This window comes from Gracilinanus agilis, chromosome 3 (genome assembly GCF_016433145.1).
Source record: "Gracilinanus agilis isolate LMUSP501 chromosome 3, AgileGrace, whole genome shotgun sequence".
Classification (NCBI taxonomy): Eukaryota; Metazoa; Chordata; class Mammalia; order Didelphimorphia; family Didelphidae; genus Gracilinanus; species Gracilinanus agilis.
In genome coordinates this window covers 249,161,490-249,426,963 of record NC_058132.1, presented here as the reverse complement: position 1 = coordinate 249,426,963, position 265,474 = coordinate 249,161,490, and the positions used below count along the sequence as shown (strand labels likewise).

General features: G+C 36.3%; 1 protein-coding gene across 2 annotated transcripts; it reads left to right on the top strand.

The window, feature by feature from the left end:
• The first annotated feature begins 39,132 nt into the window (after positions 1-39,132).
• MAP3K20 (mitogen-activated protein kinase kinase kinase 20) lies at positions 39,133-226,995 on the top strand. 2 transcript variants are annotated; one of them, XM_044669786.1, is made up of 19 exons: positions 39,133-39,318; positions 112,475-112,562; positions 120,628-120,729; positions 126,158-126,223; positions 129,262-129,290; positions 129,383-129,520; positions 141,365-141,451; positions 146,082-146,156; positions 153,333-153,439; positions 162,406-162,541; positions 179,267-179,311; positions 181,706-181,736; positions 181,832-181,971; positions 186,150-186,212; positions 188,123-188,215; positions 213,090-213,206; positions 214,474-214,548; positions 216,539-216,689; positions 225,952-226,995. In XM_044669786.1, exons 1-19 carry the CDS (start codon positions 39,160-39,162, stop codon positions 226,665-226,667), a joined length of 2,418 nt encoding a protein of 805 aa, XP_044525721.1. In that variant the 5' UTR covers positions 39,133-39,159; the 3' UTR covers positions 226,668-226,995. The 2 variants fall into 2 exon arrangements, with proteins under 2 accessions (XP_044525721.1, XP_044525722.1); XM_044669787.1 differs by lacking the exons at positions 179,267-179,311; positions 181,706-181,736; positions 181,832-181,971; ... (4 more) ...; positions 216,539-216,689; positions 225,952-226,995 and adding an exon at positions 168,193-169,014 and having other exon boundaries at positions 39,160-39,318.
• The last annotated feature ends 38,479 nt before the right edge of the window (positions 226,996-265,474 follow it).

Here is a 265,474-nt window from a genome sequence, read left to right as displayed (position 1 = left end):
CTATAATTTTTTGGTTTTCCTTTTCAATCTGGTCATTTTTGGTCTTCAGTTGACTTGTCTCACTTTCCAATTGCGAAATTCTGCCTTTTAAACTGTTATTTTCTTGCCAGATTTCTTCCATCTTCCTCAGCATTTCATTTTTAAACTCTTCCATAGCTTGTGACCGGCTTTCATTTTTTTGGGGAGGTTTGGATTTTTGTTTTCCCTCCTCTGTTGTCTGGATTTTCTCTGTGTAGAAGTTGTCCAGTGTTCCAGAGTTTCTCTTGATAATCTTTTTCTTCTGGGCTTCCTTATTGCTGGCCATTGTTAGCCCTGCCCCTTTTCAGCTTTGTCTTTGCACTCAGGGTCTGCCTGCGCCTTGCAAGCTCCAGGGGGCTCCAGTCTCCTTGTCCTCGGGATCAGGCCTCCTGGTACATCCCGGTCTGCCCCTCTGCCCTAGGTTCCTTCAGCAGTCTTTGGGGCTGCTTCCACTGCCAAGCTCCGGTTCGAACTGGGTCCTCACTGGAGGTCCAAGCCTGGGCTGGAGATAGTTATTCAAGCCTAGGGCACTGCCTTTGCCTGAGCAGATGCTCTTAGGGCACTACCTTCACCCCCATAGAAGGTAGTGAAAGTCTGTGGGCTGGACTTTAATCGCACCTGAGGCGATGCCTTCAGTGCTTGGGAAAGGCTGTGTTTTAGGGACCTTTGTCCGGCCGGAGTTGGTGCCTTCACCCATGTGGATGGAAAGTCCGTGCGCACCCCCAGCACTTTGGGTCCCTTGTCTTGCAGCATACAGGTACAAGCCCCGGGGCTGCCAGTGATTATCTGGTTGCCCCAGTCCTGTTTTCACAGTTGTGCATTGGCGTTGTTGGAGGTGTGCGGTGTGGGGGGTGGGGGGAGGGGCTTCTTCCTCTCGAGGTTTAGTGAGAGCTGTTTCACCCCTTTATAGCGTGGAGATGCCCCGATTCTGCCTACCTTCAATGCTGCGCCCTGTTGTGGGGTTCCTTCGTTCTTCTGGACTCGTTTTTATTTTCCCCTTGAGGAGTTCTGTATGCTTCGGTCAGGAGAGATCGAGCAGCTGCTCCTTACACTGCCGCCATCTTAACCGGAAGTCTCGATCTCTATGCTGCCATCTTACCAGAATTCCTGAAACCATTCTGACAGTCTTTCCAAATTAATCTTTAATAAGAGCCTGAAAATGATAGGAGCAAAATGGAGTAAGAGGGCTCTGTCCCTGAACACAACTTGAAATGTAGGCAGAGAGTTGATTTTCATTGCATAAGGGGAACTAGAAGCAAAATTGCACACAGAGTAGTGCTGACCAACCTAATGCACCAAGTTCCACAACAGGCTATAGGCTAACTTCAGGATCCCATGACTGGGGCTACACCAATAACAGAGCACCTTAGACCCACCCCTGGAAGTTCCAGGACCTGGCACCAGCCCTCATTAAGACCTAGAAATCCATAGCTCTAGGCCCTTTCAAGCCTGCACTATGGTGAATACCAAGCCCAAGGGCAGAGAAAGAACTGTTGGAGTAGAAATAAGATGAAAATAAATACATTATCACTTGTTTATTTGGGTATATGTTTTGAGGTTTGGGCTCTATAAGATTACAAAAATAAATAATATGGAAATACGTTTTGCATAAAAATACATGTATAACCCAGATTGAATTGCTTGTCAGCTCTGGGAGGGGAAAGGGAAGAATGAAAGGAGATACTATGGATCATATGGCTTTGGAAAACATATGAAAATTTGTTATTAAAATAAAAAAATTAATGTTAAACAGTCCAAAAAATTATCCATTTTATAATGCTCTCTATCTCTTGTTTGATCTTAAATTCCTCCCTTATCCAGAGATCTGACAGGTAAACTATCCTATGTTCCACTAATTTGCTTAAGGTATCACTTTTTATGTTTAATTCAGGTACATATGTTGACCTTATCTTTGTATATGGAATGAGATATTGGTCTGTTCCCAGTCTCTGCCATACCATTGTAAAGGGAACCCCTTCCTCCCAGGGTCGTTAAACTTTCTGCTCAGAACCAGTCCATCAACTTGACTGGAAGGCTCCAAACAGAGAGACTTTGATTGGTTCCTGAGATGCAGACTAGTGCCTAGGGAAAGGAAGTGACTTGGAGGAGGAAAATATAGAAATGAAACTGGAGAGGAGAGGGGGGGTTTTTCTCTGGAGGTTGGTGGCTCAGGCAGAAGATACTCTTGTGGGCTGGTAAGATTAGGGTGGTAGGTTAGGAAATTTTTTTTATTTCTTTCTCTCCTTATTTCTTTCTTAGACTATTATTTATATTAAAATTATATTGCTAAAAGTTACTATCATCCTCGTGACTTAAGGATTAATTATTGTATAAATGGTGACCACAATAATTTTTAAATTAATATATTTCCAAACAAATTTCTAAATATTACACTTAGTATATCATATTTGGTATAATATTAATTTTTCAATATTACACCATTTTCCAATTTTCCCAACAGTTTTTGTCAAATATTAAGTCCTTGTCCCAAAAAAATTATCTCTTTTTATTTATAAAACATTAAATTATGGTGGTCATTTATTACTAAATATTGTGTACCTAAGCTATTCTGATCTAGCTCTCTTTTTCTTAGCCAGTATCAGATTGTTTTGATGATTACTACTTTCTAAAATGGTTTGAGATCTAGTACTCCTAGACCACTTTCCTTTACATTTTTTATTACTTCCCTTGATATTCTTGACCTTTTGTGCTTCTAGATAAATTTTATTGCTTTTTCTAGCTTTATAAAATGATAAAATAAAAAAAATTTTGATTAGTATGACACTGAATAAGGAAATTACTTTAAGTAAAATTGTAATTTTTATCATATTTTCTTGGTCTACCCATGAGCAATTAATATTTTTCCAATTGTTTAGATCTGACTTTATTTGTGTAAAAACTGTTTTGAAATTGAGTTCATAGAGTTCCTAGGTTTATCTTCACAAGTAGATTCCGAAATATTTTATATTATCTAACATTAATTTGAATGGAATTTCTTTTTCTCTTTCTGCTGGGCTTTGTTGGTAATATATAGAAATGATTATGATTTATTTGGATTTATTTTATATCCTGTAACTTTGCTAAAGCTGTTAATTATCTCAACTAATTTTTAAAAATTGATTCTCTATGCTCCTAGGTATACTATTATATAATCTGCAAAGAATGATAGTTTTGTTTCTTCGTTGTCTATTCTAATTCATTTGATTTCTTTTTCTTCTGTTATTACTATAGCTATCATGTCTAGTACAATATAGAATAATAATGGTGATAATGAGCATCCTTGTTTCACCTCTAATCTTACTGGGAAAGCTTCTAGCATCTACCAATTACAGATAATGCTTGCTGATGATTTTTTTTTAATTTGGAATTTTTCCATGGTTACATAATTCATGATTCCCCAACTCTTGCCTTTTCCTCCCACCTCCCAAAGCCAACAAGCAGTTCCATTGGGTTATTGTTCCATTGGGTATTGTTCAAAACATACTTCCATGTTATTCATATTTGCAGATTCTTTAACATCAAATCCCTAATCATATCCCTATCACACTACATGCTCGATCATATATTTTTCTAATGCATTTCTGGTTCCACAGTTCTTTCTCTGGATGTGGATAGTGTGTGTTCTTTCTCATAAGTTCCTCTGGGCTGTCCATTGCTACTGGTAGAAAAGTCCATTACATTTGATTGTGCCATAATATATCTGTCTCTGTCTACAATATTCTCCTGGTTCTGCTCCTTCCCAGTTCACATGGAATTCCTCCAGTTCTTTGTTCCTTTCAGCCCAATAATAGTCCATCACCAACATATAACACAATTTATTCAGCCATTCCCCAATCAATGGAGACCCCCCCCCAAATTTTCCAATTTTTTTGCCACCACAAAGAGTGCAGCTATGAATATTTTTGTACGTCTTTTTCCTTATTATCTCTTTGGGGTACAAACCCAGCAAAGGTATGGCTGGATCAAAGGATAGGCATTCATTTAAAGCCCTTTGTGCATAGTTCCAAATTGCCCTCCAGAATGGTTGGACCAATTCACAACTCCACCAGCAGTATATTAGTGTCCCAATTTTGCTGCATCCTGTCCAACATTTATCGCTTTCCTTTGCTGTCATATTGGCCGATCTTCTAGGTGTGAGGTGGTAGTTCAGAGTTGTTTTAATTTGCATTTTCTAATTAGGAGGGATTTAGAACATTTTTTCATGTGCTTATTGATAGTTTTGATTTCATTCTCTGAAAACTGCCTATTTATGTCCTTTGACCATTTGTTGATTGAGGAATGGCTTGATTTTTTTGTAGATTTGACTTAATTCTTTATATATTTGAGAAATTAAACTTTTGTCAGAGAATTTTGTTATAAAAATGTTCTCCTAGTTTGTTGCTTTCCTTCTAATTTTTGTTGCATTGGTTTTGTTTGTACAAAAATTTCTAAATTTTATATAATCAAAGTCATTCATTTTACATTTTGAAATGGTCTCTCTTGCTTAGTCTTAAATTCCTTCCTTTCCCACAGATCTGACAGGTATACTAATTTGTGTTCACCCAATTTATTTATCATTTCACTCTTTATATTTAAGTCCTTTACCCATTTTGAATTTATCTTGGTATAGGGTGTAAGATGTTGATCTAAACCTAATTTTCCCCATACTGTTTTCCAATTTTCCCAGTTTTTTTTAAAATAGTGAGTTCTTGTCCCAAAATTTGGGGTCTTTGAGTATATCGAACACTAGCTTGCTGATGTCATATACCCATAGTCTATTTCATTGATCCACCCTTCTGTCTCAGTCAGCAATACCATATTGTTTGTTTGTTTTTTTAATTTTTTTTTTAAACCCTTAGCTTCTGTGTATTGACTTATAGGTGGAAGAGTGGTAAGGGTAGGCAATGGGGGTCAAGTGACTTGCCCAGGGTCACACAGCTGGGAAGTGTCTGAGGCCAGATTTGAACCTAGGACCTCCCGTCTCTAGGCCTGGCTTCTCAATCCACTGAGCTACCCAGCTGCCCCAGTACCATATTGTTTTGATGACTTGCTGATGATTTTAAATAGAAACTACTTCAAATTATTTTGAAGAAAGTTCCTATGCTCGCTGGCATTTTTAATAAATAAGAAAGGATTTTGTATTTTGTCAAAACTTTTTCTGGATCTTTTGAGATAATTATATGGTTTTTATTGGTTGTATTTATTCTGTTTGTTTTCTGGTTCCTCAATTATTCTGATAATTTTCCTGATATTGAACCAGCCTTGCATTCTTGGTTTAAAACCCACCTGGTCATAGTGAATGCTCCTTATTCACTGAAGTTTTAAAGTGTGTAAATTCACACATTAAAGTGAAAGAAAATTATGGCTAACAGGGAAATGTTTTACCCAGCATTGCTTTTCCCATCATATAGACCATCAAGTTTTCATCTAACACCATTTGGAAAATGTCACCTTGTGCCTCCTAGGTAGTAAGATATCATTAACCAATCTTGCTTGGAACACCCAAAAAATGTGTTGACCATTTAATTATTGCTTTTTACAGCATATTCTAATAAAGAATTCATTTTCTCCTCTCTCCAATTTGTCATTTTTACTACTTTCTCTATATAGTCTATTCTATATGAAATTTTGTGTCTCAAGAATAAACTTATTAGCATCTCAATAGTCTAGGTGTGCCACCAGAAAGTAAAACTTTCCTTCTTATGTGTCTGAAATCATGAAAGTATCATATATAATGGCAATACTTTAGTTAGAAAAAAATTATAAGGGGGCAGCTGAGTGGCTCAGTGGATTGAGAGTCTGGCCCAGAGACAGGAGGTCCTGGTTTCAAATTGGGCCTCAGACACTTCCTAGCTGTGTGACCCTGGGCAACTCACTTACCCCCCATTGCCTAGCCCTTACTACTCTTCTGCCTTAGAACCAATACCCACTATTGATTCTAAGATGGAAGGTAAGGGTTTTTAAAAAAAGAAAATAATTATAAAAGCAATAACGTTTGTTAGTGACTATGGCAAGTGAACTGATTAATTATTTGACGATTTGGGGTAGAGTAGTGAGTTTTCAGGAGGAAGAAGAATATTAAGAAGTATCTTTCTGGGGGCAGTTAGGTGACTCAGTGGATAGAGAGCCAGGCCTGGAGATGGGAAATCCTGGGTTCAAACTTGGCCTCAGGCACTTCTCTAGTTGTGTGACCTTGGGTAAGTCACTTAATCCCAATTACGTAGTCCTTAACCACTCTTCTACCTTGGAACTGATACTTAGTACCTATTCTAAGATGGAAAGTAAACGTTTAAGAAAAAAATGAAAGAGAGAGAAAGAGATTGTTCTGGGTGAGATCCATGACTGAGCTATAGAAGTGTTTCGTCTTTGACAGTGAGTGGCAATATAGGATGGCACTTTATTAACCTTTTGGGCTACAATAGCACAATAGAGTGATGTTTTGAATGAACAATGGCTCCCAGACCCCTGTCCCGAGCCCTCTCTTTTACCTTATCACCTCACAACTATTTTATTGCCTGGGTGATTTTTTCATAGATGTATTACCCGACACTTGCCTGTACTTAAGCTCACCTGCCATTTTCCTCCTCCCTCAAATAGCCTTTCACGGCCTCCCTGGAGATCTTTGGCTTCTTGGCCAAGAATTCACTGCCTGGAAGAACTCAGTATCATCTATAAATCTAGAGATGTTGCTGTGAACTCCCTCTTTCAGATCATTTGTAAAACTGTTAACTAAGACCAGTCTTGGCCCAGCTCCCTGGAGGGATAAACACAGAGAACCAGCATGGGATAAGTGTAAAAAAACTAGGAATGAATGAAGTAACAGGCATAGTTTGGGCAAAATCAGGGGTGAGAAGCCATGGCAGTTAGGAAAATAAGTGACAGTGAGACTAATAGGATAACATTAAACAGTGTTTTGAAGGTAAAAGGAGAGCAGACAACATCTATTGGGGAACACCAGGATAGAATAGTGATGAAATTCAGTAATGGAAGACATATTACAGTCACCTCTTGATTATTAGTTCTAGAGAAGGAGACCATTGGTGTTCCGGGTACAGAATGATGGATAATAAGCTAACACACAGCAGGAAAAGAAAAGGTTATCTTTGGGGATCAGCTATGAGGTGTTGGTGTTAGCAATGAGGAATTCATCCCTAAAACCCATGACATAAAAGATGGAGAAGATGATGATGTGGAAAAGGCCAGGCAGACAGAGCACGAACAAGTATCCATAGACGGAGTTTGGAGTTCTAGTTTGACTATTTTATACTTGTGTGTCCTTAGGCATACCATTCACCTTCTGTGTGCTTCAGTTTACTAATGTGTCAAATGAGTTTGATTTTATGATGCCTAACGTTTTTCCCATATAATTTTATGATTTTGTTAAAAAAAAAAAAAGGTTTCAGAATAAGACTGTGCAAAAGGGGAAATTAGGCTAAGATCAGAGAAGCGGAAGTTAGGATTTGCGGGGTAGTTGGGAGGAGGTAGATAACTTAGATATTATATAGCTAATCAGGGTGAAGATAATATGAATTAGACTATATCATATCAGAAGGCAGTGAAGAAGATAATTGTGACAATAACCTTTGGATTGAATGAAGGGGAAAAACCATAGTCTGGAGAACTGACTGATGAAAAGGTTAAGCTCGAAGATAATTAGGGTTCTGGTAATTCTCAGGGAAAGGAACTGCAAAATTTGGCACTTGCTTGGGTGTGCAGAGAAGAGAAGAAAGAGGAATAGAAAGACAGCATATTGGCAGGGTTGACAGAAAGGGAGGAGTAAAGGTTTGGAGAGGTAGTAAGCATGACTTGATTTTATTCCTAAAATTATGGAGTTAGAAATGCAAGAAAAGCTGATACATGATAACGAAGGCTCTACCTTAGGACAATGAACCTCTGTGCCCTTTATTTTAGAGTGATTCCACTGTAGCTAGTATATGACAATTCTTAATCTGTCAAAGATCCCTTCTCTAACTCCTGCTGCTCCTTTCCCCAGATGCAAATCTTTCCTTCCTCAAATTTTCCTAGAGCAATATATCTGGATTGCTTCTTTGCCCCCACTACTTCCTACTTTGAATGATCTTTTACTATGCCTGTCTACCACCATAGTAAGTAAACTCCTGGAGTTTACTTAAAATTTTTAAAAATCTTTGTTAACAAGAGCCTGGCACACAGTACCACAGGAATATAATTATCAAATTTAATTAAAGGAATTTTGGAAGTCATTCTACAATGGTGCCAGTCTACAAGTCAGTGAGCAATATTTGTTGAATTCCTGCATTATGATAAAATACAAAGGATTTTTAAAAACATGACTCCTTATAGGTGCTAATGGTCTGATTGAAAACACACACACACATACACACACGAACAAAAATATATACACATATACAACCTGAAGAAAGTATTTTCAGGGTCACAAGTCAACAAATGCAAATTAATGAAATAGAAACTAAGAACATAAATTTTGAAAAAGTTCCAAGTAGACAAGTGAATAGATGGATGATGGATAAACAAATGAAGATTCCTGAAGAATCTCAGTTTGGGATCTATTTTTTAAGGTGGTGAAAAATATTAGATTATCAGAGAGGGAAGAACATTTCATGTATTCCATGTATAAGTAAATAAATACAAAGATTGAAATCATATATGCAAAGACAAAGGCTTAAAATGTGGATAAAATCTATTAAAATAGATAAAAGGATACAGAGACACTATAGGGAGCACAAATAAGGGAAATTAAATAAAAATGCAACCTTGTCAATTGAATATAATGCTGGTGAAGAAACGTTTTTATTTATCCTTTTTAACCTCTATTTCTATTTATCCTATTTTATCCTTTAAAGAAGAATAACTTATTATTTAAAATCTGTGGTGACTCCATTTAAAGTATATGATTATAAGTAGTGATTTTCCCAGGACCTCACGAATGCAGAGCAACTCAAAAGCTATCCTTTATACATTAGCACAGTGATTTATAGTCAGGAGCCAGACACAGAATTACATGTACCATAATCTGAGATGGCTATCTGTGATGGCTAGAGAAGTAAGTGCCTTTGGGTATGAGCTTGTGCCATAATTCTTAGGGCTACAGGGTAAGAGGAAGAATACTTGGGGAGCATCTTCTCTTCTGACTTGCTTATCCTTCCATCATAACCAGATTTATATCTGACACTGTACAATTAATGACTTTTTGAAAAAGCTGGAATCATTTGAAGTGGGAGATAAGGAAGGCTCAATAAGAGAGAATTGATTAAGTTCCTTTTGGTTCTGAAAATAACACAATAACACAGACTACCTCTGCTCAGCCTAACACTCAGGAATCTGGGAGGATTAGACTAGTAATAAAATTGAAAGATTGAAAAAAATCAAAGTAAGCAAGGAAATAAACAGTCTCCCATATATGTCCTCAAGATTAGTGAAGCATGTTAATCTTAAAATGAATCAAGTAGCAAGGTGAATGAAGAGGCTAATGTGTTTTAAGGAAGTTACTGGAAATATATCAATCAATAAATATTTCTTGAGCATCACTATGTGTTAAACATGGTTCTAGGTGCCAAAAGTAAATATTAAAAGAAAATGATGTGCATATTTTAGTTAGTATAAACTTAAATACATATATGTGGTATACTCATGTATCCATATTTGTGTGCGTGTGTATATGTATATATATAAAATCTCCATGAGAATCCAGATGGCAGTTTAGTGAAACTTTGCATTTCAAGCAAGGCCTTGGTTACAATGCTCTGCACAGTATATTTTTAATACATTTTTTCCATTTTAATTTTTTACCAATTACATGTAATATCAAATTTCCATATATCTTCCTAAGTTATCTGATCAAACTTATCTCCCTCCCTTCCTTCCCTTCCCCCTCCTGATGTTGGCAAGTGATTTGATCTGGATTATATACATGTACTATCATGCAAAACATTTCCATATTGTTCATTTTTGTAAATGAGTAATGTTATAAACCCAAATAAACAATTGAAAAATTATATGCTTTCATCTATATTCTGATTCCAACGGTTCTTTCTCTGGAGGTGAATAGCATTCTTTTTTATAAGTCACTTGGAATTGTCCGGGATCATTGTATTGCTGTTAATAGCAAAGACTATCACATTTGATTGTTCTACAGTATTGCAGTTACTATGATAATGACCTCCTGGTTCTACTTATTTCACTCTGCATCAGTCCTGGAAGGTCTTTCCATCTCTTTCTGAAATCATCTTGTTAATCATTCCTTACAGTACAATTGCACAGTATATTTTAAATAAATATTTTGTGAGTTAAATTACTGAAGATGTGGTCTTTAAAGAGGGAGCCTGCGATCTAGTTGGGGAAACAAAAGTGACCTTTCTTTCCCTTTCTTTCAGGCAATCATGAGATCTGTGTTTATTTTGGTATTTTTCTGTGTAATGTATTTGCTCTGGAGAGACCATGAAAGATAACTAGGAAAATAATAGAATAGGGAGTAGGAATGCTGTAAATTACTATTTACAAAACATTTTTTGAAAAAAGTTTCATGATCATCAAGGCTACCTAGTATACATCTAGGTTAAAATAAAAGAATTTAGTTTTCTAAGTATAACTTTCCTACCTCATTGGGGATTCCTTCCCTATCATCTCTGTTTTAACCCAAATCTTTCCTTACTCTTTTTTACCTCTTTTAGGAAAATCCAGCTGAAGGTGATCATTTTCACCTTTAAGCTCCTGCAATAATAATAATCAGGGCAGTTAGGAGGCACCGTGGTTAGAGTGCCAGGTCTGAAGTCGGGAAGACCTGAGTTCAGATTTGGCCTCAGATACTTAGTGGCTGTGTGATCCTGGGCAAACCATTTAACCCTGTTTGCCTCGGTTTCCTCGTCTGTAAATTGAGCAGGAAAAGGAAATGACAAATCACTCCAGTATATCTTTAGAGAAAACTGAATGGAATCTTGTAGAATCCCTTAGACATCTCTGTAGCTTTACAGGTTTCCCAAATACACACTCCCACTATTCATCGCTCCCTTCATTTTCTTCATTTCCTAATCTGCAACTGCCTACTGGACTTGTTCACCTTCTCGGTAGAAGCCAACACCTTTTCCCAAGCTCCGCCTTTTCTGATTTTTGAGTAGAGAGCTGGGTACTCCGTGGGTATCCTCTCAATGTCTAGAGATCAATCAAGAGGAAGTTCCACAGAACATTAAGTAGATATTCCTGTGGCAGATTTATAGAGAGAAGAACTGCACAAGATGTGAGGGAATGGCTGAGTTTCCATTTAGTGTGCTCTGGTGAGATTACCATTATAGATGAGAATCCAGATCCATCAAGTCTCGAAATATTTATATTGGTAAAATGCATAGTGTAATTTTCCATAAATACATATTTATAGAGGAACGAAAGGGGCTCAGTAATGGGATTTTCCCCACCTCGCTGCTTTCTCCCTTTCCTCACCCTCCAGTCTGCAGATAGAAAGAACTACGACGTTTCTCGGCTCTTATTGAACTCGCACCTTTCTCGGCTAGATAACAAGAGAGGGCTGCTGGTTTCGGTTTTCGATGGGCTGGAGTGCGGGTGGTTTAATTCCTTAATTTCAAGATTAAAAAGCGTAGTAGGGCTTCAGCTTAGAGCCAGGAGGAGAGAGGCTCCAATAGATGGTTTTGGTTGGTGTACATGGAGGCTGGCTGCAGATAGGTTTTCCCCAGTCTCAAGACTAGGCAGAATCGTTGAAGCGGCTCCTCTGAGTTTCCTGAAGCTTGTCTGCCTTCTGTTTTCCGAGGGGTGGAGGGTAAAGGCAGGGCAGGAGTCTGGGGGAGAACTTGGCCAGGGGCAGGTCCCAGGTCCTGATGTTCCCGGCCAGGGTCATAGCTGCTGCCAGAGGGTAGGTGGTGCTGTTGCCGTGACTGTGGCTTCCTCATTGGAGCGGGGAAGAGAGGCGGAATGTTTAACTCCGTGACATGAAGCGGAAGCGTGGGAGAGCCACCGCACTCACGCCGCCTGCCTGGGAACTCCAGCGGTCTCGGACCCTCCGCTGGAGCTCGAGCTCCCCCGGCTGCCTGCTGCTTGCTCCTTGCCAGGCCCTCTGCGCTCTTGGAGCAGGGCTTCTTGCGTTAGGTCCAGAGAAGGAGACAGGTAAGAGACGGGTGGGATGGAGGGAAGAAGAGAAAGGGGGTCCAGACCAGTGTTTTTAGCTCCTAAGGAAAGGGGCATCCAGGTGACTGCTCCTTGCCTGTGGTGGGGGTGATCTTCCTGCTGTCACTTTCTCCCAGACCAGAGCGGGTATAGGGGCTCCACACTTGTAGGCCTCGGCCGGGACTGTGCTGTCCGGGGAAAGGGGAGGCCAGAGGAGACTTCTCCAAAGAACGGATGCAGGGTTAGGGAGAGGATTAGGCTCCTGAATTCCTTGTTGCGGGTGCCAGCCTAGATGGCAGCCGCAGGAGGGCACTTCCCGGAGTGGGGCCAACCTTTGGAAACCGAGTGGAGAGCTTTAGAAAGAAGAGGGGAGGTGAGGAAAGTCGCGATGCAACTTTGATTACAAGGGAGTTCAATGTCCGGACTTCGGCCTTGACTTCGACTTGGGCCGGGCAAAGTTTTCTGCACTTAAGTGCAAATTGCGCCTTCTCTCCTAGAAGGGTAACGCGGGCTAAGAATGAGCTACACTTTATGCCTTTTCCATTCTTTAAAGCACTTTACTGACGTCCTGAGCACTTAACAAAGCAAGTGAAGCTGCGGGTGTGATCGGAGGAAGCTTGTAACTTTCTTGCATATGCCAGTTTTCCTCCAGTCCTCTGGCTCCTCTCTGCTGGCTTTCTACAGTACCCCGCTCCCTCCCCGTCCTTACTAAGCTTTTAAAAGACACCAGGCTTTTCCTGTTCATAAACTTCACCTCCCCCCCCCCCCCCAAAGAATTTTGGAAAAAGTACATTTACAGAAAGCGGAAGAGACATAAACAAACCAAAAAGAGGACTTTGTAGTTGATCTTTTGTTCAGTAGGGACAACCTTGTGCCTGTCAGATTGGGGCAGCATGTCCTCTAAGTGGAGCTTATAGGGCATTTACTTGCCCTTCAGAATCCTGTAAGAGTGGATGAATTTAATAATTGTAGCTTACAGCAAAATGAGGGTGATAGAAGGGACACTTTGGCCTCTTTGATTTTTAAACAATCATAAAAAGAAAAGCCTCTTTTGGTGCTTTTCTCTACCTCTAATATTGGGGTCTCTTCTTTCTTCCAGTTTCAAAAAGGAAGCAATATCGAATAGTCAGCCTGATCCCTAGGATCGAGTCTGATGCCTTCATATCATATGAATACTCCTATCTTAGACTTTTCAGTAAGCACAACCAACATGAAATTTCTTAACTAACTGATATTCCCCACCCCAATCTTTTGTAAAACTTTAATGAATATTTGATAACATTGAATTGCCCTCAAAAAATAGAGTAAAGTCGTCGCCAATGAATACACTTTTGTTGGGCTTAAGAATCTGTCTTTGTGAAAGTATTTTGAGTCCTCTTCATTTAAGTGCAACATAGTTGTTTTTATTACTATTGTTTTAGTAATAACATGAAACTGCCAACAACAGATAGGACCATTCCAAAAATGTGACAGTGATTAACTTCTATGTGTTGTATAGTCATCCTACTTTAGAAAAAAAAAAGTTGGGATTTTCCATGAAATGTTTTTTCTATTAAAACACATATTTATTTGAATGTCCATGCTGATTTTAAAATATCTAAATCCTAACTCCTCCCCTGGCCTCATTTAAAATACTCTAGATATATTTCTGTAAGGCAAAGACAATAAAGGCATTCAAGACTGGTTAATACCCCCCTCCCCGAGTCCATTTCAGGCAGTTTCATTCCTTTTTAATTTTCAAAGACAAAAGAGATGACTACATTATAATTATAGCATTGGTCCCTTGTAGAGCCTTTGTTCTAAGCTCATGCTTACATTAGTAAGAGATTTTGTAGAATTACAGAATTTTCTATAAGTTGGAAGGTACCTCAGAAATCATGAAGTCCAACCCCCTCATTTTAGAGATGAGGCCCAGAGACTTGAAGGGACTTGCCTAGGTCATCAAACTAGATGGGAATACTCCAAGTGTAGAAACTATGGCTTTTGGTTCTCTATCTAGAATAATTTTTCTATACTACAGTGCAACTAAAGAGTAGCATGTATTAAGTTTCTTATCTTTTGCAGCTTAATTTTCTTAAGGTGACTATGTTGTTTTTTAAACAGAGAAAGGAGAATTAACATCTAGCTCCCCACTTTCATTTTTCTGAGTATATGATAACATAATTAAACAGCAAAGATTTTTCTTAATCAGTTAAGTAAATAGATAACTAGTTTACTTTTCACCATCCTTGAAGGGAATATAATGATATTATTAAAGACTGAGAGCAATATCCAAATATTAAGTACAAAGATTTGGGTCTAAAAATGGATGGTCAAAGATCTTGGGAACCAAGGAAGCTTCTTGCCAAATAAGGAAACTTGGCAAGCCACTCTGTGTATTTTAAGTTAGCACAAGCGTGAGTGCTATTGGCAATATATTGGCGGCATGCCTATCTGGAATGAGCAGAGGGATTGACTTTGTCAGGGTTACAAAATTTTAAACTGAAGTAATCAGGGATGTAGGATGAATAATCTAATTATCAGAGAAAGCACTTGAGAAATTAGATTGGGGCTTGTAGGAAGAGAGGCCAGAATTAGAGTGAATCAGCCTTTGCAGTGTTGAGTGTAGCATTTGATTCTAGTGAAGATATCTAATAAGGTTGTGAATCCAGTTTAGGAAGACAAAGAGGAGAATCACAAATCTTGATAGAATTACTTGTACAGGGTTTAGCAAGGTGACTCAATGGCTTGAAAACTAGGCTTAGAGATGGAAGGTCCTTGGTTCAAATTTGGCCTCAGACACTTCCCAGCTGGATGACACTGGGCAAGTCACTTAACCCCCTTTGCCTAGTGCTTACCACTCTTCTGGCTTGGAACCAATACATAGTATTGATTCTAACGCAGAAAGTAAGGGTTTAAGAAAAAAAAAAAAGAAAAAGAAATGCCTGTGTAAATATTCCTAGAATTCTTAGGAGATAAAAATACTAAACTTCCAGAACTAAAAGTAATAATTTAGATCCTTGCTGGTGAACCTATGGCACATGTACTGGGGGTGGAGGGAGACTCCTTCCCCCTCTCAACTGAGCTTGAGGATATTTCTCACATCACTCACCTCTCAGCCCAGTAGCCTAAAGGGAGTGCTTCCTCCCTTCCCTGTCTGGGATAAAGGGACAGCTCACATGTGGCATAAGGATGCAGTTTGGGCACTTAGTCTCTAAAAGGGTTGCCATCACTGATCCAGATCATCTGTTTTTCATTTTCTTACAACTAATGCAGATTGATATTTGGATTTCCTTTTCTGCTTAAGGGAAGGAAAGGCCAGTCTTGATGAGTCTTGGGTAGGTGGGTTGCGGGGAAGTGACATTATTTTGAGGTGTGGGCCCTCTTCTGCTATTTTCCCAGGTGTAAGTGAAAGATTTAATCCATAAGTCTCTTAAAAATTTATCAGCAGTGACTAGAGAGCAATACCTGATTTGGGAGGAAAGTTATGAATATCTGAAGTTTAGGTAGATTTCCTTACTATTTGGGACCTACTGTCTCCTCTTTGCCTAGCACAATTGCTTACTGTTTCAGCAGGTGGGGATAAGGACCAGACCCGGGATTTCATTAATATAGAAAACTCCCAGATGTGGAAATTCTCCCTTCCAATGAAGGTCAGACCTACTTTGCAACTTAGAGCCAAATAGAGTTACTTAGAGCACCCAGAGGTTAAGTGATTTGCCCATAGTCACACAGCCACTGTGTGTCAGAGCCTAGAAGGATCAGTAGCTAAATAACCCTAAATCAGTTTTATGGGGCAAAGTGTTTACAACTTTTCTGGCATCCTAAACTTCAAGTCACAGTAGTCAGCAGGAAAATTTCGAAAATAGATCCCTAAGTTGAACTTCAGACGGATGGTATATCAACCCAAGTATTTGAGAAGTTATAAAATTGTTCTGCATACAATTGAAAAGCAAAATAGTTTGAGGATGGGACGAGATGATTTTGAGGGGTACAGTTTAAGTCAGGACCTGTCTTGCTTAAAGTGTTGAACTCGGCATTGATCTTCAGCATTGTTCCCTCTGCCTCTTTCCTCCTCCCCTACACCTCCCTCTCTTCTCCCCCCCCCCCCACTTTTATTCTGCCTCCAGAGTGCTTAGGGTCTCCAATAGCCATGTTCATTGTTTCAGACTCTTCTTTCTTTCCTCTACCTGCAATTAAAACTTACCTGCCCTGTGTCATAAGCCCTAGGGGCCCTGCTCTCTTCTAGGAAATCCTGATAAACTAGTTCTTGCTGATGAGTTAGTCAATTTAATTAAATTCAATTAATACTTATTACGAACCTACTAGGCTTGCCAGTTGATTAGTCAGCCAACATATTACTGAGTACTATCCCACATAACTAAATTCCTCAGACCAGGGAAAATTCACATTGCTCTAAAAGGCTCTTGTCAATAGTAGAAAGGTAAGGACTACAGAGCAGTGGCTCTTAGAGCTTAAGAATATGTTCTGAACCAAAAGAACTTCTCAGCTAATGAATGCCTTGCAAGGGGCAGCTTGAAAGGATAGTAATTCCCCAAAAGAGTTCCAATGGGAGATGCTGTGTCAGAAACCAGATCACATCAGTTGATGTGAAAGTAAGAGGGGGCAGTGATCTCAGATTTGGTTTGCCAGGATGACTCACTATGGTTAATAATTAAAGTTCTAGGCCCTAATGCTAGGGTGTGCATTTCTATTTCTTCAGAGTTTGGTCAACTCGTTGGTTGAATTGATACCAATTCTTGTCTTTGTTCTTTAATAAAGTTGACTTAGGGAATTCACCTAAACATATATGTTCAGAACTATGGGCATAGTGGGAATAGAGATTGAAGAAGTCTTCCCACCAGAGAAAATACCAGTGGGGAAAAAAGTCAATGAATGCATGTCATGTTGGAGGGAAGGACACCATTGGCATGTTCTTTTTAAGGATTTGTTCCTGGACTGTTTGACTTTTTGACAGTGACTTAAAGATATATATGTGATTAGCAAATTTTAGGTGACATAAAACTGAGATGAATGGATAGCAGGGTCAAGATCTCAAGAGCTCTGGACAGGTTAGAACATCTTCCAAATCAAAAGCAATGAAATTTGATAAATATAAATATCAGGTCTTTCAAAAATTAACCTCATAATTATAAGACAAAGGCACAAAGATAAAGTCACAGTAGTTCCTGTGAAAGAGATCAGGGTGGGGAAGGGGGGAGTTAATGCTTTTTGTGGTGGTTGTTGTTGTTGTTCACTCATTTCAGTCAAGTCTGACTCTTCATGACCCCATTTGGAGTTTTCTTCACAAAGATACTAGAGTGATTTGCCATTTCCTTCTACAGTTAATTTTATAGATGAAGAAACTGAGGCTAGTAGGGTTAAGCCCAGGGTCACACAGTTAATAAGTATCTGAGGCCAGATTTGAATTCAGATCTTCCTGACTCAAGAACCACCACTTTGTGCACTATGCCAATTAGCTGCAAAGCAAGATTATTTTAATTCTTTTGTGTGAAATGTCAATGAAAAAAGCTAATAGGTATTGGGCTATGCTATGAAAGGGATAATATCCAGATGTGATACAGTATAAAGAGCATTGACTCTGGGGACAGAGGACCTGAGTTTAAAACCCACCTCTGGGACTTACTATATGTATGACTTTTGACAAGTCATTTCACCACCCTTCCTCAGTCTCCTTATATGTAAAATGAGGGGGTTGGACAAAAAGACCTCTGAGGACCCTTCATAGCCTTAGATTTATTCTCTAGTGATAGTCCCACAATGTTCTGTTCCAGTCAGACTACATTTGGAGCACTATATTTAATTTTGACTACCACATTTTAGGATTATAGATAAGGTGAAGCATTCCCAGAAAAGGATGGCCAGAATAAGAGTTTCATAGGCCGTGCCATAGGATGGATCAATCAGGCACAGAGGGTAAAAGTGGTGGACTAGGAAGTGAGAAAAACCTAAATTCAAGTTCTACCTCAGGCATTTGCAAGCTATGTGACCCTTGACAAGTCACTTAATCTCTCAAATTAGCTGCAATTATTATTATTGTTATCAGGTGAAAGAATAAGAGAAGTTTAGTTTGAAGAAGACCAGATATAAGCAAGACATAAATATATTCAAATAGGGGAAGCTCTGTCACATGGAAGAAAGATTAAATTTGCTCTGCTACACACTAGTAGGCAGAACTAGGAAAAATGGGTGAACATTGAAGAGTCACATTTAGGTTTGATGCATGAGGTGGGAGAAACAAAAATCAAGATAACATGGATTAAACAAAACGACAACAGCAACAGCAAATTTCCAAACAGTTGGTGCTATCCCAAAGTAGAATAGCTGCTTTAGAAGTAATGGTTTTCCCCTCACTGAAGGTCATGGAAAACCTGAATGATCACTTGTTGACTAGTTGTCAGGTCTGTTGTAGAGAAGGGCAGGTAGGTGGCCCAGTGGATAGAGTACTGGGCCTGGAGTTAGGAAGACTCATCTTCTTGAGTTCAAATGTGGCTTCAGACACTTCCTAGCTGCGTGACTCTGTGCAAGTCACTTACCCCTATTTGCCTCAGTTTCCTCATCTATAAGATGAGCTATGGAAGGAAATGGCAAACTACTCCAGTATCTTTGCCAAGAAAACCCCAAATGGAGTCACAAAGAGTTAGAATGAAATGACTCAACAACAACATATTGAAGAGAAAATTCATGTGCAGGTATTATGACCTCTAAAGTTACTTCCAACTCTCAGACTGCAATTCTATAATTACCTTTGAGATCTAATTGCTTATTCCAAGCCAGAACACCCTTACTAAGATTTTTCTCTATGCTTAGGGATGATTTTTTCCCCTTTAAAATATTGTGTGTGTGTGTGTGTGTGTGTGTGTGTGAGTGTATTCAACTCCTTAGGCAATTTGGTGAAACCTATGGACCTCCTTCTTAAAATAATATTATTAAATGTCAAATGCATTGGATTATCAAAGAAACAATGATTTTAGTCAAAATAATATTTCAAAAGGCTATGAACTCCTGACCTAGAGCATGACCTACATTAGAATTGTGGGATTTTAAAATTGAAAAGGACTTCAGTGGCCATCTCATCTGACCTATTTGTAAAAAGAATCTCTCCATAACTTACCTACCAAGGACATATTCTGCAACGGCCTCCTCTGAGCAGAAACCCTCTACCTTCCAACATAACATTAGTCTTTGATTAGTCTTGAGGCAATTCAGCCCAATGATCACAGAAGACTATCGAGGGAAATATTTTTGGTCAGATTACAACCTTTTTGTGCCTCTCAAATTGTATCACATAAGTATCCATTCCACCCAAAAGGAGTCCTGTTAAGTTAAAATGTTCTCCTGTTGTTATATACATGTATGTTTTGTGAGATAACTGTTTCCCTGCCTCCTAGTATCATCATATTCTAAAATAATGGGTTGTTCAGACCCTGGTAAGGGCTACAAGAATATAGAGAAATGGGTTTCTAAAGTGGACTTGCATACATCAAGATTGCAGTGTTTATTTTCAGTACATGAAGAATGGGGAAGTTGTTCTCCAATATAAAATGAAATCTGTGAAGGCTATTATTATTGCACTTAGTATCTATATAAGGAGTATGAGAAATAGTTAGAAAGAACTCAGAGGTTATATAAATAGGGGAAGTTATGACCTTTAAGTCATAACTTAAACCTGGTGGGACCATTCTCATAGTTGGTTCTTAGTACAGTTTAGTATAATCTTTCTAAGGGAACCAGGACCAAGAAATCTGTCATTGACCATAATTTTTAGTCAAGTGCCAAAAGTCATGGGAGAAATGAGAAAGTGTGATAGAGTTCCAAGACCACTGTACTTGGAGTTGGCGGATTTGGGGGTTGTGTCTCTCCTTTGTCACTATTGTGAAGTCACATCACCTCTCTCGGCCTCAATTTCCCCAGCTATAATTTATAGAATGAGAGGGTCAGGTTAGATGGCTTCTGGGCAACTGGGTAGCTCAATGGATTGAGAGCCAGGCCTAGAGATGGGAGGTCCTAGGTTCAAATCTGACCACAGACACTTGCCAGCTGTGTGACCCTGGGCAAGTCACTTAACCCCCATTGCCTCCCTTACCACTCTTCTGCCTTGGAGCCAATACACAGTACTGACACCAAGACAGAAGGTAAGGGTTAAAGAAAAAGAAAAAGATTAGATGGCTTCTAAGGCCCCTTCTAGCACTAAATCTATGATCTTATGACCTTTTAAAGACCCACGCATTCTGGGGAGCCCAGCCTGACTTTGGCCTAGACTTCCTCTGTTAGATCAACACAATGTAGTTCAATAGTAAAGAATGCAAGACTGAGTTATGATCCAAGAAATGAAAAACTGAACAGAAACTTCATTAGGCTTTAGATAAGTCACATTAAATCTTTAAAGAGATATTTTGCCCTCTACATTTGGGGAATATGAGGGAAAGCTTCTCATTTGGAAAAAAAAAAAGTTTCTCATATGGCTTTCAGAACCCATTACTCCATTTCCAAACAATCCAATCTAAACAATATAATTCCAAATAATATAACAATATAAAAACATAATAATAAACCATCTTGATAACTATTACTGTGTTTCTTTGGGGCTGTCTTATGGCTCTCATTGCATCCGTGAGTGCTGCATTAGAATCAGAGAGTTATACAATCTTAAAATCAGAAGGGATTTAAGGGTTTTCTAATCCAACTTCCATTCTCTCCCCTCCCCCATCAAATGCTGGAATCTCTTCAATGTCTGATAGTCTTCCATTCTCTATTTGAGCACTTCTAATAATAAGAAACTCACATTTTCACAAGACAGCCCATTCTGTTGTTGAATAGTTTCAACTGAGAGGAAATGCTCTATATTGGACTAAAATCTGCCTCCCTTAAACTCTCTTCCATTTGCTCTTAGTTCTGTCTTCTTGAACTTTGAAGAAGCCTTTTTCTTCTTCTATGAAAGACCTTCAAATACATTTTTTAAACCCTTAACTTCTGTGTATTAGCTCATAGGTGGAAGAGTGGTAAGGGTGGGCAATGGGGGTCAAGTGACTTGCCCAGGGTCACACAGCTGGGAAGTGTCTGAGGCCGGATTTGAACCTAGGACCTCCCGTCTCTAGGCCTGACTTTTAATCCACTGAGCTACCCAGCTGCCCCCTTCAAATACACTTGAAAATCATCATTTCCCCTTATTTGTCTCTTCCCCAGATCCAATATTCTTCACATGCCTAATCATTACTCATTTGCATCTTTTACCATACTGCTCCCTTCCTCTTAATATGTTCAGTCAAGTGATCCCATTAAAATATAATGCCTGAAATTGTATTCATGGCTCATGGCAGCCACTGGGACTATCTTCTCCTTTCCATTTAGAGTGTATTCATATAGTATGTACATTTAAATTATATATATATATATATATATATATATATATTCTGCTGTATATGCTAAGCCAAAAGAAACAAAAATTATAATTTGAATGGTGAAGGCATTTCATCTTGTTATTCAACTTATGGGTGACTCTGGGATGGAAGACACGAATCTATTTTTTCCCTCAGTACAACTTGTGTGACCTCATGGAATTGTAGGATCACAGATTTAGAGCTAGAAGGGATTATAGAGACCAATCCCCCTCATTTTACAGATAACAAAACTGAGGCACAGAGAAGTCAAGTGACTCTGCTCAGGATTACACCATTAGTACCAGGCAGCATTTGAACCCAGATCTTCCTGGCTTCCAGTTCAATACTTGGCCACCTCTAGTTTTCTGGGCTGAGTGTGACTCTACCCATACCCAGAAAGTAGACAATTTAATGAAGTTTAGTGAAAATGGCTTTTCATAAAATTTAGGTTCATAGGATTAATTACATAAACAATCTTAATTGATCTTCTTAGCATTCTGGGTCATCCAGAAGGTTCCAATTATGTTCCCTTTGACTTCTTTGTACCCATTCTTGTCTCATGGGGCAAGCAGGAATAATAAAGTCATATGATTATGTGACAATCCTCTAATATAACTACAATAAAATGTGAAGCCCCTCTGAGTATCTTTCCTTATCTTTGCATTTTTGCTTAGCCAAGTTTTCACTTATTTATGTTTTCTTATATTTGAGTAAAAGTCCTGATTACTGACTTCCTCCTATCAGTAGCTGAGCTAGATGTAGTGGAAAGAATTGAATTATTCTTATAGTATTCATCTTAGGTCTATCTGCTCTTTGATGTAAACTGCCATCTTTTAAAGAGATCCTTATTATTTTCTAGCAATAACTGAAGATTTGCTTAAGCTCAATTTGTATCTTACATGCTGACTTTATTTTTTAAATTTAATTTAATTTTTATTATCATGCAAAATACACTTTTTATTGGTCATTATTGTAAGAATACACTCATAAAAAATAAAACCATAAATATATGGATGTGAAAGATAGTATGCTTTGGTCAATATCCATCTGACTCCAACGGTTCATTCTCTGGAGGTGGATAGCATTCCCCATCATGAATCTTTCAGGATTGTCCCAGATCATTGCATTGCTGAGAGTAGCCAAGTTTTCACAGTTGATCATGGTGTAATATTGCTGTAACTGTGTACAGTGTTCTTCTGGTTGTGCTTATTTCGCTCTGCATGAGTTCCTAAGGATCATTCCAGCTTTTTTTGAAATCATCTTGCTTATCATTTCTTATAACACAATAGTATTCCATTAACAACATTACATGCTTTTAGATCCAAGCTTCTACATCAAACATGAATTCATTTCACTGGGAAATGGGGTGTTGGGGTAGAGCCCATAGGCCAAGTAGCAAAATAAAGATGGAAGTGAAGATTATGGAGGCTGGTAGCACAACCTTCAATCTACCAGTACCTCCCAGATACTTTCTCTTTCTATTCATCCACCAGTGGATTGCTTTCTTGACAAATCTAAAAGAGTCTGATCTATAATTTCTCAACCAGCTCTTCCCTGTCCCTTCCAAAGTCCTTAGCAACAAGGAATTTAGGCAGTATTAATGTACCATAAAGGACAATAAATTATTGTGTAATAAGTGAGCCAGAAAATGAAATCTATTCTCTTCATATTGACCAGCCCACCTTCAGTGTGATTGGTAGAACCTATCATGCAATTTTTATGACATGATCCTACTTTCTGGTGTGATTGATGTGATGTTCTTCACATCAATAATTCATCTTACTATATTTATTATTTTGGTGTAATACATACATATATCATATATATCGTATCTAATATGTATCATTGTATAATTATATATTATATACATCATATTATTTCATTTGATACATTATTATATCATACAGAACCATATTGTATAGGCACATATGTGACTATAACTATGTTTATGCTATATACATTTTTATATTTACTTGTTGTCTCCTCCATGAGAATGTTTATTGCAAGTAACTATTGTTTCATTCTTTGTAGTTGTATTCCCAGAAACTAGCACAATGCCTGACACATAATAGGTACTTGATAGACACATGACAATTGAGTTCTACCTCTAGTAAAAAAAAAATTGACAAGAAAGTAGTACGTTGTAATATATCTCTTTTTTAAATTTTATTTTTAAAAACCCTTACCTTCTGTCTTAGAATGAATACTGTGTATTGGTTCCAAGGCAGAAGAGGGGTAAGGGCTAGGCAATGGAGATTAAGTGACTTGCACAGCTAGGAAGTGTCTGAGGTCATATTTGAACCTAGGACCTCCTGTCTCTAGGCCTGGCTCTCAATCCACTGAGCCACCCAGCTGCCCTTCCTCTTATTTAAAAAAAAACTAATATTCTTTGTTTATATATTACCTATATTTCCTATCCAAGAACATTGCCTGATGAGTTGGAATTGGTATATCCAATAACTCTGTCCTGTGCTACCAGTTATTTACAAAATTTCAAACTGACTCTTGCCAGTGATGAGTTTTTGGTGTATTATCCATGCTCAAATAATTAAATAGTATAACAGATTTGTGTTTTCTCCAGTTATGCAGAATGTAGCTCTTTAATGCCAGTCCCTAAGTTTGCCACAGAGTCCACCTGGTTGTTGAGTACTTTTCTCGCTTTCTTTTGGTATCAAGGATACAAAACACAAGCTTTCCTTAGCTATCCCTTGTCTTTGCCCAGGAACCAGTCCATCATCTTTAATCATTATATTTCTTTTATGACATCCTTCATCCAGTTCTTCATAGTTCCTTTTGTTGTGTCACAATCTTTTCACATCCATTAATCTCTCTCTCCGTTGCCCTTTTTGATATGTATTTTCAATTCTTGGGAGAGGGAAGTGTTTCATGAACTCCAGTTCATGACCTGGATAAGATAATGATATTAAAAAGACTGTTTCTGGGAGAAAAACAGAGTAATTAAAGGAGCTACACAATTTCCCACAGTCAATCTAGGCTCCGCTCATGCTTCTAAGTAATCATAGCACTAACTAGATCTCTCTCCAGTGGAGGGAGAAGAAAGCACTATCTCTAATACAATTAAAGTTTATCTTATTACTTCAGAAAAAGAATGCAATACCCTTCTGAAATCTCGCAAAGATGAATTCATCTGTCATGCTTAATTATTTCATGTCTGAGCATGTGGCACTCAGAGGTCTATATGGAGTTGACATAGCTATCACAGTTTTCAAAATGGCAATTGTTTTGCAAGATTGCACCACATTTGAACATCAAAGTGTTTTACTTTTATTATCAGAAGTTAAATCAAATGCAATTTTCCATAGAATGGCTAATATGGGGACAGTTGTTTATTGTCCAAAAATGTGGACAGGTGGTTAAACTGTTCAGAAACATGAGCACGCCATTATGTCGCTGATTGTAGAAGTTAAAGCATATCTTCTGTTTTGAATTTTTCATGGTACTGTAAAGTCAGCAATATATTTAAAATGACTCAGTCCAGAAAAATAGGAATTATCTGGCAACAGGGTACCCTTTACCTCTCTATTGCTACAGCAATGTTTTAGAGCTTCTAGATGTTGAAATTTGAGATCTGAATATATCTATATATTTGGGGGGGCGGGGCAGGGAGTGCAGGTTTCAGAAAGCTGAATTGTTGTTAGGAAAAACTTGCTAATAATTTGAACATGGGCACCTGTTTGTGACCTGTGATTATCATGGACCATCAAAGTAGGAAATTTCAGCTCTGGGAACTTCAACTAAATGCAGGCTAGCAACTCATTTGTAGCTTAAAAACTTAGATATTGCCTTGAAACTTTGAGAAATTAATTGATTTTCCCAGGCTTATATAACCAGTATACATCAGAGACAGAATTTGAACCCAGGTCCTCCTAATTCAAGTCCAGCATTTCTTTTATTAAGCCATGCTGCCTCTCTCCTAAATACTGGAACAATGGGATGGGCTGCCTCAGTAGGTAGTGAGTCCCACTTCCAGAGGTCTTTATGCAAAGGTTCTATGGCCACTTGCTGAATGTGTTACAGAGACAATTCTTGTTAAGGTAAGGTTTGGATTGTTATCTCTGCAGTCCCTTCCAACACTGAGATTATATCATTCTCCAATGAAAGAGATGTTGGGGAAACGATAATGTGTTTTTTTTTTTCTCAAACCTTTACCTTCTGTCTTGGAGTCAATGCTGTGTATTGGTTCCAAGGCAGAAGAGTGGTAAGGATAGGCAATGGGGGTCAAGTGACTTGCCCAGGGTCACACGAATGATGATAATGTTTTTAATACTCTCTGCAAACTTTTTTCCCAAGTGCAATAAAATACCTTGCCAGTTGCTGTCTAAATATATTAGAATACTAATTAATTGCATTGAAAAAATATAGTATTCATGTTTATAAAATAAAATGCTTAGACCCTATGATGTTAACTTAAATGTCATTTATTGATCCCTTCATTATATTAAAAAGTTTCTAATTACAGATCAGTGATTAAGCAATAAATTTTTTAAAATATATGTAATAACGTCATAAGTAAATTTTATATCCATTTTTATATTATCATCATCATTATCTTTATAACAAATACTGTAGATAGAAGTAATAGAGGTATAAGAAGTTAAGTATGGTGTCTGTTTTGTGTAGTTCCTATCCTAAACAAGTAATATGTGGGATATAGTTTCTGCCTAAGGATGCCAACATTTGTATCAGTTGCCTTATAAAACAGCCAAGATTAAACTCAAAAACAAAGGCTCTATAAGAGGGTGAATAGGTGGGTATAGTTAGAGATAGAAGAAAGAATGTAATCGGATTCAGAATAGTATCCAAGTAGAAATTGAGGATACTCAAAATCTCAAATGAATCTGATCCTGTCCATGCAAGAGTTCCTGTAAACAATGAAGTTTATAACTTATCCTGGCCTGCTTATCCTCTTTAATACATGTCTATTGCATTTAGTAAAAAAAATAAAATAAAATAAAATAGGGGGCAGCTGGGTAGCTCAGTGGATTGAGAGCCAGGCCTAGAGACGGGAGGTCCTGGGTTCAAATCCGGCCTCAGACACTTCCCAGCGGTGTGACCCTGGGGAGGTCACTTGACCCCCATTGTCTACCCTTACCAATCTTCCACCTATAAGTCAATACACAGAAGTTAAGGGTTTAAAATTTAAAAAAAAATAAAATAAATAAAAATTATGAAACACTTACTATGTGTATCAGGCATTGGACTTTGTCTTGCCACAAGTTCACCATAGTAGGACCACCCAAGTCCTGAAGGCCTTTCTCAATTTCTCCCAACAGATCAAGAGTACCAGTATGGTAGTCTGGCTGTTTACCTGCTATCTTTCTTCTTGTTGCATGATCTGGCCATCTTCTCTTTCTATTATATAATTTGTTGATGACATCTTATATTCTTTTTGGAATTCTTCATTAATAATGTTATAGTTTTCTCACACCCACTATGTGCCTCTCTTTTGACCTCTAAGAGATAGTCATCTTTAGTTTTTGGGAAGTGTTTTTGTCCCTCTCTCTCTACTATACTGTAACACTAGTACAGTCTTAATATTTAAAAGATTTACCCTTGCTATTATAAAAAGCTTGACAACATTGAAATAGGTTTTGAATGGCAATACATGTGTTTAATGGAACTGCTTGTCAGATTTGGGAGGGGGAAGGAAAGAGTAGGGAGGGTGAGGAATCATGAATCATGTAACCATGGCAAAATATTCTAAATTAAAAAAATTATAAAAAGCTTGAGATCACAATAGAGCTTTGCAAATTCTTTAAAATAGTTTAGCCAACTCTTTCTCACCAACTCTGTACCCAATTCATTGTCTAGTGGTATTGTCTATACCAGATGTATACACTTATGAATGATCTTCATTTTAAACTCCTTACCTTCCATCTTATATTGGTTTCAAGGCAGAAGAGTAGTAAGGGCTAAGCAGTAGGGGGTTAAATGACTTGCCCAGGGTCAAACAACTAGGAAATATCTGAGGCCAGATTTAAATTCTGGGCTTCTTGTCTTTAGACCTCATTCTCAATCTCCTGAGCCACTTAGCTGCTCTCTCTTATGAACAATCTTAAACCATCTGTATCCATGTTAATATGTGGGCAACAGATGGTCTTCATCCATTGGTTTTTGCTGGATGCACTGTTGAACCAAAGAGTCCTTTAAGTGATTATAGAGCTCACTCTTCAATAAGGCTTTACATCGTTCTAGAGCAGTGGTTCCCAAACTTTTTTGGCCTGCCGCCCCCTGGAAATTATGAAACTATTTATTGAGCTCAGAATAGAATGTAAATACAAAAAAAGTGTGGCCATCACCGCTCCCATGGATCGCTGCAGCACCAACCAGGGGGCAGTAGCGCCCACTTTGGGAATCACTCTTCTAGAGCCTGAAACAATTCTCACAGTGTTATCAACAAAAAAGGAGTATCTTAAAGCTAAAAATATTGGAAAAATTAATAATTAACAAAATCTTTAAATTATTTCTTTGGTAAAGTTAGTGATTTTTTCCTTTTGCAAGTTTGCTTGAAGCAGGAAAGTGAATTACAATAGACCCAGTTCCAGTTAGTAAACATTTATTAAAGACTTAACTAGTACCAGGTGCTCTGGATACAAAGAAAGGGAAAAAGAAAAGGTGTTTCCTGTCTTCAAGAAGTCTACTTGCAAACCGTTTTAGAAGTGAGTGGTGAAGAAGAGGCAGCTGGTATCACTGGCTTTCCCAAGTAGTTTGACCAAGAAGAGCAAGAGAGACATAGGAAAACAGGAGTTGTGGTAGTGAGAGATTTTTTTTTTTTGAGAATAGAGGAGACATTGGCATGTTTGTAGGTAGCAGGGAAGAATCCAGGAGATGAGAGACTGATGATAAAGCAGAGAGTAGGGATGATAGAGGCAACAATCTACTAGAGCAAATGGAAGGGAATTGGATCAAAGTGTTCATGTACTTGCCTTGGCAAGGAGAAAAGCCACCTCTTCATGTGAAAAAAAGCGGAGAAGATAATTCGGTAACATGTCTCATTGAAGTGAAATGAAGAGGCAAGAAGAGAGAGCTTTTAGTGAATAATTAAAAATTTTTGAAGTGTGTGTGATGTGTGAGGACCCTGGCTGAAAGAGTAGGGGAAAGGTGTGCCATGGGAGGATTGAGGAGGGATGAAGAGGTTTGGAATAGCCACTGTGGTGAGTAGAATAGCAAACTGATTAGAGAGGAAAAGAATGTTTACATATTAATAATATGTAACAAAAATCCATAGTGACTCCAGTCATGTGCAGGGTGCTAAATATTGTACAGTACAGATTCACAGTTGAGATAGTTGAGAATGCAACCTAAAGAGAAAAGCTTTCCCAGAACTTCACTGAAAGAGAGGAATTTGGGAAAAGGCAAGGTTAGTATCAGTGAGAGAGATAGCATTACCAGGGAGAAGAGTTCTGGATTTCAAGGGAGTCCTCATTTAATGGGGGTGGAGGGGAACTGTAGGAAGATTAAGTGATTTACCCAAGGTCACATAGCTAACATTTATATGATACCTACTATGTTCAAGGCACTGTGCTGTTTTACAATTATTATCTTATTTAATACTTTGACAGATAGGTGGTATTATTTTCCCCATTTTACAGATAAGGAAAATGAAGCAAACAGAGGTTAAGTGACTTGCCCAGGGTCACGTAGCTAAGAAGTATCTGATGCCACAAATTGAACTCAAGTTTTCCTGACTCTAAGCCCAGTGCTCTATCTACAACATCACCTAGCTTCCAAGTAGTAATAAGTCATAAAGCCAGGATTAGAACTTAAATCTTTTTACTCCAAAGTCAGAATTCTTGCTACCAAGAAAACTACAGCTTCACATTTAGTTTTAAAACTTTCTGAACCAGAAAAGGTAAATGTGAAGACCAAAGCCAAAAAGTTATTCACAAAGTCTGTCATTATGTCTTAACGCTTTAAGTCAGAGGACACAAAGAACTGAAGGAAAATGGAGTTACTGTAAAATAAGGGTTTTCCAAAAAGCCTAATAATATTGTGTAATTGAGGTAGTTTAGAGGCGCAGTGCGTGATGGGAGAAAATTATTTAGACTTTCAAAATTACTGGGTTTGGAAATACCATACTCCTGAAATTGTGCTAAGTCTATTTCTTTTAAGTCTTTTTTATAAGCAGACATTAGTGCGAAATCATATGTACTCTGAGTGATGATTGGTGAAACAGATGGGGACTCTGAGGCACTTTATGAATGTAATGGATGCTTAATAACCGGAAAGTCTGTGCGTCTTTTCAGACCACTGGTGCCTTAAGATGGAATTCCAGGCAAGAGTGGGTAAAGGAAAATTTTCTGAGTTCTACTGCTGAAATAACTACAGGAACAGAAATCACAAATAGAAAGACTGAATTAAATCCTAAAATTGTCTGTCTTCAGTATGGGTTTATATGAATTATGAATTAATGAGAAGTTAATAGCTGAGAGTTTTTAAAAAGTTCTTGATAGTTGAACGATTTCTTCAAATACTTGGAATTCAGTGTGTCACTGATCCCTTAACCTCACCTGTTAGGAGGCTTAAAATCAATCTACCCAGATTTTCCTATCACATGTCAACATGCTAAACCTTTGCGTTGCTTATATTTTGAATGGTATTACCATAGAATGAATCCTAAAATCCAGCATATTTGTACTAACCATGAAATAATATAAAGAGTCAAAAGGTAAAATAGTAAATCCTAAAACAGAAACCAAGGTCAGATTTTTAACCCTGAAAAGTGAAAAGTTTTATTTTGGTACCTCAGTATTCCAGGATTTCCTCTGAACCAAGAAGGTTTAGATCTAGATTCAGCATTCAATTCCTGAGACAAAATAAATTCTAAAAGTAAGATGACAGCTTAATAATTGGCTGAAGAAATAAATTTCTCACACAATAGAACCAGTTTACTTGAATGGATGACTTCAATCACAAAATCAACTATTTCTAACTCTTTAGAAACTGTGAAATCCTATCATTCTTTGATTATTGTGATACTTCTCCAATATCAGCCTTAATTACTGTATGTGTGTGTATATACATATATACATATGTATATATGTAGTTGGGTAGGGGGGGCATTTTCATTCTGTTTTACAAAGAACCCAATATATATGTGAGAAGATAGTGAAAAACAAATAGGGAAGGGAACATGTATTAAGCACCTAATTCGTGCTAGGCACTTTACAAATATTTCACGTTTAGAAATATCTCACTTGATCCTCACAACAGCCCGGAGTTAAGTTCTATTATTATCCCCATTTTACAATTGAGGAAACTGAGGCAGAGAGGTTAAGTAACTTGCCCAGGATTGCACAGCTAAGTGTTTGAGGTCATATCTGAACTCTGATCATCCTGATTCCTGTGCCACTAACTGCTTAGTGACTTTTGTTTTTAGAGTTTTGTGACATTGGAGACAGCTGGGTTATTAAAAACCCAGAGAAGGGAAAGCTCAACCTAGGAGATGGGGCAGGGTTGGGAAGAACAGTGTATTAATTGTTCTTCAACAAAGTCTTAAATAACTTTGTCGGGTCCAAGAGGACCTTAAAGCATAAGGCTTCTCAGGGTTCTTTAACATCCACAGAATTCAGATGGGACCTGATCATCTTTTTTAAGTTTCAATAAAACATGCAAGTAACTCCATGGTTCCACTTATACATAACTCAGTTTCCAGATGTCAGTGGATCACAGCAGTTCTGGGGAAGTATCTGACCAGATGTGTAATGCCATAGAATGAATGTCCTGGCAAATGACATTTCAGCCTTCAGAGCTCGTTTCCCTTCTTAGGAACCACTAATGTCCCAAATGAGTTTAGGGATTTGCTCTTTCTTTTAAATCCACCTAATCTTGGGGTCCTAGAGCAAGGACTTCAAACAAAGCTTCCAAGCCTGCCTTTGAGTGGATTCATAACTCTCAGGACCAGGACAACCATGTGGCTTAAGATGACTTGCTTGATCTTGGAAGTATCTGCATCTGAGTAGTTCAAAGGGCCCATAATGATTCCAGATCTAGATGACAGAGTTGATCTCTGGAGAATATTGGGGATATGGTGTAAGGTAGGAGGAGGCTGGGGTGAAATTTGCTAGGATACACATCAGGAATGTTTGTGTCAATGTGAGACTAATGTTTTGAAGTTTTTGTCGTTGTTCAGTTGTTTGTCAGTCACGTCCAACTCTTAGTGACCCCATTTGGGGTTTTCTGGGCAAAGATACCAGAGTTTGCTGTTTCCTTCTCTGGTTCATTTTATGGATGAAGAAACTGAGGCAAACGGAGTTAGGTGATCTGCTCAGGGTCACACAACTAGTAAGTGTCTAAGGTCAGATTTGAATTCAGGTCTTCCTTACTCTGGCTAGGCCCACTGTGCCACCACCTTCCCTTTATTCTTTTATAAATATCATTCACCGCTGTCAGTCAAGGTCTGACTCTATATGTACATACAGAGAACTGAAGCAACCAGGATCATATTTCTAGTTTAGTTTCCTAGTGTAATATCTTGGCATCACAGTCCCATAGGAACCTAGATTTAGGGGTTAGAGGGACCTTAGAGGTCATATAGTCCAACTCATTTATTTTACAGATTAGGAAACTGAGTCATAAAGAAATTCAATGATTTGTCCCTGGTCACATAGCTAGCAGGTAACAAAGATGGGATCAGAACCCAAGTATTACTGACTCAAAGTCTAGTAGTCCATTCAGCACATTTCCTGAATATGGAGGGATAAAGAAACAATAGGGGCAGCTAGGAGGCACAATGGATAGAGCAATGGGCCTGGAGTCAGGAAGACCTGAATTCAAACCCAGCCTTAGACACTTACTAGGTCACTTGTGCAACCTTGTACGAGCCACTTAACCCTGCTCTCCTTAGTTTCCTCATTTATAAAACAAGCTGAAAAAGGAAATGGCAGACTAACCCAGTATTTTTTGCCAAGAAAACCCCAAATGGAGACACAAAGTCAGAAACAACTGAAACCACTGAATGACAACAAAAAAGAGATGAGTAAAATAATAGTGCATTCAGAGAGGGAAGACTACAGGGGTTCCTAAGGCTCTGTCTTGGACCTTCTTTTCATCTCCTATACTATTTCACTTACTCATTCCCTCCCATGGGTTCAATGATTATACCTATTCAGACAACTCTCAGATCTACTTTTTCAGCCCTAACCTCTCTCCTGATTTCCAGTTTCTCATCTTCAACTGCCTACCAGATATCTCAAACTGGATTTCCCATAGCCATCTTAAACTACATGACAAAAACTAAATTCATTATCTTCCCTGTCTCCAGTTTACTCCTCTCTTAACTTCCATATTACTGTCAAGGGTACCACCATCAAGCCAACAAGCTAAAAACCCAGGGGTAAGCTTCAACTCCTCATTCTCTTACCCCCATTACTATTCCCCATCCCATATCCTTCTCTCTTGCTACAGCCACCTTGGTAAGGACTGGCATCACCTCAAGAGTCTGCTTATTGCTCTCCCCGATCATTCCAATTTGTTCTCTGCTGAGCCATCAAATTCATCTTCCTAAAGTGAAGGGCTGACTATATCACTCTCCCTTCTACCCTTGACTTTTTAAATAAACTCCTATAACTCCCTGTTTTTCCCAGGATCTAATATAAGATTTTGGTTTTTTCTTCTAAGGCCTTCCATAACCCACCCCTTCCTGCTTTTCTAGGCTTCTTTTACCTTGTTTCCCTCCATATGCTTTCTTTTTTTTTTTTTTTTGAACCCTTACCTTTTGTCTTAGAATCAATACTAAGTATCAGTTCTGAGGTGGAAGAGTGGTAAAGGCTAGGCAACTGGGGTTAAATGACTTACTCAGAGGCATAGTTAGGAAGTATCTGAGGTCAAATTTAAACCTAGGACCTCCTGTCTCCAGGCCTGGTTCTCTATCCAATGAGACACTTAGCTGCCCCTCTTTACATGCTTTTTCATTCAGAGATACTAGCCTCCTTCCTATTCCTCAAATGTGTATCCAAGCACTTTTATTCAGTATTCCCCATTCCTGGAACTCTTTCCTCATTTCTATTTCCTAGCTTCTCTGGCTTTCTTCAAGTGACAGCTAAAGTCACCTGCTATAAAAAGCCATTCCCAGTACTTCATCTTAGAGACATCCCTCAGAGATTACCCCAATTTATCCTGTCTATATCTTGTCTGTAAAAAGTTGTTTGCATGCTGTCTTCCCCTTTAGACTGTTTTTTTTTTTGCCTTTCTTTTTATTCCCCAGTGCTTAGCACCATTCCTGGCACATAGTAGGGGCTTAATAAATGCTCCTTGACTTGGCTGACTTGATTTAGATGATGTGTAGTTTAGTAATCAGGTCATTTGAGGAATAGCTGAAGGTACTGGACATGATCACTATAAAAAGGTGAAGATATTTTTTGTGTTTTCGGAAGAATGGGGTTGTAGGAGATCAAGAACAAGACAACCGATTTCCATTATGCTCAAGATTATTATGTGGAAGACAGATCCATAATCTACATAGCTCCACAGAGCAGGATTAGCAACAGTGAGAAAAAAACTACAGGAAAATAGGCTGAGGCTCAGTGTAAATAATAATTTCCTAACACTTAGTTTTCTGAAATCGGCAAACACTTTGTTATTGGAGATGTTCAACCATAAACTGAATAGCGACCAGTCAGAAATGTGGTAAACTATCTTGACATCCTCTTCATAGCTCTTTGATTCCTTTTTCTTTCCCTCATGGTAATCAGACTAGAAGGCAAGAGCTCTAAGCCCCAGAGTGTCCTTTCCTAAATCAAAATAACAAAGCACTCCTGAAGGAAAAATGTCTTGGAGGCATAATCCATATTATCCAAGAATCTAAATTTGATTAAAAATTCAGTGGCATAATATCTCTGTAAATCCTGTTTTTTAAGTTCTCCCTAAGGAATATACTATATTAATTTGCCTTCTCATGTACTGGCTCCCAAATCCCTGTTATCAAGTCTCCTTCCTATCCATAGCATATCCATACTACCTCTTTCCAAACCTGCAATCTTATTTTAATCAGTTTATTTACCCTCACCATCCCCCTTCAATCTTGACCACCCATTGCCCAGCATACTCTACTGTGTTTTTTGGAACTCCTGCTTTATTGTCAACAAATTCTCTTACATTTGTGAACTTTTCAATGAATATTCATTCCATATTTTCACTTTAAAATAAACCTGACACTTCTCTGAAGACCTCATGTCCTTTATAACTCTCTCTAGCAGTGACAGTTCTTTTCCTCAACTCACAGAACCAAGAAAAATATTCCATATCCTTCTTGTTCTCTACTTTAGCTCTCAGACAATTCTTCTTCATCATATAAGCTCTACAGGATCTTATCGTCCCACTGGATTCTTGTAAATAGTATATTTTCTTGTTAACTTTTTTGTATTATTGTCCATTTTCTAAACATTCTTCCACTTTGCTCAATGATTTAATATCTGCCTTGAACTCTTCCTCTCCATTCTAGCCCCTTCCATGGTTTTGGGGGACCTTAATATTTATGCTGATAACAACTCCGAAAATCTGACTACATGACACTAAAGCTCTTCCATTGATCATCATCTGCAAATCAAGAAAATCTTGCCTCCATGCCAAATCTTGTTCCCTTTATTTCATTATTTTTTTTCTTGTTGCTAAAGGCTACATTTCTATAAAGTAGAGGTATATTTGTGATATCACTTTAATGACCTTTTAGCTTCAACCACATACTTCCAAATGACCATTTTTAGGTGCTTACAGGTTCCCCAAATTGTGCTATCTCCAAGGTCTTGAAGTTTGGAATTTCTCTCTCTTGCTAACTCACTTTCACTTCTTCTTTCACTAAACCTACTAGTCACTGTACATTTCCTTGATCAGTACCTATTCTATTTTTATTAAAAAAATTTTTTTTCATTATTCCCCATGCCTGGAACTCTCCTCATTTCTACCTTTTAGTTTCCCTGGCTTTCTTCAAGTCCCATAGTATATCTCTTCCCAAACCTTCATTCTTATTTTAATCAGCCCATCTCTCCCTCAAGACCCTTTCAATCTTAACCATTCATTGCCTCCCATACTCTACCATGTCTTCTGAAACTCCTGCTTTATCAATAAATTCTACATCTTTTAAAAAAAGTTTTTAATTAAAAATTATTATTATTATTCCAAATGCTTGCAAATCCAAGTAAGCATTTCCCTATGTAAAGAAAAAGACATCCCTATTCTTAGTCCATCCTTCCCAGTAGGTTATTTCTCTACCACCCTTGATACCATGATCTCACCATTTAAGTGTCTCATTAGCTGCTACCCTAGAATACCTTGCGCCCCAGATCTTCCACTGTTACTGACTGGTGAATACTTATCACAGCTCAGATAGAAATAGTCCTGGTGGTATCTTTTCTTCAGCCTGTCAGGAGGACCAGTGTACAACTTCAAATTAGGCTCAGCCTCTGACATAAAGGTACCTCCTCTCCAGTGTGACTATTGTGTCTATGTTAAGAATGTGATCCTTCTCTTCCTATCCATTTCCTGGAGGTGAGTAAGCCCTGTTTGATAAATGTTCATGACTAGAAAGACAAAATATCTTCTAGATTTTGTTTCCTGGAGAAATACACTGCAACGGCCATTTACTATTTAAGTAAAAAAAGGTTATGGTATTCAAGCAAGTGGAGAAAGAAAAATATGTTGTGGGAAATGATTCTCAGGGGAAATGAATGAACTTTTAAACTCTTTTAACTAATTTGCCTTTATTTTGATTTGAGACTGTAAGTTTGGGTCCTTAACAAGAATATGTATTATTTATGTCAACCTGAGCAAAAACAGGAAAATGAATACCTGACAACTTTTAAAAAATCAACCAACTGATAGAATACATGTATTCATTTCAATTATAAGACAGGAAAGATGGGGGATTTTTGTTTCATTTTTACAACATTTATTCATTTTGAAAAGTCACTGATATATATATCAATTTTTGGTAATCAGTGATTTTATATATGAGGTATTTACTAGGTTTGCCAGCAAAATGTCTTCTCCTCTCTCCATTGTTTTAACAGAATGTCACAGAGAAAAAGGCCAAAACCAAAGTATTCTTAAATAACCAGGCAACAACCTAGATAATATTTTCCATATGTATTCAGGTAACCTAACAAATTAGTAATCATTGATGATTTTAAATTTGTGCTTTTAAATTATCTTTTATTATCATGAAAAATAAGGTATTATCAGGAATTTCCACTATGAACAGTCAAAATTATAAATTTCTTCAGGGCAAGATCTACATCTTAATATACTTCTAGCTGACATTTTATGACACTTTGGGGTTTGCAAAGCACTTTGTAAACATTATTCATTTAGATTTTAAAACAAATCTGTTATATGGTTAAAACCAGTTTTAATAGCTCCATTTTGTTGATGAGGAAAATGAGAATTCAAGGTTAAATGATTTGCCTGTGAACAGCCAGTATCAGAGGAAAGAGTTGAATCCAGTTCTTCCTAGTTCCAAGTTTAGCGTTCTATCCACCATATTATGCTGCCTTATTCTCTAACAGAGCCTAACAATGCCTTATACAAGGTCGCTGATTAATAGATATTTCTTTGATTAAAACTTGGAACAACTTGAAAAGCTAGTTTTTCTTTCCTGATCTCTTCCTCTGGCATGGTGAAGTTTTCCTATCTATTAAAAATAATTTTACTCATTGAATATATACATAAATATACATAAATGAGTACTTATTGTGTGCAAAGTTCTATTTGGCTTTATGAGAACTACAAAGACATAAAGGACATGGTCTCCCCACTCCAGAATTTGTTGAGCAGATGGAACAGAATAACAAGTTCTAGTCTTTTCAACCTGTTTATTTCTTTTTTTGGAGGTGGCAGGAGGCATTTTTTTTTAAATAATTGGTCAACTTTTCCAAAGTCCTGCTTGGGGATTTGATCTAAAATATTTGGAAATGTGAATAGATCATTTGAACTAAATGAAGCTTAGGTACATACCTTTGCTTCTAGGCCAGATCATACTTAAAATGTTCCTGAGCAAGTAACTATTCTCTTAAAGAAGACCTCCAGGAAATGAGCTCAACTTCCCTCATTAACCCATCCTATTGTCTTAGTTGTCTTACCAGTTTTTCCTCTAGCAGCAATTCAAGTTCAGTAGATATTCATAAGTGAAGAAATCATTCATTAGGATATGAGGCAGTTTTTCCAGCAGTGGTTTCATTTGAAACCTAATGTCATTTTCATTAAGGAATTTTTTTTTTCTTTGTATCTTAGTGCCTGGGACATAGAAGACACTTAATGAATGCGTGTTGATTGATTGTCTCCCAATTCCGGTGCCCAACTAACCATAACCTAATTTTTATGTTGTTCTCCTATGTTGCTTTAACTGTTTTTGTCTTGAAGCAAAAAAGTAATCATAGTTAATTAGGGATAAAACTAGGGAATTATAGTCATTTCTGATTAATTCCATAGCAGATAGATTTTTAAATAGTCAAAATTTTGTTTTACTGTGTTCTTAAACATACAGAAGAAGGAAAAAAAAAACACCAAACCCCACCTAAGTGTGATATTAACTCTAAATTTGATTTCACACCTGAGACCTGTTTACTTTAGTGACCTAGTGTTACTAACATTGGCTTCCTAGTCTATTCTATGTTAAGAGTCTGGAGGAACTGAGCACATAATCGGGCAATGCTTTCTGCTTGTTTTCAAAGATGATATTTCTGTCATCTCACATCAGCAAAACTTTCATATCCCAAAGTTTTAAGCTGTCATCACTTGTACATGGGTCCAGCGATGCTGTCACCGTTCAGTAGTAACATTTATGTACCTGGGCAGTAGTAAAACTTCAGAGACCACAGAAGGTATCACTGTTACAATCTATGGGCGGGGTACTCTGTTCCTTTGGCAACAAACATAATAAAAATTTTAACAACCATAAGATTCATTCTTGGCACTGTTCTTGGGATGATTTAATATACTGTAATCAAGGGAAACTATTCTGCTCTTTAATTAAGCTTTGCTATGGTATAGAGACCAGGGAGATACTTGTGGAAAACATTTGGCCAGATTTATAGCATCTTTGTAACTGAAAGGTTGCTTTTATCCTCTTGAGCAAGTTCACTCTTTGCAAGTTCGGTTTTGCCGAGTTTTGGCTGTAATTTTGCCAGGATGTTCAGTTGCTTAGGCAGTGTATATTTTGTGTAAAGTGATCACAACAGGGAGAGATGAAATGCTTTGGATTCCAGAACAGCTATGCAAGCTTGCAATTGAAAGCACGCTTCCAGTTTGTCAGGGCTTCATGCTAGACCTGGTGACACACTAGCCTTTTCACAGAGCTCCTCCATGTGTGTGTCCGTGCAGGAAGTGTGGTTAACAAATCTGCTGTGGAGGAAATCCGAGCCATTTCTTTGTAGGCAGCTGTGTTTCAAAGCTTGAATGAGCTTTTTTGTTTTTGTTTTTAATTTTTCATAGGCTGCCAGGGTGAGTTTTGTTTTGATTTTTTAAAAAAACATACATTTATAGGCTCATTTCTTGTCCTTCTTATTCTTTAGTTAATATGGCACCCTCTGAGCATTCCCAAGGACATACTATATTATCTAAAATAGTGTTCCGAGGCTATTCTAATATGATCTTCACTAAGTAGACTCTTTCTTGTCTTTGCAGATTTTGTGGAGGTATAATACTTTGTCATTATGAGATGTCGTCTCTCGGTGCTTCCTTTGTGCAAATTAAATTTGATGACTTGCAGTTTTTCGAAAACTGTGGAGGAGGGAGTTTTGGGAGTGTTTATCGAGCCAGATGGATATCACAAGACAAGGAAGTGGCTGTAAAGAAGCTGCTCAAGATAGAGAAAGAGGTAAGGCTTTTGCTTATTTTTTCCTTTTTTCTATGATCACAAATGACTTTGATGACACTTATGTAAGCTTCTTCTATCAGAGTAGACATGAAATAGTGCCATGGGGCTGATCCATGGAACTTTCCTTGTCTCATCCTGGGAGCCCCATAAATAGAAATTATTGCAGTGAGTGTGCTTTGAGGTTGCATTCTGCTAAGGGTCATCTCAACTGAAAGGATTTCATTCCATGTTATAAAAGACTTCATGTTCCCTGGCCTTTACAGGGACCAAGGTGAGATTCAAATCCTTCTTGGAAGCAAGGTTTTCACTCCTCTGACTGATTGAAGGGTCACGAGAGAGCAGTAGGTGAAGTTTGTATTCTCTTTTACCCTTTCTCTTTTTGAATACCATGAGCATTTTATGCAGATTGCAACAGCCTCAGAACATCAGCCACATTTAATAGGTTTTGAAAGTCATATTTTGTCCTAAGACTTAAATCCCCAGCTTTAGGAATAGCGCTTGTCATCACTTTCTTCTGCTATCAACCATCAGGTGCTTATCAGAGAAATCCTACCCTGTGAATTAAGGGAAAGACAAGCGTCTGTCTTGGAAGGAAATTGAAATGTCTGAGGCTTTATCTTATCTACCTTAGTAATTTAATACCACATATTTAGATTATGTTTAATATTCAGATTATGTTGGAGACACTTTTCAGATTTGGTCCTTTGTGTACAAAGCTACAAGTTGTAAAGTTGGCCCTTAAGTGCAGCTCCTTCTATATATGGACCCAAGTTCTCCCAACTTCTAACAGAATCTTTTCTCCTCTCAAAGCCCCATGGTTCCTTCCTGCCATAAGGAGAATTTCAGAACTATGCCAGTTCCATATTTACATTGGCCAGAGCATGGTCATCACAGCTCTCAAAATCTTTCAGTCTCTCTATGAAAAAACACTAAAACTCAGAGCCACAGTCAGCCTCAAGATGTGAAACACCAGTAAAATAGGCCAATCTTCACCAACCTCATTATTCATTCTATAGTCTCATAAATCCACGTGTAGTCCCCATACTCTAGAAGATGTCCATACTTCCAAGTTACTACTAAATACATCCTCATTTTCCTCATATATCCAGGCTCTTTTTCTCACAGAGGCCCACTGACTCAGTTATACTACTTTTTCTTTTTTCCCTCTTCACCCACCATTTTCCTTCACTCATTCAATAACTGTACCACAACCCACACCCAAGTCTTGCTCTTACCATCAGGCCAAAGCATGACCACCAGGGTTTACATTTTGATGCTCCTTTGTGGCCCAAGGAATAATTACCAATTATGGGGGAGGTGTGTGCCTCTCTTGCCTTCTACACATAGCTATTTGCCTTTCAAGTCGGGGCTTCCTTAGAGCCTAACACCTTTCTCTGATGGGCTTCTTCACCTAGATCATTTTTAAGATTGCTTTTAATAGCTTAATTTTGGTGGTTTCTAATTGTGTCACTTATTAGATACTGATGCAGTTTCCTCATTTTGGCTAAGTATTGTTGCTCTTGATATCTTTAAAAACTGAATGTTTCCAGAAAGGTTTTTCCATTTCCCTGGTTGACAAGTTTTTTTTTTCCATTAATTACTGCCAATGAGCCATAACAATTGATTAGTGAAGACAACCCAAGGGACAGCACCTCAAAGAGTTTCTTCCCAGCTGTGCTGTGTGATTATGAGCTGTTTTTCCACTGGGTGAAGCCAGGTCAGAAGGACTAAGATAACTCTCCCTTAGGGTATCTGTAAGATTTCTAAAGCACTTAAAACATGGGAGTTCTTAAAACTAGTGTGCACCTAAAACAGGAGAGCAGTGCAAAACAAAATTATAGGCTTTGGCTCTTTCCTTCTGGATCAAAAAAAAATTATTTGAGTGCTAGCCAAGTAATAAAACCGTCTCTCTCTGCTGTATTTAGAGCCTTTCATGTGATGAACTCAAAAAGTTTTATAGGGAATAGGGACTGTACCTGTCATCTCACTGATATAGAGAACTTTTAGATGAGGAAACTCTTTCTACCAAAGCAGGTTGGAACCTTCTTTGCAACATTTAGGTTTAAAACAAATGTTTAACCTGGGAATCTCAAAACATTCTTGAATAGTTTTCAGGGAGTCCATGAATTTAATTACATTTTTATTTTCGCTAAACTCTACCTGAAAATTTGCATTTCCTTCAGTTTTTTTCAAAACATTATTCAGAGAAGGGGTTCATAGGCTTTACCATCATACCAAAGAGGTTCATGACACAAAAACAGTTAAAAACCCCATCCTTACTATACATTTTTTTCCCAGTTTGATTGCTCTGGTTTTGTCTGTACAAAACCTTTTTGTGTTCTCTCTATCTATTTAGACATAAATTCTTCCCTTATCCAAAGATCTGACAGGTAAGCTATTCCATGCTCCTCTCTTTTGTCTATGGACATCATCCTCTATTTCATGTATTTATTTTGAGTTGCCTAGGTAAAATGACTATTTGGGGTCATACAGCCAATATATAGTAGGAGCCAAATGTAGGTCTTTAAGGCTAGCTCTCTGTTCACTATAGTCACACACACTGCTTCTATAAGTTCTTTAAAGATAAGCATTATTCTGCCCATTTCATAGATTGGAAGAAAAATTAGCTCAGATCCTAAAGCAGTGAAGAAAAAATGGAATAGAAACAAGCTTCAGAATCCATCCCTTGATTTCACCTTCTTACTCAGTGAACTCTTTCTTAAATATCATCTCCAGGATCAAATATAAAATCCTATTGGGCATTTAAAGTCCTTCAAAACCTTCCCCTACCACTTGCACTCTTTTTATATATTATGTCCCTTCAATTGCCCCTTCCTCCCTTCCTAGGCATGATGCCATGTAGGAATACTGGCCTCCTTGTAGTTTCTCAAACAAGGTAGTCCATTCCAAGACATTGTCACTGACTGTCCCTTATGCATGGAATTCTCTCCTTCCTCATCTCCATCTCCTGGCTTCCCTACATTTCCTCAAATGCCAGCTAAAATCCTACCTTCTATGGAAATCCTTTCCTGGTCCCCTCTCCTACTAGTGCCTTCCCTTTGTTGATTATTTCCAATTTATCCCGTCTCTTATCTTGTGTGTACACGGTTGTTCCCCAGTTAGGTTATGAGATCCTTGAAAGCAGAGACTGTCTTTTGCCTCTATTCGTATTTCTAGCATGGCAGGCACATAGTAGGCACTTAATCAGTGTTGGTTGACAGACTGATTCACTTTAACACCAGAACTGCTATTTTGAAATCTAAAAAGGCAACCAGATACTTGGCAGTTTTAATCAAATATTTATTCAGAGAGACATATAAATGTGTTAATGTTGTTGGCATGTCATGCAGCTTTATTAGGTAGGCAACATGATATTGCATATAGATACTGCACATAGAGTCAGGAAGACCTGGGTCCATATCCCACCAATTAGGATACTTGCTCAGTTACAGTTAACTGAGGCAAGTAAATTATCCTCTTAATGCCTTTGTTTCTTATGAGAATGTTTGAATGGGAAGCCTCTAAGGTCCTTTCCAGCTCCAGTCCTATTACACTAATATTATGTACCTTTGGGAAGGGCTGTATGAGGTATGAAACAGTTTTTTGGTATAATAGCATTGAATGACACACCCCAAATTCATATATTAACACAAATGCATTATCATTAAGGGTGTAGCATGTGTGTTTAGAGGAAGGGAAGCACATGGACAAATAGAAACATCATGGAGAGATGCTATGTGTTGTTTTTTGATTAAACCAGTGGTTCCCAAACTTTTTTGGCCTACCACCCCCTTTCCAGAAAAAAATATTACTTAGCCCCCTGGACATTAAATTTAAAAACATTTTAATAGCAATTAATAGGAAAGATAAATGCACCTGTGGCCATCACTGCCTCTCTGGATTGCTGCAGCACCCACCGGGGGCAGTGGTGCCCATTTTGGGAATCACTGGATTAAAATGTCCAACTTGATTATTTCAGGAGTTATTCCAGTGATAACCTTAAGTCCTTGAAAGGATCCAGTTGTAGGAGAAAAAAAATTGATTTCCTTTTTTGATATGCAATTCAGAATTTCTATTGTTATTGAAAGAGTACTAACTTCTCCCTTGAGTTTTTAATCATTTTGTGTACAATGGACCTCTTTGGAGTCTGGTAAAGCCTAGGTTCTCAGAATAAAGTTTCTAAATGTACAAAAGAAAAACACAAAGGATTGCAAAGGAAACATTATATTGAAGTACAGTTAAGTTATCAGCATAAATATTATATATATAAATTTTTTCAAAAAACAAATTCATGGACTTGAAGTTAAGTATCTCTTTTCTATTACCCTATATATTTATATACTTATATTTATAAGGGCAACTAGATGGCACAGTGGATAGAGCAGTAGGCCTGAAGTCAGGAAGACATCTGACCTCAGACACTTTGTAGCTGTGTGATGCTGGGCAAGTCACTTAACTGTGTTTGCTTCAGTTTCCTCCTCTGTAAAGTGAGCTGAACAGAAATGGCAAACTATTTCATTATTTTTGCTTTGAAAATGGAATCACGAAGAGTCAGACACAACTAAAAGGACTAAATGATAAATATATTTATGTATTATTTCCCCTGTTGAAATATAAACTCCTTGAGGGCAGAGAATGTTGTACTTTTCTCTTTGTATCCCTAAGAGTTAGCATAGCTCCTTTCAAATTAATAAATTAAATTAAATTAATTGAAATTAAATTAAATTGAAACAATTAAACATAATTTAATAAATAACTTTTAAAAAATCCTTACCTTCTGTCTAAGAGAGGAGGTAAGGAATAGGTAATTGGGATTAAGTGACTAGCCCAGAGTCACACAGCTAAGAATTATCTGAGATCAGATTTGAACCCAAATGTTCCCAACTGCTGGTCTAGCACTTTATTCACTATGCTACCTAGCTATCCCTTAATAAATAGTTATTGGTTGATTGTAAATTATATTGAAGCAGTCAATATTTACTAAATTAATGTGAGTTGAATGGCATTTAAGATATTAGCTACAGAAACATTAATTATTGGAAAGGATAAATATGTTTACTTTATAAATTATCAATATATTGTATGGCACATAGTCATAATTATTGGCTGTTAGAATATTGCTTGTGCAACTAGGTGGTGCAGTGGGTAGAGCATTGCACTTGGAGTCCTGAGTTTGACTCTAGTCTCTAAGGCTACCCGCTGTGTAGCCTACCATGGACAAACTTCTCAGCCTCATCTCTAAAATAGGGACAATCATAAGGATCTTCCTTATAGGATTGTTGTGAGGATCAGAGGAGATAACATGTAAAATGCTATACAAACCTTAAAGCACTGTATAAGTGCTCTCTCTTATTTTTTGTTGCTGTTATTATTATTATATTACTGAGATAGATAGATAGATAGATAGATAGATAGATAGATAGATAGATAGATAGATAGATAGATAGTAATTGTGGATATGAAGGGAAAGAAGGGGTTCTTAGTCTTGTGCATATATATTTAGCTGCATTAAAGCTAGTAGCTGGTGCAGCTGGATAGCACAGTGGAAGAGAGCCAAACCTGAAGCCGGGTGGATCTGGGTTCAAATGTGGCCTCCGATATTTCTTAGCTGTGTGATCCTGGACAAGTCACTTAACCCTCATTGCCTTGTCTTTATAATTTTTCTGCCTTGAAATCGATTCTAAGTCAGAAGGTAAGAGTTTGAGAAAAGCTGAAAACTCACATTTGCACATTTATTTACAGTTTATAAAGTACTTTTCTCCCAGCCCCGTGAAGTAGACAAGGTGAGCATTGCTGTGATGCAATGGGTTTAAGAAGGAGATTTACTTTATGTCACATGGTAGCAGTGAAACTCAGTGTTGCGATGTCGAATCTTTCTATTACACACTGAGTTTTTCTGCTGTACTAGAATGCATCGAGAATGAAATCAGAAATCTGTTTTTACCTGGACAGAAATGTCTCCTATACCTGGTTATTTTTACCCAGTATGACTTTCCTTTATGAGAAGACAAATGTTTCAAGGTAGAAAGTGAATAAATGAAAACCACCAGTTTTGGAAGCTGAGTAGTATTATCTCCTGTGTGTATATACATATATTATACTCCTGTAATTAGAAATGTAGTGGAAATACAATGTAGCTCATTTCCCATAAAACTAACTTAGAATTACATCTCTAGAAAATCTGTTACTTTTTCAAAGTGGCCCTTTGTCCTTTTTGCACAAAGTGGTGGTTACCAATAAATGTTAGGTTTGGAAACATTTAATTAAAAATCTTATTCTGCCAACCATTGTTCTGAAAAATTGCTTTCATACCTATTCACATCAATTGTATTTTTTAAACAGATTTTTTTTAAAACAGGGGAACAGGTAGTAAAATGTATTTGCTGATAATAGAGGGGTGGAGTGTTACTGGAACAGAATAAAGGTGGTTACCATATTGGGTGTTTTTGCTTGGCTGTTTTGGTTGTTACCATTGCTAGAGAGAGTTTTATGGAGGTGGAGGGCAGGGAAGGATTGAAATGTCAGTAATGTAAAGACAAAAGGAACCAACAAAACCTAGCAAAAATAAATATAATCCCTCTTATGTACCATGCCGCATCACTTTTTCCTATTTAAGCGCATGCCTCCAAAGTGCTTAATGTTGATTTCAACATAGCTATTCTGGAGCCAGAGTTCTGTTGTGTGTCAGCCATGGTGCTTCCAACTTGTTTATGTTATTTGAAGATCTGCTTACAATATTCCTTTATTATACAAGAAGTGTTTAAGGCAGAAAAGATCAATATGGTTTTAGAGATAGATACATACCAGAAGTTTTGTGTGTGTTTATGTCTGTGTGTATTTATATACATATGTAGTACATATATGTATTTTCCTACTATCAACTTGGTAAATTCTGGATGAGGTGAAAATGATCACTTTGGAAAATAAGCCAAAAATGGGAAAGGGGTGTGAATGGTGGTGGTGGGGGAGCAGATTGAAAACCCAGGAAGGTTGACCAATTAAACAATGTTGTAATTGAAAACACTCAAAAGAGAAAACTGTGCTCTCACAAGTACAAACAATTCATCAACTTCACAACTGAATTTTTAAAAGTTCACTTCCTTATTTAATTCTTGTCTGGTATTACTCTATTTTATTTGATGATGTTTTACATAAGACATGTCTGCACAGACTTCCTTTGAGATTCTAAAAGTCTATGAGTTTTCATGAAATTTGTTAGTATTAAAGTGGTCTCAAGAAGATATTTAAGTACTAGTTGGGAAGAAATAGGATGGATTTTTTTTTTGAAACTCTTACCTTCTGTCTTGGAGTCAATACTGTGTATTGGTTCCAAGGCAGAAGAGTGGTAAGGGTAGGCAATGGGGGTCAAGTGACTTGCCAAGGGTCACACAGCTGGGAAGTGTCTGAGGCCAGATTTGAACCTAGGACCTCCCATCTCTAGGCTTAACTCTCAATCCACTGAGTTACCCAGCTGCCCCCATTAGGATGAATTTTTAAAGAATAATTGGCGGGGGGGGGCAGCTAGGTAGCTCAAAGGATTGAGAGTTAGGCCTAGAGATGGGAGGTCCTAGATTCAAATGTGGAAGATGGAAGGTAAGGATTTTTAAAAAAAAATACTGGAAAAAAATGGAATTCTTACATACTAAAATATAAAGACTTGCCTTCATTTTACCTAACTTTTGCAAGGCTTCTTTACTTCAAACCTCAATTTCAACTAAAGGCTAACAAGGGTAGTAATGTTGGCAGGGAAAGTAGTTTCACAATCCATGTATATCACTGAATTATATTACAGTTGTTTGTAGATGAAGAGAGGATTATTATGCAAAATCTGGGTCTTAGCAAAAGGACCTAACTACTTTAAGCAGTAGAAGTGGGGGAAATAGCAGTAAAACAAAAGACAAAAATGGAAAATGAAATGGATACTGAACTTGGGCAGCACTAAAAATAGAGGTGATCTTTTTTATACACAGTTTATAGATATTAAGAGTACTTGCTCTTGGCTTTGAATGTTGTTATCATTTTATCAGATCATTAGAAGAGCTTCCCTCCCTATCTGTTTCCCATCCTGCTTCATAGATTTGTAGGTTAAAGACTGGTTTTGCAAGGTCTCTTTTCTTACAATCAGAATTGTAGGAATCCCATTTTAACTCCTCATCCCCTTCAATCTTTTCTCAAGAGTGCAGTAGAGAAGGAAAGGAATACTGGATCTTCTTTCTTTGTAAGTCCTTCAAAAGTCTAGTCCTGTAGTTATACAAGTATAGTTAATAAATACTGTTGACAAATTGGCATCACTCCTATGCAACATTAAATTTATCTTTTATGGCTCCTTTTTTTTCTAAGATATCATAGAGTGAGTAGAGAAACAGTCTAGATTTAGGGCTAGAAGGGCCATCAGAGGCAAGCTAGTTCATTTTCCTCATCTGTAAGATGCTTATTCTTCATCCATAACTGAGTCCCAGAAAGATTCTGTCCCTCTTTCCTGGAATTCTCTCCCTCCTCATCGCCACCTCCTGGCTTTCCTGGCTTCCTTCAAGTCCCAGTCAAAACCATATTTTCTAAAGGAAATTTTTACTGATATCCTTTAATACTAGTTCCTTCCCTTTGTTGATTATCTTCCATTTATCCTGTATATATCTTTTTTGTATGTAGTTTCTTGTCTGTTGTCCCTCCTACTAGATTGTGAACTCTTTGAAAGCAAGAGCTGTCTTTTGCTTTTATTTGTAACCTCAGTGTACGGCACAGAGCCTGACATATAGTAGGTACTTAATGAATGTATATTGATTTATTAAATTATGTGCCCAAGATCACAAAGGTAGATGATATCACCCTAGTACTATAGTCCAAGTCTTCTGATTCTTGAGCCAATGTTTTTCCCACAAGACTTCAGAATGAAAAAACTTCATCCGCTCACTGCCGCTGAAGAATTCTACTCTCATTTATATGTATTTCTGTCTAGCCTTTTTGTATTAGAAACTATCATAATTAAAGGTAGTACCAGATATTTTTCATAGAATAAACAGTCTTTTGTTCCCCATGTCTTCTTCTTATATTTCTTCATTTTATTTGGTTAACTCTTCCAGGATATAGCCTGGAATTTGGCATATTCACCTAGACAGCAATGATGTAAAATGTTTGAATTAAATGAACTTTAAATTCTTCTCAAGTTCTGATTCTGTGATCTTATGTCTGATGGGACTTATTTTGTTTTCAATCCATTGAATCTTACTTGGATTATTTACCCATAACGTCCAACTAGCTGATCTGATTGGAAGAATCCCTGCTAATGAATGACAATGTCTTGATCTCTTATCCCTACCCACCATTTTGAGTTAGACGTTCTATGAATAACTGAAAGGAATGAATGAAGGTGATATGACAAAGTGTTCTTTCCCTCACACCAAAACACATTTAAGACATAACTAATTTCTGCATGAGGAATTGTAAAAATTAATTTTAAAAGTGGAGCATTTCACTTTTCCTTATTGAAAAACTCTAAGCTCTCCTTGAGTTTTCCTGATACTTAGGAGCAGTGAAGTGTTTGGTTCTAGTAATTAGCATCATCCATTAATCATCCAAAAGCATATGTTGAAAACTTTATGTGGTGCTTTATAAAGAATCTCCAGACATTATTTCTGTTGTCCGGATTTTATGATCTATGACAAAACCTGAGGTAGTTGTCATCAAACATATATTGAAGAAGGGCATAGAATATCAGAACTGGAAGGTACCTCAAAAGTCCTTTAGTCCAACCCTCTTATTTTGCACATGAGGAAACAGACCCAGAGTGGTCAATGTCCCAAAGGTAAACTCATGGCCAAGATGGAAGAATCTAAAGCTCCAAGTCCAGAAACCTTTGATTTATTCCTTGAATTAAATGGTGAAATATCACACATTTACAATATGTGCTACAGATATTAATGTCCATATTGTTAGGGTAATTGGTAATGGGGAGTAATTAAAGAGATATATTTAGATGGCATGGAGTCAAGAGAAGCTTGTTAAACAAAAAGACATGACTTATATACGGTACAGTATTTACCTAGATAGTAGCTGTCTCTGATTCTAAAGAACAGACGTTGCCTCAGTCAACAAGCATTTATTAAGCCAAGTCAACAAGCATTTATTAAACATATACCATGTACCAGGTGTTGTGCCAAGCACATGATAAACCCCAGAGAATTTTTTTAAAGCACATTTTATATCTGTAGACTATTTGGATAACAACATTTTAAAAATTTTAATTAATTTGTTTGTTACATTAAAATACCTAGTTAACTTTCCTTCCCCTCCTTCCCTCCCATGCCCATTAGAGAAGGCATCATTTAGCTTAGTGTATGGAAAACAAGGCCTAGAGACAAGGGGTCTTAGGTTCAAATTTTGACCTCATATTCTTAACTATGTCACCCTGGGCAAGTCATTTAACCCCCATTGCCTAGCCTTTATCATTCTTCTGCCTTGGAACCAATTCACAGTATTGATTCTAGAGAGGAAGTTAAAGGTTTGTTTGTTTATTTGTTTGTTTGTTTTAAATAATGATTTTTGCATTTTTCCTATCTTCACATATAGCTTTGATTTCTTCATCCAAAAACTATCTATTCATGTCTTTTGACCATTTATCAATTGGTGAATGACATGTATTCTTATTTACTTGACAAAATTCTCTATTTATTTTGGAGATGAGACCTCTGAGAAAATAATAACAAAGTTCATTTGAAAAAAAAAACAAAGTTCAAGAATATCAAAGGAAATAATGAAAAATTTTAAGGAAATAGGTCGAGTAGAACTAGATTTTTAACTATATTATAAAGCAATAATTATCAAAATTATCTGGTGCTGGCTAAGAAATAGAAAAATAGATCAGTGGATCATAACAGACATACAACAAACAGTTGAAAAGACTTATAGCAATCTTGTGTTTGACAAAAGTAAAGATCCAAGTTTTGGGGATAAAAAGTCACTATTTGGTAAAAATTTTTGAGAAAACTGGGAAGCAGTCTGGAAGAAACTAGATATAGACTGATATCTTATACCATTTACCAAGTTAAGATCAAAATGGATGAATGACCTAAGCATTAAGAGAGCATATTAGAAGAATATAAGTAAATTAGAAAAACATGGAACATACTACTTATCAGATTTATGATAAGAGGAAAATTTATGAATTAATAAGAAATAGAAAATATTGTGAAATGTAAAATGAATAATTTTGAATCCATTAAATTAAAAAGGATTTGTACACATAAAACTAACGTAGCTAAGATTAAGAAGAAAACAGTAAGTTGGGGAAAATTTATAGGCAGCTTCTTGGATATTAAATTTTGATTTTTGAGATGGTTGATTTGACTCAGAAAAATATTTAATCCACAAATCCTGTTGCAAGATGAAGTCCTTCTTACTCAATTGCTCTGCAAAGGCAAACTAAAATACAAGGAAACAAAGAGAGACTTTTAAGGGATTCAGGAGTCGGGGTGGAGAGGAGAAAAATTAAGTTGAATATTAATATAGCCATTGCTTCAGTTTTTCCTGAAAGGTTCTATTGGTGTCACACTTGGAGTTAACAGGAAATCTAACATGCATTTGAACACTCAGAGATATGATGTGTTGCAAAGTGATGAGTATGTTCCAGTCAAAATATATATGCTATAATATTTATCTTGTGCAACAATGGAAGAAAAGTAAGTTGCAACATATAACTGAAATATTTTTTGAGGAACTCAAAACTTGAAATCAAAGCCCAATATGAAAGGGGAAGTGAATATTGGGATAGAGAGAGGGATGGAACAACTACCATTCAACAATATTATAGACTTGTACTATTAATTTTCTTCAGCCAATGACTTTGTATTTCCTGTTAAATTGTATCTGAACAACAATTTCCCCCCCTCTTAAACTGGCCCTTAGACTTCCAAAATCCTTTGTGACCACAGGAAGTCATCTGCTCCTTGTTGTGTAGCAAACATATGACCAAAGTAATGTGACCAATGGTGAAAAACTGGGAGATAACATCAAGGAGTTTGTTGGAGAAACTCTATGATGACTCAGCTTGGCCTGTACTCAGCCACTGGCCTTCTGAAAGTCATCAAATAGTTTTTAATTACGCTTTGTAATCTCAGCTGTGACTTTGCTACATCAAGGCAACTGTCCTATTCCTCCCCAATCAGTTTGCTGTCTCACTCCTCACAGTGGCTGTTTCATACTGTAATAATTAAAATGGGCTTGACAAACATGAGAATTAAAAAAAATGTTTTGGTCACCATTTATAAAAATTAACTCTTAAGTCAAAAAGCTGTTAGTAGCTTTATTACAGTAGGTAGAGATAGTAAATGGGGGAAATGTAGGAAGGTGGTAGAAAACAATTGCCTAACTAAAATTAACTAAGTCCAGATCTGAGTGCCTCACTGAAGAGAGTGTCCCACCAAAGATAGGAGAAGAGTTGAAAGGCCAGTGTCTCCAGCCAGGGTCACCTCAACCCAAGCAAGTCACTGAAGCCGAACTCCTCAAGCCACCAACACAGAAGAAGTCCAATGCAGAGACAACTATGCAGCAGAAAAAAGAGCCACTAATGCAGCAGACTCCAACCCAGAGACACCAAGACAAAAGTCTTACCTCAGCCAGAGCCACCAAGGCAGCAAAATGACTCAGAATGCCCTCGGCTGGCTTTTATAAGCAGTTTTCTTCATGTCACTTCCGGTCTCTCTGGTTTCTAGTTCCTTTAACTGTGGGCTGGTCTGTCACATCTCAGGAACCAATCATAGTCTCCCAATTTTCCTAGCACTGACAAGAGAAGGGGCAGTGCTTGTGGTCTCTTAGGACTAAGTGTTAATCACTAAGTAAGTGTGAAAGGCACGGGACTCCAAGTTCTTGATTGATTAAGTTAAAATAAACAAAAAGTTTAAATTCTCTTTCACAATACTTTCTCATCTGTCCTTTTCATTTGTCCAAAGGTTCCCATTGCACATCTTCTCTTACTGTCTAAACTGAGAACTTTGCCACAAGCAAGACCCCCCAAAAATGTGATTATTTGCTGAGATTTCCCCTTCTCTTTCCCTCATCTCACACTGTTCAGACATCTTCCTCCACTGACTCCTTCTTTAATCTAGATTTGGATGAATAGGAGTCCCTTCTCCTTGACAAAGCCAAATCCTCTATGTGCACCTTTGACTTCACCCCCTCCCAACTTCTCTAGCAGAATGAATTTCATCCAAATTCATTCTTTGATCTTCAGAGTCTCACTGTCTATTGGTCCTTTCTATTTTGCTCAAAAGTACTCCTCTGCCTTCCCTAATCTTAACCCTGGATAGACAACTTCCTATATTTCTCATTCCCTTCTTGGCTAAACTTTTTGAGAAAATCATCTACATTTGCTACTTCCACCTCATTCTTCCAAATCTGCCACAGTCTGGCTTCTAACCTCATCAACTGAAACTGCATTCTTGAAAGTTACCAATGAAATCTAGAGAACTTTTCTCAGTTCTGCTCCTTCTTGACCTTTTTGCATATTTGGCAATGGAGCCATCTTCTCTTAGTTTTTGGGACACTGCTTTTTCCTGGCTCTCTTCCTTGTGGTCTGACTGTTCTTTTCTCTCCTTTGATTGTTCTTCATTTTCCAAGGCTCTATCCTGGCACCTCTTCCCTTCTCCCTAGTCTATGCTTTCTGGTTTGGTGATCTCATCAGCAACTATGTATTGTGTTTTTAGTTCTAAGGAGATGATTCCCAGATCTATAAATCTAACCCTAGTCTCTCTTGAGCTCTAGTCTCACATTACCAGTTGTCTTTTAGACATCTTGATTTGAATATCCCATAATCTCAAACTTAACATAGCCAAAAGAGAGCTCATTTTATTTCCCCCAGAAACCTTTCCTCTTCCCAATTTCCTTAATACTGATGAGGGCACCACCATCCTGCCAGTCACCAAATCTTGCAACTAAGCCATCATATTTGACTCTCTCATTCACACAGACAATCCATTATTGTTTCTATCTTCATTGTCTCCCCTATACATCCCCCCTTATACATAGCCACTTACTGGTACCGGAGGCCCTCATTGTATCACTTCTAGTCTATTGCAGTCTCCTGGTGGGTCTGCGTACTACAAATCTCTCTCCATTCCTTTCCACCTCCCACTCAACCAAACCCTAAGGTGATTTTTCTGAAGCGTAGATGAGACCATGTCAAAAGTCAAAACTTAGGACCTCCTGTCTCCAGACACAGCTATCTATGAGCTGAACCACTTAGCTGCCTCCCTCTTCAAGCAATTTAATTTAATCCAGAAAATGAGGCTGAGAGTTAGAAATGCAAGGACCAAAAGCAAAGACAATCTTTGCCTTCAAAGAACTTACATTCCACTGTAGAGGTTCAGTGTAGACACAGAGAAATAAATATCAGGTATGTACAAAATGATAACAAAATAATTTCAAGAAGGACAGAGTACTTAGAACTTGAAGGATCAGCAGTGGCATCCTGTAGGAAGTGGAACTTAAAGTGTAATTTGAGGGAAGGGAGGAATTCTAAGAGCTGGTGATAAGGAGGGAGTGATAAGGAGGAGAAGAATTGGGAGCTCTATTTGTAAAAGCACAGAGGTGAGAGATAGAGTGTCACTTAACAGCTAGTAGGTCATTGGGGCTGGAGAATGGGTGAAGGGCAATAATATGAAATAAAACTGGAAAAGTAAAGCTAGGAGCCATATCAAGAAGGGCTTTAAATACCAGAAATGATAGGGGGCCACTGAAGATTTTTCAGTAAAGTGAGGAAGTGGGAAGGGACATAATCAAAACTAGTCATTTTCTAGAAATACAAGTATGGCAGCCATGTGGAGAACTAATAGATTGGAATGGGAAGAAAATGGATTTAGTACATCCACTTAGAAGGCTTCTGTGATCCTCCAGCAAGAGTTGATGAAGACATCAATATCATTGGTGATTTCTCTCCATCAAATTATCAGAAATTCAAAAAGACATTTCTTTAGTTTTAAAGTTGTCCTTAAAACTATAAATATTCTCTTTAGCTTGGTTGTTTCCAGTGTTCCAAAACAGTGTTCCCAGCATGATATATCTTGGATCTGCTTCCATATTCACTATCTCTAAATGGATAAGCTGAATACCCATCACTCCTTAGAGGATCCACAGAAATTCTTTGACTTTGTAGAAAAGGATTAGTTTCTTTGAAACTCTACTTACCTACAGCAATATTGCAACTTCAAAGGTTGATTGAGTTGTGGAGTGTTTTGAGTAAATCTGATCTTGCATTAGTTTGATTTTGAATGAATGACCTTGATGAAGTAACACCCAGGAATCCCTAGGCTTGCTGCTTTGTTTTTTTAAAAAAACTTGAAGGGAAAAAAAAGAAATGAGTTGCTTTTTCATAGCTGTTCTCATTAGCAAGTGTTTAGAGGTTTTTTTTTATTTAAGAGGAATTAAGTTTGTCTAAATGAAAATGACTTTAAGCAAGAAATAATTTTGATAACTTTAAAAATGTGTCCTTTATCACCAATCTGAATAATTTCAGGAAAAAAAATTGAGCTCACAGTGATAGATAGACATATAGGTACATATTATGACATATACCTTTATTATGATATTTCTTTATATGTATGTATACAAATCATAATCATATGACCATTGGTTACTGAGAGTCTTTACAAAAACAATTAATATGCAATGACTTTGTAGCATATTATGACAGTTTTTAAAAAGTACACAAATTGTATTCTTAAAAGAAACTTTTCTAGCAAAGAACTTTAAATTGAAGGGATATCTGTCAGTTGGAATGGTTGAACAAGTTGTGGTATATAATTTTTAAAATATTTTATTATTTTAGAAAGATTTTCCATGGTTATGTGGTATATAATTATGATGGAATTCTAATGTGCTATAAGAAATGACAAGAAAAATCTGAAAAGACTTATATGAATGGATGCAAATTAAACAGAATCAGAACACTGTACACAGTAACAGCAATATTGTATGATGAATAACTCTAAATGACTTACATATTCTCAGCAATACACAATCCTAAAGCCCCATAATGAAAAATATTATCCATCCCTGGAGAAAGAACTGATGGAGTCTGAATGCAGACAAAACATATTATATTTTATCTTTTTTCATTTTTTTGGTTTAAGATCTCTTCCACAAAATCGCTAATATGGGAAAATGTTTTACATGACTGCACATGTAGAATCTATATCAGATTGTGTGTAACATCTCAGGGAAGGGAGAGAGGAGGGAGGGGAAGGTAAGAGGTGGAATGGAGGTAAAATCTGGAGCTCAAAATTTAAAAAAAAATTTAATTGTTTTTTTTTCTTGGAATTGGGGGGGAATCAAATAATTATTAGAAAAATTTTAAAAAGAAAAAATGCAAAAGTTTTGCATTTATATATATTGAAAACTAGCTACCTTTAGGACATTATCTGAATTTTCCACTAAAGAGGAAAAAAGTACTTTTCCCTATCCATGTATTACAAGAGATACTTTGTTTTATTTGCTGAGAATCTCTTCTAAGTGTGTCCAGAGTGACTTTGTCCTTTTATTTTATTTTTTTATAGTTTTTTTAAACCCTTAACTTCTGTGTATTGGTTCCTAGGTGGAAGAGTGGTAAGGGTGGGCAATGGGGGTAAAGTGACTTGCCCAGGGTCACACAGCTGGGAAGTGTCTGAGGCCGGATCTGAACCTAGGACCTCCCGCCTCTAGGACTGACTCTCAATCCACTGAGCTACTCAGCTGCCCCCGACTTTGTCCTTTTATTCCGAAAATGTAGGTGGTACATTTCAAGGCCATACGGAAAGTTGTAACCCATATACTGGGCATTAAAGACCCAGGTGGGCCAGCCCTCCCTTTTAATCCATGAAATGTCCTTGAGAGAATTCTGACTCCAGATCCAAAAACTTGATTGTAGGGGAAGCTCCCAACTGGCCTATGAGGAAATGAATGTAGTAGAAGATATGGCCATTTCTTTCCTCCAAAATCCCACCTTCACTTGATACCTGAAATTTAGTCACTAATTTTTTCTTTGACTTAAAACACACTGTTCCTAGATAAAATGTAGATTTTCTGGGGAAGGTAGCATTTTAAGTAGAATTGATCTATTATAATTTTGATTGATTTTTACCAAATACTATTCTGCAAAGAATTTTGAATAAAAGCTAAAAGAAATTCCATACTTTAGACACTGGATACTTAGGAGAGTGGCATGCCAAGGAGAAAGGGGAAAAAAAACTCTTAGCAACCGGAGACTAGATATACTGAATGCAGACTTTATATGAACTAGAACAGACTTGAACAGAAAGCAAAGAGAGCCATTCAAGAACCATCATTAGCTCCATACTGGATTTTTAGGAAGCCTTTATATCTGGGTTCAGCAGCAGATTTGAAGAATGAGATATAGCCATATTTGAAGCAAATACCCACTTGAAGACAGGATTGGGGACAAGAACCTGGGCTTTCTTGATTCAGGGCTCTATCCTTTCTGGTAATCATCTTCTTTTTAAAAACCTACTGTTGAAAACAGTCATCCAAAACCACACTTGGAAATTTCAGGTATAATATAATTATGTTAGGAAACCACTTTGGTATGGAGTTGTAGTGATAATATTAGTAATAATTCTGTAACACTCCAAGGTTTGTAAAATGCTTTTCATACACTGACTTGATCCTCACAATAGTCCTGAGTGTGTTGATGCACTTATTAAGGTACAGAGCAACTTTACCTAACTTTGTCAGACTTGCTTACAAACCTGAAATGAATGTTCTCCTTGCTGTCCTCTTGGAGGACTAGAGAATAAATGAGTTAACCCTTAGCCTGTATTATAACTGTCATATATCAAAATCACATTGAGTTTATCTCTCTGGTTCCTACATTATGTCAAATCATCCCCAACTAATTGTGTGTCTAAGGGTCTTAAGTACGTTGCTTTTAGTAGTATCATTTATGTTAGATATTTTCTTTTTATATCATCCTAGTCCATGGTGAAGGACAATTTAAAAATAAAATTTTCCTCATTCCATTTCATTTTTCTGAAGTTTTTCCTGTAGTCAATACAAACAGAAAGGAAGAAACTTGACTACACAAAGAGGAACAAACTGGTGGTTCAGGACGTTTGTAGTCTGAAGTAAGGGATTCTATAGGTAAATGCAGACTTTAATGTGATTTGAGCTTATCTGAGCTTTGGGTACTCTCAGCCACCCCTGCCCTGTTCCTACTCTTTCCAACAATTATAAACTGAAACTTGAGGACATCATGATGTCTTTATTTTGGATTTTGTCATCAGATGTCTCCCTCCTGGTAGTAGACTTCATTAGGATTGCATAGGAATGGCCATTAAAATAGAATTCACTAGAGAAAAGCAGAAAGACAATTTGGGACCCAGGCCTTTCTGTCACGTTGAAATCTTTCCTTTACCATGTCTTGTTTTCACAAAATCTGGGATGCTTACCTATTGCCATTTGTCAGAATGAGTAGGAAGAAAATTTCCCTTTTAGAATACTATATAAACAACTGGAACCATTCAGCACCTATTTATCTTAGCAGAGCCCTGTAGAGAGAGAAGGGCAGATTCTCCATTAACTTTCACGTTCAGAAATGATTTTAGAGAAAAGAAAGAATTTCTTTTCTTTTGTGAGCTTGGTTATGATTAAGTGGCACAAAAAGTAAAATTGATGAACTGATATCTTGCACTTACATGTAAAATCTTCCCTAAAATTTTCCACGTTTCTTTTGAACTATATGAAAGGCTATTTCAAAAGAAAAGGCTACTACTAATCAGTACTTACATGAGTCAGTCATTTGTATAAAGTACACTACATTGGTATTTAGCTTTCTTCTTAGGATAATTACTTTTGAGACCGGTTTTTAGTTCCTCCTATCTGAAAGGTAAGAGATGATTAAGGAATTAGGATTCACAATTTGATACCTTATCTGAAGGTTGGACAGAAATAGGCCAAGTTAAGAATGCAGGTGGGAATATTTGCAATTAAATTGATGGAGTAAGCAGACTGGATAGGGAAGCTTGTAGGAGTCAAGATAGTAGATTGTGAGATAAATAGATTTCTTTGCATTATTTATATTTGTTCATTTTAATTGCATCTGGGTACCATTACTTGAATATACTAGCTAACCATTCCCATATTTTGGACATTTAGGTGGAGGTCTAATTTTCAAACTTTGTTTAGTGCACCCTACAGGATTTTTTCATAGGGTCAAAAAGTTAAAGATGGAATGCATCTGAGAGACTATTTACTCCAACCACTTGATTTGGCATAGAGGAATCAGAGTTACAGGGAGGGTAAGTGATTTGGTCAAAGTCATACAAGTTGTATTATCCCAAACTTGACTCTCATTATTTGCTGGAATAAACCCTATATAAAAGTTTTAGTCCCATTTTCTTTTTTCTATGTTATTCTTCTTACATGGATAAATATAATATGGTCAAAAAATTAATTTGGTATCTATCAATAAAAATAAGGAATGCTGCTAAGGTTAAGCCAAGATGTGGAATAAAAGCAGAGATTCTCCAAATTTCTCAAATTCCCCTCTAAACAACTAAAAATAATGACTTAAATTGAATTCTATACTAAAAGCCAACAAAAGTTTGAGGTGAAACAATTTTCCTGCTCATGCCAGTTTAGGAGATCAGTAGAAAAGATCTATCTCAGTGGTATGGTAGTTGGACCTGGAACCCAGTGCACAACACTCAATGTAGCCCAGCAGCAGACACCAGCAGCGGGCCTTAAAGGCAGTTTAGCTACAGCAGCAGAAGCTTCAGGAATTCTCATCCCATAGACAATAAGGAGGTCAGACAACTAGTCCGAAGGACATAATAGGAGACCCTTTCCTGACACTAGTTGCAGGATTCTGTCATATTACCCATATGCAGTTCTAGGATCCAATTCCAGAGCTAAGAGAAATACTAGGTCACTAGTGTTTAGGAGTAGGGGGTGCAGGGGCACTGATAATAGTTCCAAAATGGATGAGTGCTTATGGTAGCCCACAGACCAGATCAAAGACCAGGAGAGCAATGACCCTACCTCTTCTTGGATCTTACTACCTTGGAAGAACTGAAAACCTACAGTCTCTCAGAGTTCTGAAAACAGCAGCAAAAAATTTTGGCTTTTGAGGGTGCTCCCCACATCCCAATAATAGAGCCTAAATTCAACATCATCATCATGTCAAGAAATAAGCTGGAAAAATGAGCAAACAATAGTAAAAATAAAGAACATAAGCATGTAAAGTTACTGGTGGCAGGGAAGATCAAAATACAAGCCCAGAAGAAAATGAAATAAAAACAGTGATATGTACAGATTCAACAAAATGTGTGAATCAGTCACATGCCTGCCTCTACCTCCCACATTCCTGGAAGATCTCAAAAAAGATTTTAAAAATAAAATAAGAGAGGCAGAGAAAAAATTGGGGAAAGAAATGAGAGTGATACAAGAAAATTATGAAAAAATATTTTGGTAAGGGGGGCACAAAAATGTTGAAGCAAACACTTTAAAAAACAGAGCTGGCCAAATTATAAAAAAAATTAAAAAGGTATTAAATCCATTGAAGAGAAGAACTCCTTAAAAATTAAAATTGGTCTAATAGAAGAAGAGGTCAAAAGCTTACTGAAGAAAATAATTTCTAAAAAATTAGAATTGTGGAAGTTGAAGCTAATGACTCCATAAGACATAAAAAAAGTACTAAAACAAAGTTGAAAGAATAAAAAAAATGGAAGAAAATGTGAATATCACATCAGAATAACAACTGATTTAGGGTCAAGAAGAGAAGATTTAAGAATTAATGGACTGTCTGAAAGCCATGTTCAAAAAAAGAGCCTGTTCATCATATTTCAAAAAATTATCAAAGAAAATTGCTCTGATATCCTAGATCCAGAGAGCAAAATAGAAATGGAAAGTATATATCAATCCCTTTTTGAAAAAAAAAGACCAAATAAAATTTCCAATGAATATCAAATTTCAGAGCTCCCAGGTAAAGGAGGAATATTGCAAGAAGCCAAAAATAAGCAATCCATATATTATGGAGCCCCAATCAGGATAACACAAAATTTAGCAGCTTCTACATTAAAGGATCAGAGATCTTGAAATATGGTACTATAGAGGGCAAAGGAACTAGAATTACATCTAAGAATAATGTATCCAGCAAAACCAAGTATAATTCTTCTGGGGGAAAAATGAATATTCAGTGAAATAGAAGACTTTTAAGCATTCCTGATGAAAAGACCAGAGCTAAATAGAAAATTTGACTTTCAAATACGAAACTCAAGAAAACCATAAAAAGATAAACACAAAAGAGAAATCATAAAGGATTCAATAAGATTAAACTGTTTATATTCTTACAGGAGAAGATGATACTTATAATTCCTAAGAACTTTATCATCAGTAGGAGAGTTAGAAGGAGTATATATAGATAGAGGACACCAGTTATAAGTTAACTATGATGGGGTGATTTAAAAAAAAATAAAATTCAGTGCAACTAGGTGGCTCAGTGAATTGAGTGCTAGGCCTAGAGATGAGAGGTCCTGGATTCAAATCTGGCCTCAAATACTTTCTGGTTATGTGACCCTAGACAAATCACAAGTCACTTAACTTCCATTGCCTAGTCTTTACCACTCTTCTGCCTTGAAATCCATTTACAGTATTGATTCTAAAGTGGAAGGTAGGGTTTTTTTTAAAGATTAAATAAAATTAAGAGGTGAGAAAGAGGCATATACTAAGAGGAGTGGGGAGGCAAAGGTGGAATGAAGTAAATTATCTCACATAAAAGACATATAAAAGGAAGAGCTTTTACAATGGCAGGTAATGCTTGAACCATACTCTCATTGGAATTGGCTCAGAGGGAATAATATACACACTTGGATGGTTATAGAAATTCTGTCTTCCCTATAGGGAAGTAGGAGGGGAAGGAAATTGCAGAAGAGGTGGGATTAGAGAAGGGAGGGGAGATTGAGGAAAGAATTGGTCAGAATTAAAAAAAATGTGAGGAAGGATAGGGCAAAAGGAGAGGGAGAAAAATAAATGAGGTAAATAGGATGGAGGGAAATAATTAATTGTTAATCATAACTATGAATGTGAAAGAGATGAACTCACTCATAAAATGGAATAAAAATAATATAGTAGACTAGAAACTAGAATTCTACAATATTTTGTTTTCAAGAAACATACTTGAATCAGAGAGACACACAAAGTAAAATTAAGGGGTTGGTATAGAATCTATTAAACTTCAGCTTATTTTTTAAAAAAGACAAAAATAGCAATCATTCTAGTTGCATGGGAAGCTAGGTGGTACAGTGAATGGAGCACCAGTACTGGAGTCAGGATGTTTCATATTGCTGGGTTCAAATCTGGCTTTAGATACTTCCTACCTATGTGACATTTGACAAGTCCTTTACAGCTTCTTCATCTGTAAAATGAGTTGGCAAAGGAAATGGCAAATCACCCTAGTATCTTTGCCAAGAAAACCCCAAATGGGGTTACAAAGTGTCATACACAATTGTAAAACAACTGAACAATATTAGCAATCATGGTCTCAAAAAAATAAAATCAAAAATAAGTCTAATTTAAAGGCATAAGCAGAGAAACTATATGCATAGGCAGTAAAATAATACCAATGCTGAAGACTGCAAATTCAAAAAATAATAAAACAATTAAAAGAATGAAAAAAATAGAAGAAAATATGAAATATCTCACTGAAAAAACAACTGATCTGGAAAACAGATCCTGGAGAGGCAATTTAAGAATTATTGGACTATCTAAAAGTCATGACCAACATCAATCCTAAACTTATATACACCAGATGCTTTAGCATCCAAATTCTTAAAGGAAAAGTTAATTGAGTTACAGAAGGAAATAAAGAGTAAAACCATGCTAGTGAGGGACCTCAACTTGCCCCTTTCAGAATTAGATAAATATAACCAAAAAATAAACAAGAAAGAAGTTAAGGAAATGAATAGAATTTTAGAAAAGTTAGATATGATAGACATCTGGAGAAAACGAAAAGGAATATGCCTTTTTCTCAGTGGTATATGTCACCTACACAAAAATCAATCATTTTTAGGGCATAAAAACATCAAAATGAAATTAAGAAAATAACAAATATTTGATGCATCCTTTTTAGAACATAATGCCATAGAAACTACTTCCTATAAAAAGCAATGGAACTCAGGAGGTCCTAGGTTCAAACCCGGCCTCAGCCACTTCCCAGCTGTGTGACCCTGGGCAGGTCACTTGGCCCCCATTGCCCACCCTTACCAATCTTCCACCTATGAGACAATACACCGAAGTACAAGGGTTAAAAAAAAAAAGCAATGGAATAGATTAAAAATTAATGGGAAACTAAATAGTCTAATCCTAAAGAATGTGTGGATCAAAGAACAAATCAGAAAAACAATCAATAATTTCATGAAACAGAATGACAACAATAAGCCAACATACAAAATTTATGGAATTCTACCAAACCAGTACTTAGGGGAAAATCTATATCCCTAACTGCTTACATCAATAAACAACAAAAGAATAGACTGATGAATTGTTCATACAACTAAAATAAAAACCAGAAAAAGAACAAATTTAAACACTACAGGTAAACATCAAATTGGAAATCTTGAAAATTAAAGGAGAGAGTAATAAAATAGAAAACAAGAAAAGCATTAGACTAATAAATAAAACAAGGAGTTGGTTTTCTAGAGGAAAAAATACAATAAAATAGATAAACCATTGATTAATTTGATTTTTAAAAAAGAAAGAGGAAAACCAGATTAACAATATCAAATGAAAAGGGTGAAATCACTACCAATGAAGAAGAAAATTTTAAAGCAATTATTTGGAGCTATCTTGATCAATTATATTCCAATAAATCTGACAATCTAAGGGCAATAGATGAATATTTACAAAACTATAAATTGTCAAGATTAACAGAAGAGAAAATTGAATATTTAAATCATACTATTTTAGAAAAAGAAATTGAACAAGTCATCAGTGAGCTCCCTGAAAAAAAAAATCTCCAGGGCCAGCTGGGTTAAAAAGTGAATTCTCCTGAACACTTAGAGAAGAATTAATTCTAATATTATAAAAACTGTTTGGAAAAATAGATAAAGAAAGAGTCCTACCAAATTCTTTTTATGTCACAATATGATGCCAATACATAAACCAGGAAGAGCAAAAACAGAGAAAGAAAACTATAGATAAATTTCCCTAATGAATATTGATACAAAATTTTAAAGTAAAGTACTGGCAAGGAGATTGCAGTAATATTTCACAAAGGTCACACACTATGAACCAGGTGAAATTTAGGCCAGGAATGCAAAGATGGTTTAATATTAGGAAAACAATCTACATATCAATAATAAAAGCAACAAAAATAATATAATTCTATCAGTTGGCTCAAAAAAACTTTTGATGTTCCTATTAAAATGCTGGAAAGCATAGGAATAAACAAAACTCTCATCAAAACAATAAACAGTATCTGTCTAAAACTAACAACAAGGCTTATCTGTAATTGGTATGAGCTAGAAGCTTTTCTAGCAAGTAAGGATGCCTATCACCACTATTATTCAATAGTGTACTAGGAATTCTAGCTAGAGTAATAACAAAATTAAAGGATTTAGAATAGACAATGAGGAAATCAAACAACCACTTTGTAAATGGTAAGCAGTGTACTTAGAGAATCAACTTAAAAACTAGTGGAAAGAACTTTGGCAAAGTTGCAGGATGTAAAATAAACTGATAGTCATAACGCTTCTATATATTGTCAACAAAGTCCAGCAGCAAAAGATAGAAAGGAAAAGAAATCCTGTGCAAAATATCTGTGGACAATATAAAATACCTGGGAGTCTATCTGACAAGACAAACCTAGGAACTTTTCAAGCGCAGTTACAAAACACCTCACACATAAAATCAGATCTAAACAATTGGAAAAACATTAATTGATCATGGATAGACTGATCCAACATAATAAAAATGACAATTATACTAAAATAATCTACCTACTTAGTGGCATATCACTGAGAACACCAAAAAAAATTATTTTCTAGAACTAGAAAAAATAATAACATTAATCTGGAAGAACAAAAGATGAAGACTGCCGAGGGAATTAATTTTTTAAAAATGTTGAGGATGGTGGTCTAGCAGTACCAGATCTCAAATTGTACTACTATAAAGCAGTCATCATCAAAACATTGGTACAGGCTAAGAAACAGAGTGGTGGACTAATGAAAAATATTAGATAAACAATACTGAGTTGTTAATAACCAAAGTAATCTAATATTTGATTAAAACAAAGATCCAAACTTTGGGACAAGTACTCACTATCTAATGAAAATTGCTGGGAAAACTGGAAAGCAGTTTAGTAGAAACTAGGTATAGACTAATATCTCATTATATACCAAGATAAGGTCAAAATAGGTTCTGTAGTCCCCCTGCCAGAGTTTGTTACTAAAAAGCCAGAGGAACTGAGGGTGGAGCTGTTCCCCTCCCCCCTCTTCATGCATGCACTTTGAGGACATTCCTGACTTCACCTGCCCCTCTGACCAGCAGACCTAGAAGAGCACTTCTTCCTCTGTCTGGGGTAAGGAGGGTGGCATGGCGGTGAGAGGTGGGCCAGGGTGGGGCATTTGGTCTCTGAGGAGGTGTGGTGTGGCACCTGGTCCTTGTTGGGGAGGGCACAGCATTCAGTCTGGGGGGTGGGGTGGGAGCAGAGCCCAGCACTCCATCTAAATGATTTGCCATCATTGTCCTAAGCAAATTAGGGGGGCATAGAATAATTTACCTTTTAGATCTATGGATAAGGGAAGAATTTATGATGAGATAAAGACAATCAGGAAAAAATTGATATTTTAAATTACTTTAAATTAAAAATAATTTGGAATTGAATCCAAAGAGCTTTTGATCCAACTATACCTCTACTAGTTCTATATCCCAAAGAGATTTTTTTAAAAAGGAAAAGTACCTCTATTTACAACAAAATTTATAATAGCTCTTTTTTTGTGGCAAAGAATTGGAAATCGAGGAGATGGCTATCAATCATGGAATCAATTGTGGAAAGTTGTGATATAGGAGTGTGATGGAATGTTGTTGAGCTATAAGAAATTATTAACAGGCTGGTTTCAGAAAAATCTGAAAAGACATAGACACTGATACAAATTGAAATGAGCAGAACCAGGAGAACATTGCACCCAGCAGCAGCAATATTGTGTAATTATCAATTGTGAATGAAAGCTATTCTCAGCAACACAATGATGCAAGACGATTCTGTATGATTTATGAGGAAAAAATGCTATCCATATCCAGAAAAAAACTAATGGAGTCTGAATGCAGATTGAAGCATACTTTAAAGAAAACTTTCTTCATTTTCTTGGAGTGTTTTTTTTCCCTTTGGCCTCTGTTTTCTTTCATACCATGGCTAATATGGAAATGTTTTGCATGACTTTCACATATATAATGTTTGTCAGATTGCTTTTCTTCTCAAGAAAGGGATAAGGGTATGAGGGAAGGAGAGAATTTAGAACTCAAAATTTTACAAAATGAATGTTAAAAATTGTCTTTACATGAAATCGGGAACACCAAAGCCAAATCCAACATGAATCTTCAGATACTTTATTAGTCACATAGGCATAACAAATTTTCAAATGTAATTTTTAAAACTTTTGATTTTTGATGCAGTAGATATTGAAAACTTATCTCAAAGGATATTCAGAACTGAAATTTAAAAACAGGCTCACCAGCAAATTGATCTGACACAAATACACACACACAACTGCAAAGCCCTATTTAGGAAGGAAATCACTTTTACAAATGCAAATATAGTTGCCATATTTCCTTATTGTTGAGTGCCTAGGTTCCTTTTGTTCTGATAAGGAGTATATTCCATACCTGGGATTCATTTCTGTAACCTCTTGGCATGGACCAGGGAAAGCAGAAATCAAAGCCTCAATCTTCTTTGACCTTGGAATATTGTTTTTTTTTTTTTTTTTTTTTTGTGGTAGAGTATTGTCATGGTGATCTCTTTGTTCAGCCCAATCACAGAAAAAGATGAATGGAATAAACTGAGAATTGAGGAAAACCAGAAAGACAGTTTATCTGCCTTGCAGATTACCTTTTCTCAGGTAAAGCTCCCTTTCACCCACAGATAGAGGAGTAAAGGCTTTCCAGGAGGAATCCTCTGGGCAGAATATGAAAGGTTGAACTCTGTTTTTAAAGTCCTTATCATTTCTGAAATGGAAAGTTAAATCCTATGTAATGTCTTATACATATAATAGTACATCATTAGATTTGCAGACATCTTTTCATTTAGAGGTTTCACCTCCATTTTCCCCCAAGCAATTTTGGAGGTTTTCCTCAAAATATAGCAAATACTTTGGTCAATAAGATAGTTTTTGTCTGAGAAGAGAGTAAAAAATAAAGCAAAAATAAAAGATTGTTATCATTCTTAAAAGAAAGATTTTAATTAACATCCATTCAGAAATAGATTTTATCCTTCAACATCTATAAGCAAAATATTCTGTTTTCCTTTGAAAGAAAAGAAAATTGCAGATTTCTTATATACCTGATTTATTTTGCAGGATTTTCCCCTCCTTTCCTAACTAAAATTTCCTTGTTTGAGTGTGTTACTTGAAACATCTTTATTCACTCACAGGAAAATAGGTGAATAATTTTTAATTGTTATTTCTAATTGTACATAAGGGCATAGTAAATCCTAAAATACTTCACAATAGTATTTACCTTGGAGACTGTCTTTTCTTTTAGTTACCGACATCTGTGTTAAACTTGTCAGATATGCTATCAAAAATTCTTTGTTTTACCAGGACAACATTGATATTATGGACTTTTCCTGTTGTCTAGCAAGTAACTACATTTTAAGGACCATAATTGGACACTTTCCTGAGATACAGATTAAATCAGTGGTATCGCTAGACATTTTAGAAAAAAAAATTTTATGCATTTTGCATTTAAGCCATCTGAACATTTAGATCTGAAATTATATTATCTGGTATTAGAACAAAGATTTTCCTCTTCCAACTAAAGAAACCAAGTCATTTGATTGACTCCTGAGTTATTTAGTTACTTTTCTGAAACTATTTTGATAGATGGTAAATGTTTTGAGGCAGGCTAATTGAGTGTAACAACAACAATGGCAATAACAATAGATGAAATCTAGCCCTATTAGGGATGGCATTTTGCATGCATCATCTCATTAGAGCCTCAAAACAACCTTCTGAGGCAGGTATTGTTACAGTAGTGTTACCTACATTTTGTAGGTTAGGAAAAAAGGAGACACAAAGATTTAATGCTTTAGCATGATCAGATAGCTAAAAATGTTAAAGACAAGATTTGCAGAATATTCCTTATGCTGTTAGGGCATCTAGGTCTAAAAAAGAAGGAAAAGTACATTTTATATTGATATACCAGAAAAAAAATCTGAATTAAATCATCAGTTAAATTTATGAGATTATAGGAAGTAGACTTGGAAGGGACTTTAGAAACCATCTTGTCCTATCTCTCATTTCACTGATGTCTAAACGAAGGTATAGCAAATGACTCAGTGTGACCACATGGTAGGAGATAACAAAGACAGAATTTGAACTCAGGTCTTCTGATGATTGTAGCATGGAAGAAAGTACTAACCAAATATTTTTACGAATGAGTTATTTTTTTGGAAACTATTTCAGCCTAGGGATAAAGAGAAGACATAAGGATTGAGACTTGTACAGATACAAATTGTATAGTATCTAAATTTTTGATGGATGAATTGAGTGAGTGTGTGCATGTATGAGCGTTTGTGTGTATCTGTGTATGTGTGTAAGGTAAGATCCCCTAAGACAAAAAGTTGCAGGGCTCATGTTGATCAGCATTGTGAAAAAGAGTTTCTAGCTGTGAAGACAGAACTTAGAGGAATGCTGAATAAGGAAACTCAGTCAGTGTAAGCCAGCACCAGTCCTGTCACTCATAATCTTAAAGAGTTGACTAGGAGGGGCAGCTGGGTGGCAATGGACAGAGAGCCAGGCCGAGAGCCAGGAGCTCTTAGGTTCAAATATGACCTCATACACTTCCTAGTTGCGTGACCCTGGGCAAAGTCACTTAACCCCCATTACTTAGCCCTTATTGCTCTTCTGTGTTCCAAAGACAAAAAGAAGGTTAGGTTTTAAAGAGAAAAAAATAAGTTGATTTGAGTAATGAGAGGCAGAAACTGGGTTCAGAGTAACAAAGTCAACATATTAGTCTTGAGGAGGACTTCATAAATCTAAAGCCAGTTCTTTATCGACCTTACCACAGTACCTCTCATACAAATACATATTACATACACATATGTAGGTAAATGGACTTTTAAGTCATCCTGTTGTATAGAAACTACATGCATGTAGAGTTTGAGTATGAGGACAAAGAATATTTTTGACAAGGAGGTATCCTGGGTCCCTTAAAGATTAGAGAATGTTTAATGGAAATGCTTTGGCTAGAATTTTATATCAATTAGAACAGTTCACTATCTTTTTTTCTCCATCCAAGGGGCAAATTAAGCTGATTTCAATCCCTTTTTTCCCTTTCACTTAAGAGATTACAAGCCCTTCTTCATAGATCCAGTCTTCTAAAATCAACATTAGAATGTTGTAGTTAATTATAAGAAGTTTTGGCTTATCATTTATTTTATGTGCCCTGATAGACAGGTTCGGGAGCAGGAAAGATGCCTGCAATGTGGGGAGGAGAGAGGATTGTAGAATAAGAGCTCTAGGCTCCTCTGTGAAGAAACAAAGGTGCTGCTATTCCTCCCTATAGTGAGGATCAATTACATTGTCCTTAGTTTACCCATTTTATAGAAGTGTGTGTTTCATGCTCCCTCAGATATATCCTTATAAGGTTTAGATTCTCATTTGACCTTTTTTCCATACAGCGCAATTCTCACCTACACTTTTTTAGCTATAGGCTATTTCCTTCTAGTGGTTCACGGGATACAACTAAAATAGAGACATGGCTTGGCAGAATCTTACCTTGGGGAGAGATATTCTCACACTCTGATAATGACCTCCCCTTAGCCTTGGACTCATCTGCTGTACCCTTTAAACATGGCTTTTTTTTTCCATCTGAAAAGCCTCAAGCCACATCACAGTTTGAAAATAGAAAATGAGGTTCATTTTCAAATAATTCACTGATGTTTCTAATGGTCTTTGATGTAGAACCTTATGTTATTGAATGTAGTAATGTTGAATAAGTCTCTTATCAAAAAAGGAACAGTGCCAGAAAACTAAAAATAAAAATCATTTCAGAGAGAGGTTTTCTGAGAGGGATTATTTTTTTCTTGCTTCCTTTTCAGTTTCCTAAAAGTAATGTCCATTCTCTTATTCTGTTTTGCAATCTGTTCAGTTAAAAAATTATAAAAATTCAACTACCAGAATGATAAATGGTAAATGATTTGAGACAGGATAATCCAATATAATAATGACAATAATAATAATAATAATAGATGGTGTCTAGCCCTATTAAGGCTGGTGCTTTACATACATCATCTCATTAGAGCCTTGTAACAAGCTTATGAGACAGGTTCTACAGGTATCATTTCCATTTTGTAGATGAGGAAAGGAAAGCATAGAGACTTTAGCATGATCAGACAGCTAAAAATGGAAAGAGTCAGGATTTGAACCCAGATCTTTCCTAACTTTAAGTCAATGATTGCATATTATCTTTTTAGAAGCAATCTAGATAGAAATCTCAAGAATAATTGGGAGTTGTAGAAGAAGGGAAGTTTGGGGCAAAGGTAGTAAGAAGCTGGGAGTTGAGAGTAATTTCTATGGAAGCATCAAGATGGAATGAACTAGAATGAACATTAGTATGCTCACTTCTTCACTTTACATTTGCTTTTATTGTCATAAATGGGGTTTGACCTATTGAATGCATTCTTTGGAAGCTACAATGAGCAGGGAAGAGGAGAGTGTGATTCAAGTTGGTGGGGGCATATGAGCTAAGAGAATTAAATAGGATCTAAGTTATCATTAGCCTATCTATAGCCTTAGAAAAGAAAAGGGAATCCAGAAAGTACTGAGAAGAGGAAAGGCTGGAGAGACATTGGAATTGGTAAATGCTATCTTTCTTGTACAGTGTATGCAATCTGGTAGGCCAAGGCTAAGATGTCTAAGTACATTCACTCATGCTCTATTAAGTGAACATATTAGTAAGCTTGGAGTATTAACCCATATACCATTATACTGGTAAAAAACATTGCCCTTAGTGGGAGATGTAGGAAGCAAAATTGTTTCCCTCAAAAAATCTACCCAGCTCCACAAAGAATCATAAAATGATACTAACAAAGAACTCCCTAACAAAATCTAAGACTGAGGTACCAGGAAAAGCATTATGGACAATATAGTAAAAAGCTGAGGCTTAAAAGATTAGAAAAATTCTGTGAAATGGAACCAAGAAGACAATGCCCACTTTCTAGACCACCAAAAGAAAGAATTTTAAGTATTTTTGGCAGGGAAATAATAATATATGGGTTTTGCTTTATGAATTAAAGTGTTTGTATAAAGGATATCATTTGGTCCTCAGAGAGATTCTGTGAGGCAATTAGTTCAAGTATTAAGATTCTCACTTTAAAGAAGAAGAATCACAGCCTAGAGAGGCTAAATAACTTGCCCAAGGTATATAAATAGAAAGTGGCAAAATGGGAATTTGAATCTAGGTTCTCTGATTCCTTGTCCTATGGTCTTTGGAAAACAGAACTTAAAAATTCTGAAATAATGAACCAGAACAATGAGATAGAAGCAATCTCCTTGACCATAAGCCTCTAAAATTTCTAAGCTATCCTGTCCAGCTACAATTTCTCAGACCTGGGTTAGCTCATTAGGATTCATCCTAAGGAAAGCAGTCTAGCTAGATAAGAGAAGTATATCCCATATCACAACAAGCTATCCTTAAGCTAATTTCATTATCTTTTTCTCATTAAAAAAATGACCTTTTGGGGAAGAGCTAGGTGGTCTCTGTGGATTGAAGGTCAGGCCTAAAGACAAGAGGTGGATCAAATCTGATCACAGACAATTCCTAATTGTGTGACCCTGAGCAAGTCACTTAACCCCCATTCCCCAGCCTATTTACTGTTCTTTTGCTTTGGGACCAGTACACAATGTTGATTCTAAGATGGAAGATAAGAGTTAAAAAACAACAACCAAAAAACCTTTTGTTTTTATGTTATTTTTGTTTCTAAATACCTTACTTCCTCTCCCTCATCTTGGCCATTAAAATTATATGGTATTCAATTTGTCAGTTTTGGTAGTTTTCATTTTCATTGTTGTAGTCATTGGCTATATTCTTCTCTTCCTGATTTTGTTTACTTCCTTTTGCATTAGTTTGTTTAAGACTCCCCATTTTTCTCTATTCTGTTACATTGATGTACTATAATTTGTTTAGTCATTCCTCAGTCAAAGAGCCCCTCCTTTGTTTACCATTATTTGTCAGGACAAAAAATGCTATGAATATTTTAGTGTTCATGAGAACTTTCTTTTTGTCCCAGGCTAGATGTGAGGTGCCTAGGTGTGAGGACTGTGAATCAAAGGGTATGGACATTTTGGACTCTCCTTTTATTATCCCTCAGGTTCCCTATATGACTAACCTGCCTTCGTTTCCTGTCATATATCTCTGTGAAGATATCCTTCATGATATTCCTTCTTATTTCTTCACTGAAAATATGTTACAGACTACGTATTCTCATCATGTGACTCTCCTTTCACATCTGTGGCCCACAGCTTTAATTCTTTGGACACTCTTAAAATTCTGTCTTGCATCCAGCATCAGGAGATAAATGCTAGTGTTTAAAAATGGGGCTTTGTTTAAAAGAGAAGCATGTGGCCATTAAAGCACTATATTTTCCTCCCAGCCTGCTTTGTAGAGGGATTTTTCACATCAGGAGTTCCCTAAATGAAGGAAATCATAGGTCAAGCCCCACCTCCTCTCCAAAAATACATATACACAAAATAAAATTCAGATGTGTGCTTATATATTTATGTGTATACATATGTGTTTGGGTGTGTAAGTATATTTTTACATATAGGAGACAATGTTGCATAGCCTATGACTGCCAGCTTCACAGGCAGGAAGACATTCATTTAAGTCCTGACTCTGATACATCCTTGCTTTGTGACTCTGGGCAGGCTCCTTAACCAGACTGCCAATGGTTGGGCAAAGAACTGGTAATTGTAAATAGAACTCAGTTCAATTGCCTGCCAGGATCTGAAACCATGTTGCCTCTCTGTATTCTCATAAACTCGCTATATTTCGATATACAAACTGTCTTAAGAGATTTAGCTAATATCGTTAGAAGATCCTTGGCTAAACCACAGGAGAGATAGAACGTTTCAGTGAAAAAGTAATTTTTTTGTAGGAACCCTCTGAGAGGCAATGTATTCAGTTTTTTAAAACTGAATGACTTATGAGAAAGAACGCTATCCACATCCAGAGAAAGAACTGTGGGAACAGAAATGCAGAAGAAAAACATAGGATCGGTCACATGGTTTGATGGGGATATGATTGGGGTTTTGGTGTTAAAAGATTGCTCTACTGCAAATATGAATAGCATGGAAATAGGCTTTGAACAATGATACATGTAAAGCCCAGTGTAACTACTTGTCAGCTCCAGGAGGTGGGGAAAGAGTGGGAGGTCAGAGGGAATCATGAATCATGTAACCATGGGAAAATATTCTAAATTTAAAAAAGGAAAAAAATAATGCGATGGAGGGAGGAATCTAATTGTTAAATCAAAATAATAAAATTTTATAGTACTTTTATGTTTTCTAATATTTTATTCAACTGAAAGGTAAAAATTAAAATGGTTGTCTAAACTCTTTAATGGAAGCTGTTTATTGTTATTCAGCTATTCTGTCATGTCTAATTCTTTATGACCCTGTGGACTATAGCCCACCAATATGGAGATTTCTTGGCAAAGATACTAGAATGGTTTGCCATTTTCCTCCCCAGCTGATTAAGGCAAATGGAAGTTAAGTGACTTATCCGGGGTCACATAGCCAATAAGTGTCTAAGACTGGTTTTGAATTCAGGCTTCCTTGGCTTAGCATTCTATGTACTTTGCCACTTAGCTGACACATAAAAGAAGCTATATATAGCCCCCATAGCTGTACATGTTAATAAGCATGTTTGGAAACCCTTGGCCTATGAATGTACAACTGAAAATAATTGGAGAATATTGAAAAATTTCACTTAATCTGATTCATTGGCCAACTCACATACCTCTTATATAGAAAAGTTTTAACTTGATTCCAACATTTTCAGCTAGTACTGAACCAACCTTAAAAATACAGTGAATCATAACTACCTCTTTTCCTGTATTGTCCCTCAAACTACAACAACAAAACACTAGAAAGAAGATTTTATATGCAATAGTAGAGAATGATGCTAAATTCCTTATACTACACCTCAATAACTACTCAAAGAGGGGGATACAGAATGATGTTTGCCTTGGATTTCAGTGAAGGAATTTTAGTTAGATTGAGATATCAAAAAAGACCTCATTATAGTGGTAGCTTCTCTGTATAGCCCAGTGATGGTGAACCTTTTAGAGACCAAGTGCCCAAATTGCAACCCTCATGCCATATGTGAGCTCTCTGCCTTACCCCAGACAGGGGAGGGAAGAAATGCTCCCATTGGAGCATGCATTCCACCCTGCCATCTCCATGTTACACTGCTCAACAGATGGATGGGTTTTGTGAAAAATGTCCTCAGGCATGCATGGAGAGGGGAAGGAGCAGCTCCCTCCAGCATACATGTCATAGGTTTACCAACATGGGTATAATCTATATACATAATAAAGCTCCTGTGTATTTTTCTTTTTTTTTTCCTTTTTAATTCTTATGTTCTGCCCTAGCAATAACTCTAGGACAGAAAGGCAAGAGCTAGGCAAATGGGGTTAAGTGAATTTTCTAGGGTCACATAGCTAGGAAATGTTTAAGACCAGATTTGAACCCAGGCTCCCCCAACTCCAAGCCTGGTGGTCTATCCATTGTGCAACCTCACTGCCTCTGCCTGTGTACTTTTGAAAGCCATAGAAATGACCAATGGAATGGCAATGAAGATATTAGGTGAGATAACCAGTATTCCACATACAATTGATGCTTCATTACTGTTAACTAGTAAGCCAATCATTGAGAACTCTTGACTACAGTCTGAATTGAGGGAGGGAGAGAGGGATAAGATATTATTGAGACTAATTAGGAAAAGCCATTAGTGTTGAAGACAAAGTTTTATTGAGGACTACTGCGTTTCATCCAACTACCACTAAATAGTTATCCAGAGCTCAGAGTCTTTTCAACCTGAAAACTTTGGAATTCCCCTGAAGTTCCCATTTTGAAAAAACCTGTTTCAAACATTGAGAACTGTCATGATTGGCTCAAATTTTTCTATTTTAAAATTTAAAAATAACTTTATTTGCAACCATATTTGGAGTTTTAAAGACATTTCTGGCTCCAACAAATATCTTTCAAAACCTCTGACTGTAACTGATATAAGTCTGAAAATAGATTTTGGCTTCATTTCAACAAAGACCTTTTGACAGGTATTTTTCTCTTGGCCTTTGGTAGTGCATGTCTGTGTTTTATTTGAAATTATAATTGCTTTCTTTTAGGAGCATTTTTAGAAAGTTCATTGTCTGACTTAAAGAAATTCAAACATTCCTTCTAGCTCAGTTTAGTTAATAGCAAATAGATGGAAAAACCCTCTGTATATTCTCTCATTCCATTTTTTTTTTGCCCTAGGGTCCCCATTCCTAATAATTCCTTACATAAAAGGGGACAAGAATTAGCTCCTGGGAGATGAGATGATTCATATTTTAATTTTAAAAGCAAACACGAGAGTGAAGGTGGAGGAGCTGCAGAGGATCATGGAATAAAACAACAGAATATTACAATTCCCCAAAGGTTGGAAATCCTGATCTAAATCCTGAAAATCCACTTTTGAGACCGAGCATAGTATAATAGAGCCTGGCATTGTGAGTCAAAGGATCTGGGTTCCGTTTGTGGACCTACGTAGTTGAAAACCAGTGAATTTGGAATATAGAATACACAAGAGGCAGAATGCTCTGAGACCTTGGAGTGAAATGAAATTTTAGCTTAATCAGGAAAAGAATTGCTATTGTTCAGTCACTGTAGTCATCTCCAGTTTCATGATCCCATTTGGAGTTTTCTTGACAAAGATACTGGAGCAATTTGCCATTTCCTTCCATAGTTTATCTTACAGATAAGGAACCAAGGAAAATTGAGTGACTTGCCCAGGGTCACAACTAGTAAGTATTTGAGTTTGGCTTTGAACTCAGGTCTTTCTGAATCCAAGCTGGGCACTGAGCTGCCAGTTTTCCAACACCTGTGGTACTCAAAATTTCCCTTTACTTTTCAGAGCTTACACATTGCCTTCTTTCTTTTTCTTTACTCTTTTCTCTCAGAAGAATGTCAGTCAACCAGGACTTTCTGTACATATGCAGCATCACAAGCCTATTTTTCAGGGTAATATCTAGCCTAACTGGGAGTAGAGTCACATATTTGTATCCCAGCAACTAGCCTACTGCTTGTAATTTTCATTAATTTCTTGTTTGAACTATTAATATCTTATTAGATAATTAATAAAACAAAATAATTATCTAAAAACATAGTTGTAAATATTGACATAGGGTTTGTTTTTTATTTTTTGCATCAGTACATATTTATGATTTTTGTCTCCTATTGGGCATTGGAGTAGGTAGGCTTTTCCTTACTACCAAGGTGAGGAAGATAGTTACAAAGTATAAATTAAAATCTACATAATATTCATCAAGAAGATAGAGCACCAGGCCTGGAGATGGAAACTCCTGGGTTCAAATTAGGCCTCAGATACTTCCTAGCTGTGTAACCCTGGACAAGTCACGTTCCCTAGTCCTTACTGCCCTTCTGCCTTAAAACTGATATTTAGTATTGTTTCCTAGACAGAAGGTAAGAGTTTTATTTATTAAAAAAAAAAAGAATGACTCATTAAGAGAAATATGGTTCAGGCTCTTCTTGATGCCATTTAGTGTCCTGTGGATGGCATATACAGCATGGTATTGCAAGATGAATAGCTCTTTTCCTATGGAACATGTCACATCCTCCCATCACAGATTTTGATCTATGGAGGACAAAGGTCCATATTAGGACAGTGCTAGGAGGTCTTTTTTATTCATAATTCAGCCAAGCCATGGAATAAAAAAGACCTCCTAGCACTGTCCTAGTATGGACCTTTGTCCTCCATAGATCAAAATAAGTGATGGGAGGGTGTGACATGTTCCATAGGAAAAGAGCTATTCATCTTGCAATACCATGCTGTATATGAGTTTTGAAAAAGGACTGGAAGAATTTGATTGGAATGGAAGGTAGGAACTAGAAATAAAAAGGAACCTAAACCAAAAATATCTAGAAAAAAACTGAAATGTCAGTGTATTTAACTGGTTTCCTTGATATCGACCAATTAGTGTTACAGCAAAGAGTGGGCCATTTCTGAAGAATTTTCTAAATTGTTTTTTGGGTGGCAAGATATATCTTTCAGTAAAATTTTTTTGTTAAAATGAAACCAGTTATTTGTGCACCTGAAATAGTGAGAACCCAGTTTTAAAATATCATATATTTTTGTCTTTAAGTATTAAAATTTAAGGATGAAGCAGAGTGTATAGAAATGTACTTGTTTTATTAGTTATCTATCCCCTCATGGATGAAGGCAATGCAGATACTAGAGTTGTTTACATTAGTAAAAAAATAAAAAACAACAACAACAACAAAAAGGTGAGACATGAAAATAGATGGAGGATTGGGAACATGAAAAACTATAAGACTGATTTTGTTGACAGAAGCTGCCAGGAAGGAGGCCCTTTCCCTAAATCTGTGAAAGAGTAAAGACATGGCAAAGAGTTAAAAGAGACCCAAATGAATAGACAATTAAGCAGGGCTTATAGCATAACCTATAGTGAGTCCATATTCCTGCAGAGGATCCTAAAATTGAGAGACCTGCAGAGGTGTTTGTGGTTGATGGAATTTGGGAGCTGTATACCTCCTTATTAAAGGAAGCAGTATTTGACATGTTATCTAGTTAGTCTCTTCACGTGACTCCCTCAATTTTTCTTCCACAATTTCCTTCACAGAGCATTTTTAATATTCTATTCTTTTAAGTTTTCCCTAATGTTTTTATGTTCTTCCTTGCCCCATACTACAGTCTCTTTTTCTTCCACATGGACAGTGATGACCTTGCAAAACACACCATTTTCACAATCCCCTTGTGACCTAGGCATAGAGTTTCACATATACTGCCATTTCTTCGCTTTTTCTTAGCATGTTGAAAAGTTTATACTTTTTTATTTTAAAAAGTAAAGGCACAGTGGAGTAGGGAATATAAAAAACAAAAAAGTAAGATACCTCTTTCCATTCATTCAACTTAGAAAGGAGAAGCAATTTTCTGAGAACTCTTCTGAGATCTAGATTGTAATCATGTCTCATACAAGCTGCATAATCTTGGGCAAATCACTTTCCTTCTGTGCCTCAGTTTCCTCATCTGCAAAATGTAGATGATCTACAAATTATCCTGATGAGTCTTTTAGAGCTCTAATGATAGCTTATTTGCTTGCTAACTTTCATTAATTTGGATTTTTAAGAACTAACTTCTTACAGGGTAAAGCTTCTGGCTGACAGACTGATGTTGGACTTCATTGTTCTGCAGAAAATTTAGGGATCAAAATGGGAAAAGGGGGAATGGTTTTCTAGGTTTTTTTGTTTATATATTCAATAGCAGCAGCCCAGTATGCTAAACTAGCAAGGGTCTTCTGGAATAAGTGTCACTGAATACCTTAACAGTGTCAGCTCAGAGATTAGCTGGTGCAAAAGCAGCATGATCTATCTTTCTGAATGGCAGCCTGCATTCCACTTTTAGGGGAAACGGATGCCCCAGAGGCATTGGGAGAGAATAGAGAGGTAGCTTTCTTTTGCAGGGCTTGTTGCTGCTGGCCCCCCCACCCTTTTGGCTTATTCACAGCTAGAACAACAACAAAAAGGAATCCAATACCAAGATCAAGATCCTGCAGATAACAGTCCTTTCTAATTATGTTTTAAACCCAAACATTAAAATTAGAATCCTTTTGTGCACAATATGTCAGTTTTCCATCCTGCCTTAAATTGGCATTTTGGATTGTGTTTCTCTCCAACCAGCGAAGTGAAGGGGGCAGAGAGAGAGAAAGAAAGAAGCAAGAGAAATTCTAAATGATAACCTTTGAATGGTGTAAGTTCAATCCCTAAAACAAAAAGACGAATCTTTTTTTCCCTCTAAATAATGTGCTCTCCAGCTTCACCTCTCATCCTGAGAAACATGAAAGGAAAAGTAAAAGAGGTGACCCAAATCACAGAGTTCCTTTGATAGAAGAAATTCAGCTGTTTTGAACACTTACAATCAAAGGAAGTGGTTTCCCTAATTACATGAACTATGTGAAATCTCTCAGAATAGCTCTTCCACCCCAGGATTCCTTGCACTTTAGAAGTTTGCATAAAAGCTCACATGGAGAATCAGATGCAGAGTGTTTGATTCAGATTTTATTAGGCAGAAGTGTGCCGACATCCATCGTGCATAGTTTGTCGCTTGGCTGCTCAGGTTTGGACCACTCTACCTGGTTTTGATGTAAATGTCTTTCAGACCTGAACTATTAAGATCTTTGTTCAATCTTTTTCTTCCAAGAGAAACTGCTTTTCAGAGACCATAGCGATGAAAATACTTGGAAAGTTGGTCCACCCGATTCCTTACCTGAATTATAGACTACTTGGCAGCATGTTTCTGCAGTCTTGAAGAAGAAAATAAAACCTTCCATGAATATGTGTATGTGTGAATGTTGGGGAGATGTGTTAAAATGCTAGATTTTATCAAACTCTTAATCACAAAAATGTGTAGAGTTTTTGTTATTATCTTAAAAGTAGAAGTCGAAAGCCTAAAAATACATGTCCTGAATATTTTGCTTGCTGTGATCTGGAAGAAACTAGAAAATTGAGAGTAAGAATCTGCCAAAACACTTGCCCCAAAATTCAATTCAATTCAACGAGCATTTATGACTACATTAAATCTTTTGTATTTTGACAGCCACCTTGGTATTGAGGCATACTGTGTTGTGCAGGTGTGTAAAGATGAGAATTATAAATACCCCAAGTTCCCTGTTTAGTGAGGCAGGCGTCAGTATGGAGGTGGGAAAAGACAGAAGCAGCAATTTTCATTAAGATGTCAATTTAAGAAGTAATTTTTTTCCCTCTGAGCAAGTCATTTTGATATGTTGTTCCTGTAAAAGGAATCAAGGAACATTTTCCAATAATAGAAATGACAGTGTGCTTTGCCTAAAATCCCTTTTAAAAATTTAGTGACAGATACCTCGCTCCTACTGTATTGTTATAAAATATGCATATAAAATTCTCCAGGTCGCAAGAAGGAAATGACCATGATTCATGCCAAGGGGAAAATTTTGCTTTTTACATCCAGTAATTCTTGTAGTAGCCTGCATTTGTTACATTTGTAGAACACTCTAATGCTTAAACTGTTAACAAAAATACAAATGTCAGAGAAAAAATAAGAGCTGCACCAACCCATAAATTTCATTTATCAGTTTGCTTAGGGTTCTTTCTTTTCTTCTTCAAGATTCATCCTGGGAAAAGTACTGTATGAAGATGAATACAGATACTGCAGATATTTGCAACTTTAAGCAAGAATTTTAAACTGTTTTTATTTGTGAATATTTTATGTTTTTCTCATGCTGAACTTCCAATTTTTTTGTCAAGGTTCTATAGTTGTATGTGTTTCTAAGAGGTAGTTGCTAGTAATAAAGGGGAGGTAATAGGAGAAAATTAATAAAATGATAAGAATTTGGGAGCATAATAGGTGTTAGGTGGGATAGGTAGAGATTTAAATATAATAATATTAACCACAGATTTGTTTTCCAAATATATTAAACTGAAATTTCATGTGATGATTAATTTCTTTATATATTTCTTTTTGGCCTTACATACTGATGCAAGCCTGTGGTAGTCCCTGCTACTGGGGTGACTGAGACTGGTGGACTGCTTGAGCTCAGGAGTTTTGAGCTAGTAAACCAAGTTGTCTGCATGTACTAAGTCTACCACCAATATGAGGGTTGGACATGACGAAAATGATTCAACAACTACCACTTACCCAAACTATCTTAGATAAAGAGGCATATATATCTTTTATTAACATTCCTCAACTTCTCTTTTTTCCAGGACATTTTAATTTTTTTTCAATTATGTGTAGAAACATACAATTGTTTTTCTGACATTTTGTGATTCAGATTCTCTCCATTCCTCCTCCCTTCCCTGAGGTGGTAAATGATCTATTATAAGTTATACCAGTGCTTTCATGCAATACATATTTCCATATTCCCCATGCCATGAAAGAAGACACATATCCCACATACAAAAAAAAAAAACTCTTGAAGGAAATAAAATGAAAGATGATGTGCTTTGATCTGCAATCAGATTCCAACAGTTCCTTCTTTGGCATAGCATTTTTGGGGGGATAGCATTTTTTATCACGAGTCCTTTGGGGTTAACTTGGGTCTTTGACTTACTGAATTCAACTTCTCTTAGCAGTAAGTTCCACAATCCTCATCATGAGAAAATCCTTTTCTTAATTTCTAATTTGAATTTTTTTGATGAAGTTTAAATTTGAACTGTAATTCAGAATCTAATTCCCTTGTATTGCCCTCAATAGAAATGGCTAGTAGTATCTCTTTATACTTAATATGTAAGAATTAATAAACATCTAAAATCATATTATAAAACAACATGCTGAAGTATGTTTATGAAAGCACTTATTACCAAACCACTAAAAATATTTATTAATGAATTGCTTTACCACGCTGACCTCTCTTAGGCTGAATAATTTCATTTTTGTAATTTTTTCCAGCTCTTTCTTTTTTTTCTTTTGGGTCATTGCCAAAAGATGAAAAATATTCTGTTATTTTAATTTTTCAAGTCTTTTTCATTTACAAGAATCCAAATTAGATAAAGTATCAAAATAACTGTTCAGAAAAGTATTTTCTTTTCTGCATTAGTTTGGTTTTTGTGGTTCATTCATTCACTCATTTAACCATTCACTAGATCAGTAAACAATGATGGGACCGTACTTTCTTGCAAATAAAAGAAATTAGACTCAGTCTTTGCTTTCAAAGAACTCATAGCCAGGTAGAAGTTACTTACCAGCCAGAAAGGGGTTACTTACTATAATATACAAATAAGTAACTTTAATATAAAGTAGATGTTGTTAAAGGAGTAGAATAAACAAATGCCTGGATAGGGAGAAAAGATTACCTCCTGCTTGTGTATATATGTATGTGTATGTATGTGCATGTATCTACTACATATATATGTATGTCTAGAATGAATTCTTGGAGGAAATACTGTTTGTATTGTGCCTTGAAGATAGGTAAGATTTAATTAAATAGAATGATGGAGAGGAATTATATTTTAGGAAGTGGTTATATATATTATTTGTCAGTCAGTCAATAAATATTTATTGAGTGCCTACTATTGTGTCAGGCACTATGCTAAGTACTGGGGATACAAAAAGAGGCAAAATATAGTTCTCCAAAGAACTCCCAGCTTAGTAGGGGAGACAACAATCAAACAAATACGTAAATGTATTTTGTTGTTATTCAGTCATTTTTCAGTTCTGTCTGACTCTGTGACCTCATTTGAAGTTTTCTTACCCAGGGTCATACAGCTAGTGTCTTAGGCTAGATTTGTTAATGAGTCTTCCTGACTCCAGGGGCAGAATATATACACAGACATATATGCATGTGTCTATATTATTTCCCATATAGCATATATTATACACACACAAAAACACATATATTGTACATATATCTAAACATATTTATGATGTATTTTAAAAGAGGGAAGGCTCGGATAGTCTCCCTATAGAAGTTGGGATATGCTTTAGCTATGGCAAATTATCAAATAGTTTGGTTTAATTAGAGTAGAGGGTATATAAAGTAATTATCTAATTAGTCATTAAACATTTATTATGTATCTATGATGTGCCAGATACTATGCTAAGTGCTGGGTATACAAAGAAAGGCAAAAGACAGTTCCTTCCTGCTCTCAAGGAGGTCTCAGTCTAATGAGAATGAAGAAAGATAAGTTGAGGTCACTTTGCAGAAGACCTTGAATGATAGGCTAAGAAACTTGGGCTTTATTTTATACATTGTGAGGTTTTTAGAGAAAGAAGTTAGCATGCTTGTAGCCACAAGCTACCTTAGCGAGATTAATCTAGTAGTCCTATGCAGTTTGTAGGGATAAGATATTTAGAGATAGGAATTCCAGGTAAGAGACTGTAGCAATATTCCAAGGCAAACCAGGGCTTGGAATAATAGCAATTGACAAGAAGATATAGATGCCAATCATAGAGGAGGCAGAATCAGAAGGCCATAGTGACTGCTTGTGTGTAGGAGCAAGTAAGAGAGAAAAGCTCTTTCCATGGCATTTGTATATTTTTAAAAAACTTGCAGGTACTTGAAAGGATTCTTTTAGTTTTAATATGCATTCATCCTTTTAAACTTTAATAGTTTAAACCCACTCTAAGACTCTTGACATATTCTTCATAATACTATACTATAATTCTGATGTTTATCTTTGTCTTTTGTGATCCTGAGCTCTTTCTACACCATACTTCCTGCATTTATCTACATTACATTTAATGAACTTCTTTTTATATTTTTACATAACCCAATTTCAATAGTTTTTAATTGATTCTTATTTCCATTGTCCAAAATGACCAATATATAAAAATCTTCATTTGAAAATTATTAATGATACTATTCATTAGATGCTAAGGTTTGATCATGGTGGGACACTCTCCACCCTACCCCCCCTACTTATCCCAACCCCTCCAAATCCTTTCACAATCCAGAAGGATTTTTTTAAATAGCTATAACCTTGGATTTACTTGGACAAATTGTGTTGTCCCCTGTATTTTAACTCTTCAAATTTTAACACCATTACATTTTTTAAAAACCCTTAACTTCTAAATATCAGTTAACTAAGTATTAGATACAAATTATCTGTTCTAAGATGGAAGAACAGTAAGGGCTAGGCAACTGGGGTTAAGTGACTTGCCCAGGACCATATAGTATCTGAGGTTGGATTTGAACTCAGGTCCTTCCAACTCCAGGCCTGGCACTCTACTCTGATATCAGCTGCCTTTAGTACCATTACACTTGATAGCAATTTTTATCTAAATTATTCATGACCTCAAATGATTTTATTAATTAAAAATTCAAATTTTCTGACTCCCTGCTTCCATTACATTTATATACTTTCATTAAAATGATGAGAGCAGAGAGGTAGGGAGAGGAAAGGGAGAAGAGGAGGAAGAGAAAGAAGGGAATGAGAGAGAGGAAGAGGGAAGGAGGGAGAAGAGGAAGAAGAGGAAGAGAAGAGACTAGATTCATAAACCCTTCATAAGCACTAGGTTCTTTGTTGGCATACAAGAGTTTAGAAGGATTGTCACCTAACTTTGCGAGGCTTTATTTTCCTTACTTGTGAAATTAAGGTAGTATTATCTGCCTACCCAGCTCTCAGCAGTCACATGAGGACTTAACAGATTCCTGCCTTTTCTGCTCCTATAATTTTGCCCTGGGATCAGCTCACTGTCCATCTGGTATACCTAGCAAAATAATCTCTCTCTCTCAGAAGGTAAGGGTTTAAAAATTTTTTATCACCCAAGGAGCATGTGGATGCTGTGAATGTGAATGGACAACATGGTGGCAGGTAGGCAGATAATAAATAACACTGAAAAAAATGAGAATAAAAATGTTGTAAAAGAATCATTTGGGGGCAGCTGGGTGGCTCAGTGGATTGAGAGTCAGGCCTAGAGACAGGAGATCCTAGGTTCAAATCCGGCCTCAGACACTTCCCAGCTGTGTGACCCTGGGCAAGTCACTTGACCCCCATTGCCTACCCTTACCAATTTTCCACCTATAAGTCAATACACAGAAGTTAAGGGTTTAAAATAAAAAAAATAAAAAAAAAAGAATCATTTGATCAGAAGAAAAGATGGGCTGGTGATGTGGCAAAGGAGAGAGATGACAAGTAGACAACCAATGTGTTCCTCTCATACCCTCCCAGTATCAAACAAAAACAAGAAAGTGTTTCCAAGACGTTGAATAGACTCTCTTCTATGGTGAACTGATGGTTGAATATGAACAGAAATGGGTTAAGATCAATGGAAGGAGCATTCGAATCAATGGGATCATGTAATTGCCCTGAGAATGTGAATATTATGAAATAGTATAAAATAGTTCAAAGACCATTACATTAGACTTGGTATTCATAGACCCCAGGATCCAGTCCCAGCTCTAACAGTTGCTAGCAATGGGCAAGTCACTTAACTTTACTTTCCTTATAGCTAAAATGAAGATGTTGATATTTGATAATACCAACTTTACTTGGTCTCTTTGGGAAAGTGCTTTACCAACCTTAGCATGTCTACATGTGAGCTGATGCTATGATTATTATTTTATTAAATTCTATGCTTTATTTTTGGTAATGAAAAGTCAAGGCTCATGACTTTTCCAAGAAAGCTCTATGGCCCCCTTCATGCAAATACACATTTAACTCAGAGAAGAATATATCTAAACTCAGAATCATCAGTTAGAGCTGGAAGTGACCTGACAGATTATCTCTTCTTTTTTATTAGATAGCCCTTCTTTTTGCAGATGAGGACATGATGGCCCAGAAGTGAAATGACTTACCGATGGTCAATGATAGCAAGCTGGGATTCACATCTAGTTCCTATGACTCCAAATGCAGTGTTCCTTCCCTGACTCCAAATCTCTTTCCTCAAGAAGGATGCTTTACCTCAGCCTGTCTGAAAAACTAAGACTGGAACTGGCTGGGAAACTTACTCTACAATTAAATGCAAAAGAAGTCAATGGAAGCCCTTAGATTCCTGTGCTAATGTAGTTTCCCTAAGAAATGGCAGTGGTACACATAGTCTGTGGGTTCTTTATCTGGGGTCTATGAATTTGTGTTTTTTTTTTAATTTTGATAACCATTTCAATCTAATTGGTTTCCTTTGTAATCCTATGTATTTTATTTATGCATTTAAAAATTATTCTGAAAAGGGTCCCATAGACTTCACCAAACTGTCTAAGGTAGGGGTTGGCAACCTTTTCGGCCATGAGAGCCATAAATGCCACATTTTTTAAAATGTAATTTCATGAGAGCCGTACAGTGCTCACAGTGTGCACTCCTGTAACAGTGCCTGAAAAATAACTGACTTTATGGCTCCTGCAGAAAGAGCCATATCTGGCCCTCAAAAGAGCCAGATATGGCTGGAGAGCCATAAGTTGCCGACCCCTGGCCTAAGGGGTCCATGACACAAAAAAGTTTTAAGATCCTTTTTGGCATATCAGTTCATTGGTGTAAACAATCGCTGCATATTTCAGTTAAGAAATTCATTCATCTAATCCTTGTGTCTTTGAGCCCTCTGACCATTGTCCACTCTGACCTTGAACAGTTTTTGTTTTGCTTTGCTAATATTGGACATGATTTAATGCATTTACCATGTCCTTATTTGGATGACAATTGGCTTTCGAAAAGAAATGCTTAAGATTCTTCTGATATCCTGGGGCATGAAAACCACTGATCCATAATAACTAAAACTTTATGGTAAGACGGGCTAGATGGTAAAGGACTTTCAGTGTGAAATTTTACCCTTTCTCCCTACTCCAGTTCTCTTTAGTGAGCAAAACTGGCATTTTCATTACTTGACATTTATTAAACATCACAACTCCTTAGATTTGTAAGAATGATGTCAGGATGAGGCAGCTAGATGGCTCTGTGGATTGAGAGCCAGCCCTAGAGATGAGAAGTCTTGGATTTAAATCTGCGCTCAGATACTTCCTAACTGTGTGACCTTGGGTAAGTCATCTAATCCCCACTGTCTAGCCCTTACTACTCTTCTGCCTTGGAAGCAATACATAGTATTGATTCTAAGATGGAAGATAAGGATTTTTATAAATAAAATTTTAAAAAGAATGATTCCAGGTCTGAGTTGCATGATTACTGCATGTACTTTTCTGAGGGAAGGTGGTAAAGCTAAGCTAGTTTACAGCTGGGAGCTGGAAGTTGATGGGGGAAAGTGAATGCTCCTGTCCCCTGTGTCTGTAGTCAGTATTCCTGTCCTTTCTAGTTTAGAGGCTATTCTGACCCTGTGTCAATGGGAGCCTGCCATCAGAAGTTGTGTGGTGTGGTTAATGAACTGATTTGAAAGGGATAAGAAATTGGGCTTGTCTCATCCTTCATGCCACAGTTTGGCAGATTTGGCCCCAGCCCCTTTGGCTGTCGTGCTTCAGAAACTTCAGATCTCAGCTGGGAGCGGGCGCCTTGAAAATAGCTTATCTCAGTCTAATGCCCATAATACTCAGCATGGGACTCTTTGGGGGCTGCTTAGGAAATAGTGATAATTACTCACAAGGTTAAGTAGAGATCCCATCTGAAGTTCAATTAGTATTCCTGATTCTACTCTACCTTTGATGTCAGTTTACCCTGGGTTCCTGTCAAGACAACTAATGTTAAAAACATCAGAGGAGGGTAGGTGGCTCAGTGGATAAAGCCCTGGGCTTAGAATTGGGAAGTCCTGAGTTCAAATATGGCCTCAAATCCTTCCTAGCTGTATGATGTGGGCAAGTCACTTGGCCCTCCCTGCCTAGCTCTCACTGCTCTTCTGCCTTGGAACCAATATACAGTATTGATTCTAAGATGGAAGGTAAGGGTTTAAAAAAATACAAGAGAAGTACATGTATCTATGAATTTGAAGCCATGGTCAGTCTTTATACTTCTCAATTATTATCTATCACACAGCCTCATGTTTTCAGTTCGACATCTTGAAAATATGCCTAGTTTTCTGTTAGTTGGTTGGTTAGTTGGTGGTGGTTGTTGTTCTGAGACCTTTGGTATCTTTCAAAGTGTGAGACTCTCCTCTATTTATTGGACACTTGCCATAAGTCACTGTCTTAGAAATGCCTTAGACTTTCTTCTCCTCTTTGCAGATGCAGGGGACTATGGGAGTAGACTATTATATATACTGTCAGACATAGTCCATATACTGCTTTGCCGAAATTTTTTTCTCTTTGTAATCTTTGTTATAAGAGATGGCTCCCTGGGGTGGTGGGGGAGGGAAGCAGTACCAGTGGATATATGAGAAATGAAGATGAGATAAAAATAAAATATACTGAGAAAAACAAGGTTTAAAAAAGAGAAAGTTCCCCATGGCACTTAAAAGTTAAATAACTTGCAAGATGGTAATTAGTATGTCAGAGGCAAAACTTGAACCCAGAAACTTCCTGGTGTCAGCTCTTTGTGGGTCATCAGATTGCTGTGTGATCTTGATACCAAGGCCATCACACTCACTGTCTTCAGAACTCATTACAGCTCCTGGAAAAACACTTCAGGACCTTCAGTTACTAGCATTGCATTTGAAAACAAAGGCCATCCAGGGTTTCTGTAGTTACTTTAAATACTTAACTAAGAAAAAAGAACAAACCACTTTCTCTTCGATAAGAGGAAGAGAAACTGACAAGTGACTGAGAAGAGGATCAATAGTACTTATTCAAAACAGAACATGGTATTGGCCTTGAGTGAACTATAACATTAAAACCCATTTGACAGAAAAAAGAAATTAGAGGTCTTGTCCTGTCAAATCTGGTTAGCTTTGCAAATTCAATAATGATTGATAGGGCTAACAATGGCTAACTAGATTCTTACCAATGATATAGTTGCTCCCAGGTTTTCAGAGTACTTTACATATATTATCTCACTTGAACCTCACAACAACCCTGTGGAGGAGGGACATTGACTTGGAAGTTTGAAGAATCAGGCTTGTTAAGTTGAAATATTCTTCGCATAGAATTTTTGTATTTAGTGATTCCTCTATGTGACTCCAAAAAATAGTTTGTTTTGTTTTGTTTTGTTTTTTAATTTTCTTTTCTTTTTTCTTTTTTTTAGTTTTTAAAATTTTTCTATGGTTACATGATTCATGTTTTCTCCCTCCCCTTGTCCCTACCCACTCCTGGAGTTGACAAGCCATTTCAAAGGGTTTTGTATATATAAAATCATTCAAATCCATTTCCATATTATTCACTTTTGTAAAAGAGAAATCCTTTCAAACCAAAAACCTAAATCACATACCCATATAAAAAAATGATAAGTCACATATTTTCTTCTAGATTTCAACTCCCACAGTCCTTTCTCTAGATGTGAATGGCATTCTTTCTCATAAGACGCTCTGGATTGTCCCGGATCCTTGCACTGCTTTTAGTAGCAAAGTCAATTGCATTTGATCATACCACAGTGTTACAATCTCTGTGTATGATGTTCTCCTGGTTCTGCTTATTTCACTACATGTCAGTTCATGTAGTTCTTTCCAATTCTTCTAGAAATCCATCAATTCATCATTCCTAATCACACATCATATACCATCACCATCATATACCACAGTTTGTTCATTCATTCCCCAATTCCATCACCATCATATACCACAGTTTGTTCATTCATTCCCCAATGGAGGGACATCCCCTCAAAAAATAGTCTTTAAAAAAAAGAGCTGTTACCTAATTAGACAGATGCTGCAGGGAAGAGTAATGCCAACTCATGGACTCGTAGATCCTTAGGAGTAGGGTCAGAGGGCCAACTCCTTCAATTTACATATAAGGGACCTAAAGAGAGAAAGTAATATGACTTAGCAGTCATAGTTAATGATAGTCCCCTGACTTCAAATCTAGTACTCTGTCCACTCCACTCGATTTTCTCAGCACTACTATGCTGTTCTTTAGCTTATGACTACAACTATTTTTTATCGAACTTTATTGGCATTGGGACTAATGCCCCTCCAGACTTCATGAGCATCATAATAACTTTGCTCAATCAGTGTGCCCTTATGTTACCTTTTCCCCTCAGCAACATGCAGCTTCATCATCATTCAAAATTTTTCTTCTGTGTATCTTTACCAGTCTTCCTCTGTTTACTCCACTTGCTATCTTACTACTTAAGATCACTATATAAAAACTATTTAGGCATCCTACTATATATAGACTAACCTTTACATGCCCTGTCCAGTAGGAATGTAACAAAGCTTAGATTCTTTATTGGTCATTTCTGTTCTCAGTAAAGAATGCTTCATGTCCTTAAGGCTTTAAATACCTTGCTGTGCATGGACATGTCTCTTCCACTTCCACCTGCCCTTGGCTTCAGAATGAGTCCTATAGGCCCAGCATCTCCAGATTCTGATGCTAGGCTGCCATTTCCTACTGCTCTATCCTTTTCAAATTTGGCCCTATTAATGGTGCACTTATCATGCTTTGTTTGGTAAGATCAATGAATCATTATTGTTTTCCACCCTTTTCCGGGATCAACATTTCACAGTACATTCTTCCTTAAACATTCCTTTAATCTGGAGCAGCAAGAATGTGAGTGATGTAAGTGATGATTAAGATGTTGGGAATGCATTATTTTCTTTGCTACAAATAGCTTCATGTTCTCATACACATGCCATTCCTTGTTGGCATCAATTGATAGTGCCCAGAGTGAGGATGGCTGCAGATAGAATCTTGAGTAGTCATATGATTTTCAGAACCTTAAAAAATCATAGAATTCTATTCAGGAAGGATCTTAGAAGAAAACTTTGGTCAACTTCAGTCTCAGGCATGAATACAGTCTACAAGAACATTCCTACCTCAGTGATCATCTAGCTTCCCCTTAAATATCATGGTGATGGAAAAAATAATATATTCTGAGGCAGATTATTCCAATTTTGGACAGTTGTAATTGCTGGCAAGTTTTCCCTTATATTGAACCAAACTCTGTGCCCTGTAATTTTCACTCACTGATACAAGTTCTACCCTCTGAGGCCAATGAGAATAAGGCTAACTCTTTTTTTTTTTTCATAGTCCATCAGACTTTTGAAGACTACAATCTTGTCCCCTTTTAAATTTTCTCCTCAGGCTAAATCTTCTGACTTTTTTTTCTGACTTTAAATAGCCTTCATAAGGCTTGGTTTCAAGTCTTCTTACATCTTGGTAGCCATCCTCTGAATACTTTCTAGCTTGTCAATATAGTCTTCAGATCTGAATGCAACATATTCCAGATATGGTCAGACCAGAGCAAAGTATAGCATCTCTCTCATTGTAGAAATTCTTTTTATCTATGCAGCCTGAGATTATACTATCTTTTTAGGCTGCCATTTTGTAGTGCTAACTCATAAAATCAATAAAATCCTGAGGTCTTTTTCACATAAACTGCTTTCTGTGAACATCCTTACCATGCCAATGCAATTTATTTTTTGAACCCCAAATTTTTATTTCAACAGTATATGATTTGGTTTGTGTAGCTTTTTATTCTGCCATGATAGAAGAGTTGTGATCAGTGACTTAGTAGACAATATTCAAGAATTCCTGTGATCTGTAGTTTATTATTCTGGGTCAACCTGTCAGTAAGTCTATTTGAATTTAACCAAACTGGTTCTCAAATGATAGGCTTACAATCTACAACAGAGCCCATACTGAAAGCATGTCCAAATTGGTACTACACAAATGACACAAATGACACAAGGTCACCTTAACCACATGATGAAGGCTCAGAGTAAGACTTTAATGGGAAACAGAACTTCATAATTAGCCTTCTCCACTCTGACTACTGACCTCCCTAGCTTTCTTTAAGTCCCAACTAAAATTTTACCTACTGTAAGAAGCCTTCCCCAATCCTTCTTAATTCTAGTATCTTCTCTCTTTAGATATCCCCTATTTATCCTGTATATAATGTACTTTGATATATTTGTTTGCAGGTTGTCTTTCCCATTTGATTGTAAGCTCCTTGAGGACAGGAATTGTCTTTTGCTTCTGTCCCAACACTTAGAACAGTGCCTGGCATATAGTAGTAAACAATTAGTGTCTGTTGATTATTACATTTCATCCTGTTAGTTCATCTCTCTAACCGAGGGGTCAGCAACGTATGGCTCTCGAGCCATATGTAGCTCTTTTGAGGGCCAGATATGGCTCTTTCTGCAGGAGCCATAAAGTCAATGTTTTTTCAGGCACTGTTACAGGAGCGCACACTGTGAGCACTGTACGGCTCTCATGAAATTACATTTTAAAAAATGTGGCCTTTATGGCTCTCATGGCCAAAAAGGTTGCCGACCCCTGCTCTAACCTATTGAGATCCACCCTCACATACACACACACATCATTCCCAATTTGGTAAGTATGCTTCTATATCTTTATCAAAATCACTGATGAAATGTTGATCCGTATCAAAGAGAGCCCTATAACATTCTACTAGAGACCTTCTATTATTGCAATAATAGTTTGCAGCCAGTTTTTCAACTGGTCCCAAAACTACCTATTGATGCTCACACATAAGTCTTTAGATATTTGATAAAATTCCTTCCTGAAACATAGATATATTCTGTTCATGGTATCAGTAGAATATAAGCTTCCAAGATAAGAGCTTATTTTTGTACTATAAACCAAGTACTTTACACAATGCCTGGAACATAGTAGACACTTAATAGACAAATACACAAGAGCTATAAATTCTTGGTGGTTGATTGTCTGATCGATGGTATTTATGCAGAATTAATATGTTAGTGTGGGTCTCCAGATATTAAGAACCAGTCTTTTTTTTCCCCTGAGGCTTTACTTATAATGGGTGTCTATAACTTTGGGCAGAATGGAACAGTGAAGGCTGGATATGAGAGCAGAATTTGCTGAAGTCTTAATTTGATTAAATAACTATAATCAAAGAAGTTTATTTAGATGAATGCTAATTTGTATGGAGGTCACTAATAGTAAGTGGCAGGTTTCTTTCCTCAGCCTCATTCTATTAAAAATATTTTGTCAGTAGTTCGAATGAACCTATAGAAGGTATTCTGATCAAGTCTACAGTTGGCACAACAATGATAACAGCAGAGGGAAGAAAATGGATTTTAAAAGAAGCCAACAAGTTAGAATAAGGTCCTACACTGCAGTGGTGAGCAAACTATGGCCAATGGGCCAGATGGGACTCCCTGAAATGTTCTATTCAGCCTTGTGACATTATTCCTAATCTGACAAATACAATGAGTAGGATATAATACAATGAAACTTCGAGAGATTTGCCTTAGAAACAGACTAACAGATGAGCATTTCCTTTCCTTTGGCCCCCTCTTTAAAAAGTTTGCCCATCACTGGACTACAACAAGATAAAGGTAAATAGGGGTAGGCTTTAGGCTTTAATAAGTCAATTATATGTTTAACTGATAGAAGAGTCTCAGCCATTAAGAAAAAGTCTATTTAAGTGAGAGCACTGAATAAGATATAAAGTTTACTTTAGGTAAAAATAGGTTCCTGTCCTTATGTATTTTGTAGTCTAAAGAAGAAATGACACCCACAATAAAACTCCAAGAAACTAATATTTGGCCTAGGGTGGGGGTGAGGAAGATGGGAGAGGCTATTTCTGATTGTGATAAAATGAGAGTGAGGAGAGGATGTTGGCCAAAGGTTCATCAATTACATGCATTGAATTATTCTTTGGGGAATGGGAAGAATGATATTTCAGTAATAAGAAAGATTGTGAACAAAGGCACAGCAATGACAAATTATTGGAACCTAGCAAACATGGGGGACAGCTGTATGAAATAAGACTAAAAAGGTGAGGTGCTATGAAATTCTGTAGGGCCTTGAATGCTAAGAATGGGATTCTCTCTTTGCTTAGCCAAAAGAGAGCTACTGAAAAATTTTGAGCAAATGAATAATATGAGTAGTCCAAGGTATAAGTATAATTTACCAGGATAGATGGGAAGGGGTAACTTGGAAGAATGTTAGATTAGGAGGAAGAGAACCTGAATTCAAATCCCAGTTTGGCCCAGTTACTTCATGTCTTTTGATCTCTGTTTCTCCATTTATAAAATATGTGAATTAGATGAGATCACTTCCAAGGTTCCTTTCAGCTCTAAATCTATGCTCTAGTGCAGTGGTTCCCAAACTTTTTTGGCCTACCGCCCCCTTTCCAGAAAAAAATATTACTTAGCCCCCTGGAAATTAATTTTTTAAAAATTTTAATAGCAATTAATAGGAAAGATAAATGCACCTGTGGCCATCACCACCTCCCTGGATCGCTGCAGCACCCACCAGGAGGTGGTAGCGCCCATTTTGGGAATCACTGTTCTAGTGGGAAGATACTTTATAGGCTCTTGTAACTGTCCAAGGAAATCACAATCAAGACATATTTTAAGACTAGTAGCATTAGAAGTAGAGACATTAATAGGGTTGAAAGGTAGAAGGAACCTTGGAAATGTTCATTTTACAGATGATGAAACTGAAACCCAAATAGACTGAGTGATTTGCCCAGGTTCCAACAGGTAGCAACCAAGAGAACTGGAATTCAAAAACAGGTCCTTTGTCCTGGTCTTTCCATTGTACCTTGTGACTTGACTGAGACATTGAATATATATTAAATTTATAGGCAACTAGGAGATTCAGTAGATACAGTGGCAGGCCTGGAGTCAGAAACATTCGACTTTGTGAGTTCAAATCTGGCCTCAGACATTTGCTTCATGTCCCTGGGCAAATTGCTTAACTTTTTTTTGGCTCAGTTTCTTCATCAGTAAAATGGGCTGGAGAAGGAAATGGCAAACCACTCCATTTTCTTTGTGGAGAAACACCAGCTATAGTCACAAAGAGTCAGTCATGACTGAACAATATGTAATATACATTCTATTATTATATGTTATACATTATATATAATGTGGTATATTTTATATTACATATTATAGAATATATTGAGAATATAGAGATTAATAGCAATAAAAAGCACTAGTGGTTCTTAACTGAAGTGAGTACGAATGAAATTGTTCAAAGGAACAATAAAGAAAGAAATGGTAGCTCTTTGGGGAACATCCATCCCAAGTGACCAAGAGAAAGAAAAGGAGATCTCCCCCCACAAAAAGTACTCAAATAGGAAAAACCCTCAAACTTGCAAAGAAGAAAAGAGATGGTCAGTGGTTCCTATGCTTCAGATGTCAAAGAAGATGAAGACTAGAAAAGAAAAGTTAATGGAATTTGGAGATTAGAAGGTGGTTTGGTGACTTTTGAGCTAACAGTTTCTGTGGGGATAGAAGAGAAGAGAGGGAGTAGGAGAACAGATACTTTACTTTAGGTAAAAATAGATGAATTGGCTTGATCTGTGCATGTAAAAAATTTCCAAGCTATTCAGTTGAAAAGCATGCAAAATTTGAGAAAACAAGGCAATATTAGGTTTTCTACGAAGTTATGAATTTTTTTAACTTTAAGAAGTGAGAAATGAGCTCCTAAAATAATATCTAGATCAAGGGAGTTAATAACCCTAAGGCATTGTGTATCAGTTAGACCAGGTTTGTAATTTTGTGTCCAAGCATGGGTGTCACAATTAAATGTGACAAATAAAGATTATTGAGAGGACGATATTGGCTAACTAATGTGTCTGAAATCCATGATATATGAGAAATGACTAAATAGCATAAATCACAAATTTAGAGGTGGAAGGAAACTGAGAAACAGGGTTTTAACCTAGAAAAGGCTAAGGAGAGACAGCTTTTTATTTACCAAAAGACTTCAAATAGTGTCTTGCACATAACAAGAATTTAGTAAGTATTTGTTAAACTGTTAATGCAGCATTGAGCTGGTCTAATTCTTTAAAGTACCTTTTTATTCTACATATCCACCAATAAGGTTAGCATAGATTTCACGGGTCAAGCAGTTAGGTGGAATAGTGGATTGAACTCCAGGCCTGGAGTCAGGTAGACCTGAGTTCAAATCCAACTCTTTTTGCCTCCTTTTTGACAACTATAAAATGGGATAATAACAGCACCTAATTTGCAGAGTTGTTGTGAGAATCAAATGAGATAATATTTATAAAGCACTTAGCACAGTGCCTGGTACAAAGTAGGTACCATATCAATGCTTATTTTCCTTTCTTCACCATGATGGAGTGGTGTTTCTGTTTTGAGGATAGAAAATCTTTTCTAGTTTCTTTAGATTAGACTTTCACTATATAGAATATTTTATAGAAATAATAGGAATTCAAAGGAACTATCATAAACTTAAAAATGAAAATCAATAAGAACTAATGTAAGGTAATAATCATTGTATAGTCTTTTCTGTTAAATTTGTATATCACCTGATTCAATCCAGACAACAACCTTGTAAGTTGTCTCCTATGGAGCAACCATTATTCTTCAGTTTTACAGATGAGAATGAAATCCAGATCTCTGATGTCACTGATTTGAGAGACTCCCAATGAGTACTCTTCCTCAGTCAATCAATCCCTGCTCTTCAGTATATAGTCTTAGAACTTAAGAATTCTGACCAATACAACAAACAACCATGATTCACCTGTAACGGAGATGTTAGCCGTATCCTGAGAGAGGGGTGATGGGCTCAATAGGTAGAACGAAGCCTTATATTTTTGGACATTGCTAATGTTGAAACTTATATTTCTTGACTGTGCATATTGTTATGAGTGTTGTATTTTGTTTTCTTTTTCCAATGAGATGGGAAAGATAGAAAATAAATGCTTATAATTGAACATTTTTATTTTCATTTAAATTATAGTCTGTGACCACACTTAGCATTAAGACATTAAGTTATTTGTCCAGTCACAATATGTGTTAGACACTGGACTTGAACCAAGTAGATTTTCCTGACAAGGGACAGGTTCTCTATCCACAATAATGCTGCCTGTTGTTGCTGTGTTGCTGTTTAGTTATTTCAGTTGTGTCTGATTCTTCGTGACCCTATTTGAGATTTTCATGGCAAAGATACTGGAGTGGTTTGCAGTTTCCTTCTCTTTTACATATGAGGAAACTGAGGTAAACAAATTAAGTGACTTGCTCAGTGTCACATAGCTAATAAGTGTCTGAGGTTGGATTTGAACTCAAATCTTCCTCACTCCATGCCCACCCAGTCCTATATTCACAGCACTGCCTACATGTCACAGTGTTTCCTACAAGAAAATAAAAGGACAAATATAGAGGAAAGATGAACTAAATATGTACAAATACAGCAGACAAAGATTAGGGATGATGATGGGCAAAAAAGCTGAAGATGGGTTTTTTTTAGTAACAAACTTTTTAGGAATGCAGAAGTTAGGTTTAGAAGAAAAAATATAATACTGATGTAAGGAAATAATGTAAATGATATCTGGGCCTTTCATTATGCAAAGACCTATAGTTTTGTATCCTTCAAAGAGGTAGTGACACAGAGGTTTTGAAAATGGTTCACAAAGGCATGGATGTATGTAGTTCCAAAACTTCTAGAAAAAAAGAAAAATTTAGCCAGTCATCTGGATGCTTTATCTACACAACTCCAGATATTTGGATGTTTCATCTGCATGTTTTTATATTGTGTAATTGTTTAGACTTTGCCAAAAAATGATTAAAGTTCTGGAAAATATTTGTCTGGAAAGATTAAAAGGATTGAAATTATTCAGTCTGAAGAGAAGACTCAAATTCAATGTAATAATGCCTTCAAGTGTAGGTATAATAATGATATCCAACTATCACTAGCAGATTAGAAATGTTCTCCATTTCAACTGGCCAAAAATGGATGAGGAGAAGGGAAGAGGCTTCACTTCTCAAACAGGAGGGACTCGGGTTAGTTAAAATAGCAGGGATGGGTTGATAAATGTTTAACAGTGGTTTGTGAATGTACACACACACACACACACACACACACACACACACACACACGCACAGACTTTTAAATTTAGTCTTTATTATTAATGTTTTCTTTCTTAAGTCTAGACAATCAACCAAACAATAAATCAATCCCTGATTCGTAGCAATGCTAATTTCTGGGGTGTGAATGCTCACAATGAAATTTTTACAGTCAGTTCTCTCAGTATGATAGAGTTGACACTACAATACCCTTGTTTAAAAGGGAAGATTTTCTGATGGTGATGGTTATTAAACACTATAATGGCTAACTAAGGGAGTTGGTAGGACTTCCATCTCTAGAGGCTTTTGAAAATAAAAAGCTGATCTGTTTTCTGATTATAGGGATTTAAGGGAGCATCTCTAAGAATAAAGTCAAGAGTTTGAAAGTCAAGGAGAGAGAAAACTTTAAGGCCCTGTCCAATTCAGAAATGATCATATTTATTAGAGATTTATTAAGATTTTTCTATTTACAATTGACAACTAATAAAAAAGAAAATGGCAATCAGTTGTTTGGTTACTCATTAGTAACTGTTCAACCATACAAAAACTTATTCTAGAATCAATACAATCATTCTACTTCCAGCCTAGGAATTGATATATATTGATCAATATATTGATATTCAAGAGCCGGTATAATCAGAACTCTCAGGCTGCTCCAGGACTTTTCAGATTAAAAAAAAAATCAAGTTTGCCTAAGTTTTGAAGTGATTTTGTAGATTTCCATGTGTAGATTGCCAAATGCGGCAAACATTTCTTTTCTGGAATGTAAACAATCAAATTCTGTTGCTCAGTTGAGTAATATTATAGAGCACTTAGGGGTGTTCAGCTAATCAGATTGCTGGAGTAGCTGAAAATTCTTCAACCTGTAATTTTGCATAGAGAGAGGGTGCCTCATGCTGTGCAATTAACTAGTTTTATTAGCAATAAATTTGGTTGCTTCTGGCTGGCCCTGTAGTCTAGTGCTGAAAAGAGTTTGGGTTTTGGCTTTATTTTGAACTAACCTTTTAGCAGAATCAGCAAGTGTGGACATGGTAATTCCATAGAGGAATTCCTAATTACCTTAAATTAAAACAACAACTCTTGAAAAGGAAATATTAACTATTAAGTATCCTAGGAAAGCCTTACAGATTTTTCAGGTCCTTTCATGAGGTAATAATCTGCCCTTCTAGTTTATAGTGTGCAGATAGATATTCAATTCAGTTCAGTAAACATCAGGCACTATGCTAAGTGCTGGGGATACAAATAAGAAGGAAAAAAAAGATAGCCTCTGTTCTACAGCTTACAGTTTAATGAAGGAAGACAGCACACAAAAGGGAGCTGGAAAGAGGGGAAAGGGGCACGACCTGATAGAGGTACATGGCACCAGAAAATCTTTGTTCCATAGGGTTGACACCAAACAGAGCTGCAGGTAAAGAGTGGAATGATCTGGAAGTCCAGTTTCTGCCCTCCATAAAGGAAAGCATTGGGAGAAATTTAGTGTTCCACCTTCCAGTCCTCCAATCAAAGAGGAGAGGAGGCTGAAGGAGTTGAAAAGGCATTTAAGTATCTAAGGCTAAGTTAGCAACAAGTGATGAGATATGTTTAAATATGGACTTATTAGGGTCATTTTAGGTATTGAAAGTTTCTATTAATGGATCATCAGTCAAAAACATTTTCTTTCGTTGATTTTTTTTTTTGAGAGAGAAAGAGTATGAGTGAAATTCTTAGTTAAAGTTTATGTGAGATTATTAAAAAATAAGCAAAATGTGCATGGTATCTCCAAATTCTTAATACAGTTTTAAACTATTAAAGCTACTAAAGCTTTAATAATAACCTTTAATAATAATAATTAAGCTATTAAAGCTTAAACCCATCCTAAGACTTTAGAAACATCCTATATAAGTAAATTCCACTGTTTAATAATATTTATTCAGCATGTTTAATTAGATATACAATAAGTGCTTATTGTGGGCAGAGCTAGAAAAAGCTTAAATTTGATAAGATTTTAGGTCTTTTGGAGCTTACAGTTTAAGAGAGGAGTCAAATACTATTTGAGGAATGGAAAAGAATGGTCATAACTGGCTTCAGCCTTCCTTGTGAAGTAGATTAAATACTTTAAATGTGGGTCAGGATAATATCAGGGAAGAGGGGAGAGAAGAAAAGATTTGGATCAGTTGCTGTAGGGAATGAGACAAGTTGCCCAAAGAATAGAGAAATCTTGTTAAGTATTATCGAAAGCCCAAATATCAAGAGTAATATCAAGAATGACTAATATATAATGGCTAAAATCAGTTCAATTCATGATTTTTACCCAGAAACCTTGACTCAAGAGCAGAGAAATTAGAAAGTAAGGATTACATAAAATGGTCAGCAAGCATTTGTTAAGCGGCTACTATGTGCCAGACATTGTACAAAGTGCAGGTTGAGAATGGAGGAAGATTACCAGAATAAGATATGCTAAGGCAATGGCTAATGAAACATGATGGATGCAGGGAGACTATAGAGCCAGAATATGTATGGAAACAATTGAAGCCACAGATGGACTGTAAGAGTAGGGGTGAATCAAGGGTCCCAGAACTTATAATAAGGACAAAAAGTATGTTTAGTGTGAATGGCAAAATGGGTGAAGTGGAAAGATAATGGCTTTTTAGATCTTGGAAAGGATGCAGTTTGAGAAAGGGTGAAATGAAATATGCTGGTATGTGATCAAAATTTTGTTGTCATTGATTTGTGTCTGATTTTTTGTGATCCCATAGGGAATTTTCTTGGCAAAGATACTTCAAAGCAAACAAAGGTTAATTGACTATGGTTGAAACCAGGAATGAACCACTCTCCTCCATCCCTCAATTGCCCAGGGTCACACAGCTAGTGAGTGCCTGAGGTCAAATTTGAATTCAAGTCTTCCAGATGCAGGGCCCAGCTTTCTATTCACTGAACCACTAAACTGCTTCCTATAACAAAAAATGGAGGTAGAGAAAGAAGTTTTTATAGTTTGAGAAATTCTGTGATCTAACTGTTAGTAAGTTCTGGAAGAGACTGAAGGATTCCTCAGAGGTCCCTTCCATCCTTAAGTCATTTAGTTCAACTCTCTCATTTTATGAATGAGGAAATTCATTTTTAGAGAGGTTAAATCACCTGCCTAAGGTTACACAGTTAGTGACAGGGCCAAGTTTAGAGTAATAAGGGAGAACTTATTTTTTTCTAATTTTGTTTTGCTTTTACTGTTCACAAAATGATTTTGTGCCTATTATCTTACCAAATTCTTGTGCCAACCTTGCTAGGGAAACTGGACAGCAATTATCATCTACATTTTATGATTGGGAAAGTTAAAAGTCTGAGAATTTAAATGACTTGACCAAAGACACAGAGCTAGTAGAATTAGATTTTGAACTTAGATATCTTGACTGTCCCTCCAGATCTCTTCCTTGTTATGCAAAAAACTAGGAGATATTTAACAAAAATATAATCTTTCATTGGTCTTGGATTCAGGAAGACTCATCTTTTTTACTTCGAATCCAGCCTCAGATATTTACTAGTTGTGTGACCTCTGGGCAACTCACTTATCCCTGTTTACCTCAGTTTTCCTACCTATAGAATGAGCTAGAGAAGGAAAGGCAAATCACTCTTGTATCTTTGCCAAGAAAACTTCAAATGGAATCATGAAAAGTCAGACACAACTGGAAAAGGACTAACCAACAAATCTTTCAAAAGTTCTTAATCAAATGAACTGGAGAAGTTCCATGTGAACTGAAACAACCTCCAGGAATTGATGCAGAGTGAAAGGAGCAGAACCAGGAGAACACTGTACACAGAGACTGATACACTGTGGCATAATCAAATGTAATGGACTCTCTACTAGCAGCAATGTAATGATCCAGGACAATTCTGAGGGACTTATGAGAAAGAAAACTAGCCATATCTGGAGAAAGAATTGTGGGAGCAAAAACACAGAAGATAAACAACTGCTTGATCACATGAGTTGATGGGGATATGATTGGGGATGTAGACTCTAAGCGAGCACCCTAATGCAAAATTAATAATATGGAAATGTCTTGATCAATGATACATGTAAAACCCAGTGGAATTTCTTATTGGCTATGGGAGGAGAGGGAAAGAATATGAATCATGTAACCATGGAAAAATAGCCTCAAACAATTAATTAATTAAGTGAACTTTTTAAAAAGTTCTTATTCACAACTATAAAAGGAAATTCTTAATCCCTTTCTTCTAATTTAACTGGGGGCCTGGAGGTCCTTTTACCGTAGAGATGTGTAGGGATTAACCAGTCCACAGTGAAAGGAAGTGGAAACCAGAGAGACAGGAAATGAGGTAAGAAGGAGATAAAAATCCAGGCCAGGGTCGGTTGCTGACAAGAAGCGGGTAGTCATTTGCTGACAGGTGCTAGCATTTGCAGATAAATTGGCTGCTTGGAGTGTGTTGGGTTGGTGGTTGATGTTTAGTTGCTGGAATATAAAAAGTGAGCCTGAGCTTACTGAGAGGGTTTTAGCCTTTAGAGAACTTTTTGGCTTTTGGATTTGGTGCTTTTGGTTTGGGCTGTTTTTTTGTTTTGTTTTTTTTTTCCCTTTCTTGAACTTTTTGGGAGGTGGTTGATCTTTGTTGATAGACCTAATTGGGGTTGGATTAAACACTGATTGGATTGGTTTTGATTGGCTGGATTGGGTTGGAACTTTGTGGGGTGGTTGTTATTAGTGGTAGTTATAGGCAATTATAGATAGATATAGGCAATTTTAGATAGTAGTTATAGGCAGTTATAGGATAGCTAGTATAGATATTAGGAAAATTTCTTTCTCTACCTCTTTGCTATATTTCCCTCTTTTACTATATTCATTTTACTATATTCTTTTACTATCTCTATTTCAATAAAACTAAATTGTTAATTGTTAAAAACTACTATAAGTTTTCTTTTCTCTGGCTTAAAGGGATAATATTAATTTACAACTCTACTATATTCTCATTAAAATCCAAGATTAAAAGCTGCTCTCTTATTTTGTCAAACCCCTAATTTAACCCTTACATTTTATTGGCGAGCCAACTGAATCCATGGCCTTGAATTATAAAATTTTAGCAACAGTCTTATGAGGGGAATGTAATGGACTTCTGTACCAGCAGAAAGCAATGACACAGGACAGCTCTCAGGGATTTATGGTAAAGAACGCTACCCACATTCAGAGGAAGAACTGCAGGAGAGGAAACATATAAGAAAAACAAATGCTTGAACGCATGGGCTGAGGAGGACATGATTGGGGATGTAAACTCAAAACTACCACACCAATGCAACTAACAACAATTTGGAAATAGGTCTTGATCAAGGACACATGTTAAAACCAGTGGAAATGTGCATCGGCCATGGGTGGGGGAAGAGCGGGGGGTGAAGGGGAAAGTAGGAGCATGAATCATGTTAAAAATCATGTTAAAAATGAATATTAATAAATGTTAAAAAATTAAAAAAAAACTCTTCACAGTCATATACCAGTTTTTAACACAGAAAGCAATTCCTTTGGCAGCATCACAGAAGTTTGTTAGCTGGAGATTTGGACATACTTTTGCCCACTAACCTATTTCTAACTCATATATAAAATGTTTTTGCTTCTCATGTTGTCAGAATTCTACATAAACCCCATATTTGTATAAATCTAGTTCACCTTGGCTGTTTATGACTTTTTATGGTCTCCAAATGTTAAATCTTCACCATTTATTTCATTCAATTTTAGTTACCCTCCAGTCTTGCCAGGTTAGCTTGCCCTCAGTAAGATATGTAACCAAAGAGCCCACTCTTTACTAGAGAGCAGCATGTTCTTTGGAATTTAGCCTGAGCTGTTCTCCAAGATTATGCCAAATGAAGACATTTATTCCCATAAACTTTGGCAATTGGGTGTTCTTCCAGAGGGAATTTCTTCATAGAACTAAGGAAAGTTACTTAATATGATTAGTTTAAAAGAAAAGAAATTACTTTTCCCCAAAAGAGGATCTACTTGGTAAGGACTTAGATACCAACAAACATTCCTCTTATTTTGATGAACATTTATTATGAATCCATTAGGTTTCAGCCACAACGGTAGCTAGTGGACAAGATAAAAAATAAAAATAATAATTCCTGCCTTCGCTGACATTTGTTGTTCTCTGGAGAAAGAACATGTACATAGATAAATAAATACAGGATGAATATAAAAGAAATATGAAGTCATTAAGAGGAGGGAGAAGAACATTTAACAATTGGGGAAATCAGAGAAAGTTCTGGTGTCAGTTGAGCCTTTCAGGAAGCTAGGACATCAAGACAAAACCAAAGAGAAAGACAAATGTTTACAGAAATATTCATCGGATCATAGATCTTACAACTAGAAGAAGCCATAGAGGTCATCCAGTCTAACTCCCTCATTTTACATATAAGGAAACTAAGGAAAAGTTGAATGACTTATCCAAAGTAGCAGAACTATGGCAATTCAAAGGAGTAGTATATGTTTTGTTATTGTACCTGTAGAGTCCCAGTCTATCAGAGGAAAGATTCTCCTCACCATACCTGCTGCAACTAACATATCCCTTATTTGTTTTTGTTGGTTAATCATTTTGGTCATATCTGACTCTTCATAACTTCATTTATGGTTTTCTTTGCAAAGATACTGGAGGGGTTCACTATTTCCTTCTCCAGCTTATGAAGAAAGTGAAGCAAACAGGCTTAAATGACTTGCCCAGGGTCTCACAACTAATAAATATCTGAGCTAGATTTAAACTCAGGTCTTCCTGACTCCTGACCCAGTGTTCAATTCACTGTGCCTCCTAGTTGTTATATCATATTTTTAGTTCAGCACTTCAGGACCCCGGTTTTTTGTCAGTGTGAGCTCTCCACCAATGGACACGATCTCTCTATGACTTAATCCATGATCTTTATCAGTTGTTGGGACAGTACTTGAAACCCTTCTAAGTTGGTAGAACTCACCTGACTAGATAATCTGCTAACTGAAGCCATGATTATTTCCATGTTGCTGTGGATTTTTAGGGGAGAGCTTTGGTGAAGAATGCTTTATTACATAAGACAATGAGATAATCCAGTACACTTCACTGATTGTATTGAGCACCCATAAGCCATATTTGGGGAGGAAAAAAAGCCCATTTATAGGTTTTAAGTTTGCTATTCGTCACTTTAAATGTGCTACTAAAGTCTGAAGTGACTATTCCAAAGGGCATGGCCTGTGGGTAACACTGGTCATTAAATACAGGACAGAAAATGTTTTGGAAATAGTGCAAGCCGGCTCTTTAGGTTGTAGTACAGCATTGCTAAGAGTAGGTTGAGGGGCTGGTTTTCCCCTTTTCTGTACAAGTAAGAGGCAAGTTTTTCTTTTTTCTTCCCCTTATTTTGAGGAAGGGGGTAGATTAGTCATGATAATGGTGGGATAAAAGTACAATGAACGAAAAAGCATTTGCATATTGTTGTATTAATCAAAACAGAGGATTTGAAAATTGCTAAACTTAAACTTGTCCAAAGACATGTCCAGTGGGCTACAAGTGTTTGGCTTTACACATTTATACTTTTAGTCTAAAGGATTCTAATATCAATGGTAGCCCCTTTCCCAAGCCTTCTCCCCAATTTCTGAAATAGTGGGAATGTCAGCATAATAGGGGGAGTGAGAATGAAAGATATAACTGGACTACCAAGTCTAGGGCTGGGACTGTCAGGGTCAGTATAGAAAAGAGTACTATATCACCTAGGTAGAATGTAGGGCACTTTTAGGGAAGTAGGTTCCCTAGGACAGCTAGGTGACACACAAAACAGAGTGCTGGGTCAGAAGTCAGGAAGACTTTGGGCAAGTCGCTTAACTCTGCATCAATTTCCTAATCTGTAAAATGAACTGGAGAAGGAGATGGCAAACTACTCCTGTACCTTTGCCAGGAAAATCCCAAATGCGCCACAGAGTCAGACATGACTGAACAAAACAACACAGAGAACTAGTTTGTTTTTAGATTGGATGGGAAGGAAGGAAGGAAAGAAGGAAGGAAGGAAGGAAGGAAGGAAGGAAGGAAGGAAGGAAGGAAAAAGGAGAAAGGGAAGATTATTTATTAAATGCTTAATTATGCTTTATTAAATGTGCCCAGGATTCAGTTTTCAAATAGAAGAGAAAAGACAGTCTTTTCTGCAAATCCTTAGCATACAACATTGTTATTTCTGAATTGAGTTTGATGAGTGTTGAATGGAGGATCATAGATAGGAGGGTTAAGGAATAGAATTCTGCCATAAACTCAGTAATTCCTTAGAGTAGTGATGGCAAACCTATGACACAGGTGCCAAAGATGGCATGCAGAGCACTTTCTGTGGGCATGCGGCCACCCTCCCTCTCCTCCACTCCCACCTGCCAAGAGCTCCATAGGGACTCAGCTCAAGAGGAGTTACTCCCCTCCCCCTCTCCACCATGCCTGATGACTTTTTTTTCACATTACCCACCCCTCTTCTCAGCAGCCCAATGGGAGCACACAGGGAGTAGGGTAGATGGCTCACAGGTGGCAGAGCTGGAGGGGAGCAGAGTGCTGGGGCCACTTCCCACCCCCTCTCTACATTTGCTGAGGATATTCCTCACTTAACCCACCCCTCCTTCCAGCAGCCCAATGGGAGCACTTCCTCCCTCCCCTGTTAGGGGTAAGGTGGGGCAGGGAATACCCAGCATGTGGAAAGGAGGAGCATGGCACTCAGACTAGGGGTGAGGTAGCAGGACCCAGCACTCTGTCTCTAAAAGGTTCTCCATCCCTGCCTTAGAGTAGAGGTTTCAAATGTAACAACAATCTGGAGAGGGCTCTAACTAGATTAAAAAGTAATTGGGAAATATTTAACAAAGTAAATAAAAATAAAATGTGGATAACTTTTCCATTGCTAAGTCAATAATTCCAGCCTTCAGGAATCCTTAGATATTGTTTTATGACCCCCATTTTTATTTAACTCTGATATCTTAGGGGATGCTCAAATAGTACAGTATCAAAGATTTGCCTCATACATAATACAAATATTCACAAAGAACATTAGTCCTATAAAAGGCTCCCAAGAAGGTGACCTTTTTTGAAAACCTTGGAGGTAAAGTGTGATGGTACATTTATCAATCCTCATGCTGGGGAAGGTTCAGGCTGTTGGACCATTTGAACATGGGAATTCTGAACTTTGGTAGGCTAAGCCAAGGAACCCCTTCTTCCCTTCTTTATAATTTTTAGATTTGCAAAACGAATCTTCATTAAGTATGGCACCAATATTGTGAGTCTTCTTTTGCATGTGGGAGGGTAGGGGGTAGGGAACTGGGGAACTAGACTGCTTAAGGAGGGCAAACAAGCCCAGGTTGGAACCAGAGGAGGTCAGCTCTCCAAGACTGATCATTAGTAGAATATGATCTATGAAAGACTGCTGTGCTTCCAACCAGGACCAGCCTCAGAAAAAAGCAAACAAAAAACTTAGACTTTCTGACTGAAAAGAGGCACAGTATACACATTAAAACTTAGTTTCCAAACTGGATTTTATTCTCTTCCACAGTTATAGATAATAAAATGTAATTCCAAGTCTAGTACAAAGGTTATATAGTTGACTATTACCAAAGTTAGTAAATCCTATATGTGCATTTTCAGGGGGAAAAAATTGAAAACACATACTTCACAATCTTCAGTTCTACTTTTTCTGAGTAAACATTTGCACATTTAAATAGATGTAGTATCTACAACATTACTTAGTCTCTGAAGATCCAAAGAAAAAATCCAAAGAACTCCATCTTCCCTTGTCTGTGATATTGTTATAGAATTTGCAAAATGAATTAAATGGAGCTTATAATGGCATAAGAATCTACCAAAATAATATATTTCAGAGCAACCAAAAGAAGCAGATGCTATAACAATAGGGTATACATCATTTAAATAATCATTGAGTTATGAATGGTGGTAGGTGGAAAATATAGGAACTCTGTTCCCAGCATCCAGTAGAGCAGGGATCAGCAACATATGGCTCTTGAGCCATATCTGGCCCCACCTCCCGACCTGCCAGTCTGGGCAGAGCCCCAGGATGTGCCCCAGGGGGCCCTTCAGTCCCCGCCCCATATTCCAATGCCTTCCACCTCCATCCTCCTCCTTCCACAGGGGTTTATGGCTCTCACAGCCATAGACCTTTGCAATAGAGCTTCAGATCCATCCTAGCTGATCTTGGTGGATGCTAGCCTAGTACAGAATAATGCTAGGAATGTTGACCAAGTTCACAATGTATCTATGCTGATTATGACCTGCTTCCAGGCAGGCCTGGGGCAGATGAAGAGTTTATGTCAAGGGATTGACCTAACCTGGGGAGGACTAAAATCTACTTTTTTGAATTCTGAGCTCCTGGAGGCATCTTACTTGTATGAACTAGATCTTTGAAAACCAGACTCAATGATTTGAAATTACCCCGAAGTATATGGGAACCCTCAGTGATATTATTTAATGTAAATAGAAGTTGTCAAACTCTGACTAGGGGAACCAGATTAAAATATAACTGGGAGATATTTAAGGAAAGAAATAAAAATGAAATATAACACAGATAATGTTAATTTGTGGTTTTCTAAATCAATATGGACCTTCAAGGACCTGTTTCAATTTTGTGTTTGACATCACCGGTCTAGAGTACTCCAGGTTCTGGAAAGGGGGTCTTATTTGATTTTCTCAGTAGTCATTGGACCAACAGTGACCTAGGTTAGAACCTTTCCCTTTTCTCCCCTGTATTCCCTGTCTGGAGATTTGAGGCTATTAGAATGTTGAAAGTAACAATAACAAAAGACAGCTAGACGATTCTGTAGTAAGGTTCAAATGTGACCTTAGACACATCCTAGTTGAGTGACTCTGGGCAAGTCATTTAACCCCATTTGCCTCCCCCTTGCTGCTTCTACTTTGGAACCAATACTTCTGTTGATTGTAAGGCACAAGGAGGGAGAGAGAGAGAGAGAAATAGAGAGAGAGAGAGAGAGAGAGGAGGAGGTAGGGAATAAGAGGAGCAGGAAGGAGGGAAGGAAGGAAGAAAAGTAGCCTACTAGCCTGACAAACCTCTTAAAACCAAAGAAATATATCTATGGCTCTTTTAAAAAATATATGTATTTATGATGTAATCAGAGAATTCCTGTTGTAGAAATCCCTATAGATACTGATCTGCAACTGGCTTATGATAAAGTTTAGTTTAAGAGAATTGCCTGGAGCAATAAGAAGTCAAGTAACTTGCCTTGGTCACTAGGTTGTAGGTGCCAAAGGCAGAATTTGAAAGCTAAGTCATCTTGATTCTAAGGCCAGTCCTATGTCCAGCCATGCATTGAAGCCTTTTTCTACTTTTGGATTCATGGAATTAAAAATTTAGAGACAAAAGAAATATTAGGGATAATCTAATCTAACCCCTGTGTAGCTAGGTATACATTTTATTTATATTTATATATATATTTAGGCACATATGTATATGTATGTATATTCTCTGTGTATATAAATATATGCATTTCTATTAATATACATATACACATACATGCACACAGAATATACATACATAAACATATATACATAAGTATATGTGTATATGTACATGAAATATATTCTCTCTATATATATGGATAAAATATAGGGCCTGGGATCAGGAAGACTCATCTTCCTGAATTCAAATTTGGCCTCAGACACTTTCTAGTTGTGTGATCTTGAGCAAGTCATTTTAATCCTGTTTACCTTAGTTCTTCATCTGTAAAATGATCTGGAGAAGGAAATAGCAAACCACTTGAGTATCTTTGCCAAGAAAATCCAAAATGGGGTCATGAAGCATAGGACACATCTGAAAATGACATAACAACAAATCTAACTCCTTCATTCTACAAATAAAGTTGCTGCTTAGAATCACAAGAGTAGTAAGTTGCAGAACTGGGAAATCTCACTCATATGCATAATTCAGAATCTAATACTCTTTGAAGTACATCATACAGCTGACTCATGTTTCTTCTTTTCCTTCTTGTAAGTCATAATTAGAGTTGTGGGTTCTCCAAAACAAATCAGAGATAAAAATGAAAGAGCAATTGATAGGTTGATGAGATAAGCCAGTCTGGAACAAGATACAGGATGATAATGTAATTGGTGGACTTTAGTATAAGTAGGCTACTTTAAGTATCCTTTGTTTTGTTTTGTTTTGTTTTCCCAGAAAAAAAGAGTTGAACTTCCTTACTTCCTTTCTCCTAAATGTGTTTAACAGATTGTAATATTTCTAACCTCTAGTTATAGAGACTTTATGGCACATGAATTTTGGAAGCACATCTAGCTGGAACAGAGCAAACCTGAAAGCTGAAGAGAGACTGCAAAGTCAAGCAGCATTTCACTTCTTTTCTTTTCTTTTTTTGTTTTGTTTCAGCGCATACTTTTAATTAATAGATGATTAAGTATGCAAATAGCTTGCTTTTTTTTTTCAAACCCTTACCTTCCATCTTGGAGTTAATACTGTGCATTGGCTCCAAGGCAGAAGATTTACTTCTTTTCTTAAGGAAATCAGAATATGACTAGGATTAAGAAGGCAAAAATTGTGAAATGAAGGAAAGAGGCTAAGATTCAGCATTTGTTCATTTAATGTTCTGTAGATCTTTCAAAAGGATTCCAAAAAGAGGGAACGTAAAGCCATGAGATGGACCATTGTAGCAGAAATCAAAAACCTTGCTATAAACTAAATCATCACCTTGTGAATCCATAGATGAGCTGGTTGGAGCAGATATTACCTTAAATCCCTTTCATCTATAACAATCCATGAATCTGTTCATCCAAAATATTAATCTATTTGTAAGATATAATCATCAGGCTAAAACTACTGAATTTCTGATTTGGTCATTCATGTCACCACTAGCAGATTGGGATCTCTTGAGTGTCTGGGAAGACTCAGGCATATGGTTTTAACAAGGCACATCTAGATTGGTTTCTTGATTACTGCATTCTCTTTCTCATCGTTATTTCAAAATATCTGATATTTACATTCTGCTCTATGGTTTTCAAAGAACTTTACATACATTATCTCATTGGCTCACCCTAGTACACAGAAGAATAGTGATATGTTAGTACCAGGAAGTTCAGTATGGGTTCATGGGTTAGTGAATTATTCATTACAATCTCAGAGGATCATAGAGATTTTTGGATAGAAAGACATTTAGTTAACATCTAGTCTAACTCTCACATTTTATATGAGGGGACACTGAGCCCCAGAGAAATGAAATGACTTGTCCTACATCATAAAGATTATACATGGCATATAAACCTAGTTCTGCTGACTTTAAAATCTAGTGAGGACTTTTTGTACATCAACGCTATCCTCTCCAAGGATGATGGTGACCATGTCAGGACTATTGAATTATGACTACTTTTTCTAGTTCTTGTCTAATTTTTAATAACCTGGATATAGCAACAAAAGAATATTTTTATTTTTAACATATTTATTTCATTAAATATTTTCTAATTACATGTTTAGACCTTAACATTCATTTTTTAAAAATTTTGATTTCCAAATTCTCTTCCTTAGTTCGGCCCCTCCTCAACCTCTTGAAAAAGTAATATGATATTGTTCATATGTGTGCAGTCATCCAAAATATATTTCCATATTATACATGTTGCAAAAGAAAATACACACCACCATGCCCTCAAAAAACCTCCAAGTAAAATAAAGTGAAACAAAGTATACTTCAATCTGCACTCAGAGTTTATCAGTTCTCTCTCTCTTGACATGGATAGCATTTTTCATCATGGATCCTTTGGAATTTTCTAGAATCATTGTTTTGATCATAATAGCTAAGTCTTTCACAGTTGATTATCATTACAGTGTTGCATTTACTATGTGTAATGTCCTCCTGGTTCTGCTCACTTCACTTTTCATCAGTTCATGTAAAACATCCGTGGTTTTTGTGATGTAAGCCCACTTACCATTTCTTATGGTACAATAATATTCCATTACAATCATATACCACAACTTGTCCAACCATTCTCCAGTTGATGAGCATCCCTTCAATTTCCTGTTCTTTGCCACCACAAAAAGAACTGCTATAAATATTTTTGTATAAATAGATCCTTTTCTTTTTTCTTTAATCTCTTTGGGATACAGTCCTATTAATATCATCACTGGCTCAAAGGAATAGGCACGATTTTATAGCATTTGGTGGTTGTAGTTTAAATTTGTTCTCCAGAATGGTTGTACCAGTTCTGAACTCCATCAAGAATGCTTTAGTGTGACTATTTATCCACATTCTCTTGAGCATTTGTCATTTTTCCTTTTCTGTCCCTTGAGCCAATTTAATAGATGTAGAATGGTATCTGATTTAATTTGCATTCTGTAGTCAATAGTGATTTAGAGCATGTTTTCACTTGACCATTGATAATTTTGATTTCTTTTTTTTCTGAAAACTGCCAGCTCATTTCCTTTGACCATTTATCAATGGGGGAATGAGTGGTATTTTCATAAAATTGGCACAGTATCCTATTTATTTGAGAAACGAGGCCTCTATCAGAGAAATTAGCTGTAAAATATTTCTCAGTTTCCTACTTTTCTTCTAATTTTGGCTGCATTAATTTTGTTTGTGTAAAAAAATTAATATCATATAACCAAAATTATACATTTTATTTCCCATGATCTCTAGCTCTTGTTTGTTTAAAAAATTTTTCCTTATCCATAGATATGAGAGGCACATTTTTTCATTCTCCCCTAATTATGATAACCTCCTTTATGTCTAAATCATTTATCCATTTTGACTTTATCCTTGTATATGGTGTGAATGATGGTCTATGCCTAATTTCTGCCAAACTACTTAACAATTTTCCTAGCAATTTTTGTCAAATGGTGAGTCCTTGACTCCAAAGCATGGATCTTTGGGTTCGTCAAACTCTAGATATGGTTAGTAACTAGAATATACTATGTGCCTAATCTGACAAAAGGATATTTTTAGAATTTATTTTTGTTTCTACAGAAAGGAAATGCTTTAGACTACTTTGTTGGCTAAGATAAGCACAGTATATTTAACAAAACAAATTCTGTCCCAGAAGAAAGACTACAAAGGAATGTCTCATGCATTCCTAAATACCAATCTGGTCTCCAAAAGTCAGAACCTATGTTCAGAAGTAAAAGTGTTTCAAGTGTATCACTGAGTTAAAATTAGGAAAGCCCTTAGTAAAGTAACAGTCCTTCGACACTGTTGTGCATTTGCCTTTGCAAAAATCCTGGCAACATGTTTCTACTCTAAATAATAAAGGAAATTCTCATTTCTGAAAGTGCTATAAAAGACTCCTTTTCCAAAGTCAATGGCTATTTGCATAAAGAATTTGTGTATATATAGAGAAATAAAAGACCAACATGGTCAGAAGTTGAGCAATTCTGGTTTATTAGAACATTGTATAATTGTGAAAATTATACTATCTCAGTTTGTCTTTGATTTTTCAATAGGCAGAAATACTCAGTGTCCTCAGTCACAGAAACATCATCCAGTTTTATGGAGTAATTCTTGAACCACCCAACTATGGTATCGTAACAGGTAAGAGCACCTTTATTAGTACAGAGGCTTTTTTTTTTAATTTCCACAATTTACAAGGCTTTTTGTTCCAAATATGTTAAAATGCTTAGCACTAGATACTGTTATGAACTGTATTCTACTGTCAGATGTCACTTTTGTTGCCATAAAGCATTAATAAAACTGATTATATCAATATAATTAGGAATGGTGTTTCTACTTCTACCCATGTTTAATTGTGCTAATTATATCTGAGTAAATGCTATTTAAATGCACTTGCAGCTGCAATACCAATATTTGAAGGTGCTGTTTAACTAAAATTTCATTTAATTAGTTGAAATGAGCGATGCTTTTTGCAACTCTGTGACCTTTTATAAATTAAGATTTCTTGAGCTATTCATGTTATAATTCTTTGCAAGGCATTTTAATCCCATTAGAGCATTCTTACTTCAAGGTCTCTGACATGAGAACAGTATTTTTCACGTTTGGTCATTTGAGTTGATAATGACCTTGATCTAAATCATCAGTTAATTAGGAGCAGCAATTTAGAACTGAGTGAAAATATATTTTCTAAAATGGAACATGTAGAAAATTTTGCACCTTTTTTTAGTACTTTGTGCATATATGTATTCTGTGAGGAATTGTTAAAGACTACTACGTTGGCTATGATAACCACAGTGTTTAATTTTAAAGAGCCTCTGACATTTCTTGCAAGAAGATCCTTAAAATAGGATAGACCTCTCTTTTAGAGTCATGTAAAGAGTTTGGGAAATGTTGGTTCGAGCTGGATATAAAAATTTTAATTACTAGACATTATCATGTAGCAAAAGTAGATGTGATCAGTAATTTAATCCCTTCTCAGTTCTAATTTTAATTAAGGTCCTTTTTTTTTTTTGAAGACTGACATTAATAATCTTAAATACTTAGGACTAAGTAGAATGTCATTGAGTTGTTGAGTTCATCTGTCTATGATAGGATTATATGAGGCTTTTCTTTATTCCCAAATTGTTATTCCCAAACATTTCCCTAGTTTCCAAAATAGCTTATATTTAATATATATGGGGGTATATGTATACATATCATACACATTTAGAATGTGTTTTACAGAATGTGATCTCTTTGAGGGCAGATGATATTTTACTTTTCATTTTGTATCTCAACACAAACTACTTGACATAGAGTAACCACTTAATAAAGCTATTGATTAATTTGCTGATTACATGTAAACTATCTCCAAAAGATTATTCGCTATTTTTTCCTTAATGTTTCCAGAAATGCTCATGTCAGTACTGTTGTAATTTCTTAAATCCATTTCTCCTTTTTCATTCTTTTCAAATTCTGTAGTCTGTGTAACATTCACAATAAATTAGTCCACTTTGAGATTCCAGGATCAGAACTCAACAATGTATTTTCATGTAGTGATATATATATTATTGTAATATATATTCCTATCCTGGGGGAACTTATGATAAAATGATCATGTTACACAATAACAAAGATGTACTTTAGTGTAATTTGAAAGGGAAACTGCATCATTTCTAATAGTAGCCCAATGCCTTAGATGTGGGACTGTTGGGTGATACTGATTTGAATCAGTCACTGAGATAAAAACATTCCTGGAGTACTTCTATATTGTACCAAGAGCAGTGGACTTACAAAATAAGAACAGGCTTTAAAATGGCTGTTACCAAAGAGCTTACAATCAAATTAGCTCCATGGGTATAGCAAGAAGGAAGAATGGTGGTGGTAGTAGTAGTAGTAGCAGCAGCAGCAGCAGCAGTAGTAGTAATACTTAACTTGGTAGTAGATATAGATCTGGCATCAGAATACAGACAACCTGAGTTCAAGTCTTTCCTCTGGCCACACACTGTCTTTGTGACTGAGCAAAAAATTCATCTCCTCGGGGCCTCAGGCAATTCTATAACAACTTTAAGACCCAAGAAGATCCTGACATCCATTGGTAAAGGGAATTAATTTCCTCTTCTCAGAGTTCTTTCTTCCAATGTTATCACAGGTACAGTATTCCTACAGAGCTAGAAAGTTTACAAAGTGGTTTTATTTCCACCATCTCACTTGAGCCTTATGGATATGGAGAAATAGAGGCAGACCCAGAGATAAATTGCACAGAACCTGTACCCAGGGTACTTACATTGAATTCAAATGTCTCCATTTTACTTCTTATTAATGAAGCTGGAATTTGTCTGACATGTTGGATTTTTAAAGTTATGTATAGATTTTCATTTCTTTGATTTTAATTGTATAGATAGCATCTATGCTCTTTTGAAAGCTATCTCCTTCTGACAAGGGAGAAACTTTATGAGTGGCAGTTAAACTTTTTGAACTTTAAAATATTGTGTTAGCTAATGTCATCATCATCATCATCATCATCATCACAAAAATCACCACTATCAAAATCATCTCTGATAGCTTTCTGGATTTTCCTCCTTTTCTCCTAATTCCTTATGTTCTTTATGCCATTCAGGCTTAATCTACAGATGTACATCTAATGCGTAACATGAAGGCAGGCTTGTACCATAAATTATAGCACATCGAAGGGATTGTTCTCTTCTCTTTAGTTAAACTTTCTTCTTTGAATAACTGAAAGAATGGCTTTCATTTAAATAAAAGGAGAAACTATTTCTGGCGGTGTTTAGGGAAAAGAAACAAAAATGGACTGGAGAAAGAGTATAGATTACTTATAAATAGGTTCATTTGCAGATAATACACTCTTATTTCCAGCCACATCTCTTACATCTAAAAATGTCTAATCATATGCCTTATATTATGTTTTAATTAATTATCACGTTAGACCAAAGTTCCTTATTTCATCCAATCATGTACCAGGGTGGCAAAATAAAGGGCACTAGATTTAGAGGCAGGAAATTGAGGTTCAAATCATGGCTATGTTATTTACTTGTGGCCTGAAATTGGGCAAGTCAGCCTCTCAGGCCCTCAATTTTCTCATTCATAAAATAAAAAAATTGAAGTTGATCACCTTTATATACATTCCAGCTCCAAATCTTCTAATCATCTGTGATCTCTGTCCCTCTCACGCCTATCATAACATACTTCTAGGAGGGAAAATCCCCTTTCCAGGATATAACCTCAAAGGATCATAGATTTAGAGCTGGAAGAGAACTTGGATGTCACTGAATCAATTTTCCTCATTTTAAAGATAAGGAAACAGACCCAGAGAAGTTAACTAACTTATATAAAGTCCTACTACTAGTATTTGAGGCAGAATTTGAACCCACATCATCTTGGCTCCCACTCCATTGCCCCATCCACCACACCGTTCAGACTCAATTGATTCTTCAAGAGTCTTGTTTTCTGTTTCACTTCAGAACATATGAGTAAGTCAGCATCACCTCATGCATTTAACATTTTTCTAAGAGAGACAAAGTGAAAAGTTTTAAGTCCCAAGAGGCTTCATGGCTCTTGAAGTGGAGTAATCTCTGGCTTAGGAGACATTATTCTACCTCACCCAAAAGCAGATGGTTATCTTTCTGCCCTTTTGTTTACAATATTTGATTTTTAGCCATCAGCCAAAGCACCACATGAACTTTTCTAATGTGTTTCATAAACTCAAGACCCAATCAGAATAAGACCCAAACAGAATAATATGTGCATCATTGCCTGTTCAGAGTGAGCCAAGGTAGGGGAAAAAATGTGTTAGATGGGCATGAAAGTATACTTCCACTCTCACCTCTTAAAATAAATACAGGTTACCCTTGAAAGGGATTACATCCAGCTCAGCCAGCTTCAAATCACTGGTAGTCTTGCTTTTTCTGTCCAACTGGAAGCTTAGAAGGAAGTTATACTGTTTCCAATTCGCCCCATCCTTTGTTGATGGAAAAGACTGATTGTCGCATGAAACCATAGGCACCTTTAGTTAGGGCTAGAGGGAGTAAATGCTTATCAAAGATTTGGGTTTTTTTGTTTGAGTTTGTTTTATTTTAATTTGTCGATTTTTTTATATGCCTCTGCTGGTAAGGCTTTCTTATGCTTACAGAAATCTTCAGGTCAATAAAGAAAGAACATGAGACAGAGAGGAAAGGAGGTGAACCAAGCAGAATGTGGTTTTGACTCTATCCAAAAGAAAAGGAAGTTGTATTTGCAGGTAGAACTTTAAGTTCCAAGGAAGAACAGAAGCATCCATGGAACAGAAAATCATCTCCTTTCTACTTGAGGTCCAGGAGATAGCCTGGCTGTGCTATATCTCTCTTTGTTTTACCATCTCTTTGTTCCTTAGTATAAGTGAGGTGGCAGTGATCAGAGGAAAACCAGATTTACTTACTGAAAACTTGAAATTAGAAGTTGTAAACCTTTGTTTAAAGGACATATCTCTTAAAAGAAACCCATTCACTTGCAGCCAATCAGATTTCCTTCTGTTCTCACCGTAAAGCACTAAGATTCATGGTAGACCCTCCTTCAGATAAAAGGCCACACCTTGTAATCTCAACTTGATTGTGGAATGAGACCTCATCAAATAGGGATCCTCTATCCCTTTCACTTCTTTCCTGAACATAGAGAAGGACAACAACCAACCAGCCAGAAGGTAGAGACTAGACTTGGGATTTCAGTGAAATAGGGAGATCTCAATGTCTTTGCTAAGAAAACCCAAATGCCGTCACAAAGAGTCAGACATGACTGAAAAAAACTGAAATATAAAGTACATGTATATGTACACAAATCTATATATACTCTGATAAATCAGTTCTGTGAAGAGTTCATATAACTACACAGCATTATTTGAACAATAGACATTTTTCAAGACTTTGGTTCGTCTCTAAAATTAGTATTTGAGGGGCCTCCCCATCAATAGAGAATCTGTCTTCTATTTGAGCTGTACCACTATCTACTCGATAGACTACATGACCCTGGCAAACATCATTGGTGAGCACAGGTGCCCCTATTTTATGCCACACATAAACTTTCAAAGAATCTCATATGATTTTTCATGTGTATGGGAGACACACTGTTTAAGTTTAAAATACCCTCAAAATAACATTTGGTTCTGCTAATTCAAATGCTTTTTTTTATAGTCAACATACAATAATCGTAATGTGAGCTTTTGTGTCTCCCACAAGACAATAGTTAGTCAGTGGTGTGACTATATAGATGTGGTCTGCTATAGAATATTATTTGTAAAAGTCTACCTATTTTCTGAAATTCCATCTCATATTCATCAGATATGAAGTTGGCTAAAGGGAAAATTACAAATATTGAAGGGATTTTGGGAAAATAGACCCATTAATTCACTGAAAGACCTATGAATGGGTGCAGCCATTCTAGAAAGCAATTTGGAAGAATTTCCAGAAAGACTAGATATATGACCCTGGGCAAGTCACTGAACCATGTTTGCCTCAGATTCCTCAATTGTAAAGTGAGCTGAACAAGGAAATGGCAAATGACTCTTTGCCAAGAAAACCTCAAATAGAGTCACAAAGAGTCTGACATGACTGAAAACCACTAAACAACAAATACAGCTTTCAGACAAGCAGCAAAAGAAGTGAGGTTAGGCACTTTCTTTATTTGGGAGACAAAGTAATAGGAACAGGTTGTTAAGTGATTTGGGGAAATAGGAGAATATATTAATATTGGAATAACCTTGATGTCTCACACCCCAGATCGTCTTTTCTCATAAAGGTGTTTCTCTATAGTTAATTTCATGAAACCATCAGAACATCTAGGTGGCACCAAAGGCTTTAAAATAGTAGAAACCTCCCTTTGAGATGGAATCAGACTGAGAATCTGTCTTCATTTACACAACCTTGCAGGATACATATCTTTTGACCTCTAAGGTTATTGTTTCTGGGAGGAGGTTTTCCCCAAGCTCATAGCACAAAAGTTAGATGCATTTCCTTCATACAGCCATGATTTCAGAGGACTGATAATAAAGAATGCTATCCACTTCCTGACTAGGGGATGGACTAAATATATAGAGTAAAACATACATTTTTATACATGACCAAGTTGTTTTTCTTGATTATGTATTTTGCAAGAACTTTATTTTACTTTTTTTTTTCCATTGGGGAAATGATGTGAGAAGGAGAAAAACAAATACTTGTTACTTGAAAAAAAAGATTTAATAATTAGAAACCCAAGCAAATTAAAAGGAAAGCCTACCTATTCTCAGAGATGCCCTCAACCTGTTTGTAAATTATGTTCATAACTGTTTAATAGGGATTAAAAAGTAAGCAAATGAGTCAATTGTTATTGATCTCAATCTCCTTTCCCACTAGTATTTATAATTCTTTTAATATCTTTTCCAGTCATTTGTTAGTCTCCACTTCTTATAATATCTCCATTATAGACCTTTGTGTAACTTGTTCTAGTCCATTTACTCTTCCTGTTTTTATTTTCTTAATAATATTTATAATTTTTCAAACAGTTAGTTCTTAGAGATCAAATGCAGTAATTAATTGTTATTGATAAAAAGAACAGTTTGTTATAGTAATCTTAATTGATCTTTTACATATTTCATCTGTTTGTTTTTTCCCCCCCATTTCATGCTCTTAGTATTATCTGGCCTGAGTTACTTGTAACATTTTGGTAAACTTCCCTTTTCTTCTATAGCTACTTACTCTCCTATGAGACAGTAATACTAATAATCTTCTTCCATTTCTTTAGTAAAATTTTATAAATATATTAATTTTTTAATCTTTTGTTAATCTTAGCTACCACATCTCTTCACTTGGCAAGAAAATCAAAGTTTTCCTAGTTGAGGAGGTTTCTCAGCTCTTCTAGTTATCTGGTTAAATTTCCTTCATAAATGGTCAATTTGTATTGATATCTGTTATTTTATCCATTTCCCATTTTTCAACATAGGTTGTTTAAATAGGTCAGTTTATAATTGCTTTAGTTACATGCTCTATCTTCATATTTTTATCCTTCTAATTTGTATTAATCTTTATCTTTATTCTAATTAGATGTTATATACATAGAAAACAGATTGGAAAACACTCCCACACTAGTAATTCAGATTGTCTCCTGTAAATTAAGATATGGTTATTTTCATTTGATATTATACTAGGTGGTTCTTGCTGTGCCCAGAACCTCACAACTCTGTAAAGAAGATATATGTGTGAAACTTCTCTGTAGTCTGTGAGCCTTTGGTCTCTACTCTATTACTCAGCCATATTTTCTAATACATTTTTTTTTGCCAGGCTCTTCCATATTCTCTTATGTACTGAAGTCACTGAGTATCAAAGTATATGTCAATTAAAACTCAGGGTTCTTATGAAATTCTTTTAAGGATTTTTCTGCCTCCTCATTCTGTAGAAGATTTGGCTCATAAGAAGCAATTATTTTATTGTGGCCTTTTTATAAATTTTCATCAAGAGTGCTTTCATATGAGATGATGAAGTCATATTGCTAGATGTCTTTGAAATCATCTTACTAGCTGTTTCTTGAAGCCTGATTAAAACAAACAACACCAATTCCTTTATTTGGCTCTTCAAAAGGATATATGAGATATCCTTCCATTTAACTACAATTTCCATTTGTCTTCTGATTTCATGTATAGAGAGAATATCAATATTGAAATAGTTCAGTTTCTCTAGCAATGTGTCCACTGGGGGAAAAAATCTCACATTTAGAAAACCAATAATTTGTTGTTCTTCACTTGTTTCAGTTGTGTCTACTCTTCAGAACTCCATTTGGGTCTTGGCTAACAAACTCTTGAGTAGTTTGCCATTTCCTTCTCCAGTGCATTTTACAAATAAGGAAACTGATGCATAAAAGGGTTGAGTGACTTGCCTAGAATCACAGTTAGTATGTGATACTGGATTTGAACTCAGGTCTTCTTTCTATATGACAGATTTTTCCTCCTTGATTATTAATCGATAGAAATGTATTGTAAAAAATCTATAACAATGAATTTTAAGCACACCCTTAATTTTTAGAAACTTTGGCATAGTAAATTATAAATTTCCTATTATATCTATCAAGACTTTTAATTAAATCATTTTACTATATGGTTCAGTTCTACTTTCATAGTTCTGGATTTCAAGACTCATTTCTGAATCATCAGATTTAAGTTTAGAAGATCATCTGTGGTTCTAATATGCATATCTTTTTTTTTCAGAATATGCTTCTCTAGGATCATTGTATGAATACATAAACAGTAATAGAAGTGAAGAAATGGATATGGAGCATATTATGACTTGGGCCACTGATGTGGCTAAAGGTAAGAGAGTTTTTTGAGTTTTTTAAACCTCTCCTGAAATAGGGACATAAAGAAGAAAATATGCTTTTCTTGTAATAGAATGCCTCATGTCCTAGTGTAATATATCATTAAATCTTTTCCCTTTCCAGAATGAATATACTGATACTCAACTGATTCCTATGAGAAAATTTAAATTTATTGACTTCTGCTTTTTCCTTCATTCCCACTTTCTCCTACTTTTTTAGTTCCTTTTCTCACCTTCTCTCCCTCTCCTCTCTTATTTTCACTCTATTTTTCCTTTCCCCATGTCACCATTTACTTTCCTCCTTTTCTCTTGAACCAGCACCAACAAAGTCAATGTATACCAGGCTCATATGACAGGGTAACTGACCATTTTACCACTCTAACTTCTTGACAGATTAGATGGAAAGACCATAATATCATTGTTCTGCAAGATTTAGTTTATACTCAGGTCCAACTGATTTATCTTGGAATAGTTCTATCCATTTTGTATACATGGCATATGTTAAAAATAGAAATCACTTTTAAAAATGTCTTATCCATGCTGCCATATAAAAACAATTCAGATTTCATTTTATATTTATTACAGTCTTGGAAATCACTCTTGGAAATTAAATATTTTTAACCTACAAAATCCCCAGAATACTAGCCAATAAAATGTCTAATCCTTTTTTTCCCTCATAAATTCAAGTACAACCTAATTCTTTCTGAAGTAATTCAAATTCCATTTATTTTTATCTTTTTTTTTCCATTTTCACAACTGTGAACCTTTTAGAGTTTTATTTATAACTATCCAAGTTGCTCTGGAAACAACTTGACCTAAATAATGAAGGCTGATAGTTACATTTGTATTCCAGCAACTCCCAGGAAGCCAATGTCCAAATTTTCCTGGAGCAATTAACTCTATGTAGCTCATCCAAAGGTATAACAAGAGAAATAGAAGATTAGGAATCAAAAAGAGTTTGAATCTTGCCTCAATATTTCATAGCTCTGTGACTTTGGAGAACTTGCTTACACATTAGTTTCTTTGTCTGTAAAATGGGGATAATAATATTTGCTTTCCTTAATGTGCTTGTTATGAGGAACATACCATGTAAATGTGAATTGTCCTTATTTAAAGTAGCAATCTGTATGCATCTGTAAAAAATAATATTTAATGATGTATCTTATTCAGGAAAGGGAGCAAGTCCCTACCATGTTTTGATTGGTAAGTTAGATCGATTGTAAAAAATGATATATTCCTATTGGAATTATTCTTTCAGGGCTCAGACTATAAGATAATGTTCTTGGAAATGGTTTCAACATAGTTTCATAGACAAACAACACAAAAACCCCCTCATGAATCCTTTTTCAGAATTTAATCATTTTCAAGGCATTTTGTACTATTTGTACTATCACAGTCACCTTTCTATGGATTCATATGCTATCACAAAGGGCCTGGCTTATTTTTAGCAAAGATAAAAGAGTGTTATTAGAAATTCTGTTTTAACAAGGATCACTCCACTTAGCCTATAACCTAAAAATGGCAGCATTGTAAACATGAAGGCCTCCCCTTCCTGCCACTGGATTTATCTAGATTTTGGTTTACAGGATTCATTCAGTTCTATCTATTGCACTCAAATAAACCTGATCATTCTACATCTTGATAAACTTCTCCTAAGTATGAAGATAGCTACAAGCTTCTGGCCGTCCCAGAACAGTCCCTCTTTCAACCCATAAACTATTTATAGAGGTCATTTGGCTCCAAGCTAACAATATCACTTCTCCAGGGGATCCTCTGGTACATTGGCAACAGTGGAAGGAAGAAAAACTAAGTAAACCAAGAGGGAAAAGAGGAAGAGGCAGTTAAAAGATCACTGGATTTGGAGTCAGTGGACTTGAGTTCCAATTCCAACTCTATCTTCAGTAACCTGTGTAATTTTATGCATATTATTTCACCTCTCCTGACCTCAGATTCCTCATATACAAAATTATAGTCATCTGTGAGTCAATAAACATTTCCTAATTGCCTACTATGAACCAGGCTTGTACTAAGCATTGATGTCTAAGGATCTTGCTAGTTCAAAATTCTCTAAACTGATCAGAGAGAGGAAATGTGTCCTATGATTATAAAGCAACCTGTGTCTATAACTTGGTTCTCAAGGCATTTCCCCTTCAAAATTCCAAAAATGTCCCCCAAAATAGCAGTGTTGTTGGAATAACTCAGTATAGTGACTTCTGTGTTATTTAAATCCATAAATTGCAATATGTCTTGGAGAGAGAATCAACTTTGATACTTTAAAGTCATATTATTGCTGTAAAAGAAAGTAATATTTTTCCCCTAAAAACTAAGGGGGGAAAAAGGGGAAGAAATAGTAGAACAGTCATGGCTTTAGTCTGCTATTATATGGAAACATGTAGGATTTGCAGCTTAGATGGAAAAGACTTATTTTATACCTTCAAGATCAAACATTGTGGGCCTTTGAATCTGACCATCATTCCTGCCAAAAGCTTTAAGAATTTTCAGTACTTTGAGGTGGTGAGAGACCAAAAGATGAAAAACTCAGTACAAGTGAGAATTCTCATACATTTTAAAGGATTTGGGTACCTTGTACTTCTCTGATGAGATAACAGTTTAAGAAAGCAGAAAGGCTTTATGTTTTAAAGATAGACCAACAACTTGGTCTTGAAAATTTACACTTGTTACAGGGAAATTTACAAATGAGAAAAGAGGGCAGCAAACTAGACATCTATGGATCAGTTCTCTAAAAGGAGGAAAGAGCCTTTAGTTTCCACAAAAGTCCTCTCAAAGACACACATCAAAATCTTCCCCAAAACTAATATGACCCTAGAAGAGGTATTATTTCATCTTCAAATTTGTTAGATTTTTAAAAACCTTTACCTTCCATCTTAGAATCAATACTATGTGTTGGTTCTAAGGCAAAAGAGTGATAAGGGTTGGGAATAGGTGTTAAGTGACTTGCTTAGGCTTCACAGCTGGGAAGTGTCTAAAGCTAGATTTGAACCCAGGACCTCCCATCTCTAGACCCAGCTCTTAATTCACTGAGTCATCTAGCTGCCCTCTGTGTTTCATTTCTTTTTTTTTTTTTTTTTGGAAGAAAAAAGGAGTACAGATTGTAAAAAACAAAACAAAGAACTTGTATAGTAAACATTGATTCTATAACACTAAATATAATTTAATGTGATTGATTACTCATATGTTATTTTCCTTATTTCTATAGTTGCATTTTACAGAATACTGCATTTGTTGTCATTTCCATAAAATTTAGATATCAAACTCTTGCTCAAGATTTTAAACTCCCAGTTATAACGTTATACTCTGTAAAAATGAAGTTCACTGAGTCATTAGAATTATAGAGCTTTTCTAGGACCGAGATCCATCGTGATGATGATAACTGCCTTTGTATTTAGAGTCAAGTAATCACCATAACAAATGTGTCTTTGTCTTTTGTAGTATCTGAAACAATTTTGCTTGACAAATTTTTTAAGAAATCTATCTCAGTAATGATTGTCAGCATAGTTTTTTTCTTAAGTTCATATTTTAATAAAAGAATAATAGCAAGAGAAAGGGAAGTGACAGATTCAACCAGAAAGATTTGAAATGCATTCTAATTGTAGATATTTCATTTTAACAACTTGAAAGTATTAAAAGTATCATATTCACTCAGTAAATATTCAATATTGTATTCCAAATGTTTCATTTGAAAAATGGGGGAGGGGAGGACCTGCACACTGAAGTTCAGATTTGTAATCTGTAAGAGAGACTTCCTTATAATTTCTTCTTTGTTCAGAACATTCGAATTGCTAACCTTTTTCTTAACTTGTTTTTTACTTGTTTGTCAATTTAGTTCTGTTTGAGAATTCATTCTCTCTGTGGCTTTTAGATATTTAATTAAATAAATTTTAACAGTAAAATAGTTGGCTGTTAAGGTTTACAAAGTTTTTTATTTTATTTATTGTTGTTATTATTATTATATACATGATGCCATTTGGTTTTAATCATCCTTTACTGTTATAAAAATAATTCCTGGCAAAAATAACATCAGTATTTGGAAAGAATAGTAAAAGTACCCAAAAAAGAATTTTATAGAATTGAAATTTTCATTGTTTTAAAAATAAACCAAGTGCTATTTATTGGTATATACACATTTGAGCAATTGTATAAGAAAGGAGGTATTCCTTGGGTTCCTATTTTCTCCTCTTTAAATGAAGGGAAAATTTGAATTGCTTAAATATAGGGGAAAGAATTTTTCTTCTATTTTTATATTTGCATTTTGCAAAAATAGCACATCCATCAGAACACTTATATACTGTGGAGATAGACAGTATGTAAATGCAGGCACCAACAGAACAAAAAAAAATTACTCTTGAAAATCTGGCCTTTTCCATACAAAGTTGATTCCTTATTGGCAAAAGTTCATTAATTAATTACGTGTTGAACTTACAGAGTTAATAGACTTGATTTTTCACAAATATGTAGAAGAGAATTTTTGTTCAGATTCAAATAAAAATTTCTTCAGAGAATAAACCTTTGGGAAAATAAAAAATACTTTATATCTATTATACGGGGTATATTTCTGTCTAAGCATCATCAACTTGCATTATAAATGATAGCTTATGAATCCTTACTCTTCTTCCTAAATGCCCAGGTGTAATGAATATCAACAAAGGAAATCCTGGTTGGATATAGATGGCTCCAGAGAGCTAGATGAAACCTTAAAAATTCTATCAACAATCTGGTTTTTTTAAACATTAAGGACATTGATTATTTGAAACAATAAAAAATTGTAGTAGATGTGTATTGGCTACTTTAAGGTTTACAAAGTTCTTTATATACATTTTCATCGTATTTTTACAACAATCCTGAGTCAAGAACTATAGGTATTATTATAATTTCCCTTTAACAGATGAGGGAACTGAGGCAGAAAAATAAAGTTACCATGATTTGCCCATTGTAACTTAAATAAATTATAGGTCAAATTAAAATTCAGGTTTCTCCAGACTTCAATTCCAGAACTTTAGCCACCATACTACTTGTATCAGGCTAGATTCACCAGTTCATACTTAGGACCTTTGAATAGCTGGTAGTATGATATAGAATGCCTAGGATACTTAGCCTCAGGTCTCACTTTTGACTAATTACTTTGATAAGAGTATTAGATCCATCCAAAACACACACACACACACACACACAAATGAAGTGCTCATAGACATCATCTTTAATCATTATTCAACATATAACAGATCAAAGTACACCAATGTGACTTTGCCATGATTTCCTATCTCCACTCTGTCAATCATAGATTGACAAGGTGCAAATATCTAATTTGTGCTGTTGTCATCGATGTTTAAAGAAGCAATGTGGTACTGACACAATGTTGTGAAGGTAACAATGATGATCCCTTTTTTCCTCTTCTCCATTAACTAGGGATGCACTATTTACATATGGAGGCTCCAGTCAAGGTGATTCACAGAGATCTCAAATCAAGAAATGGTAAAGTAGCCATGTACCTTTAATCTTATTCCTAAGACCATTTTGGAAGCTTGGCTTTTGGCACTAATGGTTTTAAACTCATTCTTGTTTGAAAAATTCTGTTTCTCTTAGATTATTTGGTTTTAGTTTTTCTTTGAGTCACTCATACTTGTATGAGCAATGTTGTGATGTAAATGGCCTGAAGGATTAGGATCCATGCACTTAGATACCTCTGCATCATTTAAAATCTTTCTGATGATAAAGGTGTTGGTATTATTTTGTAGTTAAGCAGAATTAACTGAGGTTGATGATTTGCTATTAAAAAAAAATTTCTATGCTACATCAAAAGCTCTCTTCCAACTGTTTCTATCATGTCAGAAGAATTGAGACTATTATTTTCCCTGTCACCTTTAGAATTCTAAGTGGATGGTGAGATATCATGCTTGGAAAGGTGTTCATGTGGTTGGGTGAATGTGGAGTGATGCAGAGGAGGGTCCCTTGAGGAGAAGGTACTAATGATCTCCATTCACACTGTCCTCCCATTTAGAAATATATAAAAGCTAAAAATAGGACAAAGGCTATGGTACTAGCTGCCACTTTATGGTCAAGCCGGTCAAGCCAGTCAAGTTCCACAATCCACTAGTTGTTTTCAGGTTACCATTAACTTTTCATTATTCCAAGTAATCTTAGGTGCATGCTAAAAAAGGTCTTGGGTACATGCTAAAACATAAGAGTAGGTTGGGTTTTTAAATTTTGTTTATAGTTTTTTTTGCCTAAAATAAATGATTATCAAGTTGTCTGGACTCCAGGAGAAAATATCAGACTTTTAAAGCACTGTTATGACCTCAAAATTTTTAGGATATACTTGGGATTGCCAACAAATCAAGGTATTTGAACTCTTCCCTTTTTATTTGACTTCTTGGTTACTTAAGGGGGAAAAGTCTTGTCCATACATCATCTGATGATTTCAATCTACTTAATGTTGCTCTGTAAGAAAAGTAAAGCTCCTTAAATCCCTATTTTAGCTACAACAGTGAAACATTCATAATACCATTTAAAAGTTGTCTGAAATGTAGACATCCTTAAATGTGCATTGTTTAAAAATGGACATATAAGGAATTAAAAGGTTTCACCAAAGCAGAAATAAGAAAAGAAAACCCTGGGCAAGTTGGCAACTTCCTCTTTGCAAAAGCTTAGTTTAAAATAATGTACTGTGTGCATCAAAATTGAATTTAACCTCTAGGTCTTCCTGAATATTTTGATTATATTCCTCAAGATATAATGCCTCTATAGAAATCTGGGCAAATTCTTCCAATTTGAATGTGAGGTAAGCTTTGATTATTTAAAAAAAAACCAGCCTATTGGTATATCATTAAGTCTGAGTCAAGGCTAAAATAGTAGTACAAGGTGAGGCTTGATCTTCCATTCATCTTAATAGCATATTAACTTTGAAGACTAATTATGACCATTTAAAGGTCAACACTGCTAATCATTTCACTGGTGATCATCATACCAGAACTATCCAGCTAATGCCTTTGTACAATACATGCCTTGTCCCCTGGCAAATTAATTTAAATAGATGTCCCGGGGGAGAGTTATGAATATGTCAAGAATTAAATATGTGGGAACCTCATGATTTTTCTGAGGTTCCATAAAAATTTCTCAGTAGAAAGGATTATACTAAGTGTTCCAATAGATGTTTAAATTATTTTGTAATATTAAAAAGAGTTATTCGTTTTCTTTGTGCTTGAATTGTTTTAGTATATGCTAGAAAATACATTTTTATTGACAAAACAAATCTTTCTTTTGAGTAATGAGGTTCTTTGCCTATTCAAATGGTCTTTATATGGTGATTTAAGTTTTTCAGCTTTATATTATTACATTTAATCTGTTCTTAATCTCATTTGATTTATTTTGGAATATATTAGAGAGGGAGGTTCTAGAGATGTTATCATTGTCCTTGTCAATAATAGTAAATATATTAAATCCTTATGATACATAAGATACAGAGCATAATTCTAAGGAATACAAAGAGGAATATTACATAAGTTCTTATACAGCTCAAAATTTATTTAGGGAAAAAATAGTTTATCTAATCTGGTCCAGGATCACAGGAAACAAAGTATTACACTCAGCAGTTCTAACTATAAGTATTATTAATGATATAAATGAGTCTTCAGTAAATACATGAAAGGCTATAAGGCTATATTATCCAGTCTGACACTGTCTCCTGGGTCTTGGTGTAAATTCTGTTTCTAAGAAAAGAAATAATTAGTATCAGGAAAAAAAAAAACAAGAAAAAAAAAAAAAAAACAACCCTGGCCTGGAAGTGAAGCCTGCTTAATAGCCAGAGATGCTCAGGATTATTTTATGCTCATGAGACCAAAAAGTTGGAACCTTTTACAAATCTACCAATCTAGAATAAGCAAATCCTAGAAACCTTTGAATACACTGGTAATAAGTAGCCTAGAGAGGGATGAACACAAGGGATAGTGTTCATTCCTTTGGTATTAAGGACTGTACTTAGGGACTCATTAGTCATTTTAGCTATGTCTGTCTCCCTCTTTCCTCCTTGCTTCAGGATAAGGGACCTAGTCTAACCAGACTACATCACATGTACAACATGAAAAAAATATAATTTATGGATGAGGACAATTAGGCATGGAGCAGTTAATGACATCTTCAAAGTCACACAAAGTAGTCACTGGCAGAACCAAGACCAGACTTTAACTGCTATCTGGTACTTTTTTCTTTTCTTTTTTTTAAAACTGGGTAGTGCCATTATCTGCTGAATAAAACATTTGGTAGACTTTTTACTTCTGCACATTAGTTTATAAAGCAAGGCCACTTTTCCTTTGCTAATCTTTATTATATCCTTACTATTTTCGCCTTTTTTGTCAATCCAATTGACAACAGTTGGTTGTCAAACTAAATGACTTGAGGTTATGAGTACTAATAAAGAACACAAAAATTTAAGGTTTTCAGCAATAATAAGTAAGCTACTTTATAAAGATGAAATGGATAGTCACATAATTCTCCTTTTTTCTTTTTACTTGTAGTTGTTATAGCTGCCGACGGAGTATTAAAGGTAGGAATATTTTGTTAAAATATGGAATTTGAGAATCTTGTTAACTGTTACATTATCAGAAATAAATATAAAATTGATTTGTGTTTTCCCAGATCTGCGATTTTGGTGCCTCACGGTTCCATAACCATACAACACATATGTCCTTAGTAGGCACTTTTCCATGGATGGCCCCAGAAGTTATCCAGAGTCTTCCAGTTTCTGAAACATGTGATACATATTCTTATGGTGTGGTGAGTTGATTTAACATACTATTAAAGGTATAGGAAGCACAATGCATGATGAATCTGGAGTTAGATGAACTATGCTCAAATCTCTTCTCTACCTTGCACGACCTTTGTGACTTTGAGCAAGTTCACTTTCCTTTCCCTTAAAATGTAGGAGCTGGATTCAATGACTTTCATCTTCTTTTCCAGCTCTACATCCATGAGCCTAAATTCTGACTTTTAAAAAAGGTAGAAGGAACACAATATTCTTCTTTTTTAACATCTTCATTTTCTACTAGAATAAAAAGAAAAGGGGCATCCTAGAGAGCCCTCACTGACTGGTAAAATGAACTTCAAATTCAGTGTCAGTTCTGATGATATGTCCCATTATTCTGTTTTTCTCTCTAGAGGAAAAAAATCACTACCTCATGGGAAAAAACTAGATGAGGAAAGACCTAGAATACTATTGGTCCTAATGTTCTAAGCTATAACCAGAGAAAGTGTTTGTTTTTCTGAGGGTAACTTGAATGGTTTGAATGTCTTTCACAGAAGCAATACTGGAAAAAAGTAATCACTGAGAAAAAGATTCACCTGAGAAGATGGCAATAATAATAAGAAGAAGATTAATAAGATTAACAAGCTTGCAATAATAATAATAATAACTTGAAATCACCAGCTGAATCTCTGTTCACTAGGTCTGCTAACTGAATGTTTGGTGATAATTCTATTTAGAGTTCTGGGTCAGGATATTATGGGCAGGGTGCAAATTAAAATGATGATATCTCAGTAGCTGTTGAAAACTTAAGTAAGAAGTACAAACCTATGTCTGTGAAACAGTTTAACAACATGAAAACAGCCTATCACTCAACCTTTATTGAGATATTAATTATATTAACATTTTATGGAGTTGAGAGAAACCTTAGAGTTTGTCTTTGTCCACAGTTGTCAAACATAAGGCCAAATAAATGAGGCTCACCACACTTTTAAAAACTGTCCGAACTATATTAAAATATAATTCAGAAAATATTTTTAAAAAGACATGGATAATATTACATTTTAAAAATAGTAAATATCTGGTCCCTGAGGATTCTTATGTATGGTTTAGTGGCCCCTATTTTAATATACATTTGAAACCACTGATTTAAGTATGCCCTTTGGCTCAGCAATGCCATTACTAGGTTTGTATCACGAAGAAATAAAAAACAAAAAAGGGAAGAAATTAAACATACGAAAATATTTATAGCAACTTTTTTTGTGGGGATAAAGAACTGGAAAGTGAGGAGCTACCTATCAATTGGGGAATGGCTGAGTAAATTATAGTATATGGTTGTAATGGAATACTATTATATTGTAAGAAATAAAAAGGAGGAGCTCAGAAAGACTTACATGAACTGAAGAAGAGTGAAGTAAACAGAACTAAGAGAGCATTGCACATGACAGCAATATTTGTATAATGATCAATTGTAAGTAACTTAGCTATTCTTAGCAATACAGTGATCCAAAACAATCCAAAAGGACTTTGGATAAAAAATGCCATATGCTTCCAGACAAAGAACTGGTGAGTTCTGAGTGCAGACCAAAGCATACTTTTTTCACTTTCTCTAGTAATGCTTTTTCAAGTTTCCTTCCACAAAAGATTAATAGTGAAAAATGGTTTATGTGATTGCACATGTAAAATCTATATTATATTGCTTACCATCCCAGCAGGAGTAGGTGAAGGGAGGAAATAAAAGAATTCAATACTAAAAATTCCTTTTAAAATGTTGGAAATTGTTTTTACATGTAATTGGGGGACGAAATAAAATAAAAAAAAAAGAAAAACAAACACTGGTTTAGTCCAACCCCATCATTTTACAAATGACAAAATTATAACCCAAGACAAATTAGTGGGTAACAAGGTCATATAGCCAGGACTAGAACCAAAGTCATATCAGCAAAAGCAAAAAATGTAGAAGTAGGTAGATTTTTAAAAGAACTAATAAAATATAAAATTAAGCAGAGTCACAATAAGAATACTATGAAAAAGATAAATCAGAGGAAAGTTCTAAAGAAGGCATGGTCTAGAAGAAGGCACTTTTTGAGGGGCTTTGTTTTGTGATTTAAGAAACAAATTTGTGAGTAATTACCTAAGTTTGGGTAATTTACTTTAGCTCTAAAATGGTAGATTGAAAACTCTATGGCTTGTACTTGGGTTTACTAATCCTACCATCATCCATTTTCCTCTTCTTTTGCTATATTAATTACCTTCTAATTCTCCAGAGTGTGGAAAATATAAGTAAGGGTAATGGGGTCACCAGGGATATTATAAATAAACTAAGCGGTTTGTGGGAACACACACTGGGATTTATGAGAGACTAGACCTGGACATGAAGACTTGAACAGCCAAACTGCTCCTAACTGACAAAGGACAGTTAGCCAACTGTCACTCTGGCCAGAGGCTTTGAATTCAACAGACAAGGTAACAGGATATAACTGAGTTTAATTATGAACAACTAAAAGGTGGGATAGGAATATCTACTCTAAAACCTTAAATCTAATGACATAACCCACAGGGAAAGGAAAGACTTATTTCTACACTAACTTAGTAATCTAAACTGACAGGGCCCAAGGAGCAATGGAGTCTCTGCGTGACTGCTTCAGACCTGGAACCTGCCAGGCTTGAGCAGCTCAGCTAGGGGCTTTGTGGCTTTGGGATTCTCACTGCAATCCACTGATGATCTCTGGATTCCAAGAGCCAAGGTAGTCTCAGGTACCAAGTAGGGAGGGTTTTACTTGAAACACTGTCCACCAGATCTCAAAACTTTCTCCTCTTCCTTGGTACAGGACTGTTGATCTTCTCTCTTTGCTAGATGCCACCACTCAGGATCCCAGGGAAAATCAGGATACAGGATGTCCTTTTACTCTGAGTGCTCCTAGGGCTAACCACTGTTTGTGTTAACCCCCAATGGAGCCCTTCCCAGAGCACAAGTCACTTCTTCTTGCTCCTTCATTCCAACCTGGAATTCCCAGCTCTAGCTCCTTCCTGTTAGATACACCTTAATACCTAATTGATAACTAATCTTACCTTCCTCACAACAAGAGTAAAGTCCCATAGAATTAGGATAAAAAGCTGACTTATTTCCTCAACCTACAGGTGTCTCTGTTGAATTTCCCTGGATAAATCAGACTGAAAGAAGCATCTGACAGAGGGCATAAATACAATCCCCTCTTCCCCCTCAAAAATCATGTATTCCCTTTTCCCTTTCTGATGGGTTAACTATCCTTCTCTACTCTTTATTGCTAATCTCTTACTCAAGTCTGGGACATGCTCTCACTTGTTCAGATTCTATTAAACCTTCTTTTATAACTGAATTGATGACATAATGGAAGATGAATTTTATTGTCTCTTAAGTAACTGTGTTTGCCAAAAATTAAGTTAGAGGCAATGCAACATATATATCATCTGGACAAAGACTAGAATTTAAAATGTTGAAAGAAAACTCTGGCCTCTGATCAAAGATCCAGTGTCACTTAACTGAGCCAGCTACAAAAAAATGAGGGATGTAAACCATTACTGGAAATGAACAAATAGTCCCTATTGAAGAGAGGAAGGAAAGAGGAACATTTAAATTCTGAGAGAATATAGTAGAGTCTAAAAGTGGTCTCCTGATTCAAAGGTACTTTCTATCTTTGAGAACAAAGATAGGGAAATATTTAAAAATCTAAGAATCCATTATGGATACTGTCTTCCATAACCTGTGAGTTATTACAGATTCATTCAGAATAGTCTCTTAAAGTATGTTTAGCTGTACTTTTCTATATGAGATAAGGAATATGGATTTCCTCTCATGATTTAGAACAGTGATGGGCAAACTTTTAAAAGAGGGGGCCAAAGGAAAGGAAATGCTCCTCTGTAAGTCTGTTTCTTTCAAAGTTTCATTGTATTGTATCTTACTCATTGTATTCGTCAAATTAGGAATAATGTCATGTGGCCAGATAGAACATTTCAGGGGGCCACATCTGACTTGCGGACTGTAGTTTGCCCATCACTGGTCTAGAAAATACTGAGAGATAAATAAGAGCTAAATGTTCTCAAAATGATCCTTTAACCCAGTTTTCTAGCTCCCTCAAGTAGTTCCTATTCTTTTGGCTGAAGTGTTCAATCCTCACACTTTTTTCTCTTTGCTTCTTATACATATTTGCATAAGTACATACATTTGAGTATTCATAGCTTTACATTTTGAAGGTAAAGACTGAATATAGTATTGAAAAATCCAGTCAGTATTTTAGTAATTCAGTTCACCAAGCACTTATGGGGAGCTTGGAATCCCCTTCTCAAATCCTGATTGACCACTCAAGAGCACATTCATTGGTCATAAAGAAAATTAACCTTGTTGCAAAATAGCCTCATTATGAAAATGAAACTTTCAAAGCCTAATATTTTCCAGGGACCTTTGTATGAGATATAAAAGTCTGCTTTCCTTCATTTGAATTGGACTCTAAATGCTGATAAATGAAAACAAATACTTCAGATGTAAACTATGAAGACTTTAGGAAAAAACATTGTGTTCAAATAAGGAAACACATTCCATCTTGTTAGCATGGTGGGGGACAATATGTTCAGAATGTGGGTTACCCTGTCAATTCCATATTTCCTATGTTTACTTATAAAGAGCTGAATTGGACATTATTGGGGTGGGGCAAGGAGTAAGGGGAACATACAGAAAAATGACTATCCTGCAAAAGGCATCAATAATTTTTTTTTTAGGGAGCAGCTAGATGGCTCAATAGATTGAGAGCTAGGCCCAGAGATGGAAGGTCCTGGGTTCAAATATAGCTGCAGAGACTTCCTAGCCTTGTGAACCTGGGCAAGTTATTTAACCCCCATTGCCTAGCCCCTATGGCTCTTCTGCCTTAGAACCAACACATAGAAGTGGTAAGGGTTAAAAAAAATTTTTTTGAAAGATTCTGTTAATAAAATTTAGGCTCTTCCCTTATATCTTTCTCTTACCCCTGCCTTTTTTTTAAAATGGACTTTTATTTGCAAACCTTTCTATGACTATACATGTTGCATTTACTATGGAAAAGAAAAGCTTTTCCAGTCAAGTGACTCAGCACTATTCATGACTAGAGAGACTTAAACTTCACCCAGGAGTCAGATAGAATTTAGGAAGATCCTCGGATAGATATCGTCTCAAAATTACAGAATCTTATTTTGGGACTAGCCTTACCCCTGTTTTTCCCATTGGGAGATTTAATAAATACTTAACAAATTACTCCAACATGCAGTTTACCAAGATTAAAGCAAACATTCCACCTACTCTCTCTAGCGTTTCCAATCCATATTCTAAACAGATGTCCCTCTTCAAAATCTGCCTCACACACTCAGCCCCACACCCACACACATAGGCATACATATTCACACTCCTCACATTCTTTTGGAGACCAATTCTGTTCACAAGAAAATATTCTCTTGACTAGTGTAGATACAGAAATGCTCACAGACTGACTTTGTTTGTTCTAAAGCAGCCATTGCTATTTTAAAGTCTTGAAGAGCATCACTTAAAATGTCTGGTTATTCTTGCCTAAGAAGCTGCTTCAGCAGAATCCCATTCAGAGAGTATTTCATAGATTGAATTTAATTATAGGCAAGGGTGTTTACTTTTCTCAGGCCCTTTCATAGTCCAAAGCATTTGCAATGACCTAAGCAAATACCCCAGGAGTCACGGTTTTTAAGCAGGAAAAGAGAAAGCAGAAGGAAGAGTTTCCTGACTCTATCTAAAGTCACCTACAAAAAAAGATATTCTAATCTAAAAAGTAAAGCTGGGGATTGCAGTTGGGTAGGGAGAATGACAGGTAGAAGTAAGATGCCGATGGATTTTGTGGCGAGCGTGATCTTGTCGGCATCGATACCTTTAGTAATGAGCCATTCTTGGGAGGGAATATTTGCCAGGATAGCAAGTGAATGTTCCTAATTCTTCAGAAAGTGAAGTGAACCTCCAAGATTATCAGGAAAGTTTTCGTTTATCTCAATTGCCTACGGTAGCGTTGTTCATTCAAGTTTGTGTTGTTTTCATTCGCATCCAACTCTGTGACCCCGTGGACCACAGCTATTCATGGAGCTTTCTTGGCAAGGATACTGTATTGGTTTGCCAATTTCTTCTCCAAGGTATCTTCTTCATTTAAAAAAAAAAGGTACTTATTAATTGCCTACAAGATACTGGGCACTTTACTTTGTGCTGAGGATTCAGAGACAAAAATAAAACAGTCCATGCCCTCGAGGAGTTTGCATTCCATAGAGGGAAATAATACACATATAAATGAATGCCAAATAAGTGAAAAATCAATATAACATCTTTCTTTACATTTTCCTTTGTTTCTTGTCCTTAAAGCACTGAGTGTAAAAACTCCACTAAGAGGCATTAATTAAGGGGAAGAATTTTCTGAATTAGTGAGAAATCTGGATTATTATATATTTTAAATGTCTATGGCAATGTACAATTACCATAGTTTTCATATATTATAGATCCTTCTGAGACATTAAGCAGGCAAGATTCTTGTAAAAGCAATATCTAATTGCCCATAATAAAACTAAAAAAATTAGGACTATCTTTTTAAATAAATGTTAGAAATAAACATTTATATATATATACATATATATATATCTAGAAATAAAAAGCAAATATATTTCAATATGCTATGTTAGGTTTCTATTTTATGGAGATTCAGCTTGGAACAGTGAAAAGAGAATTGGCTTGAAAGCCAAGAAGACCTGAGTTTGATTCCACCAATGATGCATACTATCTTTGTGGCTCTAGGCAAAGGCTTTTAATCTTTCATGTCTCTGGGCCAGTGGTATCAAACTCAAGTAGAAACTGGGGCCAATAAATCATGCAGAAGGATCCCTAGGACCACATGTTGACTTAGAAAACATTATCTATGTTTTACTGTATTTTTATTTATTTTGTTAAATATTTCCCAGTTAGAGTTTAATCCGGTTCAGCTACAATCTGCTCTAGGCAAGTCTCTGTAAGACTTTTAAGTTATAAGGAAGGTGGTGGACCTGATTTAATAAGGGGAAGTTACCTCACCTGGAAGGTTGCCTTTATTGATAAAATGACAGGTCTAGTCCCTATCCTTTATAAACTAATTTAAACAAATCCCCTATAATCGTATTTAAATGTCTCCTCTAATTTTCAAACAAAATCATTAACAAGCATTTATTCAATAAAACTCTTAGCCAGTGCTAGATACTGTGCTAGCACTGGTGAAACAAGTACAAACAGAAAGATAATTCCTGCCCTAAAGTAGCTTACATTCAGCGGGAAGGGGGGAAAATGGAGGAAGATATCAAATCAAAGGAAGCTGAAGAGGTATATGGCCAGGTACCAGGGAAAATGAGAGGGAAATTGTAGAGAAATTACTAGAAAACTGAAGAGATATCCAGAAGAGTTAGGAGGATAGCTTGGAGTAGAATAACAATATAGCTGGCCTTCACTGCCCTTCTTAGAATGTAAGCCCTTAAAGGAAGTCCAGGGTAGAATGAACTTCCAGGGTGAAGAGTTTTCTGGGGCATCGTAGAAAAAAATATTAGGAGAGTTAGGAGTATTAGGCATGGAGAAGAATAATTAAATCTATCCCCAATAATCTTACAGAAGAGTTAAAATCAATTGGCTTATGTATATAACCCAGACTGAATTGCTTGTCAACTCTGGGAGGGGGGGGCAGGAAGAAGGGAGGGAGACAACATGAATTATATAACTTTGGAAAACTTATGTGGAAATTTATCATTAAAATAAAGAAAATTATAAAAAGAACATGCAAAACTCTACAAAAATGAATTGGATTTGGGGGAGCAGAGAGTAGAGATTTATTTCCACCTTGCCTTAGACCCCTGAAATCTGTCTCCTAGATATGAAAATAATCTGGCAGCAGGCAAATATTAATAAGATTATATTCAAGTGCCTCAGCCCTTCTCTCCTCTCCCCACATCACAGAAGGCATCATCCGATATATATATATGTATATGTATATATATATATGTATGTGTATATGTATGTGTATATGTATATAATATGTCTTTTGTGTTTCTTTTTATCAGTTCAGTGCCTGGAGGTGCCATTCACAAGTTATTTTTCAAGTATTAAATCTGTAACTGAATAAAATGTTCTCTTGGTTCTACTCACTTTCTGTTCATTATCTCATGTAGTGCTTTCCAAGTTTTTAAAAAATTAGCCTGCTAATTGTTTCTTATGGTGCAGTAGTATTCATCACCATCATATATCACAATTTATTTAGCCATTTCCCAGTCGATGGATATTCTCTCAATTTCCTGTTCTTTGTCACCACAAAGAGAACTGCTATAAATATTTTGCAACAAAAAGGTTCTTTTCTTTTTTTCTCTGATCTCCTGTGAAACATATATATTTATACATAATGGTATATACATAAGTCTTAAAATATGTTATGTTTATCATAGAGGAATGGTGAGTAAATAACTCAATGATCCTACCCCTTTTCAAGTAAACCATAGCAAGTGATTTTTCCTTAATCAACAAATAACATTTCTTTAAGAAACTAAACAAGATATATGATCAATAAACACTCATATAGATGTTTATGTGTTTTATATATGATGATAATTCTAAAAGTAAGAAGAATGAATCTTCAAGTCACCCCTTGAAAGGCCCCTTTGGGATTAAGAGGAAGTGTTGATTCTTTTATCTGGTGTCCTTTACAGAAAAATGGACTTTGATTAGAGAGAAAGAGCATTCTATAGTCCTTCTAAGAACTGTCAGGTCTTCTTTTTTTCCACTAAAAAATCAAAAACTTCCCAAATAACTTTTGGGAGAGATTATATATTAGGAACTTCTAACGCACAACAAACTTTGAAAACAAAGTTACTTAAAGAGAAAAAAACACCAACCTTGATTGTCTGTGATCCATGTTTCAGAAAGCCATTGCTCAGTTCATGACTTCTCTTTGTTGCTAAAAGGAAAAAGTAGAGAAAATAAGCCATTTTCTTCCCAAACCATCATTCCCTAAACCAAAAGTAAAATTTTTTTCTAAGCAAAAATTATTTCAACAGCTCTAATAACCTCATTCTTTATGGAAAGTGAGATGGAAAAAAACTTTCTGAAGAGGAAGGTTTCCATACTATTTGGGCAGCAGAGGATGAGGTTGTAAAGGTTGTAAAGAATCAACTTTAGGGTAGATATTTAAGCTTGTTATTAACCATAGAAATTCATCTATTTTCCTATGATCTCAGAATCTCTAAGAATACTGAAAGATGAAAAAAGTTTTCCTTTCCTCCATAGAGTCACTAAAAGGATCTGATATAGCTTTTTTCCAGATTGAAGTAGAGCCTCAGCTAGTTTCTTGTGGGGTTTGATGGTGGCAGAATGGAGAATGGTGTCCTGAGGTTATTGTCAAACTTGGCCAGATAGCTTTACTACAGATACATACTAATAATTGAATCTTTTAGACTCCTGAAAGTCTTCCTAGACATTGTTTCTCAACCTTGTTCTGACACTTGCAATTTGTGTAGAGGTCTGAAAAATCTATGAGGCTGTCATGTGTTAGGAACTCAAGCTAAGAAATCACAGATATGCTGGTATTAGAATTTAACTAAAGACATCATTGAGGAATTTAACTAAAGACAGAACACTGTGATTAATGGTTCAATTCCTGATTGTTTTACATCTATCCTAGTCCTAGAATGACTGCATGTCTAAGAAGAGAGAATTTCTTTTAAAAGTTTTGTTTTCCCCAAATCCCAAGAATAAATTCAGCAAGCATTTATTATTTATTGAATGCCAGCAATGTTCCAGATGCCACACCAGGTGCCTGGAATACAAAGAAAAACAAAACAGTCCCTGACCTCAAGGAGCTTACATTCCATTAGACAGAGAAATATAACTAACATGAAATTGAGTTTTTGGAAGTTGACCAATTAGGTATGTTTGCATATGGATGCACATCAATATTTTTTTAAAAAATAATTTGATCTAAAAATTATTTGTTATGATCTCAAAATCTCAAAATTATCTCAAAATGTTATTAGCTGAGTTTTCACTTGAAGTTTGTTGTATGTAAGATGGTCCTAGAAAAAAAGGCCAAAGGCTTTTTCTGAATATTTGGTGGTGCAAGGCTTTTAATTTATTCTGAGCTGATTCCTTTGCCCATTCTATACAGGAATATTAAATCATTTCATGCATGTACTCTTCCTATTCCTTATATTCCTGAGTCTTACCACCAGTTGAGTGGTAATTGGGATAATAAATTGAGGGGTTTTATTTTTTTCTCCCTTTTACCCTTTACCTTACCCTATTCTACTTCATATCCCCTGTGCATACTGTTAGGCTAGACAGAAGTGATTTGGATATGTCTTCTTATTCTTCTCTTGTCCTTAAAATATTGGATAAAAATGCCCTTTCTAAGATACTCCTACCTTTCCTAATAAGCTCTGTGACTCAAATAGAATTATTCAGTAGCTCTTCTGAAGAAGCATCTCACACACTTGATTAAAAGCCCAAATATGCTTCAGTGGATTTTTTTTTCCCTGCTTGAACAGCATCTGCCAATTTCCCTGGTTTTCTGCTAATTACTTTCAGTATTAGCCAGAATTCATTCAACAGGATGTGCTTGAATAAGACTGAGTACTGGCTAAGGCAACATTGGGCATAGACTTAGAGGATGCTGCTTAGAGCCTTTGCCTGAGTGATGTCTAATGCTCAATCAGTATTCTTTTTATTTAAGAAAAGAGTACATTTTAGGACATGTGATAGAACAGTAGAAGTCAAAACCACTGAGTTCTCTTGTTTCTACAACCAATTCCATGTATATGGAAAACAAAAATTACAGTTTTGCCACCATATCACTTGCCTTTTTTTTAAAACCTCAATTTGCCCTTCTGTAAAGTGGGCCTGATTCTTGAGGTACTAGGAGCCTTAATTATTTTGATTGCTGTCAAAGGAAAAAGTAGAACTACTTGATATCTCAACCTCCCATTACTTAGCCTTAGGAACCATTCCAAAATTGAGCTATTGCTTTCAGCACTCTTGACTTCATATGCTTAGGAAGTCTTATTCAGAAGCTCAGTCATTTCTGAGGAAGTAGAATAGTAGCTATAAGAATAGAGGATCTATCCATAGGGAAATAAAAGGTTTTATGATTTTTTTAATTTAGTATGATAAAAGATGTTATAGATAGAGGAAAGTGAAAATGTTAATATCCCACATAGACCAGTCACTAAGAGGATACATCTCAGCTAGAGATATCTCCCAAATTGGAAACCTAAAGGTTGTACTCTTTTGGGTGCTGCCATTTTGGGTTAAGTATTTTGGCATGAGAATGGATTTTGATCAAAACACATTTAAAGAGACCTTTACTAAGCCTTTAAAATGTATGTTGGATTTGTATTGGATTGTTACGTCTTTAAAACATACATCAGATGTTGAATGATTGTCTGATAAAGCTACCTCTCAATGTCTGGGTGGGGGGTGATGAGGTAGAGATGGGAAGAATATATTGCTTTATAAATACCAAGTTAGCAAACACAAAATCCAATTTAGGGGAATGAATGAAAAATTATAGTAGATTGAATTATGATGAAGATGCTCACTCAATCCATTGGTTTGCTAAAATCTTTAAGTCCTCTAACTCTTTATGTTCCTATTTCTAAATCCAAATTTCTTTATAAAGAAAAGGAGAGGAGCAATATAAAAATGTTTAGAGGCAATCTTATTTATGCATATGCATGTGTGCTCAAGTTTTTATAGATGGGATCTGACATGCTGGTAATTGGTTACAGATATATGCTATGCCAAGTTTCAATAATATACCAGAAATACAAAGTACAGGAATAAAAATTATATATATTTTTTGTTCCAGGTTCTCTGGGAGATGCTAACAAGGGAGGTCCCCTTTAAAGGTTTGGAAGGATTACAAGTAGCTTGGCTTGTAGTGGAAAAAAACGAGGTAAGACTACGTTTCTACATTCAGGTACATAGATCAGAAAACAGTATTGGGGTTTTGCAAAAGACTTTTTCATCTTCTTCAAATTGAAAGTAAGTTCACGCTTATGGAAAGATTAGCAGTAGGAGCTAACACAAAGGGTCAAAGTGATGTTATTCCTCATGAATGGACCCTTTACATCTAATTGTTGCAGCTTCACGTCGTGATGCTGTAGATCAAAAATTGTACAAGTACTGTACTAGTTTCTCAGTCTCAATTGTAAAACCTAGGGGTTTGTTCTTAGTGATGAAAGAAGCCATTGCGTCCAAGGTAGGGGAACAGTTTAACTCCATCTCCTGCGTTTAGGACATCTTTTTACTGGCCGGGAGTTGATCTATCTGTAAGAGACCTTCAGCTACTTCAACTTAACTCTCCCAGCAGGAGTCACTATAGTACAAGAAACTGTCGCTTAGATGAGAATTTCAAAATAAAAGAAGAAAAAATAGTTTCAAAAAAGGGGAAAAATTACAGTTTTGCCACCTACGTTCACCACGACATTGAAGATGAGCTCCTCACTGGAATTGGCGAGGCAGTGGCATAACTGTTCCCTTCTTCACGCAGAGCCTTTCCATTTCAAAAGGACTTCAGTGGCGTAAACACCGTTTGTGCTGTGTCCCCAGCCTTGCTTTTCTTCTTTCCACAAATTGAGGCTTTCAGTTAGTTGGACCTATGAGCCTACATCAGAGAACATGGTACATTCATATCAAAGGGAGCAACTACATTTTGAAAAGGTTTAAAATTGTGACTGAAACGTACAGCCATGGAAATTCTCAGCATAAGGATGAAGCATTCAATATCAAGGTATTATGGGAACGTAGATAACCTTATGGAAGCATGCCATTGTCTTTGCAGTACAATATAGTTTTATTTCATGTAACGTCATCATTATCAGATCTTCTCTAACCAAGTGACTAAAGCAACTTTAGAGTAAATTAACAAATAGCCAAAAAAAGAGGAAGATTTGGGATTAGCACACTTCAGACTTTAAAAACATGCTTTAAGTGTATTAGATTGATTCTTATTCTCCATGCACTTGCAGGAAGAAGTTAGAATAAGTCAAAAAAAGTACTGTTGACTGGTAGTATCCAAGCTTCTATCTCTTAAGAAACTTAATTCAGGAAAACTCTGATAATTTGTCCTTGACAGTCATTGGAGATGGCTAAAGTTTTCTGGTTCTCTAATTAAATGGGGGAGGGGGAGATATTTGCTGATTACAAGAAAGGAAAAAAAACCTTAAAATTAATTTGTGGTTGAGAATGTGTCTTTATTGTTGTTGAATAAAGAATTTTCAGCTTTAATTAAATGTAATGTTATTTTCTGGCATACCATTAGCTAAGTAGATAAGTGGTCACACTTTCACAAGAGAACTGACATCTTAAGCATGGTAGGATCTAATTGAGAAGCTCCACGGTTGAATCTTTGCTAGTGAGGTGGCTAGATGTTTGATACCGGCCTTACAAATGAGTGTGAAAAAATGACTGATGTTCAAAATGAAATGTAATCTCCTCTTTTTAACTTTTCTTGAGATAAATCAGAGAAAATATACTTCCAAGACTTAATGTGTTCTCCAAATATACACAGTACAAGAGAATGCTTGAAACCAGAAACAAATATTCCAACTGAAGAATGGTAAGGTGCAACTAAGAATCCGAAGCTTAGTCAAGACAATGGAGTAGTTGTAAGGAATTTGAAAGGCAATTTGAAAGCTGGCTTTGGAAAATTAACCCTAGAATTTGTGGATCAACATTTTTAAAAAGTCTCTTTAACCTTTCAAACTTCGTAGCAGAATTATGGAATAGTCATGCCCATATAATAAGTAGAAAATACCCTTATGTCACCAAGGTCCATTTCCAGTTCACTCATGTGTGAGCCATTGTTTACAAAGGTAGGAACGTGTTCAATATGGTTTGAGGTGAATGTGACTTCTAAGATTATGAGACAAATTCTGATACCCTATGTTAAGCAAATAAATGTATGTCAATCAAAGAAAGACTTTGGTTAAATTCTCTTAACAAGACGGAGGGAAATTATTCTGTATAAAGATGTTTGTTTTCCTTCCTTTTCACACAATTAACTTAACCAAAATCATAAAACTCAAATTTTCAAATAATTTCCATGATCACCATTCAAAAGAAGGATAAGGATCTCATTAGACTACTAGAAGCAATCATTCTACTACATTAAGTTTTCCTATTGGTATATTATGAAAACACTTCAGAAGGGATGATTTTATTTCCTGTTGAAATTGAGACTCCACACCAGTGTTGCTTAATCTGAGGTACATGAACTTAAAAAAAATTTTGAAAACTGCATTTCAATGTAATTTGTTTTCTTTGTAGTCTTAGTTTATGTGATTAAAAACATTTAGTAACATACTGAGAAGAGAATGACCATAGGCTTCACCAGAATGCTAAAGGGGTCTATGGAACAAAATTTTTTTAAGGGTAAAAATCCCTTCTTAAATTAAAATAAATAAAAAGGGGTCTATGGAACAAAATTTTTTTAAGGGTAAAAATCCCTTCTTAAATTAAAATAAATAAAATGTATGGAGTTCTCTGAAAACCTAAAAAAGATTCTACATGAAATACATTAAACTAATGTATACAGGAAATGAGGTCCAAAGTAATGCTGAATAATCACAGAATTCTTCAAAGGGCCTAGCAAGCAGGAAATTGATTGGGCATTACTAAGAAGTTCAAGTTTGTAACAAATTTGGAAATCCACTCTAGTCATTTTAATGAGATTGAACCAACGACTCATTCAGAATGTTATGACAATATAATCCCTGCTTTATAAATATTTAACTTCTTGCTTACTTTAAAGTATGTTTAACCCAAACAGAAGACTTACCAATCATATTTAAGATAGATCTCATAAAACTTAGTCTTCTGCTTTGGGGTACATTTCAGAAAAAAAATTGAGCAAATTTTGAAATATGTATCTTTAGAGATTCATTCTAAAAAAGGCACAACAATTTTGGAGAAATATTCCTAAATGAATGTTTAAGAATACATTTTAACTTACAATCTGAATACATTTTAATTTGTTATAAACATTAAAGTTTTTATTAGTATTGTAAGCATGGTTCTAAAACATTATTTCAAAATCCTTTTAAATGTATTATAGACATCTCTAGAAATGTGACATGTCTTTAGGTTTTTTTCAAAGCTACTTAAAGCTTCTAAACTAAGTATAAATATAAAATATCTGATTCCAGATTTATCCAGTCCTTCCAAATGTCAGTTTTCTTTAAAAAAGCGAGTCATATCTATATATCTATGTATTACCTCTTACATAACTAGCTAAAAAGTTAATATAATTAATAAATGATATGTTCTGTTCCTCATCTTTTCAGGCACTAGAAGAATAATAGATATTAGCATTGTCATGCCAAGTTAATTTTAAAAATAATGTTTTAAAGTTAACATTTCTACTTGAGTGAATTAAAATATTCATTTAAATTATAATTAGACAGTATATATTATTTATTTTATGTGGTTTTTTCCCTTTATAAATAGCTTACATTTTTTAAAAAGAAAAGTTAAAATATCCAACTGTTTAGCGTTCTCTGCATGTTAAATTATGTTGGGTTTTTTCAAGGTAGAATTTAATAAATCTTATTCTTCCTTGCTTGCAAATTGTCAAGATTAGAACATGTATAACTATCTTGGCATGCCCTCTGATAGAACAGGAATTTCTTTCTTTTTATTGTTGTAAGTTTTTAAAGATTATCTTTAGCTAGATATAGGCCACCAACTTGTTGCTGATAAAAAGCAACACCCCACCCCAGCCCCCATTTTATAGCTTCTACCAAGTCTCACTGAGTCCATTATTTAAAATTTGGATTCAGAAGATCCCTTTTGTAAAACACACAATAGAGCTCTTTCATAGCTCTGGAACAGAACTGGTCTTCTTGACATAGGCTATAACTGTATTATATTAGATTTTCATTGTATGCAATTGTTATATTTGGGGAGATACGATTTGACCCAGAGTATGTCCCAAATGATGTAATAGTGAATGAAGCTATAATGGGCTTCTCTTGTCCTGGTTTTCCTGGCCAGATCTTTAGTGTGTCTACATATACTGCTGAAAAAAATGTGTAGTTCTTTAAATTTATCTCTTTGATCTCTCAGTCTGAAGATTCCCCCTCAGCCCACCTCCCCACTGCCATACTCTTACTGCAAAAAACCAACCCGATTTCCTTGCTGTCTGGCTCATTCCCTTATGGTTTGTAACACTATCAGTGGCCTGAAGAGATGCAGTGAAAGAGCTGTGGGTTTTATTTTCAGTGTTGATGTAAGTTCCAACTTACCCACACTCTGGATTCTTTCAGACCTGTCATAGTTTCTTTTAGACTTGCTCTTATGTTCACTTTTATTTGTTGGATTTTACCTGGTACCCTACTGTGATTTAAGTGGGGAGGAGAGATTTATATAAAGTACAATTGTTATGAATCTTTTTCTAGTCTAGATTAATAGTAGTTTTACATTGCAGATCTTGCTCAAGCTACTGTTCACTTTTTAAAAATAGCTTTAGTTAAATCAGACGTTCTTTGCTCTTAATTAACCAGTAAATCCTGTTTCTAATGCAGAGATTAACCATTCCCAGCAGTTGCCCCAGAAGCTTTGCTGAATTGCTCCATCAGTGTTGGGAAGCTGATGCTAAGGTATGTTAAGTGTTAATGATTTTAAGTGTTTTGGGGTTTAGTTTTTACATTTGATAATGCAGATAATATCCCTAGCTCTTCATCAACTAGGCAAAGCTAAAGTGTTGTTACTGTTGGAATCTAAGCCCCAGACTAGTCAAATTATTTGTTCATTCTGCCGTGCTGCATTTTGACGTCGAGGAACCGTATCTTTGGTTCTCTCTTTCTTAAAATTCTCAAGTCAGAATTCTGGACTGCTAGTCAATCAAACCTTTGTAGTCTCTCTCACATTCTCTTGTTGAAGAAACAGAAAGCAAGAAAGGTAAGAATTGGGACTAACCACTGACTGGTTCTACTATCTTTTCTATAAGTCAACTTCTTTCCTTACAACTTTCAGTATCTATCAGTGTCTTAAGGAGATGTCTGTGAAATTAAATAGTTAAGTATCAAAATCTACTAAGAACACTGTAAATGAAAGGCTGTCATTTGAAACAGAGTTGACATGCTAAACCACTAAACCTTTAAGTGATTGAGCTTGCCATCATACAACTAGCTGGCCTTTAATAGAATACTCATATTCCATACAATATTGCCCAGATGAATATTTCACAGTAACCTCTTCAATACATTATAAACAAATCCTCCTTGGTCACAAACCCACTATGATGCTTTTGCATTTATGACATTTTTCCTATTAAACTCACTGCCTCCTATGATGTTGTTTTATCTAACAATATGTCTTCTCAGAATCAATGAAATCATATGGGGATGTGCCCAATTATGATTATTATTCCATTGGGTTTTTGTCTCAGTGGTTTAAAAAACATGTTAGAATTTAATTTGGTAACTTCTAAGTAATTACCCAACCAGAATTTATTAATCATGTACTGTCTACCAGGCACTGTAATAGGTACTGAGGACCCCAAAGCATAAATAAGGTAGTCTTCTCAGTTCTCAAGGAACTTATGTTCTATTGTAGTTAGTTAATAAGCATTTGTTATGTGCCTTCTATGAACCAGCCACTGTGCTAAGGGCTGGGGATGTAAAAGAGCTCACAGTCTAATGAGGGAAGCAACATACAAATAACTATGTCCAAACAAGCTATGGGCAGGATAAACTAGAGATAATGGAGTGAAAGTACTAGAATTAAAGAGATCAAGAAAGACTTCCATAGATAGTGGGATTTTATCTAGGACTTAAAGGAAGCCAGAGAAGCCTGAAGGCAGAGATGAGGAGAGAAACCATTCCAAGTATGAGAAACAAGCAGAGAAAATGCCCAGAACTGAGAGCAAAAATGACCATTTAGCAAAAATGACTAAGACCCTTGTATTCTTTGCTATTTATCCATTTTAACAGTAAATGGTAAAACAGTAAAAAAAAAAACTAGCATGACTAGTCTATATCATGAATATTATGTCTGGATATGCTATCACTGTTTCCCCATATATTTGTCCAATTTGACATTTTGACAGTATTTTTTGTATTTTTCCACTCAAGATTTTTTTCTGTTGCTTTTTTTCAGGGTTTATGACACCAAGAGAGTTAAATTTTTTAATATTTATTCTCATTTTATGTATCATTTTATTTTGCAGATCTTTGTAACTAGTCACTTTGCGAAAAAAAATTTTGGTCTTGAATGTGAAATCTTTTGATTTCTTAGAGAAAATCCATGCAATATTGTGTTGGACTGAATATAGGCCATAGAAATCTGACCTATATAAACTTAAGTGGATCTGTAATCTATAATATTTTCATCTATGTACACAGATAAATGTGTGGAAATATATTTTATATATATGTATACATATATATATATATATATATAATTTTAGGGTTTTTTTTCTTGTTGAAAAGATTTCATTTTTGGACATGCCCTACATATTTAGGGCAGTCTACATTTGGAGCAATTATGGATCAGCACCTCTATATGATTTAGGATTTGAATTTTAAGGATTTATTGTGAACATATATAATCATGCAACTGTAGCAGAGAATGTCTAAGCCATAGTAATCTGAGGAATAAGGACCAAAGGATTATTTTTCATTTTCAACTCATATAATATTCAAAGTAAATTTTTAGAGGTTTTTGCTTGTTTCCTACCTCTCTGACATTTTATTATGCTAAAAAGGGTGAAGGGAGTTACATTTATCATCAATGCTTTTGTTAACAATTACATGGTCTGAACTAAACTCACTACTTTTCTACATAAATTTGCTTTAGTCAATCTATTAATTGTCTTAAACTTGTCTTGGATTTTCTTAATGCCTCTGTATCATTTCCTCTTTCCTCACCCAACTCTCTGTGCTTATCTGACTTCCTTCAGGGCATAATTGAAGACCCATCTCTTTTTTTTTTTAATTTAAATTTAAATTTTTTTAATTTTAATTTTGAATATTTTCCCATAGTTACATATTTCATGTTCTTTCCCTCTCCCCCAACCCCCCCCAACCCCCTTAGTTGATGCACAATTCCACTGGGTGAAGACCCATCTCTTAAATGGGATCCTTCTGGAATTTTCCTAGCTGTCCAGTTAGCTATCTGTCCTAAACACCTTATTGTCTATATCATATTATATTTTACCTTGTAATATTATTTATATTTTTATGTGTATGCCTACTTCACTGCTAAACAGTCACAAGCACTGAATGGTGTCTTATACTTTGCACAAAATCCATTAGGTACTCAGTATATATTAATTGAATAGCCACACTAATCATATTCCCTAAAATTCAGAGTTGTGCATTCACCACTTCCCTCTGAGGCTGAAATTCATTAACAGTTCAACCAATGGACAATAGTCTATGATGAATAATGTTTTCACATGTAGCCAGCAGACCAAAGGTAACCCACAACAGTTCTGAGTATGACCCAAAACAGTTTACAATATAATTACAATCTCATTTTAATGTGTTAATGTATTAATAAAAAGAAAAAAATGTGAAAACAAGTATGAGTTTCTATGCCAATATTTCTTTAGGGATCTTTATATACAGTTTGGTGACCCCTATTTCTATTTGAGTTTGATGCCACTGTGCTAGAGAGTGATTTAAACAGAAAATCCACTTCTTATTTGTGCCTATTTGGATAAACTACAGAGCCCATTTTTCTGAAAATGCCCTTCTACCTTTAAGCAGTTGCTAGTGCTTTTCTCTTTGAAAGTATCTTATATATACTTTATACACAACTACATATATACCCGTTGTCTTCTCCAATGGAATGTCACCTCCTTGGAGGCACCAATTATTTTACTGGCAGAGTACCTGGCTCAGTACTTGCCAGGCACAAAGCGAAGACTTAAGAAATGCTAATTAACTGATAAGAAGACATAAAAGATGTTGTTCTTAAGTAGGTATCAAATCATTCTAGTAATATGTCAGTGCGAGTTAAAATATAGCATTTTGAGCCAAATTAGTTAGAAACATGAATTTGAGACTAGGTGGGGTTTGTGAGCAAACCCAACATTTTAAAAAATGTAAATTCCTAAACCTTCCTAGAAGAGTTTTTGAAGCAATGTAGACCCAAATCAGATGGTGGTACCAGGGTGCATATAGTTAATGTTATTTCACTGATCCATATTTAGCAATCATAAGGTAGGTCTCAAGCAAATTCTAACTTTCCTATTGTGAGTTTAGGAGTAACAAGTTTAAAAAAATCCACCACAATTCCATCATGTTTCATGAAGTAGTTAAGAATAAAATACTGCTTCTCTCAGAGTTTGTGGGCTCCTGCTGGCTGCTTTTCTTCCTAAAAATCAAAATCCACTGCAATATCATAATTATTTCTTCTACAAATGAGTATAGCTTCACAAATATTATATTACACTTGATAAACAGTAGGAGAAAGTAAGATGATGCTAAAGATGAAAGGAAATAGTGTACATACTTCCTGGGCTTAGTTAAGTGACTCTTTCATTGTATGCCATTAGCTCTCAGTCTCAGGCCTATGCCATTTCATTGAGCTGCACCCATTGACTACTGGCAACTCATGTCAAAATAATTCACTTGAAAGAGTGGGATGATGTCTGGACTCCAAATGCTTGTCTTAGTTCTATTTTTTATTTCAGTGGAAATCTAAGAAATTGCCCATCTTAATAATGTAGGAAGTACTCAGCTCCCAAGAGAAAGAGGCACCTCAATACTGTTCCTACTTGTTTTTGTGCTCCCAAATTAAAATGCATGTTTTAATTGCTGCAACTGTAATTTGTTCAGAAATGGTGTAATTATGAGGCGTGATGGAGGGAGAATGTGCATCATCCTTTTATTATCTCTCTCCATTTTTGTTTTAACCTTTTGTCTCAACCTTGGCTAGGTCTGTCAAATGGAGTAGTATAGTCACTGCTCTCTAAAGAATCACATTTAACTGCTGCATTTTCAATTTTCAAGTGAACAGTACCATTCTTTTTTGTCTCCCAACCGTAAAAAAAAGCTGCAATGTAGAGCAAAGTTATGAACTTAGTATTATTTTGAAAGTTGTGGGATTTTTTTGTTTGGGTGGCTTAGTAATTTTCCCCCCCTTATACTAAGTAAAATATTTCCTACTGAGGTCCTCCAGTGTCTCATCATGGAATAAAAATGACCCAGGGTTCTTCATTTCTGCCTATTAAAATTAATATACATGCTAATTCCTCCAAAAGGTCCTTTCTTGGCTTTCCTATTGTTTAACATTACTCCTTTCCAACTACCTTGTATTTATTTTGTCCATACTTTTATATTTTTATGTGTACATACTGTCTACCCCCAATAGAATGTAAGCTCCTTGAGGAAAAGAGACTATGCCATCTTTTTCTTTGTATCTCAAATGCCAAATACAGCATTTGACACATAGTAAGTTTGCCTGCTACTACTTTAATGGTTAACAAATGGCTATTGAGGAAATTAACATTTTTATTAGGAGACCAGCCAAGCTGGCAAGGATTTGTTTCTTGTCTTAACACTAGCTTAGCTGGGTACTGAAAAGCTCATCACTAGAACATTGACTACTAGGTGCGGAATTTTTTTTTCAAGCACAGCAATTTATGTGGATTCTCAACTAGGTAAGAGGGTTATAGTTTGCTCAGCAAAAAAGAGTACTTATACCCATGAAATACAGGTCCTTGAGGTATTGGAGTAGGTAAAATGTAGAAACTAATAAGAGAAGCAGCTTGTTGTTCTAGGAGTATTTAATGTTGCCTCCACAAGTCATGGATTGGGCATGGATACTCTTTTGACCTGAAAAGAGCATCCTTTATTGACTTCCCAGAAATTTCCTAGTCTGGGACCAACCAAAAAAAGGGAAAGAACTTATGTTTCTTTTTGTAGATAATGGATTAGCAATTTAAAACCTAACCTAAATGCTTGTCTTCCCAGTAAGACTATCATAAGGACATCTTTGGTCTTCCTAATTGGTCTCCCATTTCGAATCTTTCTTCCTCACTAATTCATCCTCCATACAACTGTCAAAATAATCATCCTAAAACATAAGTCAGGCCATGTCATACTCTTGCTCAAAACCTTGGAATGACTCTCTTTTAGCTAAGGATAAAATTCAAAGGCTTCAGCTTTTGAAGACCTTCAGCAGCAAAGCCCCAACCAGCCTTTGCAACTTTATTTCGTGTCATTCTCCTTCATGCCTTCTATGCTATAGTACACATAGGTTAGTTGGACTATTTTCCAAATTTGACATTGCATCTTTTGCCACCACGCAAGCTATCTCCCATACCTGGAATAAATCATACCCCCTAAATCTATTTACCAGAATTTTTATTTTCTTTCAAGGCATAACTCATATACCACCTCCTCTGTGAGTCTTTCAGGAACATCCTAGTGGTTAATGAAATTACCTCATAGTCACCTTCTTTTTACATGCTCTATCCCTCCACCAGTAGAATGTAAGTTCCTTGAGGCCATGGATTGTTTTATATCTTCGTTTGTTTCCCAGTGCCTAATACAGTGTCTTGTACAAAGTAAGCATTGATTGAGTTGGTTTATTCTACCTTCTACAGTGAGCTGCTAATTGGTGCCTGTAGTCAGGTAGACTCATCTTCTTGAATTCCATTCTGGCCTCAGACACTTATTAGCTGGGCGACACCACGGGGCAAGACACTTAATCTTGTTTGCCTCAGTTTTCTTATCTGTAAAATGAACTTGGAGAAGGAAATGGTGAACTACTCCAGTATCTTTGCTAAGAAAAACCCCAAATGGGGTCATGAAGAGTAAGACACAAGAATAAAAAAAAACCCTGAACAACAAAAAAAAGTCTTCTGCAAGATATTTTTTCTGATCCTCCTTAATGCTGCCAATGTCTCTTAGACATTATCTCTAGTTTATCCTATGTATATCTTATTTGTATATAATTGTTTGCTTGAACATTGTTGTTTTGTTTGCATATACATTTGTACATAGTTGTTTGCTCATTAGACTTCAAATTCCTTGTGAAGAAGTAGGGTTTTGTTTTGTTTTGTTTTGTTTTTTTGCCTTTCTTTGAAGCTCCAGAGCTTAGCACAGTGCCTGGCACATAATAAATGCTTATTGACTTAACTGGTCTTTAAATTTGCCTTAGGTAAATGAGCTATCAAATAATTCTGAATTTCTATCATTACTAAAGAAGACATTGTGAAAAGACCATCTTTGGTCAATATCCATAATGAGGATTATTTTTTTAATTTAATTTTAATTAAATTTATTTTAATTTAATTATTAAACTTCTGTTTAATTTCTTTTAATCACCGCCCCTCTCCCCACCATATACTTATTGGTTTGGGGAATCACCTTCTTCAATCCATTAAAGGATTTCTTCTAGTAGAAAATATCAAATATTGGACTGGTAACTCTAAAATTATCTCCCTGGCATCTCTCTGAATTGAGAATTTGATCCTTTTTGGTGTCGATTATTTTGATACAGGGCAAAAAAGGATGGATCAAATCCATTAAAAATCCTGGGTTCAAATCCCAACTCTGTTTATTACCAATATAACCTAGGGCAAGTCACTTAACCTTTCCCTGCTTCAATTTTCTTTTCTCTAAAATTAGATGGGTTGGATTGAAAGGTCTTTAAGGGTCTAAGCTCTGCATCGATGATCCTGTGATCTCTGCTTGGAAAGGATATAATTTTACTCATTAAATGGAACTTGTTATTATATTTATGTCTCCATTAACTTCAAACCAAAAGTCCCCCTCCCTTAATCCCTGTTGAATGATTACTTACCCTGTCTTTTTCAGAAACGTCCATCATTCAAACAAATCATTTCAATTCTGGAGTCTATGTCAAATGATACTAACCTTCCTGACCAGTGTAACTCATTCCTGCATAATAAGGCGGAATGGAGGTAGGTATCCATGTTTTTGAAATCCAATTTTTAAACAACACCAGCCTAGTTTAAAATTCTTTTAAAAACATAGGGAGAAGTGGCAGTGAGTTGACTCAGTGGATAGAAAGCCAATTGACATGGGAGATCCTGGGCTCAAATCTGGCCTCAGACACTTCTTAGCTGAGTGACCATTGGCATGTTATTTAATCCCCATTGCCTAGCCCTTACCTCTTTTCTGCCTTGGATCCAATACCCAATACTGTTTCTAAGATGGAAGGTAAGAGTTTAAAAAAAAAAAAACTGGACCTGTGATTTAATTGATTTAGAGAGATCTTGGACAAGGAAACTCCTTTTATTTCTGAAAATTAGTTTCTTCTCTGCACTGTTTAGTTTTGATGAGTTTCCTGGGGCACTGAGAAGTTGTGATTTGCCCAGCTAACATGTGTCAAAAGCAGGACTTGAACCCCTATCTTCTGGGCAGCAAAACCAGTTGTTGTTTTTTTTAATCCACTTCCACATGCTGCCTCTCAGAAAATAAGAACTATTTAAGGAACATGGGCAGTGTCAGGGCTGACTACAAGCCAAGGAACAGAGCAGAGCTCCCCATTTCCAATCTTAATTACATTCTAGAAATGGGAATACTTCTATGAAAGCTCTGACAGCCTATCTAATACACTCTCCTGTTTTATAGGTAGACAGAAAAATAACGTGAGTTTCCCAAAGAGTGTTTCATGAAACTTGTTGCTTTGTAGTGTTTGGAAAAGAATTCTGAAATCAGATCTTCTGCGGAGAAGATTGTTACCAGCCGTTTCTCTGTGTACACTCTATATTAGGAAGCTTTGGCTTTCATCCAGTGAGAACACAACTCTAAAACTATTTCCCAGTCTTCAGCCTAGCAAACCAGGGTACCTGTAAATGATGAGAAGAAAAAGGGATGGGGAACATTTTTTAGGAAATATTTTGAAATGGGCTTTTAAACATTTACAAATTGACCGAAATCTGCAATTTGGTAAAAACAGACTCAATAATGACATCGTGTGAGTGGAAAAAGTGAGCCCAGGATGGAGAATTTGAGCCAGGTCACATGACGCTCGAGTATAAATAGCATGTTTTAGAGCTGACATTATTCTCCAACTGACTCAGCAGAGATTCTAAGTAACTTCACCCCGGCTCCCTGCCACTAATCAGTAAGGAGACGCTTTGCGCCATCTGCTGATGACAAATGAAAACTACAAGCATCTAGAAAGTGGGCTGCCTACCTACTGCTGTTTCTATAATTAGGCATTTCTTAGGGTTTTCTGTTTTTGTGGCTTTTACAATGGACTCATTAGAAGTTATTAGAGTAAATGCCTCTCTAGGGCCAGGGAATTTAGGACAAATGAATTGATTTAAGCAGCCGAAAGCAATATTGTCAACTTAAAGCCATATGGATCTTTCCCTTGGCTGAAGGAAGCAACAGGAATGAAAACTTTTAAAAAAAAACCAAAACTTGTTATTTCCTGCTAAATCATATGAAAATAAGGAAATAAGACATTGCTGAACTCTGGAATTTCTCTAAAGAGATCGGTGAATTTAAACTTTGCAGCCAGTGTTTTAATACTGTATGGTAATGATTGAAATAGAAAGAGATGACAAAAATTCAAATAAGTCTGTAAATATAATGAGTTTGGCATGGTGAATATGTTATTATAGAAGTGTTTATATTATAGAAGAATTGGTCACTTAATCATAGCACAGTCTAAACCTCTCATTTTGCAAAGAAGGAAATAGCCCCAGAGAAATTTAATGACTTGTCCAAAGTCATATAGCTTATGGATAAAAGAGTGGAAAACAGATCTTCTGGCTCCAAATGTTCTTTCCATTATGCCATACTTCCTCCAGTCCTCTAGAGAGGTATTATTCTAATGCTTTTTCATGGCATGAAGGTGATCTGGGCTTCTCAAGGACTGTGTCAGCTCTAGACCAAGTGTTCATAAAGTTTATGAAGGTCTGAACCCCTTTGGCTATCTATTAAACTATGATCCCTTCTCAAAATATTGCTTTTAGATGCATATAAAATAAAATAAAGAGGATAACAAAGGAAATCAATCATGTTGGAATATAGTTATCAAACTGTTTTTTAAATAGGTTCACAGACCCCTGATTAAGAACCACTTCTCTAAAAGATTCTAGCAAGGTAGAAACAACTTCAAGGAAGACCCTAATAACAAGCAATGTGGCTATTTGGCTGAGCTAGTCTCAGAGAGGTTCATCTCATCATTAGTAGGGTGTCTGGTAAGGGAAGATTCCATTTATTTATATATTTAGCTTCCTGTTCATTTATTTAGTTATTTTTGCCCAAGGAACTCATAAAATTGTCTGTTATGTCATAGAATGATTGTGGTTTTTGTTGATGGACGAATTAAACTTACCTGAAAAATCACAGGCCATTTAAAAAAATATTGACTTATTAGATAGAGGCAGTAGTAGATAGTGTATTGGGCTTGGAGTTGGGAAGATCTAGGTTCAAATCCACTTCTAATATTTATTCTGTGACCCTGGACCAGGCATTTAACCTCCATATACTCAAATCAACTCCCTAGAACTTATCTACTAAAATTTTTGAGATTTTGGAGTTGGTGCCAAAGGTTTTCACCCTGAGATAGTATTTGAAATTTCTTCTTTTCTTTGGATATACTTGAGAAATAACATTATTTTGTAGAGTCTCAGTTTTGGATAAGCTTACAAATCATATCTTGTTTTCCTAAATTTGTAAAATTGATTGTGTAAATTTTTTAAATTGTTAAAAATAATTCACTAGACAATATTCACTTAAATCTCATTACCTGTCTTCTGCAAATTGCAGCCCAAACAAGTCACATTTTGTGGGGGGGAGTATAACACTGACATTGGAAAATATGGGGGGGGTTTCAGTATTTTTTTCAGTATTTTCTATATCTGACAAAACTTCGTATAGTAAGAAGTAAAATTTTGTTTTCAGGAAAAAGCTAAATATGTAGTTTGAATATACCTACTGAGTCTGCTTGAAATTAGATTCTTTCCACTGCCTTCTTGTGTGGTAGAAAGGAAATTAAATGTTTAAAACTCTTCATAGATATGTTGAACTACAACATTTTCATCATGCTTTATCATTTACTAGGAAATTAGCAATGATCAAGTTCATGCCTACAAATATTCAGGAACCAGAAAATGTATAGATACAAGTCCTCTGGCTGGTATTTTTCCATTATCATTAGAAGTCTCAGGTTTCCTTTAATTGCCTAAATCCTTTCAGGCCAAAGGCCTGTGATAATTTGCATGGCTGAGTTCTGCAGTGTGTGTGGAAGAGAGATCAGATTTAGTATGTGTGTTTTTTCCATGCCTTCTGCAATTTATTGTTTGTTAGTGTTCCCCACTGATGACTGCAATATCATGAGAACAAAACCCAAAATTAAATACTAGTCGTTAATCCTACAAATCATATTTAGAATGTTGATCATTGTGATCGAGGACAATTGTTCTTGAATTACACAATGTGATGGTTTGAGGATTAATTAGAGAAAACAAATAGCCACGTCCAACCCTTTTTAGATTCCTATATTTATAAATTTGTGTACTTATTTGACAATAAAGCTTTCCCTCTGATGACACTGATGGTTTACTATGCCGTACTACTCTATAAAAATACATAACATGGCTGAAATTTCTTTCTTTTGCACACTGACCTTTTATTTTAAAAGAAGTTTCTGTCTAATGAAAAAAGATAATTATAGTACAGTGCATGATTTTGACATGAAAAACTGCTGTTAGTAGGACTTTACCTTAGAGGGATTTGGCTTAAGAGAAAACCATAATTTGCATAGATTAAAACACCTAAAAACTACATTTAAGTAGCAGTGAGGTTGAGCCAGGCACGGTATCAACAAAGCAAGGGAAACCAGTGTTCTTAATTTGGCCTGCCAGCGCAGGGATTACAGCCCTCCTGGCACATGGCATCAGGCACTCTTGTCAGCCCTTGGGAAAAATAAGGCACAGGGAAGCAAATTAAAGATGAGAGCTATTCATGCCTTCCATCTATTTGTTTCTATCTGTTTATGTCACAGCCTATAACTAATTTAAATGTTGATTAATTTTCCACAGGGACCAGAGAGTGCAGCCAAAAATATGTTAAGGTTTTCAACCTGAAACTGAATAGAAAACTTTGACTTAAATAACAAGCAAAAATGTGTTTGTTGGCTATATATTATGATTTTTTAAAAATACATTGGTGGGACAGCTAGGTGGCTCAATGGATAGAAAACCAGGATGGAAATGGGAGGTTCTGTGTTCAAGTGGCTCTAAGACACTTCCTTGCTGTATGACCCTGGGGAAGTCACTTAATCCCAATTGCCTAGTCCTTTCCTCTCTTCTGCCTTGGAACCAATATTTAGTATGGATTCTAGAACAAAGGTAAGGGTTAAAAAAATACACTGGCGAGAACAGCATAATTGGCAAGACAAGCAAATGCTCAAAATGATAGGAATGCTGCATAGCAGGGGAGTAGGGATGAGCTTTTGACTATTACACCCCTCCTATCCATCTATTTAAAACACACACTCACAATCAAAAAAAACTTCCGTGGAAATGGGAATGATTTTTTGTTTGTTTGTTTTGGAGTTTTCTATTTGTTTGTTTTGTTGCTATTGCAAACGCCCAGAGAAAATTTTAGGATTTTTTTTTCACATTAGCTCAAATCCTACATAATTGATAATTCAGGCCCCTCTTTTGGATCTTTGGTAGAGGAAGCGATTTTTAAAAATCCATATTTGTGATTTAATTGATATAGGGAACTTTAGGTGTGGAATCTTCATCTTTAGACATTGGACAGCAACATATCTTCATTTTAGATGTAGGCTCACCCATTGTCTGGAGTGATTTCCCTATAGTGCCCGAATTAGTGAATGTCCAAGCCAAGACTTGAATCCACACCTTTCTAGCTCCACTGCCACCCCTTCTGATCCATTGAAGTAAGACTGCTTCTAAATAAGTAGTTAGTGATGCTATTTTTGTGATGTAGGTGCTTTCACAATGCTCTCTCTGTGTGTTGGTTGCACAAAGGGAAAGAGGGTTTTTCTTTTCCTAAATGATTGATTTATAAAGAACAAATGCTTGAGGGTGGCACAACCAGCTGCTTTTTACCATTAATTACCTCACTTGTTTTAACAAGACACTTTTCAGACTGCCTAATGTGATTAAGGCATATTATGATATTAATTGCTTGCCAGATTCCATCTTGGTGGGATATAAAGTTTTGGGTCCAAATATAGACCTACCTTGACATCTGCTCCATGGGGAAGTTTCTATTGCTCAAACTATATATAGATACATCTATGCAATTATTAGAGTAGAGAGCTATAACAGGGCATTGGCTTACTCTGTTTCCCTGGAAGTGAAATGCCAGGCTTTGGAGTACAGTTAACAGGTTTTAGTTCAGTACAGCCACCCTTCATTTTCAACTTACCAAACCAAAGGTTTGGCCACCTATTCGAAATTTGAATAGCAATTGTAGTAGCTGTTAGTGCTTTACTATACTGACCTTCAAAAACACATTTTTCTCCTCTTTTTCCTTTGTTTTTGTTTTTGTTTTTGGTCATAGTATGCCCCTGCTGATTTTTCTTTTTCGCCTCTTTTTTCCCCCTCTTTCCCCATTTTGTCTTGGACTTGTCAGTAGCCAATACTGATATCCATGGGCATTACTTATCTTGGGAGATACTATGGTTCCATGGAAAGAGTAATAGATTTGAAGTCCGAAGTCCTAGATTCACATTTTGCTCTCTTTGTGACCAGATGCAAGTCATTTAACTTTTAGGAGACTCAGTTTCCTTCTCTATAAAATGAGAGCATTTGATTAAATGAACTCTAAGGTTCCTTCTCAGGACACTCACTCAGACTTCAGAGATATAAGTAAACTACTAGGTTTATAGGGATCATTTCACAAGGGAAGTAACTAGAATTATTTCTTTACAAAGAAAAAGAAAACAGTATATTTTTTCAGGAATAGGGAAGTTTTGTGTGATTTTTAACTATGTCTCTAACTATAAATTCCAAAAACCTTTCCTGAAAGAACTCCTATTTCTGAGAACAAGAGTTCTTCATCTTTCTTATGTTATGGACCTAGTCTGGTAAGACTTATGACATTACAAGAATGTTTTTAAATACATAAATAAGATGCATAGGATTACAAAGGAAATTAATTCTATCAAAATACAATTATATGTCAATAGATGAATATAGACATATACATAAATGTGTATATACACACATTTTTAAAAGCCAACTTCACAGAGCCCAGTTTAAGAACCCTTGATTTATGGGGTTCAATTTAATTCAATTTCACAATTCAATTCAAGTTAACAATTGTTTACTATTTGCAGAGCACCAGGTTAGACTGAAGAAAACATAATTTAGGTAAAACATAGCTGACCTTCATGGAACTTCCATTTTCATAGAGGATTTTAGCACATCCATATAATTATAATACAAATTATAAAAGGTGAGTGCAAAACAGTGCTTTGTGAGGTCTATTGGAGAAAAGTTGTTACTAGCTTGGGGAGGTGGTTGGTAATGGTGGGAACTCTCGGGAAAGCTTCATAAAGAAGCAGGGAATGGTATGCGCGATGGCAAAAAGTATGGGATATGTCCAAAGAGGAGACTAGTCCATTTTGACTGTGGTATAGGGTACATGGTATGGAATAGAAAGAGGAAAGTTAAGAAAGAAAATTCTGAATGTGAAGAACTATGACATGGTCAGAGGATATGAATATACAGTTTTCAGAAGAAGAAATTAAAGCTATCATTAGTCACATAAAAAATATTTTAAATCTCTATTGATTGGAGAAATCTAAATTAAAACACCTCTGAGATACCACCTTACAACTATCTAGTAGACTAGCTAATTCAAAAGATAAGAAAAATCACAAATGCCAAGGGAGAGGAGGGAAAATAAGGAAACTAATGCATTGTTGGTGGAGTTGTAAAATAGGGCACCCATTCTAAAGAACAATTTAAAACTATGCCCAAAGGGCTATAACACTGCACATACCCTTTGACACAGCAATACCACTACTAGGTCTATATCCAAAAGAAATAAAAAAAAAAGGAAAAGAACCTATATGTAAAAAAAAATATTTATAACAGCTCTTTTTCTGGTGGCAAGGGATTAAACATTGAGATAATATTCATCATATTAGGGGATGGCTGAACAAGTTGTAGTATATGATTGTAATGGAATACTGTTATGCTCTAAGAAATGATGAGCAGGATGTTCTCAGAAAAATCTGGAAAGACTTTTTATAAACTGATGTAAAATGAAGTGAACAGCTAGAAGAATATTTTACAATATTGTAAATTAGCAATATTGTAAGAATGATTAACTGTGACTGAGCTACTCTGATCAAGGTAATGGTCCAAGACAATTCTGAAAAAGGCATGATTAAAAATGGTATGTACTTCCAGAAGGAAAGCTAATGAACTATGTGTGCAGACCAAAGTAGATAGTTTTTACTTTCTTTTTCTTTGTTTTTGTGTGTGTAACTAGGATAATATTAAAATACGTTTTAGATGAATAATTGATATATTGTTTGCTTTCTCAAGGTGTGGGGGAAGTACAGGAAGGAGGGAGGGAATTTGGAATTCAAAATAATTTTTAATGCTTAAAATTTTTTTTAAACATGATTGGGAAATATTTAACAAAATGAATAAAAAATATATTTTTTAAAAAAAGAAACACTATAATGTCCCTAAACCAAGAATGAAATTAGTGCTGAGACCTTTCTATCAAAAAATTAAAGCAGCTATTACAGGAATTCTCAAATTACTCATTACTTCTCTGAATGGTCTTACTAATTATCCAATGGAAAGAAAGAATAGGATTTAGATTTGTTCTTGTTTCAAGTAACAAGTATTTATTTTATTAATCACTCCTTCCCACTACCCCACTAATTGAGTAATTTTTTTTAAAAAGTAAAAAACAAGTCGTCATTATATACATAGCTACATATCACTTTGCTCTGCTTCAATTCATAAATATCTTCTGTGTTTCCTTTGAAATTGCCCATTTCATGATTCTTCTAGCACATATTCCTTTATATTTTTAAGTAATCCAAGAAAAAGCGACTATATGTGTGTATCATATATATATATATATATACACATATATATGATACACACATATATATAAAACATATATACACACACACACACACATAGTTTGTGCATGTGTTCATATAGATCTCTTTCTTTTTTTTCTTTGCCTATATAGGCCTAATAGTGATATTATAAAGGCAAAGGGGATGCACAGTTTGGCAACTTTCTGGGCAAAGTTTCCTATTGCTTTCCAGAATGGACCAATTAATTGTTCTACCAACAATGTACAATTGAACCAATTTTCCTAAAGCCCCCCCTCAACATTTTTCATTTTCCTCTTTTGTTATTTTTGCCAGCCTGAGAAGTTGAGATGGAACCTCAAAGTGCTTTAATTTACAGATCTCTAATTAGTGATTTAGAACATTTTTTCAAATGATGGTTGATAATTTGGATTTCTTCCTTTGAAAACTGCCTGTTAATATCCTGTAACCACTTTTCTACTGGGAAAATCATTCTCGTCTTATAAAATTGAATCAGTTCCTCATATACTTTGTATATGGGTCCTCAGGAAATTCTTAGATCATTCACTATTATCAATAGAATTGTTAGTTATTCAAAAGAAACAAATGATAAACTTTAGATTTATTTTTTCAAACATTTTGAAATCACTTGGCATATCTGGTTTGTTATTTGAACACTGAATCTTACCTTTTAGCTTTTAAAGACATTAAGAGTTCCTCTTTTGGGTAACAAAATGTTATCTGAAATGTATGTTACTTGAGTTATGATTATCTTTTTAGTTTATTGAATATTCTGATGGAACTTTTGAACAATTTATATCTCCTGAGAAAAACTAAGACAACCTAATTGTCCTGATACAGATGTGAAATTGAGGCAACACTTGAGAGGCTAAAGAAACTGGAGCGAGATCTCAGCTTTAAGGAGCAGGAATTGAAGGAGAGAGAGAGGCGCCTGAAGATGTGGGAGCAAAAGCTGACAGAGCAGTCCAATACCCCTGTAAGTATGTGCTATGGCGTGAGCCCACTTTCTTCCATTCCCCCTTTAAAGAGCATTTAGAAAGTCTGGCTAAGCATGGCGGCATGGCGTCCACCCTCATTCTCTCTCCCCATGGCTTTGCAGGCAGCAGTTTGATAGTGGTCCACCATTTACATCTGAGCAATATTCACGTCAAATTTCAACTCAAAAATGCATAGAAACCCATCAGCAAATTGTATTCTATTTTCAGCTCCATCCTTAAGAGCTGTTCTGTCAGTGTCTTTAAAAACACAGTATTTTTATGTTATTTTCTATCACCTGCTGAATCTCAACTCTTAAGAAAATATTCTTAAATGCTGAATAACTCTTAATATATCCCATTAATAATTAACTAGTTCATTATGAACAGAGCTAGTGAACAGACTATATGTTTAAAAAACAACAATGCTAGGGGACAGCTAAGTGGTTCAGTGGATAGAGGTCCAGGCCTCAAGATGAGAGGGAGGTCCTGGATTCAAATTTGGCCTCAGATATTTCCTTGCTGTGTGACTTTGGGCAAGTCACTTAATCCCCATTGCCTCGCTCTTACTGCTTTTCTGCCTTAGAATCAATAGATAGTGTTGATACTAAGACAGAAGGTAAGGGTTTAAAAAAATTCAATTAAAAAAAAACATCACTAAAAAGAGCATCAGTGAACTCAAGCATAACCAAATTTATTTTTCCATATTTACCCACATAACATATATAAACTAATAAAATTTAAATGTACCCCAGATTCAATGTTCATGGTATAATTCTGTAATAATTAAAATTATAATAAAATTTAAATGTACCTCCGATTCAACGTTCATGGTATAATTCTATAATAATTAAAATTATGAGGCTTCTAGTAGCTTTAATAACATCATTAAATCAAAGTAGTAATAGTAAAGAGAGGGAAAGGTAGGAAAGAGGTAGAGAGTTACTTAGCTACTAACCTATTTGCCATCATGATGGACTGAAGCTAACTCCCACAATGGTTCCTTCAGCCTCCACCCTCTAGCCAGAAGACTCCAAAGACCATCTGGTCACCATTTATCAGCTCTTTTCTCCACCCACTAGCTCTCATACATCACATCTCATGAACGAGCAATAGTTTCTTAATTTGCCTGGGCCACCCAGGGGGGAAGCACCTATGGAATCAATTTCCTATCTCATTGGTTCCTTGGTTCTTTAACTTTCTTTCTCTGAGGGCTTATCTATACCTAAATTTACTCAGTAGTCTTTGGTCACTGAGAGATGACATTAAATGAAGCGGCATAATGGAGAGAGAAATTCTCTTCCAACAGTTCATTAGTAAGATCATAGAAAGCAGATACTTAGAAACATGGGTAGATAGAAAAACAGATTCACTTAAAGTATCTTGGTTTTTACAAATTTTATTTTCCTCAGTGAAGCAATGTGGTAAAACTTTTATTTTTAAATAAATGCCACTGTTTTTTGTTTGAACACAGAACAAATTGATAGCACTATTTTTATTCTCTTATAATGGGTAGATTTTTTTTTCCTTTTTAAATCCTGAAAATTTATATGAAAATAAAATATGTCCTTCAATTCTCTTTAATTTGCAGTTGATATGAGCTGCTAGTTTAATTAAATCCCATCCCTTCCATGCCCCCCTTTTTAAAAGAAAATCATCCTATCCATTAGGAAATCCACTCTCTAGTATTCTAGTCATAGAAGAATTTCCATGTTAAAGTATATTTCTTATAATTTTCCTAAGTGAATATAGGCCTTTGTATGGTTTTTCTTAAATGTCAAAGGGAGATAAAGATCACATGGGACATATTCTTGACTCACAATTTTAAGAGAAGCTTTTCATAATGAATAACATAGTCCTGCTTTTATTAGTTATAAAGAAGAAACTCTATCTTAAAAGAAAAATGTAATAAAGTTAATATTTCACTATAATTAGTATTTGAAAAATAACTGTGATGATACAAGTAACAATCTTGATATAATCATAAGAAAAAGAACAATCAACATTTATATAACCCTTGCTATATGCCAGGCAATGTGCTGAAAACTTTATAATTATCTTATTTGGTCTTCATGACAACCTGGGTGCTATTGGTGCTCTTGTTATTCCCATTTTTTAGAAGAAGAAATGGAAGCAAACAGAGGTTAAGTGATTTACATGGAGTCACACAGCTAGTAAGTGTCTGATACTGGATTCGAACTCAAGTTCTTCTGATTCCAGGCCCAGAGCTCTCTATCCTCTGCACTCCCTAGCTGCTGCCATTTTTGACTACCATGAAGTCTACTAAAGTAATATTTAATTGCTTTACACGAGTCTGTTATTGAACATTTAAAATATGAGGCATTTAAACAATAGTGGGAATGACCTTAGATAGGAAAGAAGAATAAGTAATTTGTTTTGGGGTGGTACTGTTCCAGGCCCCCTTGACACCAAACAGGGCAGTTATTTACAAAGTTGGCCCTAGTGGACTGAAGATGGTGCTCACACAGGAGAGCCATTTGTTCATGATTATTCAAAGAGTCAGTCTCATTGATTTATTTATAAGATGGCAAGAACAATTCTTACCATTTAGTGTATTTTTGTTTTTATTTTATTTTGTTTTTACTAGCTAGCTATATGTCTTCCTTAGTGAGTAACTCTCTCTACCCATGCAGATCATTTACTGGCTCTGCAACTTACTTACATAGTCTTAGAGAGTTGTCCTGGGCTCTAAGAAGTTAAATGACTTGCCAAGGATCCCAAAGCCAATATGTGTTAGAGGATGAATTTGAACCTAGGTCTTCTTGACTCTTTAAGGCCAGCTCTTTTGCCTTGGGCATTTAAGAGATGTACTATTTCTATAGACATGGAAATATTGAACTATAGAGCACAACATGGCAAGATTAATTTTATCCTTTTTTACATGAAGGTATTTTGAATTACTTATTAGGATAGTTTGGGGAGCTTTTCAAGATGTCTCTTTTGCCGAGTTTCTTGGCATGGGTTATGGTAAGAATTTATGGTGATGCTTCAACACAATAATACTATGACAAACCAGGCATGTTCTAGGTAAGGAAATACTTTTATACTCTTAGAGATTGTTCCTTTACAATAATTTGCTTCCAATTCAAGAAATTTCCAGCAATGTAACTAGACTGACGACTATCATTTAGTATTGGGTAAAATGAGATGTAGTCTTTATGAAGACTTGCTTTTTATCCCTTCTCTCCACTCCTCTTTTTAAAATCAAGGGCCTAAGTTTTCTCTGCTGTACTTTTTGGCTCACCTCTTCCATAAAAAGGTGACATGTTGGAAGGAAAGGATGTTTTTACTCAAATAGTTTGTATTCAACAAATATTTCTCTCAATTGATATTAAATATGGTTTGTGGAATAGAAGCTTCAAAGAAATAGTAAATACAGATTCAAAGAAATGGTTGTGAGAATAGCTTAGATGTTCAAATTAATTGGATTCTTTTAAAAATCACAAGCACAACATGTTTCTATTGATTTTGGCCTTTCTTCCACCAGCATAGATCAAGGACCTTCCACATGTCAGATGATGTTTTCATGAAGTGTTGTAGCCAAAAAAGTGTTGGCCAATTTGATAACCAACTTTTGGGTGAAGAGTTTCTGTTCACTTAGCTAACCTGCTCTTTCATTCAGTTTATTGGTGGTCCTGTATGCAAAGTTTGTCCAGCTTGGTGGACCTTATGTTCTATTGACATATATCAGCTTTGAGAATCTATGGTGACCTCCATGCCATGATGAAGCAATGAAGGGGAGTTGTCTTTATATAACTGAATGAAATAGTAGGATTCTCTGTAAGGCATTTGCCTTTTGTTTTGAGGAATGAGCAGTTGGTTATCCAACAGGCAGTTCTCCAGTTATTAGAGGAATTTAATTTTCAAGTCACTGTTTGTTATTTTGAGACTGGCTCACAGGTCGAAATAGATTGTGAAAAGTAAGTTCCTCTTTTTATTCTTGAATGTAAGAAAACACATTTTCCATGAGCAACTGATTTATACTAGGAGCCAAAAAAGGCAACTCAGAATGATTTTCATAAATTATAGTCAATTATGGCATGTAAAAAAAGACCTGTAAATAGAAATAGTGAAGATGGTTCTTAAACCTGTAATAGTCTATTAGAGTTATATAGCCATATTATTATGTTATATATAATACCTTTATATGGAATATATTAAGATATATGTCCCTTATAGTCCATATGGCATAAAAAAAGACTTCTACAGATGAATAAAGATAGTTCTAAAGCCCGTAACAGTTGAAGACCACTTTGAACAGCTGGGAAATTTAACTGAAAAGGAGAAATACGCTGTTTCCAAAGCAAAAGGGCATAAAAAAAATATTTTTCCACATCACTGCAGTCTTTCAGCTGGCTTCTATGAAGTTACTTTCTTGTATTGACATCTCTAGAAGCATTTCCCTAATAGAATAAGATGTCATTCAAAAACTCATTCATAACTTTAATGAAAGGATTGGAAAATCAGTTTTTAGACTCACAATATAAAGGTCATTCTAGGAGGACAGTAATTGCACACTGTGCTACCACAATGTTACCTAAATACTGGAACAATCCTAAATTGCTGTAAATCCTAATTTGGTTGACTTCCTTGAAAGAGAGCCAGTAACTTTGTCCAGATCCCAACTACTTTACCCTTTAGTGTCTTTTGATTAACAATGCGGAGGCAAGTAGGTTTGCTGAGAGTTACATTTTGCAGACAAAACATGATCAGAAAAATATATCTCAAAGTTAAACACTATTAAAAATAGCCTAAAACAGGGGGCATGGGAGGTTTGGAGGAAAGGGATGAGAAAACTCTAAATCATTGCTCTTTTCTTCTCAGCTTTTACATGTGGCTATTCATTTACTTGTTTATGATTTTTAAATATCACAGAAAGAATATGTAGAATATTCACAGAATCATAGAATTTGAGATATGAAAGGGACTTCAGTAGCCATCTAGTTCAACCTACACAAGAAAGGAATCTCCACTATACTAAACCCTGGCATTCCAATACTGATAGCCAAATAGATTATTTAAATCAACAGTGCCCCTAGATGCATAAGAAATAGAAAGAGTTAGGGAGTAGAACTCTTTTTCCAGCTCCAGTCCATACCCAAATGTGACAACCAGAAAAAAGAAAGAAGTCGGCTGCCTATGGTTCCCCAAAATTGTCTTGGCTGCTAACCTGTCTTTGCACATTTTCATAAACTTTTCTGCTCTGGGCCAAGCTTTCTTGATTTCTTTGGTTTTGTTGGGATTTTCCATCTATTTCCTTTCACTTTTAAATGTGACCATTAAAATGAAAAAATTCTGTGGTAAAGTGAAATGAACAGAAATTAAGACACTGCCCTCAAACCATTTTGTGTATACAAAATGAAGGCCTGGAAAGTTGTAACTTTTTCATTGGAAATCATGCTCCTTGTTGGTCTATTGACTTTCCACTGAAATTTGTCCTGTCATTTATAAAAGACACAACAAAAATGAAACTGACTTTCAACGAATTCCTTCATCAGTCCCTGAGTTCATTTCACTAATCATTTTACCTCCTGTGTTTAATTCTAGCTCATCTCATGGTGCCTATTTTCTCAATTGAGTTTGGTTTTTAACTCTCCTTTTTTTACTTCTGTCCTTTCTTCCTTTTTGATAGCTTCTCTTGCCTCTTGCTGCAAGAATGTCTGAGGAATCTTACTTTGAATCTAAAACAGAGGAATCAAACAGTGCAGAGATGTCATGTCAGATCACAGCAACAAGTAACGGGGAGGGAGATGGCATGAACCAAAGTCTACAGGCCATGATGATGATGGGCTTTGGGGATATCTTCTCAATGAACAAAGCAGGAGCTGTCCTGCATTCTGGAATGCAGATAAACATGCAAGCCAAGCAGAATTCTTCCAAAACCACATCTAAGAGAAGGGGGAAGAAAATCAACATGGCTCTGGGGTTCAGTGAATTTGACATGTCAGAAGGTGACAATGATGATGACGGTGATGAGGATGACATGGATGACAGTAGTGAATGAAATCAGAAATCCAGAACTCTCTTAAGCCTGAAAGCAAAGTGATAAAATTTAAAATGTTCAGAAAAAAAGTAAGAAACTTGTAATCTTGATCTTTATGAAAAAAGAGTTAAGGAGGAAATCAAACACTGTTGTTTTTTGGTTTTTTTTTAGGCCAGTCACATTTACATGGCAGCACTCTCTGTTTAGACTACTACTGATTTATTTTTGCTTAATGAAATTTTGAAGGAAAATAAGAAAAATGTTAAGAAAAAATATACATAGCTCACAATTCAACTATAATATGGTGCCTGATTACAGAAATTTCCGTGGTTCAAAAAAAAAAGTACAATTGGCTTTCATGCTGAGGACATTTTAACATATTTGAAACATGAGTGTTTTGTATTGTGTATTTGGCTTAATTTTATTTCCCTCTTACTATGGATAAAGATATTTGTATTTCGAGTAAATGTTCCTGGCTCCTATTTCAACTTAAATACTTGTTTCTGCTGTTAATCTATTCAAGTCAGATCAGTAAATTTCTTACATATTGATTTTATATAAAAATATTTGGTGATGTCAGAAATGCTTGGTTGTGACTGAAAATTTTGACAAAAGAACCTGAGATCAAAGAAGGTTATTTCAAACATCTATCTTCAGTAATACCCAAACAAAGAACATTTTCAACACCAAATTGCTATTTGTATAGGATCTCATCCCAAAGTGTCCTAGTGCTTCTTGAAACACAGTTGCTTAAAGTAAAACCTGAGCAATTTTATCAATAACATGTTAGTGAAAGGAAGACTACTCATCTTTGAAACTGACAGCAAATGCTATAGTCCTTTATATTTATCTCCACAAGCCTTGGAGATTCATCAATGCACTTTCCTCTAAAAGTTAGCTTGTACTTTATGTAAATCAGTTGTTTTTTTAAAAAGGCTGCTGTTAATTTGGGGGGGGGTCACCTCCCAGCCTTTTAAGCCCTAAACATGGCCCTACTTTCAATAGCCAGTAGGGAAGGGAATGCTAATCCTGGATCCTGAATTTATTATTAACTATTGTGAAATAAGATTCAAAGGGAAAATGACCATTATTTAGGGGAAACAGCACCAGATTCTGTATCTAAATGGCTCTCCACCACAACCTAATCACTGATTTAGTTCTCAGATGCTTCCCCAGAATCATCTGTATGCTGCTATGCCTTTTTCTGCAGTGACTCAGAGATTCCAGTACTTGTACAGAGAAACTGATAGTTATTTCTCTGGTGGCTGCTTGAAAGGCCTGGCAAAGCTGAGATGTTTTCTAACTGAAGTAGTTGTCAGCAATCTGTTTCCAGACTAAATTATGAAGCAATTTTTTTTCTTGAAACTAAATCCCATAAAATGTCTTTAGTAACATTTTATCCCTTAAGATATCACAGAGATTATTAGTGATATATATATATTTATATATGTTGCCTGGGCAACTAAGTGATAAAGTGGATAGAGTGCCAGGCCTGGAGTCAAGAAGATTTGCTTTTCTTTAGTTCAAATCTGGCTTCAGATACTACCTACCTGTGTGACCCTGGGCATGTCACTTAACCCTGTTTGCCTCAATTTCCTCCTCTGTAAAATGAGCTGGAGAAGGAAATGGCACACCACTCTAGTATCTCCCCCAAATGGGGTCACAAAGAGTCAAATATAACTGAATAATAATTTCCTCTTAACTATTGCCTTTTCTAATCATGTTAGCTAAATCTAAGCCTAGAATCAAGCTCCTAGAATTTGAAAAGTTATATCCCTTCTACCCTTTAGAAATTTTTAAAAAATAACCCCCAAAAGATCTAACTTGTGCCAGCTTCCTCATTTGGAGTAAATATTAAGATTTTCTGAAAGTGATATGTGGAACAATTCTAATGCCAAGGGGGCTAAAAAATGAAATGTGAATGACTTCAGTAAGTCTTTCCAGGGAATCCAGTTTTGAGTAGTTCTTGCTCCTGTAATCATTGGGAGCATGAAACTAAAGCATGAGAGCTTCTATGAGAAGAAAGCTAGTGTCACACAAGATACACAGATGGGTGAATTCTCTTGTACACGGGGGGCTATTACAAATCATTAGCAACCATTGGTCAGATTCTCTTGGACTGAGCTATTTACAGACAGTAAAGTAAGGTGGCTCAGGGCTGTATTAATACCAAAGTCAGAATGGGAAGTCAGTATGGAAGGAATAAGTTCATGATGACTCCTACAATAGAGAATGAGTTCGTGAAATACCATACAAAAGATAATTCTCATCCTACTATTCCTACATGGATTAGTGGCTCACATACTTTTGCCTTGTAGGCATTGTTCTGGTGGAGGTCTGATGATCTCCAAAGCCTATAGTGCTTCAAACATAGGACTATTGGTGTGGTAGCAGACAAAACAGAATAAAGCAAAGAAAGATTTTCTTGCTAGAGTCCCAGAAAGACAGAGACAAGAGTGTGCCTTGAATGCTTCATCTTGCACAAGCAGAGAAAAATGTGTCTGTGTGTGCTCCCTCTCCGGAATCTAGGCACTTCCTATATTAAAAAACAAAAACACCACCAAACAAACCAACAACCAAAAAACCCTACCTTTTGACCAACAAATTCGGACCTATAATAATGGGGAAGTGAGATTTACCTCCTTTTAATATGTAAATTGATAGAAAGATTGATGTATTACAAATTGGACCCCAGATAATCAGGGCCTAGTTTTACCACTGACTTAAGCATGGCTGCTTTTTATAACTTATAGTTCTTTGCCAATTTCCTCATTAATGTAGGGATGGTTGTAGCTGACCATGATCACACTGAGAAATTATATACATCTGTGCTATAAAAGACCCAGCGCCATCTTCCTGGAGTTGTGGCATTAACTCCTTAACACTCAGGGAAAACTTAGTAATTTTATCGTGCTGGGGTGGGATGGCCCCCTTATTTGGCTGGAAGGGCTCAAGCATTTCCGAAAGTTGAAATGTGTAATCAGAATTAGCAGGAAGAAGCCCCAGAGATTATTTAGTCAACCCTTTCATTTTGGAGTTGAGGAAACGGAGAGTGCAAAGTAACTTACTTGCTGGAGGTCACATGGCAAATTCAGTTCAACAATTATTAAATTCATTTTATGTGTGCAAAGCACAAGGGAAATACGCAAAATACATTAGACTTCGTCCCTTCCTGTTTTGGAGCTTACAATCAATTAAAGAGATAGGAAGCTTAAAAGAACTGGAACTAGAATCCATTTCTAAGTCCTATAGTTATTTACTAGACGCTCTGGATAATGCACCTTTCTAACAAATTTAATTTAGGTCAGGGCTACTTGATAATAATCTTAAAAAAAAACAGAATCATATTTCAGCACAACTGATGAAAAGCAAAGACAGGCGCCATTGTTAAACCTGCTACCACATCATCATTTCTTATTAGAATGATCATTTATCCAGCATCACTTTGGTAGAAATTTAGCAAGCCACAGGTTCTTCTTTGAATTTTTAAAAGAAACTCTATTGAATTAATAAAATCCTAGAAGTTATTTTTAATGTATAGGTTGTAATCTGCTTTTATTCAGCTGCTCTTCAACTTTTTAATATCTCCACCCAAACTTAAAATGCTAATGTAGATTTTGTCTCACAACTATAACTCGTAAAAAATATGTGTGTGTTGTTAGTAAGGAGAATTTGGGAAATGCTGAGAAATTTCAAGATTGAAAAAGAAAATTGAATCCCTACATTTTTATAATCATTGTTAGGACCAGAAGTCTGAAGACATTGACTGCCTTTTAATATTTTGACTGGATTCATAAGGTTATTCAGGTAGACACTGATGGCTTTACATTCAGGTTTCCACAGCTTTTCTCCTTCAGGAGTAATAAATCAAATTGCCAAAGTCAGAGCACGAATTTTCAAAATAATAGCAGCTACATGTACACTCAGCCTGAATTAAGAATATCCATGGCCTTTATCTTTTCACCTCCAAGAATAACAGGGGTAGAACAAGTTTCCGAGGAAAATGGGTTATTGAGACAAAATCCAACTTGGTTCCTTCTCGATTATACTGACTTCATAGTTATTCAGAGGAGAAAATTCAAAGACCTGGTTTTGTTATTTTATGATGCTACCTTTCCCTCCACTCATTTTTTTAAAGAAAAATTCCTGTACTTTATACCAATGCCAGAGGTGAGGGACACATTTCAGATTATGGGATCAGTAATGATAAAAGGCCTTGGTATGTCAGACTTTTACCAAGCAGTTCACTACCCCCATATCAGTGCTAAATCGGCCGTATCTTTTTTATTCTTTTTTTTTAAGTCAAAGAAGTAAAGATTTTATGAACAATAATAAAAAAGCCCAGTTATTCCATATTAAATACTATTAAACTAGCAATAGTTTGCCATGTGTCAGAAGGAGACCACACTACACAGATACTGCTAAGGTGTTACTAGCCAGCTTGGTACATTTTAAGTGGCAATTAGTCACATTTTAAGAGGACATATTTGCAGTTAACAGAGCTGGGATAAAATCAGAGCTCTGTTGTGTATTCCCTATGTGAACTGTACCAAATGGCTGAACTTCTCTGGACTCACTTTCATTTTCTGCAGAACAAGGGGGTTGCCCTAGGTAATCTTTAAGGTCATTTCCAGATAAATTTATCATCCTTAAAATCCTTTACTCAGTTTGGATATTCAGAATTAAACTTTGTTAGGTTCAAGGGATTTATTAGTCGGGTCAGGCAGACTACAAGCATTAAGTTCTTCCTATGTGCCAGGCACTGTGCCAAGCTCTGGGATACAAAGAGAGGCAAAGACAGCCAGAACAGTACCCCGTAGTAGTGCTAGAGACTTGGCTGTATCTTTTTCATTCTTTTTTTTTTAAATCAAAGAAGTAAAGATTTTATAAACAATAATAAAAAAACACCCGTTATTCCAAGTTAAATTCTATTACACTAGCAATAGTTTGCCATGTGTCAAAATGAGACCACACCACACAAATACTGCTAGGGTGTTACTAGCCAGCTTCACCCACATATTGTGTTCATTTTCTTTCTGTAATCAGGCACCTTTTTACAGGTTTTGCAAAAGACCCCTTTTCCAGGAGAGCATTTAAATATTGTCTCAGAGACAATTTGTTCTATTCTTTGCCTTTTAATGTAGCTTGATGGGCACACATGCAGCATTTTCTACAATGTAAAATTAGCCACTACCAGGAAAATCTGGAGGACAAAACATTTCATTTTCTCCCCCAGACTTCAACTTAGTGTGCGCATTCTAATGCCTGTGTGGAGCTTTCTGGTGTGGGAATATTAACTTCAGATTTAGTTTCAAGCACCTATATTAAATATTTTATATTGTGTGCTGAATGTTATACTACCTTTTTAATGTCAGATACAGTACACTGCATTTATTGCTTTTGCACTCTTGAAAAAGTTTTGTACTAAATAATAGAAAATGATACTATTTATACTCTTTAAGTGTGGTCAGATGAGCTTTGAATCGACAGCATTTTCATGGTGGTTTTTTAAAAAACATTTTTCTCTCTCATTCTGTTGGGATATTATTCTGAGCAAGACCAGTGCCAGAATTTTGTATAAAAAAATCTGTATGGAGCATGAAATTATAGTCTTGTGTGGTGAGACTCTTCCGTCATTGTCTTACTTCCTAGTAGGAACTTGATATTCCAGTACCAAGCCAGCAATGTATTCAGTAATCTCAATGGTGTCATACATTTCATTTTGATGTGAACTTTTTTCCTTTGCTTTCCTTTGTTCTAAAACTCTATTTTGCAATAAACATTTTGACAGTAAATTCTTTGGTTATGTGTTGCTGTGTATGCAGTGTCTCTGTTAGCTTGGATCCCCAAACACCTTCAAAAGAGATGATTGTCACATGCTTCCTACTTTTCCCCCCATCCTCTATGCTGTGCACATAGATGGGCAATTTAAAAAAAAAAAAATCAGTAAAAGGAACCAACTGGTATAATAAAGGGGTAGAGAATCAGGTGGGGGTTTTTTGTTTATTTTGTTTTGGATCTCAAAAGAAAGGTGGTTAAACATCTAAAAATGTGATGTTGCTATGGGTATTACCATGTCCCTAATGACTCTCCCATTGAAGAGATTTATATTTCCTCTATATGATGATGATGATGTAAAGAAAATAAGCCACGGTGTGCTTAGAGACAGTTGTGTTCTTTTTGCTGTATCCAATTTAAAAAAATTTTAAAGCACGACAGCCTTTCCCCAGTGAGGCTTCACAATGTTATCTCTTTTCATACCGTTCTACCAATCAGGTATCCAAACAAAATGCAGAGCTAGTGGCTTCTCATTTCAGAGTTTGAGGTGAGTCAACTTGAAGGCCCTCATTTTGGTAAATCTCAAAAGACACATTCTATTCCATGCCTTCTAAATTCTTCACAGGAATAGCACCAAAATGACTGACTTTGACCACTACAATTTTAGCCTTAAATAAAATTTCATCCACCATATGTTCATTTCTAGATTGTGTTTGGCTCAGCAATTGGAATCTTTATGGGTCTGTCAACATGAAATCTGGACGCCTCAATTTTACCCGTGCCCTTTGAGAAACCCCAATACCAGGCACACCTGTTTTGGGTTGAACTATAGACCTTAAACTTTTTAGGGACCCTAGTGTGGGTGGGATCCGTGGACAGAGTCAAAATGTTCAGTGCTTTTATTTGTTTTAGAAGCTTCTCCTATGATATTAAAGTCCTCTCTCAGGAAGCCCAGCTCTTGGTTTGACCCTTTCCTTTGTAATTGTTATAGCTGATACCCCTGAAGCTGGCTATAGACCTCTTTGCAGCCTGCTTGCAGTTTGTCTATGCAGACTTGCCATACCAAGTTCTCCAGAGGGTATAAAAGACCCTCAAATTCTTTCCCTCTTTGGAGTTGGTATCTTAGCGCAGTGTCTTCTCCCAGGGATATGTCCCCAGAGTCCCCAGGGTCTAGGCCCTGTGGAGATCTTGGCGCTGGGCTCTGTGTGGCAGCCGAATATTGGACCTCTCCCTATCGTGATTAAAGACTTGTTTTTTCTGACTATCTAATAGTTCTGTGTTTTTTCCAAATTAACAGGCCCCTTTTCTCCCCATGCCTCCCCCCTCCCCCCCAAAAGAAATATAGCTTAATCACAAGAAATATTTCCTCAGTTCTCTATGTTGTTTCTTGAACTGATCAAAAGTTTATTCTTTTACATTTGTTTCTCTGTTTGGGGGGAAGGAAATGGTTTGCCTTAATAGCTGAATTCAGCTGTTTGGTAAAGGAAGCAAGTCTATAATGCATTTTCTTGGATCAAGCATAGCTTTATGATCTATTCCCCAAATCATCTTCTCTTCCTTTTCTTTAAAACAGGTGAGTACAAGCATTTGGTAGCCTCTGCAAGCATTGAGGGAAGGAGAATTGCAAAAGATTGCATTCATGCAGTGTACACTGAGAGGACAATGAAAACAGCAGTCTTAGTGGAATAATAGAGATTTCAGAAGCCATAAGCATCCTTCTGAAAGACTTATAACAAAATGCCCAAAGTATATTAACCTAGACATTTAATATGGAGATTCTTTAAAATTCTACTTCTTGACTTTCAAACTTCTCCCATAAATTTGGTTCCATCCAACCTATCAAAACCAATTTTCTGCTCCTACCCAAAATGAACCTTCTACCCTGCCTCCTCACTTTCCTAGAGGATTTCCTTACCTTTACTGTTCCTACTTTCTTGCCTCTGTCTTTGCCCAGATATTCATCTTTCTTTCTGCCAAATCCTATCCATCATTTAAGACCTAACCTAATCATCTCTTTCCCTAATTACAGTAGCCCATTATGTTCCTTCTCTACTGAACTCCTAGAACCACCTAATTTGTTCCACCCAATTTAACTTTTAGTCCTATATTGTCTTCTTTTGATATTTGTTAGTATTGTTTTCCCAACTGGATTACAGACTCCTTAAAGGCAGTGTCCTTGTTTTATCCTACTTCATTATCCTCCATAAAAACTAGTGCAATGCCAATGCTCAGCAAATAGTAGGTGATTATGGAAACTGCACTGTACAATTTTTAGTCAGAAAACTCCCTAGGTTTTAGTTTCTTTATCTGTAAAATGATTGAGTTGGACTGGATGGCTTTAGCTTGACAGTCCTATTAGCCCCTAGAACTTTCCCTTCTCCGTTCCTCTTTTACAAAGGATTTAAATTATTTTCTTTATTTTTAAACACTCACCTTCTGTCTTAGAATAAATACTAAGAATTGGTTCCAAGGCAGAAGAGAAGTTAAGGCTAGACAATTGGGTTTAAGCGGCTTGCCCAGAAACACATAACTAGGTCTCAGGGTATATTTGAAACCAGGACCTCCTGTCTCCAGGCCTGGCTCTCTATCCTCTAAGCCAACCACTGCCCCCCAATTTTTTTTCTAAGATAAAGATCTGACCATGTCACTCCTCTTTTTTAAAAATCTGCATTGGCTTCCTATTGCCACTAGAACAAAATACAAACTTCTCAAGTCAGACATTTAAGGCCTTCCACAACTGGACACCAGCCTACCTTTCCAAGCATCTCATATCACTCTCATGCAATCATATTCCAGTGAAATGAGACCATTAGTTGTTTCCTAATGCCATTATTTACCTCCCTGTCTCTAGGCAGGCCATCCTCCATTCCTCAAATATAAGCCCTCTCCACAGCTCCATCTAGCAAATCCTTCTCTTCCTCCAAGGGCTGCCTTCTCCAGTAAGATTTCTCTAATGTTCTTCCCAGCTAAATGGGCTCTCTCTTTCTCATCTTGTATTAGTAGCATCTTTACTACATTCTTCCTTTGCCCTTATAGCATTCTACTTTCCTTGGTGCATATTTACAGGCATTTCTTACCCTTCCTATTGGATCCATAAGCTCCTTAAAGGTGGATGCCAGATAGTTTCTTTTTTCTTTTTTTTGTCCCCAGCACCTATCATAATACCTTTCAAATAACAGGTATTTAGTGAAAGGAAATGAATAATTAAGCGGCACACTTTCTGATTTTTGTTATACCAAAGATAAAAACTTAACGCTTTTTTCTCCTCATTCAGCAAAAAGGGTGGCTTGTCCAGCATGATTAGGAAGATGAATGGCTATTTTCAGTACAGTCTCACTAGATTTGGGCTGGTTAAATTCCTAAAAGTTATGGGCTATACCTTATTATCATTCAACTCACGAGTCTTGTGTTGATGTTGATGGATCTTTAGAATCCTCTAGAATATAAATAAGCTTACCTAAGGCAGGAATTATTTTATTTTTGTCTTTGTATCACTAGCTTCTAGTACATAACAAATGCTTAGTAAAATGTTTGTGGACTGATTGATCTTTGGCACCAAAAACAATCTCAGATGAACATCTTCATAAACACACCTAGCAGGCATGCTTCCCACAAAACTACCAATTGAGAGTATATCTAGAACCAAATTAAAATGTAATGAGGAAATATTTAATGAAATTAGTTAAAATGCAATAAAATAGAGATAATATTATATTTTAAAATGAAGTCAATTTGTAGCCAGCAGGAATCCTGTGTGTGGATTAATGGCACCTTTTTCTGTTTGAACTTGACACCACCGTCTTCGGGAACATATATATGTGTCTTTGGGTCAAAATAACAATTTGTTCTTCATAATTATTTCCAACTCCTTCCCCAAGAAAAAGTTGCTTACCAATATAGGTATAATTATCTGTAATATATATACACACACATATATATATGTATGTATGTACATGTGAAATATGTTGGTTTCTTTTACTATTTTTTATCAATCTTTTTAACTGTCTACACCATTCTTGAAAATTAGGTTTTCATCATTAGCTAAAATCTCAGAGAAGATTATTTCTAATATTTATACAAAAGATTTTCAAACATGAAGCCTACCATGAGGTGTAAAATGAACATAGGAATGGTTAGGGTCCTAATTCTTGAGAGTTTCTCCATTTGAGACAGGAAATAATCCTTGAAATTAGGATCAGGGTTAAGGTAAAGTCAAGAAAAGTTTCTAAGCCAACACTAAGTGCCATACTTTCCAAAAGAGAGATGACATTTGGAAATCATGAGAACCCATTTTATCAAAATACTCAATGATTTATTTTGTAAAAGCCTACAAACCCAAACCAATTTGCTCATAAAACACTAGATTTTATTCATAATGTTCCAAAATGACTGTATAAATTGTTATCAATTAATAATTGACTGTGCTAGCTGGGGGTCCCATTATTGAATGATCATATACTCTTTTCCTTACCAGATCTTACTTCTTAGGAGTTTGGAGAAAAAGGTGGGAACAATAATGCTTCAAATGAAATTTAGCAGCCTACATATGAAGAGAAGATATACAGTAAAGGAGGCACCAACTTGGATGAAATCCATCTTGAATAAGATGGAGACTCAATTTAATGCTCTTAAAACCCACCAAAGAGAAAGATTATTCAGCCCTGAGTAGGGAGCTACAAGGCCACTATTACTACTCTGTACATAGTTTATTCTATACACATTGATTAAGCTATAGTGAGTTCTTACTGATTATCATTTGCTGCTATTGTCAAAATTCATGGAATATTCAAAAATGAATCTTAGGATCAGACAAAGGATATTGACTTAGTCAAACCTAGAAGGAGTAACCAAGTCAAATTAACTAGCAAAAATTAAGAAGAGTTAGGTGAGTAGGCCAAAGAGAATGGTATTATTACTCTTTTTCTCCTTCATATTTCCCATGCAGCTGCTGCCATCCTTTGAGATTAGTGCATGGACAGAAGAAGATGTGGTAAGCATCTTTTATTAGTTCCATTAATTCTTCCAAGACATATTTAGAATAAATTTGGCAACAAGGTTTTAAGTTAAACTGAAAGTAGATGTCACCATAGGAGAGTTTATAAGCTTTATATTTTGAGTTTTCTTACTATAATCCAATGAAAATTTAAAGTAAGCCTTTAAGAGTAAAATAAAAATTATTTGAAGTCATTCAGATAACTCATGCTCACATTGACTGATCCAGAAGGTTTTTAGACCTTAAGTGAATGTGGCTGAAAAGAAATAAGGATGCATAAGGGTACATTTTAGGACTAAAGGCCATAATGTTTTTGGTTCGTTTTATTTTTTAAGAAACCTGATTAAACTACTTTTGCAGATTCCTATAGAGGTGATCTACTAAAATGGTTGAAACTGGAATTCTGCACTACAATATAGCTGCTATTTGTCAAGCTACATAGCCTCATAGTTGCTGTCTTTGGTTTAAACTCCCTACTGTGGAAAAATAAGGGAATTCCTGAAAGTCTCTGCAGATCCTAAGAATCCAGTGGGATTCTCAAGATTGGGTCATATGTCCAAAAAAAATCCTTATTGTATCTCATGCCTTCTAGGTAAAACTCTATCAAGTAGTAACCTTACTTAGCCCTTGGTACTTTTAGTTCTCAATCTCCCTACAAGGAAACAGGGATGAATTTTCCTTAGGAATAAAATGAAAATTAACATGATGCAATCAGTTGCATATCCAGAGTTCAGCCTTACATTCTCAGGAATTCATTATATTAGAAAGAAAAAATAGACTGTATATAATCCAGTGCCTAGAAAGGATGGGCTACCATACCAGTAGAGAGATCTAGGCTTTCTTCCTTGACTACTGCTAAAGGGTCTGGGAGGAGGTCTGATATGGACCTGTTGTGGTTATGAACTAGACTATTTTTGGTTAATGAAGAACAGGCACCATCTAAAAACTTTGACACGAACAAGGTTATGGGTCTTCATTACTTCATCACTGCCTTTTACAAGGTTTCTCAAGTACCTTGTTTTGGGCTCTGGGTGACTACCTTATGAGAAAAGAAAAGGCATGCTCAAGACAAAAACAAAATTGCTTTTGGTATTTATTAATCATTCTAGGAACTCAAAGTTAAGCACACTGTATACCAAAAGCATTAAAGTCACTGGGGCAGAAGTTATACAATGAAATGGTATGTTCTTATTTGTTTATAACAACATGCACCATTATAGTGTTAATGGCGGAAATTTTGCAAGAGAGGAAAGTGAGTCACCAGAAATTAAATGCTTTGCCCAGATTTCAAAATTAATTTAATGGCTAGGCCTAGAATCCAAGTTTTATGATTTATAAGCCATTTATCTTTCTGCCATATAACAATAAAAACAACAATAGCCTACATTTAGATAATACTTTAAAATCTTTTAAACATTCTATATACATTATCTCATTTGAGCCTCATTAACAACTTTAAGTTCAAATCTGTCCTCAGACACTTTCCAGATGTGTGATCCTAGGCAAGTCACTTAACCCTGTTTGCCTTAGTTTCCTTAGCTGTAAAATGAACTAGAAAAGGAAATAGCAAACCACTGCAGTATCTTTGCCAAGAGAATCCCAGATAGGGTTACAAAGAGTTGGGTACAACTGAAGTGACTGAACAACAATTCTGAGATTGAGGCTATAAATCTTATTATCATATAACTAGTAAGTAGCAGTGGCAGGATTTGAATCTAGGTCTTTCCTACGCCAAATCTGGCACTATTCCAGACTGCCTCTCCTACTGCCTAGTACTAATAGACCCCTTTGAATTCTCTTAATGATTGCTAGATGACTAGGGCTGCAGTTAGCTCTTTCAGTAAGGATAGGAACTAGACCTGTGATCTCATTAATATAAAGAACTCTTGGATGGGGATTTATTTGCCCAGGATCATATATCTGGGATGTTATCAAAGGCGGCACTCTATCATCTTGGCATCAAGGCCAGCTTCCTTTCCATTATACCATTTGACCTTTCAACTTTTAAAATAAATGGAAAATACACAACCCAAATATAGAAACAAAATTTCCATGAGATACCTCATGGAATACCTCAACAGGACATGTATATTGTTTTAAAGAATCATTAAATATGCCTAGTGTTAAAGCTTATAATCCTAAAACTACAAATGGAAAGATCTTTCATTTTTCCTTAGAAACAGCCAGAAATTTTATATATGTATACACGCACATATACATACACACATACACATTACATGTGTATGTGTGTATGTGGAGAGAGAGGAGAATAGTTCCATGTAAAACTTGGCCATAATAAGCTCCATATAAAATTTTTTTAATCTGTCAGTATTTTTTTAAAAAGGCTCCAACAAAATTACAACATTAAAAACATTCTCCCTTTTTTCACAGTACTTTTGGATGCAACAACTCACCAGAAAAGGCAAGTGGAGTAAAACTTTCTTAATTCATGGGTTTAGCATCCTTTGAAACCTAGTTTAGTCTGATTCCTTTTGTTTGTTTTCCACCATTCCTTAGGTGACTCTTCAGAAGAAATGAGTATATATGCAACCTTGTTTAAGGAAAATAACATCACCGGAAAACGGCTCCTTCTTCTTGATGAGGAGGACTTGAAGGACATGGGCATCATCTCTAAGGGACATATTATTCATATAAAGGTATTTCAGACAAGACACATTGAAAATATAAAACAACATCCTGTTATTACCAAGAAGCGTCATAGTTTAAATGCTAGAATGAAGAGTTAAGAGACTATCCCAAGTTTGACCAGTGGGATGAGTTAAATCTGAGTCATTCAACAAGTTTTAAAACATTGAAACAGTCAACAGGAATTTATTATGTACCTACTATGTGTCAGAACTGTGCTAAGCAATAGAAATACAAAGAAAGGACAAAAAAAAACCCTAACAAAACCTACTACCTACTCTCAAGGAGCTCATAGTATAATGAAGAAAATAATCTGCAACTATTTAAGTAAAAGATATATACAAGATAAATTGGAGATAACCTCAAAGAGAAGGTATTAGCATTAAGGGAGAACAGAAAAGGCCTCCTTCAGAAAACAAAATTTCTCCTTGGACTTAAAGGAAGCCAGGAGAAGGAGTTGAAGAGAGAAAATTTGAAGAATGGGGGAACAGTCAGTGAAAACGCTTATTGGAAGAAGGTGCGTCTTGTGTGAGGAACATTAAGGACTTCAGAGTATGTGAGGGAAATATGGTGTAAGAAAACTGGAAAGGTAGTGGATGGCTCAGATATGAAAGGCTTTAAATTAGGGAATTTTAAGCCTGGTCCTAAAGGTGATAGGAAGCTGTTAGAGTTTATTGAGTAAGGAAGATGGGAAGAGAGGGCTCATTAACATGGTTAAACATTCATTTTTGGAAGAGGAATCTGATAGTTGCGTGGAGAATGGATCAGTTAGGAGAGACTTGAGGTGGCAAGACCAATCAAAAGGTTATTGCAGTGATGATAAAGACCTGCAGTAACGATGAAGGTGGCAGTGACAGAGGAAAGAAGGGAGTGTACTCAAGAGATGTTATCAAGGAAAAGTCAACATGACTTGGCAACAGATTGACTATGCAGAGTGAGAGAGAGTAAAGAATTGAAGATAAAACCTAGTTTGGGAACCCACGTCACTTGAATGATGGTAGTGCCTTCAACAATAATGGTAAAGATAGAAAGAGAAATATGGGGAGGGATTGCACAATTTCACAGCTTAATGATTTTGAACCAGAGGGTGTATCCATACATTTGTATTCTAATGTTCTACCTCCATTCATCCAAACCTCACAGAATTTTCTTGTATTTCTAAGGATTCTTACTCAAGTTGTTTCAGAATTAAACCACTGCATTTTCTGAAGTTTAACTATCAAAATTTTCTGAACTGTTGAAGCTAATGAAAGACAACATGATGTAATAGAATAGCACTATATTTGGAGTGAGAGGACCTTTGTTAAAATCACAGCCCTAGCTTCCTTGGGAAAGTCGTTTAATGTCTCTAGGCCTCAGTTTCTTCATCAGCACAATGAAGAGTTTGAACTTTTTCATGCCTACGGTCCCTTCCAGCCCTAAGTTCTATGAGCTAATGAACATAGGGAACAAAAAAAGATTGCTTCTTCTTTTTTTTTAATTGGAAGTAAGAGAATGGTTCTCAGATAATAGAATAAAGGGAAAAATTCTGAGAATCAGCTTCCCATCCAGTTCTAATGCCCTCATGGTACCTCTGGCAATATCCCAGTACTCTTATGTATATTGCCAGTCTGTTATAGACAATGACTAACCTCGTACTCTCTTTCTAGAGAATCCCCATTTAGTGACAAAAAAGAACCCATCCACCCAAGTTGGCTTTTTGCATCCTGGAGCTGATCAAGACTTCCCAAGGAAGGTAGCCTCTAAGCATAACCAAAGAAAACTGGTTCTTTTCCATGAGTACCAACAGTTTACATTGCCAACCAATTTACTATGACATGATGCAAAAATTCAGCAAATGGGTTTCCTCTTCTCTAAATGAGTATAAATGTAAACCTGAAGAAATGAACTAGTAAAAAAGTTCAACTTGCTCATCAGGAGGCTTTCTGTCAATACATCATGATTAACCACTACGTAGTTAAGCCATTGTTTTACAAAGTCCCCAAGTGGAAGCACATGTGATTGTGTTGCAGAAGCTCACCCTCAAAAAAATAAAGTAAATTTTTTTAATGCTCATCCTCAACACCAGTTCTAGAAACTCTAATTAAGAGAAGCCTTTGGGAGAAAATGCGGATGCTACATGATAATTGGTGAAATATCGATGGTGTTGGGTAAGGGAGGTTTGTAGGTGGTCCAAACAAGACTCAGAAATAGAATTATTCTGTTTCTTGTGGATATAAAAAGCCAATGACTGGACAGATTTCATAGATGTCAGTGAAGGCAGCTTCTGGAAATAGAATTTGAGAGGCTTAGCAGTAGGACTTCCACCTTCAAAAATGTTAGCTTTACTTACTCTTTGCCATTCTGCCATTAGAGAACTTGAAGACTTCTAATCTTCAAAATCCCCCAACTAAAAAAGGAAAAAAATAAGTGTAGTAAGGAGTGTGACACTAGAACAGGAATGAATGAAAGAAATGCCCTGATGGGATGGGACATAAACTCCAAAAGTTATGGAGAGGGAAAAGGTGAGAAGTCACCAAAAGACTAAGTTTTCCTGGTGCTCACCCTGTCAGTCTGAATTAGAATCTTTGAATCATAGATTCTTTTTATTGCTGGAAGAGACATCTCATCCTTGAAAGGCGTTATGATGTAGTCATATAGGTTTAAGTCATGTCTCTCCCACCTTCTACTTGTGTGAGCTTAGACAAATCACTTGGCTTTTCTCTGCCTGTTTCTTTCTCTGTAAAATAATGAGGTTGGATTTGTTAGTTTCTACCTTAAGAACTCTAAAACTATGAATCATGATTTTACATTTGAGGAAACTGAGTTCTAGTCCCTTGGTCTCGGTCCATCTCTAAGAGTTGGTCATAGGGTCAGAAAGGCTTTACAGCTGGGATATAGATGAACCCCCTTGAATGAAGCAGGAAAATCAAAAGCTTTCACTGTTTCTTTTTCTCTAGGGCTGTTCTTCTCAGCTTACCCACAGCTCCCTTCTTTCTCTGCACACTTGAAGCTCCCATGTAGAGGAACAAGGTCTGTGGAATAGGAATTGAACACCCAATAAGTATTCATTACATTGTCAAGTGTCAACAGCTTTCATTTTTCTTTAAAAAAAATGGCATCTAATTTTTCCCCCCACATTTGGTACGTTTTCCTCTCTACATGAATAACAATATGTGCTGTTCACAGAAAAACTGAATTACACCTGATGAGTATAAAAAATTCTTTAGCAATCCTTTGTGTTTCTTCAAGGGAGGGAGCTTTGGACACATCCATGTGAAAGTCCTTAAAATACAATAAGCTATTTAATGGAATTTGAGCCTTAGTAAATAGTCACTGATGCGATGTTCATGAACATTGTGGTTTTTCTCCCTGTTTTGCAGTGTGACAACTGTAACCTTGCAAGCACGGTTCAGGAACTTGGCTGGCTACAGCTACCCTGACAGTATCTACAAGAATATTTTGTTTAATCCTTAGGTTGATATCACCTGTCTTTTATATATTAACGGGCTTTATTGCTGTTGTTATTCAGTTATTTTCTGTTGTGTTCAACTCTTTGTGAACGTGTTTTGGATTTTCTTGGCACAGATTCTGGAGTACTTTGCCATTTCCTTCTCCAGCTTTTTTTTTTTTTTTTTTTTTTTTTTTTTACAGATGAGGAAACAGAATTAAATGACTTGCCCAGGGTCATCTAGCTAGAAAGTATCTGAGACCAGATTTGAACCCATGAAGATGAGTTTTCCTGACTCCAAGCCTACATGCCCATGTTTTATTAAATAAGTGCAAACCACCCATATTTCTTTGGATCTGGACCTGTGGTTTCACTGATACTGAGAACTCCCAAGTGAGGAAATACCTGTCTATGTGACTCAGAAACTTAGATCCCTATAGCACTGAGAGATTATGTCACTTATCCAAAGCCACATAGCCAGGGTACATCAGAACGGGACTTGAATGAACCCTGTTTCTCGTGGCCCTCAAGTCCACTTGTCCATTCTGCCACATTGCCTGTCTCTTTGGATTCAACCTTGGATAATTATGTTAAAGGTCTCTTGAATGTTAGATGTTGAATGTGAAATTCCCTACCGAATTGGGATTTGTAGGAAAGCTTTTGGTCTTCATACACTGTGGTTTTAATCACGATCTGATTACTAAGCTTTCCTAAGTAAAAGCCATATGATTAATTTGATTAATTTTATTTTTTTTACAGTCAGCCATTGAGAAGTTAACAAATGATTACCTCAACTTATTTCACTTTCCACCACTAACGAAGGTGAGTAAAGTCTTTTCATACCGAAGATGGGTCAAGTTAGCTATGCCTATTATGCACCGAGCCAGGCACTGTTCTTTCTTAACTACAGGGACTGCAAAGAAGGGCAAAAGACAGTCTTTGCTCTCAAGGCATTCACAGTCTAATGGGGGGCACAATATGAAAGCAACAATGTCCAAACAAAATCTGTACACTGCACACATTGGAGATATTCAGCAGAAGGAAAGCATTAGCATTGGGGGGGGGGGAGGCGGATTCAGGAAAGGCTAGTGTAGAAGATGGAATTTAAGCAAGAATTCAAAGAAAGGCAGGAGACAAAGAGGAGGAGGGGGAGAAATCTGGGCTTAGAGGAGAGCAAGTGACACTGCCCCGAGTCAGGAGATGGATTATCTCATCAGAGGAGAACAGCAAGGGGGCCCGAAGGTTTGTGTACCTACAGTTACTGCCCCAGGAAACACTTGGAACCTGCGCACCTGTTACATACACTCCTGAATCTGCCGGTGGCGGTAAAAGTTTGTTTGAAGTCTTATTAGACTGGCCGCTGCAGGGGGGGTGGGGGGGGGGAAGTTATCTTCATTAAACAAAAGGCGCTTTGAGTGAGGTTTTAAAAGTTTGTCATTGAGACATCCTTGACACCTGCAAGTTGAAAGATTAAAATGGCATTCATGATAAGGAGAATATATCTCACCTTAGGAAATCTAAGTATTAACACTTGTAGTTAAGGACCTTGTCCTCTTGCCTTTCTACATGAGGCCTTTGCCCAATATCCAGGTTTCTTTCTTTTAAAAAATTTAACCCTGTGGGCAGCTGAGTAGCTCAGTGGATTGAGAGCCAGGCCTAGAGACGGGAGGTCCTAGGTTCAAATCTGGCCTCAGACACTTCCCAGCTGTGTGACCCTGGGCAAGTCACTTGACCCCATTGCCTACCCTTACCACTCTTCTGCCTTGGAGCCAATACCCAAGACGGAAGGTAAGGGTTTTAAAAAATACATAAATTAAAATTAAAATTGAAATAATTAAAAAATAACCCTTGCCTTCCTTCTTGGAGTCAATGCTGTGTATTGGTTCCAAGGCAGAACAGTGGTAAGGGGTAGGCAATGGGGGTTAAGTGACTTGTCCAGGGTCACACAGCTAAGAAGCATCTGAGGTCAAATTGGAACCTAGGACCTCCCATCTTCAGGACTGGCTCTTTATCTCCAAGCCATCTAGCTGCTCCCAATATCTAGATTTCTGAAGGAAATCTCACAGAAGATTCCTGCAGCATCATTTGCTCATGGACCTGGGGCATATCTCACTCCTGTCATTTTCAATTCCACAAGCCAAGTATGTTGCTATTTAGTAGACATAATTAAAATCTGCCATTTTGAATATGCTAAAAGTAAATTCACACACTTTGCTGAAAAATCTTGTTCAGAGAGAGCCCTTTGCTCTGACTCCATAGTCATAGCAAAAGATCCTCATTTTTCTGTACGAACACTGATAATCTCACATGGGAACTCAGGCTGTTTTGCAGTCCCACCATGTCCTCTCTTGCTGCAACATAACAGGTAAGTGGAAATAGCTCATAAGTGTCTTGTACATGGAGAAGCTCTCAAGGTGAAGTCCCACAATGCATCCCAATGTGCTCGCTGCATTCCTGGCAGCAGGTGACATTCTTAAACTTTTCTCTGAAAGTTAAATCAGTGGCATTCATTTATGAGCACAAGAGAACATTTGCCAGATTTTCAAAAACTTAGACTATGTCACTTCCTTTGCATTATGTAACCAAATTCTCAGAGAATTCTAATAACATTAAAACAGTAGCACACAGGCAAGCAAATCTTTGCTAACTTTGTCCTATGGTGACTTTCCTCAAGGTATAAAAGTACAGAACAATAACTCCAGATTATGTGGTTCTCTGCCCCTTTGTTTTAGGATTCAGCAGGTGAACTAGAAGAAAATGAAGAAAAAGTTGTGAATCTGGAACTTGTTTTTGGTTTTCACTTAAAGCCAGGGACTGGCCCACAGGTAAACTAATTTTTTTTAATTTTTTTTTAATTTTATGGATATCTTTATATTTTGCAATCCAGGAATTTCCTCATATTCTTCCCTTCCCCGTTTCAATGGGTTACTCTCTTCATAACAAAGAAAAGCAGTTAAACAAAAGAAATTACTGTATCTGATTGCATCCAGCATCCTACAGCCTGCATTCCCCACTTCTTTACTGAGAGGGAGGGAGATCATTTTAATTAATCTGAGTTCAACTTCCTTTTGGTATTATTTTGGTTTATGTTATTGTACTACTTAGTGTGGCCATTGTTTTCCTTTTTCTCTTTGCTACCTGGAAGTTAGAGCTTTTATTCCAAAAACTCTTCCTTTATTTCCATTGCCCTAGTCCAACAGATTCTCAGAGTGGTCTAGATGGCACAGTGGGATAGAGTAGTGAGCCCGGAGTCAAGAAGACCTAAGTTCAAATCCACTAGCTTTGTGATTCTAACCAAGTCATTTAACCTCCTATTTCCTCAGTTTCTTCAACTAAAAAATGGCAATATTTTGAGAAGGATTTGAGAATATTTGGGAATATTTGAGAAGGAAGAAATAATTGAGAAGGATCTCCTCAGGGTTGTTGTGAGGATTACATGAGATAGTATTTGTAGAGTGTTTGAGTGTCTGATGCATATTAAGTGTTTAATCAATGCTGATTTCCTTCCTTCTTTGGGGTCCTTAGATCCCTTTCAGGGAGTCCACAAAATGAAAACTATTTTCATAATAAAAATATTAAGTCATTTTAATTTCTAATGTGGTGAATATCAATAGATATAACCCACATTAAAAAAAAAACTCCTGTAGGAGGGTCCTCAACATTTTTTTAAGAATTGTAAAGAGATACTGAGATCAAGAAGTTTGAGAATCAATGCCCTAGCTTGATATCTCAGAAGTTTTAACAGTGAAGGGAAATTGAAAAGGCAAAAGGAGTTCCTCAGGGATCTCTTCATTCCCTCATAGCTAATAACACTATTGATCACTGATAGGAAGGATAGCAGCTTCAGGGAGCAAAAATTTTTTTGATTTATCAGCCTATTAAATTGAGTTAGCTCTTCCAGTTATAAATAGCAGTGTAAGATAAAGAGTTAAAAGGAGGAAATTTTAGACACTAAATATCTATTTTTATATTTCCTCTCTATTGTTCTCTCTTTTGTTTCTGTGGTGAGATTTGCCATCATAGATTCCAATTTTTCAGCTCTGTCCATTATTTTTTGCTATGTAGTCCATAATTTCTGATCTCATAATTCTTATTTCTCTTTTGAATCCCTCAGGAATTCATTGGTTTCATTTTATGGTTTCATGTTCTCACATTCCACAGAGACTTCAACCTTATCAATTGTTGGGACATTTTCTTTGTTTTACAGTATTTTTCACAGATGCCTGAATTTATTTACTAAATCTGGAGGCACATTTTTTTTCTGTTGTCAACATCTTTCCTGTTGATTTATCTATCCATTTTTGTTCAAAGTCTCCGAGTTTTCTTTTCCTTAAGAGCTTTGATAATTTCAGCCTTCCCCCCTCCCCCACCTAATTTTCCCTATTTATTCTCTGTCTTTATCCCCTTGGAAGGTGGTTTTGTTGGGGAAGCCTTCTCTTCTATGCTGGGAAACTCATAATTTACCAGCCTATGCTTCTGCCCCAAGTGACTTGGTTTGTCAGAATTGGCCCTGGTGAGATGTTGTGCTCTTTCCCTCAGTCTTTGAGGAGTGCTACATAGACCTCCCCACCCCAGACACATACACACAGATACATAGGGCATCCTATCCTAGGGACTTGTTCTCCCACTCCATCTGTTCCTCAGTTTTCTTGCCTAGAACCAGAAGTTCAGAGCTTTACAGTGTTTTTTCTCCAACACTGACAGTTCAGAGCTTTGCAGCACTGATACTATGGAGTTGTGGCTCCCAACAGGCTTTTGCTACTAAATGACTATAGTAGAACAAGCTAAGTATGCATGAAACTGGAAAGAGGAAGAATAGACTGGTGGGTAGAAGTAGATGTTTTATAAGTCTGTCAGGTCCTTGGGTCTGTTAGGACAACCTTACTATCAGATGAGTGGCAGGTGGCAAATAAAAGTTGAGTAAGCTTGGGAATCTTGAATATTAGTTCATAGGTTTGGGGATAGATTTTTTCTTTTATCTTCTTTTGAATGCTAGACCATAGAAACAGCAGGCATTGCTTTATCTTTGGTGCCTAGTTTGTTTTAAAGAGGTTTGAAAAGTAGTGAGTGTCAGAGAAAATGTCTAGGTCTCCAATATGTTACTCACGTGACTGGGAAGTCTTAGATACTAAATTATCATTGTGAATGAAAAAATGCATCCAAATTAATCCAGCTATCCTACTCTTCCTTAAGACTATTTCCCTGATTTTTGCCTTTCTTGCAGTCTCTGGAACTCAGATATTATGTTCATGAGAAAAAACTTCTGCTCTGCTAATATTGTCCATGGGGATGTTCCTTTCCATTGATTAGTTAACAAACTTTTGTGGAGAGTTGTTTTGTGCAGAAAATTTTATTATGCCACTAGGGGAAAACTTGTCGTTAGGAATAGTTAGAAATAAAAGATATGATCCTCTCTTTCCAGGTGCTTAAAATATAGATGGAGAAACAAAGCATACTTTAACTTTAACTCCCTCCCACTCTTTCATTGCCTAATCTTATCTTTTCTATCTTTATATCTTTCTTGGAAACCCCCTTTTTCTTGCTGACAAAGACAAGGCCCTATTTAAGGCCCTCATCAACTCTCACCTGAATTGTTGTTATAACTTTCCCCAGTTTGGTCTCTCTATCTCAAGTCTTTTCCTAATCCAATCTATTCTGTAGTCATCTGCCTAGGTGATTTTTTCCAAGGCATGAATCTGATCCAAATTAAGGTTTAGCAATATAAATGCAGAGGAGATGGTAGACTATAGACATTAGAGGGGGAAAAAAAGGAGCAGCTGGTTACTGTAGGACATAATAAATTCTATATCATTAGAGGTCCTCAACATGGAAATTTTATGATACTTGACAGGGATAGTGCAGTGGGGATTCCCACTTCAGATATATCCTGGACTACATCACCATTACAACTCTCAAATTCTATGAATTGACTCTACCAAAAACAATCTAGGTTCCAAGGCAATTTTTCTTAGCAGATCCAAGGTTCTTCATAAATTTAGTCTCATTTAATCTTCATGGCACATTGGTTTAAGCTTTAAAGATTAAAACTACATCAAAACTTAAGGAATACCCTGTATACGGATAGGTATGATCATCCTTGATAAGGAAATTCATACCAAGAAAATCTGAGTGGCTTATTTAAAATAAGTAAAGGGTTCAGTTGAATAAGATTAGATATCATGTTTACTTTTTCTTTTTTAAAGCAAGTTCTTATTAATATCTTCTTTTTTTAAAAAAACATTATAGTCTTCCTCAGTGGCCCTCTCTTTTTCCTTCCCAGAGAGCCATCCCAAATAACAAATAATATTTTTAAGACAGAAAATTAAATTTAAAAAATCAGAACAATTGATCAATAAAAATCTGAAAATATGTTCAATGTACAACACTTGCGGAACTTCCACTTCCACAGTGGTTTGGGTTGAGAATATCTTCTCATATCTCTTTTTTCAATGATTATTCTTTTTATGTATATGATATCTTTAGTGAGTTTTAAGTTTTTTAATTAATTAACTAATTTGTTTTTTGCTTTAAAACAAGTTAACTCTCTTCCTCTCTCCCTTTACCCCCATTAGAAAAAGCATCATTTGACAAAAAGATATATGTATATATAAAACTATGTCTAACATTTCTATTTATCAAGTCTTTCTCTGGAGGTGGATACACAAGTTATTTTTCAAACACTCTGCTGCTGTATATATGATGTTCTCTTGGTTTGGCTCATTTCATTCTTTATGATTTCATTCAGGTCTTTCCATGTGTTTCCAAAATTAACCCATTTGTCATTTCTTTCAACACAAAAAATATATGTAAATTGCCTATGCTTGTTCTTTATAATTCTGCAACCTTCACTTTTGATTTCTTTGTGTGTGGATATTCTGTGTGTTTACATTGTTATAGTTATTGTATATATAGTTTTCTTGGCTCTGCTTACTTCACTCTGCATCAGTTCATATAGATTTGGCCATGCTTCATATTCATCACATATATCATTTCTTAGTGCACAGTAATATTCCATTAAATTCATGTATCATAATTTGTTTATGACCACTTGTCAGGGGTAGTGCAAGGGGATTCTTGCTTCAGATATATCCTGGACTACATTAGCTTTACCACTCTGCAATTCTGTGATTTGAAAGATAGGTAAGAGACTGTAGCAAAAATAACTTTTTTAATCCATTACCCAATTATGGACATCTACTTTGCTTCTACTTGATCCCAAAATAATTTGTGAATTTTATAGTTATTTGAAATAAGATTTCCCTTTTTATTATTACATACTGAACTTTGTTATTATATCAAAATGCAATTGATTCTTGAGGATTTATTTTGAACTTGAAACTTTAATGAAGCTTTTAATCATCTTGACTAGCATCTTTGCTGATTCCCTAGGCTTTTTCAGATCATTATTATGCCATCAACAGATAGAGATAGTTTCGTCTCCTTCTTAACTATCCTTATGCCTTTCATTTCTTTCTCTTTTTCTATTGCTTTTGCTAGCTTTTCCAGAACTATATTAAATAATAGTGTCAATAGGGAACATCCTTGCTTTATTCCCATATTATCGGGAAAGACTCCAATATATTCCCATTGCATATGACACTTGCTTTTGGTCTTTGATATACTTTTTAGGATATTTCTCCTTAAATTTCCCACTTTGCAGTTTTTAGTATAAATGATTTGGATTTTATCAAAGACTTTTTCTGAATCTATTGAGATAATAAAATGATTTTTGTCTACTGATTCTTCTTTTTTAAACACTTGTCTAATGATTCTTTTTTTTTAATCCTTGCTTTCTATCTTAGAATCAATACTATGTATGGTTCCAAGGTAGAAGAGCAGTAAGGGCTAAGCATAGGTTAAATGAATTGTCCTGGGTTACACAACTGGGAAGTGTTGAGGTCAAATTTGAACCCAGGGCTTCCTGTCTCTACGCCTGACTCTCAGTCCATTGAGCCACCTAGCTTCTTCCTCTATTGATTCTTAATGAAGTACATTTTCCAGCAAATTCTTTCCTTGCTTTCATGTTAATGAATACTTTATTTATTTATTTTTAGTTAAATTTTATTTTTTAGAAAAATTTTCCATGGTTACATGATTCATGTTCCTACTTTCCCCTCCTCCCCAAATCTCCCCCCCACCCCCACCCCATAGCCAACGCACTTTTCCACTGGTTTTAGCATGTCATCTATCAAGACCTATTTCCATATTATTGATAGGTGCATTGGTGTGGTCATTTCAAGTCTATATCCCCAAACATTTCACGGATATTTTAACAAAATAGGTTTTGATCAGCAATTCTCCTGTTGGGGTTGAAGCACCCCTTAGGGTTCTTCAAGACCTTTTCAGGAGTCTGTAAGGTCAAAATTATTTCATAAATTACTAAGGTGTTTTCATTTCTAATATGATAAATATCAACATCAACAAAAAAGCTTTAAGAAAAGAGAGCAGACATTTCTTAAGTACCTACTATGTGCCAGGCACTAAGTGCTCTACAAATACTATCTCATTTGATCCTCACAACAACCTTGTGAGATAAGGCCTATTAATGTCTGAAAATGGCACATTCGAGGTCCACTACTACTGTCTAAGGCTATAATTGAACTTAAGTCTTCCTTATTCCAGATTCAATTAGCCTACTCATTGCTGTCCATAAGATAACTACTATGAAAACTATTGTCTAAAGAAATTACTCATGTTTTAATTACTTGGCTTAAGGTTTAACAATACTTGAAATAGTTAACATGGAAATGTGCTTTGATCTTGTTTGTTTTTTCCTACCAAATCCTGCTTATCTTGCCCCTCAGATTTTGGAAAGAATGATCTGAAGTTCAAAAGAAACAACCCTTATTCAATATGTGGAGTTAACAATTAGTTTTTGAAATTATTGTTGTTTCTACTTTGTTGTCACTTCTTTATCACTTCCTTGTTCCTAATAGAACTTTTGTTTGTGGCACAGAAATATAATTAAGCAATACGAATCAATACACTGACCTTGTCTGACAACGTTTATCTCTTTCTATACCTACTGCCTGCCTGCTTGCTACCAAATAACAGGAGACATGCTTCACCCTCCATCCTCTTAAGTTACAACTGGTCTCTGCATTAATCAGATTTCTGAAGTCTTCAAATATTATTTAACTTTACATTATCATAATCATATAAATTGTTCTTCTGGTTCTGCTTACCTCATATTGATTGCATCAGTTTGTATAATTCTTCCCAGATTTCTCTGAAGTCTTCATATTCATTGTGCTTAAAGCAAAGAGATAATGTTACAGTCTTAGCCATCCCCAAACCAATAGGCACCCACTTACCTGATTTCTCATTAACTGATATTTAAGGAATTCCACAAACATTTATTAAAAATCGTGTATATGTAAGCATTATAAAGGGTGCCAGAGAAACAAAGAAAACAACCAAAATTTGGTCCTCAAAATGCTCACATTAAAATCATGTCCTCAAGGCCTAATTGGGTTGAATTTGCATTGTTGTATATTGGATTGTGTTGAATTATAAGGGATATAAAATATATAGATTTTAAACCTGCTAGGTAATCATTTAGTATGATTGCTATTAGTAATGGAGAGGAACAGAGGAAGTTCTTTCCCAAGGTTCTATAATTAGTGATATTTTCTTGGTCATACTATCTTTCCTTTAGAAAAGTAAATAGTAAAATTAAAATGCAATATAGTAGTAATTTAATTAATTAAAGTGGTAGTCTTTTGTAGAACTCTTAAAGTAATATAGTAGTAATTCAATTTAAAATCGTATAGTATTGCTAATAAATGGAAATGCTCAGAAAAAAATAGTATAGTAATGACAACTAAAGAGGAAAATAGAGCACATAATTATATTTTAATGCCTTATTTCCTCTTAGCTTTGAATATTGGGTCCAAGCCTTCCTCTAGCATGAATAGATTTTTTAATAATTGAGAAATTTTGCTTCTGTTTCCTTCCTCAAGTAAAGAAAGTGTTTAAGAAAATCACTTGGCCTCTCTAGGTATCTGTTTCATCATTTGTTAAGTAAAATAAAGGACTTAGACTAGAATGATTCTAAGGTCTCTTCTAATTATAAATTTATGACACCATGTGTGCTCAACTATTCAACAGATATTTTTTACATCTACTAGATACCAATTCCTGTGTTAGATTCTGAGAAATATCCATTGACCAGCATAATTTCTTTTAAGATATTAATATCTAGCATGTGCAGTATGGGGCACGATGTCTGGTGGTACATGCTAAATGAATAAGGCATAACTCTGACCTCAGGGAAGGAAACAGAACAGCCACACAGGTAAATGTAATATCAATTAGAACATGATAGGTATATCAAGTGCAAGGAAGTCAGATGTCCAGATAAGGAAGAAATAATTTCCTTTTGACAGAAACAAGGAAGGCTTCTTTGAGGATATGGCACTTCCCTTGAGTTTATGGAGGAGGCAAGAGGTCAGCGAACAGAGGAAGTGAGGGAATAGAAGCAGTCCTTGCAGAGAGAAAAGTAAAGGCAGGGGATGTAAGGAATCTCTTTAACAGCACTAGTAAGTATGTCAGGGGAAACAGTATAATATTGAGAAGAGCCAGATAAGGGGTTAAATGCCAGGTTAAGGAGTATAAGAATAAAGAGAGCCTCTGCCAAAACTGTAATAATAATGAGAGTCAGATACCAATGTTATGATAGAGGGGAGATAGAGAGTCTATATGGTGAGACTCTCTTCCAGCTCTCCCTTCAGGGCCAAATATACACTGGGAGACTTCAAGGAGGTATCACCCTGAAACTGAGTGACCTGGATGGTCATGCTGCCCCATAGGAGTTGGGGGTGAGGCTTCCCTATAAGATGAGGTATGTGGTACCCCAATCCGATTCTGAATGAGGGTGGGGTTCATGCAAGCCTCCCACCAAGGTCAGTCAACTTCACAGTGCATGGTCTGGCTTCAAGATGGAAGCAGCCAGACCAAACTGTGGTTCCCTTCTCCCTGGTTGTCTCTCAGGCACTCAGGAACACTATCTGACTAATGAATGGCTTTTATTATTCACAATTCAGAGCTTGGGGAAAGGGGTGAAGGACAGAGGGATTTTGGGGTGCCCTCTTCTCTATTTGTATGGGGTCCGTCATTCGGGTGGGAACCTTTGGGGTTTCCACTCCCAAGCTTCTTCCCTCACCTCTTCTCCTTCTGATTCTATTTCTTTTTCTATTTCTATCCTTTCTATAATTGTAAGTTAGACCGGAAAGGGTCTCTCAGCAAGGTTGGGTAATGGGGGAAGGAGACTAAGAGATCGCTCCCAAAATGGAGTCCAAAAACTTAGCTTACTCAGTGATTGAAGTCTTGCTGGGTGATAAGCGATGGAATCTTTGACCAGGGAATCAGGGTTTCAATGTCCAAAGAAAGATCCGCAGTAAGTCCTCCGGACTGGATTTGAGCTGAGATGTCCTCCTCCTCTTTCCTTTCTCAGTCCTCCATCAGACCTTCTCCTCCTTCCTCCTCCGGAGAATTTCCTAGAATTCTCCCTGGTCTAAATCACCAACTGTTACCAACTGTCAGCCACTCCTTCTCTGGCCCCTTTTGTCCCATCCCCCATGCACAAATCCCATCCTTATAGGAGTTGGGTATTTATTAGGTGGGTGATAGAAAACTACTGCATGAAGACTCATCTTCCTGGATTCAAATCTGGCCTCAGACACTTATTAGCTGTGTGACCTTTGACAAGTCATTTATCCCTGTTTGCCTCAGTTTCCTCAGTTGTGCAATAAGCTCGAGAAGGAGATATCAAAATCACTCCAGTATCTTTGCCAAGAAGCATTGGAGAGGAAACCAGAAGAAGGGAGGCCTGTTAGAAGGCTATTACAGTTGTTTATAGAGCAGTAATAAAGTTATGAATCAGCATTTTGGCAGTAGGAATAGGCATATTTGAAAAATATTATGGAGGCTGAATTGGCAGGAGTTCAGAACTGAATTAAATGCATAGAATACAAGAGAGGAATCAAGGATAACTTTGATTGTTGTAAGCATAAATGAATATAAGAATTGTGGTAGCATTAAAATCTGAAAAATAAGAAAAAGAAAAGGATTTTTTTTTGTTTGGGGAGATAAAGAAGAGTGGATTTTGAACAAGGGCAGATAAGATGGGATCCTTTTTTAATGGGGAATTAGAAGCTGTCTTCAAGTATTTAATGAGTTATCACATGGAAGAGAGGTTACAATTGTTCTGCTTGGCCCTTGAAAACAAAACTGGGAATGATTGATAGAAGTTGCAATGAGGCAAATTTATGTCAGTATTAGTTGTTTTTTTAAAATCCTAATAATTAGAAGTATCTCCAAGAAGAATGGCTGCCTGAAGTGGTAGTGATGTCTCTCCTAGATTTCTTCAAGCAAAGGCTCAATGACTTTTGGGCCAGAGTGAGATAGCACCTGCAGCCAGTTGCCTAATGATGAGCCTTCCCAAACCTGATTGGCCTTGTTCTTGGATAACAGATATGGAATCTGGTTATAGGTACATATGAGAAACCTTCCTAGATCAGTGGGACCTGCAAATTTCTGGCCAAACTTTGAATAACCCATTGTTAAGGCATTTGTTGGAATAGAAAGAAGAGCAGAACATTTGTTGAATACAAAAGCATGAAAAACACAATACTTTGTGGAGCTTACAATCTAGTGGGGTACACAGATATAATTGGAAAGAGAACATGATAAATGGCTCTGAGAGTAACTAATAAGCTGTTAAGAGATTTCTTTAAAGAAAAGGGGGAAAAATACGAAAAAATTCACCAGTTGAAATGAAGAGGAGAAAGGAAGAAAAAGAAAAGTGTGAGAAAATGAGACTATTTCCTTCAAAGGGCTTCAACTACTTTCTTATTACTCATTTCATTTTAGAAATGAATGGCAGCACAGAGAGGCAAGATAGCTTTGGCAAGATATCCTGACAGAACTTTTAGAACCTCCTGAGTTCTAAAGTTCTATGTTCAGTACAGGAATAGAGAAGTATTACTGTGACAGCTTGCAATTGAGGAGGAAAAATATTAGGACCCTTGACTATTGCACCTTGACTACCAAGAAGCAGCCTAGTTTCTAGTCCTTCATCAACATCAGGGGAGAATTCACCTGTAAGCTAAAATTTCTCACTGGTAAGAAATAAATAGAAAATCAGTGAGCTTTTCCCACTCACTTAAGCTACAATGTCATTAGAAAGGGGGCATTTTACTATCTTACACACCATGCTGTGTGATGACAGTTGTATGGCATAAAAATTCTCTAAGATAGAATTGGAATTCCCTGGGTTTTTTCTCAACTAGAATTTTCATAAGCCAGTTCTCTTGATCTGTTTGTTTCCCAAAGTATCCTCCTCTTCTAAAAGTAGTTTGATAATTGAAGTATTTTATAGACCCTTGACATGTTCTTTTTTATTCTATCCACCTCAGGATAGCAAGTATGTTTTTTGTTTGGGTTGGTTTCATTTACCATGACCAGGTAAATAACAGGAAAGTAAGATTCATCATCTTTTCATCCTTTGCATAAAATGCATTTTGTTGCTCAAAATGCTCTAAATCCTTTTTTTGGCTTCACATGAAGACTACTCTGAGACTTTTGCTTTGGTGCCAGAGGAAAGATATTTTTCCATTCAGAGTAAGAGATTACATCTTTGGCGCTCTGTGGTTAATGAGAAGAGTAATAGTAAGAGATTACATCTCTGGCACTCTATGGTTATCATTTAACTGAATGGAGTTTATTATAACTCTTGAAATCTCAACAGTAAGGAATATTCATCCTCAAATTACCAAAGAATACACTGTCAAATCACCTAGCCAGTTCTCACCAAGACCTTTCAAGGACATTTCTTTCACAAAGATTCAAGAAGAAATTTCTGAAGTGTTGAGCTCTTAGATACCTTCTCTCACATTTTCTTCTCCACCCCATGTTCCCTGGAGCCACTCAGAATAAAGGAAAATTGACAGCAGCTACTTTACTCACTTATAAAATTCAATTAAACCTAGTTTTCCAACTTATTAGACTATATAGATTGAAGTGGAAGAAAAAAGAAAATTTTAATTTACATTCCATTTTTCTTACACCTCCTTAAGCCATGATCAACAATGGTCCCCTGGCCTGATCTACTTCCCCCAAACTAACCAACACTTCAAGTCTTTAGAGGAAAAGGTAATTGGAAGAACCATAGGATCATAGTTAAGCCTGAAAGGACTCTGCTCCCACTCAGTTAGGAAAAAACAAAACTAAAACCCAAAGAAGTGAAAAGAATTAATGCCCATTAACTTTCTCTATTTCTTTTTCCTTCCCCACCTTCTGTCTACATACTTCAAACACAATGGCTAAACTCTGGGCATTCTAAGTAATGGAGTGGTCCCATTCATCATGTTTTCAACCTATGAGTTAAAAATACTGCTTTTTTCAAGTATTACTTATTCATACAGTACTTCTTTAGGCTCTCTATTATGTTGCTTACAAAATGTTGAGCTTAATCAATTTAATTGAAGATCTACTCTTTTTCTCAGAATATTAAAATACCTATAAATTTCCCAGAATCTCAAGTAGGTCATTTTTCTTTAGTATAATTTTTATAAAAGGGTAGATTCATATGAATAAAATAATTCATAGAATGAGTGTTCACAAAATAAAATAACAAGGAGAAAAGAAAAGGATTTTATATAGAAGTTAAAAAAAAGAAAATCACTTAACACTATTCAGAAATTTCAAGACCACTCAAAGGAACTATTTTTTAAAAAATATGAAGCATCTCCTTTACATTGATAATCTAGCATAATGGAATTTGCTTACTGTTTTGTTATTGTTGTTGTTGTTCAGTCATGTCTGGTTCTTTGTGATCCCATTTGGGGTTTTCTGGGCAAAGATACTGAATGTGACATCTCCTTCTCCAGTTCATTTGAGGAAACTGAAGCAAGTAGGGATACAAATGAGGAAACTAAAGCAAATAGGGATAAATGACTTGCTATGGGTCACACAGCTAATAAATGTCTGAGGCCAGATTTGAATTCATTAAGATGAGTCTTCCTGGCTCAGGGGCCAGCACTCTATCACTGCACCACCTAGCTACCTTTGCTCACCATTAAGTACTCTCTATTTTGGAAGTATCATACATACCTTTTGAAGATGGGTATCCCATGGCAATTACTTGTTTTTAATAGGCCAACAAAGAAAAAAAGCCTCGTTTAGAGGATTTTGTAGCCTATAGAGTTTTGTTCTCTTTAAAAAAATATTTAGACGTTAACAGATGTGATAGCACACCTATTTTTTGTTCTGGCTTGTTAAAGTTGGAGAGTTATCTCTCATAATGACACTCATAAACAGCCTGTTTTTCAACATTGGTTCAATTCTATCAAAAGTTTGAATTCTGTCTGAGATAACTTAGAAATATAGGGCCAAAAAAAGATTCAGTTAAATTCCAAGGGCATTTCTACCCATTATTAGCTATGATCATGCTTGCATTCTAGTTTGTTCTCTACCAAATTCCTACTCTGATGCTTCAGTGAATGGTTTGGATATAACCTTAGATTGCTTCAGTCCATGCCAGGGAAATGTGTGTGCCCATCAAGTCCCATCAAATTGGAAAAACTTGAAGCCAGGCTTTCCAATGTGTCGATCATCCAAGTACCTATATCTGAGTAAGTTAGACCATCAGGAAGTTGTCAGCAGTAACTTGTGAAACTCTCTATCTGCATCAATGAAGAAAGATAGTCCCTACATGTAATTAAAATTACAGATCTCTTGAAACATTGAAATATAAGAAATATTTGTATTATATTTATCTCCAACAGAAGTCACAGAAGCTCAGTTGGGTGGGAGGGGAATATCTCAGAGACTGCTTAGTCCAATTCTTATTTCAGTGAAAAAATGAAAATCTGTTCTATAATAGTTATGATAAAAGGTGATCCAACCTTTGCCTGAAGACATTTAATGAAGCCAACTATGTGCCAAGGTAGCCCTTTCTATTTTATATAACTAATTGTTCTAACTGGGCAACTCTGTGGTGTAGTGGATAGAGTGCAGGCCCTCAAGTCAGGAAGATTCATCTTCTGAATTCAAATCTGGTCTCAGACACTTATTAGCTATGTGAGCCTTGGCAAATCACTTATCCCTGTTTGCCTCGGTTTCCTCATCTATAAAATGAGCTAGAGAAGGAATGGCAAACTTCTCTAGTATCTTTGCCAAGAAGGCCCCATGTGGGGTCACAAAGAGTCAAACATGACTTTAAAATGACATCAAAAATTGTTCAAAAGTTTTATTGTTGGTTTTTTTTTTTCTGAAATTGAACTTAAGTCAGCTACACTGCTAGCCCCACTTTTCTTAGTACCTAGTTCTTTTCTATGATACTCTAAGGGTTAAAATAGGGGTTTGACAAAATAAGAGAGCACCTTTTAATAATTTAAGTTTTAATGAGAATATAGTAGAGTTGTAAATTAATATTATCCCTTTAAGCCAGAGAAAAGAAAACTTCTAGCAGCTTTTAACAATTAATAATTTAGTTTAGTTAAAATAGAGATAGTAAAATGAATATAGTAAAGGAGAAAAATATAGCAAAGAGGTAGAGAAAGAAAATTTCCTAATGTCTATACTAGTTATCCTATAACAACCTATAATTACTACCTAAAACTGCCTATATCTATCTATAACTATCTATAACTACTGCTAATAACAACCACCCCACAAAGTTCCAACCCAATCAAAACCAACTCAATCAGTGTTTAATCCAACCCCAATTAGGTCTGTCAATGAAAACCAGCCACCTTCCAAAAAGTTCAAGAAAGAAGAAAAAACCCAACAGCCCAACCCAAAAGCCCCAAACCCAAAAAGCCCTCTAAAGGCTAAAGCCAAAAAGCTCTCTCACTAAACTCAGGCCCACTTTTATATTCCAGCAACTAAATGCCAACAACTAACCCAACACTCGCCCAGCAGTCAACTTCCCCACAATTGCCAGTACCTAACTGTCAGCAAATGACAAGGTCACCTTTTCTATCCTTTTTCTACCTCACTTCCTGTCTCTATGGTTCCTCCTTCCTGCCTCTATGGTTTCTACTTCCTGTCACTGTGGATTGGTTAATCCCTACATATCTCTATGGTAAGAAGACCTCCAAGTCCCCCATTAAATTAAAAAAGGAATACAGAATTCCTTTTCAACAATTATCAAGAAGGACAAATCTATCCTATTTTCCTTCATATATGTGAAGACAACTATCCTGTCCTTCTTAAGTCTTTACTTCTCTTTAATAATTATATAATAATAATAACCGACATTTATGTAGCATTTTAAGATCTGCAGAGCAATGTATGTGAGCATATTATTTATATATACACATACACATGTAAACACATACACACACATATATTATAGTCTTACGGGCTCTTCAACAATCCTGTGAGGGAGGTGGTATCACTGTCTTTACTTTATAGATAAGAAAACTAAGATTAAGTGAACTTTCCTAGGATCACACAGCTAATATGTGTCTGAAGCAGAATTTTAACTCTTTTTTTCCTGTCTCCAAGTCCACAACTCAGCCTACTCCACCAAGCTGCCTCCCGTGCTAAACAAATCCATTTACTTCATGATCATTCACCAAGAATGGCCCATAAGACTATAATATATGTGTGTGTATGTGTTTACATGTGTATGTGTGTATATAAATAATATGCTCACATACATTGCTCTGCAGATCTTTGTCATTCCTCTTTGACTACTGTATATATTCAATGTATCCATGTCTTTCCTAAAATCTGAGGCCAGGAACTATCACAACATCCCAGCCGTGGTTTGACCAAAGCAGAATATAGCAATACTACCACCTCCCAAATCCTGGACTCTATGTCTCTCTCAATGCTGTCTAGTCATATTAGAATTTTTAATTGCTGTCATAATATTATTTATTATTGAGCTGCAAAGATTACTCACTAACCATCTCCTACCAAATTCTTTTGCAGACAAACTGTTCTCTAACCAATCCTTCCTCCATTATATACCTGTGAATTTGATTTTTTGAACTCTAATATGACTGGCCATATATCTCTAAAATTTCATTACATCAGATTTATCCCAGGGTTCTAGGTTGTCAAGACTCAGTTCTCCTGAACCTCGGGCCAACATCCTAGCATATGCTGCCTATCGACAAAGTAAAGATTTCTAATAGATATGCGTAATAGAATATTTACTTCCCAAAATAGTCCAGTATCAACCTAGACATAATTAGCCTCTAGGCTATATTATCTTTACACTGTTAAGATAATGGAGCCAGAGTTAGAGGCAACCTTAGTAGTGACAGAAATGAGCCATTGTTCCTTTATAAGAAAGTTAGTGTATGACATTATGAGACAGTGGGATTCTGTGAATCTCTGCATTGTATGTGATGCCAAGGCACATGGAGTATGTTGATCTACCTATCAGTGGATAGGTGGACCAAGTATAATTGAATCCAACCTTTTAATAATAACTCACCATGAACTAGCAAACCTCTAGAGTGGTTGTACTTTCTATATCAATCTTGGCAAAAAAAAAAAAAAAAAGAGCGGGGGGGAAATGTTAGATTTTTTTAATTGCTCAGAAATTAAGATTTTTTAAAAGAAGTACTCCATTGTTCCAAAATAAATTCCTGGTGTCCTCTGATTTCAAATATAATCAAAGGCCCTTTAGCAAACATGGCAGCCCATATCTAGAACATTTAATACAGTCAAGTGTGCAATGCGTCCCAGGAAAGTGTATTTCACTTGATTGGTTTAACTCTGTTTTAATAGTATCTCTAAAGTCCCCTTTTCATACATAACTCAAACCAAAAAAAAAAAAAATGCAATATAACAACCTTATCTGTACTGGTGTCTCGTTGGCACCAATCTGCCCTGACCTTAGACACCGGCTATTGTTAAGGGTATAACACATTTACATATTTTGCAATAAAACATCAGTTATTTGCATTACTGTGTCAAGTTTTATTTGATTCTTTCACCTAAAAATGACTCATTTTCCTTTCTTGTATTTTAAAAACCAACTACTCTAAGCTTGTTTGAGAATAATCAAAAATTGCCCATTTAGCTAGAAGTCATTTTCTTTTCAAAAGGCAAATGTTATTTAATCTTTCAGCTGTTCATTGTGCCATCATAAATACTTTCTTTTCAGCACAGTTGTGGGGACTGAAATGAGCCCACTAATTGCCTCCCATTTCGACTGACATGTGGTGGTTTAGTGGAAAGGGAACACAGCAGGGAGAAGGAAATAGGAGGCTGAGAAAATGAGAGCTAATTATTTCCACTGCCTCATGTCAGGCTCTGTGTCAGCCTTGTTTTTACAAACTGGAAGGTTTAGCACTAAATAAAACAAACTGGCGTCATGTTTTTATATACTGGCAGTGTCATAGAAGCAGCTGCACATCTCAGAGACAATATAATGCCTGCATTCGCATGGACACCATCTGACAGACACTGTGAGCCGCTGCTAATGAGGATATCGCAGTGGTGCCAAGTGAAAGGTGCTGAATTATGTATGATTCTTCATCAGTGCAGCAATAGTCCTGTACATCATTATGAGACATTGTTTTGCTGAAGAGATTAAAACATTCTTAGTTCCAGACCCTGCAACCTATACACTGGAAAAGAGGTTATTAATGGAATTTTTAGGGAGAGTTTCTTGTGGGTTTCTTTTTTGGTTTAAAAAAAAAAAAACCTCATGGGACAAAGCCATCGTGGGTCATGACACTGGATAGCTAAAGAAGAGAAGCAAATTAACCATACTTGTGTTATCTTCCTTTTAAAGCCAGCATAATAAAATATAGTGTAAGCAGGGTTATCCATAATGATAAATAACCCAGGTGCTGTCGCTGGAGGTTCGACTCTTATGCCTTTAAAACAGCAGGTTTTAGCAGCTGAGCTAGATAATAGCTAAGAATGGGAAGGGAGCCTTTGGAGGCTGGAATCTACAACATCTTACTACTTTTAATACCAGCAGGACCAATATTTGTATCATATTTTTGTTTCATCTTGCATTACATTTGAACGTCTCGCAATATTCAATTTCCTGCTAAGATTCCATTTTCAGTTTTTCCCCTCTTGAATCTTAAAAAAGTTTATGGCAACCTCTGTGTTCTAAAAAGGGCCCTACAAGTCACTTAACCTCCATTGCCTAGCTCTTATCACTTTGCTGCCTTGGAACCAATACACAGTATTGATTCTAAGACAGAAGGAAAAGGGTTTTTTAAAAATAAAAGTAAAATAAAATAAAATGGGTCCTAACCATAGGCTTCCTTCAAGTCTCAGGGACCTCTTAAGAGAAAGCTTCAACCCTGAGAGGTAAATAATTATCTCGTTTCCCATCCTGGAAGCAAGTGGGGTTTTATTTGCTTTTTAGGGTTTTTTTGATCAACTTAAAATACCATTATTGATGTTTATATTCTTTTCATTCAGGTAAAATATAATCCCTAGAGTAATCTGAAAGGTGTATTCATTTTATAGGGTGCTCTCCTGTGGGACATCCTAGCTCACCGTGCTTTTTGATATCTTGTCACTTTTCTGCATTACGAAAACAAACAAAAGAAAAAAATATCCACAAAACCCAACAACTCCACCCCCTTAAAATCAAGGTTGGAACCCATCAGCTTGTTTTGTTTAAATCCTTGGTAATTCAAAGACATTTAGAGCTTGTATGTTAGTAGTTGTGCTTCCTCTGTTCTCCCTTTCTATTTAGAAAGTTTAACTGTCTTGATTTGGCAGGAAGAAGAAAGTAGAAAAGAAAGGAGTCAAGGCTTAGAAAAGTATCTGACACCACTTGCAAGGAGCACAGAATGCCAAGGGTTTTCCAACAGCTTGCATAGAGCGTAGCATTGGTTTCCTGGCCAAACATTATTTATTTCAGTATTAACTGACTTGTTTAATATACTGTCTGTGATCACAGCATATGAGTTTTTGTTTCATTTGGCCAAAAATTAAACACCAGGAAAATATTCACAACACCAGAAAGGGTCACAACATTTCAAAATGGCTTAGATTTGATCCTCTCTGAGTTACATATTGACCGTGACTAAACTGCTGAAATATTTGAGTATTTCAATAACTACCCTCAACAAATTATTCTCACCCTTGGCATTCAATAGAAATTTAATTTGAAGGTAAAATTTTAGTTGTATCAAGTGGGAAAAAAACCAAGATGTTTCCAGTGGATTTGCATCCAGATCCAAATTATCCAGGCATTTTAAGACCAGAAAAGACTGACAAAAGGCAAGCCTTTTGTCACTCTGAATAACTGCTGCTTACCTGAGGCCAGAGACTCCATTCACTGTAATGTTCCCAAGTGTTTTACTATTGAATAGCAACTCTTACAGTATTCTCTTTCCTTCAGGTATTTGTTTACATATATAAATGAGTTTGTCCAGTAAATGTGCATCTAGATACAAAGAGGATCATTCATTTGTTGCAGATCTTTTAAAAATTTTATCAAAAGCTTTGATCATAGAGAGGAGGGGCCATGTCTAATGATTATGCATCTAAAATATTTTCCCTGTTTTAATAGGTAACAGAGTAGCTGATGCCTAGATGTAGAGATCTATAGACTGTCATATCTGACAGATGAGATTTCAGAGATCAACCAGAGCTATCCCTTCATTTTTCAGATGAGAAAACTGAGGCCCACATAGATTAAGTGGCTTATAGAAGACCATATAACTATTCAGTAGCAGAGCCAAAACTTAAACCCTAAAGGACTGAACAAGGATCAATAGGTAGAAGGTTCAGAGAAGCAGATTTAGACTTAATGTAAGGAAAGTCTTCCCAACAGAGCTGTGCAAAAACAGAATGGCTTTTGGAAGGTACTGGGTCCCCCCTCCATCTAACAGATATTGAATCACTTATTCATTGGGTATGTAGTAGAAAGGATTCTCTATCAGCATATGGACTGGACAAGGTGGCCCCCAAGTGTCCTTTGAACTGAGATTCTGTGATTACATGAACCCAGCCTTCTTGGGTCTCCCTCCTACCCCAAGCTCAATGTTGTTTGTTATATTATCCTCTCTTATTACTAGATGCTTTAAAAATAAGTAAAAACCAATCTTTTGAAAAGAGATTGTTATAGATGAAAAGTTTGCCACCTTTGCTTTCAGTGATATAAAAGCAGCAAAAAGTAGATTCTTCACGTGATTCTTTATATGATCCAAAAGATCCAAAAGTTCTTTCATTCAGTTTAGTTCTATTCAGAAATCATCTATTAGGTTTCTATTATGTGTTAGGCAGAGAAAAAATAAAGCAGTCACTGCTTACAATAAGTTTGCAGTTTAATGGGGGGAATATTGCGGTAAATTAATATATCATTTGGGAAGTACTGATCTTTATTATGTTTATTCTTACTAGCCAATTACATGGCATATATTTTAGTTGTTCAGATCTTCCTTTATTTCATAAGCCTCAACCTTTGCCAAGGAATAATAGGAAGTTGAGTTCCATCAGCACTATCTTGTTTGTCTTCAGAAAGTGGCTTCTTTTTCACATCATTCTTGGGCACATCTCTTGAGAGCAAAAGCAGATCTCAAAGATAAGTAAGACCTGTATTCCAGTTCCATCTCCCATATATTCTGGCAGTATGACCCTGGAGAAATCACTTAACCTGTCAGTACTCAAGGCAAAGCTCTGAGGGTAAGCTGTCGAGAAGGTGATGGATGACCTGCCTTTGGTTGAGGGAATTTCCCTACCCAGGGGAAATTGAAATCACTTATCTAGTCCCTGTTTCCCAAATCTTCTGGCTATATTCATTGTTGCTACCCATTGCATTGTTTGTTTACTTGAGCATTAAAAAAAAAAAGAAAAGAAAAAGAAATACCAAAAAGGAAAGGTGTTTTTTTTAAGCTTTTTTTTTTAAATTAACAAAAATCCTATTCACTCACCTTCCTCCCCAAATTGGGGTGGAGGGGGAAGGGAGGGAGGGACCGTTATAACAAATATACATAGACAAAATAAATTTCCCCATGGTCCATGTCCAAAAAATGTGTCTCGGTCTGCACTTTCAGCCTGTCTTTTCTTTTAAGAGATGGGTAATGCCAAGCATTAATTCTTATGTCATTTCTACAAAGAAAGCACTATATTCCTTGGGAAGAATAAATGATACTGAAAAAGAGAGGAGTACCTAAAATCTGAACTGTCCCTTGAAAAAGTGTGAAACTTTCTTCCTCCTTTTCTGTTACTCCTTCTTCATTCACTCTTCAGGAACTGGATGCCCCATGAATGTCCAAACCAACTTTCTCATGGACATCTCCCTCCACCCCTCCCCGATTTGTGTCTTCTCTCCTTGACAGCAACTCTCCATATTTCAAAATTTCATTCCCTTCCTTGTTGACAGGGAACACAGCCTACCCTGCTTGGTGGCTCATCTGATGAACTAATCTGTACTCACATATTTCTTAATGGCCTAATTGTGCCTGAATATATTATCCCTTTCCGATGACATTTCTGTTTTAAACTTCAGTTTCTTGATCCAAAGGAGTGAATAACTGGAAATTTTAGGCGTTCATGACATAGTCTAGGTAGGAATTTTGGACAGGGGATCTTTTGGGAACTCTTCGATCTCACAATGTAGGTAATTTTCTATCAGATTAGATCTAAAGTCCACCACAGACATTCCATTCAGTCTGAAAATTGACTTTGGGATAATTTGTGTCTGGAATTGGCCTCCCCAGCCTAAAATTATTGTGAGAATCTGTAAAATGGTGTTATATAAAACACTTTTGTAAACTTTAAAAACTAGATAGACGTAAGTTATCATTATTATTGTTATCATTTTAATGAGATAGATAATGTACCTCTTCGTTATCAGTTCCTAGTTTGTAGCCTTATTTCTCTTTTCAGACACCTGTTAAAGGCTGTGAAATTGTTGCTTTTGTAATCAGTCCCTGGATGATAGACAATGAAAATATAAGAGCTAAACATATTTAAGTCTACAAATTAAGAGCAGGAATTTTTTTTTTGCTTTTCTTACTTTGAATGGCATTTGATTTCATTTATTCCATTTGGTTCCCCCTCTTTAAGAAAGTTCTATTCTTTACTGTGAAATAGAAATTATCCTGGCATCTCAGTGCTATACCAGGGAAGCACAAGTCTAACAGGTCCTACCAAGCCAGAAAAGGTTCAGATACAGGAATAGTGATGTACCATATGTTTGCATCCAAGACCAACCCCAGTTAAGATCAAGGATACTTAACACCAAAAGTTTAGCCAGCAGGTGGTGGTAATGATAATGATGAAGTTTGCCTGGAACAAGGTAGGAGGATTGTCTACTGAAGCAGAGAAAAGGTTGAGATCTAAATCTATGGAGAGATTACACACATGGATAAAAATCAGAAGTCCTTGAACTATTGAAATATTACTAAAATAAGTCAATGGATGGATAGCCTGAGGACTTGGGAAATTCCATTCAAAAATTTCAATTCAAAAAACATTTATGGAAGTATTCCCATTTTTAAGGCACTGCACACTAGATACAGAAGATTATACAAGTGCAAATAAGAAGGTGTCCCTTTCTTTCAAAGAGCTGACCACCCATCCAATAGGAAATCATTCAATCATAGATTTAGACCTGGACTGAACCTTAGAAATCATCTGGTTCAACTCCATCCTTTTACAGATAAGAAAACTGAGATATTAAATGATTCACTCAGGGTCACACAGTTAATGTCAAATGTTCCTTACTTCAAGGTTAAGTCTCATTCTCTTCCATACCACAAAGATGTCACTTTGTGGCCCCTGCATGCCACCAGCAAAAAATGTAAAAATACAATATAGTATAGATAATAAAAACTGCTATTTATGTCCTATTTTCTAAGACAACTCTTAAATTGCCTTGGCTAACTAGCTAGTAAAGGAGGGAGGGGATCAAATGCAGGCATTACAGTCTTTTCGGATTGAAAAGAATTAAAGGAACATTTGAATTGTTATATTTCTGGAATGCTTTGAATATTAAAATTAGCCAGTCTATATGAAATAAGTTGGAGTAGCCTCTAAATCGCATGGTCTCTATATTAAGGCTAAGAAGAAGTTCTTAGCCTTAGGAAATTAGGAATTACATTTCAGTGAAAATTGCATGTTCTTTCCTTTTCTCAGATGTCATAGGAAGTATCCATTTGAGACACAGAATGAATAAAGCTCTGGATTAGGAGTCAGGAAGACCTGAGTTTGAATCCCATGATAACCTTACAAGTTTTATGACCCTAGCCAAGTCATTTAACCTTTCTCCATCTCAGGTTTCTCTTCTGAAAAATAGAAATAATAATAGCACCTTTCTTACCATTTAACATTTGTGTGACCCTAAGCAAATCACTCAACCTGTTTCGGCCTTAGTTTCTTTTTCCATAAAATGGGGATAATAGTAGCACCTACCTAATGTGGTTCTGAGTGTCCTTTAAAATAGTGTGCTCTTTGTAAAACTTTTTGTAAACCTTAAAGCTTAGACCAATATAAGTTATTATTACTATTAACTTCTTAATGAGATAGATAATGCCCCCTTTCCTTATAACTTTCTTGACTGTAAGCTTTATTGCTTCTTTCAATATCTTTTTATAGTCAGTGGGAAAGTTTCTTTTAAATAAAGGAGAAGGAATAACAGAAAAATAAAAGGAGTCAGGAAAGCCTGTATTTAGTTCAGTGTTTCTCAAAATAGGACTTTAGGGAAGTTGGAATGGGGTCACAGAGTCTCAAATTGTAAAGGATTAGTGAAGCTGAACTAGCTAATAGATTTTTTTGGTGACTGCACTGGTGGTTAGTACTGTGGAAACCTTCCTATTACCTGCTTTTCCCCTCCTCCTTACTGTCAAGAAGTGGACAACATAGACTAAACTCTGACTGCTAAATCCCATGTGACTTCTCATACTTTCCTATCATCACATCCTTCTCACCAGCCTCTTCTTCTTGGCTTTCTGATCATCTTAATAGGGAGAGAAACTGGACTTATGATTTTCCTTGGTATAGGGAACCTTCTACCAAGGCAGGTCAGCCCCATTTCTGTAATTTATAATTTTAGAGAGTTGCTGAGAACAATGGCATTAGACTCAAATTGAAACAAGGGTCATTAAATCATGCATAAAGACTCTTATGGATCACATATTGAGTTTATTTTAAAATGTAATATTGTCAAAACAAAAAACAAAACCAAAAGTTTTCAATATAATGTTGTCTATGTTTTATAGCATTTTTGCTTATTTTCTTAAATACTTCCCAATTACATTTTAATCTGGTTTGGGCCATGTGGAGGAGAGTTGTAGGCCTCGTGTGCCAACAACATGTTTGACATCTATGGCTTAAAAAGAATCTTACCGAGGATCATTCAACCAATTTGTTCGACAGGTGAGATGGACACCCAGGTCTTCCCATCTTTGAGACCAGCTTTCTATCTATCATGCACACTGCCTCTTATTAGCATTATCAATTAATTATTATTAATTATATTATACACAGTAAATGTGTTTATATATCATTAATTATTATTGATTTATTAATTAATGTTATTAATTAATAAATCAATAATAATTAATAACATAAGATTGCTCTCATATTTCTTACCACTCCACCACAACATAGAAATCTTATTGGTGAGTATGTGTATATGTAAGGGAAGATCTAGATCCTGAATTACAGTAAGGCCCAACACCATCCCTTGGGATTATGAGATGAAATAAGGAGCCAAAGATAAGATAGATAAATACATATCCTCAAGATTTCAAGATCTCCTTCTAACTGTGCCCTTGCCTAACTTCATTTCCATATTTGCCTGGCAGAAGAAACAAGACTAAGGAAAATTCTAAGTCTTTATTACTCAGCTGCCCTGAGGAAGTTCCTGCTGTTTGCAAGTTGGAACAGTTTCCAGCCCGCCTGATCTTCTCAGGGCCAACGTTGCTGTGGCAGCTGAGGACCCAACACAAGTAAACACCAAGAGCTCTGTCAGCCAAGGCCATTTGACTGGTCCAAATAAGCATAAGGCTGGGGCTTCAAATTTATTGAATGAGTCTTTTTCTCTCACTAATTACCTCTCCATTTTGATGAATGTGCTAAACAGAGGAAGTTACTCAGGTCAAAAACTTGTCCAGCTTTGATCTAGAAGTTGTCTAAAGAAAAGCCTGGAAGCCCTCTGGTTTTCCCTTGAAATCAGTAAATTTCCAATTTTACTAGTCTTGATTATGTTCCCTGAAAGTTTATCTCAGCAAGTTAAGGAAAGACATTTCAGGTGAATTCCTATGAAAATAGGATTTCCAATTCCAACATGGAATATCCAAAATCCTTTGGAATAAATTAATGTTCTTAAATTATGAAATATCCAAGCCAGGAAATATATCTTCTAACTAACAGAGATGCTAAAAGGACCTTTGAATCAAAATCTGTGCTATCATTCTAATTTTATTTCACATACGAGAAGATTTAGGCCCATGGAAGTAAGGTAAGTTACCCAAGATCACATTGGTATGGTAGACAGCAGAGCAGAGATTCAAACCAAACTTGCAGTTCCAAATCCTGTATTCTTTCTACAACCCCAGAAAGTTATTCAAAGGTATTTCGTTACTGAACAGGGCACTGTGGGGTGGGCTGGGGAGATGGCATGCAGAGAAGTACGCTTTCTATAATGCTATATTGCTACATTCAGAATAACTCATGGGTTTTAAAACATTGAGATTTAGTGGGGAGGAAAAACTTCCTAAAATTCTTGAATTTTGTTTTTAATTCCAGGATTGCAAGTGGAAAATGTATATGGAGATGGATGGGGATGAAATTGCGGTAACCTACATAAAGGATGTGACATTCAACACTAACCTACCTGATGTAGAGACTTTAAAGATGACAAAGGTAGGCTCTATTTACAGCTTAAAAGCTTTTATGAATTCATGGATATCAAACAAAGACATTAAAATACTCCAGCAGTGCGCTTTTGTGCCTATCGAAGCCCATATAAGCTCAGACTCAAGCTGATTGTTAAAAGGCACATTTTATTTAGCAGATTGGGATCAGAATAGTTTTTTGTTAAAATCCCACTTATGCTGCATGAACGAGAAAGCAGTGCAGAAAAGAAATAATTTAAAATTTTTCTTTTCTGACTTCCACGTTTCCTTATCCTTAGTCTGTTAATTACAACGTTTAAAGGAGAAGAAAATACTGACAATAAAAATGTTAAGCTCAAACAAGGGGTCCTTTTAAACTTTAAAAAAACTTGGAAAGAGCACTGGCTTGCTGTAATCCTTCTTTAGTCTTCCCTAAAAGGCCAGAAACACAGATGTTTTTGAGGAAGTACAGTAAGCTTGGATAAATCCTTAGTGAATCAGGCTTCCCTTGACTCAGTCCTACTAGTTTAGTGTTTGGGAAGAATATCTCCTTATCATTTTGTCACAGCTCCAATGCAAAACACAATAAAATGTTACAAAATGTTGAATAATGCAATGCTATACACAGCAGCTAAATAGCACTCTGGGCCTATATAGTCAGGAAGATCCGAATTCAAATCCTGATTCAGACACTTAGCAGTTGTGTGATGCCAGACAAGCCACTTAATTTGTTTCTTTGGTTTCCTCAGCTACAAAATGAGGATAATGATAGCACCAATTTCCCAGAGTCATTGAAAGAACCAAAGCACCTAGCACAGTGTCTAGCCACATATGTGGTGCTATTTCATTGGTAGCTGTTATTTTTTGTTATTATTAATCAACAAGCATTCATTCACTCAGGAAGCATTTATTAAGCATGTATTATATGCCAGGCACTCTGCTAGGTACTAGGGAGACAAAGAAGCCAAAGATAGACCCTGCTCTCAAGGAGTTTACAATCTAATGGTTTTGTATTACATACCTATTATATATTAGGAACCGAGGCTACAAAGATAAAAGCAAAAGTCTCTGGCCCCAGGGAACTAATATCTAACAAGAGAAAAAGTATATATTAAATAAATATATGCAAAACATTCAAAACAAATATAAATTAAGTGTGGGAAATAATCCAGATTATAATCTGATGGGCACAGCCTACTATTAATAGGAAAAGTAGTTTCATAGGTCATTCCACAAAAAAAAAAAAAAAGAATAAAAGGAAAATCTGTTACAATTATATACCATTTTCTTTTCAGCCTCCATTTGTAATGGAAAAGTGGATTGTGGGAATCCTTCCAAATCAGACCGTTGAGTACATTGTGACATATGAGGTAAGTGTGGGAGAAAAAAAGAAGAAATAACTCTTTCAATATCCATTAATTAGCAGTTGTTTACTAAATGGCCATATGGCATATGGTATATGGTATATGTAATATTGGGGCCCTTAAGTGGTATCTATCAAAGAGTGATATACTCTTTGCCTTTAGGGTGCCTGTAGATTATTAAGAAAGTCTGAATCAAAAGAGAGAGACAAATATAATTATTACAAAGGCATTTTGATGAAGAGGGGTAGATAAGAGGGTTGAAATGGCAGGTTGGCAAAGGAAAGTAAGTTTAGATAATGTACTGGCCTTTGGGTTATATTTTCCAGTAGTAGGTTTTCACAAAGGGAAGGAAGTTTGACAGCCCATTCCAGGCTGTAAATCATGAGTTGCCTTCACCTTAATGACGTTTTTCTTGTAATCCAGTGTTTGTTCTAGAATTTGGTTTGGTCTCACCTTATTCTTGGAAATCCAGATCTCTGATCAGTAGTCAGTCTCACGGTGAATCAAACTCTGGAAAAACTAGTATACAGACATATCCTTGTAATCCCCACTGCTGAGGAGGTTGAAAGTGGTGAATCCTTGAGCTCAGGAGATCTGAGCTGCAGTGGGATTAAAACTGTTAGGGTGTCCACACCAAGTCGGGCACCAGTAGGGTAAGCCCATGTGAGTAGGCGGAGAGGGAAGAACCAAACTGCCTATTCTTCATCCAGCCCAGATCAGAAATGGAGCAGGTCAAAGCTTCCATGGTGAGCCCAATGGGATCAGGCCTGTGAGTCACTTCTGTACTTCTATCTACATGAGATGGGAAGACCTAGTCACAAATAAACTGGTAAACAGTACCCAAACTCCCATAGTACTGATTTTCATTTGGGATCCAAATTGCAGTTGAAGATACATCTTTCTGGTGACTAAAGATTCATGCCTCTTAGTTAGAATTCACCCTTTATCATTGTTGGAGTACCTCAAGGTTGCTTGATGAGCATTAAACCTGAACAAACAGGCTCTTTCCTCTTAAAAGCTCTCCTGCCTAGACTGTGTTAAGACTTAATGATCCCACTTACTACCTTTGTGACCCTAGGTAAATCACTTAACCCCCATTAGCTAACTCTTACCACTTTTCTGCCTTAGAACCATTATTTCATTTAGTATTCCTCCTAAGATGGAAGGTAAAGGTTAAAAAAAAAAACAACAAAACTTAATGATCTTTCCACAAATAAAAAACCTTTTCCAGTGCTTGGATTTTCAAGTTTTCCTAATAAATCCTCTTTTCCTTACTTAGTAATTGAGACCAAATAATATTCACCTTCTCTACCTCTCATTTATCATAAACTCCATGAGGAACACAATTTTCTCCCTCTTTTTTATAAACTCCATCCTCTTGTCTTTGTATTTGTCAATATATCATCATTTCAACAGATTTTTTCCAACCTATTACAGTTCCTAAACCTACAATTTTCTTTGCATTGATGAAAGATTCCAAAGAAGATATCTTTATTCTCTATGGACCTCTGTGGAGGTGGGCTCATTTACATCAGTATTGGGTGGTTAGTTTCGGATCTTAGAGGCCATCTAGTTACCCCATATCTGAACAAGAATCCTTTTTATAACATTCCCGATACGCCTTGGCCGGGGAGTGGAGAGTTCTCTCTCAAGTGGAGAGTTCAGTAGGAAGAGAACCCTTAACTCCCAAGGCTGGCCACTCTTTGGGTACGAAGTATTTTCACTCTTGTGGTTAAAAAGGGAAGGAAAACAGAAGAGGAGCCTCAAACCATCCTTTTGAACCAATAAGATACTATAATAGGGGAGAGGGAGGAAGGAGGAACACTAAATGAAAACTGGATAGAAATTTCCTACTTAATGCCTATACAGTTGTCCTAAAAAGAAAAATTCAGTAACAAGACATTGTTGTATTTTTTTCTGTCTAATTGTATAATCTTGCTTTGTATGTATTTGTTGGATTTTGCTTTTGTTATCTCTTTGTTTGTTTTTTAAACAGAGCGATGTTAGATCTCCAAAAAGTAGTAAACATATCCATTCAATTCAGTGGAGCAAAACGAAACCTGAAGATGAAGTAAAGGCAGTAAAGCTTGTAATTCAGACATTATTCCTCAACTCGGAGGGCAATGCTGGAAGCAGATCGAACTCAAGTAAGTCAGTATTTGTAAACTAAAGGATTGGAGTATGATGGAGGTACCAAAAAGAAATATATCATAGCTAGGATCATAGATTGAGAACCGAAAGGATCCTTAGAGGTCATCTAGCCTATTTCCTTCCCATATTCTCTTTCATTATACAGATGAGGAAACTGAGGAATGATTTTCCCTTAGGTCACCCAGAGAGTGAATAGCAGAGCTGAGATTCAAACCCCAATCTTCTGACTCCCAATTTATCACTTCTTCCACTGTACCATGGAAATCTGAGATAAAGCCTCTCAGTTCTGGCCATTTACTACCTGGATGACCTTGGGAAAGTCACAGTACCACTTCAGGCCTCAGTTTCCCAATTTGTAAAATGAGGGGCTGTAGCTGGCTCATCTCTAAGTATCTTTCCAATTTTAGAATCCTAAGAGTCTGATTTAAGTGAGAATTTGTGCATATGGATAATAATAATGCTATCTTCTATATAAACACAAATATGCTTTTTAAGGTAGGGATGAGGGCAGTGAAATAGCTGAGTGGATTGAGAGCCAGTCCTACAGACAGGAGATTCTGGGTCCAAATCTGGCCTCAGATTCTTCTTAGCTATGTGACCCTGAGCACTTAGCTTACCTTACCCCCACTGCCTCCTTCTTATCTCTCTTCTGCCTTAGAACCAATACATAGTATTAATTCTAAAACAGAAGGTCCTTTAAAAAAGGTTAAAAAAAAAAAAGAAAGGTAAGAAAAGGAGGGAGAGAGAAAAGCATTGTAGCCTAGTAGATAGACAGCTGGGCTTTACACATAGAAAACATTGCATAATATTTATTGTTTGATATGATTGATTAAAGCCCAGCAGAGCAACAGTCAAGTCTCCCCTCTGAGATATTATTGCCCGTGTGACTCTGGAAAAATCATTTAACCTCTCAATGCTTTGGGCAACTTTTCAAAACTGGAAGTTACAGAGGAGATGCCAGTGGGCTTTGGAAAAAGAAGTTTCCTCAGCAGGAATGATAACCTGAGCTAGACAGCAAAGTGGTACTGGGCCTGGAACCAGAGAAACCTGAATTAAAATTCAACCTCATATGGTAGCAATGTGACCCTGGGTAAGCTATTTGCCTCAGTTTCCTCAACTGCAAAATGAGAGTCACAATAGCATCTATCTCACAAGGTTTTATGAGAACTAAGTGAGAAACTATTTTTAAAGTGCTCAACACAGGGCCTGGCACATAGTAGGTTCTTAATAAATGCATATTCCCTTGCCCCTCCCTTATACCAATGAAATCATAGATCTAAATCCCTGTACATCAAAGCTTCCTCATAACATAGCAGATAGACCCTTGGACTTGGGAGGCAAGAAAAATCAAAGTTCAAACACTGCCTGTGATACTTACTAGCTCTGTGACCAAGGGCCTCAGTTTCCTTACCTATAAAATGGGGATAATAATATCTACAGAAATAAGATAATGTTTGTATTCGGACTTTCAAACTTTAAAAAGCTTCATAACTGTCCATTCTTATTTTCTAAAATATTTATCCAATATAAAAATAAAGAGACTAATGATATGTACCTTTGTTCAAAATCTATTGATACAAGCATTAAATAATGAGAAATAATAAATAGGCATAAGGGCATCATAATTAAATTGCACTAAATAGCTGAGCAAATAGGGAATTGTAGATTTTAAAGAGCCAGGAAAATTAGATGTTATCCAACCCCCTTGTGTTTCCAGAGTAAATAGAGGCCAATGAAAGTAAAAATGATTTGCTAGATAACATGCAGCTAATAAGGAGAATAACAGATTTGTAATTTAAATCCTCTGACTTCAAATCAAGTCCTCACTAAACTACAGCGGGCTACTACTTTGTGGAAACTGGCATAAAAACCATGATAACCTTTAATAAAAAAAAAAACCTATAATTTAAAAGTCCTCTGTAAAATACTTAGATATATGATGTATTTATGCCATGCATGCACACGCATGAACATGTATTTAAGAATATAAGCCATTCTTTTGACTCCCAAAATGTTTCCTTAGGATTTATTTTCATATCAACATCCAATACAAAATCCATCTCCTTTTTTTAATGTTTATTGGAAAATCCACATGGAACATCAATACAACCAGCTAGACTTACTTAATAGCTATTTACAGTGAAATTCATTTCAGTGTACTGAATTAGCATGACTTTTTTCAATCACTCAAGTTTTAATCAGGATTCTGGGTTTGTTTTAATTCATTTTGTCCTCCTTTCTGGTTGTAGAATGTATAATCCATTCTTGAGTCTACTACTTGAGTCGACTTTTTTGTTTTCCATTATTTCATAGAGATCTTTTCAGATTTCTTTATATATCCCGATCATCTCAATTTACATTGTACCATTTCATTACATACATTACCACAATATATTTAACCATTCTCTTGATTGTTGGATAGTTGGGTTGTTGCCAGGATTTTTGCCATTACATGAAATACTACTATGGAACTCTTTGTACAGATCACTTTTCCTTGTTTCTACTATGCTTTCAAGGTTTATTCCCAATAAAAGATTTATTAGGTCAAAGAGTATGATCATTTTGTAACTTTTACTGTGTTTAAAATAACCTCATTAGTCTTAATTTCTACTACTGAGTGCCATTGATAAGGAAAGGAAAAGATATGCAGGAAAAGAGGAGGACAATGAGTAAAAATGGAAATGGAAAAATGAGGAAAAAGATAAAGGGGAAAAGCAAGGAGATATGTTTGAGATTGTGAAGTAGTGGGTGGTAACATCTAAGTAAAGTGTATGGAGGCTTAGAGAGAAGGAGGGAGGACGAGGATAAGGAATACACATATGTAACTCTGAAATTAAGTGATCCTTACGAAGGAGGTCATCATGAAAGATAATCAGATACTGTCTTCTAACTAAATGTATGACACCCTCCCTCTTCTCTCCCATCAGGCAAACCATTAGCCTAATTTTAGGTCATAGCCCTTAGACTTGTGAGCTCTTTGAGAGCCAGGACTACATCATACTTTTCTTGGTATCCCCAGAGCTTAGCACAGTGCCCTGCACATAATAAGCATTTAATAAATGTTAACTGATTTACCGATTGATTGATATCTTTTAGACTTCTTATCTCAGAATCTTATTTTTAATCCTTACCTTTAAAATATATATATATATGGGGGCAGCTGGGGTAGCTCAGTGGATTGAGAGCCAGGCCTAGAGACGGGAGGTTCTAGGTTCAAATCCGGCCTCAGACACTTCCCAGCTGTGTGACCCTGGGCAAGTCACTTGACCCCCATTGCCTACCCTTACCACTCTTCCACCTATAAGTCAATACACAGAAGTTAAGGGTTTAAAATAAAAAATTTAAAATATATATATATATATACACATATATATCTTATTTTATTTTTTAACCCTTACCTTCCATCATAGAATCAATACTGTGTATTGGTTCTAAGGCAGAAGAGTGGTAAGAGCTAGGTAATGGGGGTTAAGTGATTTGCCTAAGGCCCCATAGCTAGGAAGTGTCTGAGGCCAGATTTGAACCCAAGACCTCCCATCTCTGGGCCTGACTTTCAATCCACTGAGCCACCTAGCTGCCACCTTATCTCAGTGTCTTAAGTCTTTTGAGGAAAGCAATTCAATTCTCAATGTAAAGAAAGGAACATTGAGTAACCTATTTCTTTCTCACTAAGATCAGTCAGAGTAAATCCATACTCAGTGGGATTAAACATAGAAGTTGTAGAAGTGAAGGCAGCATTTAATAGAAGATTTAATGCAACAGAATTAAAAGTGATGGAGATTAACTCAATCACTTTCTGTACCTAAAAGAAAAACATACTTTAACCTTTGCAAAGATTACATCATGTTCTTGAAACATTTAGGCAAGTAATATGTATATACATGTGTGTAGACATGCATATATACATATATAAATGAATTTGATATATTTATTTACTATTTTGAAACCTTAAGAAACATATTTCTAAGTTATTAAGAAAATGTAATCCATATTGGCTTTTTTTAGACAATCATATGAATCCATCCTAAAAAATAAGTAATCATTTCAAAACATGTATGTAAAAGAGGCCTTATCTTGGCTAAGATAATTGATATTGACTACACACACACACACACACACACACACACACATTGTGCCTTAATTTTATTTTTTAATTCAAAGACTTGTCCCACACATAAAGGAAACCAATATGTAGGTTCCACTAATGGATCAAACACTTCATATAAGGGAAAGGGGGACATTTTAAAACAATACAAACTTATGTAGGCTTAAGAGAAAATTGCCCTAATTAACCAAAATTCCATAAATAAGGATATTCATTAAACAAGCTAGTTCACACAAGAATGAAGAAATATTGAGACATCTACAATAAATGATATTGACTGCTTACCTACATGTCTACTAGAGCCAAGACATTTTCATGATATAAGTTGGTTATTTCATGGAGACAGGCAGGGAAGCAGACAGACAGACAAATGGATAGATAGATAGAAAGAGAGAGAGAGAGAGAGAGAGAGAGAGAGAGAGAGAGAGAGAGAGACAGAGAGACAGAGAGACAGAGAGACAGAGAGAGAAAGAGACAGAGAGAGACAGAGAGAGAGACAGAGAGAGAGACAGAGACAGAGAGCTAGATACATAGATGATAGAAACAGAATCAGAGAAGATAAATACAAGTACATATGTTTATTATAGATAGTTTTTACTTGGGAGGAGGGAGATATTGGTAAAAAGTACAGGTATCCCTATCAGTATCAAAATGTGTATACATCCTAGGCATAAATATATATATTCATATAAACAAGCACACATATACATAAACAAATTCTTGTAGATCTTGAAGATGTTTTCTTCATGATTTGCAACTGAATGACCTACAGCAGAAAAAATTCTAATTTTCCCTGATTCCTTACTTTAGGACAGAAAGACAACTCAGAGTTCTTGAAATACAAGTGAAGATTCTGTTTTGTTTTGTTTTGTTTTGTTTTGTTTTGTTTTGTTTTGTTTTTCACTTTAAAAACAGACAACTTCCAAAGCTTCTACTGATAAGTTCAGTTACTCATTTTTACTTTGTTAAATTTCCCTTTAGGGAAGGGATATGCTGCAACCTGTTCTGAGAATCGGTTTTCAAATTTTCATGTAGGCATTTACAACTTGGAAATTGGCAAAACCTACAAACCAGGGTTGGATTTATTGTACTGTTAATTGTCTAAACTTAAGAAAGGGATTGAGAAAATGATAATAATGCGGATTAAATTTAAAAGTGTACCATGTGCATGCATTCTAAGAGAATCCCTCATTAAACATTTGCCAGCACCTCCCTGCTTTAGTCAGATATAGAATTTAAGGGCAGTCTGGCTCCAGAAATCCCTTGTTCTCAAACATTCATGATATGATTTAATGAACATTATAAAAAAATTAAAAGTTTCTTTTGCAGTTTCTTGATAAAATTAATGTATAATAAAGACAAATAATATAGTTAGCAATATCTGAAGTGATTTATTCTCCATCCTAAGGTGAATTGAATAATACCGTGAGAGCAGCAGGTAGTGGGCTAGATATTAAAAGACCTGGGTTCTGATAACAATCCTTCTATTTACTAGATGAGTAACTGTGGCCACGCCACTAGGAGCCTCAGTTTCCTCATCAGCAAAAAGAGAAGGTTGAGGGGGCAGCTAGGTGGCTCAGTAGATTGAGAGGTAGGCACAGACAGGAGATCCTGGGGTCAAATTTGACCTCAGACATTTCCCAGACACTTGGAAATTGACAAAACCTACTTCCCACCTAAGTGACCCTGGGCAAGTCACATAACCTCCATTGCCTAGCACTTACCATTCTTCTGCCTTGGAATCAATACGAAGTATTGATTCTAAGATAGAATGTAAGGGCTTTTTATTTTATTTATTTTTTTTTTAAAAGCCCTTACCTTCCGTCTTGGAGTCAATATTGTGTAGGCTTCAAGGCAGAAGAGTGGTAAGGGTAGGCAATGGGGGTCAAGTGACTTGCCCAGGGTCACACAGCTGGGAAGTGTCTGAGGCCAGATTTGAACTTAGGATCTCCCATCTTTAAGCCCGGCTCTCAATCCACTGAGCTACCCAGCTGCCCCCGTAAGGGTTTTTTTGTTTTGTTTTGTTTTTTTAAAGAGGGGATTGGATTAAATGATCTCTAAGATTGCTTTTAAGTTTTTGAATCTATGAATCTTTGAGAAATTAAGGAAGTTACCCTCTCTGAAATATGTTTCTTCTTCTACAAAGTGGTAATCGTAGCATGTGTACAACCTGTTGCCTAGGGTCAAATGAAATCTGTATTTAAAGCACTTTATTACCATAAAATGATGAATGAAATAAGATGATATTATAGTATGTACAAATCCTGAAGAATGTTTCTTCAGAGTATACCACCAGTTAAATAAATAGATTGGACAGACAAATAGACAGATGATAGAGACAGAGACAGATGATAGATAGTTGAATGAATGAGATTAAATTTTTATCTGTCCTCTAAAAAAATACATCACAAAGTGATTTATGAAACTAAAAGTTCAAATCTTCCCCCAAATATCCATAAGTAGGATTTCACCAAATTAATTTCTAATGAAAGAAATTTTCTATTTGTATTTCAAATTTTGAAGTATAATTCCAATTTGTTTTTCTCTTAGAAGTGGTTTTTTATCAACAACACTTATATAATTTGCCTCCCTCAACACTTGGAGTCTTATGCCCTCCTCACAAGATTAGTTAATAATTAACATTATCCATATTTTAAGGGTAAGGGAAAAAAGTGAGGAGGTGATGTAATAACTTGGCAATGACACCAAAGCCAAGGCAGGTTGGGATAATGAGCCCCCACTCCAGGGTTCTCTGCCTTTGTTTGCTCACCAAGAAGGATAGGAGAGTTATTTTCTGTATAATGAACAAAGGCTACAGCACATGCCTGAATTTGTCTTTCTTCCTTCCTTAGCATACAGGTAAGAGAAGGAATCATCGATTTGAAACTTATAAAAATTATCTGAGTGAGACCCCAGGATGAAATGTCTTCTTTATACACAAATAACAGAAACCTCATGGTTCCAACAGGCCGGCTAAGAAGATATAGGAAGACATGATAGATTCTTCTCTTGAGGCTGAGTTTTCCAAAAGCCAAGAATAGGCTGAGTGATGGGTGGAATCAGTCATGACAGGCAGGGAGGTCTCAGGAATGCTGGGCACTGTCATGTAGACATTAAGCCAAGGAAGAAAAGAAATCTCAGGAATGAATTCTTTTCTTCCTCAATTGAAAAAAAAATAGCTGGAAGGAATATTTCTTTTAGAATCAGAATATCTTAACAAAAGAAAAGTATGGCATTAAGTACGGTACAGAAAAAGTGGTTTTTCTTGCCTGTTCCCAACCACAGGAGCATAGGTACATAAGGGCTTCCCCTGAGGTATTTTTTTTTCTTAGTATATTCTCACTTACCACTGTGAGGAGTCCCTAAACCACCTAAGGGGAATGGTCACAGAAGCTCTAACAGTTTCCAAAGATAAGACATATACCATTTGCCCTTTAAAAAAAAAATCTGGAACAAATGTAAGGCAAGTGCTTCGTTATTTCCAAACCAGTTTTGACCTTTCTACAGGAGACATCCTGCAACCTCAGCATCTCAGGGAAATGGCCCCTGGATATGCTTTGAGAATTGACTCAAAAAGAAACAATGGAAGCAAGTTTTGTTCCTAACCTCAGTTCAATAAATGGATTCATCAGCAAGTTCTTACTTGACTAGTTCCCATGCTGGGTGCTGTAGGTAATAGTCTCTTCCCTCAATGAATTTAAATGTTAATTGAGGAGATATGGAACATATAGAACAATTGTAGAACAATACCAGGCAACATATAATTAAATCCTCAGATTTATGGTTTCTAGAAGACTATAAAGTTTTAATTATTCTTTGAAGGTATTAACCTACTTATTTTAGGGTGCAGCTAGGTGGTGCAACAGATAGAGCACTAGGCCAAGCAGAAGGCTCATCTAGGCAAATCTGATCTCAAATACTTTCTAGCTAAGTGATCCTGGGCAAGTCACTTCACCTATTTGCCTCAGTTTCTTCATCTGTAAAATGAGCTGGAGAAGGAAATGGCAAACCACTCCAGTTTCTCTGCCAAGAAAACCCCAAATGGGGTCACTAAGAGTCAGACATCACTGAAAAATGACTAAACCACCACAATTTACTGTACAATTTAAGAACCAAAGGGCCAGAAAAGTTGGCTGATTTTTCAAGGTGATACAAGGAATCATTGGTGGAACAAAACTAGATTTCCTGACTTCCAAGACTGTCTTATTTCCTTTTCTAATTGTTATAGGAAATCAGAAAAGACAAAGATCAAATATGGGGCTGGAGTCATTAGTAAATGAACCAAAGAGGTAGCGTTTCAGCTGGAACTTGAAGAATAAATGGAAAGGATGAGGGAGAAGGAATGGGGAAAACTATAAGTAGAAGGAAATAGTACCTCAGATTATCTAAAGTCCTAACACAATAATGGAGACCATGTAATATGTGACCTTTGTTCTGAGATTTTTTTTTTAACCAAACCTATCATTTCATGAGTATATTGAGCTCTCAAAGAGGAATTTCCTTTACTAATGCAGATTAGCACCTTTATTGCAACTTATACTTGTAGAGAGTTGCCTAGAAATACCAAGAACTTAAACAACTTACCCAGGGACCCACAGCTATTGTGTGTCAATAGCAAGAATTGCAACCAGGTCTTTCTGACTTCTCTGTGTCATGGCATACTAGGTCCCAACAACAGAAATAAGATGTAAGCAAGGAAATTACAGAAAAGTGTCTATCCATAATCAATGATTTAAAGATGGTAGGATCCAAAGGACTACATCCCAGGATAGTGAAAGACTTTGTGGGTATAATTGTTGGCGATCTTCTAAAAACCCATGGAGCTTGGGAAAGGTGCTTCAAGTGTACAGATGATCTAGTGTTGCTTCAGTTTTCAGTAAGAGGAAGAAGGTCACATCTTCATACTAGAAGCTACTGAGCTCGACATTGCTTTATAGCTAAAAAAAAAACAACCAAGGATGACTTATTAAAGGGATGGCTTTTTAGAACTCAACCCAGCTTGAGTTCAAGTACAAGTCAGGCCAGACTAACAAAATTTCCTTTCAAAAGAATTATGAGGGGCAGCTGGGTGGCTCAATGGATTAAGAGTCAGGTCAAGAATCGGGAGGACCTGGATTCAAATCTTACAAGTCTCAATTCTATTTCTTTTGCAGATACAGATTGCCAGTGGTTAAATACCCTGAGAATGCGGCAAATTGCTTCCAACCCTTCTTCCTTTCAACGTTCTCAGAGCAATCCTATTACTGCTGGGTCACAGTTCCTGCCTTTCCTTCATAACCAAGCTTCTTATGCTGCAGCTGTCCAGAGAACACAGGCACCCATTAAATATTACCAAATCACGCCTATAAATCATTCCCGAAGTTCATCTCCTACTCAGTATGGATTGACTAAAAACTTCTCTTCCCTGCATCTAAATTCCAGGGACAGTGGTATTTCTAGCATTAATTCTGATACCTCTTCTGACAGGTGTCAGTATTCTGGGAGAAGCAGGAATAAATCTAATCGAGGAAGTGTATCTCTTAATTCTTCCCCCAAGGGAAGATACAGTGGGAAAAGCCAACACTCTGCTCCTTCAGCAGAAAGGTACTCTGGGAAATTCTTTAGAGTCTCTCAATCAGTGCTCAGTCCACATCAGTCGCCGGACTCTAGAAAGAGCCCAAATAACCTCCATCAAACTAGGACCATCCCAGGGATGCCTGTGAACACTGGGAACACTGAAAATGACTCAAAAGCAAATGAAGATGAGAGCAAAGTTAATGAAGGTGGATGGACAAAAGTAGAATATCGCAAAAAGCCTCACCGGCCTGTTCCTGTCAAAACTAATAAAGAAAGAGCTAGAGGAGCCTATCGAGGCCGGAGAAATTTTTGATGCATAGTTAGCTGATTTTATTTTCTAAACAGAGTCTTTGTGATGGATTTTGCTAGTGTGGTGCCTTCCACTGAACTTTTATTTAAAACCTCAACAGTATGTTAGCTTTGGTCAAGGGAAAAGGAAATGGAGTACCACCTCTTCCAGAGATGGTGGTCAAATGGAAAACAGATCTGAAGTTCTCAGTCTCTAAGCATGGTTCTCATTTGGGGAAGGGAAAGGGTTAGAGAGATGTGGAGAGTTTCTGGTTTGAAAAATCAAGGAGAATTTTTCATTCAGATTTTTTTTCTGGATTAACATTTGCCATTCAGAAGAAAAAATGCCGTTGTTTGCCCCTTCTATTAAAAAAAATTTAAATTACTTTGAAAATACTTGTAATCTCATTAAAGTTTTTATCAATATTTATTTTAGTCAGATATCTGTGTTTTTATTATGAACAGAACCTCAAACTGGGTTTGACCTACCTGCATAAAGAAAGGTCACCACCTTATATAATCCCATTCATCAATTCATCAGAAACTAAAGGTTTAAATCACTCAGGAGATTGGATGTTTCTTTTCTTCCAGGCTCCAAACTAACAAATCCTTTCTCTTGAATATTATTTTCTGCATTTTACCAAAGTGGGAAGTGTTGGATACACCATGATGAGACTTTTCAAAATGTAGGGAATTTCAGACATAAAAGAAAACAGACACGAAGCTGAGCAACAACGTCACAAGCTGGAAGCTGAGAAATTTAAAATTACCAACATCCTTGTTTGAGCAAGACAGTAAATACCAGCCTTGTAGCAACAAGACTGAAAGCAGCTGGGGTAGAGGGTGGAATGCATGGGTGGAGTGTGAGGGTAGGAGGAAGCTTCACAATGGAGAGTCACATAGTACAGACATCATTCTTAACATTTGATAAACCGAAGAAGCCTGTCAAATAAACTAGTATTGATTCCCAGATTGTCTTGGCTCCCATTCAGAAATCAGTAACCCAGAATTAAGTGTCCTTTGGTCTGCTTAGGTTTCTTAATGCTTCATAGAAATCTCAATGACATGCTGCTCAGGATATGGAGTTGTTTTCTTTTAATAGCAACCAGTCAGAGTCCACATATGTATTCCCAGAGTAGCGGTCCTGTGACAGTTTAGCATTTGGGGCCCCAGGAAGAGACTCCTTTGCTGAACTGCCTACACTTTGTTCAGAGTTAAGGTGAGGAGCATTAAGATGAAAACTATAGGAAATCCTACTTATATTAACAGAGGGAGCTGTCAACCTAATTTGCCTTGACTGTTAACATTTATTTGTAGTTATTGGTATTCATAATGAGAAATTCAGTAAGTAAAATAAATAGAGCTAGGTGAGTTAGATATATACAATACTGAGTAGCATAGTAAAAATAACCTTAACTCTGGAGCCGAAGTATCTGGGTTCAGATCTCTCCTCTGTCGCTACCTATGTCACCTTGGACAAATTTGTAGCTCTCTGTCTTTAGTTGCCTAGAATGATAGATTGGACACTATAGCCTCTAAAGTCTCTTCTAGCTCTAGATCTTTGATCCCATTAAATGAATTATATAACCTTCTGAGGCTCAGTCTCCTCATCTATAAAAGGGAATGATTGAATTAGATGACCTCTGAGATCCTTTTCAATTCTAGTTCTACACTTGAAAGAAAGTATACTAATCCAAGGTTTCAGGCTATGAGGATACAGTACATTCACTTCTTATGGGGCCCTTCTGCTCCTATACTGATGTGCCCAAAGAATTATCCCAGTAATTGAGTCCGAACCACCAACGCAAGATGCAAAGGAACTTTATTGTCTTAGTTTAAACCAACAGTTTCACATCATAAGTCTGATGTGTGACCATGAGCTGTGCCTGAACTGGGTATTTATGGAGTGGTAGGCAGCTGGGGGTGGGATAGGGGGATGTCTCCAAGGTAGGTGGTCCAGCAGGGGAGAGGTCTGGGAGGTGGGCGGTCCCTTCAGATAAGGGGGGGGCTTGGTGTCTGGAAGGAATTCCTTCAGGTAAGGGGGGTCAGGAAGGAATTCCTTCAGGTTAGGGGGAAGGTCTGGAAGCCAAAGTTCTGGAAGTTAGGAATTCCTACAGATAAGCCTGTTTCACTATAATATTATACATGGGTCTCGATTTTTAATTCTGACTCTTTCTGGGTTCTACAATACAAGTGATAAAGATGACTCACCTCCTTTCCCCCATGCCTTTGCACAAGCTGACCAACCTCCATGCTTAGGACCTCCACTCCTCACCCCTCTGTTAGACACTTCAACTTCTTTCAAGGATCAACTCTTCTGCCAGCTCTTAAGGAAAGTTTTTCCTGAACACCAGAATGGTTAGGCCTTCCTTCCTATTTCTTGGCTCCTTACATATTTTATCTCCTGCCATCCTCAAAGAAAATGTAAGAACCTTGAGGACAGGAACTATTTCTCCTTGTCTTGTCTTTGTAGAATGTTGCTGTTAGACAATAAACATTTTTTAAGTGCCTACTGTGTGGCAGGCACCATGCTAAGTACTGTACAAAAAATAAGTACTGTACAAAGGCAAAGCACTGTACACAGGAGCAGAGAAACAAAACTCTCAGAAAAGTGGAGGATGGAAAAATCACTTTCAATTGGAGAGATAAGGGAAGGCTTAACAAAGGGAGGGGTACTTAACCTGAGCTTTGCAGTTTTCTGTCCAACTTTTCAATCTAACCTCATTTATGTTTCTTTTGGCCAAGATACTAGAGTGGTTTGCTGTTTCCTTCTCCAGCTCATTTTACAGATGAGGAAACTGAGGCAAACAATGTTAAATTACTTGTCCAGAGTCACACAGCTAGTGTCAACTTGAAATCTAGAAACCCCAATCTTGAGATCTTGAGAACCCCAAGTTTGTAGCAGCATGAGGTCTGAAGACCTCAAGTTTGACCTTGTCACATGAGAATTTATCCAAGGAAATCCCAGACTCAGAATTTCAGACTAACAATAAACCTTCAAGTACTTTAGGTGGAGCTGGCAGACTCAATCAGGTGTCAAGTACCCTTTTTGTCCTAGTAGGTTTTCCTATTGTGTCAAAGTCCTTTCTCAGGTAGCCCAGCCCTTGGCTGGATCTTTCCCTTTTGTGTCCATTGTAAGGCACCGGCCTCTCCAGGATACTCCAGTCTAGAACTCCTCATTTCTTTGTAGCCATTGTAAAGTCAAATAACTATATTCCTGTCCTCAGTTCCCCTAGAGGTATATGTTACCCAATTTTCATGGTTCTTTGGAGTTGTCATCTAGTGCAGTGGCACTCCCAGGGATCAGTAGCCAGGGCAGCCAGAGCCCTCAGCTTTGTGTGGTTTGGAGTGTATGACTCTGTGTAGAGGCCTAAAGACTGTACCCTATCCCTCTCCTGATTAAAGACTTGGTTTTTCTGACTATATAATAGATCTGTGTTTTTTTCCCCTTTAACATTAGTAAATGTTTACCTCAGGAAGATGTCTTCCTAACTCCAGGCCCAGCACTCTCTGCTGTGCCAACTAGCTGCCCTGTGGGAAAATAATGCAATTTAATTCAAATGTTTATTGACTTAATATGTGAAGTTCTAAGAATAAAAAATAAAAATAAATGAAACAGTCTCTACCTTTAGGGGACTTATACCTTTTTGGAAAGAGACAACCTGAACAGGTAAGATTCTGGGGAGGAAGGAATAGTTCACATCTGTCTTCATCTTCAGTGGCAAGCACAGTACTGTGTGGATAAATTGGTATGTTATTCTCAAGTTATTACAAGTTGTTAACATCTAAAGGTTGGTGCCTCCCCTTTCCTGCCCCCCATGCCCCTACCCTTCTCCATTATTACCAAAGCTTTAAAGCTTTTAGGGAGCCTGCCTGGGAATTGTTCTAGGCAAGAGTCCCAGGCTTGGTCTTAGATCTTGAGGTACTCCAAATCTTAAGTACCAATCTTGAGTACCCTTTTGTCCTAGAAGACTCTCCTCTTGTATCTTTGTAGCCCCTCCTATATAATCCAGGCCTGGAGTGAGCTATTTCCTTCCTTGTATCTGTCTCTAACTTCCTAGTCATTTCTTTAAAATATTGATTTTTTTAATATATCCATTGTGAAGCTATTCTCCAATTTTGGGATTCTCCTATAAGAAAAAGGATTTTTCTGTGATTTTTTTGGGCATTCGTCTTGGGTCACAACTTGAGACGGTGCCCCTACATTTTCTTTACAATCCCTTGGGGAATCTCTCTTGGATCTTCTACCTGAGACAGTGCCCCTTCCCCCCATCTCTCTCCCTCTCAATAAAGCCTTATATTTTAAATGATTGATATCCATGGACATATATATATATATATATTTTTTTTTTAACCCTTAACTTCTGTGTATTGACTTATAGGTGGAAGAGTGGTAAGGGTGGGCAATGAGGGTCAAGTGACTTGCCCAGGGTCACACAGCTGGGAAGTGTCTGAGGCCGGATTTGAACCTAGGACCTCCCGTCTCTAGGCCTGGCTCTCAATCCACTGAGCTACCCAGCTGCCCCCATGGACATATATTTTTAAATGAGTAGTAAAAGAGGGTGAACTTTGAAATTTTCAAGGTACTCTCAATTTCTATCCAACACAGTACTTAGCAGCACGTGGAAACCAGTTAATAAATGCTTGTTAATTGATTTATTCTACCAAGAAAAAACATGTATTCTGACTAATACCCATGAAATATATACAAAAAGGCTTAATTAGGGGAAGGAGTCAAACACTAAAAACTGGGGATTAGGAAAGACCTCCTTAAAGGAGAAGGCACCTAAGCTGTGATCTGAAAGACATTAAGAATTCTGTAATGCATACACAGTTAGTAATTATAATGCTGAATGTGAATGGGATGAACTCATCCATTAAATGGAAGCAGATGGCAGAGTGGATTAAAAACTAGAATTCTACTATATGTTGTTTACAAGAAACACATTTGAGGCAGGGTGACACACACAGATTCAAGGTAAAAGGCTAGAGAAGAATTTATTATGCTTCATCTAAAATAAAAAAAGCAGGAGTAGCAATGATGATACCAGACAAAGCTAAAGTAGAAATCAATCTCATTAAAAGAGATAAGGAAGGAAATTATATTCTATTAAGGGGTACTATAAACAATGAAGTAATATCATTACTAAACATTTATGTACCAAATGGCATAGCATCTAGATTTCTAAAGGAAAAAATTAAAGGAGCTCAAGGAGGAAATAGATAGTAAGACCATATCAGTAGGGGATCTCTACCTTCCCTTTTCAGAACTAGATAAATCAAACCAAAAAATGAATAAGAAAGAAGTAAGGGAAGTGAATGAAATATTAGAAAATTTAGAGTTAATAGATATCTGGAGAAAACTGAATAGGAATAAAAAGGAATATACCTTCTCAGCAGTACATGGTACATATACAAAAATTGACCATGTACTAGGGCATAGAAATATTGCAAACAAATGCAGAAAAACAGACATAATAAATCCAAGTTTTTCAGAACATAATGGGATAAAAATTATATTTAATAAGGGTCCATGGAGAGGCAAATTTAAAATTAGTTGGAAACTAAATAATTTAACTCTTCAAAACTGGTGAGTCAAAAAAGAAATCATAGAAACAATTACAGACTTTTGTCAACTTGAAATGTGGAGACTCCAAGTCTGCCCCTGTCCCCTGAGAAGTCACCCATATCAGATTGAACAATAGACCTTTAGGTAGACCTAAATTAAATGTTAATTACCCTTTTGTCCCAACAGTTTCTCCCATTGTATTAGGGTTCTCTCTGGGTAGCCCAGCACTTGGCTGGATCTTTCCCTTTTGTATTTTTGGTAAATTATCAGCCTCTCTCTAATAATCCTGTCTTGGACTTTTCATTTCCTTGTAGTCATGATAGTGCTGTGTAAATAGAATTAGCTCTAGCCCATTCCTAGTTAAACTCGTACTTAACCTAGGCATAGAAATGACATCACCCTCACCTTCCTTAGCGGGGAGGGGAGAGGAGTTACCCACAGGTGACAATAAGTAACAAATCAAGTACAAAGGACTGCCCTTTGGGCAGTCCAAATCAATGTAGAGACTGCCATTTGTCCGCTTGAATTAGAGGTGGACCCACGGGAAGTGACAAAAGACACTATCTCTTTAAGTATGTTGGTTACTTCCTGTGGAGGCAGTTCCTACTCTGAACATGGTGCTGATGGATCTTGGAGGAGGCCTCAGTCAGCTTCTACTCTGAATGGTCACGTGGGTAAGTTAGGCTAACTTCCTTGGCCTACCTAGGCTGCTTCCAAAACTCTGCCTTAAGCAGGCACTAGCCTATCTGGTTGCTAGGCCTTGAGGCTTGCAGCTTCATTTATTTAGCCTTTTAACCTTCTCTCTTGTCCAGGCCTCCGCAGACCTGGTCTAGCCTCTCCCTTTCTCTTTATTCCTATACCTTTATCTTCCTAATTGTAAATAAAGTGCCTTAACCTGATGCTGACTTAGGTCTGCTTTAATTACGGAATCAACCTGAATTGTTGATTCCTGGCGGCCACACTTTAAAATACATATCTATAAAATACCTAAATTTTCCCTCTTACAGTGCCATCAATCAGACTTCCCTGTCCTTAGTGCCCCAAATGGTATATAAGTTCCCCAAGTTCTATTGTTCTTTGGAGAAATCATCAAAGCATGGTGACCCTCCCAGAGATAGTCCCCAGAGACCCAGGGTGTTGACTCTAGGTAGTTTTGGGTGCTTGGCTCTGTGATAGCTGCCAGTTACTGGACCTATCTCTTTCCTGATTAAAGACTTTTTTTTTTCTGAGTACTTTAGTAGTTCTGTGTTATTTCCAAGTTAACCCTTCATTAAAGAGAATGCCAATGAGGAGACATCATATCAAAACCTATGGGATACAGCCAAAGCAGTGCTCAGGGTAAAATGTATATCTCTGAGTGCCTATAGCAACAAAATGAAGAGGGAGGAGATCAATGAATTGGGCTTGCAACTTAAAAAATTAGGAAAAGAACAAGCTAAAAATCCCAAGAGAAAAACTAAGTTGGAAATCCTAAAAATTTAAGGAGAAATTAATAAAATTGAAAATAAAAGAACTATTGAACTAATAAATAAGATTAGGAGCTGGTACTTTGAAAAAACAAATAAAATAGATAAAGTACTGGTTAATCTAATTAAAAAAAGAAGAGAATCAAATTAATAGTATCAAAAATGAAAAGAGTGCTCTTACCCCTAATGAAGTGGAAATTAAGGTAATTATTAAGAACTATTTTGCCCAATTATATGGCAAATAAATATAACAATCTAGGTGAAATGGGTGAATATTTACAAAATATATAAATTGCCTAGGTTAACAAAAGAGGAAATAGAATACTTAAATAATCCCATCTCAGAAAAAGAAATTGAACAAGTCATCAAGGAACTTCCTAAGAAAAAATCCCCAGGGCCAGATGGATTCATAAGTGAATTCTATCAAACATTTAAAGAACAACTAATCCAAATACTGTGAAAATTATTTGACAAAATAAGCAAAGAAGGACTCTTACCAAATTCTTTTTATGATATGGTATTAATTCCAAAGCCAGACAGACCAAAAACAGAAAGAAAACTACAGACCAATCTCCTTAATGAACATAGATGCAAAAATCTTAACTAAAATACTAGCAAAAAGACTATATAGCAAGTTATCATAAGGATTATCCACTATGATGAGGTGGGATTTATATCAGGAATGCAAGGACAGTTTAATATTAGGAAAACTATCCACATAATTGACCATATCAATAATCAAACCAACAGAGGTCACATGATTATCTCAATAGATGCAAAAAAAAAACAAAAAACCTTTGACAAAATACAGCATCCATTCCTATTGAAAACGCTAGAAAGTAAGGAATAGAAGAGCCATTCCTCAAAATAATAAACAATATATATTTAAAATCATCAGGGGCAGCTGGGTAGCTCAGTGGATTGAGATCCAGACCTAGAGATGGAAGGTCCTAGGTTCAAATCTCGCCTCAGAAACTTCCCAGCTGTGTGACCCTGGGCAAGCCACTTGACCCCCATTGCCTACCGTTACCACTCTTCTGCCTTGGAGCCAATACACAGTTTTGACTCCAAGACAGAAGGTAAGGGTTTTAAAAAATAAGAAAAATAAAAAATAAAAATCATCGTTAAGTATCATCTGCAATGGGGATAAATTAGAAGCCTTCCCAGTAAGATTAGGGGTGAAGCAAGGATGTCTATTATTTAACATTGTACTAAAAATGCTAGCAATACCAAGACAAACACAGGAATTATATAAACACAACTACAAAACACTTTTCATACAATTAAAACTAGATCTAAATAAATGGAAAAACATTAATTACTCATGGGTAGGATGAGCTAGCATAATAAAAATGACAATCCTACCCAAATTAATCTGCTTATTCAGTGCCATAGCTATCAAACTACCAAAAAAAAAAACCACGTTTTTATAGAATTAGAAAAAATTATAACTAAGTTCATCTGGAAAAACAAGAGATCAAGACTATCAAGGGAAATAATGGGGAAAAAAGTGAAGGATGGGGGCCTAACAGTACCATATCTTAAACTGTACTATAAGGCAGTGGTCATCAAAACAATATGGTACTGGCTAAGAGACAGAAGAGTGGATCAGTGGAATAAACTAGGAGTAGATGACCTTAGCAAGCTAGTGTTTGATAAACCGAAAGATCTCGGCTTTTGCGATAAGAACTCACTATTTGACAAAAGCTGCTGGGAAAATTGGAAAACAGTATGGGAAAAATTAGATATAGATTAACATCTTATACTCTATACCAGTTATGGGCAAACTTTTTAAAGAGGGGGCCAAAGGAAAGGAAATGCTCATCTGTCAGTCTGTTTCTAAGTCAACTCTTTTGAAGTTTCATGTTATTGTATCCTATTCATTGTATTCATCAGATTAGGAATAAGGTTGTGTGTGGCCAGATAGAACATTTCAGAGAGCTGCATCTGGCCCGCTGACCATAGTTTGCCCATCACTGCCCTATACCAAGATAAATTCAAAATGGGTAAATGAGTTAAATATAAAGAGTGAAATCATAAATAAATTAGGTGAACATAGAATAGTATATTTGTCAGATCTGTAGGAAAGGAAGGAATTTAAGACCAAGCAAAAGATAAGAGAATACTTCAAAATGTAAAATGAATGACTTTGATTGTATCAAGTTAAAAAAAATTGTGCAAAGAAAACAAATGCAACCAACATTAGAAGGAAAACAACAAATAGAAAAATATTTTTATAGCAAAATTCTCGACAAAGGTCTAATTTCCCAAATATATAAGGAACTAAGTCAAATTTACAGAAAAAGTAAGTCTTTCCCCAATCAACAAATGGTCAAGAGACATGAATAGGCACAGTGACTCGAAAGAAGCATTTTTAAAAGGGAGTGATAACTTTTTTTTCACATGATGAAATCAAAACTATCAATAAGCACATGAAAAAGTGTTCTAAATCCCTTCTGACTAGAGAAATGCAAATTAAAACAACTCTGAGGTACCACCTAATAGACTGGTCAATGTAGCAGCAAAAGAAAGTGATAAATGTTGGAGGGGATATGGCAAAATTGGGACACTAATACACTACTGGTGCAGATATGAATTGGTCTAAGCATTCTGGAGGGCAATTTGGAATTATGTCCCAAGGGCTTTAAAAGACTACCTGCCCTTTGACCCAGCCATGTCACTACTGGGTTTGTACCCCAAAGAGATAATAAGGAAAAATACTTGTACAAAAATATTTATAGCTGTGCTCTTTGTGGTGTCAAAAAAAATTGGAAAATGAAGGGATATCCATTGATTGGGGAATGGATGAACAAATTGTGGTATCTGATGTTGATGGAATACTATTGTGCTGAAAGGAATGATGAACTGGAGGAATTCAATGTGAACTAGAACAACCTCCAGGAATTGTGTAAAGGGGAAAATTAGGGTTTGGTTGGCTGAATATTAAAAGTTTTGGTCTCCAAGGAATTGATTCAATTACTAATGAAATACCTCAAGTCAAAATGACTTTTTTGGTAGTTTATTTACAAATGAGAAGAGAGAATGAAAGTAAGAAAATCAGAGAGAGGATAGGGTAAGATAGCTAACCTAACACACGAAGTAATTTGCTCTAGCCCCTGGCTCAACCAGGGCAGGGCTAATTAATCCTCAGCCAGAGAAGGCTCATTGTTGAGCTGAGGCCTGAGGGCTGGGGATGAATGAAGCAAAAGCTTCACTCACAAAGCCTCTCTTGAAAGGAGAGTTCCTTCAGAGAAATCCAGGAAGAGTCAGTCTTTACACTCACCACATGTAGTTCTAAGGGAGAGATTTTAAGAACAGTCTCACCAAGGTCTCAGGTCTGAAATCCAGCAAGTAGCTTCTCCAACTCAAGCTCCAGCTCCAAGAGACAAATAAGAACTGCCCTACAGGAAGTTGTCACTCCCTTTTAAAAGCGCTTCTTTTGTGTCACTTCCTGTGTCTTCCTCTTAGTTTACGTGTCCAATCATAACAAACACTTTGCTTAGGACTGCCCAGGGGGCAGTTAGTCTATTCTGATTCATCACCCACTCTTGCACACGTGGGTTACAGACCTCTCTACTTGAGAATTAAGTGGTGGTGTTTACACTTTTGGTGATGAAATCTAAAAGTGGACAGAGTAGGTTTAATCTCATTATTATAATTGATACAGAGCCAAAGGAGCAGAACCAGGAGAACATTGTACTCAGAGACTGATACATTATAGCACAATCGAATGTAACAAACTTTTCTACCAGCAGCAATGCAATGGCTTAGGACAATCCAGAGGAACTTATGAGAAAGAACACTATCCATATTCAGAGAAAGAACTGTGGGAGCAGAATTGCAGAAGGAAAACATATGATTGATCATGTAGTTCGATGGGGATATATTTGGGGTTTTGATGTTAAAGAATCACTCTAATGCAAATATTAAGATTGTTGGGTATAGCTTGGTGGCTCAGTGGATTGAGAATCAGACATGGAGACTAGAGTTCCTGGGTTCAAATCTGAACCCAGGCACTTCTTAGCTGTGTGACCCTGAACAAGTCACAACTTCTGTTGCCTACCTCTTACTAATACACAGTATTGATTCTAATATAGAAAGTAATTTCTTTAAAATTAAAAAAAAATTAAGGTTGTTGGTTCTGTTTAGGCCTTGAAGGCACATTCATTTCACCTTTGCTGAAATATTTAATCTGTTTTTCTGCTGCTCAAGATGCTACAGAGATTCCCTAGAGTCTCTATTGCCTCTAGGATCAAATCTTCTATATTTGAAACTCTTTACAATTTGGCTCTCAATCCATTGAGCCACCGAGCTATATCCAACAACCTTAATTTTTAAATGAAGTATGTGTGTGTTTTTATTGAGATAGACAGATAGACAGATGGATGGAAGGATGTATGAATAGATAGATAGATAGATAGATAGATAGATAGATAGATAGATAGACAGATAGACAGATAGGATCCAGTCTCAGAGAAATTAGATTATTTCCTTAACAAATCATCATTGTTCTACTTAAAGCTGATTCAAGGTTAGAATGGTAGATGAACACAGAGGGATGATCCTAATAGTACCCAAAATTTATCTAAATATGATAAATCTTGGGGAAAAATGATGGAATATATACTGTCAATTAAAAGCAAAGTAATGGTATTTGCACTCACCTGCCTAACCTTAAGGTGAAATGATGGAGTTCATTGTTTTTATAATGATTCGAATTCACTAGTATCTGGTCCAGTGATACTTGCAATTGATAGCATTGCTTTCAAGGAATCTCCAGATCTGTACTTTCCCAGTTAAAACAAAAAAGGCAATGATTGAATTAAGGATGAATTAGTTTTGCCCCTGGCATTTAAAGAAAACAAAAAAAAAACTTCAGTACCTTTTCTATCAAGAGTATAAAGAGAGGCAGCATACCCTAGCTGTGTTGGCAAACCTATAGCACAGGTGCCAGGGCATGCTAGAGGGGGCTGCTCCCCTTCCCCTCTCCATGAGCACCTGAGGACATTTCTCCCATCACCCACCACTCTGTCCAGCAGCCCAATGAGAGCACTTCCTCTATCCCCTGTCTGGGGGAAACTCACATGCAGTGGGAGGGTACCGTTTGGGCACCTGGTCTCTAAAAGGTTCACCATCACTGCACCCACTCCTAGACTCTGGCTATTGCAGTCTTTCCCAAGCTTTTGTAAATTTGTTACCTGACTTTTACTCCCTCCCCCTTTTCAAAAACCTATTTAAGCACCCTTATCTTTAGTTGGAGGAAGTCCCAGTGCTAGGAATTCTGTGTGGCTCCCTGAGACTAAAATCCCAAGATGACAACTCTGTGTGGTTTCTCTGGAATATAATCTCTTTGCCCCAAATAAAGGCCCAGCTATTATAACTACTTTTGTAGTTCTGTTATTTTTCCAGGTGAATACCATACTGAAAGATAGATGTTTGTCAAGTTTGGGGATGGGAGGCCTGATTATTTCTATCAAATTAAATTATCAATTCAGTCATTCCAGGAACATTTATTAGCATCTTGCTATTTTCTAATAATAACTGACATTCATAGGGTACTTTAAGGTAGGGTTTTCATCTGGAATCCATGAACTTGATTAAAAAAAAGGTTTAATAACTAATTTTTAATATTATTTTCCTTTCTATCCTTGTGTATTTATTTTATACATTTCTGAGAAGGGGGTCATGGGCTTCAACATAGTCCAAGGAATCCTTGGTGCAGAAAAAAAAGGTTAAGAATCCTATTTTTAAGCTTTAAAAGACCTTTATACAAATTGTCTTATTTGACCTAAGTACCTAAAGAAATTTATTCCCAACTCATGAAGTTTATAATCTAGTAGAGAGATGGTCCTGAGAAATCAATAATTATTATCTAAATTAAATAAATATAAAAGAACTCCAAACAACATATTTGGGGTTTGCATGTGTGAAGGGTCAATAATGCCTGGGAAGAACAGAATTATAAATTTGAATTGGAAGGGACCTTAGATCAACTAGTTCTCATTTTACAAATGGGCAAACAGTGATGTCCAACTCAAATAGAAACAAGCATACAAAATAATCCCTGTAGGCTATTCACTTAACTGGCATTATCTATATTCTATTGTATTTTTATTTATTTTGTTAAATATTTCCCAATTATATTTCATGTGGTTTGGGCAACACTTGGCAGGCTACAGAGACTTCCTGTTGGACCCTTGCATTCTAGGAAAGGCAAAGTCTTTAAGATGTCTCTAAACATTGTGTCTTCAAGACCAGTTATGTTTGGCTTGTATAGAGATCGTGATTTATTTGTTTATTTCCTTTAAATGTTGCTGCTTTTTGCTTCACTTTTTCTAAATTGTGTTTCACTTCTCAGTATCTGCATTCATAATCTGTTTTTTTCTGTTTTATTTTTTTTTGGTGAGATCTGCCTCTATCAATATGAACTTGTTTTCTTTTTTAAATTCTGCCAATTATTTTGCTGTGGAGCCCAGAAATTCTACTTTTCTGATTCGGTGGTCTTTTGACGTTGCACAGATCAGATGTGTCTTCATTTCCCTTTGTCTTGCAATATATATTCATAGATGTGTGAATTAATTTAGATGATCTATAGGCCATCTGCTCTTCTGTTAATAATATTTACCCTGCTATTTTATCTCCTTGTTCTCAAGATCTTTAACTGGATTTTCTTCCTCCTGAGACCTTTGGCAATATCAGTAGTTTTTTCCTCTTCTATTATATACTTTCTGACTCCTTTCCCCTTAACAGCAGTTCCCCAGGGGCTAGTATTTAAAGGCATTCCAGGCTTCTTCTACAACGGGAAATTCATGTTTCATCAATTTTTGACTCTTCCACAAGTGACTTCTGGGGAGACAGAATGGGCCCCAGGTAGATGCTAGTCCCCTTTGCTTCAAGCCTGGTGGAGTTGCCCCAATTCCCTCCGTTCCTCAGATTTCTGGTTGAGTTCTGTCGTAGCACAGAGTGCAAGCTTTAGCTTTTTAATTTTCTATTCTGCAGGGAGAGGGGCAGGAGGACAGGTGAAGTAAACATGATTTCTGTTGGCAGTCCTGTAGGTCAGGCTGAATAGGCCTGCCAGAGAATGAACAGAGTGATGAACTGAGTCTGTTAAAGATTAGGGAATAGCATTCTCTGCTGTCTGTTTATATGCTTGTTACTTCATGACTCTTCTTGGTATTTCAGACTATGAAGATGACTGAAATTGCTTTATCTCTTGCCCTTAATTCTTAACTTGGAGAAGTCTGAGAGGTAAAGAGGATCAAATATCTAGTTGCCTATTTCACTAGTTGCGTGATCTGTGTATTTGACTCAACTAGTTTTCTAGTCCAGAGATTCCAAGTGTACGTTTGGTTACCATCATTAATTTTGTCATTATCAGTCAAGAGCCATAAATTTTGAGTGTAACAATTTGTCTGACATGGAAATAACAAACACTGAAATAACAAATTACAGAGTCACTATTCACACAGGTAACAAATTCTTACAAGTTCTCACTGGATTTGAACAACTGCAATTAAGTTAGGATTCTTGGCAGTAAAAAATAACATGAGATGGGGCCAAGTTCCTTAAAGCTGTCTATTTGCCTCTTATAGAGTATGGGTATGAAGTCATCAAAGCTAGGAAAGAATTTTTGACTCCACTACCAGAATTACTATGCATTAGAGACTTTTTAGGGTTTTCTTGTAATGTCCCACGACCAAGAAGAACAAATTCAGGAGAGAATGGCTTGAATTAGGCAAATTCTTGGGCTAGCAAGCTATCTTTGGCAAGGAAACTCCAAATGGGGTCACAGAAAGGTGAATATGACTGAAAATGATTGAATAACAAAAAATGAGTGTGCCCTTCATTTGGGATGTAAGAGATGCTAAAGAAATATAGGTCCCTGTCCTGTAGAACTTATGCATCTAGTATGGGAATTGGGCATAAAGATATCTACAATTCACAAAAATACATAATAAGGGCATCATTGAGGTGAAATTAGGGTAACGTGAGGCTTGAGGAGAAGGGGACATTGTTCATTAGAGGCATCAAAGAAAGTCCTCAATAAGGCTTTCCTTCTTCCAGTACTCCCTTGGATATTTTTTTTTCCTTTTCTGAAATATCATAACATTTGAACCCTATACTATTTACTTGGGCACAATCTGACTTCCATGTTTATTCCTAAATATAAGATTTAGATCTATATCTATATTTATAATCTTATATATTCCTTTTTTCTATGTCACTTAATATCTAGCAAAAGATCATACACATCACAGGGCACCTGATACAGGGGAAAGAGCCTCGATCCAGATCCAGGTCAGGCGCTCAGAATCTTTGTTGCCAAGAGCCCATAGGCCAAGTCATTTATAACTTTCTGATCCTTGATTTCCTCAGTTATGAATTTGTGATAATCAATCAATCAACCAGCATTGATTAAATACCTATTGTGCTCAGGAGAACACTTTATAAAGCTGCATAAACATGAGTTATTATTATTGTGGTATTATTACAGTGGGGCTTTAATAGTTGGTGAATGAATGAATGAATGAATGAATGATAATTAGATGGGAAAGCTGTTGGTTAAAGCTATCCACATGCAAACTTCATTTATTGTGGTGTGTGTGAATGCAAGTTCTTGGCTTTCTTTCCCCACCAGATTGGAGATGTTTTTGTAAATGAATGTAAAATGATAGACACCCTTCTCTCCCTACACACACACACCAGCTATCCTCTCACCAGGCTGTGGTATCACACTGGCTTGGCGTGTGACCCGTGACATAGGGTACATACTTGATATAAAAAGGCTTTGTGATGTTGAAGTTTGGCTCACCAAGACCCCGGAATACAGGGTCCCTATTATACCAGAGTACGCCTGATCTGACTGAGATTTTCGGGGGAGAATGTGTGTTGGTGGTACTGACAATGCATGATTCGTCAGCTGGCTGGGGCTGATTATCAAGATGTCCAAACTGACTCCTCTGCTGTGTGTAAGCAATTTAATTTTGTGCCTAATTTTAATCTGCAGTGTACTGTATGTCCACATCTGCTGTGTTAAAGCATTCATTAGCATTTAAAGGGGGAGCTGATGGTATTGATCACTCTTATTAAAACTAAAAACAATCACGTGGCAGCCACCACTGATGAGCGGCTGATGAAAAATCCTCTCCTGGGTCTCGGCTATTAAAAATTTGAGCAAAAGTTTATCTACTTCAAGTATACAAAACCTCTGGAGGGATGGAGAACATCTTGCTTGCAGCAATCAAGGAGTAGGTTTATGGGGCCAGAAAGGGAAGGGAAATAAGTTCATGTGAAATTCTATGGTAATCGGGTACAAATCACAAAATAATACAGGCTGATCATTTGAGAGGCAAGGTGGTATAGTGGATAGAGTTAGCCTTGGAGTCAGGAAGATCTGAGTTCAAGTTCTTCCTCCAATACATTCTGGCTATATGATCACGAGCACATTGTTTTTGTTATTGTTATTGTTCAGGTGTTTCATACTCTTTGTGACCAATCTGGAATTTTCATTCTTTTTTTAAGTCAAAGATATTTTATTTTCCCAACTACATGTAATAATAATTTTCAATATATGTTTTCTAAAATTATAAAATCCAAACCGTCTCCTTCCCTCCCTTCTCTTCCTCCACTCAGAGATGGTAAACAATTTGTTCTGGGCCATACATGTATTATCATGCCAAACACATTTCCATATTGGTCATTGTTGGAAAAGCACACTCATACAAAACCCAAACTCCAAAATAAAACCATAAATACACTGATGTGAAAGAGTATGCTTTGATCTGCATCCATCTGACTCCAAGAGTCCTTTCTCTGGAGACAGATAGCATTCCCCATCATAAATTCTTCAGAATTGCCCCAGGTCATTGCATTGCTGAGAATAGTCAAGTTTTCATAGTTGATAATCATACAATATTTCTCTTCATATAGAGTTTTGTTGAAAGAGATACTGTAGTGGTGTGCCATTTCCTTCTCCAGCTCATTTTACAGATGAGGAAACTGAGGCAAATTAGAGTTAAATGATTTGGCCATGATCTATTTCATAGTTGGTAAGTGTCTGAGGCCAAATCTGACCTTAGGAAGATGAGTCTTCCTCACTCTAGGTCAGGCACTCTATCCACTGCTACCTAGCTGCCCACAGCCACATTACTTATCCTCTAAGTCCTCCAGGAAACTTTTTAAGACTATAAATTGTAGAACATGTGCCCATTTGCACTGATAGAGGAAACTACATCATTAAGAGTCCCCTGTGTCAGTAAAATCACAGGCCCAGTCTAAAATAAATTAACTCATACATAAAGTCCAGAGTTTCTCCTCAATACACTTCGGCTTCATTCAACATAATTTCCCTGGACTTTCTATCCCCCATATCACCCTCCTCGTAACACCCATTTTAGAGATGAGGAAATCCGACCTGAAAATAGGTGTTATGGGAGTGATTAAGGGCCAATCATAATAATAATCAACAATGTATATATACTATATTTGGAACTGTACAGAAATCATTACATAGCCCTTCTATTCTTTAAGAAGATGCCATTTGATGTTTCCTTTTGCCATTGACTATAGTGAGTCTATGGTGCTAGAAGCAATTTTAGTTGATTTTAGAATTAGAAGCAAGTTTTGTTTATCACTTTATCATCATCCTCATTTGTAAGCTGACAAATGAGGTGGATAGTTCCAAGGTCACTGGCCTAACTCTGTCAAAGTGGTAAAAACTATTTTGGTAAAACAAAAAAAATTGTAAAAAATTCTTTGGTAAATTTAATGTTATATCATTACAACCCTAAAGAGTTCTGTATTGATCTTTATCAATAACCAAACCTTAGGCAGCCATCTTGCAAAATCAGCATTGTTCTTATGTGGACAAGAAGGAATTGATGGATCTCTAAAAGTCTGTTACTTCTAGTGGAGGGAAGAAAAAATATTGAAAGAATATGACCTACTTAAGTTGGGAAATCATCATCTTTATATACAGAGGGTACATAGTATTTCATGATTTGTATATGCAACCATTTCTTGACAAAATTTGTCATTCATCTAGACCAGTCGTTCCCAAACTTTTTTGGCCTACTGCCCCCTTTCCAGAAAAAATATTACTTAGCCCCCTGGAAATTAAAATTTTTTTAAAATTTTAATAGCAATTAATAGGAAAGATAAATGCACCTGTGGCCATCACCGCCTCCCTGGATCGCTGCAGCAACCACCAGGGGGCGGTAGCACCTACTTTGGGAATCACTGATCTAGACTTTAATTAGCTACATTACTTGTAAACTAGACTAGCATAATATATTAAATCAATTGGCAATCAAAAAATCTTATTGGAGGGGTAGCTGGATGGCTCAGTGGATTGAGAGCCAGGCCTAGAGATAGGAGGTCCTAGGTTCAAATCTGGCCTCAGACACTTCCTAGCTGTGTGACCCTGGGCAAGTCACCTAACCCCCATTGCCTAGCCCTGTAACAAATAAAATTAATATAGAAGGATATATAAAGATATTAGGCTTCAAAAAATGAATTTAAAAAATCTTATTGGAAGTAATTTTTGTATATATTTTCTATGACTAAACCCACTGTTGACCAGGAGACCGTGACAAAATTGAATTACAAAATGTATTCTTAAGCAAACAATAGATATAATGACAAAAGATAAAATAGATAACTTTGATTACTTGAAAATGAAAAACTTCTACATAGACAAAATGAATATACTGTGGATAAGAAGGGAAGTAGTCAAAAGGAAAAATATCTTTTTATCAAATTTTTCTGATAAAGGTTTGTGATACAAGAAATATAAACAACACATGTGTGCATGTACATATATACATGCACATATATATGCACACATGGTTATATATGTATGTGTATAAAATAACCATTCCCTCAATAGATAAGAGGTTAAAGGATATGAACAAAAAGTTCTCGAAAGAAGAATTAAAAATTATTTATAACCACATGAAAAATGTTTCAAATAATAATTTTAAACTGAGCACATAATAACAAGAGAAATGAAAATCAAAATAACCCTAAGGTTTTACCTTATACCATGCAAATTTGCAAAAATGTCAACAAATGTCAGTAGTCTATGTTGAAGGGGATTTGAAATGATAAACCAATACATTGTTGGTGGAGCTGTGAAATGATACAATCATTTTAGAAAGCAACTTAGAATTGTGCAAAAAAAGTCACTGAAATGTCTATACCCTTTGAACCAGAGATTCCTTTACTAGGCCCAAACCCCAGGGAAGCCATAGATAAGAATTTACCATATACACCCAAATATTTGTAGCAGCACTTTTTGTGATAGCTAAACATTGGAAACAAAGTTAAAGCCCATCAATTGAGGAATGGCTAAACAAATTATGAAACATGAATGTAATGGAATATTACTGGGCTAAAAGAAATGTGTGTGATGAATACAGAGAAGCATAGAAAGATCTATAAAGACTGATAAAAGTAATCTGAACCAGAATGAAGTAAGCAGAACCAAGAAAATAATATACACCGAAACAACAATGTAAATGGAAGAACAACTACATACTAAAAATCAAAAGAAAATGTAACAAAATTAGAAAGATCACGTAGGACCTGATTGAAAAGATAGGAGAGAAAACCTCCAATTCATGAAAATTTGGAGGTTCATAGGTATTATATTGCATGTTTTTTTATTTTTTCAATGTATTAATTGCGTTCATTTTTTTCCCTCTCAAAAAAATACTATTTGGTATATTGGATGGTTCTCTGAGTGGTAGGAGAGAGAATATATAATATAACTGTGATGATGTAAGAAATAAAAGATATCTGTTAAAAACTTTCTTTAAATTGAGTTACATACTGCAACTTTTTCTTCTTTTTTCTTCTGGCAGCCATAAAGTATTTGTTGATGAACAAAAATAGCCATGAGAGAAAGTAAGGGACAGGCCTAGTTCCTAAACTAAATTGGCTCTAAATGATCAAATAGATGGAATCTACTAAGAACCAATACACAAACAATTCAGTTCAATTGAACAGATAATGTAGTGAGTATCTACCATGGTCCAGGAAGTAACAAGATTAGTCCAGAAACAGATCATAAAATCTTGATGCCATGAAGGACTTTAAAGGTCATCAAGCTTTTCATTGTACTGATGAGGAAACCCAGAGAGGATAAGTATTTGCTCCAAATCACAAGGTTGGGAAGAATCAGAATTGGGACAGAACATAAGTTTGCTCCCTCCTAGTTCAATGTTTCCCTCCTTATGTGATGTTGAAAGATGTTTCTGGACTTAATCTAAATGATTCATCACGAGTGAGCCATATTCTGATTTGATTTTATTGTCACCAAGATCAAGGACTAGATTTTGTTTCATTTTTATGTCCCCAAAACCTAACAGTTCATTTTACGTAATAGTTGTCAAATCAAGTCAGATTGAACTGAATTGAATTGATAAATTTCTTCAATAAAATACTTCTTGGACAAGACCAACAACGTTGAGAAACAATTAACATCTCAACGATTCAAAGAAAGCACAATGATTTAGTGCAGATGACTTGGGCTCATTAAATCCTGACTTCTCTTTGGTTTTGCTTTGTTTTCAATCTGCCTTGTTTTTCCCACATCCTGGTCTTGGGGAGGAAGTTACACAAGTCTGGCTGCTTATCAAAATAATAGCTGATGAAAATTCCTGGAGGGTGTGCATTTCCAAATCTGAATGTGGGTCATTTGTGTCTATTACTGGATTCAGGAATGAATGATATGTCTTCCCAATATTATCTTGAGAATTTAGGGGTTGCTTTTGTTTTCCTTGTTATTGTAAAACAAGAGACCCTTCATTTTGCTTGGTATGTGACTGTGTTTGTTGATTTAGATCTCTGATAAACAACAGTTTATATGAACACTGGAAGCCCTCTATTTTCAGAAATATTGGAGGCTTTTTTCTGAACCAGATTATTTGACCATTTCTTTCACCAACGAGTATACATACACACACACCCCCACACATGCAGGCACACACACCACCCTCACACCAGTTATTTTCACACAGCTTCATCAAACACAAGTAGGAAAGATGCCAACAGAAGCAATACTTCTCTAGTATTCAGTGCCTTATATAACCAAACCACATCCCACAGTTATTCTATCTCCATGTCAATATAGGAGAAAAAGGATGGTATCTTGGCAGAACAGAAGGAATGCTGGACTTAGAAACAGACCTAGGTTCAAATCCTTATGTGACCACTGACTAGCTGGGTGATCAATTTCCTTATCTGTTAATTAATATGGATTGGACTACAAGAAGTATAAAGCTCACAGACCAAAGGCAAGAAAAACCCTACAGAACTCTAGTGTGACACAAACCAGACCCAAAACACACTAGAAAATGTTTAAAAAAAAATAAATAAAAATATAGTACAACACTGATAATGTTAATTTATGGTTTTCTAAGTCAAAATGTGTCTCACAGGACTCTCTTCATTTTTGAGCTAGATTCCGCTGGCCTAGCTAACCTATCAAAGGTCCCTTCTTGCTCTAAATCTGTACTCCCAGGATCCAAGGATGGCTTGGCATAGTGAACATAAATCTGATGATGTTTTGGCTTTGGAGCCAGAAAGCCCTGAGTTCAAGACCCCTCTCTAACCCCCTGGCCATATAAATCTAGGCAAATCACTTAACCTCTCAAGGTTTGGGGCAATTGTCTGTGGTTACATGTGACAGGAAAGGTTCTGACCTGGATTAAATTCAAGTTTTCTCATTTCCGTATTTCCTATACCAATGAAATCACAGGTCTAGTGCTTACTTCCCTGCTCTTTGTGTCTAAGGCAAGATTGAAAGAGGTGACAAGATTCCTATCAAGGTCATATAGGGAAGGCAAAAATCTAGATCTGGAAGTAGAGCTTGAGTTCCATCTTTTACTCAGATCATCTCAGTCCTATGCCCATCATGGATGTGGCAGAACCAATTCCATTTCAAGCCACTGAAAATTAAAAATGGAGATAATTCATGACATATATTTCATTACAATAGGAAGACTTTACCTCATTGTTTATGAATGGGAGGAGGGAACCAAATTGTACTGTACTTTCCCTATTTTAGTGGGCTATTCATCTAGGGTTTGATGTGTTTTACCATAATGTAAATGTTTAATTTTAAACCATTAGAATCAACATTATTGGGAATATAATTTTGCATATGTGATAGTTGGGTTATATAAAATTTAAGTATTTGCCTAAAGTTATTCATGTATTCACAAACTCTGCTTTCTAGCCAAACTATTCAAAATCATATCCCTGAAAGGTCACTTTAACTCCAGCCCCACCATGCATTTGCATGAAATTTGGGAGTACAAATCTGGCTTTTAAGGTCCTCAACAATCTGGTTCCCAATCTACCTTTCTGGCCTTGTTTCTCATTATTTCTTTTCATGTAAGCTATTCCCCATATCTGATATTCTATCTTGCAACTTTAGCGGTGTAAGTTAGACAAACTGGAATGCACTCTTTCCCCATCAGTCAGCATTTTTGTCTTCTTAAGGGCCTCAGCTCAGGTATCCCTTCCTCTGCGAAGTCTTCCTTGAAATCTAGATTTATTAGTATTTTTTTCCTCCTCAGTCTTTCTTGTACTCCATTTATGCATATGCGTGATATCCCCCAATAAGACATATGATGCTCGTGTGTCTTTTTATCCCTAGAGACTGGCATCGGATAAGTCCTTCATAACCATTCCTGAACTCAACAGTGATTTTTAAAGAATCATTGTGGAGGCATTTTCCTTATTCAAAAAGACTATTTATCCTCTTGCTTGGCAGTTGTCTCTTATCAGTAGGGGGTGTGAGATACACACCTTTGGTGGGATTTCTCTGAGTTTATCCTTAAGGGAAAAAATGACCTGGCTAGAGGCAGAGAAATATGAAGGCTTGCTTTGGTGAGCATTTTTGCTATTGGTACCTTTAGACTCTTTATCTTATGCTCACTCTCAAACCTAGTGTTTCTTGCTTTCCTACTAAACTCAACAGTTATTAAACCCCTCTCCTGTGTAGACCACAGAGCTAGCTAAAAGATAGGAAGTGTAGTTAAAAGAGAAACCTAAAGGGGACAAGACAAAAACACAGAATGTTATATGATATTTCCCAATAATTACATGGCAAAGGTACCCAAGATGAGGTCTGTAGGTTAAAGTCAATACATATACAAAAATTGACATATTTGAAAGGAAAACAAATAGATTAGGAAGTTCCATAAAAATTATTAGAAGGCTTGAGAAGGTCCTTATTTCTAGAGTAATGTACTTGGTATTCAGCTGCTGGGAGCCATAAATATAAAGGTTTCTTTAAAAATTATAACTAAACTCTTATTCCTAATTTTAAATTCTGTGTGCTACCACTTTATTTTGATGCTTTTTTTTTTTTTGCAATATCCATAATGTCTCTTGTTTAGATGAAAATCAGTTTGTAGATAGTAACAATAAATTCTGCCAATTAATCCCCCCTCTTCTCCTGGCCTCCCAGGCTACTTACACAGTCTGGTGTGGAGAGAAATGGGATCCGAAGTTTTGCCAACTTGAATTAGTTCATCTAAACTCAAAGCATCTCTAAAAGATACAGCACTTTCTCTGCAGTTTATTGGAATTGATATGCTGATCAAATGAGACAGATACATTGAAATACTACATAAATGTTAGCCAACAAGCATTTATTAAGTGCCTTCTATGTAGGGCAGCTGGGTGGTTAAGTGAATAGAGAACTAGGTCTGGAGGTGGGAAGTCCTGGGTTCAAATATGGCCCCAGACATTTCCTAGATGTGTGGCTTAGGGTAAGTCACTAACTCCCATTTCCTAACCTGTGTCACTCTTTTGCTTTGAAACCAATACTTAGGACAGAAGGTAAGGATTTTTTAAAAGTACCAATTTGGTCACAAAGAGTCAGACATGTCTAAAATGACTGAAAACTAACATTAACAACAATGTACCCATGATCATATAGTCAGCATGTATTGGAGGCAGAATTTGAACCCAGGTCTTCCAGACTCCAAGGTCAGCTCTGTCAACTATACCACCCTGCCTCTCAAATTACCAGCCTGTATTATTTTATGATTTATACCCAATTACTATAAAATTTCACACTGAACTTGCTTCCTTTCCTTTTCTGGCTCCATTAACCTACTTCTCCTTGAGGGTTATTATTAGTAGGAACTTTGTCATGATAAAAGTTGACACAAAAAAAATGTTATTTAAGAATGCCTGATGGTTCTTCTGAAGGATACTGAGTTGTGCTAGAAAGAGAAACCAAACAAAAAATATGTGTATGTTTACACATATATCTGACAAAGCTCCGATTTCCAAAGGATCATTATGGAAATATTTTTCTTCAGGGGAAGATTATTCCTTTTCCTGTAACAGTGGTGTTTTTTGAATGGAGGATATGAGACATCTGTAGGTGAGTCCCTTGATCCCTAAGAAAGAAAAACCAACCTGGTTAGAAGAAGAGAAATATGGAGGTTTGCTTAGACTTGACAGTCTATTGACCTCCTTTTGTCTTAATTTCCTTGTTTACCTTGTATTTCCTTTTTTTTTTAAACCCTTAACTTCTGTGAATTGGCTCCTGGGTAGAAGAGTGGTAAGGGTGGGCAATGGGGTTCAAGTGACTTGCCCAGGGTCACACAGCTGGGAAGTGTCTGAGGCCGGGTTTGAACCTAGGACCTCCCGTCTCTAAGCCTGACTCTCAATCCACTGAGCTACCCAGCCGCCCCCTTGTATTTCCTTTTAAATCTTCTACCTTCTTGGTTTTGGGGAGAGTTGTGAATTACTTTCTATTCCACTCTCTTCATAGCACAACTATTTAAGAACTATGGAATCATTTAATGATTTATCAATCAACCAAAAAGCATTTATTGCGTACCTAATCTTGCGCAAGGCACTAGGGCTACAAACACAAGGAATGAAACTTCCAAGTTTATAAAAAATAAAGTCATTTTTGTTAATTTTTTGACAACCCTACGATGGAGGGGACAGCTGAGTAGCTCATGGGGAGCAGGAGTAGAGACGGGAGGTCCTAGGTTCAAATCTGACCTCTGTGGAAAGGAAAACTGAATCCTGCTTTTGGCCTTTGGGCCTAACTGAGAAGGAGCAGACAGCGGTTGGAATGTGACATGTGACGGGAGGGGCAGTGACAGTTGGAGTGGGAGAAGAGGATTATGGGAAAAACTGTTAACTGAAAGGTCTTTGCCCTCCGAACTCCGCGGAGTGAGGAGCAAAGCCCGGGAGCTCCCGATACCCGCCTGTGGGCAAGCCGGGCCTCCATTTTCCCTTGCCCAGAAGAGAAAGCGGGTGGCTGTGGTTCGAGGGCCTCCATTGGAGGAAGAGCGAACAAGTCCTGCCGCTGAGCAGGGGCCGGTCCCTTAGCTCAGGGGGTCGCCCCGAAGAGCCTTCCCTTCCCTCGGCCTTCCCAGAAGGACGCTGGCCGCCGGCTAAGGTAGGAGACGCGAGGAGGAGAGGCAGGCGGGAGCGCAGCCATCTTGGCTCCAAGGAGGTAAACAAGCCTCCCCTTCCCTGGAGCCTCTCCCCCGCCATTCCTCTGTCCTGGCCCTTCTGCTACCTCGTTCTTCTACAAAGCAAACCGACTGGCAGTCAGACGAGGAGAAGCCGCGCCCCACACCAAGGAGGGCAGGGGAGGAGCCGCTGCTGGGCTCTGACTCCATTTTGGGCGGGACCCCCTGCGGTGCCCACATCCGCTGTGGGGGAGGTTCCTGGGGGGGCAGCACTTCCGCCCACCTTTCTGGACTGGAAAGCCTTCCCTTTAGCCTCCGGGCCGGCTCCCGCCCTCTGGGCATCCACCATTCCCGAGGAACCTCCTCTGTTGTCTTTAGTAAAAGTAGAGTATTGAGAGGGGCGCTGACAGACCTTCATACCAGGCTCTTTCCAACATCAAACCCTCTTCAATATACCTATTTTTACACCTCAGATACTTCCCAGCTGTGTGACCCTGGGCAAGTCACTTAACCCCCTATTGCCTTGCCCTTAGCACTCTTCTGCCTTGGAACCAATACATAGTATTGATTCTTTTTTTTTTACCCTTATCTTCGGTCTTGGAGTCAATACTGTGTATTGGCTCCTTGGTGAAAGAGTGGTAAGGGTAGGCAATGGGGGTCAAGTGACTTGCCCAGGGTCACACAGCTGGGAAGTACCTGAGGTCATATTTGAACCTAGGACCTCCCGTCTCTAGGCCTTGCTCTCAATCCAGTGAGCTACCCAGTTGCCCCTTGATGATGATTTTAGATAGATAGATGCTACTTATAATTTTAAGAAAGATGTCATTGATTACTAGACCATTAGTTGTTTTAATAGGAAAAAGCCTTGTATTTTGTCAACGGCTATTTCCCGTTTCTAAGCCTGGCTCTCAGTACACTGAGCTACCCAGCTGCCCTCCATAGTATTAATTCTGAGGTAGAAGGTAAGAGTTTAAAAAAAAAAGAAAAAGAAAGAAAGAAAAGAAAATACTATGATTAAGTTGGTCTCCCTATGGTAAAATATGTATCTACTACTTAACCTCTTGAACTCTCTGAATGAACATCAAAAGGCTGAGAGCATTTTTGAATGCTCCTTATTGTCTATACCAGTGATGGGCAAACTAAGGCCTGCAGACCAGATTGGGTGGGTGGGTGGGTGGGGGCACCTGAAATGTTCTATCTGGCTGCCGGACATTCCTAATCTGAGGAATACAATGAGTAGGATACAATACAATGAAACTTCAAAAGAGTTGCCTTAGAAACAGACTGACAGATGAGCATTTCCTTTCCTTTGGCCCCCTCTTTAAAAAGTTTGCCTATCACTGGTCTATAAGGTGCTAGAGTAGCCAATCAACAAATATTTCTTTAATTGTCCCAATAAAATTTGAAGTGGATTCTCAAAATTCAAATCTAATATAAGTGAACCTCCAGATTGGTCTTTCCTCTCCTCCCAGCTCACCAGGTTTCTCATCTTGTGTTATTTCAAATTTATTACCCTGCCTAGTTTCAACTTCCTTCTTTCTGTTTAGAAGGAAATTTTGATGACTCTCCTTGAATTTCATTTATGGTTTTGAGACAGTAATATTTTATTTTCTTATAAGAGGCCACATTTTTGCAACCAAGCATTAGAGAGCAGGAACAAAGAATTGTCATGGCTTATTAGGGAATTCTTCAGTCCACATCATTATGCCTTGTTCAAGAGATTAAGATCATGAGTTCAAGGGGGCAGCTGAGTAGCTCAGTAGACTGAGAGCCAGGCCTACAGACAGGAGGTCCTGGGTTCAAATCTGGACTCAGACACTTCCCAGCCATGTGACCCTGGGCAAGTCACTTGACCCCCATTGCCTACCCTTACCACTCTTCTACCTAGGAGCCAATACACAGAAGTTAAGGGTTTAAAAAAAAAAAAAAAAAAAGATCATGAGTTCAAACTCCTTGATAGCCAGTAAGTATTGCCCTCTTCTGAGTCAACAGCCTATGCCTCTAACCCAAGTCTGACATATTCAACAGAAGACCAGGTAGTAAACTATGGATTAATACTAATCTATCACCACTTTAAAAAACATAACTACAAAGATCTGTTTGTTTGTTTTTTTATAGGGTTGAAAGGATAGCACATACTTTATTTCCATTCCATCCAATAAGCCTCTAAGCACTGGGAATACAAAGACAAAAAACAAAACAAAACAAATAAAAAAATGGAAGCAGTTCCCACCTCCAACTAGGCTTTACCTTTTTCTGGAGGGTGGAGAATGGGGTAGGGATTCCAAAGGAACACAATAATTAAATACACACACACACACACACACACACACACACACACACACACACAGTAAATTCAGAAGACAAGCTCTAATAGTTTACTTGGGAAATTAAGAAAGACTCTTTCTAGGAAGTGACTGTTGATCTGAACTTTGAAGGGTCTTAGAGGTTTGGCAAAGAATTGGAAATTGAGGGGACGCTGATCAAATGGGGAATGGCTAAAAAACCAATTACGGTATATGATTGTGATAGAATACTATTACACTATAAGAAACAATGAGCAGGCTAACTAAAAAAAAAAACCCCAACAACTTGGAAGGGTTGTAGGACTTAAATTAATGTGTAATATTGAAGTATTATATTTTTAAAAGTTTATTATCTGACAAAATAAAACCACATGACTAAGTTTTTTCTACCTGCTCAAATTTCCCTGCTCCACCAAAGCTGCTGACAGGAAGGAAAAAGAGAGAGAAGGACCTCCACTTAATTTATATCCTGTTTATGTCAGCACATAACAACAGGAATTGAGTGGGGTCCTGGGAATTGTAGTTTTGCTAGGGATCGTAGTTGGTAACAGATTCCAATTACACAGGATCGACATGGGATAACGAACTGTGAAATGAATAGAACCAAAAAACATCATATATAGCTTTAAAATTAGTAGTGAAAGAATAAATTGTGAGTGTTACTTCCAGAGTGAACTGAAAAGTGGCAACAAAAAATTTAATTCGTATGAACATGTCTGTCGCCCAGACAATGATGCAGGGAAGGTGGGGAGGAGCTTGGGACACTTGTGAATAAATTCTATTAATTAATTGATTTCTGATAATTAATTTTTAAGGGTGCTGAGGGTTGTAAGAAACAGAGATAAAGAGGGAAAATATCCAAGGCATGGAGAAAATGCAAAAGTGTAGAGGTGGGAAGTGGAATTCCACATAGGGGTGGATGGGAAATAGGCCAGTTTAGCTGAAAAGTGTGGGAGAGGGAAGCAGTATTTAATTAGCCAGACTATACAGAGTTTTAAATACCAAACAGTTTATATTTAATCCTACAGGTAACTGAGAGCTAGAGGAGGAGGGGAATAGCCTGGTCAGACCAGTACCCAAGGCATGTCAATTTGACTTCTGTACAGATAATTGGTCAGAGAAGGGAGAATTGTTGGGTACAGAGAGACCAATGAAGAGACTTGCAATAATCTAGGTGAGAGATGATGAGGGCCTGAAGTAGGCCCTTTTATGTGTGCAGAGAACCAGCTAATAGAAAGAAGAGAGATGGATGGGAGATATGTCATAGAGATAGAATAACAAGTCTTGGCTTCTGATTGGTTCTGAAGGGGTAAATAAAAATAAAGAGTTGGTTGCAAATAGTGAATGACTAGAAGATTTCTGGTGTCTTTCAGAGAAATAGGAAAATTAAGGAGGAAGGAATTGCTCGGAAGGAAAAAAGGATCTCATCATGAAGCATTATCAAATTTGAAATGCCCATGATGCTTTATAGATAGAAATATCCAAAAGGCAGTGAAGCTCAGGAGAAAGATGGGGCATGGATTGTAGATTCTGGGGTCATCTGCATAGTTGAATCAGTGAAAGTTAATATGACAATCATGAGAAAGATCTTGTTGAGAAATAAGACAAGAAGAACAGAGCCTTAGGATACACACATATATAAAAGCTAGACAGTAGCTCAGTGGATTGAGAGCCAGGCTCAGAAACCTGAGGTCCTAGGTTCAAATCTGATCATAGATACTTCTTAACTGTGTGACCTTGACCAAGGCACTTGACCCCACTTACCTAGCCCTTACCAGTCTTCTGCTTTGGAACCAAACCACAGCATTGATTCCAAGACAGAAAGTAAAGGTTTAAAAAATAAATAAAAATAAAAGCTAGGACATGGACCTTGCAAAGGGGACAAAGAAGGATCAGTCAGCCAGGTAGGAGAAGCACAGTAAATCACTGCTAGGAAAACCCTGGAGAAGAGAGTATCCAGAAGGAGGGACTATGGTCGACAGTGTGAAATGCTCCAGAAAAGTCAGGAAGGATAAGAACTAAGAAAAATCCTTTGGTTTAGTAATAAAGGGGACATGAATGACCATGGAGAAAACAGTGTCCATCAGCAGTAGGGAAAGAACTGATACTATGAGGATTTGAGAAGTGATCAAGTCATGAAAACATGAAAGAAGCTAGTATATTTAGCATTTTCAGCTTCTTTTTTTCCCCTTTCTTTTCTCTTCCCCTTTCCTCTCAACAATCTCTCAAGCAAAATCAAGTCTGTGACAAAAGCTAAGATAAATTAGAACAAATGAAGAGAGAAACAGATTTTAGTCCTTTCTACACTGAACCAATGGAGAGGAATATCTTGCACTATTAAATACCCCTTTTTCAATTGTGCTTTCCAGATGATCCATGCTGTAAAAGATAACTTAGTTCAGCTGTTTTAATTAGGATATATTAATTGTTTTATTAATTTTTTATGTAACTTCTACATGTAATCTTCTTAGATGGCCAATAAATAATAAATTGCAATCATAATAAAATAAATGATAAGGAATAAACCCAATTATTAATTAATCAAATAATTATGTATGAAAATCAGTAATCAATAATCATATTATGAGTAAAAATCACAAAGAAAATTCTCTAAAATGCCTTGGTATGATTCTCTTGCCAAGGGGAGCTGTGTGCATGTGTCCAGCATCTTGGAAGGTATTCAGATAGTATGATGTCTCAATTGGCTTCAAAACTACCAGAAATGAACTTAGCTTTTTACCATATATAGAATTGATCATTACCTTATGGAATATACCTCCTTAAAAAAAAAAGACCTTCTCTGGTCACCTCTTCTGAGAACAGGTATCCAGAAGACACTCCTCCTTTTAAAAAAAATTATTTTTTTTTAAGTATTTTTCCAAGGTTACATGATTCCTATTCTCTCTTTCCCCTCTTCCTTCCCCCCTCCTGGAGCTGACAAGCAATTCCACAGGATCATACATAAGATATTCCTCTTTTAAGGGAGAAGAGAAGGTTTGTGTAATTTGATTCTATATATTGTGATGAAGCATAAGTACTGGGTCTTTGACCAAGCTGGGTTGGGCCTGGATCCTGACATTTTGAAATCTAGAACTTTCCTCAATAAATGTCAGTATACTCAGATTATTGCTACCTACTATTTTTTTTTCATTTTTCATTTTATTTTCATTCAATACCCAAGTAAACCACCAGCAGTCATCCAGACTTTGTCTTGTCACTCACTGGACTTCCATGACTGGAATAGAAAGCGATGCTTAAGACCAAGCAACCTTGCCTCACTTAAATCCAATTCAGGTGCAAGTCAAGCCTTTTCAAAAATGAAGGACAAACAGCAACACTCAAATCAACAATTTACACTACTTTCAAATAGCAACTAACTAAATGAAATCTATTAAATCATGAATGTTTATCTTAGTTATGTAAGTCACACTTCCATTATATTACCTTGCCTAATCTCAAGGATCTTGCTTCTTTCTCTTTAGAAAAAAGCTTTGATGAAACTCCCCTTGAGTTGTTCCAATTGCATTGAGATACCTCAATAACTTTGAATATTCTTTTCCCTACAAGTGATCACACTTCTAGAACAGACTGTTAGATACCAAAGTGTGCATAAGGTCAAGATTATAAAAATCAAACAAATAAATAAAAGGTCTTAACTATAATTGAGTCTAGGAATAATGGTAACTTCCCTGCAATATAACTGTAACAAAAGCTAACCAACATTGTCAATAGATAAACAAAGACACCCAAAATTCTGTGCCCCTTTAACTAAATGGTCTAAAGTCAGCAAGATATTGCATGTAGGCTGTCATTAAAATAGTGTCTGTAAGTGGAATCGTGAAGGGTAGAACATTACTCCCTTCCATGTTTTGGGGGGGTTCTAAGAAAATACTCTAATGGACAGTGATTCTTCCCACCACCTGTCACGTTCAACGATGTTCAATGTTTTTTAATGTAACTGTTCATTTTTTTTTTAATCCCTTATTTCCTTCCACTTACCTTGTCTCTCATCAGTGGACAATTCCACATACATGGATAACAATGATTACACTTCCCACCTAGGTATACTTCAAAATCATTTCTCAAACATTATCCAATAATTCACTAAGCTAATTTAATGTTACAATGTTACTCAAACATCCTTGATCCCCCCCCTTTTTTTTTATTTCATGTTTTTAAACCCTTACCTTCTGTCTTGGAGCCAATACTGTTTATTGGCTCCAAGGTGGAAGAGTGGTAAGGGTAGGCAATGGGGGTCAAGTGACTTGCCCAGGGCCACACAGCTGGGAAGTATCTGAGGCCAGATTTGAAACTAGGACCTCCTGTCTCTAGGCCTGGCTCTCAATCCACTGAGCTACCCAGCTACCCCCTGATCCCCACCTTTTTTAAAGTGAACAATCAATCAAAACAATGACCTCTATATGTGTGTGTGTGTGTGTGTGTGTGTGTGTGTGTGTGTGTGTGTGTGTTGTCTTTTAAGCCAATAGGTACAACCAATTCAGGCTTCAAGTAGCCTGAGGATGGGTTTCTGAGACACATGGGAATTTTTTACTTCTTGTGATCACTCTCTGAACCAACTAGTATAATAACCCAACAAAAGACAATATCTTTTCTTGGATACTTAAGTGAGAAAAAACTATCAGAAACACCTGGCATTTCAAATCAATAAACTGAAAGAAAATACTAGGCTATTCAGGAAAACGGAAATCAAAAGGATTACTGTTAGGGCAAGAAGCCCTGCAAACATTATAACATTTCTTATCCTAATAAACTTATAGAACTCCAAGGTTTCAACTGTTGCTTTTGATGGGTTGGAGATAATGTAGGAGGAGTCCTCTATGACTACAGTTAATAACAGTCTGTGGAGATTTATATTTAACCAGGCATAAACATCTGGGATGGAAAAACAGTAGGAGACCAATGTGAGTATCACTTGGCAAGGATCAGAACAGTGTCAGCAAAGGGCTTCTCTTTATAGCCCAGAGATACTCTTGAGGTTTGTTTTGCCTTTATCTGCATTCCACCCATATAGATTTTTAGTTTTTTTTTAACTACATTTTACAACATTTGCATGGTTGAAAAATAAGGGTTTTGAATTAAATTATATTTAAGATCCTACCTAGGGGCAGCTAGGTGGCTCAGTGAATTGAGAGCCAGGCCTAGAGACAGGGAGTCCTAGTTTCAAATTTGACCTCTGATACTTTCTAGTCATGAGACCCTATGCAAGTCACTTACCCCCAGTTGCCTAGCCCTTACCATTCTTAAGCCTTGGAACCAATACACAGTATTGATTCTAATATTGAAAGTAAAGATTTTTTAAAATATAGACTCCATCTAGCTCTAAAAATTTTTTTAGTCTATGATTCTATGACATAGAAAAGAAGACTAATACTGGAGTAAGCATTCAGTATATAATTCATAGGCAAAACCACTGTTAAAAAAAATCAGGATACTAATTGTGATTATTACTCTCAATAACAATAATAATGCCCAATTTTCTTCTTTACTCATGTTTCTAAAGTATTTCACACTCTTCACTGACCTCTCCTCCTGCATATTCTCTCCTTACTGGGTTTTTGAAACATTGTCTCCTGGTTCTTCCTTTACCTGGCTGAGCCATCCTTCTTGTTATCTTTGAGTTGCTTACCATCCAAGTCATGCTCACTATTCATGTTCTCCAAGGCTCTGTCCTGGATTTTTTCCTCTTTTTCTTTATACTCTTTCACTTGGTGATCTCACCGGTTCCCACAAGTTCAATGGCCGTCTCTATACCAATGACTCCAGGGTCTATATATTTGGTCTTCTCTCTTCTTTTTTCTATCTCCATGTCACAAACTGCCTATTAGACATTCCAAATTGAACCTCCCATAAGCATCTCAAGTTCAACATATCTAAAATAGAACTCATAATCTTTCTTTCCTAGCATATACCCTTTCTGAATTTCCCTATTTCTATCACCACTATTATCCATACCACCATCTAGCTCATTTCTTCAATGTCATCCTTATATCCTCCCTCTTACCCAGGGTCAATTGCATGACTTCATTGTTTCTTGTTCCACATCCTCTCACAAATGTTACCCTGATTATCAGTGACATGGCACCATCTTCATTCAGGCCACCATCACTTTTGAGAAGCTAGAGTCACCTGCCACACTGCATCAGACCTAGTTTAAGTAGACAATCTTAGAGATATAAGGAACAAAGTTTCTTGAATATTTTAGAACTGGATATGGAGTTTGAATGATCCATTAGTCCATGTATGAGCTTTACAAAGCAAAGAAATTCCAGGATCAGAGTTTTGAACACACCAGACACAGTAAGAAGTTGTTGAGAGGGGTCAGAGGGAACCAAAGTTCATCCAGGATCTGGCTATACAGAATGAAGCTGCCATTTTTCAGGCTGTCGTATTCTATCCTTGGAGAGTGAGAGTTTGGGGAAGAAGTAAAGCTGAGAGAGGATAAAAGCATGTGTTAACTTCCCAGTTGTGTGACCCTGGGCAAGTCACTTGACCCCCATTGCCCACCCTTACCACTCTTCCACCTATGAGCCAATACACAGAAGTTAAGGGTTTAAAAAAAAAAAAAAGCATGTGTTAAAACAATATTGTTTTATAGTTTACTTGCTCAGTGAGTAAACTCAATGAACTTTGAAAGAAAATTATACAATGAAAGATTTGAATGCAATAACCTAGAGAGGTAACATTGCTGTCTCTGTTTCAACCTCCACAACATCTCTCCAATATGCCTCCTTCTGTCTACTCTCCTTGTCATAACCCTAGTGCAGGCCCTCATCACCTTTCACCTGGTCTATTGTAATGACCTTTTAGCTAGTCTCAATTCTCTCCCCACTACAAGCCAGCATTCCCTCAGATGCGAAAGTAACTTATTCTAAAGTATAAGTTGGACCATGTCCCCTCCCTGCTCAGTGAGCTTTAGTGAATCCCTCTTATCTTCAGGATCAAATAAACACTTTATCATTTATAGCTCTTCATAAATAACCTGGCCCCATTCCTACCTTTCCAGTCTTCTTACATTGCACTGTACTAACTTGTGCTATGTAATCTAGCTACATTGGTTTACTTTCAGGTCCTTGTAAACAACACTCTATCTCCATCTCCCTGACTTTGTATTGGTAGCCCTCCATACCTGGAGTACTCTATTCCCATTCATCTCTCTCAGTTTTGTTGGCTTCCTTCAAAACATCTCAAGTCTATCTTCTACAGGTGGCCATTTTCCAATCCCCCCAACTGTTAGTGCCATCTCCTCTCAAATTACCCTCCATCTATTCTGCATGTAGTTTGTATGTGGTTAGTTATTTTGACTAGCTAGCTGGTATAGTAGATAAGAGTGCTGGGCCTGAAGTCAGGAGGGCTCCTTTTCCTGAGTTCAAATTTGGCCTCAGACACTTAACTAGTTGTTAACCAGAGACCCTGGCAAGCCACTTAACCCTGTTTGACTCGTGGTTTGTAAAAGAAAATGTCAAACCCCTCCAGGATCTTTGCTGAAAAACCCCAAATGGGGTCATGAGAAGTCAGACATGACTGAAAAATAACAAATTAATTATTTACACATTGTGCTACTGGACTATGAGCAGGTACTATTTTTGTTTTTCTTTAGGGGGACTGGTCAATGAGCCTAGTTTAAAAAAATTATTTTTATTATCATGCAAAACAAACTTCCATGTTGGTAATTTTTGTAAGAGCATACTCATACATAACCAAAACCCCCAAATAAAACCATAAATATTCTGATGTGGAAGATAGCATAATTTGATCTGCACCCATTTGACTCCAAAAGATTTTTCTCTGAAGGTAGATAGCATCTCCCATCATAAGTCTTTCAGGATTGAAAGTTCTTGTGAGCACACACAGTGTGTTTTACTGTCGTCATCCCCAAATGGACTTCAGAGCATGTGTAGGTTTTGTTTCTAGCTTGCTTACTGCATGGAGAAGAAGATCCTTTTGATTGATTGGCTGCCAATCCAGACCTGAAAATGCACTATTTAGGTCAAGATGTTTTTCTCTTTCTTGCCTGGTTGCATTTGAGTAAAGACTAAGCCTACTGGTGGAGAGTGAGAGAATAATGTGACCCAAACCGACTCCATATTATAAAACTGACTCCATTTTAAGACTTAAGTTTCATTTTCTTGTAACCACCTACTGGCTAATCAGAGGAATTGAGGGACATCCTGTTTTACATCCCGAAAAGTCTCTTTCCCCTCCCAACACCAGAAAGTTGATCATCCCCACTCCCAACTCAGAAAGTCCCTAATCTTTTCTTCATTTAGAAATCAAATGACCTAATCTTGTATCTTGATTTATATTCTGCTAATTGTTTGCTTTTAATACATGAAATCGTATCTCCCTTTGTATTTTGAGTCAAGTGCTGAGCCTGAGGAGGCCTGGTCCCAATTACTTATACACTACTTAATAAATTAATATGATCAGAAGTTCCCACCTTTATCTCAGTTAGTTCAAATTTCACCCATCATAGGACAGTAGATTAAGACTTTTATCTCTTTACTCGGGTCTCAATGTGGTCTGTGAGTACTGACTTTCAAAGATATACTCTCCAATAAGATACATATTAATACAATGTGTATACAGTCATCATAAAGCCATCACCTATACTATAAAGAGCACATTTAATGTGGCACACAAGTGAAATACCTTCATATACTCATTTGAATAATTCAACCTGTATTTTAAAAATATTTTTATTTTTGATAGTCCCTCTAAAGAATCTCATGAAAGAATAGTAAATCAGCCTAGATTGGGGTACAGAAAGAGGGAAGAAATAGAAAAGAATTAATTTGTTTTTTCATCTCAATTTAAATTTTTGTTATGATTTCAAGTGACCACCAACTAACATGAAATTTCAGTGTGCAAAAAAGGAAGAAAATATATTGAACTGTGAAATTTTAATACCTATAGTTTTTAAAGTACATATTAAATTTAACATAGTATTGGCACAATTGCCTTGTTCTTGTTTGAAATTCTTTTTTCCATATTTCTTAGTAGAATCAAGCCAAAACTCTACAAGTCAGTGTCTTGACTCTATCTGAAATGTATTTCCCATTCTATTTAATTCATTTCCAGGGGATTGTAGATTCCCAGAGGATAGGGATGGAGTCACAGAATTAAAAAGGACCTCACAGTCCATCTCATGCAATTCATCCCTAGCCTAAAATTCCTCCTTTCACAATCCATAAGCGGTAATCCATCCTTTGATTTGAAGTACTCAAATGAAAGAGAACCCACTTCCTCTACCAGGAGACATAATGTAAAGCCTTTCTCTGCAGTAAGTTGAAATCTGCCTTTTTTCTGCTTCTACTCATTTGCCCTGAGCAATTTTGTATCCTATTCAGGTACAGCTACAGTATAAGATATTTGTGCATAATTGAAATACTACTACTAACAATAGATACAATTTTCCAACCAATCTGCTAGTCAGTCAAACACTTACTGAACATCTTCACTGTGTAAGGAATTATTTTTAAATAATATTAATTAAAATAATTAATAATTTTATTATTTTTTTGTTAAGTATAAACAAGGTTCAAGCCACTTAGGAGTTTACGATCGGTGCAGTTGAATCAAGACCATCAGGGCACTTGAATGTTTGAGTGAATAAGTGAGCAAGTGAGTGAATGAAGTGATTTAGATCAACATCAGTAGTTTCAGCCCTAAATTTAATGTCCTAGCAGTATCCCTTAGCTAGGGGTATTGTTGGTAAAAGCTTCACAATCAATTCTTTAACTAAAGATTCTTAAAAAGAAAATCCTTACTTACTGTCTTAGAATCAATAATATGCATTGGTTCCAAGGCAGAAGAGTGGTAAGGGTTAGGCAATAGGGGGTTAAGTGACTTGTCTGAGGCCAGATTTAAACCTAGAACCTCTTGTCTCCAGGCTTGGTTTTTAATCCATGAGCCACTGCACCACTCATTGGACACTCATAAATGCTACCTTGTATAGTAAGAATATATTTTAAGTCACTTCCTCAACTTCATTGTAAATGTTAGCTACTGTAAGTTCTTAAAGGGCTTGAACTTTATATTAAAATTTTCTTTTTGACCTAGTAAAGTTCCTTGTACAATGAAGGTGTCCAATAAATATTTGTTGATTGACTATGAGATTACTATGAAAATTATTTCTGTTGTTATGAGTATGGATATTGGTTTTCTAATACCAGTTCTTTTTCAACTATCCATATGTTTGCCATTTTCCTTCTCCTAAAATCAGAGTAATGGAGCAACTCTTTTTTTGTCTTAAAAATAACAATTTAATTCTTCAGAAGATAGAAAGAGCAAAGAAGGGAATTAATAATCTGGATCTGATTTTGGCCACTAAGAAAGGTTGATTAAATGTAAAGTAGAAATAATGGGAACCTTGGTAGAAAATGAGCTCACCATATTAGAATTTGTGATAGATAAAAAAATGGTAATAACAGATCTCTTCTAGATTTGGGGAGAGAGAGATTTCAGAGAATACAAAAAAGTTAAGTAGGATCACATGGCCTCTGGCATTGGTGTCAAACTCAAATAGAATTTGTTATTGTTACATCATTTCAGTTGTGTCTGACTCTTTGTGACCTCATGTGGGGTATTCTTGGCAGATATCCTGGAGAGGTTTGCCATTTGCTTCTCCAGATAATTTTACAGAGGAGGAAACTAAGGTCAACAAGTTTAAATAATTTGCCTAGGATCAAATGGCTACTAAGTATCTGAGGTCAGATTTGAACGCAGGAAGAGGAGTCTTCTAACTCCAGGCCCAGCACTCTATCCACGATTGCCCACTAATCTGTATGTAGGTATCTCTGTGGACCACATATCAAGTTAAAAAAAATAGATACTAATATATTTCTTTTTTAAAATTAAAATATCAACATTGAAATAAAATAAGATCTACATTTTAATCTGACTCAGGCTCATTCAGGAGTGATGTGGGCTGTATTGAAGCCTGTTGGCCCACGTATAACATCTCTGGTTCACGATCTACGGCAAAAGTTGGCTGAAGAACAGGATGCTCTAAA

What these genes read in the sequence shown, in the direction of transcription:
- MAP3K20 (XM_044669786.1), top strand. Translation starts at nt 39,160, where the DNA reads ATGTCGTCTCTCGGTGCTTCCTTTGTGCAAATTAAATTTGATGACTTG. An exon ending in TTGTAGTGGAAAAAAACGAG is followed by an intron (nt 141,452 to 146,081) that starts GTAAGACTACGT and finishes TTTCTAATGCAG; the next exon opens with AGATTAACCATTCCCAGCAG. An exon ending in AGACTTTAAAGATGACAAAG is followed by an intron (nt 213,207 to 214,473) that starts GTAGGCTCTATT and finishes TTTTCTTTTCAG; the next exon opens with CCTCCATTTGTAATGGAAAA.